This window comes from Accipiter gentilis, chromosome 2 (genome assembly GCF_929443795.1).
Source record: "Accipiter gentilis chromosome 2, bAccGen1.1, whole genome shotgun sequence".
Taxonomy (NCBI): Eukaryota; Metazoa; Chordata; class Aves; order Accipitriformes; family Accipitridae; genus Astur; species Astur gentilis.
This window is the reverse complement of record NC_064881.1, coordinates 20,169,044-20,457,401: the sequence shown is the minus strand read 5'-3', so window position 1 is coordinate 20,457,401 and position 288,358 is coordinate 20,169,044. Positions and strand designations below refer to the sequence as shown.

The following is a 288,358-nucleotide window of genomic DNA, read 5'->3' as shown; positions in this document are numbered from 1 at the left end:
TTTCTCATTGTTTTCCCTCAGAAGAAACCTGGGATCTTCTGAAACAATTTCTATTCTGCCAGTTTCCACACATAGCTTTAAAGTAGAAGTCCTTCCTAAGAAATTAGCAAAGTGATTGTGATTCAAGAGAAAACGGAGACTGACAGTAATATCACAGAGACTTGTGCAAGATCAAAGCCTTTGAAAAAAGTTTTTCTTAGTAAATAAGATAAGCAACCCTCATTGCCTCTCAGTCTAGTCAGGAACAAGTTCATATTTTCACTTTTCCAAAGCCAATATTAACAGTAACTGCTGTTAAGATCAGTGACAAAAAATTCAGCTGAATCTCTGTAGTTGCAGTTAACATTTTAATCTTTGGAGGAGTCTATCACCTTTTATTTTTCCTCTTAATAAAATCAGCCAACACATAGAAAAGCCATTGTTGTAAAGACAATCATTCTACTAGACTGGTTCTTGAAAGACAAACTCCAGATATGAACAAAGGTTTTCTGTGCTAACTTCCTGGTCGAGTTCTGCTGATTTTTTCCTGGTTTGACTTCTTTTACCATGAAAAGAACGGTAGCCCATGTGTACCAGTTTGCCATGTGTCACAGCAAATAACAGACATTTTCCCACACTGAGTGGCCTCTAATTTAACAACATGAGGTGACAATTCCTCCTTATTCACCACCACTGATAATACAGATATTCTTTTGGTTTTCATTCTCTTTGGCTTTAATTCCTAAACCAGAACAAAAGCCTGTCACTCACTAGGTTCTTAAAACAGAGTCAGCTTTACCTGTGACTCACAAGTGGTACTGTAACCTACTTTCAGTTTTATTATGGCCTATGGATTCATAACCTCTGTGCTGTCCACCAGGGAGATGGTCTCAAACACAAAGAAACAAGACCTACCTCTCTTCCTGAACATGTCCTCCCAGAGCCACCTGAAATTCCCTGATAGGAATTTTGGCTGCAAGGCTGGCAGCCTGCCTGGGGTGGAAGGGAACACTCACCTGAGCAGCCAGGGGGTCCATCCAACAGATTTCATACTTCGTTTAATCTTACAAACCTAAAATCTACTGCATAAAAAGATTGAAACACATCATTGTTGTCTCTCACAGTACTCCAGATCAGATTTTCAAGATTTAGAAGTGGATGATACTGTATTATTTCCAGGAAAACCAGCCTAATCTTGTACCTGAAAATATTCTGTGGTGTTTCTGCCTTTCAACAGCAATAAAGGCTCATTTGTTAACTATTCTGATGACAGTACAAGAGGCAGATTACACTCTGCAACTGACTCTCCTTTTGCCTGGCTTTCAAGCTAAATAATTCTTTTGGGGGATGGGGGAGAGAGTTTGGGTTTAATTTTTTTCATAGAGTCTGAGGCCAATAATAATTAGATCACGTACTTTGACATCTTGTACATCAGAGCACATTAAATACCACTCTATTAGCCTTCTAGTGAGCCCAGTGTGCTAGATTAGACTAAAGCATTTTAGGTCTCAAGAGATTTATGTATCAGGAACAGTAGAAGCCAAAATGGTTTCACAGAATCACAGAGTGGCTGAGGTTGGAAGGGACAGATTTCAGTGAGAGCGGACCATTGCAAGTGTAACACGCAAGCCACCCAGCATTTGCACTGTAGAACTTCCATAAGAAGTTAGAGAAAGTTGCTTCATTTGATTACAATTCATAATTTTTTCCACATTTTCTACATGATCTTTGCTCTTAGGAAACTGCATCATATGTCAGCTTGTCTAATTTTGTCTTTGGTCATGCAATTATCTTTCTATCTTTATCAGCAAGATGGTAAATTTCTTCCTATAAATGATTTTTCCCTGCAATTTTTTTCTTCCATGACCTGGTGACGTCTCAGGTTTCCTCCTGAATTGTTTTCCAAAGCCAGGAAGATCATTATTTTGGCTCTTCTCTGAGATCTTTCAAGTGATTCGGATCCCTTTCATGCACAGCAGACATAAGATCTGGACAGGACATGTCTGCATTTTAAGCATAGCATAGCATTCTCCTTTTCATCCTTTTAATGGTTCCATATTAGTTCAGTATAACACAGGTCTTAAAATGTTATGGTCCAAATGCTATGGAAAAATCCCAATAGCTTATATCAGTAGCCACTTTTATCAATTAGACCATGTCAAACTCTTGCCTGTAATCTTGTAAGAAAAAAAACAGACAACTTTTTCAAGTCATATTCTTCAGAAAACTCTGTTGGCTGGGACAAACTATATTTTTAATTTCTAATCCTCAGTAGATACAGGACTGCATTTATTGCCTCATCATTCTGCCCAATATCTTCACAAGGCTAGTATGTCTGTAATATCTCAAGTAATTTTGGTCATTTTCTGATATTTAAATCATGTTGGCAGTCCTTCAGTCTTTTCCAAGGTTTCTAACATTAATTTCAAAACAATAAATGATTAAAAATGCTTCTTAGCTAGGCCTCTTCAGGCCTTTCATCTGAAAACACTTGGGTTTGTCTAATGCCTGGACATACTCCATTGTTTCACATGCTAAACTTTATTGCCTGTATAACTTTTAGCACTTTTACATTTGTAGTTGTTTATATTGAAATTCTTATGTCAACACTTCTTTATTATTTTTTACAATCTGTATTCTGGAGTGTTGCTTAATCATCCTTTTTTCTTTCTTTCTTTTTTTTTTTTTTTTTTGCTTGGATTTTCTTTCTCATCCTTTTTCTGCTTTCTGATTCTAGAGTGGTCGATCATTAGCTTCTCATCAGTCACCTGCTTTTCCATCTTGCTACCTCTTAAATCTAATTTACCATTTTATTCATTCTTTCAAAATTGTTTTTTTTTCTTTTTGATCTTTTTGATCAGAGCTGCTCATTGCTGCATGTACTCCTATAAAAATATAGAACAATACAATTTCATCTAAAGTATGGCTAATTTATATATACTATTGTTTAAAAGTTATTCAGGCTTCAGTCAAAAAAAACAAGGGATGTTTTAATGAATAGAAAAATGCTGGCTTTCTATACTAACTTTCTGATTCATGCAAAGCACACACTTCTTATCATCTCAGTAACTATTTGTCAGAGGGCTAGTTCTCTTATTTCTGCACCTTTTCATGCACTTCAGGACAGCAACCATGTATTTTTCTTAAGCTAAGGATATTTCTTTGAGAGAGAGAATGGCTTTTTTCCTAAGGAAAATGTTAAGATTTAATCCACTTGGCCTGACAGGTTCCTGAGAACTGCACAAAGTGAGATCCCATAAATTTAATTTCAGAGATAATCTAGAAAAAAATATAAAGATGAGGACTGTTAATATGATTAAGATGTTGGCCTGGGATTCCAACAGCTGGGGATGAAACACTTAGTAATATTTCAAAATTTCCATTGACCTTTTATGAGAGTCCTGATCTTTGTTGAAGGTCTCCATCTGCAAGAGAGAGGTAATACCTTATTTCTTCCATCCTTCATATTGCAGTCAGGTTATGGAAAAGACAGACTTCTCTCTGATAACCAGCACAGCAAGGTCAGACCTCAATTTTAGCTTGAAGCACAAGCAAGACACTATTGTTCCTACTGTTTTGCTTTATATAAATATTAAATTGTTAGAGAACGCAGTCATTTCTAGCAAATGAAGATTCATATTATTAAGTAGTACCTATGATTTCTATTGGCTTGTGTTTGTTAATCTGGTCACAGATACTTTGTAAAGGCAATGTCACGTGCTAGAACAGGAATGACTACACAGCAGTTTTCTCATACTGGAAGCTCATACTTTAGGATAAAGGTACTGTGAACTTTGCTTGGATAAATGGCCAGTCTATCTGCAAGAACATGTCATTCTGTTCCGCAATTACAGAATGTTACAATCTCCATCTCTTAATTCTTTGGATGACACCTGTGCTCAACAAAATGTCCGAGCATGTTGGCTTTTCAGTTAGGCACTTCAGCACTATGAACTTAGGGAAGGAACATCTGATTCTGCAAGGTGCAGAGGGCAAGGATGAAATGTTGGTCATTTTCACTTTATATTAATTATGTGTAGGATTTTCAGTATTTAATTCCAGACAAGAATAACAGGACACAACCATCCCCTCCAAAGCCTTTTTTTTTTCCTTCCATAAGCCCATTATGTTTAAATATGAAGTACAAATAACTGTTTTCCTGAGCTGTAACAAGCATCCATGCGGATTCCTCCAAAGTCCAAAGAAGGAAGACTTTTACAATTTCCTTACTGTAATCATTAATGGTGTATCTTCTTTATCTAATACCTATTTAAAAAAGAAAACTTTGTGGGAACTTAATATATTTTTGCTGTGTCTAAATTGGTTGAAATTAGACAGTGGGTTCAGATGTTAGTGAGAAGGAGAACTGGACAGAAGTAAACACAGAAAAAGTTAAAAATGAATCGGTAATAATAAAAGTAAGTCTGTGTAATGCATTTGGGTATGATGCTGCAAAATAATGTTCAGGCTTGAAGAGTAAGGTTGTCGACAGTGAATAGAAAGTGGACAGTGAAATTTTTACATTTGACTGCAGTAATATTTTCAATAGAATAATTTTTTTACAACTTTCCCTACCCCTCCAATTGCCTTTGGCCTGAAGCATTGGAATAAAATGTAAACATTTTAAAATTTGGCCATTTAAGAATTGCAGGGAATCAAATCAGGCAGGAACAAGCAAACCTTGATAGAGGCACATGACCTTAGTTTGTGCAGTTTGTTTGCCAACTTCTGTTGGATACATCCCTACAAAAAACCTTTGGGAACAGTGGAGTTAACCATCCACACTGTAGACAGGCAAACTGAGATGCAGAGGACATAGCTGGACAAGGGCAAAAAGGCAGGCCAGTATTTCCCTGAAAGCTGCTTTAAACCTTATGCCGACAGGCGGGATGCTGGTTACAGATGTACAAACCAAAGCACTTCAGAGTGCTAAGTTTTGCTGGCTAGACCCTTAACCAGCATAATCTGATGTAATTCTATTGAACTCAGTGGAGATATACTGATCTACAACAGCAGACCAGTGACTTTACCTCCAGGTGATCGAGTATGGTTTGGGGGATCTGGAAGTCTAGGTGTTTCATTAAGCCAAGCTCTCTGACATTAAATCACCAGGTTGAAAGGATCTGGTTTTTTGATGCCATCAATTAAAACCACATGATTTTAGCCTCCATAGCTTGTATGTACATCAAGAAATAAAAGTTATAAAATCACATATGCCTTTAGCATATAAATATACAGCATATGATGTATGTATTTAATAAGCATTAGTAGGGGATGGTAAAACCATATGTGAATAATAGCTGTCCAGAAGTCATGAGTTTATAAATATTACTCGTAAGAAACCTATACATAAGTATTACTCATTACACCAAGAACTGTCCTATGCATACAATCTATGTATGTGGGCAAGTAATTGAACTGTCTCAAAAGAAATATTAGAAAAATACGTATAGTGCGAAGATAGTAAAAGAAAAATAATAATAAGCATAAAAAATGATGATGAAGTGATTTGAGAAAAAGGGAGCAGAGAAAGAATACACTGCAAATTACGCAAGATAAGGGAAGTCATATGAAATCACATGAATAAATTTAGTAAATAGAACCTAGAAAAATGAAGCTGGCTAGTTCAATGACTACAGGTCAATGACTACAGGTCAATGACTACAAGTCAATGACGTGGTCAGGAACCATGTTACATAGCCTCTTCAATAAGTTTTTAAACTTGCACTGCAGTTGCTAGGAGAAGAGGCAGAAAATCATCATTAGGGAAGGAGGTCAGCACAACATTACTCCTGTACAGTGATAGCAGTTTTACATTTGCTTTGATGCACATGAAATTATGCCTGTTCATATGACAAGCTATCCATTCCCTTGATCATCCAAATAGTTGTTCTTTATTTATATTACAGTTTAAATTCCCAATGACATTTATTAGAATAGCAGCAACAAAACTGAAATATTTTCCAAACTTCATGTTTTAAATGCCTCAGTTAGCAAATTCTCAAATCACATTTGCCTTTTTTCACAGCTTGCATCATCTGTCTAGCTTTCAATTGTCCAGGGATGTCGAGCTCCACCTTTGTTTTCAAATTTGTTTCCTATTGCTGAATTTAAAGCATAAGTTCCTTAGTAATTCTTAAGCATAGAATCACTTACTGTATACTGCGGAATTTCAGATCACTTCCCTTGCTCAAGTCTTCAAGGGCATCCAGCTTTCTCATAAACTCAGAGTTTGTTCACAGAGGCAGTGCTTCCTAGCTTTGCCTGATTAAGCATTTTTTCAGCACACACTATTTGTGCCAAGGACATTAATGAAAACAACACAGAGCATGTTTTTAAACAGCTCTTACGGGTTAACTCATATTAGTATATGTTCTTAAGGAATATAAATTATTGAAGGACAGTTCTTTAGAATCTCTGCTGAAAACATCTTCCAGCAAGACATTTTCTGCTTTACCACTACATCTTATTATGTCCCTTTTCATTACATGTCGATGGCTCCTCTTCTAATCTTCAATTTCCCCAGCTTTGTCAATAATTTCCTCTGTACTACTATATTCATTTTTTTCACTGAAATCCAGGTAAGCTACCTCTACATCCTCCCCTTTGTCTAGAATTTCTGTTTCCTTACCCATTTGTTTAGTCTGGCATGATCTAGATGGGGTAATACAATTGCTTTTTACTTGCATTGTCATAATTACTCATACCTTTAAAATCTCTTCTTATAACATTGAACACTACTGAAGACATACTAATCAAAATGGACTTACCAGATAAGTTTCTTTCTTTATAGCTTAGAACCTCCTTTGCTATTTTCTACTTACCTTGTGCTAATCCCTTGTTGATATATTTATTAGCCATTTTAGTTATTCAATCTACGGTTTCATATGCCTGTTTTGAGAATTCTGGAAGCAGATATTCTCCAGGCCTCGAAATTGGATTATTTTAAGCATTTCATTTTCTTTCTATCTCAGCTGAAGCAAATAATTAACTTAGTTTCTTGGAACATATTTCATTTACTTCCAATTTCGGCGCTTACCACAGTGCACAAGCATCAATTTCCTTCTTTATTTCTGTATTGGAAGAAGCCTTTTCTGCTTGTGTGAATATTTCTTACAAGTGTTAACACAGTTTGACTTTTGGCAATCCTACTTTATCCTTCCTGACCTTTAAGACAAAGTTTCTTGGCTGACCAGTCTTATTTTTCCAATTTTGTAGAGTTTCTGCTTGCTCCCAATATCCTTTTTGAGATGATTATGAAATCAGGCCTGGAGACTTTCCCTGCAAGTCATTTCTACCTGCCTCAGTGTAAAGCGATAAGTAAAACTGGTCCAGCTCACTTGTTAGGCTTGTGTGAGAAGTGAGTAAACATTACATAGAACAATCACTGAGATATCTTGATTTTTATTATCTGCTATACCCTTTTCTTTCCATTTGATAGGCAAACAACGCTAAAGATCACCTGCACTGTCCTCATTCTTCAGTCTCAGCTAGGCATTATTCATCCAGTTTTGCTACACCACTGTCCCGGTGTAAAAGGCTATCCTTGACAGTAGCTTGCAACCATGTTCCTGAACAGCGCAGGATCTTCTGAGCCCTAGTCCCAGTCTGGTGCTAGCATAAGTGTCACATCCCAATTTCTCAGGATGATGACTCAGGTTTGCTGATTCCCAGGTCAGGATTAAGGTGAAACGACCCCAGGGATCCTTTAACTCAACTTTTACTTGCTCACAACAAGAATTGGCATGCTCGTCACCAAATTGGTATACTCACAACAAAAATTGCATGAAACTATGTCAGTAAACTGTGTAATGTGCTAACCATGCATCACCACACATATACTACAGGCCTTGCTTATTTGGGAATCACTTCAGGGAAGACAATAAGGGGAGCCCTCCTGTTGAGTCATGAGGTTCAGAGCAGACCCCCTTGCTTTCTAGACTCCTTCTCAGAGAGGAGCCTAGGGGTGGCTGGATTCAATCCTAGTCCCAGACTTGGTCAACGATTTATGTCTAAAGGGATGAAGCGTAGGGATTACAGAAAAGGGAAAGACAGGGAGAGAAGAGAAAGATTTCACGAGTCCTGGATCCAGCATTGATTCAGTTAGCCGAGGGGTCCAGTTCCAGTGGGCTTAAGCATGTGGGGCTTCAGTTTGTGTCCTTTTATCATCCTTGCCCCTCCTTCAGGCGGGCACTCGAACTCATTAGGCTAATTAGGTAGTGCTTGGGCCATGGGCTTGGGGGTCCATTGGGGAGTAGCTTCCCCTTCCCTGCAGATGTGATCTTTCACTATACATAGTGAGCTGCCCTGTTCAGCATATCAGAACAGCACCCCAGAACAGAACAGGGAGCTGTGCACCCTCCAGCACAACCTCCCCCTCCTGTTGCTGATGGGTGCTCATGGGCGCTCATGGGCTTCTTTTCACCTATGGTTCCTTGCTGGGCAGAGTTTGTTGTTGTGCAGTTAGTCCTTAAGTAGAACTTGCCCCCCCACAATGTTTGAGACATTAACTCCTCCAGTCTCTAACAGTAAGTCCAGCTTTAAGTGCAGGTTGTCGTGGTTTAACCCCAGCCAGCAGCTAAGCACCACGCAGCCACTCACTCACTCCCCCCTCACACCCAGTGGGATGGGGGAGGGAATCGGAAAAAAAAGTAAAACTCATGGCTTGAGATAAGAACAGTTTAACAGAACACAAGGGAACAAACTAATTATGATAATAATAACAATAATAAAATAACAATAAACCCAGTAAAAGTATTGGGATATACAAAACAAGTGATGCGTGATGCAATTGCTCACCACCCGCCGATCCACACCCAGTTAGGTCCCAAGTGGCAATTCCCCCCAGTTTATATATTGGGCATGACGTCATAGGGTATGGAATACACTGTTGGCCAGTTTGGGTCAGCTGCCCTGGCTGTGTCCTGTGCCAACTTCTTGTGCCCCTCCAGCTTTCTCGCTGGCTGGGCATGAGAAGCTGAAAAATCCTTGACTTTAGTCTAAACACTACTGAGCAACAACTGAAAACATCAGTGTGTTATCAACATTCTTCCCATACTGAACTCAAAACACAGCACTGTACCAGCTACTGGGAAGACAGTTAACTCTATCCCAGCTGAAATCAGGACACAGGTATATCTGCAGCTCTTTAGATCAAAGACTGTTGGTAGGCCTTAGAAATGTAGAGGTGAGGGACTTCAATCTTTGCTGACATTACATGTATCTTTTCAAGCAGTGCCTGAAAAGGCAGTCCCTTCCTCCTGCTTGCACCCTGACAGCATGGAAATGTCTTTTTTTTATTAGGAACCAAAACTGAACACAGTATCCCAAATACAGTCTTACAAATAACAAATAGAGGAAAATAATCAACTGGCTGAACATAATCAACCTGCTGTACATACCCTTGGCTAACAGAGTCCAGAAAGCCAGCATAAGGGCACACTGCTGCATCACATTCAGCTTGTTGTCCACCAGAAGTCTCAGCTCCTTTCCTGTAGATCTGCTCTCTACCAGTCAGTGCCCTGTCTATACTTCTGCATGAGGTTATCATATCATATCATATCATGTCATGTCATGTCATATCATATCATGTGCAGGACACTGCATATGCCTTTGCTGAACTTCATGAGATTTCTGCCAGCTCATTTCTCCACCCAGTTCCCTCTGAATGGCAGCCCTACACTCCAGCACGCTGACCACCCTTCCAACTTGGTGTCATCCATGAAATTGCTGAAGGTGCACTCTATTGCACTGTCCAGATCATTAATAGATGTTAAATAGTATAAACCCCATCATCAACCCCTAAAGAATGCCACTAGTAATAAATTGCCAGTTGGATTTCACATACCACCTATCATTGCAACCCTTTGAGCTCAACAGACCAGCCACATTGTAATCAACCCATTTGTTTTATATCTCTCCAGTTTGCTACAGGGTTATTGTAGAGGTTCATGCCGAAAGCCTTGCTGAAGTCTAGGTAAGTGATATCAGCTGTTTAATCTGTAATATTCATGATATGTAATAAAGAAAAATAAGGAGGGGGAAAAAAAACCCAACACCTACATGAAAAACATTAACAATGCAACATGAAACACCAAAATGCCAAGGATAAAAAGAACAAATTGATTCTTGAACTCAGTGTTTAGGATTGCCTAGAAGCAATGAATATGAACCAGTAAAATGTATCCTGTGCCAGTAGGCTCTTCCACCTTTTTACCTCCACACGTTTCCTTTAGCACACAAATATATACATATGTACACAGACAAGGTGCTTTATAAAGGCCAGTTCTAAAACCAAAACAAGATTCAGAGGTAAATTTTAGATAACATTTGGAAGCAAATTAAATTATCTTGAAACACTGCAGTTCTCCATTCATGAAGGAAGTTTACCTTAGTTAAAAGAAAAAAAAGAAGCATTTTTTTCAGAACTGACATTGTAACAGTTGTGACTTTTCAATCTATTCAATCAACTTCAACCTGAAATGGAATATTTGATAATAGGTCTATATGAATGATTTTGAAATACAGGTAAGTGAAGCCTGGAGGTGTAAATGAAAAAAGTTGCCAACAGTTGCACAACAGCAATAATTGACCTTATTCTACATATATTCTGTTATTTTTTTCTTTCAGAAACCGTGAATGTAGATTTTTAAGAAATCTGAGAACCCTGGTGTAGTTTCAGACGACTGGAGACAAAATGTGGCTGAAGATGACCTAACAGACCACCAGTGTAAACGGCCATTGACACTGATCGTCGATATATTACAGAAAGACTGTTTGAGTCTGTAATTTGAGCCAAAGGATGACCACATTGTAAAGATCTTTAAGATCTGGTGGGTGTGATCAAAGAACGTTTAAAGAAGAATGGACAGCTCTCTAACCTGCACAGTCTGCCTCTTCTGGAAGTCATAAATGTACGAACTGCTGAGCAAAGTTCTATGGTGTGTGTAATGCAGAAGGCCAGAGGGGTGATCATGAATCCTTTCTCCTTTTAAATCTATGCATTCTTCCTGACTTACAATGGCCATCTATAAAACAGAACAACTTCATTTTCTGGAATAATTTAAGGAAAAACGTTTGGGTTTGGGGCAGGGGGGACAGGGTTTGAGGTTTCACATGGGAATTCTCCTCAAAAGGAGTGTCATATAATATTTATATCTGCTATTAAATTTTGGCTTTTAGCAATTAAAGAAGACTCCATAGTCTTCATTTTTGCTAAAGCAGCATTCCTTTCAGAAGCAATAAATATTCATGCTATGGTAACAAGACCACTTCATGGACTAGAACTCTGCTAGGCTGAGCATTGAAAGAAAAGTGTTGTTTCACCCAAAGGGTAAAGTTTTTGCCCCCTGAGAGCTAATGATCAAACCTGTTATGTCCTGTCATCTCATTCAGATAAGATTAATCTGCCTCACACTACCAACAGGCAACCCAATTATTTGATATACTACTTCATGACATTATAATGTATGGATTCAGTGAATATTTTTATCCTTAGAATATGGTACTGAAAAAAAAAGAAACCTGATGAAATTTTAAAAAATCACAGCAGAAATAAACTAAATAAAAAGAATGTTTCCCCTCTGCACAGACATCCTGTTTGGGGAAAATGATCAACAAAACTCTGGGCTGTTAAGACCAAAAAAAAATTACTTATGCCCTTTGGCAGAGCTATCTTCCTACAATTTTATGTAACACAAAAAAACCCACATATATGTTGGGCCAAATCCTCCCCTACCACAGTAAAACCCCTGGAACTGGAAAGTATCCACAAAAAAACTCAGAGAACTCAGACAAGTGGCATGTTTGCCTGCTCCAGGAACAAGCAAGAAATTCATCTAGTTAACAAGCAAGCTCAGGGGGACCATTTGCTGGGCAAATTTCACTCATTTGTAACCTTGACAAACTTGTGCACTCTTGGAATCTGTCCAAGAGCTATTTTGTAAGGAGACATTGCAGCCTAGAGATTGCTCAAACCCTGCTCACTGCAACTGTTGTTTCGAGTAACTAATATTTACTATTGTGTTTCCTGGACAGTGTGTCTATTCAGACAGAGACTGTTGTCTGTTTGGTTGACCTAATATTTACCAGCTCTTAAAGCAGAAAATAGCTGCATCATGACCCTCACTTTTGTTTAGGAATTAGTTTTCACTACAAGCTCTGTTTCTACAAGAAATCATGTTGTGCAACTTTTCTCAAGCATAGATGGGAAAGGCATAAAATGTGGTGCAAAATTTAAGGCTGTTTATAGCTGCATGGTCCACAGAGGAACCATGCAGCCACTACTACATTGTGTGTCTGGCCATAGTAGCATCACACCACATCCCTTAATTTATCTTGAATCTATTTAAATCTCTATCATTAATCCAATCTTGCAAGAATTCCTGTGGCAAAACTTATTAGAAGTTTGAAATTAGCTCTAATCTTATATGCTTGGGAAATAACAATTCCTCTTTAGGTAAAATAAAGATTTACAGAGTATTCTAGAATTTTTTTTGAAAGGCAGTTTATGTTAAATTTTAATGATAGAAGACATCTTTGAGGAAAGAATGCCATGACTGTAAAGATGTACAGAATATCTCTAAACAGAACCAGACTGAGTGAAGGTGTGCTTATGTAGCTCAGGGAGGTACTCTGGGAGGCAATCTTCTTCCTCTGGCAGCATTCATCTTACAGCAACCAAGTACATAGCAGGATTTCACACAGTTAATGCACTTTGGTCTCACTACTTTCCTTCTCCTGACAGCCCTACCGAGCACATGCTGTAGCTGATGATGAAGCTGCCCCTGTTCTCCAGCCTTGCCTGAACCTCTGCAGGCTATATCTGTGGAGAGGAAGAAAGTCCCAGAGCTATTCCCCTGGCCCCTAGGATGTTGTCCTTCATCTTAGAGTCTTCCATGAGAATAACCAGCATGGTTCCATGTGACTATACCAGGCACAAAGCAATAAATGACAAAGTTGAACGGAATCAGGTGTGGAAGAAACAAGGACTTTATTGTGCAGTCATGTTCTTAAAGCCTAGAGCAGAGCATGTCAACCTATTCTGCACAGATCAGGAGCTTGTAATTACATTGACTCAAGAAGGCTTTGAGTACTTTTATTTTTTTTTAACCTGCTAAGTGGCACAAAGAGAAAAACAATGAGGCACATGCTTGAAACTAACAAAATCAGGATGGAGTTGAGCAGTTCAGGCACAAAAATTTGATTTTACCAGTTGTGGTGGGTTGACCCTGGTTGGATGCCAGGTGCCCACCAAAGCCGCTCTATCACTCCCCCTCCTCAGCTGGACGGGGGAGAGAAAATATAACAAAAGGCTCGTGGGTCAAGATAAGGACAGTTTAATAGAGTGATAGCAAAGGTCGCGCGCGAAAGCGAGGAAAAAACAAATGATGTTATTCTCTACTTCCCATCAGCAGGCAATGTCTAGCCGCTTCTTGGGAAGCAGGGCTTCAGTACGTGTAGTGGTTGCTCCGGAAGACAAAATGCCCCCCTTCCGTGTTCCTTCACTTAGCTTTTATATCTGAGCTGACGTCATATGGTATGGAATATCTGTTTGGTTAGTTTAGGTCAGCTGTGATGGTTATGTCCCCTCCCAAGATCTTGCCCTGCCCCAGCCTGCCCTTGATGGGAGGGCAAAAATGTTGGAGAGACAGCCTCGATGCTGTGCCAGCACTGCTCATCAATAGCCATAACACTGGTGTGCTATCAACACCTTTCTAGCTACTGACGCAGAGCACAGTGCTATGAGGGCTGCTATGGGGACTATTAACTCTATCTCAGCCAGACCCAATACAATCTCCATCCCTTATTCCATACCAATTCTGTCCTGCTCAGGTCCCACATAATTTAATACAGATATCTTCTAACCATATTATTGTATTTAATTCTCATTACTGAAATCCTTTCTTACCAACACTTACAACTGAAACTACATACTTAAACCACTTTTACACCCAACGTACAGATTTATACATTCTTATTAATTACTATCCCCTGTCCTTTAAGAGATAGATATTCCATGGGCTTCTTCCACTCCTCCAGATGTTCACACACAGGTTATGACTTGGGTCCCATCCATCAAGATGAGTGATCAGGACAGGAGAAGCAGTATGTTTGATCGTTGGGCACCAACACCAGCTTGGTTTGGGTCACCGATGCGCTTGTCTGGTTCCTTGCAAAGTTCCCTCCTCTGCAGTTCAGGTCATTCCTGCTACATTACTTCCTGCAACATACAACTCACATCACAGATTATTTTTCCCCCAAGGTTAAATGTCCTTGAGGCACACACTGGGTCTCCCCATCCTTCCGCATTACCCACCAAGTACACCCACGTCCCTGAGCAAAGACAATCCCACGAATGGGTTTGCCTTTTCCCATGGGAGGTGCAATCCACACTGCCTTCCCCAGCCACTTCCCCATGTGCACCACGGGGACCTTATCTCCTCCCACAGTATGTAGGGGTTTTGTTTGGGCAGGACCAGGATGGTTAGCAGATCCTCTAGTGTTAACTAGCCAAGTGGCTTCTGCTAAATTTGTATCCCAATGCTTCCATGTCCCATTGCCTAGCGCTCTCAACATAGTCTTCAACAGTCCATTATATCTCTCAATTTTTCCAGATGCCTGCGGGTGATAGGGTATGTGGTACACCCACTCCATGCCGTGTTTCTTTGCCCAGGAGCTTATGAGGTTATTTCGGAAATGAGTCCCATTGTCTGATTCAATTCTTTCTGGGGTACCGTGTCACCATAAAATTTGCCTTTCGAGGCCTAAGATGGTGTTTCGGGCAGTGGCATGGTTTACAGGATATGTTTCTAGCCAACCAGTAGTTGCTTCCACCATGGTGAGTATGTAGCGCTTGCCTTGGCGTGTTTGTGGCAGTGGTCCAATGTAGTCAATTTGCCAGGCCTCCCCATATCGAAAGCCCAGCCACCGCCCTCTGTTCCAGGAAGACTTTACTCTGGTGGCTCGTTTGATTGCAGCACATGTTTCACATTCATGAGTGACCTGTGTGATGGCCTCCATGGTCAGGTCCACCCCTCGATCATGAGCCCACCTATATGTTGCATCTCTCCCTAGATGTCCCGATGTCTCATGGGCCCATCGAGCTACAAATAGCTCACCCTTACGTTCCCAGTCCAGGTCCACCTGAGCTATTTCTATTTTGGCAGCCTTGTCTACCTGTTCATTATTTCGATGTTCTTCAGTGGCACAGCTTTTGGGCACATGAGCATCTACATGACGTACCTTTAGAGTCATGTATTCTACACGGGCAGCAATGTCCTGCCACAATGCTGCTGCCCAGATGGGTTTACCCCTGCGTTGCCAATTGGTCTTCTTCCACTGCTGTAGCCACCCCCACAGGACATTAGCCACCATCCAGGAGTCGGTATAGAGGTAGAGTACTGGCCACTTTTCTTGTTCAGCAATGTCTAGGGCTAGTTGGATGGCTTTCACTTCTGCAAACTGACTTGACTCACCTTCTCCTTCAGTGGCCTCAATGACTTGTCGTGTGGGACTCCACGCAGCAGCTTTCCACTTCCGATGGTTCCTTACCACACGACATAGTTCTTAAAAATGTGATGCACAGAGGCGAGGGGTGGAATGGATTGGTTTTGTATGGCAAGGTTTTGGTAGCGGGGGGTGGGGAGGGGGTGTTACAGGGGTGGCTTCTGTAAGAAGCTTCTGGAAGCTTCCCCTGTGTTTGAGAGAGAGCGAGCCCATACCAGCCGGCTCTAAGACAGACCCGCCGCCGGCCAAGGCCGAGCCAATCAGCGATAATGGTAACGCCTCTGTGATAACATTTTTAAGAAGGAAAAAAAGTTGGGACAGGGAGAAAGCCGCCGGAGTGAGGAGTGAGAACATGTAAGAGAAACAAGCCTGTGGACACCCAGGTCAGTGAAGAAGGAGGGGGAGGAGATGCTCCAGGCGCCAGAGCGAACATTCCCCTGCAGCCCGTGGTGAAGACCCTGGTGAGGCAGGCTGTCCCCCTGCAGCCCAGGGAGGTCCACGGTGGAGCAGATATCCACCTGCAGCCTGTGGAGGACCCCACGCCGGAGCAGGTGGGTTCCCAAAGGAGGCTGTGACCCCATGGGAAGCCTGCGCTGGAGCAGGCTCCTGGCAGGACCTGCGGATCTGTGGAGAGAGGAGCCCATGGAGCAGGTTTTCTGGCAGGACTTGTTACCCTGTGGGGGACTCACGCTAGAGCAGTGTGCTCCTGAAGGACTGCACACCGTGGAAAGGACCCATGCTGGAGCCATTCATGAAGAACTGCAGCCCGTGGGAATGGCCCATGTTGGAGAAGTTCGTGGAGGACTGCCTCCCGTGGGTGGGACCCCACGCTGGAGCAGGGGAAGAGTGTGATGAGCTCTCGCCCTGAGGAGGTGAAGCGGCAGAAAATAACGTGTGATGACCATAAACCCCATCCCTGTCCCCCTGTGCCACTGGGGGTCCTGGTGGTGAAATCCGGGAGTGAAGTTGTGCCCGGGAAGAAGGGAGGGGTGGTGGGAAGGTGTTCTGAGATTTCGTTTTATTTCTCATTACCTTGCTCTGGTTGATTTGTAATAAATTGAGTTAATTTTCCCAAATTGAGAGTCTGTTTTGCCCGTGACGGTAATTAGTGAATGATGTCTCCTGTCCTTATCTCGACCCACAAGCTTTTTTGTTATATTTTCCTCTCCCCTGTCCAGCTGAGGATGGGGGAGTGATAGAACGGCTTTGGTGGGCACCTGGTGTTCAGCCAGGGTCAACCCATCACACCAGGAAACCAGAGGTTTGGAAGAAGAAATATGAAAGGGTACATAGCTTGGTAGCACAGAATCACATGGCACAAGATAAAAAAACCCATGTGTCTATGAAAGTGTTGAACATACTTCACCCTGTAGGAAAATGCTTAGGGCTAAAAATGGACAACCTAAAGACGGCAACAAAGTCAGTAAAACATTTTTTCTAAAGTACCAAAAGATAAAAACAAAAAAAGATTCCATGGGACTGTTACCATATGTCCAAACAAGTGTAAAGAAAAGATATGTGGTTTCTGACAGCTCTACCTTTAAAAATAAGTAATAGCTTAAGGATAGAGAACAAAGGAGTCAGTATTTTACAGTGGGGAGTGTTTTGCAATGAACCTGGAGTATGCTGTTTTAGTAGAAATAAATTTGGGATTTTAATGGCATATTAGATTATATGAGGACATGCCTGATGAAAGACATACAGGCCTTTGGCACTGCTTTGTAAAGACCCTGGTCTAGGTGAATGCTTGGCATGAATGGTCTAGTTCTGAGAGAGGTTGTTTTGTTTTGTTTCGTTTTTACTTTCTTCAAATACCAAACAGTCTATCTATAGATTTTTTTTTTTAACCTCTTACTAAAACTCAGAACATCATGTGGTCTGTGTTTAGGCTCAAGAGTAGAAAGTATAAACTGCATTTTTTTAACCATCTCTACAAACTGCATGAGCTATTCACCCCCGTTTCATAAATAGTAATCCTAAAAGCCACAGTTATAATGGTCAGAGTGTATTTCCTACAATACAGTGTATTTTGACATCCTTGTATTCCTGTCCTTTTCATCACTTAATTTTTCTTAACGTTAACCCTTTTTCCACTCATTGTAATCTTACTTTTTTTTGATGAAATCTGTAAGAAGAAAGTGAGCGTGACAGAAATACTGCATATACTACGGCTGTACTTTTGGGAAGTTTAGTATCTGAGAGCAAAACAGCAAGCGAGCATTACATGTTCCAGCGAGATCTTGGTCAGCCAGAAACACACAAGCCACTGCAGTCAGGACTAGTGTAATCCTTAGGGTAGCCTATGCCACCATAGACCACTCCACCTCTCCAGATCAGGGACCACAGAAGTGTTGTAAAAGTTAATATGAGGACAAAAAATGCTTGTTTGTTTTTCTCAATGAGGGAACTCATTAATGGTTCCCTAAATAACATGAGGATCATTAATGTTTTAGAGGATATTTGTTTTATTCTAATGATTCCTCCTGTCAAAGAAAGGAAGGAGGGAGGGAGGGAGGGAGGAAGGAAAGAAGAGGGGAAGGGGAGGAAAGAGGGAAAAAGCAAAGGGGGAAGGATGGAAGGGAGGAGGAAAAAAGGAGGGAGGGAGGAGGGAAGGAAGGAAGGAAGGAAGGAAGGAAGGAAGGAAGGAAGGAAGGAAGGAAGGAGAAGGAGGAGGAGAAGGAAAGGAAGGAGAAAGAAGGAGAAGAAGGAGAAGGAGAAGGAGAAGGAGGAAAAGGTAAGTAAGGAAGAAAGAAATCTTTTTCTGAAAGAATTCTGGCCAAATTTGCCATATGCTTTCTACTTGGAGACTTACTGAAAGATTAATAAATTGTTTCTTGATTAAACAACTCTAGAATCTGGAAACTACAGTAGACATTGACTTTATATATGTTGTAAGTTAAACCCAAAACAAATTACAAGCCTCTTGACTCTATATAAATAAATAGGATATTATAAGCCCCAAAAGTTATTAATGACTTACGCCAGTCAATCAGCAGATGACAAGGGATTTTACACTAAATAGGAAGATAGATTACCTCTCTACTTTCAGCCAACAGTTACATAGGAGCAAAGCACAAATTTAGATTTTGCTAATGAGTATTGTATATTTTGGACAGTTTTCATCATATCTCGTGACTGATAAACACACAAAATATGGTACATGTCAAATGAAAGCTCAAATCCTAAAAAAATACATTATAGTGTACCAGTCCTCTATGTCAAACCAGCTTCATTTTCTCAGCTAAAATTTAAACAATTAAATTTGTGAACTTCAATTCTGGTAGGCAAGCAAGCTTTGGTTTAAGACTTACATTATATTAGCTTCTGCCAGAACTCTACTAAAAATATAGATTCATGTTTCATACAGGGTACAAGCTATCATTTGTGTACTCTGCTGTTTTAGGGAAATGGCAACAGTCTGATGTGAGCAATGTCGTCATTGCTTTCAAGTTGTTTTCAAAAAATTTTCAAGCTGCTTTCAGATTTTATAGAGACACTGGACAAAGACAGCATTTCAAATTTTATATTTAAACATATGCAACTGCTGAAAAGGCTGGCAGATGTTACTTCTTAGTAAACAGCCTGCCATTAACTGAAGTTGTTAAATTTCTTTTCCTAAGTAAGAACCTCTTAATTTCTAGTTTGAATTTTAATATGTGATTACCATGATTTGGCTGTTGCTGTTCCACTGATGTTAACATGATTTCTCAAAGTTCTGAAAATAGTAGTAAACTTCCTCTTCATTTTTGCCTTACCAGGATATTTCATTGACCATTGGCCCAGAAGTACCAGATTCCTGGTGGCACTTCGTTTACACACATAGTGCAGCTAAGCCAGCAAAAATTACTTAACTGTTAAATTTACCTCTGGAGCAAGGGTAAAATTGTGCTACATCACTAAGCTTGGCAAAGGGATTTTCTGGAAGTCAACCAGCTTATTCCCACTTGAGAAACCCCCGTACACCTTCTATATGGTGTAGAACTGGCTTGCATTTTGATGTTGCTGCAGAACATTGTAGAACAGATAGCATTGGGGTATGATGCCTATTCTTATTTAAATCAGCCTCAGATTTTCTATTCACTGAAAAGCCTATGTGCATGGAGGCATGAGATAAATTGTATCCAAAGAATATTTATGCTTCAAACTTCTTACTGAAAATCCAACCTCTATAATAATAAAAAATAGTTGCATGACCACCATATAAAAATTCATATTCATTGTGAGTTCATTATTCAGTAAAAAGTATTTGAAAACCCAGAGAAATCAGTTTTTAAAAAACCTTTCTTGCAAAGAGTGCTAAAAATGTTCAGAAAGCTATTGTAGTAAGCAAGTCTTTGGAGGAGTAGCTGACTACATTAGTGGCATGCTAATGTTGAAAAGTGATTGTTTTTGCAGTCTGTCCCTTAACCAATTTTGGGTTTTATGTAAATGTGGCAGAAAATTCTTCTAGTTCCTTACGAATGGTTCTGTAATAAAAATTCTTGTTCTCCCAAAATATGCCCTTTATGGAAACTCTCTTCAGAAAAGTTACAGAGGTGTTTGTTTTTTTTTTTAAATTAGCCTTGTGCTGACACTACCTTTTCATTTAGTGATGCCAAGACTCTGAACAATGGGTGAATTGATGTAAGCTCTGCTACTCACAACACTGTTAAAGCTCTCCGTTTCTTCAAACTGTTGACATATTTTATGCTAGGCAAAGTGAGTAGAAAATGCTGTCAAATTAGAGTGATTTACACCTTTCTACAGGTGTAGATGATTTAACAGATCTTTATCATCAAAAACTATAGGAATGGTTATTAATGTACAGAATGTGCAAAATCAAATAGATCTGAAGTTACTAAGCTTTGTAACGTGGACCAGTATGAAAATACTCCAGCTACTTCAAAGTCATATATACATTAGCTGCCTTTTTGAAGAAAACAAGATCAAAAGCTGTAGCTGGCTTGTAGTCCAGTGTGTCTTTTGAGAAAGTCCCAATTCATACCTGAAACCAGCTACAGCAGTAGTTCCTGCAGGGCTTCAGGCAAGAAAAAAGAGAAGATGCAAAGAGAAGAAACTGCCAGTGAGTGGTTCAAGATCAAAGGCATATTCTCCACCATTAGGAAAGAGACAGTGGAACCAGGCAACACCATGCCATATACTCTCTTTACATGTGCTTTACAAGTAGGCATGTTGTGCATAAACTATTATATGGTCTGAAAATCAAAAATTGATGTAATTCCCTGGATCTTGAGAAATCCCAAATGTAATCAAAAATTATAAACTTATAAAAGGATGAAACTAGCTGGGTTTTGCCATTTCATTTTCCATCAGTTGCTCTTTTTCAGCGTGAAGTTCAGCCTTGTAACTCTCCTATTTTTCCTTATCTTTGGGGCAGCGGTGACATTCTCTGCTCGACCAGCTAAGACAGTCTTCCTTTTCACTGCTGTCTTGTCTGATCCATACTGGCAATGGAAGTGGATGCAGTAAGAAGACCTAAATAGGGAATCTGGGAGAGGGTGGTGTTATTTTGAGGCAGCGCCTCTCTCTTCAGAGCTGGTCTTTATATATGCTTGCCCAGGAAATCAGGTTTACAGGTCATGAATAAATGAGGTATAGGAGCAAACTTAAGTCCTCTGCTTAAACACTTTATACAGAGGTGGTGTTATGCTTATATAAATTGAAAGAACAGCTCTAAGTTTTTGTGTACATATGTACATACATACATTTTGTATGTATTATGTATGTACATACAAAAAAAAGGCAAAACCGTCCTTTGTACTCTGACATATTTAGGTAGCCATTTTTGAGAGCTGTACAAGTGAAGAGTTTTTAACACAGAGGAAAGCTGTAAATGGCAAATGAAAGGTTATTTCTGAGAAGTCTCAGAATACATGGAGTTAGTGCTGTAAAAAAATGGGAAGGTGTGCCTTAGTTTAAGTTTTTCCCTGCCCTAAAGATGGTGTTAATTTGGGGGCTGAAGCTGTCATAACGTTCTCTTCTAGGTGATGCACGCTATCTTCAGAGAATTGCTGTCTATGCTAAAAGCAAATCGAGTTACCCTGCAAAGAAAGCAGATGTTTATTACACTCGTGTGTGTGTGTCTTCAATACCTGGATTTCAGATGTTTGACATCATTGAAGTTACCATCATGTAAGGAGTTTTCAAGTACAATTAAAACAGTAGTAGAGATTGACTATGAGAATCAGACCTTTACAGTTACAAGAGTGACAGGATAATTCTCTCAAAGGGAAAGGCCTATGAAACAAGTGACAATGTCTAAAAATGTTCTTTGTGTTTCATCCAATGCTTCCATTAGTGTGAACTGCTTGAAATAATAATAATACACTATTTTCAATTGTTTTGAAGATCCTTTTTTTAAAAGGGGTTCTTTGGTATAAAATATTTTTAACTTGGGTTAAAAATGTTTATGTCTTTAACATTTCCTTATATTCCTATATAAAAAAATAAAAAAAAAAATTGTTCACAGTTAAACTTCTTATTTAACATTTGATCTCATACAACTTCTTGGAGTGTACTTTCATTATTTCCAACCCAACCTATTGGCTTTCTTTGAAATCAGAAATAAGGTTTTGATTATAGTATTTGGATAGCCAATTATAACATAAATCCAAGCCCAAAAGGCCACATAAATTTAGAAAACAGATTTTACTTTCTCACCTTATAGTTTCTGCTTCAACACATCACCACTTTTATTGTTTCATATGACATAGAGCCAAAATAAGTGAAGTATATTATGGTGAGAGTGGATTGAAAATAGATTTGACCGTTTGAACCAAAAAACCCTCAACTACTTATACCTTGCTCATAATTTTTGTATAGCGATAGTTTTGGAATGGCTTTGGTTTATTTGAATTGCTTGTCACTGAATCTTTTTAGTCTGTACATCAAATATTTGCCAAATATATGTTTCAAATACTGTATCACATCTTTACATGGTGCATACCTAGTGATATCAGTAGAAATTTAGAAATAGTAAGAAATTTAAAATTTAAAAAAAATCAGAATTTCACTGTCTGTTTTTCCAATGTACCCACTAATGATGGATATAGAATGCAACTGGATGGAGCATTTTGGATTTATTACTTCTAGTTATTTGGGTATATTTATACAAGTTCAAACAGAGCTCTAGACACACACAGAATGGGTTATACCTATATTACAAATCATTCAAACTGACAATATGAGCCAAGATACAAATTATGGTCAGCTTAATATTTGTGAAAATATCAGGGAGAAGGCAAGGCATATGTAAAGAGGACTCAGTTATTAGAATTAAGATATTTTATGTCAAAAGGAAAGCAGTTTTAGAATAAAAGTATCTTCATATCTCCCACTTAAATAATCAACATGTAACTGTCTGGTCTTTTCATCTTCCACGGTAGGAAATTTCATAGGCTGCATGGGACCTGTGAGACGGAAAGGATGTAAACCATAGGATCACAGAAACATTAAAGCTGGAGAAGATTTCAGCTGCTTCTGCCTGTCAGTGGTAGCTTTTTGTTCTTTTGAAGGCCTCTGATTATGTATTTCACAATCTCTCTAGGGAATCCATTCCAGGGATTGGCTAACCTCAATGTTAGAAAGTGTTTTTAAATGTCTAGGCTGTTTTTCTGCAATTTAACTTATAACCTATCCACTGTAAATCTGAAAAACAGTAGTTTTCTTTCTTTGCAAACATTGCAAGACAATAGTGTTGTCCCCTTTCAGCTTTTTCTTCCCTAGGTTGACAGGCCTTGGCTTTTAATTTCTGCCTCACATCATACCTTCCTGAGTCCTGTTTTGGCTCTTACACTCTGCCAGACTGCCTCCAACTGAACTGAGTCTTTCCTAGGTTGTGGTACCCCAAACTTGACACATGATCCGAACCAAGGCTTTCCACTGCAAAGTATATCTTAGGGGTCACTTTAGGTACCTTTCAGGTTCTGATCTTTTTTGTAATATCAGTATTTTTTTGCATCTGCATGTTATTGTAGACATTTGATTAGCATATGATCCACTCAGTCCCTCAGACTGCTTCCTGGAGGCCTATTGTCCCGCCAGGTCCTCAATGCAGTATGTAATTTGAACATTTTTCCTGAGTAAGTGTATATCACTTTCTTTCTGAGAGTTCTTTCAGAACCACAGGATGATAATAAGCAGGCTATGCTGACTTATATATTCTGTGTTCAAGACAGAATACGAAGAATACTTAGTAAGTAGGATGTGCTCAAGCATTCTCATTCTCTGAATGTCTTTGAATGTCTCTGAATGTGTTTGTATGTCTTTCTCTCAATGTCTCTCAATTTCTTGTTCCTCTGAAGGTCTCTTGGCATATAGTACTTCCCCTCTTTGTCCTAGTGCTGTATTAGTAATGTCTTCCTTCATAATTTCATTTATTCTCCACTTCCTAAATACATTCTTGTTATGCTTCACATCATCTGTATGTTTATGATTCAGGCAGTTTAGTATTGGAACAGTTTGTGTGTCAAAATCAATACATCAGTTTCATCCTGATAGAAGCTAGAGTCCAGAACACAGGCGCAAAGAGGACCTCCTTCCTAAATTGGTAATTCTGCATAATTTACATTTTTTCAGATAGTATAAAGTATAAGCATCTCCACATGCATTGCAGCATCCAGTCTGCAAGTGAAGCAGGTATAAAGCTCTAAAGGAAGGTCTGCGTATGAAAGAGAACAGCAGCCAAAAGTGCTCACAAACATCCCTTTCTATTTGGAGCTCCAGAACCCCTGGGGAAATTTACAGAACCATTACCAATCTTAAGTGTAACCAGCATATCTGACACTCACATAATGTGCCTTTTATTCTCAGTTTTCTTACAACCTTGAAGAATAATTTTAATTTAATTAACAGTCATCTGAAATTTCACACAAAGTAAATTTATCATGGTAAATATTAAACTATCCTTGTATTTTCTAGAACATTATGAAAAATATGTTTTCATAAATGGTCACCTCCTCAGTGAAAGGTGATGCAGATAATCAACAAAGGGAGAAAGGCTGGAACACACTGGGCCAGATGGGAAGACAAGTGTCCTGGTTTTGGCAGCAAGGTAAGTTTAAATGCAATGAAAGTGCCTGCCCAAATCTGATGCCCTGATCATGCTGACTTCATAGGTAAAAAAGATCATTTGAGGAAGAGTGTAAGAAATAATTAAAAGTAATTTCCCTTAAAGGTTGACGTTCTTCAGTAAGCTGAGTTGATCAAATTTTAAGCTCCACTACCCTTCCCTTCTCCCTTTCTTATAGTAATTACTGGTCCTGTGCCACTTTCTCCCTTAAAAGTGAAGACACATACATTTCACACTTACAGTACTTTCAGTGGTTTCGAAATACAAACACACACCACTTTATATTAATTACATCAGCTGATGATGTCGATTTCAGACCTTATGTTACATGGATTTCATATGCAATTAAATATTAAGAAGATGTATACCCATATTTATCACTACAGTGACATTATTTATTTCAGCAGAGTTAGACTGTAAGTGGGTGAAGTTCAAATGACCATTATTGAAGTCTGAGATGATAACATCAGTTATTCAAACTAAGCTCTAAGATAGGCTTGTTCCTTCTTTGAATCTCTACAGTTCAAATAAGTTTTTATGAAAGGGTTTCAATTTATAAATTCTAAATTAAAACTAGTTATGGGCATGATTGTGATACTAATTTAGAGAAACTGCCAACACTTGGGAGAGTTAAGGTTCTTTCTCGTCAAAGACCATAGTTTTGTTTCATCTTTTTTCCTCATAGCACCAATATAGCTAAGTCATTATCCAAGCAGAAAGCATATCGGGCAAAGCTTTCCAGAGGAATATCCATTTTAAGCCTGTTTTTATTAGAGCTTAATCAAATATCTCCAAGTATTACTCTTTATTTCTTGCCTTTATGCTCCTTATCGTTTCCAAAAATATATATTAAAAAAAGAAGTATTCAACATCAGTATTTTCCAGTATGTGTAGACAACATTTGACCACATTTACATGACCCCTAAAATTTTTATTTCCTATGAAAGTTTGTATGGGGAATTCATAAATCTTTAATCAGCCCAAAAGCATTCCAGCTACACTAGCTCCAAAGAAAATGTAACGCTATAACCTAATACGGGTTCCAAAGTGCAAGTACAAGGTAGGGCAGTTATCATAGTTCGGAAGTAGTGAACTGAGTGCATCCAAAGTTTAAGAGGCATGCACACAAAAACCTTAGAAAAGGGTAGTTTGTAACTGATTTCACAGCTTGGATGGAGGCAGTGTGAAAAGGACATCTGAATAGAACTAGAGCCAAAAAAGAGATGTTACTGTGACAGGAAAAGCAACTAAACAACTAAAAAGAATGAGACAGCTGTGAATCTGTATCATATACTCCAAAGAAAATATCACTAGTGCTACTAAAATTTAAAAAAACATATAGGCTTGGTTTTTATATCGGAAGGCAGATTTCTCTAGAAATGGACAATTCCTAAAAAAGACAGAGCTTACACAAAGTTGTGGAAACACAATGCCCTGAACATCAAACAAAATGTGAGTTTGATTTCTTAGACAGAAACAGGATGCCAATTAAAGATGTCATTCTACCTAAGCTCTTCTAACATGATATTCAAATTCAGTTAAAATTTTAGCCAGCCTGAATGTGCCTCAGAATTCAATTACATACTTTGCTCTGTATCTGAGAAGTGCTTTAACCATATTTTCTGTTATTTAAATATTACCAGCATTAATGTAATTGCCAGTAAAAGGAAAGACAAAAAGCATGCTAAAAGGTGTGCAGAAATCTTTGACATATCTGAATCAATGGGAGCACCAACTATGAAGTACATGCTTTAGAATTTTGTCCTGGAAGAATGTCTGAGGGACCAAAGTACGGATTTTTCTAAATTATGAGACAAGAAAACAGAAAGTTATAGAGTAGAAACAGAATTTCTTTAAACACTCAAGTAAACTCCTTTTTTAAATAATCACACTTCAAAGATCTTGCTTCCACATGATTTCAAAATCAAAGCAAAAATAACTTAAATACTCTTTTCATAGAAAAAAGTGCCAAACTTGAAAACAACAAAAATTCCCACAACAAAGCCCCAACCACTTGAAAATCCCTTGCACTGGCAAAAACTCTAGGTTTTGTGTGAGTAACACATCTCAAGATTTCTCTCTGCATTCCTGATGCTTTCAAAAAAAGGATGTGGGCCAGTGCTTGCTGCCAGATACTTTCTTCACAATATATAGTACTACTTCACTATGGGCTCCTGAAGTTTAGTGGAAGCATGGTCTTCAGACTCATGAAGACCCCTAACCTGGGGGGGGGTGGGGGGTGGGGGGGGTGGGGGGTGCAGGAGCACTCAGAACAAGAGGGATGACCATATATCTAGAATTTCATAAAGAGTGGACTAATACTCAAGTTGCTCAAAGCCAGCGTAACTATTAGAAAATGTAAAGACAAAAAAATGATTTATTATATCTTTTTATAAGTAAAGATTATAGTACTTGGTAAATTACAAGAGGTACTGAAGAAAGAACAAAAATAAAGCTGTGAAAATCAAGACTATACTTGGTAACCAAGATCTTCCTTAGCTGCATCACAAACATCTGAGACCTTTCCCAACTGGTGCACTGTATTTCAGTCTCCATCACGGCTGGCATGCCCTGGAAACTTCTAGAAATGCTTGTCTGCTCCTTCTATTAGCTCTTTCCTTTTCTTTCCCTCCTCATCCCAGAAGAATAAAAGGCTTTGTAGTTCTATATATGCACCTACTGAAGTCAGAATATCCACTTTTGTGTTTGACAACGCCGCTGCAGAATCACTCCGAATGACAGGTCGGTAGGACATTTTACAGTAGCATGGACAATAAATCTTTTCTTCCCTTTTTCTTCTCAAGGTTTCTTCATTAGCATTACATTTTTGTTTTTAATAGCACATCTTCTTATCTATGCATTACAACCTCCTAAAGCCATAGCAGTAAAACTTCATAAATCTTGTATTTTCAGAATTAGCTGCCTCGGTGGGCTCATAACATTCACTCCAGTTTGAGCTTCACATAAAAAAATACAAACACAGTACCACACACTGTGAATATGGGGATGGGTGCTTGGTTGGATGAGTTAAATCAACCCTAACACTGTCAGTCTTAAGGGAATCCATTCTGGAGAGTGTGTGACAACAAATCCTTTCTTAGATCTTTCACCTCCATTCAAATCCATTTAAAAATAAGAAACATGACCTAATTCTAAAAGGTTTATCTTTTTGATGCATCATTTTAGTCAGCAGTCATCATGATGTTTAAAAGTTATCTAGCAGCAAAGGTTGACCCATCTGAAACTTACACTTCCAGGTTCATATGAATTACAGATCAATATAATTTTTCACTTTATTGCTGAAGTTTTATGTGAAGTTTCAGTGTTATGAGCCTTTAACCATAGTGATTAGCCCACCTTCAGTTAGTCACCTTCCGTCAGAGTTTGGCAGCTAAACTCTCTAAAGATCTCAGTGTACTCTGCATACTCCAAACCCCAGAGCTTTCATGGTCTTTCCTTTTCTTGGAAAGGGAGACCCTCTGGTGATGGATAGAGGAACTGAAAATAGTGAGATTTTCTCATGAGTTTAAATGTTCTCCCTATGGCCAGGTAGTTAACATAAGAGAAGGAATCAGGCTGATCATCATGCTGGGGCTGTGAAAAGTTGGTTGCCAACAGGCATAGAAAAAGTGCAGGAATTAGAGACAAATGAACATGTAAAGTAATGATTCAGCCCCCTTTTTATGTACATTTAGTCACATAGGCAGAGCCTTATTTCTTACATTTCCCAGCTTTTTTTCATCCTGGCTTTTTCAACTGTGGTGTTCTCTTAGCATCTTTTCTTTGTGTGTTTTAAATATATAGCACAAACCGTTACAAACATATATTAGTCAGATAAAATTGGCTGAGCATGAGTAGACTGTGATTTTGCGGAAGCTCAGTGGCATAGTATTTACATATGGACGTAGGCTAATGAAAACATATACTACATGAGACAGGAAAAGACTGAAAATGAGAAGGGGAGAACACTTAACTAAGCTGTGAATTTTTTGCATCTGTTGAACTACTTCCCAACACATACTAAGTAAATGAACCAGCATACTGCATGGATCAGCAGTGGCTCATCTGCAGCTGTGTATATCTGGCATGTGTCTGCTGGGGCTGCTGTTCCTGGCACAAGTGCTGCTACTATAGCTGTTGCCATTACTGTAGTTATGAGTGTTTCCTGCATCTCTTTGACAACTTGAAATGTTCCAGAAGTGTACACTGTTACATCAAATGTATTAGAGATGGGTGTCAATGGAGGAGAATAAAGAATGAGGTGAAAGAAAAGCAGGGAATTAATAGTTTGTAAATTTGACAATTTACATTGTAATATCTCAGATTCACCCTTCCAACATTATCTGATGTATCTTGGGTTTGGTAGGATTTCAGTTCTGCTCCCAAAATATACAGTAGGTCACAGTGACATCATGGCACAGTGGTCCCTGTTAATCACTCTCTGACACTGGTATCTGAAAAGCTCTGTAATGTTCTCCCTCTACTAGTTTCAAACTCTGTCTCCACGAGTTTTATAATTAGTTTATATGCATTCAAAGAAGTGTACCTGCTAGCACTTGGGTTACAATCTACACTAACCAGAGCTGTAGCCGTCTCTCCCCAATTTGTAGGACTAAGTAGTGCACGAGTGCCTCTACTCACATAATATGGTACCAGGCTCATCGCTGCATAGTTCCTGCTATCATATTGCAGCTGCAGCACCCCAGATACAATTTTCTTTCATTCACCTGACACATTCGTATAGGGTTGTCCAATAATGAGCTAACAGCACATGATGTTAGTCTTGCCACGGGCTTCCTGTGTAACCTAATTAATCTATGTATCTCAATTATCTTACTTTTCAAACAGACTTGCTTCATACCATCTGCCTACTGTTGATCACAGAAGATTCATGCTTTAACTGTTCTTAGGGATCAGTCAAGAGAAAACCTTGTGAAAATGCAGAATATGAGTTCACATAGTGAGGATGAGCCAATATATAGCATTCATACTTTTCTTGGCAAAAATAAACAGATGCACATCTTTACAGAAGCCATAGTTACCTAAAATAAGAACAGCATGAACTAGCAGAAGTCTTCTATAGAGTGAAAGCTTGGTTATTTTTTTTACATAAGTTCATGATTATCTGACAGATTGGATGCTGTTAATATATTTCAGCACTGTTAGCTGTAATGTAATAAAATGTTTACTGGAAAGTATTACATGTGCATACAGTCCCTCCTTATTGCAGAGGCTTATTTGAGATCCATATTGATACACATGGTTCTTCATAGCTGAAGGACTGAAGGGACAGTAGCATACAAGAATTACAAACAGTGAGCTCTTTTCCTGACCTCTGATGAAGGTGACTACATGTATCCTGATGAATTCTGTAATGCAGTCCTCTGTGCAGGAATGAAAAAGAATTTGAAAGTGGCTAAGTTGTTTATCCCTGAATCATGCTATTCTTCCCCTCTGCTGAGGATCATCCTTTTCCTTTGCATTGTTTCAACAAAATATTTTAAGAGTAAGTAATAAGAAACATGTTTATACAAAAAGATCAGTAACAGTTATAAATGTAAAAGTATAAAAGATTTATGTAAACCACAAAAATGGCAATATAATCATGCATATCAGTTCCTCAACATAAATCTTAGCCCAAAGAGTTGAGCAATTCAGAGTATATTGAGTTTATATTATTACTGTTTCAGGCAGTAATGCAGACAGTTGAAACTTCAGAATTATCTATGGCCAAATATAATTCATTTATTGAAAATAGAAAGGGAGTAAAAAATTATTTAGGCTACCAGTGAAACTTAGTGACAAACTGCAATGGCAAATCAGCAATGACAACCAATTCTGAATGAAATATTCATGTGCGTCAGGGACCAAAAACAGGCTTTTCCTCTCTGGAAGGTCATCTGGCATTTTGAAAAACTAGGGGCAGAAAAATGTGCTAGAATTCATCATATGTAAAAAACAATGCGTAGCACACTGTAGCAAATTAACATTCAGTATTGGTGATATCCAAGTCCAAGTAGGCTCCCTCTGTAGCTAATAAAGAGAAGAATATTCCTGTAAAGGGTGACTTAGAGTGAGACTAACATAGCTCCTTTCTTGTCACAGACTACAGAGAAAGGGTAAAAAGTCTCACCTGACAAAAGTAAATCTTTGTGAATACCCTCCAAGATTACTATCTTACACTAGCAAACTTATCTTTACTGTCACCCTTTATGCTGTGCCTATACTTCTGTATAACACTGAAATCCATTTCTGTTAATCCTCTGAGTATCCTTATAATCCTTTAAGCAGGGTCTGTCTACGTTCTTGGGTAGAGTCTCTGGCCCAATGGCTCTTTCCCTGTGTTAGCTCTTATTGAAACCTCTAAGGAGTGCTGAAGTATTAGTAAATAAAACAACAAAAGTATCATCAGTGTGTTTTCAATTACAGTTACCACTTAAATCTTTGACTGGTTTCTGACAGCCAAATTCAGAATGAACAGGAAGATACAACAGTTAGAGGCATTTCTGCAGAAAGTTATTCCTCTTTATAACTAAACAAGCTGTCCCTTAACTTCAGCTGGTATTTTTAGTGACTAAATAGGACAATGGCTCCCAAAGTGTCTTAGTCTTGATTCCCCCTCTTCAGAAAATTAATATCTCTCAACTTTCTCCAACACTGTTCATCATCTCTGTTTCCTTCACAATAGCAATGTAGCCCCCATAAATGCATACCAAACAGTAGGATAAGATAGAAGAAAGGTTATTAGAGTAGGTCCTGCATTATAATTCAACTCTTACATTAGCTGCCTGGACAACAGTTGCTTAACACAGGTTCTGACTCTTTGCTTTTGTTACTACTTTTTTCATTCACTATGAGATTGGCTGGAAAGATAATATCGTGATTTCTAATGCAAACAAGTGTGTGACACATTGGAATGAATGGTTTATTCAATTAGTTTATAGTTCCACTATGGCCTCTGGCTAAACTACATCATGCTATGGATCAGTACTCACTTTAATCTACACTGAACAACTGCTAGAAAAAGTTACCCCACCTATTTTCTAGACTAAAGGCATTATCACAGTTGTAGTATATTACAGATGTCAGCATCAGGAAAGGATATACCACAGCTGGGTATCATTGGAGCTTCTGAATTCCGTTGCAAAATAAATCATGTACATTGTCTTCACAATATAGAAATAGGCCTGCCAAGGTACTATGATGATGCACATCCTGGAAGTATGATGCACATTTTGATATCACTGTATGCTATGGGCAGTCAGCCTGCTTGTTAAAAATCAGAGAGGGAGCCAGAAATGTTGTACCACACCCTAAAGTCAAGACAACACCACCACAAACATGCCCCAGAAGACCTTTAGTTAATTTGTTCCCTTTCCTCCCACTTCAAAATTAAACCCATCTTTCCCATCAGGCAGACCTCCAGAATTTGTATACAGAAATATTTTCTATATGCATTTCTTTGACTTTGTGGCTTAAATAATTGTCATTGATCGATCCGGTTTTATGTCTCAATGCCCCAGCTGTAAAATGGACATACTACCACCTCTCTGAATTACACAGCAGATATTAAAATGAGTGGTTATGGCATACATCAACTTGCAGTGGTAGAAGGAAAGACTACAGAGAATATTGCAAACCAAACCCATGTGTCAGAAGGAAGTATCAGATCCAGACAGCCCTACCTCAAATCCCTACACTTCAGACCTGCGACATGTATAACAGTTTTGTTTAATGAGAAAAATAAAATGTGAAATGAAATTACTAACATTTGAACTGACTTTCACAGAAGACATTATATCTCTCATCCTTTGGCTGTGCTGTTTAATATGTCCATATGCATTGGCCATTTCCCAAGGGTTTGGAAACTATCATCTGATGTAATGCTCAGCTAAACCTTGGCTTTTAAGCAAACCGAAAGCCTATTTCTTCCAAAAGTAAAGAAACTAATAAAAACATGAGATAAGTCAAACACCCAAAAATATGCTGGACAGCTAAACAACTGTGTTGGTTAATGGCTTGCAAATACAAAGGTAATATGCTAATTTACAGGCTACTCAAGCTTACCTTCTCCTGTGTATATGGTATGCAAATAGGCCTCAGAAGCACTGTGTACCAGCATATTTTCAGCTTTCCAAAACAAGCTTCACCAGTACAGTTTGTTTGAAATCCAGAGTCTGAGGCCCTTTTCCTCTCTTTTTCCACTGTACAAGACAACAGAAACTGGGTTCCAGACCAGAAAAAATTCAAGCAGCAAAAAAGATGGCAATGACAGAACCCAGACAATACCCATGTCCAACAAATTATTTTTCTGGTCCAACAGGAAAAACTAACAGGAAGGTTCTTGGCCAGAACAATGAAGTTTGACCTACATTGGATTTTCCGCCTTGATTTTCTGTCTTCATCTGAAGCATGGTGGGATATTCCATCATTTCCAAATCAAGACTGAGTTCTTAGATTGTTATCTAAGTTATTTAAGATGTTTTGAGTAGACACCAGGGTTTTGCTCTTGATTTGCACAACCTCTAATAAAATGACTTTCTGTCAGTGTCTGTGCTACTAGGAACTAATATAGTTACAAAGAAATGAAACAAATAACAATACCACATAGGTAAATGATACCTGGAATTGGTAACCCATTAAAGAGGTGGACTGAAACTAAAGATCCTTTTAAGACAGTGAGAGTATTGCTATCACATGCGATGCCATGGGGATATCATCCATAATGTTAACCAACAATAAAACAGTTACTGCAATTACAGAAGGAAATCCAAACCATTCATGTACATCAAGTTCCAACAGTATATTTCTTACTTACCAAAGATTACATGATACAGTGCTGTTTAAGGATATTATTTTGTTGAAAATGAATGTACATTGTACCTTAAGTAAATATAAAATAATATACATAAATCGCTAAGATGAAATCACAACTCTGAAAATATAGATGTAACTTCCAGATCTAAAAGTTGAATAAAGATACATCACAAGCAGATTAGCCAGGTCTGTCAAATCAATTTACAACTCAGCAAAACTCAGAGATGCAGATGTTTTTTATTTCTGAAGTATTAATCTTGTAGACACTAAATTTCTCTTAACAAAATATTTTCTTGTGCCCTGTAGCTTTTGACAGACTTGTATTATCTCCTGTGTAAAAACTGTGGAGTCCATTTGAAAGGCCAACTTCAATATTAAATGAAATCTAGCAATTACTCTTCTCCAAAATTCTTGAAGTTGTGCAGAATGTGACTGTGTTTCCATCTCCTGCTCCATAAGTTTAAAAAAAACCCTCAAAACTATTAACATTTTGGATTACTATCCTTATCATTGTATTTACTATCCTGTGGGACCTTTAAGATGTTTTCTATTACATGGTCTTACATCGCATGCCATCAATCACTGATTATGTTCCTATTATCTCTGTCTCCTTCCAAATTCATGTTCAAATCTTTTGTTATCAAAAATATACCAACAGCAGCCAAGACTTCATTAACATTTTAGACAAAAGAATCCTTGTTCCAGCTGTCAAATTCTACAGAGTCTGGAGTCAGAAGCCTTTTAAATACTAGGTCTCATAAGCACATGTGCAAATGCTCTGCAGAACTGACCCATGGGAAAAACAGTTGTGAGTTGCTCCTTCCAGTAATGTGGATGAGCTCTGGGAATACCTTTGAGGCAAAGGTATCTGACATCTCTTTTTGTGACAAAACATCTTGTATGCTTTCCCAAATTCCAGGCTTACTGCAAACCTCATGTCCTCACACTTCTGAGATGTAGGGTCACTTCGAGGTATTTTTAGGTTTCAGCTCAGAAATAAGCCTACAGTCTGTTATGTGTTAAGATATCATATGTGACACATTGCCTTACCGGAGGCTCACTGTGCAGCCTGGGCTAGTTACAGTTTCCCAACTGGAGCTGGGAAAGGACAGTGAGTCTTCAACACACACCGGAGCCGTAGCTCCTGCCTTCCACAGTGGAGGGAAGGAGGAGTGGAAAAACATGAATCAGCCCGGTACCAAATGCTTTATCACCATGTCTGCCAGCTGCTTCTAGTGTGATAAGGGATGGTCCCCGCTGCCTGTGAAACTACTGAAAATAGCCTACTTGCCTTCTGCTTGTCTTCAGGAGCTAGAATCAAACATGCAGATACTGTACCATTTTGTCCTGTAACTAGACATGAACTGAGAGTATAATATTGTAATGACTGTGCTTACATGACCCATGGACTATTAGATGCTGCAATGTAGTGTAAGGAGGTGGCAGTGGGATTCACATTCTCTTCTTCTCTTGGGCAGCTAAGCACAAAATTTGCCCAGGCATTCTTACTTCCTCGCTGAGAAGTAAGGAGCTTAAACCAAGAATCCTCATGGCTTTAACTTATGAGCAGTTGAAACACGGCCAGCACAGTTCTTCAAAAGTCATTATTTAAAAATAGTCTGTGGGAAAGCCCCAAACAAAATAAATATTTTTTTATTTGTAATATCTGTTGTTTGGAACAGAGAGGATAGCAGCTGGTACAGAAAGTGCCTCAAAGGATTTGACTTACAGATTACGTCCTAATAACACAGCTTTGAAATCTATGTTCCTTTGGGTTGGAAAACAAATAGGTGAGGCAACAATATTTACTTAGGACCAGATTCTGTCTTTCTAACTCCCATTTATTAGGAACTTCACATTTCCACTGGAGCAAAGGTTTGCAGGCTGCATCAGTTGCTTCAGTGTTCTTGCCACAAATGAGGCATTAGTTTCTCGCTGTACCCTTGCTAGGCAGGTTGGCTCATCCAGCTGGGATCACACCAATAGCCTTTTTTCTTACAGGCTTTGAGAAGAATAGTGCTGCTGCCTCAGAACCAGTGCTGCACAGTCTGCCTGTTGGCAGGGGCACAAAGGGGAGGGAAAGTTTTTGGCACACTCTTATTCCCAGCCCTTCCCTGCAGCCCACTTTTTTTTTGGCCACTGAATCCCACAGTTACATTAAAACTATGTATCCCATGCTCATTAGGCATGGCTAAACACATATTTTACAAACAAAAGTTTTCAGCTGGTATTTAGAACCAAGGGGGTAGGTTCCTTATGTTTTTGTCTGGTCTTCCTCTCTGAAATACACCATAAAAGCTTCCAAATTAATTTAGTGAGCTCTGGTGAGAAGCAGCAAAGCACTTACACAGCTGTTTCTGCATGGACATCAGCAATGCTAATAGGCAAATGTTTTATACTTTTAGGCAAACTGAAGCAGATATAACAGTTGTCTTACTCCTAAAGGCAATATTCAGAGCAATAATGAACTCAGAACAAAACTAACTCTACAGCACATAAAGGTAAATTAAATATTTTTGCATTGCAGAAACTGTAATGAAGAGAGTGAGCTGGGCACAAGGAAAGAGGTAAAAAACAAGGAAAGAGGTGTTAAGCTCTGGTGAGCTTCATCAGCCAAATAGTTCCCTAAAGAGCCAGTTTGCTCAAGTACTAAGGCTGAGATACTTTATTCTAAAAGGCTGGAAGCCTCTAGAGCCAAAAGGTGCAAAATGGCAGACAACTAACTATGCCACACTTTGTCTTTGATGTACCTGGCATTGGTCTGCTGCACATGAGGAGCTGGACTTAGATCTGCAGACTAACGTGGCTCAGCAGTGTTGTTTCTTTTTCCTGGAAAAATCACATGAAAACTAATCTTGAAGCCAGCAATCTCTCTGCTAACACACTGAACTCCAAAGCAGGACTTGCACATATGCAGTGGATTGTGAGATTATTAAAATGGAAAACAGCAGGTTGGCTTTGGAGAATCACTCATTTCTATGGTTCTATCTATATATCCTGACTTTGGTGGATATCCTGTGTTTAAATGTTAATTTTCTCTACTAAGTTCATGCTAGAATTTCTTTCAAACACTTAAAATAATTTTAGCTTCGGTGGAGTTGTCAGAGGAAATTACTTGATAAAGCATCTCATGTTTCTTTGTTATGCATTGGATTATTGTAGTTTATTTGATGTTCATTTCTACTTGTGGTACCTGGCATTCATTTTTACTGAAAATACATTCTTTTCCCGTTCAGCCTATTTTTCATACATTTATATGAAGCTTTTGCCATCAACAGAAAGATGCCATTCAGGGGAGAGGAGCAGGGTAGGGGGAGGAAGACCATAGTTTATGAAGTGTTTTTTTATTGCCCACAACTTTGAACCAAAGGCTTATCTGCACCATTCAAACTGCTTTTCTTTGAATGTGGTATGATATTTTTTTAAATTTGTATTTGTCTGGCATCATAGTCCATGATTAGAAGCCCTTAGCAGTATGCATTTTTTTCCTCAGGATTGACAGTAGGAGGTATTTGCTTACACAACACAAACTAGACACCCCACTTGCTTATTTGTGCCTTCAGACGCTGACTCTACAAGAAAATTAATGTCAAAGCCTATTTAATCTATTTGACTATGGGCAGGCACCTAGTTTTCATATTAAGGGAATTGCTATTATTATTATTTTAACAATGTCAGCACTCTGCGTATGTTAGTCTGGCAGCAAAAGTCATAGGACTGTGATGCCATGTAGAAATGTTGAGAAAAGGATTAAAAGAAGAGATTTGTATCCTTGATATGAAGGAAAAACCTACTGTGATCTTATTTCTTGGAAGCAGCATTGACAGAGGAGGTAACTTGCCCAGAAAACATAGGAGACGATGGCCCTAGATAGTAGTACTTGGAACATCCAAACACAGATGTTTGGGGGAATATTTACACCAATAATATTAAGTTACTTTAGGCATCTCCTTTCAGCCTGATTCAGAGGATCTGGGTTTTGGTCCCTGCATGATCAACAGAGAGGGTCAGCAACAATTCAGAGCACCTTGCAAGTCTATTTTGGATAGCATTTCCTCCTCCCTCCCCCTTTTTCCTCACACACAGACTTTGGCAGCTTTCAACAGAGTTGTGAAAATTATACCGCCATGAAGAAAGAATCTAAGATAAAAAATACGCTATAGCAATTATTCATGCACATGTGCTTTATGTGACCACTGACTTCTTCACTATTCTGCTATTCTGTGAGACAGTAAGAGCACGTGAACTCGGAAACGGCCATATTGGGTGACACCACCAGTTCATCTTCTCCATTATGTTATCTCCATCAAGAGCCAGGAAAAAGAGTAAGAACAGACTGTGAACAGGATAAGTGCTGTCCTCATAGACAGGCAGTAGCCAAAAATCAATGGATTGAAGACTTACACGTCTGAAGAGAGATATTGTGTGTTTACTAAAGGTTTATCAGCCTCTGCCAGCCACAACAGTCAGCAATTTGCCTAATCCCTTCTAGAAGGGATACTTGAGCCCCATGGTGATCTCCTCCATAATATATGTTTCATGTGAACATGTAGTTCAATTTGTATAAAGCCATTTAAATGATAATTTTATTGGATATTCTTTAGTTCTTAAATCGTAAAACATTATGACAAGATTTATAGACATCGAGATTTTATACTCCTCTCAGTTTTCCTTTCTTCAAGATGAAGAAACCCTAGCCTATTTAACCTTAACTCTGATCATTCTTGTCACCCTTCTTTGCAGCTTTTCTAGCTCTACTGTTTCTGCAGAAATAGTACTAAATATCCATGACTTTCTCTGATAGTAATATTGGACAAAATATTCAACAACCCTGAAAATCCTGGGGTTTTAACTATGAGGATTAATAAAAACAATAAAGGATTAAAAACAGCTTTGTGTGTGGTTCAGTCTCAGTTAAACTTTGCCTCGATTTCCAGTTCTTTCACAGTTCCCTGAATCACATCTTTGTCTTTGTTTTAAATACCTCCACAAATAGGACAGTTTCTGGGTCACTACCATGGCAGTTTCTTTACAGAAAAACATGTTCATCTGGCTGATCTTAGTCACGTTTCCACTATTTTCCAATATTCCATTGAAAGGGCAATAAAAAACAGGATGAAATCATTTCAGATGAAATTTAATTCCAAGGTAAGGTTAATACCTCTAGGAAAGCAGTGAGAGAAAGGTGTCCATGATCCATCTATGCATCATTGATAGAAAAGGTTTTGGCCTTATGAGTAGAGTTTTTACCTGCTGTCTAACCAGGTTGTTCTTGATGTCCCTCTTTTTTTCCATCTTTGTTGCCAGAAATACGTATGACATAGGGTGCTTTTTATTAATTACTTTGACAGTAATTTACAATCTAGCTTAAGGCCTGGCTGTAGAAGCTCTTCATTTGCAGATCATGATTCCCTATATGGTTAGAAATTTTTTTCAGAAAGCTTGTCTTCATTAATCTACAGGCATCAGGACCACACTATGCTCTGATCAACAGCTCCTTATGTGAAACCCTGCAGGAAGGCATTCATCTCTGGGGTTCACTGTCTTCTGTGCAACCACAAATAACAGATAGCACGTGGTAAAAAAAGTTGGTTCTCTTAATACTTTTTGCATCCAGTGGTGGAAGTAGAGGGCCTTGAAAATATGATGTTTGCTAAATTCTGGTGGGATCTCTCTGATTTGCATCAATGATACTATTTTATAGAAAACTCAAATAAAGTTACAATAAGAGCATTTTCATAAGGTTATTCACCATATGTCTCGTTATGAAGAAACTTCTGCCACTGGCATGTCATTATCAAGCTGTTCCTTCTGGTGGCTGTGTATCTTCCTCCAAGCCACCAAACTTGGGACACTGTTGGAGGCAAAAACCTAGACTTATGGTGTGTTGTTCCATTTCTCATGAAGTGCTGTCTTTTTTAAAGAGTAGTTCTGATTTCATAAATATGTTATATTCCTCTAAAGGGTGAAACCCTTTCTTATGTAATAATACCATTTACATTTTTTTAAAAAGCTATTGCAGGAACCAAACTTTATTCATCCTTACAACTCCCTAGCATTTCCTGGCATTTTGTAAATGGGTAAAACCAACCATTCAGATACGGTTATCCTTACTGGAACTACAATATAAAGCAGAAGGACATACAGTTGGCAGGTGAATCAAAGGCCAGCAATTCCTTTCCAGATGCATCTTACAAACCTTCTGAGTGCCATGAAGAGAGCAGGAATAAACCCAGATCTCTTGCTGGAAGACTGGCTGGAGGCTTCCTGTTATGCAGAACTACTTTTCTCAGAAGCTGTTATCCAGAGGACCATAAAAAAATCCCTCCAAGAGGCTTTGCTTCTCTTAACTGCATCATATATTGTGGAGACCCATTACAGAAACTCTGCAATTGCAAAGTACTTTAGACCTTCTAAGATCTTGGTAACAGGCATTAGCTGTTCACTGAACCTGGACTATCTTTTCGCTGGTATGACACAAAAGCCATTCAGAAGTAGACTATATAAAAGGGAAAACAGATCCATAAGAAAAGATAGATTAGTCCTTTTTCACATACAATATTTTAAACATGATGTTCTAGAGAAAACACAGTATGACTTCAATTTGGGTGTCTAGCCAATTTTATAGATAGAACTTATATTCCATTTTATTAACTGATTACAAAATACTTCCGTTTAAGTACCATTACTATATGTAAGCACATAGTCCTTGTACTTACTAAAGCAACAAAGCATGCAGTTTTATCTTTCACCTTTGTTTTTGCTTGAGAAGCCACAGTGATTGCTAAGTGCACAGTAGCTTATGACTGCTTTTCACCCACGCTTTCCAAAGCTTTCTGTAAGGAATCCATCAATGTGGTTTCAAGCAGTAATTCAGTGGTAAAATGTTGCTCCCAGCTCATTGCATCATTTCATCCAACTCTAGTCTCTAGAGAATGTCTGGTGTTTGAAGACATGATTCTCATATGTGTTCCTCAGATACTTAAGACCAAGGCAACAGCATGTGCTTCTTTCTGCTTCTGAACACAGGGCTGAATGAAGCTGAGTAGGCATACGCACACACTCATCTCTCAGGGTTAACCATCTAAAGCATTAGTAGAGGTTTGATTAGGTTACTATTGAACAATTAAGTACTTTAGATTACCAACTTTGGTATTTCTGAAAATTGGTAGTCTTCAGGACAATAGTTTTGATGTCACAGACCAGAAAAAAGGGTATACATGAGTGAAGTTACTACCCAGGTAAAGCTCTGGAGTTTGTTTTTTTTATTGGGGGGGAGGTGTCTTTTTTTCCTAAACTAAGCACCTGAGCTCTGTCACTGCAAGGAGGTACACCTGAGAAATGCATATTTAAGAACAGAGGCTCCAGTCTGTCATCCAAGATTATAACACCTTGATAACACCTTCAGAGTGTTATCAAACTTCATAATAAAGCAGCATGTCAGTGAGGAAATCTCTGAGGGGTTTTTGTGTTTTGTTTTTCTAGGAACAAGCAAACAGAAGCTTATGGACAATGAGAGAATGCTGCAATTCTTGCTTTCCTTAGGTCACCAAATTGATAGGTAGATTATTCCTCAAAAACAGGCTAACAGATTTTTTCTTCAGTTGGAAACTACAAGCAATACCTTCCTTTCTCCTCATTTAACATGTGTTTTGGAGTACAGATCCTTCTGAGTGTTCTTCAGAAGAGGATGCTCACAGAACATGGAGTTTATAAGTAATAATAATAGTGCCTTGAACATATGTAGAGAATCATAGAAAGCCTAATTTCCTATCAATAAAGTCTAATTTTTGTGTTACATAGAAGATAGGATCTGTCACCTCTAAACCTGTTGCTGATCTTTTTGCTTCGCTGTGATTGGGTAAAATTAAATATTATTATTCTTTTAAATTTTCGGGGCTGGGGCTGGGGGGGGGGGGGGGTGTTGCTAGTATTTCACATCCTAGACAAATATACAGAAAAAAAACAGAGATGACAAACACCTTTGACAGGAAGTTCCCCTGATAGAAAGCAATGCTGCCACTCAATACAAGATGAATTCAAAAGACCTGGAGTCAATAATGCTGCTTGCCAGGTCTGCTTTGAAGCAAAGGTGCCAACTGTGGTGGAGACAAAAGTATATAGAGGTACAAGGGGCCTCTGAATGGTGAAGGATGGCTGTAAGTGCTGCTTCCAGAGGGACAAGTTAGCTATGGACCAGAGGTTATGACAAGTCTGGGCTGTACTTGGTCAATAAGCTTTGTCTCAGACTGTGCCAGGAGTTCTTCGCAGTCAGAGTGGTTTGCAGGGGGAAAGGGAAACAAAGCGTCTCAAGCTTCAGCAGAATTTAGGTTTGTTTAGTACTTTAGGTCACCTAGTTTTGCTTAAAAATTAGAAAAGCAAAATCTGTCTTTCAGCAAAGAGGCAACACTTACTCCTTTCCTGGAACTGACCTCTAGTATAAAAATAGTGAGTGTAATGCTGAAAGGGCACTGCTTGAAATAATAAGGGTGGATGGTTTTCTGGTTGGAACCTCTAAATTTGATGCTTCAAGTGGTTTCATAATGTTGCTTAATGGAGGTATTAATTGCAGTTATAAAATTATCAGAGACATACAGAGAGGTTAGGAATCTCTTTTTGAGAGATCAGAGCACTGAAGTCAACACAGCTCTGCTGTGTCAGCCACAGATGCTGTGTCACAGTTACAGAAAAACAACAAAAAAAAGCAGACTACAGGAGTATTGCTAAGGCTGCTATTTACTATGGGAAGGCAGGAGGCCTCTGAAAAGAGTATATGTTTGTTACTTCCTTTAAACCAGTGATGTTTAGAATCTAGTCCGTCCAAACAGGTTGGTTCTGAAAATTTATTGACTTTGCATGTGGGAAAGAAGTGCAGGCACTTGAAAAATGGAAGAACACTATCACGGAAAAAAAAAAAATAAAGATGCCCTGTTCCCTGTTAATCCATAAATGGGCATTCTATAAAGCACAGCCTGACCTTACCTCTTCTCTTCATTAAGTGGATTGATGCCTTGATGCCTTGACTGCTCTATATTTATTCCTGGAAAGTGCAACAAACATCAGACAAAAGTAAAAGAAACGTGATGGGGCAGGGGAGGGAAACTGTGGACGACCGACTGAAAATCAGTGGGAAGTATGACAAACCAAAAACTATATCCTTTGGCTGGCCACCAAGGGTTCCTTTGGAGTGCTGTTCGAAGACTGAACACAGTTCTGAGTTATTTTTCATTATCTACTGCACTTGGTATTCTACGAAATGTATATTTTCTTTCACTTCAGTTTGCAATGGAGATTTACTGATGAAAATAACCGGTTTCTGCTTTAATAAAACCTAGAAAGATTGCCACATGGTTTCAGTTGAAATCTTCTCCCTAGTTCCTATGCCTGTGCTTACAGTTAATTTTTCTAATTTACTGTAAACTTAATGTCAGGTTATATTAATAATAATGTTAGTTAGGGTGCTGGGACTGGAAGTGATGACCTCTGAACTTACAGGTTTTATTAAGTGATGTAAATACTTTGTACAGCATACTATAACAGTGGTGGATTTACAGGAGTCTGGCACAACATAATGATGCATTGTAGTATTCCATTTTTAACTCTTTTGTTTCCTTAATGAGAAAACTTACTACTCTGAATGTCAGAGTTACTTGAATGTACACAGATTCCTCTACCAGTGAAAAAACATAGCTGTTAAGCTTCCTCATACTTCACTTTTCTTTATCTCTCAACCGTTAACTGCAAATAAAAGCATGGTTCAGATTCCCATTTTGTTTGTGCCTTATTATAAGAATATTTGCAAGCATAATGTATTTTGCAATTTGAGAATGTGTATACTTGCTGTAGGAACAAACCTGACCAAGTCATTCACCTTGGCTAGTGAACAGCTAGTTTGTAATGACAACATTTTGGCCATAGAGTAGCAATTACTGATGTCAGCAGGTCAACATCAAATTGCCAGACATTGTAGGTGTCCTGATCTGAAAATCAATTGATCAAACAAAATTAACTATTTCCATTTTTTCCACAGTAACAAACCAATAGATTTAAAAATAAATAAATAAATAAATAAATAATCAAAAAATCCATGGCCAGAGATGTACGTCGTGGTTTTGGTGGCTGTATTACTGTATTTCAAATATGTTTGGGTTTTAGATTAATTGGTTGTGATTGCCTAGGGCAATGGTTACTTTCTAGTAGGCCAGTCTGCTGTTTGAGTCCAACATGCTACTGGACAGTGCCTTAAATATTACAGCTGACATTTGTTTCAACAAATCATCATAGTCACCGTAATAAGATTACAACAGCTACAGAAATTTATGGTTCAGCTATAAAATCTTTTTTTTTTTTCTTTTTTTCTTTTTTTGCTTTGGATTCAAAAATGCAACTTCCAAGCATATCATTTTCCTTCTCCTGAATTGACCTGCCAGTAAGTAGCTTGGCAGTTTACTGAGGCCAAAAAATCTCCATGCATCTTGGTAGTTTATGAGTCTTGTACCAATGATAACACTTCTCCCTCTGACCAGCAAATGCTGACAGCTGATACTGAAATAAGTGTCAAATGCCTGTATGTTTCCATGCTGGATCTTCACTGGTTTGGGGTGGTTTTTTTTCATTTTCTGGTAGTCATTTTGTTTGTTAATTGTATAATCAATATTGTAAGAAACTTTGGTTTGAGAAGGACTTTTCAGGCTTGACTAATAGTCAATCTTATTTTGACAAAGATGGGAGCATGTTGCTAAAGTCTAGGGTTTCCTATTTACTGTGTGGACTTCTAGGCAGGCATGATGAGATTAAATAAGTGGATTGATTTATTTAATTGCAAAAGAGGCATTTTTCTTGGCTAAACAGCTACTACTAGTCTGACCAGACAAGTATTCAGAAGGCCAACCTTCACCATCAAGATACTAAGTAGATACATGGCCACTGATTAGCAATCTGGAGTTTGACACTACAGGACTAGAGAGGCCTTCTAAGGGGAAGAGTTTATATTTAAAAAACACCTTTTATTTCCTTTTTTTTATTGGGTGAAATTACCTGCCTTTTTCCCTCCCATCTTCTTTTCTTTTAACACTATTGGTGTGGGGTTGTGACTGCATGTGACCTTGAATAAAAGGATACATGGATGGTACTGCTTTAGGTAGGTAAACATTAAATCATATACAAATTGTGCAAGTGTCATGTTTACTTTTGCATAAACACTCTATCCTGTAAGGGAATTGAGAGCAGTTTAGTGTATTACAAAGCCTGTAATTAAGGAGCCAGCATTTAGGGGTTGCTGTATAACCTACAACAATAAGTAATATGTAGCTACAACAGCATATAAATATTATTCCAAAGGAAACTACTTTTCTTCCAAAACACTTGACCAAGTGTTTGATTTTTTGGTGTTTTATTCTGTTCTTTGAGCAAGATCTTGTAAACAGTGTTATGATGTCTCAAGCTTAGTATTTTTAAGAATTAATACAGTCTGATAACCTTTTGATTTCATTATTGGTATATTCATTTGATGTCTTGACTGGAACTGAGTTAATAAGCCAACAATGCTTTGAATAAATCTACCTTAATTTGCTAAATACGCTGTTATGTTCTTAGAACATCAGAAAAGAAAGTGGGGGGTTTTCCATATTTACAGTAGGTTACAACCTTGTAAGGAGGTAACTTGGCACTATCCCTAAATTGCAGTCTTTGTTCCTTTCAACAGTTAACTTCATGGGGAACTGGAGGTTTTCCTTTCATGTATAGATATGTATATACCAATACACATATTTCCATGTATGCAATTACTAGACTATGTTGTGGTCAAAGCCCATTTCTTTGGATCTCTGTAATAAATAGGAGTTTTATGTAATAATCCGCAAATATCAAAAAAGGTTCTGCTAAAAGCCAAAGTCTGAGGCAGTCCAGCCCCAGGAGAATGCTGTGCATTTTTGTGGAATCAGGCTAGCTTATACAAGATGGGTGTTATTGAAATTTTTTCTTTCTTTTGCCTTTTTTTTAAATTTTTTTTGTAAAACCAGTAGTTAAAAAGGATTCTGAAATACTTTTAGTAGCTGCACAAAAGATTGGAAAAAGTTGTATCTGCTGCTGGAATTCAGTCACAGAATGCTTGTAAATCACTTGGAATTCTAGGTTAATAAGTACCCCAAATTTGCTGGTGGCACTATTCCTTCCTCATGTCTCCTCTTTCCCTTTACATTCTCATTCCCTTTTCATTGAGATCCTTGATTTTGTTCAGATTTTGCTTTGGTCCTGCTGCTTACCCAAGTGTTTTATTAGTATTCCTCAGTACAACTTCTTACTGCATAAAGTGCTGACAGAAACAAGCTGAAAGGACATCCAGTTTCCCCTCTACAACCTCATGTCAGCTCAGGTATTTTTATTTTTAAATTCCCTCTTTTCTCCATCTCCTCTTTACCCCTGCATTGCTGCTGGAAGCAAAATTATCTATTTTTCTGTGCAGTCTGGAAGCACTGAGTTCTCCAAATGACTCTTATGTCAGAAGGAGGTTCTCCAAGGTGGACCCACCACTGGCCAAGGCCGAGGCCATCAGTGAGAGTGATAACACCTCTGGGATAAAGTATTTAAGAAGGGGGGGGGGGGGCGGTAACCTGCACTACAGAGGCTAGCGCTGGAGAGAAGAGTGACAACATGCAAGAGCACCAACCCTGCAGACACCAAGGCCAGTGAAGAAGGAGGGGGAGGAGGTGCTCCAGGCACCAGAGCAGAGATTCCCCTGCAGCCCATGGGGAAGACCCTGGTGAGGCAGGCTGTGTCCCTGCAGCCCATGGAGGTCCACGACGGAGCAGATATCCACCTGCAGCCCATGGAGGACCCCACACCAGAGCAGGGGGATGCCCGAAGGAGGCTGTGACCCTGTGGGAAGCCCACGCTGGAGCAGGCTCCTGGCAGGACCTGCGGATCTGTGGAGAGAGGAACCCATGCTGGAGCAAGTTTTCTGGCAGGACTTGTGACCCCATGGAGGACCCACGCTGGAGCAATGTGTGCCTGAAGGACTGCAGCCCATGGAAGGGACCCACGCTGGAGCAGTTTGTGAAGAACTGCAGCCCATGGGGAGGAATCATGCTGGAGAAGATCATGGAAGACTGTGTCCAATGGGAGGGACCCCACGCTGGAGTAGGGGAAGAGTGTGAGGAGTCCTCCCCCTGAGGACTCCTCAGGGAGGAGATCAGCAGAGACAACGTGTGATGAACTGACCACAACCCCCATTCCCCATCCCCCTGCAGCACTGTGGAGGGAAGACAGAGAAAATCAGGAGCAAAGTTACGCCTAGGAAGAAGGGATGAGTGGGGGTAGGTGTTTTAAGATTTGGTCTTATTTCTTATTATCCTACTCTGATTTGATTGATAATAAAACAAACTTATTTCCCCAAACCAAGTCTGTTTTGTCCGTGACGGTAATTGGTGAGTAATGTCTCCGTGTCCTTATCTCAACCCAGAAGCTTCTAGTTATATTTTCTCTTCCCTGCCCAGTTGAGGCGGGGAATGATAAAGCAGCTTTGATGGGCACCTGGCATCCAGCCAGGATCAACCCACCACAAGTTATTTTCTGGCTGTGACCCAGTAGCTGAACCAATCTAGCTGTCCCTCTGTTTAATGCAGGCCAATTCCACATTTTTTCCTCCTTCAGGAGGAGTGCATATGTGTGTGCATTAGTGTGCGTTTGTAACACAGATCTTCATATATCTCCCTTCTTTAATGCTTTTGATAGTTTAATGCTCTACATCTTTGCTCTAATGAGCTGTATGCTAACATCTTCCATGCTTATCTAAATGTTTCATGATAAGCTGCTGTTATGCATTTACAAGAAGAGTCGGAGGGAGGATCCAGGGAACTACATGCCTGTCAGCTTGACCTCGGTACCAGGGAAGATTATGGAACAGTTTGTCTTGAGAACGCTCACATGGCACGTGCAGCACAAACAGGGGATCAGGCCCACTCAGCATGGGTTTACGAAAGCCAGGTCCTGCTTGACCAACCTGATCACCTTCTATGACCAGGTGACCTGCCTAGTGGATGACAGAAAGGCTGTGGATGTTACCTACCTCAACTTCAGCAAGGCCTTTGACACTGTCCCTCATGGCACGCTCCTTGAGAAGCTGGCAGCTCATGGCTTGGACAAGCATACTCTTCGCTGGGAGAAAAACTGGCAGATGGCTGAGGCCAGAGGATTGTGGTGAATGGGGTTAAATCCAGTTGGCGGTGGGTCGCAAGTGGTGTTCCCCAGGACTTGGTGACGGGCCCCGTTCTGTTTAATATCTTTACCAATGATCTAAATGAGGGGATCAAGTGCACCCTCAGCAAGTTTGTAGATGACACCAAGTTGGGCAGGAGTGCTGATCTGCTTGAGGGTAGGAAGGCTCTACAGAGGGATCTGGACAGGCTGGATCGATGGGCCAAGGCCAGTTGTATGAGGTTCAACAAGGCCAAGTGCCAGGTCCTGCACTTGGGTCACAACAACCCCATGCAGCACTATAGGCTTGGGGAAGAGTGGCTGGAAAGCTGCCCAGAAGAGAAAGACCTGGGGGTGCTGGTTGACAGCTGGTGGAATATGAGCCAGCAGTGTGCCCAGGTGGTCAAGAAGGCCAACAGCATCCTGGCCTGTATCAGAAATAGTGTGGCCAGCAGGAGCAGGGAGGTGATCGTCCCCCTGTACTCGGCACTGGTGAGGCCACATCTCGAGTCCTGTGTTCAGTTTTGGGCCTCTCACTACAGGAAAGACACTGAGGTGCTGGAGTGTGTCCAGAGAAGGGCTATGAAGCTGGTGAGGGGCCTGGAGCACAAGTCTTATGAGAAGTGGCTGAGGGAGCTGGGGCTGTTTAGCTTGGAGAAAAGGAGGCTGAGGGGAGACCTTATCGCTCTCTACAGCTACCTGAAAGGAGATTGTAGTGAGGTGGGTACTAGTCTCAGAAGGCTGGAGATAGGACAAGAGGAAATGGCCTCAATTTGCAGCAAGGGAGGTTTAGGTTGGATATTAGGAAAAATTTCTTTACTGAAAGGATTGTCAGGCTTTGGAACAGGCTGCCCAGGGAAGTGGTTGAGTCGCCATCCCTGGATGTATTCAAAAAGCGCATAGACAAGGCACTTCAGAAGACAGTTTAGTGGGCCTGGTTGATAGTTGGACTCGATGATCCTGAAGGTCACTTCCAACCTAAACGATTCTATGATTCTATGTTTTCTGCTCCCCTTAACTGTCACCAGTCCCTGCTATTTCAACAAGTATCTGCTCCAAGACATTTCCATCAAACATAGCTTTAGCCTGTAGGTCAAGTTATGTGGGAGGTACAATGAGCCAAAACAAATGAAGAAAACGTTCCAAATTTCAGCAACAGAGTCACTGGTTTAGACTTCAGTTTTCTAGTTTTGTATAAGTGGTGGACAATGACATTTCAGGTTCCTCTTCTTTGACCAAAATTGTCAGGAAAAAAACCCAGGGCTTAGCAATAGGAAAACTATCTCAACTTCTGTGTGCCATAGTGCCAGCAGTATGCCCAGAAATTTCCATAACACCAAGACAAAATCTCTGACCAAGCTAACTTCAAGGTTGCATAACACACACGGTATAAATTGGACTGCTTACAGATATTTCAAGGGTGTGAGACAAAGAAAGCAGGTAAGCCACCTTGCTCTGGATTCATGAGCTTTGATGCAAATGGTTAAGTAATCATTCAGACTGGTGCATTAAGGGTGATTGGTATGAATATTCTCCATGTCACTCACATGTCTGCCCTTGGCTGGAGAAGCCAGAATGCCTTAATTACACTAGCTCTGTCCATCACGTCATCTCAGGCAGTATTTCATCATTTCAGAGGTATTATTTGGGCAAGCATTATGTGTTTGCACAGGAATAAATATCCCCCCTTATAGTGTGAATTTAAGGTATAGAGAAGATGTGGGTTATACTGTTAGTGTGGGCTCCATTTTTTCTCCTTCCTATTAAAAGGTATTTGCTATTGTGTTGCAAACTTCACCTCAGAGGAACAGTAACGTATGTTAAACACTGTGTTATTCTCATTGCAACATACCTGTACCACAACCTGAGCTGATTAATACCACTGTACCATGTCTAAGACCGGGGCTGGAATATGTGTTCATGGAAAGTACTGCTGAGTACATGGGATTGTTCACCCTTCATTCTGGGGGTCTCTTTCCGTAACAGTTGCCTCAAACAGTGCCAATTTGCCTTCACTGAAAATCTCACCAAAAAAAAATTATTACTTTTTCCAGGATATTTTCCTGGAGACATGTCCAAAAAGAAAAAAATTGTTACAACTGCTTCTGTGGAAATGTTTTCTTGTCTTCAGTACTTTACAGACCTTATTCAAAGGTATTTTAACTCCTAGACTTAAGCTTCCATCTGCTAAGTTTTTAATTGCAACAATTTTGTGCTTATGTTTTACTACTCACTGTAGACCACTGAGTGCGAGGTGATCCCTTCCGAGTATGCTGCTTTAGATACGTCATCTCTTACTGAATACATTTCCTGAAATAATTCCACACCCCACACCCCCAAAAAAAACAACCAAACAAAAAAAGGCCATTTCTTTATTGTTACAAGGTTCTGATGGGATCCCTCAGAGATTGTTCAGTTATGACAGGTCATGTCTTGTGCCCATTACACATGTCTGCAGCAGAAAATAAGCTTCCCAGGTACCAATGAGAACGTCATAAGAGCAAAATGTATTTAGCTACAGAGGAAATTTATTTTAAACATGGAGAATACCAAGAGCAATATTCAGTTTCCCTGGCTAATTCAACACTTCCTCCTGCTCTAATTTTAAGGTTTGATGAAAGGTGCAAAGTGAGTCATGAAAGCACCTATCATTATGCATCCTAATTTGAAACTCAGGCCTACATCTCTTGTTACTGTATTTCCAAACACATGAGGTAACTACGAATTTGTCTCATCCTCCCAGTGTCTGAGCTGATTCTTGTCTTATTCATCCAAGACAGAAAGGACAAGGCTGAGGAAATCCAGCCAGCAGTGTAAGCATAAAGCCCATTTCTGATAAAAATTAACATAACTTTTCAAAAGGCATCCAGTCCCAAATTTAAGAGTAAAAGCTGTTAAAAAGTTGTAAATGTAACAAACCTATTTCTTTCACTTTTATCTTTTCATCTTTCATCTTATATTGAAACTGGAGCTATTTTATAAGAAAGTTTTAGCATATCAGTTTCCATTTCTTGGTGTTCAAGCTGAATCTTACTCCCACATGTAAATTAAGAAACTTCTCAGTTAACCCTGGAAACTGGTGGCATTCTTGAACCACTGAGTTGCTCAAAGTTTATCAAAAGAGGGCTTCCTCCTGTGGAAGCCATGGGAAATATCTCAGGGAGGGGAAAGATCAGTAACAGATTGATGAGCTCTGCCTGGCAGTGAGATCACTTGACACCTTCCTTTTCCCACAGAGCTCCGAAAGACATAGAAGTGGGGATTGTGGTCAGTAAGAAAAGAGAAAATTGAAACAGTACTGCCTAATACCCACTGAAAAAACATGAACTCTGTCCCCTTCACATGATGAATGGTTTAAAGTTCATGAGAGTCTACATTCTAAATCATTTTCTTGCTGTGTCCTTGATGCCAGCCCTTAGAGAACAGGTGATCTTGAATTTCATGTCATTATTCCAGAAAAGTGGAGAAAAAAAAAAATATAAGAGGAAGGGTAGGAGGACTTTCCCACTGATTTATCAGATGGGGTTCTCCTCTGTGCCAGGGAAGCTGCTATTTGTCTCTCTCTTTTTCATCTCTTTCCTTGATCACAGTCCTGGCAACCTTGCTTCTTACTTTTCTTTCTCACTTTGTCTCTAGTGTTCATATTTCAGACAAAATTCAAGTTCCCAAAAATGAAGAATGCCAAGATTATAGGTGCCTGTGCTACTGAGTCAGCTTCCACATACATTATTAGAAGATGCAAGCTTATGATAGAAGATATGGGTGAATGCAAACAGGCAGAGTCGACTTTATCAGACATTTAAGTCAGTCTAGTAGAAGGCCACAGACCTCCTAAATGTTACCCTTAACTCAGTATACGTTTTTTTTTCAGGCAGTCGATTCAGCTCAGTCTTTTGAATATTCCTGCCTTCCTTAGTTTACAATGATGGCAGGTCTTCTCAGAGCCCATCATTATTCCCCCTCCCCCCCCTCTGGAGACCATAGGAGATCTAGCAACTAGGTCACCCACAGATCTAGTGCTTAACATCTTCCTGACCTAATCCTAATGCCAGAGGGCCATCAGCAATTGATCCTTACATGCAACAAAGCTCCTGCTCCTTGAAAAAGTCAGTCCACTTTTATCAGACCTAACTGTGGGTGCTCATGGCACAACCAGCTTCCAAAAACACCCTGATAAAATTGGAAGTTCCATTCCTAGACAGTCTTTCTGGCTGGATAAATGACTCCCTGCCAAGCTCATCATTTCATAAGCACAACAACCCTAACTTTGATCATGGCTACATATCAAATATATATCCTTTTCCTGTTCAGAGATCAGTATAGACCAAAAAAGTATTCCTACTCAGATGAAAAAGCAGGATAAAATGGCTATATTTCACCCATCAACAACTGCAGAAGAAGCATGCCACATCATTTTATACAGCTTAGTACTGACCTATCTAAAGAGTTGGCGCCATTATTATGGACCCAGTCTGCTCTGCAGTGCCCACAATGCTTGGGAAATCTACAGTAGTCACCTTTGGACAGGATTAATAAAGCATTGTCATGAGGGCAAAGTAAGACATGAAATCTCCCTTTCCCTGTGGCATTCAAAAAGGTCAGAGCCCTCCTAGTTAATTTATGCTCCTTCCCTAGCCAAAGCTGCTGCTTTCTTCATTACCTCAACAAACTACTGACTGATCATGGTGTTGCCAGCATCCTGTAACCAGTTACACAAGCTTATATTCTGTATAAGGCACTGGTAATTCATCTAGGACAGCAATATTTATCCACTGCTCCTCTTAATACCACTGCACCCTTCTTCACTATTTGTTCAAAGTGAAATGATGCATACATCAACTTGTTCACCTACTAACTTGTTGAGTGACCCAAGGTGCTCTCAAAATAGTGTACATTAAAACCTACTTTAAAGATAATTGCTGCCTTCTTCCAGACATATATTTTGGGCAGAATATCTGAGTAATTGAAAAATAACTCAGTAGTTACTAGCTATCCTTCCCTCACTCCTTCCAGAAACTCTCTCACCTGATGCCATCTAGTAGTTCAGCAGTAAAAGGATAAGCCAACTAGGTGCTCCAAAGTACCTAATTGATAAATGGTATGTTTCAGGACCATATATTTGATAAGAGGTCAAAAAATATTGGTAGAATATCTACATGTTAATCTTTGCTAATAAGCTTATCCTTAAAAAAAGTGGATGGCTGTATGGTAAGGTTAGTTTCTTCTGGTCCTAAAATGTTTTTTCCTATTTTTCCACAAACGTAGTGGGCCACAGAGATAAAATGGTACAGTGTCCCTGAATTTGTAAACCTGAAAGTTAAATATAACATCAACGTAATTCTTATCTAAGATGAGAAGTATGCTGTACAGAAGAAAATACTGTTAAATGGACCACAGACTAATATAACTATTCATATTTTTTCTTTTTACTGACATCTTAGTTAAGTCTTTCTTCATGATACGAAACACAAAGTATTTTTAAAAAGTTCTATATAGTTACTACCTTGAATACAGAAATAAATATAGCACGCAGTACCTTAAGTCACCCATTTTGGTGTCCCATGTGGTTCTAGCATGCCACACTTGAAATTTGAGGTATGATAAAACAGACCTTTGTTACACACTGTTGCAAACTGTCTTTCCACAAAGTACAAAAAGAGAGAGAGGAAAAGGAAAAGAGAGAGGAAAAGGAAAAGAAAGAGGAAAAGGAAAAGCAGAAAAAAAGAAAATCACTGTACAGGATGTACCTATTCTGGGCTGAATCAATTCAACAGTGAATGAGACCACTGTTCAGGGAGCTTTTGCAGAGGTTATACTATGAGACTGAAACCGAGGCAAAATCATAAAGAGAATTAAAGAGAAGCCTATGCAGGAGAAAGAGGCTCTGCTAAATGAGGCAGCAGGTGACCCAGATTGGGGGTGAAACTGAGATTGGCCAGACAAACAGATTGCAGCAAGGCAAAAGTTTATGAGTGACTTTGACTGCTTGAGGATGGTGCAGTAGGGTTAAACTGTGGAAAATACCAAGACAATTTCAGAATCTTCTGAAATTGAGCCTGAAACAGACCCCAAAATCCCAGTGTGTCATTTCTTCTCTTGTCAAATACATATGCAGCCTAGTGCTTCACTGCAAGAATTGATTACTCACAGCCCAGTCATACACACAGCAGGTGTGAAGAGAACAGACCTGCCCTCTGAGAGAAAAATGTCTGGGAGATTCTAGCTTTTGAACTCTAGCAGCTATCTGATGAGATTGTGTAAACTGTGCCTCTGTAGAGGCTTGTAAATAGATCAACAAAAGGTGGATTTTCATAAGTAAATTTAAAAACACATTCTTGACATAAGGGCCATCATTCTTCAAATCTCAAATCACTCCTCCAGAGCAAACTGTGCTAGAACTTTTCTAAGAGAAGATGATAAAAATAATTTTAAAAGCTGAAAACATTTTTCTTGACATAATTCTTGGAAATTGCTGGCCATTTTTGGCAGAAATTTTTCCAAAAAGATTCCAGCTGAAGCAGAAACCCAGCATGGAAAGGTTCAGCCCAAATGGTCAAGCTTTGGCAAAGTCATTATGGAACAGCCTCCAGCTATTTATGAGAAAGTGTCAGACAACCTTAATAATAGGCACTTTAATCATCTGGGCTATAATATACATAGCTGTGTGCACATACACTGCTATAGCTAACTATTGAAGACATTTCTGTTTATAAAAGGATTTACTCTTCCCACATAGACCTTAAGTGAATGCATGATGGTCTATAGCACTAGGAAAGTTTTTATTGGCAAGTGTATGATATGACTGCATTAACTACATGTGGCAAAGCCACGACTGATTTAAAAACATCATGCCAAGACAGACTCTAAGCCAGAAAATACCACTGTGTGTTTTGTCTCTATCACATACTTTAGAAACAGTTTAGACAGTTCAATTTATTTTGTTTTTTATAGATACTGTATATTGTGTCTTTCCTTCTCATAACTTTTTAAAATGAAGGAAGGGTAAGTTTGATCATTAGACACATTATATAAAATAAAATGTATATTTTTATTTGAATCAAAATATGCCAATTTTAAGATCTGACTTCTGTGACTTACTAGAGCCCAGAGTAAACACTGTGTGTGAACTCTTGATGGGATGCTGAAGTCTGTAGCTATGGTGATCCTTCAGCCTCCTATCTATTTAAAAAAAAAAAAAAGACTCACTTCTGTCTGATACACTAACAAAGTGAAAGGTTATATATCTGAAGGAAGGAAACAAGAAAATGTTGTAGCTATGTATTATGTTATCATAAGGGCAAAATATCTTTGGATATCCTCATCTAGACAGTAGGAGGAAATAAATGGCTATGAATATGTTAGTGAGGGAGCTGTGCAGGCCATAGCAACAACACAGTCTTATTGCTCTTTACTCTTATTACCTATGAGAAGTTGCAGTGCAATTAGGCCCTACCATATCAAACTGTCAAGATTTTTAGACTTTTGTCTGAGAAAACAATTAATCTGTGAGCATAAGACTTCAACTCACATCTCACCCTGGAGATGTCCACTGGAACTGAACATAGGTGATCACACAGGCGTACTGGTCTCTTGCACAGGCAGATCAATGGATGCACCCAGAAGCAGAGATCTCTTTGGTTTTAATGTATCCTCATTAATTATCAGGAGTTTTTAAAAAATGAAAATAAATAGATTGTTATTCCAATGCTGTCAGCTAGCTACAGTGAAATTTTTCCATTTTAGGTACTGTATTTAGATTTCAAATGCAATTAGCCTGCCAAATGTTTATTTAAACATCTTAATTAGAGTAAAAACATACAGATAATCAGAATGTCCTGTCCGTGACTCTGAAATGACTTTCCTTCTCCCCTCTTGCCATATTCTAATCTCCAAGCTAATTCACACTCCAATGTCCTGCTTGGTTTTTAAATTTTTTTCTCTGCACACCCATTGCAGGCTTTTAAACACAGCTGTATACTAAAAAACTTGGTCTTCATTGTCAAGTTCAACTTAATTGAAGTTGTTCTTGGAAAAAATCATTTTATTCCAAGATATTTTCTGTGTCCTATGATGCTTTAATTTATTTTTTATCTATTCTATTTATTATTGTGATTTGCTTTCTTGAGCATTGCCTTGAGCGCCTTGGAGGGGTTGGAAGTTGGTGGCTATGTAAATAAACTTATTATTGTTCCAGATGTTTGTTTCATTTGAGGGCCAAATTCTGCTCACAATTAGACTAGGGAAATCCTGCTGTCTTCAGTGTGATTGCCACAGAAAAAGGAAAGCAGGCGCTGGCCCTGAATCTGTTTTTTAGTAATTTTTTGTTTATCTCACAGCTTTACCACTTGTTATGTAAGACAGCCCTTTAATTTGTAGACACTCTCCTAAATTTTCTTTTAGTGGAAGGAATTAGATCTATTTCCTCTCGAGACCCTATTCTACCTCTGCACAGATGTCTTGTTAATCCTTCCCATTATAGACATTTAGCAATACTTAAGTTCCTACATCAGGCACCCAAACTCTACATACTGTACCAACAGAGAGGAAAAAGACTGCTCCAAATCTAAAAAGCAGGTAGCAAAGATATACCAAGAATGCTAGAAGGGATGAAGTAATGCTAAAAGGCTTACTGTAGCCCATTTTGGAAAATTCTTTACAAGTTAAATCTTTACCAGTTATTCACTCCTTTCACACAGTATCTGTATTAAATTATTTCTATTCATTTGCTTATTCTGTGGTTTCTGTTTTCATTTAAATTATTTTAAAAGCAGTTTTTTAAAGTAATTTCTCCCCTAAATAAGAGACTTAAACTTCGAGTTCCCAGCTCAGGTGTTGGACCAATGCCATCCATGCGGTTCGTCTCACAGAGGGGTGGCAAGTCCTGAGAACACTCACCAAGCAGACAAATGTCCAACTCGCTACAAAGTTTTAAAAACTACAGAGCCCACAGAATGAGTTGCACACATTTTGATCTCTTTAGTGTGGCAGCCTTGACTTCATACCTCTATAGTAACTGGAAAGATGTTATTTCTATCTAAATATTCCCATCCAAAAATACATGCTATAAAGTGGAAAGTGCCTGTCATACAAGAATCCTGCCAAGAGGCAAATACTCAAAAAAGATGGGAAACAAAATCCCCGATTTCTTGCATGCTATATAAAATGATTTTGTATTAAATGAAAAACAACAGCAATAATTGCCACCATTCATGGTATAGTTTATGAAAACGTAGTTTGCTGTCATCAACAGTTATGTAAAAATTATAAAAATAGTTCTAGTACCAGCTTTAAAATAAGTTTATCAAACTATATTGATGCTTTTTGGAAGACTCCACTATATCTACAAACAGCTTTTGCTCTTTTTTTGTCCAAATGTTGTATTAAGTAGGAACGGAGCAGTCCTCCCAACAGACTTTTGGTAAAAACAGACTTTTAGTTTGCCACAGACTTTGTGGATGCTGAATGTTTTCCAGGGTCCAAAAAGTGATTATACAAAATTATGAAGAAAATAACCACAACAGTGATTAAAAACAATGACACCATATCTATCTCAATCAGTCCCTATGACCAAGATTTTTGGAAGCGGAGAGATTATACCAAGTAAGTATGTTTTTATAAGTTGGTCTTATGGTCTTGGATCAGCAGCAGTCAGAGGTGACACATGAGGCCAGGAAGAACTTTGGTTTGATTCAGTAGATCGTTCTGACAAGCACTGCATCTCAAAAAAAAAAAAAAAAAAAAAAAAAAAAAAAAAAGATCAGGTAAAAACTAAGTAAATGTCATTTAAAATCTGAAGTTGCAATATGCAAAACTTTTTGATCAAGCACTTAGCTGAAGTACCTTACGCTCCTTCCTTATCTCCCCTTGTCCCAAACCTCAACTTCAATTTAACTCATAGTTTAATATTTAAACCAAAAAAATTATTGCATCTCAAAGAGACTGTCCTGCTTTTGAAGGACTGATGTGTTTTGCCTACTTAGTTTATAAACTGACCTTCTGAAGCATTTAAAAAGAAGTGTTTAAAACTCAGACAACTGTATTTAAGACAACAACTAGAGTTGTCAGGGAACCAGCAACAGCGCGTATTAACATGTCACTCAGTAAAATGTTCTTTACAAATTAAATGGATAAATAAATAAAAGGAAATCCTAGGAACAAACTGTCTAGCAGAAAGCCTTGGCACCTGGAGTAAATCACAGCTTTGGGGTCACATATAAAAAGAAGATTTGCAAAACAGCAGACTTGAACTGTGCCCTGAGCAGAGCCCTGCCAAGTCACACCATGTAGCTGAGGAGAGCAGGGACTGCCACAGTCATCATATGTGATTAAAACAACGGTGTACCTTCATCTGTATACCACTTACCTAAGATCACTGACACTCCTGTAGAACCAGCATCAAGTATCGGTATTCAAAATTAAGTTTTCAGGTAACACGAGTGTAGGGGCCAGGTAATCTCCTAGGCCTGAGGGATGACAGCCACAGGGGGAAGCAAATGCAAAGGAAACAAGGGTAGGAAGTTGGCTCTGTGGTACACCTTCTTCACTGGGCCTCACACAGAAAGCCTGTACTGCTCTTGAAGAGGTGGAAAGAGGGAGGATAATCAGCACCTTATACTTACAAAAACACTGTTTTTGTAGCTACACTCACCAGAACTTCAAATTCCTATCCTCTGTAGCAGAAAAACGAGACAAACAGATATAGCAAAAGCAGGTTCACAGAAGGAACAATTAAGAAGAATCTATGGCAACAATGTGTGTTTATTTAGTATGTCTCTTCAGGTCAATTTACTTAGGATCATTAGCACCTTTAAAAACATTTTCTAAATAACCAAGAAAGAGAAAAAATTAAGCGGGCCTTAGAAAGCAACTTAGCAGCTCCAGCATGACCTACCTCTTGCAAAGCTATTAGCCCTTAAACAGCCCATCGTTCTGCAAGGAGTAAAGTGCACATGTTTCCCATTTGAGGTTAATTACACAAAATTAAAGCCGTTCCACGACCATCAGAGCTAATGTTTGGTTTTCAGTGGCTTTGTGTCTTGTGGTTGGCTGAATGCTTTACTGAACTATAACAAGGTTGTCTAGTAGAGAGCAATTTTGACTAACGAGTGGGTTTGTCTGGTGTCTGCTGAAGTTCAAACTCCAATTAACACTTTCCCCATGTGTAGGTCATTCAAAGATGTCTCTCCCTCTCTTCCTGGCTCATCTTGTTACTAGCCTAAATGTAACTATTGCTGTGAATCATTTTGCCTTTTTAATTCAGTACATGTAAGTGGCAGAATTGCTAACAATTGCTAATCACTCCACACATCAAATTTAATGGTTGCAAGTCACAGTCTTTTCAGGCCTGGCTATTTACTGAAGATTAGTTTATCTGCCTGAGTCATTATGGTGGAAATGGCATCCACATGCAAGCAAGACACCTGAAGTGTTCTGATTAGCAAACATTGCAAATACTAAAACTCCTCTCATTTTTGTGCATATATTGCACGTTATAGGTAGAAAACCAAAATGACACCAAATGACTTCGCATGGGAAAGAGACCTGGCATAATACCAGTTAGAAAATCTGCCAAAATATTGCTTTGTTTAAACTGGCCTAATGCTTTTCAGACTATGATATCTTTGACTGATGTCCCTGCCAAGAAGATTATGAACTGGTGGGTTGTTTAGGAACACTGTATCTTGATTTACTTTACTAGGTTTACCTTTTGAAATGTGGTAAAACTTTCTAATATTAAAACAAGCATATAGCTACAAAAAAGAGTATTCACAATTGTTCTTTGCATCAATCATCATAAAAGTTTGGGCAGTCTTGCAACAGGTTCTAATGAGAAAGATAAGTCTTCCTCTCTTTCATAAGTATTTGGTCAAAAGTAAATCCTGTAATGTCTACTTGCAAATGTAGTAACACAGTTTCCCTAGCTTAATGCAAAAAATTCTGCTCCGATAAACTTGAAAATTGTTCAAGTCAGAAAGGCTTCCATGAAAATAAATGTACTTTTCTAAAATCATGTCTAATTCCTTTTTCTCTTCAGTCTGTAGTACTAATTTCTAAAGTTCAAACAAATAACACATTTTTTTCTGTTAATTCTTTCTAAATAAGGAGGAATTATTAATCTGTATTATCAAATTGTCTGTAATTCATACTGCAATTACATTAGGTCTAATGGATTTACCTTGGCTAAAAACTCACACTTCATGCATGTTTACCAAAACTGAAAATTCTATCATATTTTTAACTGGAAAACTTAAGTTTCATGCATCGACCGTTCAAGGAGTAATACAGTTACACTTGACTCGTGTAACTATTGAAAGGCAGTGAATGAGAATTTTTGGACAGAAATACCATGTATAATCTGCTTCTAGTAGTAAAGCGTTAATTTGCAAAGGGATTTATGCAGAAAATGAGAACCAAATATGGTCACATGAATATGTTTTGAGTTATACTGTGATTTTTGTGTTTTCCTGATTGAAATTGGGACTATTTTTTTTCTGTGCTCAGTTACATGCAAAGATTCAATTATATTACATCAAATACATTTCTAGTGTGAGTATCTAATATTAGTGTTATTTATCCAGAAAGGAACTTTAAGGAATTTTTTGATAAATCTTACTGAGTTCTGTTACCCTTTGCAATCAAACGAAATAGTATCTGTGACACCTAATAGGATTTGAAAAGCATCTGTATTCAAGAGAGAGATGTGGTTAGCCTGCCAACTACATAAAATTGCCATACTTGTTCAGGTCTCTTCTTCTGATATTAAAAAGAATTATCATTCACCTCCATGAGGTCAATAATGAAATCTAAGTATTTTTAAATAACAAATAATGGGTGATTCTAACATCCACTGATGAAAAGCCTGCAAGCAGAATGAGGGCTGAATACAAGCAGCTGACTGGGAACTGATTTTCTCAGATTTATTCCACACTATAATTAATTATAATTCTGTTAACTATATTGCAGTTAATAAAATCAATTATGTTATACATATTTATGTATAATAATTATTTAAGGCCATTTCAGATTTCAGAGTCCACTTCCATGAACAAATGCTCCAGCAACATGAATTCTCACTTACTAGATTTTGCTGGTTAATATCAGGGGTTTAAACATTTAACAATTTTATGGCATAAATTTATTAAGGAGCGTCTCTGCTAAAGGGGTGAAAAACCGCTTGAATTCCAGGCTAAAGAATGGCATCTATAGTGTGCACTGCTCAGTAAAATAGTTACTGTGAGGCTGCCATGCAAGATGAGGAGTTGCAGGGTGAGCACAGTTCAGTGCAAAACAGTGCAGATAACCCCAGTCTGGGCAGCAGCGCACAACTCTGAGAACCATCAGAATCGAAGAAGCTCCACTAGAAAAGAAAGACTGCTATAAAACATAACCAATAGACTGTAAAGCAGCCTTGGTACGTACTAAACCTCTCTGAGAAGGCAAGAAACAAAAGAAGATAAAGTTTTAGAATGACAGGCAGGGAATAGATGACCAAAATGAGTTAATAAAGGGTGTTGTGCAAGAGGGACCTCTTTTCATATGAGATCAAAGGTAAGCTTTTCAAAGGTGTGCATTTCTCTAGCATGCACTTGTAATGAAAAGGATATGCCATTCATCTTTTTAATATATGTCTTCCAAACTTTTGGAACTTAATTCAGCCAGATTTTTCTGGCATGCATTTTTATAGCGAAAGTGAGATATTTAAAAATATTGGTCTCTTCCAAAACATATATCTCCAACAGTGTGCTTGGGCCATAAAAAAGAAATGGAGTACCCACTAGTAAACACGCATATGTTGTATTTAATCTCACAATATATGGAGTAGCTGGTATTTTCCAAGCTAACTTGAGAATTTAAGTTTTCACTGTAATTACCACTAGGCCCTATCTAAAGAGTGAGAAAGGCATTATTATTTTGGCTTGTCTAATTTTAAACTGGTATGGTTAAAATATGACTTGAATAGAAATTTGGCTTTTTTTCTTATTTCTGACATCATAAGCCTCTAATTCAGCAAATTCCATAAGCATGTACTTACTTTGAGGTATATTAGTAGTCCCCCTACTGATGGGCTTAAAATTAAAGACATGTTTAAATTGTCTTTTAGCTGATACCCTAAATTAAAGCTAATTCCAGTTAAGTGATTGAAGTTACACTGAGCTAATAAGAACAGAGACAGACTCTTGTTTAAGCTTCCTGAGCCCTGTTGAACTGAGATTCTGATGTGTCTTGGTATTAGATTCAAAGCTGGCATAGAAAATCTAACTTAATTTTGCTCCTAGCTTCTAGTTCAAAGGCATCATTCTTTTGTCTCTTTTTTAACTTCAAAACCATGCAGACTTCTTTTAATCAAATTAAAATATGGCAGTGCCATGTAAAAGGCGCTTTCTGAGAATTACTCCTGTCATCAAACACTAACATTACAACACTAGTATTGCAGTCAATGTTATACAGAGAAATGTGAGTCCTGAAGGGCCAAATTTATTTGTAATCACATTTAATATGGGGCCTGAAGGAAAGGTGATGTTCTGGGGTCCCATGAAATAGCTGGTTAAAAGAACATTTGGGTTTTATTTTGTCACAGTTTGATGTTTTGTACAACTAGAAATTTGGTTTCTGCTGCTGGATTCAGACCGGTCAGGCTTTTCTAACACTGATATTCAAAGTGACTTATAAATAAAGTTTCTCTCTAAAGAAATATAACATAGGAAGCTATAAATATATTTAGACAACTAGGTTTTGATACATGTGAACAACTGTGGCAGCCTAACTACATAACTACACACACAAATCCCTAGTTTCAAGGTGAAAAAATAGTAAACAGTACATGTAAATGAACAAAGTGTTATGCAGAGACCACCCACCCAAATTTCTCAAAACATGGCCTCAGAAGACAAATGAAGGAAAAGGCTTTCAATTTGTCTTTCCCAAGTGAAGGGTTCTGTTTCCCCAGCTGAAGACACAGCAGCCAAAAAAAGCAATTCACAGTGTCTTGGTTTAGTTGTTTGTCAGGGAATTCCGTGTTTGCCTTACAACAATTGATAGTATTCACAAGATTCAAGTATCCTCTTTCAATTCTGGAAAAAAGCAGTAATGAAAAATCACTTGGTCTGAAGGATTAATCCACGATGTTGACTGGTTTAAAAAATCCCTCAGAGGTCCTGCAAAACTTTGGTGTTTTTCCTCAAGTATCTGTCAGTCTACTCAACTCCAACCATTCAACGATCAGAACTTAAATATTTTCATTTCAAACCCAGATGAAAGGTAAAATACCAAATTTCTAGCAAGTAAAACTTTTTGAAAAGTTTGATTCAGAAATTTCTCTATGAGTTTCTTGGTATTTGAGGGATCTAATGGTTTCATGATTAAGTTTTTGAAGTGACCTGACATTTTTAGTTGGTTCAACACTGAAAAAATGTCTGGTTTATGATAAAGCTCATAAAAACCAATCCAGGATCAAGATTCCATCACGTTAGGCATTGAACCAATAACTGAAGGTAATAACATCTTCCCAACAGGACTTACAGTCAGTATTAAACAGCTAAGTAAAATACACACACAAAAGGGAAGGGGGGGGGGGGGGGGCTGAGGGAGAAAGTTAGCAGGATGAAATAATAAAAAATTATCAAAGGTTAACAAGTCTTGGCTTGTCACTTTAGAGCCCTCTCTTACATTGCAACCTTTACAGTGCAAATCTTGTAGTTAATGAGCCTTCACTAGCAGAAAGTAATTTTTTTTTTTAAGCAAAAGCAAACATCAACAAACCCCCAACATTTTTATGCTGCAGCGTCAGCTTATTTTGAAGCACATCAGATGTTCAGGCTGAAGGCCACAAAAAGCTGTTTGCCCCCTCAAACACAATACAAACCTGTCATACACTTACTCGTTGAGAAAAAATCTATATAAGTAACTCTTAAAATAACATAAAAATCACAGTTATCTCAAGAACACTCTAACAACAACAAAATCCATAAAAATATCATGAAAATGAGCCAAATGGCATTCATTGATCTCTTCGGTCTGCCAGTAATAGAGTTTTGCTCCCCTCTGCATCTATGCCTGCCTTTAAGCTGCTCATCCCATTTATACAAGCAGCATCTGGTCCATCTGCATGATTTAATATTTTCTGCTCCTTCTTGCCTTTCTTCTGGCTACTGAAGGTACTACTGCATTTTTCCTAAAAAACACCAGCAATATGACCTGTATGGTCAGCTACAACCAATGTAGATGCTATAATAACAACAGGCTTCTGATTCTTGTAATGTATTTCTACATAATAATTTATTTTAATATTATTTTGCACTATAGATGTTAGGGAAAAAAAGCTAAGAGAATCAAGTAGACTTTTTTCCCTCTGCTTGGCAGAAGCTTTTATTAAAAAAAAGTAGAAGCACATGACTGAATAAGAACATACTCTTGATCACATTGACTCCAAATGTAACCACTCCGTGAGTAGTTTGGCCAGTCCTGGACACTGTATTCATAAGGGACATTGTACTAATATGCATTTTCTTGGGGCATCAGTGAATCATTTGAAACTGTAAGCAGCATTTGCCAGGTTCATTGGGCTGACCTTCCAAGGCTTCTTTATACATAAGAATTATCCAAAGTGTACTTCCAAATTTTTAAAGCCACCATATCAAATGTTCAGTCTCAAAAACATAAGTTTAGTTGTTGGCTTTTTTCCAAAGGAATCATGTGAGCATTACAAGTATCACCAGATGTTCTCTGTCTTTCTTTCTCTCTTTTTCCCTCTTCTCCCTCTTTGCTTCCCTCTCCCTTTACCTTTTCTTTTTCTAACTATGCTGTTAAAAAAGAAAAATAGAGGAATTAATTCATGCCTTTCCCAGACAAAGAAGAGAAAAATTATATAAAGAGAAAGTAAAACTGGCTGTTAAAGGAAAGAGTAATCATTCCAGGTTCATTCTAGAATCAGACTAAAAGATAAAAGCTAAACACTATAAAAAGCAATTATTAAAATACATGCCAATGTTAGTTATCAAGACTGTCTCACAGTCAGCTACAACACCATGTTTGATGCAGTGGAGCCCCAATCTTATTTATTCAGACTAGATCTAGTAAAAGGATCCAAGACGAGAGAAACTTGGATGCTGTACACAGCAGTCCCAATATGGCAGTTCAGCTTTTTTTGTCTATGATGTGAGGTCTATACCAAGAGAAAAGCAGCACATACTACATCAATCTGACAGTATATCAGAATAATATCACATGAGGCTATGGAACAAAAACTTTCTGAACAACCTCTGACTGTACCAAATAACCACATCAAGGAAAAGCAGTTGCAAAGGCAGGATTGATAGGCAAAAAAAAAAAGGTGAAAGATTACAGTGACAAAGCTTTAAATGCTGCCATGGATCTGGAGACCTCTCTGATTAATGCCAGGAAGTCTGAATATGTTCCCATCCAGAGTTTGCTCAGAGCTGCAAATCTTCTAAGCACAACTCCCTGAGGAATAAGACTTGTAAGATAACTGGTAGAATAACAGTGAGAAAAAGAACAATATATTCTCAAGTACTGGGAATGGAATTGCCATTAACATTTGCCATCCTTTTATAATGTCAAGTTTATACTTTGTTCCCTAATCTTACTAAGTATTTCATGAACAAGCTTGAGACTTGAGTGAAGAATGGTTTTATTTGATCCGTTGACTGTTGTGTAAGACTAAGATAAACAACAAACTATTCAATTCGTCCTATTCCTCTCTCAACTTTTGCATGTCTTCCCGCTATGGTGCCTGTATACTTTGCACTACAAAACAATAAATTCAAGAAAGGTTACTTAATACAACAAAAATAGAGCTAGTTGATGCTTTGTTCCAGTAACGGAATTTCAAGGCTTGCAGTGAATCCACAGGTTGCCACAAGCTGAAAGACTCGAGACGCAGAGGAAATGTTTACAGCTGAAATCAATGGTGTGTGCTCTCCCATATCATGTGGGGTGAAGGGCCTCGCTGTGAAACCTCCAGCTCAGGTGCGGCTGAAGGAGCCAATCTGATCAAATGAACCCCACCTCTATCAGAAAGCCTTGCTCTCAACCATCTGGGATTTAGAGGGGAAAATAAGGGCAGAGGGCTTTCCTATTCGATTCTTCCTTTCTTGCTCTTTTTCCCTCTCTTTTTCTCATACACTTTGCATCTTTTGTAACTGTGATGTAAAACCAACAAAAGGCAGCTGAAAGCAAGTACCCCAATCAAAGCTGGCATAACTCTTTCACATCTCTAGCTGGCCGATCAGAACATAGGCTGTGCTTGAGGTCCTCCGCTCATGAATGTCTGAGTCAGCACTTCAGGCAGAAGTTGCATTTTCTGGCTTGTTTCTCTTTCCTGACCCCTTCATTGAACATTTGTCTTTTGTCCTTCAGGAAACAGGATAAGAGTGAGTAGCAACAGAAGAATCTAGGAAGTCCAATCCAGATCAACTATCTTCTGGTTTTATCCCAGAAGAACTATTATTATTTTTAATTTAATCTAAAAGACAGCCAAAGAAGGGAATTTCCCTATAAAAACTCCCTGCAGCTAAAAGGAATAATGTTTAACTGCAAGTTTTACTCAATATTTCAAGCAATTTAACCATTTTCCCTTCTCTGGGTCTGTAATCGAAGGATGGATTTGGAATGCCGGTTATTACAATGGGAGTTCGCCAGCAATAACTTGAAATGAAACCCCAGACCATGCTTCGCTGTTTATGTTGTAACTGTGAACATGGGTTATATTAACATCTTATCTTTTGTTGGGCCCCAGACACCTTACCTTCAACACAGCACCTCATATTGCAAAGTAAAAGTAGAACCAGTTTGTGCTTTCTGTAGTTTAATTTCACCATATAAGAATACATTCCCAACTGTTTACAGCTTTGCTAAGTTTTAACCATTTGCATGTTTGAAGCATTCCCTGCTGTGTATACCTCAGAGACTCTTGCTGGGGAAAGTGTCAGCTAAGGCACTTCAGTCACTTCCAAGAAGGAGATTTCCAAGAATTTTGATTAAAAAGTGCTGAGACAAGGAGTGAGGCAAGATGTGATACCAAGACTGACTGGGCAAGAGCCCATGGGGCACAGATCCTGTGTAAAGAAGGGTAAGCAATTACATAATTTATCATAACGCACACTCATAAGGAAACTGAATTAAGGTGGCACAGGGAACTTGTAATTCTCGGACTTCATAATTGCTTGACTTGCAATGTTAATATTGTCATTTTAATGTGGTGTTTTGCTATATGTTATTTTGTAAGACATTGCTGTTACAGAAAGAAACAAAACACTTGCATTCATTGTGAAAATGAACCATTTAGGAGGTTGGGAATCTTTATCTAGAGTACACTTTTTTCTGAAAATGACATGACCCCATAGTGGTTCACTGTATTTAGAACACATGCCTGGCTAACAAGTTACTGAGGAGCATAGTGAGCACTATGAGCACTTGTGAGCAACCGCAGCAAGTCAGTATTTCTGATCTACACTTTCCAGAATAAGGGATCATTTGTGGATACATCTTTAAATAAAATAAAAAAAAAGAGGAGGCTTTAGTTTGTGCATGTCTAGCAAAAATCTTGTGAAAACGATTTGTAAATGATGTCCTTACTTAAGTAAACTTTTGTCAGATCTAGGCAATTTGGCATGTCTTTTGTTTATAAAATAGAACCTTGAAAAGCTTCCTCTGTTTTTGTAATTATATGGTGACATAAAAAGAGGATTTCTTTTTCCAGAATGTTGCCTCTCTCATTTGTTTCATAATCTACTACACTATAGAGAACAAAAAGGGGTCAATATTTTTGTGTCTAAAACCAAATGAGAACCCAGTCCCCATAAGACTTTGAGCTTCTTCAATTTCCCGTCATAGCAGGGGGCTTAGCACCTCAAAAGAATCAAGCATAAGAGGGTCATGGCATTTTCAGGAAAAAAATTGAATGCATTGTCTTTATTCCCATTCTCCTAAGTGGTTCATTTTCACTGTGAACAGAGTGGTTTGTTTCTTTCTTTACCTATATGCTTTGTTATTAAAGACAGAGGCATGCAGACTACTCTCTAATAAAGAAAATCAAATCTCTATGGATATGGTATTGAAAATGTAAATTGTCAGTGTAAGGCAGAGGGAAGAAACTAGGGCAGCATTTTATGACAGGAACAATAATGCAAATGCATTTTCCATTCAACCACATGTCAGATCCACTGACCTCTATGGGCGATAATTTTCACAGCTCTGAGATCTTTTTTAAAAAAATCATCTCACTGAGTGGGTATGTTTAATACTCTCGCCCATAGGATTCCATTATTAAATAACTGTCCAGTAACAGGATAGCTTAACCGCTATGTTTTTGTCAAAGAGCAGAATTAAAAACAGCCAGTCCACCACTGATAAATACCTGATTACTTTGACCAGTTGATTCTTACTGTACCAAATATTTTGAGGGGGCTGAAGAACAATGAATTTATTTCTGTATATACACCTTGGACTAGGCATCTGAAATAAATAATATTCACAAAAATACAGGCCCAATGTGGCTATGCTAGGCTTCTTTGTCAGGAAAGAAATTATGAAGAATGTCTGATGTAGGCATTTCCTCTTTTCCTTAACTTGTGTGTGTGTTTATTGTCAGAATGCAGAAGCCCCTGTCCTGTTAAGCCAACAGCAGCAGCTGCAAGTATTCCTTGAGATGTGCCTTACTGAGGTGAACAGGAGCCTGATGTGCCAGGCATGTTACAGCACAGACCGTATTTGTCTCAGCTATGTAAGTATTTATTACTCTTTGTGCTGCTCTTTCCTCTCTTCCCTTCTCTCAGCTAGGATTGAAGAAATCAGAGAAATGCACCCTTGCCAGTCATCAAAGATAAGTTCACCAACCAGGCCACATGGATGGCTTGACCTCACAAGCCAAGAAGAAACAGAGTAAGGCTCTCAAGAGGGCTGAGTTCAGGACCTCCTCCGGACTGCCCATGAAAGCTATGAGTTAAAGCAGTCATGGCCAAATGAACATAGGGTGATGAAAGACCAGTGAGCTAAATGCAATAAATAGCTGCCAGTAACATAAGAAATTGTGAAATGAGTAAAAAGAAAACCAGAAAGAAGTAAAGCTTCTGTGGTTTCCAGTGGTCATAGTTCAGAGTGCTACTGAGAGAAGGAAGTGCTTGTTGTTTTCTTACCTTCTTAAAGAACCTGAGGCCTTACAATTACACCTTCTCTTTCCACAAAAGATACCCGAACTGATACAGTTTGCCGCTAAAGCGGCTGAAGTAGAAATACCATAACCTTTATTCTTTTCCCAAAGCACCTTGGCTTTCAGACCACTAGGATCCTTGCTAGACAGCTAGGAACACTGTACAGCCAGCTGCTCATGGAAGTCATACTACTGCCACAATTAATACAACATATTATTTCACATATACCTACATAGGAAATCTAAATGCTACCATGCCTGTAACTCTCTTGCTACTCTGAGTGCTTTTTGTTATTCCATAATTATGGTGGCACAAGTCTTATCTTAAAACTACTTTGACAACAGAGTCTAGAAAATGAGGATAGGATTGTATATGGACCTCTTACAGACTTTAGTGTGCAAACGATCTCAAAGGCAGATGATCTTATTTTCCTGCATCCATTGCAGGCTAAAAGATAAATTATATAGCTCACTTTCAAGTATCTACAGTCATTTGAGATGTCCAGTCTATCCCACCTGGCCTCCAGCTTCAGATGGAAAAGGGTATGTCGCTCCTATGGGTCCCATATCATATCGGCCAGTGCCATTTGGATGTCTGAGATACCACAGGGACTCTCAAATGCTACGTGGGTAACTGAATCAATCCTTAATTGACTCTTAAAAACACAAACATGGAAATGTTATTATTAATGAGATTCTTTTTTCTTTCAGCCACTTTCTTCATTCTGGCCTTACTCCTGTATTACACTCTCCCATTAGTCCTCTCCCTTCTTCAAATGGTTTTTTCCTTATCTCTACGTCCTCTTTTTCCAGTAACGGGCTACCAGTTGAAATTAACGTGAACTACTGACCCAAATAATGCAATCGATGCATGTGTGTCTCTTTAGCTACCACTGAAATGTTGAACTAGGACGTGAAGGCCTGTTGGAGTTTGAAGCCTGATGGAAAACTACCCGACAAGTTACATGCTCATGCTTTCTCACAGAGTGCAGTGCATGCAGACATGAACCCAAAGGCTGTGCCCACTCTGTCTGGTGGAGTATGTCTCAAGAGCAGGCTAACATATAGGTCTTTCTTCAATTGATAATGCTCTGGGAAGGGCCGACAACTCAAATTTCTTGCCTAACACCACTAGAATATTTTTTTTTCCAGAAGATGGCTTTTGGTTTTGTGATGTCTTTCTTTCAAAAGTAAAATTCTCTTCATTCTTTAATTTTGGAGAATTTAAAGCATTCTTACTGCACCTATAAAGAATTTCATAATGATATGTATATTTTAAGGAATGATTGACTGAATTCCAGAAATACAGTGGATCAGTTTGGCTAGTTACCTACCATTATTTTACACTGTAAACATAGGTAAGTGATCCAGCAGACTGATGGAAAGTAGTAGCCTCAAATATGCAGCAAAAGTAAATGGGAACAGTATCTTCAGTTGATGAAGGAAAGGAGGTTCTTTCAAAAGATGTTTTCAATGTAACATCTTAGACCTTTCTGAATTAGCATGTATTTAGATTTGATTACTGAGGGCTGTATTTAAAAGGTGGTTTCAAGACACTTGGCTACAAAGCTATTCCAGATGTTGGCAGTTACACAGACAGTGTATTTATTAAGCCTTTTTGTATTTTCCATTTCAGTGTGTGCTAAACTGCTGTTTTGTTTTATCCTCTTATTTTGATGTCAAATGGGCCCAATGGCAACAAACAGAGACAATGGAAATAAAAACGAATTATAAAGACAACAACACATTCAAAAGGGTCTTTAAATTTACTGCAGCAATTTCATCCATTCAGTCAACAAGTCATAAAACCTACTGGACTAGATCTTTAAAAGATCTGCATAGGTCTAATGTCCTTGCAGCTGTACCAATTTGTAACAGCTGATAGTCAATCCTCTGTGTTTGCAAAGGATGTTCAGTTACATAAATGTCCATCCTCACAGTCCAGGATATATGTAGATCTGTCAATGAACTTGTTGGGTTCCACATGCAGAAAGCATAAAGGCTGTGCATGAGCGGTTGTGGAGGCAGTGTAAATTCGGGTAACCCCTCTGAAGTCACAAAAAATTATGCAGAAGATTGGATCCAATGTACCTCATCTAAATATGTCACGCATCCTCTGCAGGTGCAAAGTGATTGTTCCTACAAAATCTTGACTGAATACTCAATGGCTGTATTTTGAAATGTGCTCCAATGAAGGCTGAACTAATAAGGATATGTTAATTCTAATCACAGCTAGATGCAGAGAGATGGAAACATGATATATGTAAAAACAAAAAGCCCCAAATTTACATGACTCAGGGTATCGTTAGTCTTTTTTATCAGCTAACAGCTGACAGTCAATACTTTTCTCTTTTTAAAAAAACAGATTATAAGCCATAATTTATATTTTTTTAAAAAAAGGCTAAAACTTGCAATTTAAAGATTTCATAAATGTTCATGGCACAGACTGCTAAAAGCCAGAAAGCATTGCATTAATACTGCATCCTCAAACCCAGGGAATGTGTGGGACTGTGACCTTTACTCTAAGACAGAGACCCTCCTGTGACTAAACTAAGTCTGCTGCTCCTCATGTGCAAATTTTAGGCAACACATACACCACATTGCATCATTTGCACATTTTGCATCATTTTTTCTCTGGTGGATTAGGGCTCAAACAGTAAAATCCAATTATGAACTTTTCATGTATGGGAGAGTCGACTTTCTGAGTTTCATCCTTCCTGAATAGATGGAGTGAACTAACTAAAATTTACTCTGGTTTTAGTTTCAGAATTATTCAGTTTGAACTCTTTGAACACAAAGTTTTGGCTCAAACTAATACTTAATTTTCATATATTCTGCCCAGCTTTCATCACATACTTTACCAATGGAAACAAATTACATGGGAATTTTAGGCACTTGACTCCCATTGAAAATCTTTGTTGCTCTGCACCATTTTTCTACTTATTGCTAAAGATAGAAAAGTAGGTCAATAGTCCATAAAAATTTTGGTGTTGGAACACTGTTCTTGAACTTGTTCATTGTTCTACAAAAATGGAGAATTTCCAGAACCTAAAAATAGTATAGTCAATTAAATGCCCACTGATTGTAACATAATTTTACCTCTTCTGTCCAAGAGGTTTTGTAGAGTAGTCTATTTACAGTTGCTATGTGCAGCAACAGGCCTCATATTCATTTTTTCCCATGTCCCAGAGGAAATATCAGGTTTAGGTTTTTGTCATGAATAGCAGAAGCTCACAAGTGGATCAAGAAAAAAGACCAGTAAAGTGAAGCTACTGACCACAAATACGGTTTTTGCCTAAAGGGGTTAATGAGCCATAGAAGCTGGGGAGAGCGAGAAATAAATGCAAATGTAGAGAAAACTAAGAGAATGTGATCACACAACAGCCACAAGTAAATGTACCATGTAAAGAAGCCTAGGGCAAAATAACATACAGTTGGAATAAAGTGCAGGAGTAAGATATAGTTTCAGAGCAAGAGCAAGAGCAATTCTTTTTTGGAGGTCATTTTGAGGTTCTTCTATGTGGTTTCATTCTCCTCCTTATTATTCTGCACTAGTCTGGGGCATGAACCTGCTAAGTGTTATGTCAGCTTAGCTCTGGGAGTTAGCAGTGTCCAATACTTGGTTTCACAATGCTCTCCACCTGACACTGTCATAGCTGTAGTAGGCAAACACATTTAGCGCTTTCGACCCTGCTTTGTTGAGCTATCAAACCATGTTCTGGTGTATTTGTATCACTTTGCAGAATCTGAATTTGTGATGATTATTTGATTCTCCTGCCAGAACTCCCAGCAGCTCTTAGTTTCCTGCAACAAAGAATCCTTGCATCGTTGCCAATACAAAGCCTCTGCTAATGTGTACCTAAATATTTTTCAAGCCCACAGAAATTCTCTATGAAGAGCAGAACTCATTGCATCCCTGCTGCCTTTAATGCTTCCCACCCACGTTTTTGTGATATTGGAATCACAGAAAAATAGATCTGAAAGAGAACTCAGGAAGTCATCCAGTCTATATCATTGATCTCTCTTTCTTCCATCTACAACTCAGGAAATTGTAGCAAAATCATCCCCTCAGTACATGCCTGAGAAGATTCTGTTCTATAAAGACCACAAGCACTGCAATGAATAGCCTTTGGAAAAGGGTAGGCAGACAATCTTCCCATACTCTAGGATTTGAGGCAGTCTCAGGGAAGAGTTAGATATTCGCATTTGGCCCCAGAAAGAACCTACTGGCAAAGGGCCCCAATGCCATAGTGAAAAAAACGAGTTTGCCCATGCAGATCCAGCCCTTATAGAAGTGAGATGGACACTCTGCCCAGGAATACTGGGAGCTCATATAGGTGAAAGGAAAAATAGACTTAACATCAGTAAATATGTCGTTCTTAAAAATATCCCATAGAGAAAATTATCGACAGGAATCTAGAATAGGTGTCTCATGACATTTTCCTACTCCACCAATTTGTCCCCAAGAGGGAGTGATTTGGCTTGATATTCTGCAGCCAAAGATTTTGACTGCTGTCTAGATTGCTTACTGCTCTTAGCCATAAAAATAGTCTTTAAAAGCCCTCTTCAAATACATACCTCTTCCCCTCAAAACAGAATCCTTGTAAAGTCTTGTAACTGTCTCATTACTGCTTCCCAGGTCTTCACAGTCAAACTCTTTCACCGTATTAGACATTCATGAAAATAAACTATTTTAAAGCATGCTTTTAATCATTTGAAACCATGATGTTGCTAGACTTTTCCTTCATCACTCTTCCTAAAGACTTGCTGCACTGTTACTATCAGTTCCTTCTATACTTGGCCTGAATTTGCACTAAAATCAAACACTCAGGGTTATCCCCACAGCTGTGACATCTCACCCAGGCAATAACAATTAAAGCACAAAAACCTTACTCCTAATACAAAATTATAAAAGATAGATGCTACATTCTGAAATTAACTTTGTTGTTGTTGTTGTTGTTGTTGAAAATAATGGCACTTTGTGTTTTTGCCTTCTGTATAATTCCTCTTTGAACACAGCATCACGGCCAATCAAAGTAATTCTCAAAGTTAATAATGGCACATCTTCCTTTGCGACCTATGTTTTCCTTACTGTTGACACTTCTACCAACTCTTGCATTTCAAAAACTGCAAAAACAGCAAGCAAGTCTCAAGGACAATATATTCTTTCATTCTTCTAATACATCAGGATGTTTGAAAAGGGAATCTCTTCACTTGCCTAAGGAATATTGAGCTGTGTTTATTGCCAGTATGAATTGGAAAATAATCTCTATTGTTAACTAATTTAATGAGATAAATGGAACTTTATTACCTAAGTCAAGCTAGGCTTAACAACTTGGCTATAAATAGTGCGCATTACAGTGTAGCTGGCATACTTACACTCCATGACTTCACTATAATTGATTAGAAGGTCATACTAAGTTAAAGCCCAATTCTGGTGTCTCCTTTATAATTATACTTTTGCAAAATTTAACCTCAATTCAGAACCTATCAAAATGTCTCTGCTTACTCCTCATTCAGAAAGAAACATCCCCAGTGTGATGATTTTAGTGTACTGGATGTCATTAATGAGGAGAAGCATATTTGCTACAAGCAAAGGATAGTTTTTACCTTGAAGAAGGCATAGCAGATCTGTTGAAGATTGGAGGCATGGTGTGTAAGCACCACTTCCTCAGTTCACAGAGGCAAAAACTTGCTGACGCCCCAAGAATCCCTGATCTGGGTGACCAGCACATGTTTTTTCTTGAAGATATGAGCTTAGCTGACGGGTCATCTCCTGAAGTGTCAGTCTTGGGGGCCTTCAAGCTATCACCTCTGTTAAGAAACCAAAATTCTGAGTCCCTTGTTAGGAAGTATTTAGATGATTAGTATTTTTAAGGAGAGAAAAGGTAACAGCTTGTCAACAAAATATGAGGCTTAATTCAGAATTCACTGTATTCTATACCTTTTAGGGGTCTTCTAGCACTTCAAAACATGGCCCCTCAATTACCAAAATATTTTCTTGGCAAGAATACATAAAAACCTTTATATCCTTCCTTCTGAAGTGAGACAGGAACAAAATCCTTTGTAAATATGAAAAAGAAAGCTCAAGGAACAATATAGTGTAAGGGGGAAAAAATAGCCTTTGGAATTTCCAAGTGCTTTATTCATCATTTATTACAAGTTTGCACCATATCCTCTCCCCTGGTTCAATCCTGGACTTCTATCAGGATTATTTCAAATGCATTCACCAAACACAGACATAAATATAGACCATAACAGTGACTAGACTCAGGACTCAGACAAAAGTTCATTTGGCTGTTTCCCAAGTTAGTCAGACAAAGATATTTCAAAACACATTAGTACATAGAGCCATTGTGGCCATATACAGCAGAAAATAATTACAATACCACATGGATTTCACTGTGATTCTTCCAGTTTTGTGGGTGCATTTGCAGCTAGTACTCAAATGCCTTTTCAAACACACCCAGTAGCCCTTGAAGAAAATGGAGCAAACCTGCAGGCAAATACACAAATTTTCACTTTCTGGATTTTGAGACAGAAAAGATTCTGGAGCTTGGTTCCATGTCAGCAACATTTACAAGACGGTTTGGTTTTACGTTGCCTGAGTGATGATTAGTGAAAACCGTCTGTTGGAATTACAGCTATGATTAGTCTTTAATGACAGGAAGGTTTACAAATATTAGAATAAGGAGGTTGTGAGGTGAGGCAAAGAAATGCATCTCTTCCCCAGCCAGACTGCTGACCCCAGATTACCCTAATAACAATTGCATTGAACCAGATCGTTCCAGAGGGTTTACATCCTTAGAGTCTCTGACTATTCTACTTTTCATCTACAATAAATCATAGGGTGGTGTCTTGCTAGCTAAAGGGAGAGAAATGAATTTAATAGTTTCCAAACAGATGAAAAATTTACTGGCATTCATGGGTCACAAAATTCAAGCACAGAAAGTAAAATAATTATTTCAATTTTGAACAGTACTATCACATCACCGATAAACATTGATACTCCATACAGACTCAGTCGGTTGTGTCAACAGAAACACCTTCTTTACTAAAAGTGGTCTATATATACCTTTCACTTTGATTTATATTTGGAGAATTAATTTGTTTTTCCTTATTTCAAATCCAGTTTTCAAAAGCTTTACTTCTGGAAGTTCAGAATTCAGGTAGTTTGTGCTAGGGACTGGAATAAGGATGCAGGCAAACCGTTTTCTACCAACACAAACTCAAGCATAGAACTACCACCAGCAACAAAGCTCTATGTGTCTCATCAGGATTCTTGGTGGCTCTTGGCTGTGCACTACTGCACAGGATTTATCTACACTTTCTTAGTTTTGGCTCAACAACATTGGTATAAAAGCAATGTTAAACACATCAGCAAATAAATGGGTGTCCTATTTTTTAAGTCCACTACATAGTTTTTGCATAATTAATTCTATAACTCTAAGAATGGGTATTTTCACAGATATTTTTCTTCTTTAACCACACATATGGTATGTGCCTTTGCATTTCATAATACTCTTCCATAATTGAGTACAGTTCTGTCCCTTCTACTATGCCAGAAAGGCAACAACAGCAACAAAAACATACAAAAATCACTCTGTAAAAGAATGTGATTGCAAGCTGTTTCCCTTGGAAATAGATACAACTTTGGGATTTTTCCAGTTTTCTGTAAAATTTTAAAAGTTTACCTACTAGGAATCTTAAAAGAAATCTGTACAAAAAGAGTGCCTTCAATACATGAAGACAGAATACCTGTGATGATAAATACTGTACACAAAGTTGTCCATTATGAGAATTTCACATTTCCAAGAGTTTATCATCAGAATGAAGTTTTGCTGAAGGTTTTCCAATATTTTAAATGTGAGCTCCAGGTGCTTTGCTAATTTTTAACTTATTCCTGGAATTTGTAGCCCTTTGTATATTTTTTAGTGAAAGACAATTGATTCCAGTTCTTCTTTTTCTGAAAAAAAATGTATTTTCTCTCCTGTTCTTTTATCTTCAATTCATTCATGTAACTCTTGTATAAAATCCTGTTTGCGGTGTAACTTCAGTAATTCTGATAGGTATCCCAAAACTTGTAAGGCAAATGACCTCAGGGCACAAGCACGCATTTGTCCATACTGCATAGCTGTTAGCATTAAGTCTAGCCTATTAACACAGTTTTGGCTCTTGCTAGAAGGACCAGTAGTCTCCCACCCAAGGCTCAACTATGGCTTGTGGAATAGTATGAGCCAAGAATGGGTTTCAGTGGGCAGCAGGGATGAGGCCATCTTGCTCTGTGGATGAGGAGTGCATGGTTGTCTGATGACAGCCTTGTCCTGCTTCTTGTGCTCAGGGGCAGAGAACGGGTTTTTCCCCATTTTATTTACCAGACTAAAGGCAGCCAGTGAATCAACTGAGTTTCTAAATGTAAGCAAGCAGGGTCATATCTGCTGCAGAGGGCACTGGGACCTTACTGGTCTTCTGGGAAGTTTACACAGGCTGAAAAGAAACCTACAGTCTCTGAAGACACAAATCTCCCTGGACAAACCCTAAACTCCACCAGCAAGAAGGCAGCTTAAGAGGCCTTAGCCAACACTAAACATGTCACAGCCACACACCACTTATGTGCTTATATAGGCCATCTCCTGTGAAATGTGATTTTCATCCCTACGGCTAGCTATTGCTTTGGTCTAATGCGGTTGGTCCATATGCTGAATAGCACTGGATCCCAGCAGTGATACACCATGGCGGGGGGGGACGGGGGGACGGGGGACGACGACACAACCCCATGCCACCATGCATGCCCAGTTCAGACCTCATCAGGGACAGCTCAGCCCGTAGGAAGAAGCTTTCGCTTTGGAAGGGCTCTAGAGTTTCATGTGATGCCTATACCCGTGTAATTACTCCTGCTTGTAACAAAATGCCTGAAGAGGGTCAGTTCAGGAGCAAGCTAGAGCCTGTGTTTAAAATATGTCTTTCACACAGCCTGAAAAGCTATGTGTGCTTTCCCTAATATTAGTCCTTAATCTTCTTCCAGGCCCTCTGAACCAGAAAAAAAAAAAATTACTCTCCTCTAGAACTGAAACCATCAGCCTTTACAACAAGCTCCACACATTACACAATAATTTCCAAAAGGCAGAGCAATGCCTCTAGGTTGTTGGGGAAATGTGAGTGCTCATCTGGGACAAAACTAAAGGCTTTGTTTTACAAAGGAGGGGGCAGAGAGCAGGATGGGAACAGAGCTCCACCGAAAGTCAACGGGAGTTGAGACTTTAAGTAATTTTGAACCCTTTGAAATTCCCAGTTCAGTACCCAAAAACACTTAATAAATCACAAGACCAGTGAGGGAAAGGGAAGAAAGGGAAAACCTATCCCACATTTGACTGTAATTTCTACTAATTTCTGTGTAGGAAAATTTACTAGTACTCATTTCTCCTGTGAGAACAAAAATCCTTCTATTAAAACAAAAAGAAATCACACCTTTTTTAGCATTTACAGCTTAAAAAATTGGTACTTCGGTCTCTACATTGTAGTTACAAACAGCTTCTCTGCTCCTGAAACAAAGCAGGGAATCGGATTCTCACCAAATGCATCAGGATTAAAAGTATTCACGCTAGAACAAAGGCAACATGGGAGAGAACAGCTAATTCATCTGAGGATTATATTTAACATTCATTTCCCAGTAGGGATATAAAAATAAAAGCTAAACCACTCTTTCAAGCTGTCTTGACCCATTTTATATCATTTTCAAATGCTGAGTCCTGAGAAGTTACAACCAGTCCATACACTAGCTTTTGTGGCCGACATGTGGAGTCTACTCAAGAAAAAGAACATTTTCAATCTCAAAAGACTGATAAAACAATGTCTGCTCCAGAAAACTTTATGTAGACTTACAGATGAACTCCATGTATTGCCGGCCTCCTAAGAAACAAGACAGTCCCCCTAAAATGAGTTGCTCCCTGAGCAGCTGACCCAGGCAACTAAAAAATTTAGTAGTGGGGTAAGTTTTGATACTTCTTCTGCTTGTTGGACCGTTCACAGGACAGAGTCATGATATGACAGGATATTTGGGGGCAATCTTGATGATAAAGTAGATAAAACCCAGTGTCTTCACTCATGTAAACTTACCAAGTAGACTGCTGCTGACTTTTCCTTTTCTATCCTACAGAGAGATGTTACAACATTACATTCAGATTCTGATCTTCTGATACAAAGCTCTTTCTCTGGCCTTTTACCCAGCCATGATCAAACTTCTTTTCCTCCTCCCTCACCCTTTTTTTTCAGAGGCTTTCCTGTCTGACTCTAACAGCTGTTTGTCCTTTACAGGCTCTGTCTTCCCACAGCTCACAGCTGCACTAACAGATTTTTCCAGCTATCAGCCCAGTCTCTGAGTCTTTCTTTTGGCTCTCCAGCAAATCCAGAATCTCCACCTGCATCTCCGGGTTATCCCCAACACTCAGAGTAGGATCTTGCTTTAATTTTACTGGCACCATTTTCTAATAGCAACACTTCCCCCCTCCCCCCCCCCCCCCCCAACTTCACTGGAACAAAGGAAAAAGCTAAAATAAATATAAGAGGAAACAAGGATGTTTTACTATCAAGCATATGATGAATAGAAAGAAGTCATAGAATCACAGAAATTAAAACTGGAAAAGACCCACTGGTTATTTGGTCAGCTTGTCTGTCCCCACCAGTGCAGGACTGTTCCCCATGGTACTTTTAAGGGCAATAAAGAATGTAAAATTAATAATTATTTGACCTTTTACTATGGTTCACCATGACATTACTGTATTGCTTTCCAGCATATTTTTTTCTGTGTTCAGCTGTGTGTATATATACACCAAACTAACTCTACCACTTTCCTCTTCACTGCCACCCAGAAATGTTGCCTCCCTCTGTAAAAACATTGATCTGTAACACCTGAGCCCAGATCTTCTAGACTGTGAAATTCTTTTCTTTCATCTGGACTTCATCTGTCTACTAAAATAGAAACACAGGCTTCAAACTCTATAAACTGAGCTATTTATAAGGAACAGGAGCAACAGTGCTAAATTAAAGAAGACCACCTTGTCCTTCTGTTGCCGAGCTTTTCCTCCTCTTAGAACCACGGAGTCAGAGAACAACCATGGCTGGAAGGGACCTCTGGACATCAACTGATCCAAACTCCTGCCCGAGGCAGGACCAGGTCTAAACAGCATCAGGTTTTTCAGAGCTTTGTCCAGCTGAGCTCCAAGGGTGGAGAATCAATGAGCTGCTTTGGCAACCTGTTCCATCATCCTACCACCCACACTGGGGAGAATTTTTTCTTTCTATCTAATTAGAATTTCCTGTCTAGGAGCAGCAAGAGCAGCGCTGCTCCCTGAGGAAAGGCAAATGAGCAGGGTGGGCAGAGCAGGACTGGTCAATTGACAGTTTCAGACAAGGCACGACAGTAAGTCTTTTCCAGGGTCCATCTGGGATCAACAGAAGACAACATAGGAGACAAACCTACCTACAGGGTAGGTCTCGAGTCCATCCTGGAGAAACAGCCAATAAGCTGGGACAGCAGGAAACAGTACTGTACCTATAACATAGCTCAGGCAAAGTCTGAGGGCTCAGACCTGACCTTAAATTAAGTCCCCAGGCAAGTTGTGTGGGTGGAGGCCTCAGCAAAGCTGGTCAGAGCCGTTAAGGCATATTAGTGCATTCACAATGCTGTCCTTTCCCTTACTGCTACTTATGTCCACTTGTTCTCTTCCTTTCACTGTTAACCTCTAAGCAGAGTCTACCTTCATCTCCTCTATAACCAGTCACTCATTTGGTAGGTAAGGGCACTGGTCAGTCTTCTTTTCTTAGGCAAAACTCAGCTCCCTCAGCATGTCATACAGCACGTGCTCCAGACCTCAGCCATTCTGGGGGCCCTCTGCTGGACTTTCTTCTGTATGTCAATACCCTTCTTGTCTTGTCCTTGTCCAGTCCCAAACCAGACACAGTTCTCCAGATGTGGTCTCACAAGTCACAAAGAGAAGTCTCCCTCAACCTGCTGGCTATTCTTTTGCTAACACAGTCCAGTATGCACTTGTCCTTCATTGCTGCAAGGGCACATTCGGACCCCCCCTGACATTTTCTGCAAAGCTGCTCTCTATCCAGTCAGCACCCAGCCCTTTTTACATGAGTTTATCACATTTCAGGTGGAGGACCCTGTGTTTTCCTCTGTTGAACTTCATAAGGTATCCATTAGCACATTTATCAAGCCTTCTGAATGGCAGCCATGCCCTGTAGTATATTGATTACAACACATTGGTGTTGTCAGTAGACCTGATGAGGATGCATTTCATTCCACCACCCAGACATTAATGAAGACATTGAACTGTAGTGATCCCAGTATTGAACCCTGAAGAATGGTACTCATAACCAGTCCTCAGCTGAATTTCAAACTGCTGACCACTGCACTTTGAGCCCAGTGATCCTCTTGCCCCATAGTCCAACTATCATGTCCGTATCTTTCAATTCTGGCTACACAGATGCTATGGAAGACCATGTTGAAGGCTTCAGTAAAGCCAAGGAGAAAAATATTCTCTACTCTTCTTTCATTCTCCAAGCTAGTCATCTCTTTATGGAAGGCAATCTTGTTGGTTAGGCATGATTAGCTCCTGGAAAATCCATCCTGGTAGTTCCCAAATACCTTCTCCTTCATGGGGCTGGAATTGTCATCCTGCAGGATACAGCCCATAGCCTTCCCAGGCACTGAGACTGGGCTGACAAGACCCTCTTGCCCTTCTAAAAGGTGGGCATGAGATTGCCTTTTCCCAGTTGTCAGGAAACTCCCGTAATTCCATGACTTTTCTAAGATGATAGGTGAACTTCATTATTACAACAGCCAGCTCCCTCAGGCACCCTCAGATGGACACCACCTGGGCTCAGATAGTTGTGTATGTGCAGTTTGCTTAAGTGGTCTCTCAGTCTTCGTCTTCCATGGGTGGTACTTCAGTCACTCAGAAGGGACCTGGGGGGCCCTAGTGGACTTTCACCTGGACAGCTTTTTTAATTCAGTTTCCAGTTTCTTTCCTCACAAGATGTGTTTTTCCAGACAGCCTAGTTAATTATACAGATGATAATCCTTTCTGGGGACACAGTGCTTGTGCCTGTGCAGGACAGGGTACTATGGGCAAGACCAGGGCTCTTGTATAAACTGTAAGGTTGATTCTCCCACACAAACCATATCTTTACCTATTTGATTATTTTAATTTCAGCTGTTACTCTAACCTGTTGGCGGTTTCACAGCTGAATTACACAGTAGTAATGGGCCTTCATTTGAAGAGAATCCTTAGGGAGCAAAAAGAAACGTGTTCCTTCCCTGGTGGCTATAATTAAGATTGTAATTTCCTTCAGTATTCTTCTCTAAAGCCACTCAAACATTATTCATGATCATTTTCCTGCAGTTTCTTAGCTAAGGACTACCAAACCACTATTTCACTCAGGTAAGCATATGCATGTAGTAGCATGAAAAATTGTCTGTTCAGTATCCTGTTTTGTGCTGTGTTCTCCATAACTGCTACAAAAGCCTCTCGCAGAAGGAGAGGCTCTCTGGATTTTTTACTGCTTGCATTCAGAAAGCGTTAGTCAGTGTAGCAGCCCCCCTACCTGACTCAGTTCTGACACAGGCACAACCATACCTCCCATGTCATGTCCCTATCAGCATCACGTATACTGAAACTTTTTATTTGCTCTTTCTTCCTCTGCTAACGCGACTGCCATTGTTGTTGGCACATAGCACAACTGTGGGGATGCCAGGATATCACAATGTGTTGCTATCGTGCTGGTATATGATAAATAAATACCTGAAGCCAATTCTTCTTTCTGTAAAGGCCAGATAAACTCCATATTCCTGTGTAGCTGAGTGCAAAGTAACTTCACATTGTGTTTTCCCAGATCAATTGAAATGTTAATTACTTTGGATAATACAATAGTTGAATGGTATTTATTATACCATTATTTTCCCATTCATAAATTGTATAATGTTCAATGCAACAAACATAAAGGTAGAAATCGCAGAGATAAAACCAGTCATGTTTTTTCTGTGTGTACTGTAACCAAATGCATTTTTTACACAGAAAGAGAAAAAATGTCACTGCAGATGATTACTATGGCACATTACAATCATATTCATCTACTTCCTCTCAGGAATGTACAAGAGCAACCTCAACCTCATTGTCACACTCAATGTCTTTATTTGTCTCCAAGGAATCTGAGAGAAATACTTGTATACAAAAAAAAAAAAAAAAATCACAATGCAAGAAATCAGAATTAAAAACAAAGAGAAATATGAGAAATTGACTGAAACACAAATTTAAAAGTCATAGAAGTACAATTTTAAGGGCACATATTGGAAGGGATAAGGGCCTACATAAGATTCAGGGAAGTTTCAGTCTGGGGACTACAGGTATAGCGAAAGTATAAAGTCTGAAAAGTAGTTTTTATAAACTTTGAGGACTTCCCCAAAAAACAGCAAGAATCTACACTGAGATCAGTGCAAGACCTGCCATCCCAGTAAGCTACATGAACATCATAAAACTTAAGTAGCTTGGTACTGTACGCTAGATCTGGTAAACATTACCTTTTTGACATTATTTTTGAAAAACAATTTCTGCCAGCAGAAATAGATGCATTTGCTAACAAGCAAACAAAAAACCTCCAACTTTTTACAAATCTAAAGTATTTAATAGGCAAATACATCTTGAGACTTTCAGGTGCTTGGCATATTTACTCAGAACTTCCTGAGACAGCATTTTTAGTGACAGTTTCGTCTGTGTATAAACTGAATAGAAATTCAACCTGGACATCAAAATTAGGCCCTGCTGGTTTACTTTTTGCTGATCCTTTGGAAACATGACGTTTTTCTACTGGTTTTGCCAGCAGTGGGAATTCTGTTTCATGCTCAAGCAGTGTAAGACTCTTCCTATCCCTGTTAGATATGGTGGGCCTCAAAATTTTAACAAGTAAATAAAAAAATCTTATTTTTATAGATGAGGAGCTCAAAACCTTTCATGGATTTGTCCAGGAGCATTTTATTATTGCTGCTTGCAATGTTCCTATGAAAGGTGGTTAATATGTATTTTTGCCTTGCCAAGACTTTTTTTTTTCACATAGTTCTTTAAAAAAAGCGAGCTAGCAGAGATTTTTATGATCTACATTTATCTGGTAAAAAAAAAAGGCTGAGCAAATGGTTCATTAATAATAGTAAATCAAAACACCCACTTTAAAAAAAAAAATGAACACTGTTGATGCCAGACCTAAATTCATTAGTGCTTCCAAACCATAGCCCTATAGTTTTTAAATATGTCCTTTGTTTGGTAATTTTTTCCACATGTTTGCTATCTTCCATGTCAAAAAATGTCACCCCATACACATTCTTTCTGTCCTGCTTCTAGCTGCTAAAATGCACCCTGTATTATAGCTTCTTTTCATAGCTACTGAGAGTTGAGTAGATCCATTTTATACAGTTTTTTAAAAATAGCGAGACATCCCAGACAAGGTCTTCAGATGGTTCTAATCAGCATCACTCCAAAGAGTTCAAGAAACTATACTAATATAGACCAGCTGAGGATCTGGTCCCCTTTATGTTAGAAGAGAATGAAACCAGTTTTTCTTGGTCTTTCTTTGGCTCTTTAATATGTGAAAAAAGGATGATATTGACTGTGTGTGAAATTCATCCCCCCTCAAAAGCAGTTCATGCCAGCCTGTGCACTGGTGGAGTATGTCTTGAGGAATTTATATTTTTGTAGGCAAAGCTTGCTTTATTGTATATCCTAGTGAATCCTTTCACAAGCGTAGAAAGCTGATTCCAAAAGGAAAAGCCAAAATTCCTGTGAGTTTCAATGAGGAGTTACAAAAGCATCGGTCGTGCCACTGACCTTTCCAAAGTCATTCTCTAGGCCGATGCTAGTAAATACTGTAGACTGGGGGAAGGTTCCTCCTGCCAACTGAATGTAAAGTCACAGCAGGTATGTCAGAAGGTTGTGTTTTGCGCAGGCAGCTGCAAGCTTTGTCCTTACTTGGAGCAGGTCATCAGCCATGTGATAGCAGTAGCGTGTCCATGGACATAAGCCCCACTGTGAGTTACAGTATATTCAGCATTACATTAACGGGAGTCACCTTTTCTGGATCAGAGCTAGTTCATGTCCCACCACTTTGGAGCACAGGCAGAACAAAATTGCATTTGCTTACAACATACAAAGACACATACCTGGTTATCCATTATCTTACTATGTTGCTATGGAACAGGGATGTAAGGTGCCAGCCCAATAAAATATTCAAGGCCTAACTAATTTTCAGAATAAAAGCAGCTAGTAAGATTATATGCCTGCTTTCAATAAAGTGAATAATTATGTTCTTAGCTGGACCAGGGTCTCAAATCATCATGCATCGGCCATATTCCAGACTGAGTCACGGCCACCACATTCTGCCTATGTAAAATTCTAATGCCATTCCTTATTTCCCTTCCTTTGAATCAATAATGGGTTAAGTGATTGGGGCAGAGCACAGCTGACTCCATTCTGGTAATTGTAAAAGAATCTTTACGCATCTCAGCTGGAAAACTTTGCGTGCATATGTTGCTATATTCAACTGGTAACGTAACATAGTGAGTATATGTGCGAGGAAAGGGAAAGGACAAGTGGGTGTCCCAGATGGTAGAACAATTTTGTTTCTTTTTAAGGAACTCAGAGAAGAGCTGCCAAGTTCCAGCCACAGAGCTGAAGTAGCTTTGTTCATTGCTGGAAAAAAAATTTATATTGGACAGCTGAAAGTACAGTGGTTGCTTTCTCTGTCCTTTCCTGCCCATCCCTCCCTGTCCACAACTGCTTTCTGACTTCAAACAGTGAAAGTCTCTTGATGTAGCTCTTCTCTTCTGGTTCCTCAATACCAAAAGAAAGAACCTCTACTAATTGCCACAGTCCTGATAAAATCATTTGTGTTCCTTCTCTAGCAGACTATTTCACATAGTGCTGATGACCAGTGTGAATGAGAGGTGATTATTAGTGAGTAATGCCTTTACACTGCACTACAAGGATACTGTACATGGGCAAGGCTGTTGCATATTGAACATGGACATCTGATCCGTGGTGTTTTGTTCATCTTTACCCTGTCATTGGGGTATATTTTCTCCATTACTGTTTCTTCTTCAAATTCCCTATCCCTGCTGCTCCATGATTAATTAGTCTGTGAACAATGCAAGTCTTTCAATGAAAATGGACAGGGTGTTAGTAAGATTCCCTGTCTGCAGCAGTGCTTGCAGCCCACCTCCACCTGCTTGCTTCTGATTTACCAGTGGGAATTTCTGTGTGAGTCTGTTGAGCAGGTTTTCATGCTTAGGAAAATTCAGAGACTTCAGAGGAAGGATTTAGGAAACAAAAGATGAAGAACAAAGAAGATGAGCAGGAAATGATTTTTAAAAGGAGGCAAAAGAAAAGCATGAGGAGATGAGGAGAGGCAGTAGCAAGGAATAGCAAGAAGAGCTATCTGCTAGGCTCAGTGGTTTTTAGAATGATTTGGTCATGCTGACCATCAGCACAGAAGAGTAACACAGGGAAGGGAGAGATGTGGAGAGGCCAAAGGGGTCTTCAGGATTGATGCAGTCTATTTGAAAAGCTGCGAAAAGCTTGACACAACATTTTTGAAGAGACCTTTTTAGGGAGAATCTTCATTTCAAACAGGAACTTCAACATCTCTGCTGACAGCAAGAGAAAGATGCTTGCTTCCTTTTTCTGGTATTGAAATCTAGTAATGGTCTACAAATGGAAAAGATTAGGAAAGCTGGTGTAACTCTATTATTGCTGCAACAGGGACAAATTTGGCCAACACAGAACAGAGCTGGCTGTAAGTCTCACAACTCAGCCTTCCTGGTGGTAGCTGAGTACTAGTCCCAGCTGAAATAAGGGCTAAAGAGGCATAGGAACAGGAAAAGAAACAAACCAAAAGTTTAACTAAACAACTTAGTACATCAGGAAAAAAAAAAAAAAAAAGAAAGAAAGAAAGAGAAAGATCTTGGTTTGAGTTCAGGGTAAAAGTTCATGTAGTTCTTACTGTAACTGAGCCATTTCACACAAACCGTCTGCAACTGTTCTAATGGTCCTTTTATACTTTGTCATTAAAATATCTTGAAGTGAGTCAAAATCTGATTTTTTTATTCAGGCAAATTGCACTCTTTTGGTCAAAAATCTTTTAAATCTTTTCCCACCCATTCATTCCCATTTTTATAGCCAAGGGACTGAAGCCCTTGAATGGATGTTCAAGAGCTAGACTGACAAAGTAACTTAAGCACTACTTAAGCACTATAATGCACGTTCCCGCTGGTGAGGAGGATCATCAACCACAAGCTAAAAGTTTAAGCTTCTTACATAATGAGTTAGGTACTTCCAGATAGTAGTGAACAGGCAGCACATGAGGGAAAATATCTCATGCAGCCAGCAAGAAATGCCAGCATGGTATGTAAATCAGGGAGACAAAGGAAATAAACTTGTGTCTTCCAGAGCCTAGAATAATGTGCTAGCCATTGAGCACTGTATTAAAAACAAAACAAAACAAAACAAAACAAAACAAAAAAGGGAGGCAACACTCATTGAGTCACTACCACCATCACTGCCTATTTGATGAAGAACCCAGTAGCATTTGGTGTGTTGACATTGCACCCAGCCTTTTGATTTTCTCAGGCTACACAGGCAGAGGAACATTTAATCTGTGGATCCTCAACATGGTTGACTATAAGACAGGCACTCCACTACTGATTATACTCAAAGCTAAGGCTTTGCTGAGTACAGTTCATAAAAGAAACATAAATGTGTAAAGAATGTGAATGTTGAAGACAAGGGTGCCTACAGACTTCAGCTGCCTACAGGCTGGAAACTGCTCAAGAGGAATTTGAGGATCACGACTTTGCACTTGGGCATCTACTGTAGATGAATTAAACTCCATATCTTTGGGGGATTTAGCTCTGAGAGCTCTATCCAGAGGCATTTGGTCAAGTAGAAGAGTGTAAATACTCTTTCACATCAACAATATCCATTTCTTTCGCAACTTTTTTGTTAGCTCTCTGCTTTCTCTATGGTCTTTCTCAGCAAATGCAACTATGCACAAAGCCATACCCTGAGGTAGAAATGCTGTCAGCTTCCACACAGAGCTTCTGCTTGTTGGCACTGACTATACCAGAAGCTGTGCATGGAAACAGTACGTTTTCCAAAGCTGGAAACAGCTATTGCATGCAGACTATTACCCCACAGCACCATCTCTATGCAAGTATCCTTGGAAGAGGATTTATTTCTTTCTTTGTTGATTCATTTGGTTTCATTGCCTGGAATCTACTGGAAAGTCTCATGTCTAATCCTATTTAATCTGATAATTAGTAATTTAGCCAGATAGTTTGCTGTAATGCAAACAATTTGTTTCTGTATAGCCCAGCATTAGAAACAATCCAGTCCCCTAAGACTGAAGGCCTTCAGCTCCCACCAATGTAGGGTGTGAAGAACCAAGTCAAACCTCCCCTTTCTTGGAGACACTCTTTGTTTTGCCATTTTTATCTGCAAAGTTTGTGCATAGGTTCATTCAGAAGCTTTAAAGGAATTTTTTATAATAGCATATGAAAGGCAAGACAGTGACTTAGATGGAAAAGATTGAATGATTGATAGGGCAGCAAATGAAGCAAAGAATACCTAGTTATGGAAAAGAGCCGGAAAAGAGACCCAGACTATGGAAGCATATGCAGACTCAGTGAGTTAGTGTTACCATGAGTACAAGATGATAGGCAGGATGGACTAAATCTATGGGTAGCTCTAAAAACCAGGGGGTCTGATTCTTTTTTTATAAATCACAGTTAATACTAATAAAGACAGTGAGCTACACAGACAGGTCTAAAACTGATGGTGAAGAAAGTGATGAAGAAAGAATCAGCCCTCAGGAGCATAATTCCGATCTGAATTTGATGACGGAAAGGAAGCCAGTGAAGGCAACACAGGACAGAGGTGATATTATTCCTGAAGAAAAGAGCAGTCTAGCCACACCATTCTCGATGTTCTGTACTTTAGAGAACAGGCATTTAAATGCGGAGAGGAAAAAAGAAACTGAAATAGTCAAGAGAACAAGTGATTATAGCTTCAATAAAAACATCAGCTGAGGAATCTGGCACCTAGTCACAAGTTAGAGGCTTATAATGAGCAAAATGTGGCAATTGTCATTTCCTGCACTAAATGTGGCTTTCAGTTTCATGACACTTTTCTTTGCACAACTTTGCACAACAGATGAGTAGTTTACTTCTGCTGGTGGCCATGGCTGCAGTTCCATCACAGCTCATGCCTTCAGCAAGAGATTCACTCCTTTGTCTCTTCGTGCTCCAAAGAACTTCTCACATCCAAAGCCCATCTGCACAGCCTCTGTGGCAACCCCTGTGGCAGAGGTAACTTGCTGGTTTACCCCATGATTTGCTGGCCTGTGCCAGGACCAACAGAGAAAGGAAAGGCCATGGCACTCAGATGCATTGGACATATTACAGACCTGAGGTTCTGCCAGAAGACATGCTCAATTCAGCTCCAACCTAACACTGTGGTTCATTCTAATTAGTCAGAGAAAGCTTATAAAATATTCAGTCTCCCCTCTCTCAGCCTGAGTTTCCTGTAGTTGCATCTCAAATGGTCTTCCAACAGAGTGTGTATAAATAACCTTCGCTCAACCTGGAATAATTTTTATCTTCTTTATGTACCCACACCCTACACAGCCTTAACTGTTGTAACACTGGTAGCTTGCTTTTGATACTATTCCATATTCTGCTTAAAGTTATTTTCTTGAAAGGCTGCACTGCATGTGTGATACCCCCAGCATGACAATGCAGAAGTTCCTGTATGAGAGATCATACGATATTGCCAGCAGCTTTTTACCATGAATACACAGATGAGTGAATTAGACCTTTCCTCTTATTCTGCCATCATTGGTACCACCAGTTTTTTCCGGTCCAGTAAACCCATTCCTGCAATTGTCTCTCACCAGAAATGTTTGTTACTTTCCGAGGGCAAGGACCAAGGAAGCTTCAGAGCTCTGCTAAAATGAATATGTGAGCTTTCAATGGCCTCCATTATCATCTGCCACCAGCAGCAACATGCTGTTGTGATGTGTTCGGGAGGAAACTTTGTTGATGTTGGTAGTCATCTTTCAATGAGGAAAGATGTGAAGTTCCTACTGAAGTTCAGAACACTAAACTGTGGGAGCCACCACCTAAACACAGCCCACTTGCAAGACCCAGGACACAATAAGCTAATGAATCATAGGATGTTTCAGTGGGTGTTACTTAATGAAGTACATGAAATACAGAAACAGATTGAAGCAATTGTGAGAGAGACCAACAAAAAGGTCAAGCAAACAGCAAAAGAATTACTAAAACTTCAGCCCTGGGAAAAAAAAAAAAAAAAAAAAAAAAAAAAGAAAGAAAGAGAGTGAGCACTTCTTGGGCAGGATGCTTTCAGGAAAGGGTGTTTGAAATCACACGGCAAGAATCTGCCTTCTATTGTTTAATTTAAATTATATTCCAGGATCAAGGTGGTCATGTACTTATGCCCCTGAAGATGCAGAATAACAGTGAAACTTGATGAAGCCTAACCCTCCTTGGCCCTGAGACTATTTACTCTTCTGTGGATAAATGTATCACAGAAGTCACCTTTGCTATTGCAAGCTGGAATTAAATATTCATTTTGTCGGAAACCCTTCAAAATACCCCCATGTTCAAACAGGGGTGAGCTGGGCAGTTTTCTGAGTGACCTGTTTTCTTTCAGTGAAAATGTTTTAGCAGGAAAGAAAATCTACCACAAATCTGACTTTTCCCAAGATATTTTGGCTTTTGTCACTCTTTAAAAAAAAAAAAAAAAATTTATGTGTGCTTTTCAGCTACCAGAAATAAAGTTTTGGAAAGCAAAGCTCTTTTTATTAAGCAATTAAAAATGGTGAGACAAACCACACATACTTCTAATCATAACCATTCCATTTGAAAGACAGAAAAGAGAAAATGGAGGTTGCTGCACCTATTCCTCTAAGTACAATAACAGTCAGGAATAAGCTGGCTTTTTCCCATGACCATGCTTTTTCGTTCCCTGTACTTATCTATGTATTTGATAGAAAATGTAATTGAATGATAAACACTACAAACAAGCCAAGTTCTTTTCTCTCCTAAGACACGGTAAATCAGGAATAAGTTCATTCAATTTATTACATATTCCAGATTTGAAGCAGTGAAAATCTGAGCAGAATTTGGCTGCATGTCTCAGGTGTGTCTTTATTTATGACTACTTTGGTAACAAGGTAATAATGAAAAAAGCCATAAGAAGACTTTCTAGATGTGAATTGTGCTACCCTGACAGAGAGGGACAAAATGATCTATTTTCTGTCCCAGTTGGCAGTGATAGTACTTTGTGGAAATGACAAAACGTGTTCTTGAGTGGAGTAGAAGGACAGGCTGGGAAAGATTAATAGAGTGCCAGTCAGAGCAAGGCAGAGGATAATGGTGACATAGAGGGGCTGGGAGGCATCTGCAAGGAACTAGAGGTCGAGGCTCTATCTGTGCTCCATTTCCTTCTCTAGCCCACCCTGCTTCCAGCCAGACTGACCTCACTTGGGCAGGCGAAGAGGCAAGAGGACCTGCTGCCATAAGAATCTACCTCTGTGAGGAGCAGGATGACAGGTAGGGCTCTGGACCAAATATCTGAGTGCAGTCAGTTTTGCTCTAAGTATGTGAGAGATGCAGCAATCCTATTTGCTCAGCCCCTTGCAGCACTCCCAGGTTTTACCTCTACCCCACCAACATGCAAAGCATAAGTCTGCTCAGGAGACAGAAGAAGAAATGAAGAGAGGAGGACAGGAGGAGAAAAGTGAGGCCTTTTCACAGAATCACACAATCACAGAGTGGCTGAGGTAGGAAGGGACCTCTGGAGGTCATCTGGTCCAATCCCCCTGCTCAAGCAGGGACACCTACAGCCAGCTGCCCAGCACTGTGTCCAGATGGCTTTTGAATATCTCCAAGGATGGAGACTCCACAACCTCCCTGGGCAATTTGTATCAGTGCTCAGTCACCCTCACAGTGAAAAAGTGTCTCCTGATGTTTGGAGGGAACCTCCTGTGTGCCCATTGCCTTTTGTCCTGACACTGGGCACCAGTTAAAAGAGCTTGGTTCTGTCCTCTTTGCACCCACCCTTCAGGTATTTACATATATTGATGAGCCCCCCCGAGTCTGCTCTTCTCCAAGCTGAACAGGCCCAGCTCTCTCAGCCTTTCATCATAGGAGAGATGCTCCAGTCCCTTAATCATTTCCGTGGTCCTTCATTGGACTCTCTCCAGTATGTCCATATCTCTACTGAACTGAGGAGCCCAGAACTGGGCCCAACACTCCAAGTGTGGCCTCACCAGTGCTGAGGAGATGGGAAGGATCACGTCCCTCCTTCTGCTGGCAACATTCCTCCTAATGCAGCCCAGGATACCAGTAGCCTGCTTCGATGCAATGGCACATTACTGGCTCATGTTCAACTTGGTGTCCACCAGGATCCCCAGGTCCTTTTCTGCCAAGCTGCTTTCCAGCTGGGTGCCCCCCAGCATGTACTGGTGCATGGGGTTGTTCCTACCCAGGTGCAAGACTTTGCACTTTCCCTTGTTGAACTTCATGAGATTCCTTTCACCCCATTTCTCCAGCTTGTCGAGGTCCCTCTGAATGGCAGCATGACCCTCTGGCATATCAGCCAGTCCTCCCAGGTTTGTATCATCTGCAGACTTGCTGAGGTGCACTCTGCTCCATCTTCTAGATTATTAATGAAGACACTAAACAGGCTTGGACCCAGTATTGACCCCTTGGATATACCGCTAGTTACTGGCCACTGGTAGGGTACACTACTAGCTACTTACTTTTATTTGAAGACCTTCCCAATCCCAGCAACATGGAAGAAAAGAAAGTAACATGGAGAGAGTATGTACATGCACCTTCTTCCCCATCTACCCCATGTCCTCAGCACCAGCAGGAGGGAAGAGGGCTGAGGGGCAGAGGGAGGCCAGTGAGAGACACAGAAGCAAAGAGCCAAAGCTGCTAGAGCAGGTCTCAGAGCTCTAGATTAAGCATGATGTACTATTAGGCAATTATGCCTATTGGCTTTGCTAATGTTTTGCTCTAGTGTTACATTATGCAGTGATGTCAGTAAAGTGTATCTAGCGCACTAAACCACGATTGCACTCTGCAACATGCAACTTCATTACATAATCTGTGAGTAATAACTATGTTCTCTGCAGCTGTTCTCACACTATTCAAAAATATAACCCCTTGACTGCTGCTGAATGTACTCATATTCCCATGTCAAGCCAAGATGACACATACCAACCACCACAATGACGCATGGAAAGGTCTGGTACAGTGCTTCCTGTCTTTATGGCCATAACAGATGATTGCCAAACAGACAGGGAAAATTATGTTCATTCCACTCCAAAACACTGACCTCCAGTGGCCAAACCAGATGTCATAAAATACAGCCTCTGCTTTAGGGCAAATGTGTAACCCATATGTGTGTTTCTCTTTCCAATACTCCAAGTTGTGTGATGCAAATATTCCCATAAAAAAGTTGAGCACAGGGCTCGTTTCCTCACTGACTTCTTACCTTACACCCTGGGCCTGCCTTAAAGCACGGTCCTGGCCAGAGCACACAGTACAAGTTGGCATGGGGGTTTCTTTTGTTTACAGTGAGGACTTGTAACCAACAGCTGGACAAGATTGTTCACAATATTTGCAGAATAGGCTGCAGCTAGAAGGAGTGGCTTTTCAAAGACACTAATGGTCTAAATTCACACTAACAGTTTTTTTCTGTCCTGAAGGCACTCACCCATGTGTTTGAACTGCTTTTGCCTCTAGTGCCCTTGATGGTTGCCAGACAAATACAACTGGGACAGTCCTGATTTTCTGTGATTTGTCCTACTGTCCAAGCAAAAGACTAAGAGTCCCTTAGAACGGCAAGATCCCAGAAGCAGCTATGATGCTTTACACTGGGCACATGACAACATTTAATAAGCAATTGTTACAACTAGGACAATGAGATAGGGCTTGAACAAAACCCCAGATGTGCTCATGTGTGTTTAAGCAAACCCAGCTTTGGTTCACTGTACGTTTACATGATAATTCCACATCAATACTATGATGTGGTACCTCAGCTCAGCCAGCACAGGGGAAATCTAATGGACCCCTCCCATTGCCTCATAAGCCAACAAAAGAGCTCACACTCGAGCCTTTCAAAAGATGTGTAATGATTAAAGTCCCTGTGCATTCCTGCAAGTCCAGTGCTTCCAAGGGCTCAAGCTGGGACAACCAGCAGTGACCTGGTGTGTCTTTCTTATGGGCTAGATTTCTAGTGTAGAAAGCAATTATGCGATTTAAAGAGTCTAAAACCCCACTTTAGGCATCCAGATTTAACTGAAAAACAGTGAACTTTAAGCTTTCATGTGATTGGGAACTTTCAAAAATGTAGTCTAGACATATTAAAGATTATAAAAATGTTAGTCTTTTGTGAATTTTATCACAAGTAGTGAACTGGAGGAGAAATGGTGAAAACCCTAAGAGGCTGTGCTACTGCTTATCTCATTTTAGATACTTTGCATTTAAATTTCATAGGTAAACGGGAAGTTACGATTCTCAGTCAACCAAAAAAATATGGTTTTACTTCACCCTAAATTTAAAGATCTCAAAATTATTTGAGTTTGATCATAAGAGAAGATGGCAGAAATACACCTGGAGACACTCCAAGTGGCATTTTCTTTTTCCAAGTGTCAAACTGTTCTGGATGACAGCTCTCTATTTTGGAAATAATTTTCTATGCTGACCCCTTCATTCCCACTTCAGTGGGAGGATGCTTAAGAACAGTAGATTTTTATTACATATAGTTGTAAGAGGGTGCTTACGGGCCTGAAAACATCTAGGCATTTAGAGTGCTAAGCTCTGAAGAACAGCTCTGAGACACAAAACTCTCCCTTTATTCTGAGATACGTGTACACAGTGCCGCTGCATACAGTGCAAAGGCACCTGAGCTCACAAGCCCTCTGGAAAGACAGTCACCCGTATCAGAACCAGTACAGTGGCAACCGGTACTCAGCATCCCCAGAGTTACCGACCTTGTCTCCAGCTCACAGCAGGCTCAGTGACCGTGCTGTCCTGAGATGTACTCCACAACAAAGTCTAGGTCTGCCCAAAGACCCATTGCCCTGCAGGTCTATGCTGGCACCACACCAGGAGAGGACACAATATGCAGCAAGAGGGAGAAAAGCGTAGCCGAAACACTCTCATCCACACATGCAAACCCCAGGCATGAGAGGGCAAGTATATCCTCAGTGAAAGCGTCTGTGCGTGTACATGTGTGTAAATATAGGCAAGGAACCTACCTTAACCATTGCTACTTCTCCACCTAAACCCTATGCATAATGGTGGCAGGGATGCTGTATTTGTAGCTGCGAAGAGCAGGTATGGCCATAATATGGCTGCAGTACTGAAGCAGGCTGCCTTGATAATTTTATTCTGGCACAGGGAATAACTGATTACTTCAGACTGCATGCCAGCCCTCAGGAGCTTTTGAAATGGAACATGTGCAAAGGCACATGGATCCTAAGCATCCTTGCTCTCTCCTTCTGTATAGATACGTAGGTGAGATAGTCACTAAATTTAGTAGTTGCTATACTAGAAAAGTGTATCATTGTTTAAAAATCAGGAAGTAACACATTCTTTCCATTCTTCAGTATTTACTTTTATGGAATCTAATGTACATTCAAAAACCAGGTTTCAGACATGAGCACTGTCAGTGATTACAGGTTTTTTTCCCTTTTTCCTAGAATTGTCTTTCATGTAATGCTTTCCAGACTAGCTCAGCTTCTCATAAACAGTGTAGTGAAATTGTGATTGCATTGCTGCAGGTTTGTTGAGAGTAAAGCCATATTAACTCTGGCTGGCTGTTGGCTTGGCAAAATATGCCAGCTGTATGATGCAAGGTCACTTTTTTCTTTTTTTTTTCTTTTTTTCTTTTTTTTTCTCTTTCTTTTTTCTTTTTCTTTTCTCTTTTTCTTTTTTCTGTTTTCGGTTTTCTTTTTTTTTTTCTTTTTCCCCAGAACCATCCAAATCTCTTTCTCTTTTTCAGAGTATTATATCATTTGCCAATTATTTTTTTTTCCAGTACACTTAGTGTAATATATCCCTGAAGCAGAGAAACAGCTATATTTTGACATTTGGCAAAAACAAAGCACAGAGAATAATGACTCAAAAACAAAGTAAGACAATCAGACTTGTTTTCTGAAAGGTGCACAAAGAATAAATACTCATGACTGCACATCAAGCTTTTCAAATCTGGAGGCCTAAAATTAAGCACTGAATGAAGAGTGGTCCTGGTCTGCGTCACCATATCAGACATTCTGAGAGCAAGACCACATTCATGAGGAAGATCTAAAGAAGAGGAATTCAGTTTTACTATTTACTCTTTTTTTTTTTTTTTTTAATAATTCAGTCAAAAGTAAGTGGTCTCACTAGAGGAGAGAGGGGATTGCTAGCTGAAGTGTTATTCTTCAAGTGTCATATATAATGCCACAAGAAAATAAACTCCTTGGCATTCTTACAGGTTCTTAGCAGATTCCAAGGGCCATCATAGCCAACAGTAAGGGAAGGTAAGAAGAATCTCAAATAGGCTGTGGAAAGAAAACCAGAGGGACAACACTAAGGCACAGACTTCCAATTTAATTAAAGGCTAGGAAGCCTTTTGTTGGTAGATGAGTACTTGAATTAATGTGTTCATAAATAGAGCTGGCCAGGGAAATGAATTTCCATTCTGTGATAATTTCCAAATTACCAGAATATTTTTCATCCTGCTTTGGGAGGAAAAGCCAAACACTGGAAAATTTTCACAGAGCTGAAGTCCAGCCATATTTAGTTTCAGAAACTCTTAAACACAAGGTGTTTCCAAACTGAAATGTGTTTTTTAAGATCCCTGACAGTCACCAACTAGATCAAACACAATTATTGTTACTAGTAACAATAACAGCTGTGCATTACTGAATACTAGTCTAAAATGGGTTAGTGGTGGGCTTCTGCATAATCAGCATGCTATTATTGTGCCAACTGCAGTCTGCAATGGCCAGGATTCCTCTGACCCCAGCCCCAATGCAGCTCAAACAATAAGGGTCCAGAGGTGTAGGACTCAGAAGGCCTGGGACCTTCAACCTGAGGTCATTCATGCAGCAGAACTGGTTCAGAGGCATGGCACCTGGAAACTCATCACAGAGCTCCCATCCCCAGGCATGGAGATCCCTGCTCTCAGGATGGACACTTTCTCTAGTTACCTGGAAACCCTGGGGCTCCCCAGTCCTTGGTCCATCATTTAGATGCCTGCCAAGGAGGCAGGAAAGGGACTGACTAGGAAAACTGGCAAGTTTCTAACTGAAGCCTGCCCAGCATTTAAAGTTCAGATCCTACCTGTCATCCACCAGGGTGTAGGAAAGGTCTGGCCAGCTGCTTCCCCACACTCCTTGCCACCCTCCCTGCTAGAAATGTGGGAAGCACCATACCATGGCTGTGTGCAGTTCATTTTGTCTGGCAGCCTGCTCCAGCTGCTTTGGAAAGGATGCTTCTGTAGAGCACCCATTCATGCAACACTGCTCTGCAGAAATAAAACCTTACGTGACCCAAATATTTCGAAGTCTACAACATGAAACCAGAAACGTTGTACATCTTACTTTACAAAATAAGCAACAGCAAATTCTATTCTTACCAAAGAACCTATCCTGTTTTCTTTTTTTTTAACTTACTCTACTGATGGGTCAGCTGACCTCTACACCATTAGACTCTTTATCCTCTGCCAAGATGATAGCCTCGCTGCTGCCTGTAACACCTCACAAAGCAAAAAAACCCATTGCTCATGGAACCTTTATCACCCCTTTTGTATCTGTGGGTCAATCAGTTCCAGCCTGCATGCTTTTCTTTTTCTCGCTCTGTGAAAAGGACAGACTCAGGGCTGAACCTAAAACCTGAGTGAGCTCGTGGGTGGAGATAAGAACGGGGAGAGATCATTCACCAATTACCATCACAGGCAAAACAGACTTGGTTTGGGGGAAATTAATTTATTATCAATCAAATCAGCATAGGATAATGAGAAATAAAACCAAATCTTAAAAACACATTCCCCCCACACCCCTCTTCTTCCCAGGCTTAACTTTGCTCCTGATTTTCTCTACCTCCTCCCCCACAGCAGCACAGAGGGATGGGGAATGGGGATTGTGGTCAGTTCGTCACACATTGTCTCTGCCGCTTCCTCCTTCGCCGGGGCAGGACTCCTCACACTCTTCCCCTGCTCCAGCATGGGGTCCCTCCCACAGGACACAGTCCTCCATGAACTTTTCCAATGTGAGTCCTCCCCACGGGCTGCAGTTCTTCACGAACTGCTCCAGCATGGGTCCCCTCCACGGGGTGCAGTCCTTCAGGAGCACACTGCTCCAGCGTGGGTCCCCCGCGGGGTCACAGATCCTGCCAGAAAACCTGCTGCAGTGTGGGCTCCTCTCTTCACAGATCCGCAGGTCCTGCCAGGAGCCTGCTCCAGCGTGGTCTTCCCGCAGGGTCACAGCCTCCTTCAGGCATCCCCCTGCTCTGGTGTGGGGTCCTCCACGGGCTGCAGGTGGATATCTGCTCCACCGTGGACCTCCATGGGCTGCAGGGAGAATCTCTGCTCTGGCACCTGGAGCACCTCCTCCCCCTCCTTCTTCACTGACCTGGGGGTCTGTAGAGTTGTTTCTTTCACATATTCTCAATTCTTTCTCCAACTGCTATTGCTGTTGTGCAGCAACCTTTTCCCCCTTCTTTAATATGTCCTCCAAGAGGTGCTACCACTATCGCTGATGGGATCAGCCTTGGCCAGAGGTGGGTCCATCTTGGAGCTGGCTGGCATTGGTTCTGTCTGACACGGGGAAGCTTCTAGCAGCTTCTCACAGAAGCCACCACTGTAGCCCCCTGCTACCAAAACCTTGCCATGCAAACCCAATACGTGCCTCTCTATTTCTCCAATAGAGGCACATGGCCTCTCTACCAAAGTGCTGATTCCCTGGCTCCCTCAAAAAGTCCACACCCTCTTTCAGGCAGAGATTCCACTCCCTTAGTGTTTCTTGTACTGCTGTCATTGAGCTGTGCTTAACTTTTGGCAATGTCATTTCTTACTGCCTGTTCCATCTAGACCACAAACAGTTTAATTCTCCTGGAGACTCCTCCAACAGCATAAAGTTGCACATAGATGACAGAAACCTCCATCTCCAGCTATCTTTTAGAATTAATTAGGTGTACAACCTTTGGCCATGGACCAGCCTGGCAAGACTTTGTTGCCAAAAGAGCCACACAGTCATTTAGGCATGACTTAAAAGCTTAGAACATAAGACTGGAAGGATCACCAAATCTAGTTGCCTTTTACTTAAAGAAACAATTTATGATAATTCCATTCCTGCAATTACCATATAATCCAATTTCTTCTCAGCCTTCATTTTGGTAGGCTGAACAAGCCAAGCTATCTTAGGGTTTGTCTACATCTAAGTCGCATTGCCAAGCTGGGCAGCCACAAGCCAGGTCTGACCGAGGAGCCACATAAAAGCCTTCATACGGCGCTGTGTCAGAGTTAATGTGCCCTGCAGAGATGCTGGGCATGTTGTCCTGGACACAACTCGGTGCTAGTGCTGCTCTATGGCTCTGATGAATGTTGCTGGAGGGATTTATAATGAGACTACCCCAGATGATGCCCTGCCAGGAACTTTGGACCTGCTAAACTTGTACCCAGTGATGGGCAGGGGAGGAGCCAGCACTTCCTAGTCAGATGGGAGGTGCTGTTGCCTGCACTGAAAAACTGTGCAAGCCTACGGCCGGCTGCCTTGCACGTGCCAGACTTTCCTTGGGAAAAGCAGTCTAATAAGACCTGGCTGCAAGCCAGACTGATTTTCCTGAAGGACAGTATGTGGCCCTCAAGCATGGAGAATCACAGTTCCAGGTCATCAACAGGTGCTCTTAAATCATTGTTATCTTTCTCAGTCAATGATTTCTACTGAAAATATTAAGTAAGATTGGCCCAACATAGATCCTTTATGAATGCCTCTGTAACTTCCCGTTAGCCTCAGAGTTCCCTTTTAAGCAAAACCCATGAAGTTTTCTTTTTAGCCAGTTCCTTACTCACCTTGCAATTTTTCTTCTAATTCCCATTTATTTCAGTTTAACTAGTAATTTCCTATGTGGCAGCATATCAAATGCTTTACTGAAATCCAGATAGATCTACTGTATTTCTCTAGACTAAAAATCCATTTTTATTAAAGAAAAATATTGGGCTAAACTTCAAGATCAGTCTCTGGTAACTTTATATTGCATTTTATCCTATTTTCCTTTTACCTCTATGTGCTTAATTATTTTTCCTTTAAAATTAGTCCACAGTCTTTTATTACAGTTCAGCCTATGCTAATATTTTTGACATTACCCAGAACCTTTTTCCCCTCTTTTCTGTTCTCCATTTGCACAATGCTACCAGTTAGCTCAACTTATTAAATAACCTTGTTAATTGGTTTTGAAATGCCAGTACCTTCACAGTTTAGGCTGGCACTTAAGCTCACATTTTGCTTCCATCTCAAGTGCCTTAATTTCCACTTGTGCCCTTTCAGACTTACTAGCTGTGCTGTGTTTGGACCCATGTTCTATATCACTGCCCTTATTAAAAGCAGAGGCTCCTTCTTACATGAATTGTGGTGGAGTCTAGTCCAGTCCTGGCTGGGCCCAGGACTACACAAACACAAAGCCATCTTACAGCGTCTCCAGTTCAGAGTGATTTTGTTCTGTGAGGTTATACAGCTCGCTATGTGGGATTTTACTTGCTGTTTATACATTGCTGTTGCTGGGATTTTTTATTCAGAACATTGTACACCTCTGGTGTGTAGCACATAATGGGTTGGTTGAAAGCATTATATTTCTCACTATTTTAAAATCACAAATAATTTAGAGTTGTCTGCACTCATAGAAGTGTGAGTATATAGGAAAAGTTGACATCCTCTGAAGCTGTGTGTAGATCTTGGAACAATATGTAACACTACAGCATTAATTTTGATATTTTAAATATCAGACTGATAACAGAGCTCTTAAGAAAGCACAGTACCACAACTTTATGGCAGCCATATGACTAAATCACATGTGGACTTGTTGTTCTTGAAAAGGCCAAAGAGCTCTTAAATTCTGGATTTCTTTCAGATTAAGAAACAAAAAACCAAAACGAATGTTCTTGTTCTTTATTCCTTCTTGACTAGATAATAGGAGGTTTCTTTGAAATTACTTTGTACAGTTATTATTATTGGAAGGCTGTTTTCTACAACACAGACTTCAGACTCTGCAAAACAGCCTAGCAGTTCTCAACCTTTTATACTGGAAATAGGTTTTCTTGAAAAAGAAACCAAAATGAATGCCAAGACCAAAGAAACCTAAACATTCAGTAACCTTTTGGCCCAGACCTTTCTAAAGCACCTTCAGTGATATATAGGAAAAAGAAAAAATCAGCTCCTTTGCAGGATTCTTAACATAGGCTTTTAATGAGCCTTTGTGAGAAAGTGCACACAAACACAAACACACACACACATCTAAGCAGGAGGGACCAAAGGAGCAGGTTACCCTGACAATAAAGTGATGTTAGCCAAATGTGACCTAATTTCTCCACAGAACAATCCAGGCAGAATTGCTTCCAAGGGATTTGCTTACACAGAGAAAAATCCTCCTTTTGGTATCTTCTTCACACTGACTTTTTTAGGGGGAGGGGATTGCTTATTGTTTAGGTTTTTGAAATTAGCACCCCAAATGTTAACCTCTTCTTCAATAAGTTATAATGTAGTTGCTTACCCACTTTTCCAAAGTACGTTACTTTGACTGTAAAAGTCCACATTTAGTCAGCAAAAGTGCCCTAAGGGTCTACTCACATTCAAAGTTTTGTTGTTCTAGGAACCATGCAAATACATGTGAGGGCATGGACTTTCCCCTAAATCACTTGCAATAAGTAAAAATTCCAGTTAAGATAAATCTGGATCAGAGCATGCAAAGAAATAGTAAAGAAGGGGATGTAATCTTAGCCATAACTGTGTACATTAGAATGACTTATTGGCCTATTTTTTTCCCTCTGAAATGTAGAAATAAAATAAATATGCAGGAAATAGTCTAGGAATACTTATGGCAAGTTAACAGTCTCCTCAAGCTGTCATTTTATTAGCTTGGCAAATGATGGAAAGCAAAATCCTGGGGAAAAGTCTAAACTCTTAAGAGGTCATTTGCGTGATTCTAGAAGTGGTAATTTCCCATTCAGATAAAATACCCACTAGACATCAATTGGTTAGGGGCACTACACTTCTACAAGTTCTGCCCTTTGGGTAAGATATCTAACACACAACTTTTTTTCTTTCCATAAGATAATTTTATAAATAGGGAGACATTAGCAAGGATCTGGGAAGGTGTTGTCCACTCCTCAGACTGACCTTCTATTCCCACTTGACAGTCAAACTATGTATATTTAAAGAATATTTGGTAAGCTTCACTTCCTGTCTTAAATGCACTTTGAAATATAGAATAATTCTATGGCAGTTATAGTTATTACTGTATCCTGTATGAATTTTGTCCAGTACAGGGCAATTACAGTAATGGCCAGATTCAGTACTATGCAGAATTTATAGCAACCCATCTACAAAATGCAAACTATAATCATATGCCAAATGTAAATAAAAGATTCAGACATTACAGGGATGATGTGCATGCATGACTTGTTTCTGTAGGCTGTCCTTCATCATTTCCCTAGAAACCCAGAGTGCATCCATGTAATGGGGCTGTAATTATTACATGTTGCTTTTATGGTTAAAATTTAAGAGTCTGTACAAGTGACTGGTAAGGTATTAAGACACTGTGTCAATACAAATGTAATCTAAGTTGTTCTAGTGTATATCTATTTTATAAACAAAGCAGTATAATTCTCTTGAGGGAAAACTCAAATATAAAGAGTCTTGGGGTTTTTTTTTATGCATGCCCGTGCATGATTTGACACCATGTTTAGCTGCTGTTAAAGAAGTTTCCGGAATCTGCTGGGAGTTACTTTATTTCTTGAGAACTCATTTAACAGTAGTGTTTGTTGAGCATTATCATGTATCCAAACCCATATAATTACCACACTCAGCTTTTGTTTAAGAAGGGAGTAGAAGCAGGGTGACTAGGTGCCACACAGAACCTTGGCACAATGCTGGGTTACGGACTAGTTACTTAGGGGCATTTTCACTAGCAGACTTTGTGGAAGAAGCATATTCATGGTTGGACAGTGACGGTGCAACATGCTGTTGCCCACAAAGTGAGAGGACTTCCAAGTGCAGCAGGATAGAAGACACAACTAAAAGACAAATTTTAAAGAAAGACAGCATTTAGGAATGTACCATAAGATTGAGAGATGGGGGAAATGAGATCTGAAATACAGGCACTGTTGCAGAACAGTGGCAAACCAGTTTAACATGGAGGAGAATGCCAAGGAGAAACCAAAAAAGGCATGAAAGAGAAACAGTTCAATTAGTTTGCCTAAAAAGTTATCTAAAACCATTTGAGACCCCCTAAAGTGTCTGGGACATCTTCACAAAATCGGCAAATTATAATACATAGAAGACACAGGAGATGCAAACCAACAGCTGGGTACCAGACAGCATACTCCAATAGCACTAGATGATTCTGTTTGGACAACCAATCTCAGCCCCAAATTTTTAGTGGACAGGGAGTAGAATATGGCTTTGGAGAGCTGCAAGGATCTTGAAAATTTAACTTTGCCTCACTGAGCCTTCTTACTGAATGAAGTTATAAGTTCATAAAACCAAAAAGGATATACAAAATATTCTGCTCTAAAATTTTTACGTTCCCCAATCCTTTCTGCTGATGATACCTACCTACACTGTATTCTCAAATATTGACCATGGACAGTTTCTCTTCCCAAAGCCTATGCACCGATGCTCATTGGCAGAACCTCTCTGTGATACAGTAGTCAACACCATTACTCCTCATATTTTCCATGCTGTTCTCCCTTTCTCTCAGCTCTGGTTCTTCACTTGCAAGTAGTGATCCAACCTAGTCTTACCTCACTTTACATTTCAGAACTTTGTCCCTTCCTTTCAGAATAAAAAAATTGTTTATACTTATTGTAACTTATCTTGTTGTCTAAAGTATTGATTTCTTTTTTATCCTTTGGCAAATTTACTTTGCCCCTTGCTGTCTATTTCACCTGCAATTATCAAAATATTTTGCACACATTCTACCATGCATTGCGGAGATGGGGTTTGGACAGCTTAAACCTGTTTTACGGACTGTTGTAAGGTTTTCCTTCTCTATGTTAAGGATTGCCTGTTTGCTATTTGACTTTTAAAATCATGGAGAAAGTTCAAGATGTTAATCCTTGGTCAAACAGCCCTCTGTCATTCAGCACCTGTTTCGGTCTCCAACCTTCATCTCATTTCTCAGGTCCAGCCAAGCTATTCAGTTCAACGTCCAAGTCATGTAGGTAAATACCACCTTCGTAGCACTTCAGCTCTTTTACATGTCAGGAGCTGATTATGATCCCAAATATGTGAGCCGAGGTTTAGGACTGATCCAAACTCTGTCTCTGCTACTTCAAAATCCAACCAAATAATCAGCAACCAAACAAGTGTAGTCATGGAGATATTTCCTTCCTTTTTCCATGCTACCTGACACAAGGAGATCTGTAAATTAAAGCTCAGTAGCAGTCAGAGATTTTGCCTTTTGCATTGAGAAAATTAACAGAAAGTACAATGGAACACAGTGAAGGCCCATTGATATCTGTATCCACTGGTAATGGGCCAGATCTCCTACTGTGTTAAGGCAAAAGAGCCCACACTGTAAATGTGAGACAGACAGGCCACTGATCCATTTGTTTTCCTGTGATTTTCCCAGGCTTGATGCCTTCTCTAGTCCTCCTGACTACACCCATTATCTGTTCCAGTAATTGGCCTACCACACAGGATGAATTTTATGTGATATAAGCCTTTGGTGAATCAGATATTTTCCTGTAAACATTCAGGTTTTCAATCTAGAATTTCTTAAGGGAAACTATTGCTATAAAGCAGAAAGATATTGAAGTCATTATGGGCTCCACATTTCACAATGGCAGAGCATTTGCTTGTAAATATTTTGCTTTTACAGAATGAAACTGAGCCTCTTTTGTTTGCCTATCCTCATTTGTTTGAAACGAGGTCTCCCTTTGACACCGTGTCTCAAAAAAATGCACTTTAAATGTTTCATGCAGCTTGCTTCATTTTGGAATACTGGCACTCACCTCTGGTTTATGTTGGGAATTTTTGCCTTTTTTTGGCGTCCATAAAACAGCATATTGCATCCAACTGGGGATGGACTAGCTCCAATACAGTTCAAGAGCTGTTGTCTTATTTTCAGGTATTTCTGAGATCTGTTCAAGTCCCTTTAGCTCCCTTCTAACACAGGAAGCATTTTAATACTGAGGCAGGTATTTTTCTTTCATAAGAATTTTAAACAATGAAAGACAAGGGAGGAAGAAACTGGCAAGCAACAAGCTTCCTAAAAATGAATCTGAGATTCAACTGGACTTTACATATATTTCAGAGGGATGGTTTCAAACCTTGTATTTTGTCCCTCTTTCCAAATCTATGTTCTGCAGATTCCAAAATCTTCCATATTCCTTATGTGGCTGTATCTAATGTTTTGACCAGACACAACTGAAATTTAACAGAATTCAGTAATTAACTGACTGTTCATTAGGGTTTATTAGAAAGCTGGCGATCTTGGTCAAGACCAAGGGCAGTGTTTAGGAGTCCCCAGAGGTTTCATTTTTCACATGAAGCAGGTCTACAGATACCTGGCCCATAGATCAGGAATGGATAGATGAGAAGGAAAGCTCAAAGCTACTGCTGCTTAAATATTGATTTATAGCACTCTCACAGCATTTGTTAGAGAGGAGAAAGTGCTTAGCCCTCCATTTGCTAGTGCCATTCAACCGTCTGCTATAAGCATTCTCCCAAGCAGGTCTATCATGCAGGTACCTTGGCTGAACTGCCTGGCCTTGAATGCTGTAACAGATACAGTGGGCTGCAGTGAAGTGCTCTGAGGGGATATCCTATCACACGCATTAGTAATTTTTCTTAAATTGAGAACTTAGTTCAATCCTTGTTGGTCATGGTCAATCTAGGTTGACAGGGCTGGTTTGTTTGAAGTTATTTAATATGCTAAGCAAGCAGGATCAACTTTATGGATAAGATCAGGCAGTTTCATGGACTTGGGAAGAATTCTCACCACCTTGCTGACCTTTTGCTCAGAAGCTATGGTTACATTTCAAATATCTCACTCCAAATTATTTCCAGTTTTCTGAATTTATTTATTCAAGCATTACATTCCAGAAATTCTAGTTCCTTGGCATCTAAGCCATGGGATAACTGGTTTAAAGTGCCTTAATTTGCTTTGGAGGAAAGGTTCCTATAGATTGTATATACCTTTGTCCACAAAATCTCACATTAAAATCAGAGCGAGTGGAAAGCAGCAAAAATATTTTTGCAGATTTAAAGCCCACAGACTTGACAAAGCTCTTTCATTTCTCACTTCTATGGCAATTCTTCTGTCTCACTTGTTTCATGAAAGGATTTATATGATAGTGTTTTCTGTGGTAACAAGTGACAATTACCTGCTCAAAAGAACCCTTGCTAGCCTACATTAGTGCAACTCCCTACTTCCATACTTCTTAGCCCAGAAAGAGTGGGACAGTTAAAACGGCTGTGGAAAGACTTGGGGTTTTTTTGCTCAGCTCTGCGAAATGTACTGCTTAAAAAGACTCCTTCTTACTTCCAGCTTTTGACTTGTTCCCTCTTGCACCATTGTGCATGAATAATATGTGCATCATGAGGGTGTGTTTCAAAGGAAATGCACTACTTGGCAATCAAGGAGGAAGCACATACTGCGCTTAATGATTAGTTGGCATTTAACCACACACAAATCTATTATGAGATTAAAAATCTATCACAGTGCCAGCCACAGGAAGAGAAATACACAGCTGCAGAGACTACTTGGTGTGTGTACACACAGCCCCATCCGCCCTTGCTGTGATTACAGACACATGATCACTTTCCTGAGACATTCTCTGAGAAAATGAGGTACAAATGTTTAAATCTGGATTATATTTACTAACAGAGGTTAAGGAGATCCCAGAAGCAAAAGTGTAGGATAAGTAATTATAAACAACTTGGTCAATAAGTAGACTGAAGCATTAAAACTATCTTTCCTTGTGTCTCAGCTGACTGCCTCTTTTACACCCAGTTAATCTTCTTCCTTAGCCTTTATTCCATTTATAAGTTTTCACTTTGGATAATTTGTGTTTAAATCTGGGATCTAGGTCACTGTGGAAAGAGTCGGTTTATACTTTCTTTTTGGAGTTGTTGGGTTTTGGGGATATTTTATGATTAAAAAGCTTTTCTCCTATTCCAAAATAATTTCCTGAAGTGATTCTGACCAGCTTGTGTGCATCTGTGTGATTATTTCTTCATTCATATATATATATAGTTGTATATGTTTGCCATTGTTTGTATCTGTGCTTAAAGGTAAATGATGTCTATAAAAAGGTATCTGTTAGAGATGATCTGAATGAATCACAGCACATTGAGGTTGGAAGGGTTGTTGGCTCCCTTTGCTGCAGGGGCACATTGCTGGCAATAAGAGATTCAAATGTCCCTTGTGCCACTACTCCCCTTTACGCTTAAGAGAAGGATAACTTAGCATCCTTTCTCCAGTCCTCCTGGCTGGCTGAGCACCAGAGACATCAGCTTTAGCACCTGGCATATCATCTCAAGATGTTCTGTACACATAGTTATCATGGGAATTACCATTACTGCCATCACGACTTTGGGAAAAAAAAAAAAACCTAAACAACATGATTTATTACTCAATTGTCTTTACTATATATAATGATGTTGTCTTGATGAAAACCAGACTAGATGATACAATATGTTTTACAAGAAGTTGTTCCCAAGTCTTCCATTGCATTTAAACTATACAATGGGCAAGCATTAAGATTCATAAGGTCAGAAAGAGAAGAAGCAACCAGAAGCCTGGTTTTACACACTTGTTTAGGAAATCTGGGAGAGAGGTGGATTCTCATGTTCTAGGCCCTACTCAATATAATGTTTATAAGCAATGTTAGGAAGACCAATGTGAAGCAAAACTATTCCAAAGAAGCAAAATTCAAATACCTTGTTTAAATTCTAAGTAATTGGTTATAAAATGTATGGTACACAACCATGGAAAGTTGTTCTTCCATAAACGTCACTACACAAACTGCATTCCACTATTTAAAAATGCAAACTGCCTAAGAGAAATAGAGATGAGATGAAGACATACAACTGAAATGTTGATGTTGAGCCTAAAATAAAATATTTTTCCCAATAAAAGTCCCATTCAAACTTGAATTCAGTGGGCCCTATAATGTGTTTGGGTACATGTTTGTATTGCTAATTTGTACTGGACACACAGACCTATGTCATTTAATGCAACTTTCAGCAACATGAATGGGTTGTAAGCAATCAGAAGCAATGGTATGCTCACCTTATCCTAAAATAAAATTATAATAGGTCAGAGGTGTGCCCACTTCTCTCCATTATGTGAAAAGGAAATATGAAATCTTACAGGTAATAGGAAGGAGAACAAGCTTTAGCAGGATGAGCTTGAAATGTTACAAAACAGGATAGCATCTTGTGCAACAGATGATGCCATTAAGTTCTTGAAATACAACCATTTTCTTGCCACTGTGTCCAATGAAGCTATTACAATTTCAATTACAATTCTAACTCTTTTCAGCAACATCTGATAAAGACGGATGTCTTTCTTTTCAGAAGAACTTGAACCAGAAATATTTAACAGCCAAGAAAGAATGCAGTAGGCATTAAATGGAACCTCTATTCAATTGTTTTCTTAAAGTTCACCGTAATGATCTTTACCATGTTTCAGGTTTTGCTTTACAGATACGCAAAATCTGAAACAGCTGTTCAGGACAAACAACATGACAATTCTTGCTAACCTATGGTCTACATAGAAGCCAAGACATAAGAAAATGATTTCATGGATATAACTTTACTGAATAATTAAAAATGTCAGCTTGAAAAGTTACTGCAAGTCAGACTTGCCTTAATTAGCAGCTTGTATGTTTCCACTCACCTAACTCTGAAGCAGAAATCTGTTAAGGAAGTCACAAACAAAAAATCCTGCATATAAAGAACATGACTGGCCAGTCCATGGATGGATTTGCAATCTGATCATTTCCAAATACTGCATACTGTGTTCTGCACCTTAGAGGGTGAGAATGCTATTCTGTCAGTAGCAAAACATTTCCCTCTCAGTTGCAAGCAAGGTTCCTCAGAAACATCCAACTTCAGCCTCAACACCAACTTCCATACTTCTCTCCCAGAGCAGGCTTGTACCCTTTCCAGATCTAGCAGCAGGGTTCAAGATTTCTGCCAGCCTTCATTTCAAGGCATGTTACTTTTTTTCTCTCTAGTTGGAACTGTTTCAGATTAGTTTTATTTTACTTTTTTTTTAACACCTGTGCTATGCTGTGACTTCCCTATTCAGCTGGCAAGACAGAAAAACCAGAAGTCTACTTCCAACCAGCAACTGAAGTCTACAAATAAAAATACTTGTTGTGGCTCTGAAAAAAAGATTGTAGATTGTCTGCCCGGTGAACTACGAGCCTCTCTGATGCGGAAGGGGTAAGCAGACTTCTGTCTCAGCAATGAAGACCAGACAGAATGATTGTGAAGACAAAGAGGTTTTTCTTTCTCACAGCCATTCTGATGGAGCAGAATGAGCATGGGAGGGAGGACATAGAAGTTACCCTGTCTCTTGTGATAAATTCATTACACTTGTTTGGCCTATGGTAATATACAGCAGGAAAGATTTTATATGGGTATTTCATTGTTAAAATTCAGGGTTATCCAAAATGTATTATTTCCTCAATAATAATATGAGTTACAGCACGTCTTATAATTTTCCCTGTATACTTAATATTATAGCATAAGAGTGCATTGCAAATACAATGGAGTTACACTGCAGTTGGCTTAGTATTCATAATAACTCATGTTGCAGACAATTATCTCTCAAGAGACCATTGCTTATTTAACTGAAGTTTTGCAGGTGGGATCCAAACATATGGTCAGCACTCTGAAAGCTGTTGTTGAAATGCTGAAGACTTGACAGACTGAATGAGGTGCCCCATACCGGCACGCTGACAGGAATATCTACAGGTTCAAGCTGGCAAGAGAATAAGAAATTACAAACTGAAGTGCCAAGAGCATCACGCTCACTCTTTTCTTCTCTTTTTGTTTTCCTTCTGTGTGCAGGTTTCACTGTTGTTCCCCAAGAATGCTAGCAGAAAGAATTTGCTGGTTCAGACTCCTGGATAACAATTCACTTTGGTGAAAACTATTTACCTTGGCAAGAGGTTTTCAATTTTCCAACTATCACTAACACATGCAGCCAAAGTCTGAACCAACAGATACTTTATGTTTAATGTTCCCAAAGAAAATAAACAAATAAGTACAAACATCCGTTCACAACACATGGTCCCATTGATGCGAGTCAATAGATACTCACATAAAGTGTTTAGTCGCATAACATGCAGCAAAATTCTCTTTTCATCCATCAAATGGCAGCATATTCAGCTGCAATGGTTGCAAATGATTTCTCTTTCTTTAACATCAAACTGAAGAAACTGGACAGTTTCCAAGAGACAAAAAGCAAATAAAAAGCCAGCTGCTGCAATCTTTGTGGAAGCCTGTCCTTGTCTGTCAATGAAGCCAAATGATTGGCAACACTGATCGAATGAAGATTATGGTACACGAAGAGAAATCAAAAGACATCGTAATGGCTAACTGAAGACCAGCTGATGTCAGGTTAGTGCAGTTTGAAATATCTTGGTTAGTGTCCTCAGACTTTATATAGTGTGGCTTCTTACAGAGGATGGCTTTGCCCTTACCCTGTAGCTACCGATATCAAAAAAAGAGCCTTTTAGGATTCAGCAGTTTTGTGGAATCAACAAAGAAGTCCAAAAAGAGTACAAAGAGAAGAAACTATGAAAGTAGAGCAAAGCAATCCCAATAATTTATTTTAAATATTTCTTCTTTTAATCATAGACTCATTTAGGTTGGAAAAGACCCTTAAGATCATGGAGTTCAACCATTAACCTAACGCTGCCCAGTCCACCACTAAACCATGTCCCTAAGCACCACATCTACGCATCTTTTAAATACCTACAGGAATGGTGACTCCACCACTTCCCTAGGCAGCTTGTTCCAATGCTTGGCAAACCCTTTTGATGAAGAAATTTTTCCCAATATCCAACTGAAACCTCCCCTGGTGCAATTTGAGGCTGTTTCCTCTCATCTTGTTACTTTGGAAAAGAGACTGACACCCACCTCGCTACAACCTCCTTTCAGGTAGTTGTAGAGAGCGATAAGGTCTCCCCTCAGCCTCCTTTTCTCCAGGCTAAACAACCCCAGTTCCCTCAGCTGCTCCTCATAAGACTTATTCTCTAGACCCTTCACCAGCTTTGTTGCCCTTCTCTGGATGCGCTCCAGCACCTCAATGTCTTTCTTGTAGTGACAGGCCCAAAACCTGAGTTTAACTGAAAAGATGAATGGATGTCTTCAGTACTATAACTATCAGATAAGTCCAAGTTGCAACTGTTTTATTACAGCTTCAGTTACCAATACTATGGTTTGAGATGAAAATGTTTCCTTGTTTCACCTGAAAATAGCAGGTGGTTGTCAAGCAAAAGAAAAGGGGCTTTTTTTACTTTTTTTTTCTTTTTTTAACATAGGAAGTCAGCACATAACTTTCAGGTAAAATAATTGAAATCTGAGGACGCACAGACTTTTTTTTTTGTAGTTACCTTTTTTTACTGAGACTCACTCCAAAATAACCCTTTCTTCCAGACATCTCCTGTTACTCTTAAATATTAGTTGCATTAGACCAGTAAAGCACTAGAGGGAGCTCCAAGACAGACTCAAAGCCAGCTCTACCCAAAAAGTGGAGGCTTAAATTGGGCATAACTGTGAACACAAACCGGTATATTTGCGAGGGTTGTATTTGCCTTCAGTGCCGCCTCTCATGATTATCACCATTTTATTCTGGTGGAGTTGATAATACTCTACTTTTCAGCAGCCATCAGATTTTCTGGTTATAATACAACTGCCGTGTGCTGCCTCTCTGATACTTTGGCAGAAGAGAGCTGAAAGCTGCTGTGGAATCAGGATAGGGCTTCTTGGTTGGCAGCTAATACAATTAAATCATTAAAGATTATTTTACATATATGCACAAGAGGAAAATGAAGGCTAAACAGTCTTAATTCATGGGGGGGGGTTACTTCAGAAGACTTGACCCTGCAATGTTAAATTATTGGTTTAACTTTTTGGATGCAACACTTTATTGTACCTGAAAGAGTCTATTAGACTCATATCATTTTAGAAAATGAGCAGGCATTTTGTAGGCCAAAGCAGATGTCGAATGCCCAGAAGAGATATCTCAAAACATTAGAAACAACTGGGCTGTTTCAGTAACGTATCACCTGAAGAAAGTAAGTAGGTCAACATAAAGGCTTGGTTTGGTTGCTCTGGAAATTATGAGGTGCAATAAATAAGTGGAAAGCCCCATCTTTGGAATTCAGTCTCTTTGGAGGTCCTCCCAGAATCTTTCGGGACACAGAATCAGGATTATTTCTTTTTTGTTGTTGTTGTGCTTTATGAGGTTCTTTGTACAAAGACTTTGTCTCATTTGTACTGCAAATAAAAACATAACAGCAGTTATAGCCTATGGGGAGACGCTCTACAGCAAAGTGAAATAACTCATCTGCAGATGTAATATCTGCACAAGCTCTGCACAAGTTCACCCTTAGAGACTACTGGATCAAATGATATGATTTTGCCAGAAAGTGGCAGCTAACAAATTTTTAAGGGAAAGAGAATTATCATGAGTAGCCTTGAAAGCCTTCGGGTGAAACTGACACAGCTCACAGAAGGAACTACTTTACTCCAGTTTATCTTTGTCACTGGTCAGTACTATATACTGCGACATAAAGGCTCCTCACGGGTATTCATGACATAAACTTCTTCTAGAGATTTTTTTTCCCTAAGTTAGCAATTGCTTCTCTAAACCATGAAGATTTGTAATGTTTAGCCTATAGAGTTTTAGCTCAGCAGTGAGCACAGAAACTGGCATTAACAGATCCCGTATTCTTTTTAGATCTTTTATATCAACAGAATTTTACTAACAACATCTGAGAGGGGTTGTTTCTCCTTATCTCCAATTTTCAACCAATCATCTTTCAATTCTGTTAGAAACTTGGGGGGGGGGGGGGGGGGAGCACTTAAAATTCAGCAAGGAGAACATAGAAGGAACTCACAGTTCACCATTCAATCTTCTAATGGCTGTCCCCTCCTAGATTCAACAGTCCCAAATTTACTCCTGCAGCCTTCAGAGGCAAAGATCTGAACAAGATTTTAATAATGTCTGCCTCTCTCTTATTTTTCTCAAGGCTTTTACACCCTTCTGCAGAGAAGAGACTTGCCTTTCAAATTTTCCTCTGATCTTTTCACTACATGTTCAGCCTGAGGAGTTCCTCCTCATCTAAGCTTTGGTATAAAAGTTTGTTGCTGTGTAACAGCCACTCATGGGTTGATGACACTCTGCCAGTTTTATGAAAAACACTGTCAACCAGGCCCTTACCACTAAATCAACTGCGTTCTCCAAATTCAAAGTTTCCATTTGAAATTGTATCTTTAAAATAAAAGTATATTCACAACTAGACAGACCTCCCAGCTAAACGAGCTGTTTTCCCCCTCTTATAATCTCTCCCAGGTGGTGTTACTGTTTTTCCTACTCTCTGACCTTCTACAGGCATACCACAAAATTCTCCTACACTGCTTCATTTATTTGTCATTCACTGTAGGAAGCATAGCATAAGCCTATGAGCCCAGTCTCCATCCAGGTCTCACTGGAGATGACTGCTGATCTACAGGGCTGTATAGCAATATCTTATGCTATGAAAACATAATGTGCATTCCAATACCCTCTTCTTCATTAAAACCTCATTAAACTCATAAAAGCACTGATTTCAACAGACACTAGAATCCAAGCATAATTTAAAAAATTATTTCTAATTATTCTATTGTCAGATTGTCTATTTCAGAGCTTCAATGAAGTTTCAAAGCATCATTGTGTCCCTTCAGAGACAACAAACACTCAAAAAATATATCTATTATTCTACATTTAATTTGTGGATTTTTTTCCAAGTGCCATGAATGTTGCTGTTACCATATGATATTTGAATATTATTAGTACTTGCAAGGACTAAGAATTAAAAATGAAATATTTTTCATAATGAAAATGTTCTTAATAGTAAGACTGAGGATTTCATTACCTTCAGAATTAAAAATAATAAAAAAAATCTTTTCAAGATGAGTTACAATTCTTTGGAACAGATTCTGATCTGTTGATTTTCCAGCCGTGCAGCAAAAATACAGCAATCAAGGAATAACACACTCCAGACAGTGCATGTTGGTATGATTACTGCATGCCTCAGGTGGTATTATAAAACTTAAAGTCAGTGAACTTGAACCACCCAAGAAGAAGAAGAATTACTCCATCAGCATTGCCTGGGAAGTCAGCACGCTATTGTGGAGAAATGAAAGCAGACCTGTCTGTGCACTCAGTTCTAGGCAACTTAGGAAACATTACTTTTTTTGTTGTTGTTTGGAGTTTTTTTGGTGAAGGAGAGTCATAAAACACACATTTGCATAAAACAAGATGTTGGTGAGACACAGTGGTTTCAAATTATCTATTTAAAGAAAGAAAGAATGAAAGAATCAGGAAGACATTGAATGTCCAGGATGGAATTTCTAATGTGAGAGATCCACTCCAATGTACTCCAACTGAGCTAATCACAGTCTCCAACTGAACAAGTCTGAGTCTGACTGAGTTCAGAAAAGGGCTTTAGGACAGCACTCTCAGCAGTGCATCTGAAATCCTGCCTAGTCTTGAGCAGAAAAAAAGGTCTTCTCCATTCTTTTCAAGAATAAATTTTAAAGATCTGCTTAATACGACACCTAAACTTTATTTTTCTTGCAAATTGTACTATTTTTCCAAGAAACAGTTTTCTTGTTTTCCAGCCAGCCCTATGCAGCACTATAGTATTCACAGGAAAAACAAACAAATAAACAAACAAAAAACCTAGAAAACTATATATATATTCAGTACATTATTTTATAAGCAGAGTATCAATTTTGCATGCAGATCCAGCTACAGGCCATATGATTAAACTTCTGTCTCACCATTATGATGACCACCTAAACTCTGATGGCCACCTAAATTTCTGGAGAAAAAAGAGCTGGAGAGTAAAGGTTTGCTAGAAAGGGTCTGTGTTACCTTGTGGTACAGGGCACAAAAAGGCACTCAAAGAAATGTTTAGAGTTTCATATAGGATGGCTATGGCATCTATCTTTGAATATATATATCAAAGCTTAGGAAGCATTCTCGAAGGGTTAACACTTGAGAAATCGAGGTTTCCATTCTGAGTTGTTTTGCTCACCAATCTCCTTATTGTGAATAGAGATGCTGGTGTTTATCACATCGGACACACACAATGAGTGTGATATAAATATGTGTTTATGATTAAACTTAGCTGAAGCAAGTACACCAGTGCAAGATGGCTACTATCACCTTAACCATTATAGGCCAAAGATATGTTTTATCTACCATAATCACAAAAGTAGAGATTGCTATGAGGTTTGACAAAGCATGTGTACACTGATTTTGCAGCTTGAGTGTTTTGTGTCATAACAGAGAGAAAAAATAGGTCTTTTTAAAAGCCAAGAAAAACAGTTTTGTCCAGAAAACTTTGGAGAGAAAATAGATACAATAATGAATTAGCTGTCTAAAACTCAAATATAATGCTTTACACCTCTAGACAAGATTTCAGAGAATGAATTTGTGGTGCCCCTTGTCAGAGGATAGAGAGAGGGATTCAGTTGGCCCTCAGTGCCGTTAAGAGTGCTCCACTTGCTCAACATGTCCCTGGGGGACTATGGGGTCTAGGGAAGATCCATTCCTTTCAGAAGCTGAAGGTGGACACAAGACAAATTACCCAATAGAATCTCAAATGGCAATAAACATTCATCTTTGTGGCATTAGGCCATATCTGCCTTCAAATCCTTTACTCTCAATTCTCTGCTTTGACTCTTAGTTCTTATTTCATCCATAAGACCACAAATAACGTGTGTCTTGATTTCCTGTTAAAGACAGGACCTTAAAGTCACTGCTACCAAAGGAAAGATTAGAGGAGAAGGTAATGCTGGCAGGATAGAAACAAGTAAAGATACAACAAAGCTTAGAGAACCCCTCTTGACCCTCAGGATCATGTCCTGCTTCTTCCAGATTGCTCTGAGCACTTCCAACTACTTACTTAGCTTAGTTCTCAACAGTTGTAGTGAGCAGAATAGAAGAGACTTCATATGCAAGAATAGGAGCAAGTGCAAAAGGAAACAAGCCATTTGTTTCGGAGTCAAAATAGCTCTTGATAGCATTGACTACAACTACCTTGCACTAAAAGCAGTACAATAAATAGAACAGCAAAAATAACAGACGCTTCTCATTTATCAGAACCTTCCAATTTAATAAAATGATGGAAAAATGACAGTGGCCCCTGCAAATCTGTGTATTCATTATGGGTTAATGAAAGTTTAATAACAGGTTTGCTGAATTAAACTCAACCATCAAGTGCCAAAGCCTATCCTGGCCTGGCCAGGACTGCCAGTATTACTTGGTCTTCTATTTTCTTTGGCAAAAATTGCAGTTTTCTTCACTTCTAGCTGGAATTACTTTGTACATGAGGAGCTACAAATAGAACAAAGTAAAATAAATCAATTAGATGGCATTAAAAAAAATCTTGGTTGTCTTAATATTTAATTAGATTTGCAACTTAACACATGAAGCTAAGCAAGAATCATTACCTTGGAGTGATCAGGGGCAGGTCGTCAGTAGGTAACTAGCTGCACTGCCTGTATCAAGGATTTTGGTTTTCATACTCCTGGAGTACAAGTATCAATAGCATTAACCCTTTACTGAGATTCATTCTCAAGCCTTCAGGTATTTTTTTTTCAAAATTCATATGTAAAGTAACTGCAATAATTTTCTAGAGTTGTTCATTTATTTCAGCATGAGACCTATTTTTGCAACTAAGACTTGCAAGGTAAGTCTTCAGAGTTCACTGCAAAAATACCTGAGCTTATTCTGGAGCCATCTATGAATATGGCCACATCTGGCCCATTCAACTTCTTAGCTAGTGCTGCTGGGCACAGTTCAGAAATAACACAGCCCACATGCTTCCAGACCCTGCCTCACATCTATGCACAACACTGTGCTGTATTGAATGGAAATGCCATTATGTGCACACTGCCCTTGCGGATGTCTTAAGACAGCACTGCATTCCTCTGGGTAAGTACTCACAAACTGAACCATAAAATATTTAGAATCATAGAAGGTTGGAAATCACCCTTAAGATCATCAAGTCCAACCATTAACATAACACTACCAAGTCCACCACGAAACCAAGTCCCTACATGTCACATCTACATGTCTTAAATAGTCCAGGGATGGTGACACCACCACTTCCCTCGGCAGCCTGTTCCAATGCTTGACAAACGTTTCAGCAGAGAAATTTTTCCTAATATCCAACTGAAACCTCCCCTGGTGCAATTTGAGGCCATTTCCTCTCATCCTATTGCTTGTTGCTTGGGAAAAGAGACCAACATCCACCCCGCTACAACCTCCTTTCAGGCAGTTGTAGAGAGTGATAAGGCCTTCTCTCAGACTCCTTTTCTCCAGGCTAAACAACCCCAGTTCCCTCAGCTGCTCCTCAGAGGACTTTGTTCTCTAGACCCTTCACCAGCTTCATTGCTCTTCTCTGGACATACTCCAGCACCTCCATGTCTTTCCTGTAGTGAGGGGCCTAAAACTGAACACAGTATTCAAGGTGCAGCCTCACCAGTGCCGAGTACAGAGGGATGATCACTTCCCTAGTCCTGCTGGCCACACTATTTCTGATACAAGCCAGGATGCTGTTGGCCTTCTTGGACACCTGGACACACTGCCAGCTCGTATACAGCCAACTGACCTTTTCCGCCAGGCAGATTTCCAGCCACTCATCCCCAAGCCTGTAGCTCTGTGTGGGGTTGTTGTGACTCAAGTGCAGGACCCGGCACTTGGCCTTGTTGAACCTCATACAACTGGCCTCAGCCCATCGATCCAGCCTGTCCAGATCCTTCTGTAGAGCCTTCCTACCCTCAAGCAGATCAACGCTCCTGCCCAACTTGGTGTCATCTACAAACTTGCTGAGGGTGCACTCAATCCCCTCATCCAGATCATTGAGAAAGATATTAAGCAGAACTGGCCCCAGTACTGAGCCCTGGGGAACACCACTTGTGACCAGCTGCCTACTGGATTTAACTCCATTCACCACCACTCTTTGGGCCTGGCCATCCAGCCAGTTTTTTACCCAGCGAACAGTACACCCATACAAGCCATGAGCAGCCAGTTTCTCCAAGAGAATGCTGTGGGAAACGGTGTCAAAGGCTTCACTAAAGTCTAGGTAGACAACAGTCTCATCCACTAAGCGGGTCACCTTGTCATAGAAGGAGCTCAGGTTAGTCAAGCAGGACCTGCCTTTCATAAACCCATGCTGACTGGGCCTGATCACCTGGTTCTCCTGTATTTGTTACTCGATGGTACTCAAGATGATCTGCGCCATAACTTTCCCCAGCACCAGGGTCAGACTGACAGGACTGTAGTGCCCTGGATCCTCCTTCTGGCCGTTTTTGTAGATAAGCGTCACATTTGCTAACTTCCAGTCAACTGGGACCTCCCGGGTTAGCCAGGACTGCTGATAAATGATTGCCTTTTGTGAAAATTTGACCTTAAGCATGTGGACAGTAGACAAATCAATTTACAGCAGATGATTTAGGGGACAGTGGTAAAATTTATACTTTTTTTTTTTAACTTTCTTAAACACACTGTCTAAGCAAACCAATCCCTTTCACAGTAAAATAGATAAGTGCCAAGTTTCAGGCTGTTTGCTTGTCACCAGTACCATGCTAACCCTGAACTGCATGCTCAGGGCCACAGCAAAGGATGCAGGGATGGTTAGAGGATGTGTACAGGGGCAACAAAAAGTATGGGGTTTACAACAATAGGAATGTGGACCTGTTCTGGGATTCTCATGCTTTCAGGTAACATGTAACACTGGATGGAAAAGGAGGGGTTGGATTTTTATCTCCTGTCTTTCTTCATCAAATGACAGATTCTAGCCTCTCCAGCTCCATATAGTTACTTTAGTCATTTTTCAGGTAACACAATTGTGCGTTATATTCATTGTATCCACATTCACTCCCTTTGATGTAGTATCTCAGGATCCCAAATTACATGGGTATTTCAAAGAACAGGCAGCAGCTTGAATCTAAATACCTAAATGCAGCCACATAACAAGGCACATGGAATCACACTCTGACAGCCCCCTTGTCCTTATGAATAAGGCATTTAGATGGCATCTGTCACATTGAATATATATTGGATTTTACTTACCTGAGCTGCATACAGTACATCAAAATAGCAGGCTGAGTATTTCAAGCATTTATTTCATTCAGTAATGCAGCACAAATCTAGGTCTAATAAAGTCAATAAAGACAAAACTGAGTCTTTTGCCTAGTTAGTTCTTTTCTGAACTAACATTCAGTGTTCCCTCACAAGATTTCTAACAAAGGGATGATTTAACAAACAGCAATACTCAAAAGAATGGAATTCAAAGCTATCACAAATAAGCCAATTACTATAAAATAATATCACACATCAGGTGAACGTTATGCACAAATAAATAAGGAACCATCTTCAGTTGTCCACAAGCACGCTCATCAGAAAATGCAGAACAGCCATGTTTGGGGTAAATTCAAACAAATGTTTACATCTATAAAAGCATGTTCTTTAGTACCATCCAAATGCATGAACCACAAAAAGACTGATGTTGTAATTGCACTGATGCTACATCCAAATTGTATTTCCTCCTAGGAGACCTTTATCTGTTACTGATGATCTGTTGAGAAAATCTGCCATTGCCAGCATGACAGTTTTATCAGAAGGAAGGACACAAAGGGACATGCATTACTGCAGAGCCTTCCATTAAATGATAAGAAAATAAAAGAAGTTTCAAGGGGCTTCTGAGAAGGATGAACAAATGGGAATTCTGATGCAAACACTATGTGAATTGACAAATGCACTAGACACAAATGCCCTCAGCTCACCCCTCATCATATTAGGTACTCTGGTTTGACAAGTAAGAAAGTATGCTGGAAAAACAGCTGGACTGTTCTTACTCCATCTGACTCTCACTTTCTTTATCGTAAGACTCAAACATCAGGTTCAGTTACCACAGTTCAATGAAATACAGTGCCTCAGCTGAACTGCAGGGACAGGCCAGGAACAACTTTCAAACCCTATCTTGTAACAGCTAAAATGTGTTCAACTGAACATCTTTCATCACAGTTTGAGAGCATTTTTTACTTTGCATTTGCAATGGGTTAGGAGTACTCCCCAAAATCGTTATCACTGTTCAGCTGATGCATTATGCAAGCAACTGTAACTCCATCCATCTTGAGTCTTGGAAGCCCTAGGACGTGAACCATCAGTCAACTGTTTGCAAAAACCCCAACAAACTATACTGAACTTGAAGGATATAGGAAAAGAAGATTACAAACAGCAGGCAAAAACAGAGGAAAGCTCAATGTGTATCTAAAGCAAGACTAGGACAAGCAAAAAAAAAGTCTATTCAGACCATTTAGCTCTTGTACAGCAACATCCCAAGGAGACTCCTGCTTCCACATCTCAGATTAAGTATGCTAAACTAGTGGCAATACCTTAAATTTTGAGTACAGAAAGGTGCTTCCTCTTAGCAGAAAACAGAGTTAGACAGAGATTAGAGAGACTGTCAAGAACCCAGTCTTCTAGTGCTCACTCCCAGTCCCACCAGTGACCTGCTGTGCAATCTTTCCTCACACTTGGGGAAAATTGAGAAATAATGCAAAATACATGCCTGTAACTGGTGTGAGTCAGCCTATTTGCAGCTGGATAAACCCTAAATCATCCCATCAGTTATATGGTAAAAAATGGAATTTGTGATGATTTAACTGGGGGAGGGTACAAAAGAGGGCCAAGATCTAGTCCCAGTGAAGCCATTAGGAAAATACTTCAATCCTGAATCTTGTGAAAGAGGAATAGATTCTACACTGAAAGAGTAGAGGGGAGAATATGCTTTAAAACAAACAAATAAACAAAAAAACAAGAAGGAATATTTATCATTAAATTTATCCTTGTTTATTAGCTGACCTCTCAGATACTTGGGTGTTATGGGCTGCATAACTTCTTTCATTATGTATAAGGCACCTGCCATTTTGACCTAGTACTTGCAATTCAGCAAAGTCTGCCTTATTTTTAAGACACAAACATTGATAAATACATACGCCCCACTTCCTTTCAAAATAAGTACTGAAAAGCTAGTGTAAAGGAAGACACTGCTTTTTGAAAATTCTCAGAATACATACCAGAACATAATTCTTCTTAATGTAACGGGTTTCAACACTGCTTTCAATCATTCAACCATTTGTAGCAGCAAAAATTACCACACTTCATGTCAAATTCAGTTCTTTGGCTCCCTGGCTGCAGCAGAAGTGCCACTCTGAGCATACTAAAAGCCAGATAAGCCTAAACTGGCTGAAATGAGCAACAAAACAAAGAATTGTTATTTCACTGTTTATTGGGTGGGGTTTTTCCTCTCAAAGTTGAGGAGGGATTCAGAAAGTATCCTGGGCATCACAAGGGAGCATTATTGGAGTAGAAAGAGCACACTGAGGCAGCAATGATGCTGTCCCCACAGCTATGCTCCCTCCATCGCTAGAGTGTTTTCTCCCATCTTTTCTCCCGACCACCACCCTGCATCTCCTCCAGTCTTCTTGGAGAGCGTGTGCCAGGTGAAAGCTCATGGGGTGAGAAGCCGTCTGGGTACAAACTAGCAGGGGGGAAAGGGCACAGAGCACCAGCAGTTGCAGCTGACTGAAGTACAGCAAAGTGTGAGGAAGCAGGCTGCATCTGTACACACAGGTGGGCAGGTGATGGCTTGTCGCTCTCCAGGGAAGCTGGCAAAATGAAGGAGATGAACCTGGATGAGCCTCAGTGGCTACAAAGATAATGATGTTTGAGGAGGTGGAGGCATGAAAGCTTCAAAGTGATAATCACAGGTTTATTTTTGCCTTCCCTATTAACTGCTCTGTTCCTGTCTACATCTCTGTTGCTCATCCTTCTCCCTTCTGCTGAAGCATAAAATAGGGGACATATCTCTAACTGAGACATGGTGTGGCTACTCAGCTTCCAAACCAAATCACAAGGCAGATGAAGCTCAGATCTCTTTGTTCCCTTCAACACAGATGCCTTTTAACCTACTGTGGTAGTGTTTTATTAAAAAAAGCATAGAAAAGCACATTGAGCATGGAAGGATGCTGTGCTTTAAATTCATACCTCAGCTTATTTTACTGCACGGAAAAAATATGACTTAGGAAGGAAATGGAGTGAGCTGTTTGCAAATAGTTGGAATGTAAATGCAGAATTAAGAGAAGTGCTAGTATTTACAGCTAACTAGAGCATAAGAGGTAAACCAGTCTGCAATACTTTTCATGTCTTCTGTCAAATTAGCCTAAGCTCTCTTTTGATTTTTAGCCCTGCTCCCAACTCAAGGTCATGACTGCTTACATCCAGAGAAGTAGAAGCTTACATCCATCTCTGGTTTTGCTAAGATTTTTACTAAGTTGTTAAATTTCCGTGCAGGATTTGTGACAATTAAGTGCAAATTTTCAACAAGGTCTACTTCAGACATTGGTGCCATATCAATTACAATGTCATCATGTCCAAAAGGCCCTTTAGAACATCTGGCTACTAAAACCACTGGCTATCGAGATATTCCTACAACTCGACAGCACTAACTAGAACAGTTCTGTAGAATATTCTTTGACACATTCCTACCATAAAAGGTATTATAAATATGTCATTTATGTTTCCTGGCATTGTATTCAAAAATATATCACAATTAGTCCAGAGTTTCTGCATTACAAACACCAGAACACTGAATTTTCCTAGCTGCCAAGAATGGAGACTGAGATGGACAACAGCAAAATAGAGAATAAAAAGAAAAATATTTTGCCCAGGGGTAAAGTAAGGCTTTTGTGCACTAGATACATGTTTTAAGTGAAACTAAAAATAAGCCCTTAGACAGGATTACAGTGATCTGGGTGTACAAAATGCTGAGCTACACATTGGTCCTTCTAGGGAGAGATTTTAGGAAACTGGTATCTCTAGCACACTGTCCTCTAGTCACTATGCATGTAGATACAAACTGTAAATGCATCAATAATGAACTAAGAAATTAACTGAGAAAATCCCTCATCTGTTGTTTCTTTCTTTTCCACTGTTGTTTTCTTACAAGTTGTAAGATTATAAAGTTGCAAGTCTTTTGCTGTAATTAATTTCATTAAAATGCTGGTTTGAAATAATTTAGCTGTACTATCATCATCTTGCAATTAGTCTGTTTAATCCTTACTATGTTAACTAACCACAGCTGTTTCCCTTGGCTCATCAGTGATTCCTTCTGAACTTGTGTTCCTCTTTAGAGGAGCTGAACCCTTCCTGGAAGGCAGTGCAGAATTTTCATTTATCATGTTTCTCTCCAGGAAACTGTAGCTGTTGATAATTATCAGAGAACTTGACTGCTTTTGAACACCACATGTTCCTGCTCTCTGCAATGAAATGATATGTTTTTCTACACCAAAACTTACTTTCATCAAGGACAACTTCAATTCAAAAACATGACCTAAGCTGACAAAGATTGCACTGCAAAGATAAATATTCTATACCTTCTCATAGCATCTTTCAGGTCAGGATCTCAGACCTTAGAACATTTAAGCTTACTTAAACTTTCCCATTCCGTGAGGGTACAACAACTTAAAGCTGAAGAAGTGAAGACAGAAAACATTTACTGTCCATGGGATACCTGCAGCTTGAAAGGGAACTCACAAAGATTGTGACAATTCTGAAAAATATCTCTTTTTAAATGTGTATTCCTGAACTAGTGGTATTTAGCAAGACTATTTCATTCCCAACATGATCCTTTCTTTTGATCACACACACTGGTTCAGCTCAGAAACAGTCAATGCCCAGCTTAAGAAAAGGAATTCTTAAAAGAAATGCATCACTTGAACTCTCACTTGTTTGCATTATCCTTTGGATGATGAGAAGTAGAAAAGGGATTCTTCAGACTGAAAAGGGAGAAAGAGAAGAAAGCAGATTAAAGAACTATTAGCAATCACCCACATCAATAGCAAACTGGCTTTTTCCCATGTCACCTTAGGCTCTTGATATGTTTATAAATTTACTTACCCCCACAAACAGGTACAGAAAGTACAGGTGAAGTAGATTTTTAATTCAACAGCATGAGCTGACCATTGATGAGCCTTACCCTCACCTGCAGTTCCGTCTATCATTAACTACCTCCAAGGAAATAGAAGTACTCAGTTTATTGCCAATTGTTGTTGTTAATTGCTATCAAGTTGACTGAAGGGAATCAAGTGCTGATGAACTCACCCCAGAACGGCAAAAGAACAAGAATTATATCTTTGTTTCCCTTTAAATAAGATATAAGTCCGTGAGAAAAAGAAAACAAAATATCCACATCATCCATCTGAGGAAGGGAGAAGACCATGAAGTATAAGCTAGGGTTATTCTCACATGTCATAAATAATTACTAAAGCACTATGATTTTTTTATTTTTTTTTCTGCTGCCAGAATACAGTTGGAGCACAAGCTTCAGTGATTTACAATAGGGTATATATTTTTAAGTTTCTGCTGAAAATCCAGCTGTCATTCAATTCATAAGCACTGGAAGAAAATGGGATAAAGGCAACACATGCTCATAAAACAGTATCATACCACACTAGTATATTTTCCAAAGGATTGAGGAAATTGCTCTTAATGAAGTATATCTTGGCTTTTGTTAGTCATTTGTTAGTTATAATGTTAACATTCAGGCATGCAGAAATACAATTCAGTGAAATCACTGTAGGTTACATTGACTTGTTCAAGCTGTCATGGGAAAACAGAACATAAATGGGTTTGTCTGTAAGAATTAAAGGGTATCACCCACAAAAAAAAAAAGAAGGAACCATTTCCTTACAATCAGCACAGGGCTTGATTGCTTCAGGCAGCAGCTGCAGGTGGCATTAGAGAGTTTAGGAACTTAGACTAAAACTAGTGTAAAGGGATGTCAGATCTTAACTGCAAACAGAAGTTGCAGCTGCTGTCTGAACACCTGATTAATCAGCCTGTTAAATGATTCTACAGTTTGAAAAAAGCTCTTGGAAAATCCTGTATCTGATGAAAGATTAAGATAAGGTGTTGCCTTGACACTAGAGTAAAAGAATATGACCAAAGTCAACTGGCCATACCAAATCAGTTTTACTAGTGGAAATCTGGGCTAACTTTGTGGAGTTTTATAAAGTTATACTCTCATAACCAAGAGCCACTGGCTGGCTACCTATGAGTTAGAGGGCATGTCATAAGAAGGAAAGCAATTATTTTTATTAGTCACTGGCACCATAAACCATAGGCTTCAACTGATACCAAAGACTAGATTAAAATTGCACTTCAGCAATAGAAACAAATAGCAAATAGTGAAAGTTCTCTCTCCTTTGCCAATTTTAATGATGGATTTGGGTTTTTATCTACAGGTGATGATATCGTGATGGGGTTCATTTAAGAACTCATTTCCAGCTTTCTCCAATCCAAATGCTTCTTAAACATTGGTTCTCAAAATGGTTCTTAAAGCCTTTGCAGATCTCTTTATGTACCAGGTCTCAGGTCTTTACTGGTCCTGGAAAAGGAATTTGCAGTTCTGTGATGAGTAGCCCAAAATTACACTATTTTATATATCAATTAAGTTTAATCAGTAGGTCTCACTTGGTACAAAACTTGCAGCTCTGTCTTTTGGCTGTGCACCTGCATAGTGCCTGGAGGCCCTCAGAAGGACAAAACACTTGTTTGAAGTTGTTTTCAGTATTTGAAGTGGCTGTCAATAGATGCTGAAACATTTTTTCACTGCTTTTTCCTGTGCAAGTGTGAAGGGCATTCAAATAAAGCCAGCAAGTGGGAGATTCAAAACAAACAAAAAGAGACAATTTTTACACATAACGTGTAAGTTATGAAACACCTTGACACAGGATAAGTGACTGCTAAAAGTCTGTGTAGGTTTAAGAAGACACTGACAAATACATTGAAAAGAAATACACCAGGGGTATTAAACACACAGAAACCATTTCTACCTCAGGAAGTCCCTGTGCCACAAACCATTGTCAGCTGGGACTTTGCTCAGAGCAATTGTCATTGTATGATTCCTCTAACCTTATCTTCTTTCCTAGGCATTTGCTTTAGGCTATTGTTCAAGACAAGAGAGTGACCTAATACAGCCTCTCTTCTGTGATGCTCATTGGCTTGTTTTCATATGCAAAGTATAAAATTGGCTTTAAAACAACAAATACTGGAACATATGCTTATGTCATGGCCTGGTTCTTCCCCGTCCCCAAGACTTACGGGGTCCATAGGTCAAGTGAGATACCCTCTAAGCCCAGCCTCTTTTCGGTTTCTGGGCTTTTCTTTCCTTAGAAGGAGTTAAGTGGGAGGTCAAGCCCTGGTTCTGCCTTAGTTGTGTAACTGTCTTAAATGTTTACCAAGATATGGCTTATCTCTGACTATTCTTTTCTTCTTGTTTGCTTTTCTTACAGCCCAGTGTTTAACTAAACAAATAGCCCAACAGTCATCCCAACATAAGTCATATCAACATAAGGTATTCATTAACTATTTTAGCAGTTCCTCATCCATCACTGTGGATATTAGAGCTTGACCTGAACATGGAAGCCATTGTCCTTAAGGACAAGCATCTGTTTGGTTTAACCTTCATCCAACTGAGTTAGCTCAAAGTGATGATAAGCACAGCTGGGCTTATTAAAATAGGGAAGAATATAATCTAAAACACACTTCAAGTACATAGATTCAGGTCTTCATTTTTAAAAAGAAGTGCAATCAAGTCCTGAAACAGGCTAACAAAGGAAGTAAGGGACTGTCTGTTTCCTGGAAACTTTATGCCAAGGTAGACAGGTATGGTTTACTCAAACATGTTATTCAGTGAGATCCAAGTGTGTTTCGGAGGGAAGTGGTGAAGGGGGTAAGAAAATTGATACTTCGTATTATACTACAAGTGATGTTAAAATGATCCTTTCTGGCCTATGAAACTTGCCCTGATTTCAAAGCCATGTTCTAGTGGAGCATTCAACCCCCTAGTGATTCCACATTAAACATGATGACTTAGATCATTAATAAAACTTGTTAAATCTCCCATCAGATTACATAAATTGATAAAACCAAATGTGAAATAAGAGAGAAGGTACGATTGTCTTCCTCTAGATTTCCATTTTGCTTTTACTTATCTCCTTCACTGTTCTTTTTATCTCCTGTTAAATAACTGCTCAGATAATAGATTCATCATTTACAAAGTAGTGTCTGGTCTACCTTTTATACATGACTCCAAATATTTTTCTTTTTTGGCTGCCATAATGATGTTTTAAAATATTTTCCAGTGATTCGACATTTACTTGCCCTGCAAATCTTGATACAAACACTTCAGTGTTTATGCATTTTCAAGCACCAGCTGTAACCATACTTGATCTGAGAAAAAATACATCTTATCATAGATGTATTTTTTACAACAAAATCCCCCTTCATTACCTGTCAAGTTTAATGAAATAACCGCAATGCTGGAGATAATTCCTCATGTAATGACGGGGGGGTTCCAGCTGTTTATTTCCCTTGCACTGGGGAGTTGTCTATAACTGTTGTTGTCAAATGCAGTTTTGAAACATGATAAAAAGCCACATTTTCTTATTTGTACTGCAAGTGATTTTGCAGCTGCAACATTTTCCAGTACTTGCTCTGAATTTTTTTGCAGGAGGAGGCAGATCATCCTCCCTCGGCAAAGGGAGTGCTCCAGGTATAACAGAACTAGAACTACCACTGCACTGGACTGGGGGGCTCAGGGACACAGCTCCATATCCCAGGGGCTTGTGTCACCCAGGCACCTGGGACTCAGGGGAAGAGGCAAGTCATGTGCCAACTAGCAGAAAAATTTGAAGAGTTAAAAATCACAGGGGGTAAACCTTTTATCTCTAGATTCTACTGGGAAGTACAGTGTCTTTTCATAGCCTCTTTGCTTACCTTTTCGTTCCCATGTGTGTTTCAAATCCAGCTTACATCCATAAGGTGCACAAAAAGATGATACAAATAGGCAATTCTTTGGCTGGTAGATGAATCAATCTTAAAGGATTGCCTGTGTACCAGTTTGCAGAATTAATAGTTCAGCTGCAGGAAAACAGGAGTAGTGTGTTTTACCATTTAGAATAGGAGGAAGTTTGTTACTGAACAGAAAATATTTTTTTACTCCTGCTGTAAACTGCTGAGGTCAAGTCAAAGACAGTCCTTGCTACTGTCATGGCAGAACCTTTATAAACTCTGAATTCACCTTCAAACACAGATGACTACTTTTGCTTAGATTTTCTTAACTGGATTTTTTAATGCAAAAACTAAACAGATGACTACTTTTGGTTAGATTTTCTTAACTGGATTTTTTAATGCAAAAACTAAACAAGCAACTACCTCCAAGCCTCTCTTTCCTTCCTCATGATAGACCATCGTGTATAGACTGCAAATATTCCCCGGTAACTTTCATCTTTAAGTTACAATTTATATACCCCACACCAAAATTTATAACCCCCTCAAGAAGAAGTAATAGATCACAATCACTATTTCATATCCACCAGAATTTCAGAAGTCAAATCTTTGCTGGGTATAGTACATAAATAGACAAAAGGTGCTGTAGGCTTTCCTCAAGCTCCACCTTTACAATAGATCAGATTTGCCACACACCTACTATAGGAGGTCTCTACAGGACTGAGACAATCCATTTGACATGTTTCACTTTCAGACTTCTCCTGCTGTTTAGCTGTCAGACAGCAAAACTAGTATGATCCAGAGTTTTCCTGGTCAATGATAAAGAAGTTTTAATATGCTACTCATCCCTTTCAACAGCATTTCCGTTCTCAAAGCATTAGAGCTCTTCCAAGGGTAACTATAAGCAAGAGTTGTATTTGAGTTAAATGGTAGGACATGTCTTTGGAGAAGCCATTTCTCTGTGACTGCTCTCTAAGTCAATGGTTCAACTGCAGGAAAGTTTTGGCATGCTACTTATCACTCTTGCAATACAGTCTGCACCACCAATATGCTTTCAAACTTACTTTGGAAGGCCCAAAGCAAAACAATTGTCTCAAGTGAAGGAAGATTTGGGTGTTGCCATGAAAGTTTTCATAGCTGGTGAAAATCAGCAGCAACCTACCTCTGCATGAAATGCAGAGAAAATGGCAACCTACGCAGTAATAAATAGTGCATAATGGAAATAAAGGCATAAACTGGGTTTTAATAGCAGGTTATGAGATTTAATTATATATCACTAAAATTAAATGTTAGTTTTTCCTTTTGAAGAGAAGGATTACATGTATGGTTACAGTTCTAGAAACCAAAAAGGAAATAAAATTAAGACACTTATCAAAGCACAATATCCAAAGGAATCCCAACCCAAAGAATATTTTCTTACTTTCTACTGTTAAATATATCATATATATTTTTTAAAACAATGAAAATATAAATATTCCACAGTCTCTATAGCTGAAAATACTTAATTAGAATAGGCTTTGAAGTGCAATCTGATTCAATGGCAGGTATTCCAAAACATTCATATATTGAAAATTATATTTATACCGACTGTGTAATGTGTACAGCTAATAAATGTGGTTTATTTCTGTATTTTATTAAATCATAAACATTTTGTTTAATAGTTTATATATAAATTAATCCATAACATTGTGTTTATTTTCTTATATATGATACATATCTGTTATATATTTATCATAAACATATTTATAATTTATTAAATTCATTATTATCAGTAGAATTAAATAAATATTACTCATGAAACAAAAGTAGTGTTAAAATTATGAAGTATAAAATGTATGATAGAATAAATTGCCACAACACATTTAGAAGAAAATCATGTAAAAACTTTTATCAAGCATGTGTATAGTGTGGGTGGACAAAGGAACCCTGATCTAACAGAGAGGAAGTACATACCTGGGGCCAGATGCTCAGCTGGGGTAAACTAGCAGAGCTACATTGAAGGAATGGACCCACCACAGACTAAATTGCCTCACAGGTTATGCAACGTGGGAATCAAATTAAATTGGGCTGACTTACTTAGTGTTAGGCAAATTAAATTACCACAAAGACTTCTGAAGGATGAGCAGGAAAAGAGTAAAGGTGAAAAAAGAAATGGAGGCTGGGTAGGAGGAGGAAATGAGAAAATCAACTAGGGAGAATGAATAAGGGTTGAGTACCAAATAACTCCAAAAAAGGGGGGAAAAATGTATAGGAAGCACAAGGACAGACATACAGCAGAGCAACACAGAGAGAGTCACGCTCTGAAATGAGGAATGCCATCCAGCATCCACCAAGATTGGCTGAATTTGGAGCTGTTCAGCATCTAGCAGGAATATTTAGCATTTTCAAGAATAAAATAAATGTCAAAGAAATGGAAAGGGTAACTAGAGATAAACCTGGAGAGACAGGGTGAAAGAGATTAAATCATGAAGAAGCAAATAAAGTGTAGTGGGAAAGAAGGGAGAAAGAGACAACAGGTTGAAGAGAGAGAAAGAAAATTATAGCTAGAAAAGTAATAACCAGAAAACACTGAGGTGGGGGTGGGGAGTGTGCATATATACATATATACACATATATATACTACTTGGTGGTGAAATGTGGAAAAAAATGGGAATGTATGGAGACAAGCTACACAAAATAGGAAAGAAAACCAGTGTACAGCAAAGCGCTGGTGAGGAAAAAAAAGGAACCATATAAAGATGGGTGGAGGCCTGGAGGAAAGCCCAGTTGTCAGAGCTGCAAAAGAAGAGAATGAGAATGGAAATTTAAGGAAGAGTTAGAACAATAAAGAAGTAAAATTGGAGACAGAAGCATGCTGTCATTTACTTCAGAGATGAAGCTGTGCTGTGTAGATTTGTCACTCTGAAAATATTTTTTAGGAAAAAGCATTTTTCCTCTATACAGCCAGGAGGGGAACAGCTTGGCCTAGCAAAAGAAGTGGAGCAGCACTGTCTAATTTGTTATTTATCCATACACTTAACAGTGAAAACCATTTTCTGACGACCAGCTCCTTGCCAGCCATCTCTCTTCTTATGAGTCTGACCTATATTTTTTAACCCACTGCAATGAATTCAACCCTGAGCAAAGCTCATAGGCATGTGCATCGATGTTGTGTTTTGTTTGCTTGCTCGAAAGGCAGCGTTTCTGATCCATTGGCCTAAGCAGTGCTCTCCCTCGAAGTGAGCAGCTCAACCTTTTGTGCCATGGCTAGTTCCCCTGTCAGCACACACAACACCGGGCCAGCGGAGACGGGGACGAGGTGATCCTCAACTGGTGTGTCACCCGAACTGCAGTGCCTCCGGCTGCAGGGGATACGCACACCAGAGTCACCGGGCACAGCGTCTGCAGGGCTGTGGGAACAGAAGGCCCCTCGCCAGAGAGAAACACAGCTATGGCCACCTCCTGTAGAGCTCTGTTGTGCTGACGGCAATCCCTCAGGGGTGCCCCTGCCCCGGCGCGGGTGGCCTGCAGCCGCAGTCCCTCAGGGGTGCATGTAGGCGCCCCGCATCCCCAACCCACCCCACCCCACCCCTAAACACATCTGCTGAGGGGCCCACGGGCTCCCCCGACAGCCCAAAGTTCTGGCGCACACGGGGGTGCTCACGCCGGTGCCAGAGCCGCTGGGAACTGGCTGTGGCCAGCACAAGGTGGCCCATGGCCTCCTCCCGCTCCCTTCCCCCCTGCAGCCTCCTCCTGCCACACCTTGCCACTCACGGCCAGCACAGGCCCTGCCAAATGGCCGAGTTGAGGAGCAAAAGAAAAATCACACTTTTCTCAACAGAGGGACCAAGCAAAGGGAGACGTCTCAGGGCGGACTCACAAACCAGTGCTCCTGGTTCTCCCACGGTTACCCAGTTCCTGCTATGTTTTCAGAGGGACTCTCCATAGCCCGCCCGTGCTCCAAGTCCCCTGAGCAGCTCAGGCTTACTCAGTGGTCCCAGCTCATGCCCCACGGCCTCAGGAGGGGTTACGAGGAGGACTTGTTAATGCTTTTTATAATCAGGAAACCTAGCAATTAATTACATGTTATACGTATTTATTCTTAAACTAGGACAGAACTATTTTGTCATGGCTGATGTACAATACTCTGAAGCTGCCAGTGTCACATATGATGTCAACTTCTTGGCATGAGGGAAGCTTTCGAAAGTAGACTCTGAAACAACAATTTTTATTTTAATAATTCATCACAATTTTCTTCATGGTCAAGAATGCCTTTTTTGAATGATCACATTGTTGGGATAATTAAAACAATATAAAATAAGTTGGATGAATAAATGTGTTTTTCTAACAAAAATCGGCATTGAACAAGGAGTATTCTTTTGTGACTGGGTTTCTGCATACAGCAAGGGTGTTTATAGCAATACAGATGGCTTGTGATTCAACTTTAATTTAAGTTTCTGGCTGGATTGTACTCTGTATCAACGGGAATTATAATTTTAATACCAGTCCTGTATTTGATTCCAAAACTGTTGGAGTTGTGTATTTGTTTACATATTTTGCTCCAAGATAAAATCTCAATGACAGTAAATAAACAGTGTCATGAAATCACTATTTATTTATCAGTACTAATAGAATTCATTTGGTTTGAACTGATTTTCCAAGAGGGTTTTTAAGGGTTTTGTGGGTTGGTTTTATTTTGTTTTCTGTTGGGGGTTTTTTGCAAGCATTCTAACTTTATTACCATGTTGCAGAAACTGCTGGCTTTGCACTGAATACTGCTCTCACTTCTTGTGTCCTTCTGTGTAATAGACTTTTAGTTAGCAAATACGCTTTGAAAGCAAGGGTTCTAAGTACTGATATTTGCTTCTGATCTTACCTTTGGGAAAATATTTATGGGGTAGGACATCCTGTGGAAATTTTCTTTTCTAATTCTGTAAAATACACAAGTTTAATCATTTTACTTTACTATTTTGTTCTGCTATTTTTACAGACTGATTATTGCACATAGATACATTATGGGGATATATACCAGGAAGAAAGAAAACTTACTTAAGCTGTAACAGTTGTGGTACAAGGACAATTGGGTATGAGTGAGCTATGAGAGCTGGAAATAAGATTAGGTTAAAAATTTTAACCATCAGAGAACTGAGGTTCTGCTCTAGCTTTGCAATAGATGGGGGGGGGGGGGGGGGCAAAAAGGCAAACTTCAAATTTTAAGACACAAACTGACAGAAAAGTTTGACAAACAGAAGAGGTGTCTTGGAGGAGGAGGAGGCATAATTTTACATGATGAATGAAATGGGGTTTTTCCATGGTAGTTGGTTACAATTTAAAGCATGACTTGTGAAAAGGGCCAGAACTGTTCTGAGTATGAACTAGGAGGCTCTGTCTTCAAGCCCTTTCTTTGATCTTTGACCTCCGCACCCAAATGAGCACTTGGGGATGACCCTGAAATGGACATTTTAAAAGCACTGGTTCAAAGACTTCTGAAAAGGACAGGGAAATAGAGGAGTTTCAGGGCAGACATGAAATATAAGTTAAAAAACTGGAAAAGCAGCAAAAGGTACTTGATAAAATGGTGCCTTGTCAGTGATAAACCCACTGTTAATTGTGTCCACTTTGCACTTTGTCTTAGGTGAGGAAGGGAAACAGACTTGTTGAAATTCTTGTAGTAATGATAAGCAGAGGAAACAGTGCTCTGAAACTGAGGGTCTCTTTATAGATCTCCAAATCCAGTAGATCAAAAAGACTAGGTTTTTGCAAATCAACTGTGGCACAAAGCTGAGAGGAGGCTTCCCAGATAACTCTCAAAGCAGGACAAACTTAGGCAAGTTCTTAGAATGTAGTTTTTGCTCCAGAAAGTGAAGTAAGCAACTAATAGGATGCTCTTCTACACTTGGTTGTAACCAACCATTAAATGGTGAGCATGAATTAGCAATTTCAGTAAGTCTAAACAATAACAATGAAGGTTCATGTTTCTTAGGAAAAAAGGAAAGGAAAACACAAAGATGGGAATTTAAGGAAGCACATTTCAGTACCTTCAATAGCGTATGTTATATTTTCCCTGGAAATTATGCACAAAAAAGAGAAATTCAAAAGAACTGACAGTTTCTTAAACAGTCTGTGCTAAGGATATCAACTATTGCAAGGAGAAAGAAGAAAGAAAATGTATCAAAATCTCTCCAGGCAGATTAAAAGCTCTCTAGTATCCTCAAAATACAGGGAAGCATCCCAATAAGGCCAAATGACTACCAGTATTAATAGCTTAAGGATAGAGGCCCAATTCACAGACTAAAATGTCTCTTGCTCTTGTTAGTTATGTCAAAGGTTATCAGAAGATAGTGTTAGCTGAAATATAAAGCAGAGACTATTCATTCATCATTCTCTGTTGCACTGCTGTTATAGGTCTGCAGAAGGGTTTTTCAGAAATCATACCTCTTCATCCTCCTTACATACACCATATCAGACAGACTCCCAAGACTAAAGGAAAAATAATTCATCATGTATAAAAACTCCCTGTTTTAAACACGGCCATCAAGGTTCATATTCAAACAGAAGTACTACCATTTGGAAAACTATCTAGTGTTTTCTTAAAGCTACTTGAGCAGACAGTGTGGAGTCATTGCCACTTGAGAAAATTATGCAAATTTCTTACCCAAACACTGCTGACCATAAACCACGTACTTGTACTGAGCTCCTTTCGATGAAGCACAGTGGCTACACTTCATCAGCAAAAATTCAAGTGTAGGCATGTAAACCCCATAAACATTTGGCATGGCTGGGCTAGAAAGGAAAATTCCACCATTTGCATTAATCTGAAATCTAGCTGTCTCCCATGTAGCACAGAGAAGAATAAAACAGTTGCTGAAATAATACATGTAGGTACTTTTTGGCCTTTTCTCCAGCTTGAGAAATGAGGCAATTCATGTTGGGAAAGCTCTTTTTTTTAATCTATCCTGTGTTCAATATTTCTTTGCAAGCACAGAAATGAAAAGTCTTAATGTACAAACTACAGAAATAAGCACTTGCACTTCTGTTGAGCTTTCCACCTGGTGATGTTCTGGAACAGTAGCAGCCAGATTGAAAAACTATTACCAAGTATTTTAAAATACTTCTTCAGAAGTCTTATTGAACCTAATCAGGCCTCTTCCATGAGTAAGGTCAGTGAATTAGAGATTTACGATTGGTACCCAGTGAATCATCTGACAAAGGTTCAATCTGATTTTTAGACTGTCTGAATATGAGTCTCAAAAGATAAAATACAGGAAATGTTAGTGCAACTATAAAAAAATAAAAGTTTCCAAAAATTTTCATAAAACAAAACTTCTGCTTTTGGATAAATTGCCAATCCATCAGACTGACTGCCGTCACACCATCATCTCTCAGATATGTCCATTATATGCAATCAATTTAAGGAATGTTACATGTGAAAAGGACCTGTTTCTCAACCTTATCTATGTATGTTTCTGCCACATTATAGGTAATAATATGGACATCAGCTGTGGGCCTGATTTCAGAGGTCCTAACTGCCCACAGTCTTACTGAGTTAGGTGGGAGCTGTAAGTTCTCAGTAGCTTTGAAAATCGGACTGATATATTCTCACAGGCAGTCACGAAGAGATGATTGTGTTACAGATGAAGCATTCATGGTATTAAATGGATCTCTGTCATTTAAGGTCTGGAGAACTGGCATTCTCCTTTGCAGATTACTGCAAGAAACTTTCAGTTACATTTATAAGTGATGGAATTGGAGCACAGAGTGTTGAAGAAAGGTAAAGTTAGAAATATGCATGTATTTTCCTTGTGGAAAGCTAGGAAATACCAAAAGTATCTGTCATATCAATTACAGCTAGTGCCAAGCAGCTATTATTACCAAGAACCTTGCTTCAGAGCATATAAAGCCTGATAAATTCCTTGCTTTCTTAAGCTCAGCAAGCAATTCCTTTAAATTAAACCATTTTGGCAGCCAGAGTCAGTATGTGCAACTCCAAACATCCTCACACAAAGCACTGTAAATACAATTTGTGGCAGCACTGATATAATAGGCAACATCAGAATAGATAATTATTTCATGAAAAAATAGAAGTCTGCCTAAGGTTTTGCCCCTTATCCTTTCCTTAAAGTTACACCACCCCCCTCCCAGTTTCCCTATTCCCATAGGCAAAGCTGGGATTCCACCAGCACTGGTAAAATTGTTAAAATAAGAAAGCATTCTGGGTATGTTTTTCCCATTTTTGACACTAGTTATTAATGTAAGGCTATTGTAATATTACAGTATTACTGTGTTAGTGAATATATCTCATTTACTTTTGTTAAGCACCTTCAGACTGCCAAATACCCAGCACTATAGAAGTACAACATATAATTGTGACACAGTAAAATCAGACAACGTCAGCCTCCTGCTCCAAAATCCAATTCTGTGGTTGAATGTCAACAAGATGCAACATTACACAAAGTGCCCACAGCCAGCAGGAGCCTGCAGAACTGCAGGTTATAGGGCAAACAGCCCAGATTAGAACCAGTCCTGTACAAACAAACATGAGATGAAGGACTGCAGTGTAGCAGAACAAAACTACTTTTGAGGCAAGGTCCAGTGGTGAGATTAATTATAATACATGCAAAAACATAAAAGTTGTTAATACCTAATAAATCATTAATGGAAGTAAGCAGGGAAATTACTTACTGCTATCTTGAATTAGTGTTTTAAATCATGGCTGAAATGCAGAGTATCTCATTAAACAGAATCCTTGAATGACTCAATGAACCATGTAATAATAATGCTTGGTTCCTTGCATGTTGAACCCCCAACAAAGAGGTGTTCAGATAAGCTTTCACACACAGTAAGCAAAGTCTCTACCCATTCATCAACAGACTACATCCTGTGATTGCATCTCCCTCACAACAGTATTGCACACATTGCAGTGTAGGACTCAATCAGGCATGGATTTATTCTTTATTAAAAACCAAAACCCAAACCCAAACCAAACAAAGCATAAACCTTAGAGTTATCAGTCTGCTAATGTAACTTAACCATTTCAGGTCCCCTTTCTGAGCCTCCATTGCTATCTTCCTGATCCCTCTTCTCTCCCATAACATATCGGTGCTGAAGCGTGTCAGTGTGAAGTGTTAAGCTAAAGCCTGCATTTCAGAACTAATTCTTGCTAAGGTGAGAGTTTTGCCCCTCTTTTACAGCCCTTTCTCCAGAGAAAGCTTTCTTGGTATTTCTTTCATGCAACATAAACTTCTGTAAGAACCAAAATACCTTTTACAGTTTGGAAGACAAAGAAAAGGTCTCTAGTCTTTCTTCAAGACAGTCTGAAGAGAAGAGAGATCTCCAGTCTTTAAATAATAATACCTCCCTCTTTATGTAAAGGTGCATAAAGGAAACTTCATGGTTGATCTGCATTTTGTCTCTATTGCCCCTGCTCTGCAGCAGCTGTCTGGGCAATTCCTTGAGAATTTCAGACATAAACTTACAACACTGGCTCTAAAATTGCGAGAGCCCTTTTTTCTTCCTGTGTCTTTAAAAGCAAGATATGAATATGCTTTTCTTCATATATACATCTTCAAGCCATTCTCTACACAAATACAAGCACAAGATTCAAACTTTTTCCTGATTCCAGGTCTCCATATGTAGGCCTTCGCCAAAGCTTCCCTGGACTAACAACTGATACAGCCATTGGCAATCCAGCCTATGTAAATACCCAGATACTGCCTCATTCCAAATTAGATAGAGATGTTAGGGACTCGTTGGGCATCTAGCCGTGAAACCAGCTTGAGGGATTTCTGACTTTAAGTACTGCCACTTCTTGTGCTGGGTTCGAAGCTTAGTTTGCTTCTCCTCCCACATGTCATACAAGGCTGGTAGACTGCAATGAACTTCTTTCAGTTGCTGCTGGACTTCCACATCCACGTGCTGCTATAGATGTGGAACCACAGTCTCAGCTGATGTTGCTGGTGTTGCCATTCTGACAGCCACTCGGGGAATACTTGCATCTTTTCCTTTGCACAAAAGGATCCTGAGAATTTCTTATAACATGCAAGAATGGGCAGAACTCTTATCCAGTATGACATTCCTAAGAAGACCAACTAAGCACAGTTATTTTTACTTAGTTGTTTTTTTGTTTTTTTTTTTTTTTTTTTACTATATATATGTTAAAGAGAAATCTGTTATCTTTTTATTTGCTGGAGCTTCCTTGTATTGTGGTCACAATTTGCTGTTAACAACAGAAAAATGAAGTCAGCTATAGCTTTTTGGTTCTCTTTCAAATCCAAAGAATAAAAAATTTATGATGCTGTTCTGGAATCAATCCTAAACATACATTCTTGGACTTGTTTTAAAAGAATTCTCTATTCCAAAAATAACTCCATATTCCCAAATTTTTGATTCAGTACGTGCTGCCCATATTAAAAGCTTAAACAGCTTTTAAAAGCTTAAGCTCTGCATACATCCTTTGTTTCAGAAAGGTATTGTGCAGCTTTCATTGTCTCTGTAACAAATAGGTTGATTTTAACAAAACTTTTCATGGCAAAGCCTTAAAATGTGATTCATGGCATAATGACTTTAAAATCAAATTCAGATCCAATGTAAGTAGATGCACTACTAATTACTGGTTTTTTTAACAGTGACTCATAGCAGATCTGAATCTGGCTCTTTGTTAGAAACTGAAATCTTGATACCTCCATTACTGCAACATTGGCCAATTTTGTTTCCTCTGTAACTTTTAGTGGCTTCTGCCTCTGTGTTTTAGAGCTGTCTAAAATTCAGCACAATGGAAGGGTGCACAACTGCTTAAAGGCACCAGATTTGGACAAAGAGCATCTGGGCTCATCTAGTACAAACTTCCTGTGAGATCTTTGTCTCTGGGGCTGTTTCTATTAAAAGATCTGAAAACCTAAGCAAAATGTCCCTCTACTTTTACTGCCTCCGGCTCTGGGGTGCAATCCAGACCTCTAGTTTGGGGTCTAGGCTTGTGACAAGGCATCTGGGGAGAGTTACACAGTTCAAAGCATATCCTTTCACAGCACCTTCCTGAACAGCGGTCCAACTTAAACATCTGTATTAGGAAGCTGGCTTCGCCATGCACTCAACAAAGACAGATACTCCTTCATAGTGCTTCGCTCCACTGATTTAAGTTAAATAGTTGAAGTAGATAGAATTAACATGTCCCGTAAAGTAGCAATCCAAAAGCCTCTCTCCACCCACTGGAGAGTCACCCAGAGCTGGACCAGAAGAAACACTGATGGAGATTCTCTGCTGCTAGACACTTTCTTCTCTGGTTCACTTGGGCTCCAGAGCCTGGAATTAATTCTCTGCCCTTCACCAAACCTGTGTTATGCACCTAAAATTCTTTCCAAGAGGTCAGCATTTGCTAACTGCTGGCTTTTACACATAGCTGCCAGAGGAGGCTGTGTGCCAGGCCCTGCTCTCCATAAAGTTGCTGAGTGACTGGAAGTCTCAGCCCTCCATGTGTTCAAACTATATTTTGTCAAGGGAAGTGCCTCTGACTTCAGCAAAGATGGACATGTTTTGTGCAGGTAAAGTAGGCAGAAGAGGGATCCCAACTCTGCAGCCTACTGTATAAAGCATGTATCTACAAGAGGGGAGTTTTTCCTCTCTACTGAGTTTTACTAACTTCAATACAAAGTGGGGGAGAAGGACTTCACTTTCTGTAAGGGGGATGTCGCAGCCAGCAGGTGACAGAACCAGTGGTCTCCTCACACCTGGTCTGGCCCCATGAATGCTCTATTTTCTGCTGCATAGGGAAACACAGGCACCACCTGCTTAAACACTTGAAATTAGCGAACTTTTCTGAAACAAGCCCTAAAAGAGCAATTTTCAGGATGGCAATTGTTTCTCAACAGGTAAAGGGCTTTGTCCAGTCTAAAGGCAGTAGCATTCAGCTTCTGATTTGGATCAGCTAAGAAGAAGTACCAAATACTTTAATGTATATTCTCAAGTCCCTACATTCATGTTACTGATGTTATCAAATGCTACTATAACACTATCACAGTAAAAAAGGACAGAGAGCAGCCAATTATGTTTCATGTAGAAACTGTGAAGGGGAACACATCACTGCACAAAAATATTCCAGTGGCACTAGCAGTCTGACAGGCTCCCTTTCCGTGTGCTCCCCAGTTCTGCCTGAAAAGCCATTTCCTATAAAGAAGCCGTTTCTCTTCAGTTCTTTAGCTGTAGCCAGGCATGAGAACCTCTCCTTTACGCCCTTCCAGGCTGCTGGTGGGGACTATACCTGCTTCCACAGTGGGATTTCGACAATGTCTTCAGTCCTACAAAGGATCTCAAAAATTGTACATAATAAAGTACTGAGTTTGGACCATAAAGGATGATTCTTATTGTGTTGACTTGAAATAAATCAACCAAATTTTCACCTTTTAGGTTTAGAGCTGGTTTTTATAAATATAAATAATATAGTAATATACATAATTGTCAATTAGCCATTTTTAGCAGAAGAAATATGGAAGGGATAAATAGGGATATTATGTAAAATATATATACAAAGGACATTAATATTGATTTATGCTGTTATGTATTAGTTCACACAATACACTTTTAATGAGTATTTTAAACCATAGTAAAAATTAATGCTGATTTAAAGCTGAGATGGAAATAGCTAGGACTGAAAACTCTCCAAATTCCAGCACATTCTTCCCCCAGCACTAAGCTTATCCACAGCTTACCTATTTTAAGGTGCAACATTTTTAACTTCACATTAAATAAAGCACCATGATTGTAACTTAGAAAGAAAAACAGAAATAAAAATGCTACTGAAGTACTGTATGAGTGAGTTAACAGTATTGTAAGAACTCTGGCTTCTGGAATTTCCTGAATTTTGAGTGCCTGACTTTTTTACTTGGTACTGCAACAAAACTAAAAATTTCCTCTTAAAGAAAGGAAGGGGGGAAAAAAACATATTTTGTTTGGGATTTTTCTATATGCCTTTGACTTCCTCAGCACATCTTATAAGTTGCCTAAGTATAACCTTATACCTCTTTGTTGAGCATCAGTTAAACAGAGAGATAAAATTAATAAGCAGGCCTCAGTAATAAACAATCTGTCATATGCCTTATTGCAGAGCAGAGTGTGCTCCAGTTAGCTAGATCCACTACTTTTCACCTGCTTTCTGTCTACTGCTCTCTCTAATCCTCACAAATTAGGGCATGCCAATCTGCTTTCTAAACCTTAGTAGCTCCTTGCTCTCATAAAATTAAGACTTAAGTAAAAAATGCCTTTGAAAATGCAATATGCAAAAGTGGCTGTATGGCTATGTGAATCTGGACAAGCTCTTTTCACTTGCCATACTTACCTTCCCATTCACTCTTGTTCCTCTTGTCTGTTTAGACATAAGCGCTTCACAGCAAGGGTTCTGTATACTTCTGATTAATGCTAAGATCAAGGCAACCTCAAAGTTGGACCACAGACCATAGGTGTCACAATCTCCTGAAACTCAAGCGCTATCAGCTGTCTACCTGATCCTAGCAGCTCTGCTGACCTTCAAAATATCAAGAGGAAATGTATGCAAGCCTCAAGTACTGTTGTCTATTCCTGCGCTTAACAAGAAAGAAGACCCAATGCAGGCTGCTAAAGTGCAAGACAAAAAAAAAAGCTTATGGCCAGACTAACACTGGTCGGGGCCCACTGTTTGGTCTCATTAAGGACAATGTCAGTGTGGACATAGCTTACGTGCTTGTCACGCACCTTACAGAAAGGAGCCCCAGCTTCTGCAGCTCAACAATGTAAGCCAAGAATCAGGGTCACACTGAGAAGGGAAGTGGGGGGTTTTATGGTATGGATTAATTGAAAACACAAAACCTGCTTGTCCTCCTTTAAATGGGTTTTTTACATTATCAAATTACTTCTATAGAGTCTCATGCATATACAGCTCAGACAACCAAAGAAAACTATCATTGTTAACTGTTGTTTCCAGACACATACAAGACAAAGTATCAGAGGCTTCCCTCCTTGGATAGCATCAGACTCCTTACAGCAATACTGTGTGATCTTCAAATGTGCTTTGTTTTACTGACACAGAAGACATAAACCAGTCTAAAAAATGGTCTTAGAAGCGATGTTTATTGTGCAGGTCCCACATAGAAAGATATGAAATATATCTGATGCATGATATGAGAGCAAATAGTAAATGAAAACCAGAAGATTGCTTGTGTATCCAATCGAAATAGTATACAGAGCTACCAGAGCAAAGAAAATAAGCCAGGCTGAAAAGAAACTTTACAAGCACCACACAAAAGCTATCCTGCACAAAGAGCCAAATACAACATATGTGCTTCTAAATCTTATCCTATTTTGAGGAATTTAATCATGGATAAGCCTTTTGCTGCCACCTGTACAGAAATCAATGTTGCACAGAGTACATCAGGGCAGTGAAAATAAGTAGGCTACTGAAGTTGAACTAAGACACAAATTAAACCAGGGATCCAAACTTTTCCACAATAAAAAGTTTCATCTGCGTTCATTCCTGCAGATGACAAGTTTAACTGCTGTTCAGTAACATTCATTTTAATGTCAAATACTATTTCAGCTTTGCCCAAAGCACACAATAGGTATCAGAGAACCAACCTGTAATAGACCAAAGCAGTCGTTTCAAGAGCTCTTGAGAGACTGCTAGTCTGATGAGGATGCTCACATCCATCTTATGCTGAGATCACAAACATTTTGTTTGTGAACACGTTTCCTGCACGTCTGAGGCATGCCAAAGTGTAGCCCTGGAGGACCACTGACATCTGGTGGTCACTGCAGACCTTCCCAACAGTACCTGCAGCTCCAGGCAGGCAAGGAGTGCTGCTGAAGCGCAGAGATCACTGAGGTCTGGGGGGAAGGAAAACTGCTTCGTCAGTTATTAACCTGTACACTGCTGCTGGTGTGAACTAAACTGGCACACCTCTGGAAATGTAAGTGTTCTTCTCTAGAACTAACACATTAAAAAAAAAAAAAGAGGAAGGAAAAAGTAAAATGGTAAAATGTAAATTAATTCTACAGAAAGCTAAGTCATATCTATTGAATTTTACCCTGACTTGATCAGATTATATTTTACAGATGGACTGACAGAAATACATGCCAGGGAAGCATTAAGTTACAGGCCTTACTCTGTGTTTATTAACTTAGTGGAATTTGTTGGATACAAGTAAATGCAGATCAACTGCAATACACAAACAACAAACTCAGATAAAGCTGCCACCGCATTAATAGTATTGTTGGCTTAAACGTACTCTAAAGATAATAAAGCTTTTCTAAACAGAGAGATTAATTCAACAGGTTCTTGAGAACAACTGGATCATAAAATAGAACTATATAAAACTGTCTTTTTGACAAACGTAAAAAAAAAAAAGCAGTTTCCTAGGTAAGATGTTTCTTATTACTGAAAAGGAGCACTGAGATTTCGGTCCTCTTCTGCTAGACAACTAGCACAATATTAAATTATAAGCAGAAGTATTCAACAATTTTATCCATTTTGGTATCCGCTAGATGGTGAGACTGCCCAGACAGAAACTGCCTTGGTTCTCTCCAGCAAACCTGAGAGAGGATCTTCTTGATGCTCAAAAGCAATTGTGTGCAGAGAGACCACAGCCACCAGCACTGGGTCTAAAATGTACTTAGGCCTGTTAGCACTGGTTGTTGATAGACAAACATTTAAAGCTATGTTTTGCTTGTTGCAGTTATCTACAACTTATAAACAAAACTCTGAGGCTTTCAGACATTCATCAAGAATACAAAAATCTTACTGAACTGTCATGAGAATTTTCAGCCCTTCCCAATTGCTTTCTTGCTGCAAAATGATTCAAAGTCTACTTTCAGGTAAGTGTGCATTTCTCATTGAAACAGAAGCTCAGTTCAAACCTAATAAAACTCTCAGCATCTGCTGAGTAGTGGAAAGCAATCAAAGTGTTTTTCTACACCTTTCCTACATGCTACAAGAGTGCAGCTTTGCAAAAAATCTGCAGTACAAATCATCTGTCTCCAAACTGACCTACATTTTTCACTTACCACAAATATGACACCTCTCCATAAGTAAACAGGTTGCTAAATTACAGTTTCACTTTCAATCTAGGCTACCTAACCAGACTGAGAGTGAACTATTTTAAATTATTTTTACAAAATGCATTATTGTGCATACTCTTTCTAGTTGGCTATGGCACGTTGTGGGCAAACATAGAGGCACATGCAATCGCTAACGTAGCCAAGTAGTGCGCAAAAAATAGCCAGTGCTCAGAGTGGAAACAAGAAAGGGTACATGGGACACTAATATGGAGACAACCGTATCAAGCCACCCCAATGAAAGCAGGAAATTTGCACTGAGATAGTTCGGTTTGACTCAGCCAGGGCTTGCGGCTGAGCTGGGTACCTGGCTGAGTCAAAGGCTACCCAAAAGGCCTTCATAAGAAAAGTGTCAGGTTTTTCACTCCCATTGGTATTTCAGCAGAAGTCTAGCATCTGTTGACTGCTGATGCCTATGGAGAATTTCACTCATAGGGCCCACAAGCCATTGATGTTCATATGTGCTTCAGGTCCCTTCCTGTACTGCTGCATGAACATACAGTGACTAAAGTGGCTTCACAAGACTACTTTTTAACACATTCCTGTAGGTCCAACTGCAAATCAATAGACATTAATCAGTAGAGACACTCACTCCCATACACAACAGGCGCAAAGCCTATGTTCCACTTAAATCCTACTCCGAGCATTTAAAGTAAGTGCTATTTTCAGTATTTCAACAATGCTGGTTTCTGCACAGTAATGTATTTCACCCACAGTGAAAAGCTGTCACATTGCTGCATATCTATTAAATAAAAACATTATAATTAGGTCAGCTACTGGGTAAAGGAGACAATAACCACTTTAACAAAACACTGTCACAGCCCTTACAGGTCCTTGTCTGAAAAGCAAGTCTCTTCTTTCCTTTGCTGTCCCCCCAACATGTATTTTCCACAAATATCTCAGCATTGCCAATCCAATTATACAACAGCAGGAGACGATTACTGTGTGACAATGTTCTAATTCACAGACATAACCTTTATTTTACGTTTATATTTTATTGGGGATATTTTCCTGGAGGGTAGAGATGCCCTCCACTCACCACCAGGGACAGACAGGTCTAAAAATAATTTTGCCTGGTTCTAATCGACAACATCATGTTGGCAAACCTCTTCCGAAGACACATGAAAGCAAGATAACCCATTCCTGCCAGCATGCTGACCAGCAGGGTGGTGCCAAGAACCCTGGGAGCCCTTTTCTTGGCCACACGGAATGCTGTTGGCAGAACAGCCGAGATTAATATATTGTTGACATGTCCTAAAACTTTGTAAAATGCTTTTCTCTTCAGGACACGCTCATAATAGGCCTCCAAGTTGGGCCGCTTTCCGTTTCCCCAGTTTCTTCTTGCTAATCCCAGAAACTTCAGACGATGTAATGTGACAGCAAGTGATACATCTGCCAGACTGAAGAAATCACCACAGAGCCAAGGCGGATTTTCATCTTCTAAGCAGAGATAAAACATAAACAATTAGGAGCTAATGGAATACAAGCACATGTAGAAGCCTCCATGGGCTAACATATAGTTTACTGCTATTTCAAAATGCTGTCTAACAAACACCACCAACACTTCAGCTAAGATGTGTCTTTAATCAATGAACATTTTACTAATCCCTGTCCATTCTTCACACAATATTGTAAAGTCTTAGGCTCAGCAGCCTGGCCTACATTTGTTAAGGAAAAAAGAGCCACATTTCAGGTTCATAAATTAAAACCCACAGTAAACACTTACTTTCCTCAACTACACTTCTCAAATCTGGATTAAATTAAGCAGGAGTGGAAAGGAGGAAGGCAGTTTAGCTTTTACTGAAAAGTTACCACTTGCCTGAAGAATTTATCATCTTACCTGTGTCACTCAGCTCTACGGCATTCACTCAAGAACTGCTTATTTGCTGGAGACTTCCAAGCCAAAAAGAAACTGATCACATGACTGACCTGCATCAAACACACCAGCTCAGTGTAAAGACTGAGTTTGTCTACCCATCCTTCCTCTGTGCCTCCTAAGCCCCAAACCATGGGTTTTTTTACACTGAGAAGTTTGAGAAGCGATGGATATTCACACTGCCCACCATTAGTCAGGAGCACAGACGGAGACCTGAGGCTCCCTCTCCAGTCAAAGGAAAGAGATGAATCTTCCTGGGATGGCTCAAAGCAGGCACTGCCAGGCAGCATCACACCTCTAACTTCAGTGATCTGAAACACCACCTGAAAGGGCTGACCTGTATTGACTACACCCAGAGCTTTTGACACCCAGGATATGAAATTTGGTAGTTAGCACAGCTGCCAGCATGAGTACTCTGCTCTAGCCTAGATCTCAAACAGGACCGTGCCGTTCCTTCCTTATTTGCAACCTTTTGCAGTTCTTCCTCCACAACAGGCATGCAAAAAGACTGGCATGAACATTCAGCAGCACCTCTGTGGAAACAGAGAAATTTTGCAATGTCCCTTTCAACTCATTTGCCACCAGAGGAAAGCAACAGTTTGGCACACCGCTGGTACCAGTCCATTTCAACTGGTTATGCAGGTCTGGAAGAAAGGCCTCTGCAGAGAACGAGTGTATCCTACGTTGCTGGAAGGATACCTGGGGATTCATCCAGTGCATTAAGTAAGAAAGATGATGGAAAGGAAGACCGAAGAAGCTAACGTGTGTGAAGAAAGATGCATGCAGTGGCAGCAACTGTAAGTGAATGAGGGATTTGAGCAGTAGCAAGAGAAGCAGAAGCTGAGAGGTCTACCAGGACCTAGAGAAGCACTGTTCACAAACCTCAAAAATATGAATACCTCAGACAAAATTCCAAGAGGTAGGTAATAGCCATATGTTTTACTAAATCCTGTGATCCTGGCAATTTTCATAAGCTCATCAATATCGTATCAGTTGACTCCTTGGAAAGGCTATTTAGCAGAAAAAGCAAAGGGGCTGCTGGAAATGGTGACAGACTTAGTTTGCTGAACAAAATCCTACCATCCTTTGTAAGTTACAACATTTTCTGTGACTTTTGCTGTTGAGTCAGTAGATAATTTAACCTAGATTTTTCAATTGCTGGTTCAAATCTACTATTTTGATAGTAACTGATAATTATTACAACAGCTATTTATAGAGCCAAATGCAAAGAGTTATTGATTTGAGCGGATGCAGTTGATATTCACTGATGCTTCACGTAGCTCCCAGTGAAGTCAGAGGAAGGATACCTATTAGCACCATTGGGAGTGGGACCAGACTCTGAATAAGCAGAAGACTAATCCCATTTAAACAAAATTCGACTTTCATTTGGGTGGATTGCAGATAAACACCACTGCTTTCCAAGCAGGTGGGGGGCAGGGTTGCTTAATGATTAGAACACTTACCCAGATTGCTAATTCTGCATATATCACAATATCAGCACAGTATTTATATAAGATTGTAATAAACCTGTATTAAACATTAAGGTTGTGATCATTATAGTGAACTGAGGCCTACAACTACAATATCAAGAATAACATTCTGTAGTTAAGGTGTTTCTTATTTTCTTGATAAAATACTACAAAATTGTGCAGCTAATTATACTCACTATCCTGGAAATGTGATCAAGCACTCTCATAAGACAGTGAGAACTCACTGACAGCAGCAGTAAACTAAACTAGTATTTAAAACAGTATTGGTCCCTTCTGTGATGTTAGATCAGTATATACTAAAAATACCAAATCAGATACATTAAAACCAGTTCTATAATAGTGCTGTCAACATGTTTACTCAGTCTCCCAAACATAAGCATCAACAGGATTTAGCAAGAATAATTCCTTACCTGGTGTTTCCTCATTTCGCCGCTGCAGTTCAGTCTCAACCTGATCCAAAACTTTTTCCAGTTCATCCAGTATTTTCTTTAGGTATTTTATATTATCATGATCCAGCAGTTTAGACTAAATATATATACAGGTTAGTGTTTTAATCATTGTAGAGAGTTTATACTTTTATCAGAGAAACCTTTACTTAGATACTACAGTGCTTATTCATATAATGTGATTATTTTCTCCACATAGTCAGCTGGATACCATTTAGGTACTGGTAACAATTCAGGTAATAGAAGAAAAACATGAGAGATGCTAGATACTGAGGTTTGTCTCACCCTGCAGGGTGCTCAACAGCCCAACACCAGCACTGATGTATACTTACTTACCTTTGAAGTCAGTGGGACCAATTGGATACTTCAGCACACACTAGAAGTGTGTAGCTGATCTGGGGGACAGACTGCTTCATGCCTTGTAGGGTTAAACCACTGCATGACATTACTGGTAATGACAGGTGAAACAAATGTTTATACCATGACAGAAAAAAATCTCACACTAACAAGCTCATAATAAAGGGGGGGGATACAAAGAGTTTTCTTACTTTAAGGCGCTTCTGTTTTGCTATATAGGCATCTTGAAGGTCTGGATTTTCTTCTGCAAGTTTCTTCAACTCTGATTCTGTGTTACTTATTTGGCCTGATGCAAAAAAACAACGGAATGACATCAGATATCCAAACCTACCCATAATGCAATCCACAGGAACTGATCAACAGCTTGTGTACGAATATCACACTGAAGAAATGGGAAGTGGTACTTCAATAAAGCATCACTGCCAAGTTGGGATTCAAAACCATCACATTTTGGAAAACTTAACTGCTGCATAAATTGACCTCACCACACCTGCCTATCAGTTTGCAATGAACTAAGTGGTGATCTGCCAGGTAAGAATGAGGAATTCTTGTTAATATTTTTATTTTATTCAGATAAAACCATTTTGCTGCCAAAACCGGTTCTAAATCCATGAAATGCTACTACAAATACCTTAGGTCTCTGATGTTTTTGTAAATCAGTTCCTGGGTTCCTAACACACTTTTCATACTGTTAAAGTGCTGATTGGCCCAATACTGAGATTTTCTGTGACTGTGGGTCACGTGCATAATTCGAAAGCAAAAGCCTATATACCACTGAATATGGAACCAACGTGTTTTCAGTTAGCTAAAATGTGACACCAAACTCTGTCACATCTTTTGGAAATATTCACTACAGAGTATATGGATGTTCTAGAAAAACATTCATTACATGACTTAAAGAAGAAATGATGTGAAAAATTTAAGATAGTTTTACTGATTTCTACTATATGTGTAAAGCCTTTTCTCTCCTTAAAATGGGGCTTTGCTTGAAAATGCCATACTTAAAGACCTAGAATACTGAAAGATAGTGAATAATAAGTTATTTTCTAAAAATAAATTTTCTAGTAATAAACTAAGAACAAAAGAATAATTACAGGGCATGAATCACCTCTCACTTGTACTTGATAATTAATATTAGTTCCAATTAAGTCTTATAAATCAAACTGATTCTTGCTAGAGAACAATGAGCTTATTGTTTTATATATTCTTTGTTTCAACCTGACATGACTGTGAAAGCCATCTTTCAACATAGTATATGAAGAACTTGAAGGATGTAATCACACAACTAAAATCTTATATATGCAATTAATTACTTAATTGCATTTGGTACACATAAACATAATACATGACTTGCTGGTGGCTTATTATATCTAGCACTCTGAAAAAGATCAGCTTTTCAAAGCTGAAAACTAAACCATCTGGGAGAAGTTTGAACAAGCAAAGGAATTGTTTAGGAACATCCACGAGCTATTAAAAAATGCTTCAAATCAAGAAAGCAGGCTATGCTTTAAGTATAAAAAGGTAAGAAAACTTCCCAGTTTAGACAAGTAGTAATTTTAGCTCTACCAATATGAATATATGTGTGTAAACTGACAATTAATACCAACCAGAAGCTAGAGGGGAAAAACACATGCAGACAGCAGAACACAAGACAACGTTGTAAAGTGAACCATAATAAAAGCACTGGCTATTACCATGTGAAAACAGAAAAACGATAAATAATGCCTATGAGTAAAGTACAATTGTTCAATAAAGTTATCATTTGGGGAAAAAACCCAAACACAGATGGTACACTGATATAAGAGAATAATTCATGTTAATTCATTAAAAAAAAAAAAGAATGCTAATTCCTCTTACTGAAATTACCCATTTGTAAATCTCTCCAGATACTTTTCATAAAGAATTTATTTCTAAATAACCACTGATCATTGGAGCAGCAACACTGACTTCTAAATACTTTGCAATGCTCAAGAAGTTTCCAGCAAACAGAAAGAAAACCAATTCTGCGCTGATGTTTTATAAAGGATAATTCATGCAACTACAAGGAAAACTAACTGCCTGACCTCGCTTCTGGCAACGTAATGGCATGGCTAATAAGAGAACTGACTTGCCAAAAATTTTAAGGAGGAGGATAACACAGTTTGTTGAAAATAGAACTTCTCAAACTAACACAGTATCATCTTTTATGATATTATGAATTTAGTAATAGTATAGTTGTATTACATTTCAAAGTCTCTACAGTATTTAACTTTGCTCTATGGAGCATTTTAAAAATAAACAAAAAAAATTGCCACGATATAAACCACTGACATTGACAACAAAAATCAAGAGATCTCAGAACATAACTGGGAGAATCGTAAACAGGGAATCATCATTCACCTGTGTTCTTGGGATTTGATCCTTGTTCTAGAACTATTTTGTTCTTTTGTAATACTTAGAAGGAAACATAAAAGCATTAGTTAAAGTTTGCCATAGTACAAAGACTAGAAGGGGCATAAATAAAAAAAAAAACACATGGAAACATGGCACTGATACCCAGTGGTCTGGACTGGTTGATAAATTGGGCCTAAGCAACCAATTGATGTTTCAACACAGTCCAATGTAAAACATAAATCGCAGCAAAAGATATAGTCCAGAAAAGATACAGGCCACTTTTCTTGGCAAGAGGGCTGTAAGGTTGCAAGCAGTTCTGAAAAGCTAGACTGAGGTCATGATCCATAACCAGCTGAACAAGGATGCCCAGTGCAGTTCTGTGGCTGAAAGTAACGCTGGAGTCCTTGAACATACATACAGTAAAAAAAACCCCAAGAATAAAGAATTAAATATTTATATCCCTATCTGACACCAAAGTGAACAGAATCTGCTGTCCAGTTCCAGCATCCAAACCCAGGGGAGGGCGGGGGGAAGAGCTCTAAAAACTGAAAGATTATTTGCCAAGGATTTTTCTTAATATCACTGAATGTTGTTTAAAACAGTATTTCTGCAAACTACTGGATTTGAAACAGGAGTTCATTTCAGGAGGTTCTCTGTTATAAAGAGGACTGGGCAACATAATCTAGAGTTATTTCTTCTGCCCTCAAAATGTTTTTTCATGGGAAAATGGTATGTTATAAAAGTCCATCAGGTAAAATACCGATCCCAAGAAAGTCAAAAGACATTTTACCATTGATTCTACAAGACCACCAGTTCATCGTTTATCCTGATTCTATATTGTTGCGTTATTTGGACCCAGGATTTTGGTTTAAATTGTACTTTAACAATTTCCCTTGGTCAGATGAACTCAAGCTATTTACTTCACAACTTTGGGTTTTTTCCTCCCTACCCCCAGCACCAAGTTGACACTACCACATTCCTCAGACAAAAAGGGCCTGATGAATCTTTCATAATATATTAGATAAACGGACTCTGTTTCATTGAGGCTAATCTGCATTTGCACCACCTTGAGAGGAAAGCAATTCCTTTAATTTAATTGGTAAACTTATTACAAATTTACAGTCACAAAAAAATGGGTTTCCTTCAGTGTAGTGGTTTGATGTGAGCAGTAATAGAGCTGTTCCCTAGAAATTGCTTTATAGGCATAAAGAGCAAGATCAGAAAATAAAATACTCACAGCTGTCACAGCTGCCATTTTCTGTTATGCACAAGAAGCACATTTTCAATCGTTAGGAAAATTAATTCCACAGACACCTCAAAAATGCCGCTTCCACCTTCCCGTTTTCAAATCATAACAGACTACAAAATCAATAAAAAGTATATGCACAAATTATCAAGGACTGCAACTAAAATTGAAAATCTGCACTCAATATATTCTGCTTAAGGTGCACTGAAGACACAAGATGAATGTAATACAACATCCTATTAACTGATAGGCATTCAGAGCTATACCAGTACATACTACGAATTCTGCTGGTAGCATAGGCTGGAATCATGGAGTCCACTGTTAACTCGGGATGCAGGATGCAGCCATGCGTGTAGGCATCCATAGGCAAGGAGTCTAAAAGCTCTCTATAGTGTTGCACCCTTGGATAATACATGCTCCCTTCTTCCGGCATTAATCTTGGTACTTCCTCTGCAATACAAAAGTTAAGAAAAGAAGAACCATGGAATTGACCAAAAGTAGTACTTCCAAAGTAACTTCAGTTATGTCCAATCGGCACAGATGACACAGCCAGTTAAGAAAGCTTCACTTGCTCCCCACCGTCACTCAACAGTGTTATCACAGCTCAGAGAAACGTATATACACGTACTTAATTTTAAAATGTTTCAATAATTCCAATTCCTATGCAGCAACCCACATAAACACCTATTTAAGAGGACTTCAAATCAGAAAAACAGATTCAATGTCTATTTTGTAGTTCTAGGAATGGACGACCATGGCACACAACCCTTTAGCACTCTCACAGCAGGGCACAAGTGAGGTTGTAGTGAGTTGTTACGGCTGAAACATTACAACAGCTGCAATGCTGTAAAAATTACAGTACAGGAATCCTACTGAAAGCATGATTAGAAGTATTCCTGCACACCACGAAGTTTTACCCTGCCCTTGATCTACCTGGGCCCCGACTCCTCATCTGATGAAAACACCAGCATTAAATATGTATTGTGTTCACCCAATGATGAAGTTTTCTTCGTGCCTTAGAAATCGCAGCGCTAAACCCCTGAAACACAAAATGCTGCCTCTTCACAGCTAAAACCACACAGCTCTGCACTTCCTTCAAAAATTGAGGCAGTCTGTTTTCTGGCACTAGAGACATGAAGAATTTCAAAAGCCTGCACGTGATAACTTCCGGGTTCCTTCTTCCTACTTTTTTACCTCTTCACTCCATTTTGGCTACAAAAATAATTTACTCATTCTACTTCCCTTTTCTGCCCAAGAAGATTCTGGAATTAGGCATCTTTTGGTTGTTTTTTTGGGGTGTTGGGGTTTTTTTGCAGAGAAGCAGGACCTGCCCAACAGCCGCACTTCTGCAGCTGCCTGTTGAACGCGCTGTTTTTCGTGGCAGTCTCACCACAGGGTCAGCACAGCGCAGCGCTGCCATTGCTGACTTCTCCATCCTTCCCGAAGGGGTAAGGAGGGCAGCGGGGCACGTTTTCACTTGCAGCTGCTTGTAAAGTGCTGGAAGCCCTTCAGTTCATTTTAAAGGAACGTGTTCTTACCCCATACCACCAACTATCAGGAGAGCCCATTTACTTGTGAGACTATAAACGTTTTCGGGTCCTCAGCCAACCGCCAGGAAGCCGCGCGGAGCTGACCCCAACGCTGCTGCAGGCTGCGGGGAAGGATTTCACACCGAAACGCCTGTGGGATTACCATCTACAAACGTTGCTTCGAGGTAGTCGATAATCTGCGTTGCCTCGCAGATGATGTTTTCCCCATGGATCAGGACGGGTACTTCTCCAGAGGAATTCAAGCGCATGAACCAGGGCTCGTTGTGCTCGCTCAGCGGCAGGTTTACATCGTGCTCTTCGCACTTCAGGGCTTTTTCGGCTATTGCCAAGCGCACCTGCAGGGGCATCACCGCGGTTACCTCAGGAGAAGCACTCCCCGCTCTGCGGAGCCGGCCCGGCCCCCGGCCCCCGGCGCCCGGCGCCCGGCCCCAGGCCCCCGGCCCCAGGCCCCCGGCCCCCGGCCCCCAGGGCCGCGGCTGCAGGCCCCCCTCCGCGCCGCCCTCCCCCGGGCCCAGCCCCCGGCAGGGGCGGCCGACACCCAACCGCCCCGCCCCGCCCCGGACCCGCCGGCACCCCGGGCGGGGGCAATCCGCGGCCCCCTCACCTTCTGCGAGGAGAAGGACTGCGTCCAGTGGTAGAGCACCAGCGGCGCCATGCCCGCCGGCTCCTGCGCTGCGCTGCGCCGCGCTGCGCCGCGCCGGGCGGGGCAGGAGGCCTGCGCGGGCGCGCAGCGGCGGCCGTGCCCGCCCCGCGGCGGCCTGCGCTTGGAAACTGAAAGAAGGGGATGGCCGCGGGGTGCGGGGGGCACCCCCTTCTAACCCCCGCACTGCTCGGAGGGCGGCCCTGCCGAAGGGGAAACCGCCTGCAAAACCCTCCGCAGCATCCCACGGGGGAGCGCAGGAAGATGGATGCGCAGGTAAAAAGGTCACATGGCAGCATTTACCCTGTTATTATTTTAAGCTTTTTTTTTTTTTTTTCTTTTTCTTTTTTCCCCCCCTTTGAACAACTGCTTCCACTGTGAATTTCAGGGACGTTGGCATCACGCTCTTGGGGAAAAAAACAATACATACTGCCAGAAGACTTCCTGAATTGGACCCTATGGCTTTAAATACTCTATTGCAAAACGCACTCGAGTTAGAGCAAGAAGGAATAAAGCTCTAGGATAATATACACTTCTTTTGCCTCCAGATGTGTTCTTTCAATCTCAAGTCTTCTCAAGTGTTTTGGGTTTTTTTTTTTCCTAGACGAAATTAGAAAATTGAACAGTTTTGCAGGGTGGTTTTTTTCCTCCGTGAAGTAGGGTCCTGGAAAGCATTTGACAACAAACACTAGCTTCCGTCATCAGAAAATGCTTCCTCTGTATCTCACGCTGCAGATGGTTTGATTGCTGGACAGTCCATCCATTGGACACTAGCTGCTGCATCAGGGAGATGAGCAAACCAAAAACCACGGTGAGATGACAGAGTCCAGAAGATTGTTCTCTTCGTCCTGACTGCTCGATCTGCAATGAAGGCGACTACTTCATGGGAACCTGATAACCCACTCCCACGTGCAACTTCTGTATGCCAGATGAAGCCTACCATTAGTATCCTGAAGACCTGAACCTAGTATGTCAAGACCTACAGCCCAATAACACGTACATTTGATTTTAAGGGAAATTTTGACAAATATTAAGAAAGGGAATGGATTTAAGTCACCAAAAGAGACAAGGTAATGGGCAAATCTTATAAATCAAACGGGAAGAAACAAAGAGCCAGCTTCCGGCCCCCCACTGTTCACGTGAGTGGGCACAAGGGCAGCCCCGTGCCTTCCCCAGAGACTACTCCCAGCTAGAGTCACAAACGAAAATAATCTCTTCAGAGGGTCAGGCATGATGAGAGGCTTCTCACAAATCCCGGCTGACAGCAGTCAGTGTGTTACTGATGGTAAATCCTACATTTTGGGAAAATTAATTTAGTTGTAATTCTTCGAAACCTTGGAGAATGTGCTTAGAATTGATAATAAGAATGCAGTCAATGGACTGAGATAAATACATTGTGACAGGACTTATTTCTCTCCAAGATGTATGTCTAAGGTAAGAGTGCTGGAATACCCTGTTGTGCACTAGGGCTGTAACCTATGACTCACTGATAATTCTCACAGGTCTCTGCCTAGGCTGCTGTACAGTTCCTCACAGCTAGATCTTACAATATCTCAAGGCAAAGAACTGAGCATTGGAAACCTCAGACATTCATTTTTAAATTTGCAGGCACTAGACACTCATTCAGGTTTTTTGTGGTTTTTTCTTAATTTTGCCTTTGTATCAAAACGTTGTCATTTTGTCAGTTACCAGACAGACCACTCCTCCATTTCAATTCTCTTGTTCAGCTAATTAATTTAATATCAAACATGGACTTCTGAGTTTTTGTTACCTGTTTTAGATGCCTGGGAAGGCAACGAAAAGTATCTTACCTTCTAACACAATAAGGGAGAAAGGCCCCATGAGAACAGTATTTCCTACCTCAGACCTGTTCAATAACAGAGCAGCTGCAATCATATTCGGGTGTTTCTTATTCCTTTAATCTAGTCATCAGTATTGCTTTGAAATACCACCAGTATGTCCATGTTTCTAGCCCTGCCTTGCCCGACAACAGTTCAGCTGGAGGAGGGAGCGCTTGTGGCTGGGCTCCCCTCCCAGCCCGGCAGGCAGCTGTTCTGACGACTGACCACACGAGGCCTCCCTTTCCCAAAAATACGATGCAAAGTACCTTCTCGCTCCAGATGCTGAAGAAGAAAAGGGGCTGGTGCCTTTGTCCTCAGGACAAGCACCTATCCATCCACCTATGTTTGCTCCCAAGCCCCTCTACCTTCTCATACATGAAGAAAAGCAAGCGAAAGGGCCAGATGATTAAAAAGCTCAGAGCATCCTGGAAAACCTTGTTCCACGTGCATTTACACAAAGCTTTACACAACTGAAATGTAAGTTAGTCTCTGTGAAGGTACTTTCTAATGTGTAAATGTCATGAATACAAAAGCAGTGCAAGGCACAAAGCCACACAACTGCAAATCTGACCGGCATTTTGGCATGTTGCCATTGCAAGCAGACTGCTAGCACTGTGCGATAGATCACTTTTCTTACCATACTGATAGTCTTGCCCTGTTTCTCTACGTGGCCTTTCTTGGGCCTTTGTTAGCATCCTGTACATGTTTGCAAAAAATATATATATATGCCCCTCTAAAAGTTTTTTTAATGCACATATTTTTACATCATGGCAAGAAAATAACATTTACAGATAATAGTAATAGATAAGCAGTACCAAAATCAACTTAATAAGCGCACATATAAATCAGGTCAAAGATCTGGAAATTGGTATTCTGGTAATCAGTTTTCTTCCTTACTTCACCACTCACTCCATGATATTGTCAGGAAATATCTAGGCCAGATGTGCCATTAAACTGATTGATGCAAGTAAAAACCTACAATTTCTTTCCTAACAGATCAATTCTTGGCATATACTGAAAACCAAGTTTGATTAGATTACAGAGGGGAAAAAATATTTTGCTTTTTTCTATGCAGCCAGAGCCATTATAGCTGAAAATTAGCTGGATTCTGTGTATGCATCATTAACAAATGCATTGGTTCAGTTCCAAGTGCAGAACTGGCCTCACTGACAGTGGTGCAGGAGTTAATATTGGTTGGGAAAGTAAGACCGGTTGTATTTCGGACCTTCTGTTATTGGCTAAATTTCAGATTGCAGATGCTGCATTACTGGTGATGACATGAGTCAAAAGAACATAGCATTGAATTCAGATACACAGGTGAAGATTTAATATTGACACAAGAACTGTCTTTAATATGACTGATGAATTAGATATGCAACTCTTTAGAAACAGCGATAACAAAGTTACATCTTGACAGTCACAGCTAAGACTATCTGTGCCCTAATTTAACTGTGTATAAAACCATGGAGGGATGTCCACCTAAGTAATTCTAGATAGCTGATCCATATTCTCAAGAAATATAATTACTGATTTACCATTTTACATCTAATGAAATCCACCTATTAATAAAACTTACTTATCATAGAATCATGGAATGGTTTGGGTTGGAAGGGACCTTAAAGATCATCTAGTTCCAAATTCCCTGCCATGGGCAGAGACACCTTCCATTAGGCCAGGTTGCTCAAAGCCCCATCCAACCTGGCCTTGAACACTTCCAGGGATGCGGCAACCACAACCGCTCTGGGCAACCTGTTTCAGTGCCTCACCACCCTCACAGTAAAGAATTTCTTCCTTACCTCTAATCTACATCTGCCCTCTTTCAGTTTAAAACCATTACCCCTCATCCTATCACTACACTCCCCCATACAGTCCCTCCCCATCTTTCCTGTAGGCCCCCTTTAAGCCCTGGAAGGAGCTCCCCGGAGCCTTCTCTTCTCCAGGCTGAACAACCTCAACTCTCTCAGCCTATCCTCACAGGGGAGGTGCTCCAGCTCTCTCATCATCTTTGTGGCCCTCCTCTGGACCTGCTCCAACAGGTCCATGTCTTTCTTATGTTTGGGGCCTCAGAGCTGAACACAGTACTCCAGGTGAGATCTCACAAGAGTGGCGCAGAGAGGGAGAATCACCTCCCTTAACCTGCTGGTCATGTTTCTTTTGATGCAGCCCAGGATTCGGCTGGATTTCTGGGCTGCAAACGCACATTGCCAGGTCATGTTGAGCTTCTCGTCATCCAACACCCCCAAGTCCTTCTCTTCAGGGCTGCCCTTGATCCACTCATCGCCCAGCCTGTATTTGTGCTTGGGATTGCCTCGACCCATGTGCAGGACCTTGCACTTGGCCTTGTTGAACTTCATGAAGTTCACACAGGCCCACCTCTCAAGCCTGTCAAGGTCCCTCTGGATGGCATCCCTTACCTCCAGCATGTCGACTACACACAGCTTGGTGTTGTCGGCAAACTTGCCGAGCGTGCACCCAATCTCACTGTCCATGTCACCAACAAAGATGTTAAACAGCACTGGTCCCAACACTGACCCCTGAAGAACACCACTTGTCACTGCTCTCCATTTGGACATCAAGCCATTGACCCCAACTCTTTTAGTGCAACCATCCAGCCAATTCCTTATCCAGCGAGTGGTCCATCTGTCAAATCCATGTCTCTCCAATTTAGAGACAAGGATGTCGTGCAGGACAGCTTCAAATGCTTTGCACAAGTCCAGGTAGGTGACGTCTGTTCCTCTTACCCTATCCACCAACACTGTAACCCCATTGTAGAAGGCCATCAGATTCGTCAGGCACTATTTGCCCTTAGTGAAGCCATGTTGGCTGCCACCAATCACCTCCTTATTTTCCATGTACCCTAGCGTAGTTTCCAGGAGGATCCGCTCCATGATCTTGCCAGGCACAGAGGTGAGACTGACTGGCCTGTAGTTCCCCAGGTCTTTCTTCTTTCCCTTTTTAAAAATGGGGGTTATGTCTCCCCTTTTCCTGTCAGTGGGAACTTCCCTGGACTGCCACAACTTCTCAGATATGATGGTTAGGGGCTTAGCCATTTCATCTGACAGTTCCTTCAGCACCCACACAGAGGCATCTCATCAGGTCCCATGGACTTGTGCACCTTCAGGTTCCTCAGATGGTCTCGAACCTGATGGTCCCCCACAGTGGGCAGTTCTTCATTCTGCCAGTCCCTACCTTTGCCTTCTGCAACTTGGGCGGTATGACTGGAGCACTTGCTGGTGAAGACTGAGGCAAAAAGGTCATTAAGTACCTCAGCCTTCTCCATGTCCTGGGTAACCAGGTCTCCCATTTCCTTCTAGAGAGAGTCCACATTTTCCCTAGTCTTCCTTTTATCACTGATGTACCTACAGAAGCTTTTCTTGTTGCCCTTGATGTCCCTGGCCAGATTTAATTCTATCAGGGCTTTGGCTTTCCTAACCTGATCCCTGGCTGCTCAGACAATTTCTCTGTATTCCTCACAGGCTTCCTGTCCTTGCCTCCACCCTCTGTAGGCCTCCTTTTTGTGTTTTGAGTTTGTCCAGGAGCTCCTTGTTCATCCATGCAGGCCTCCTCGTGTTCTTGCAAACTTCCTCTTTGTTGGGATGCATTGCTCCTGAGCTTGGAGGAGGCGTCCCTTGAATATTAACCAGCTTTATTGGGCCCCTCTTCCCTCCAGGGCTGTCTCCCATGCTACTCTACCAAGCAGATCCCTGGAGAGGCCAAAGTCTGCTCTCCTGAAGTCCAGGGTAGCGAGCTTACTGTGCACCCTCCTCGCTGCCCTAAGGATCTTGAACTCCACCATTTCATGGTCACTGCAGCCAAGGCTGCCCTTGATCTACACATTCCCCACCAGCCCCTCCTTGTTGGTGAGAACAAGGTCCAGCATAGCACCTCTCTTTGTTGGCTCCTCTATCATTTGGAAAAGGAAGTTATCATCAACACATTCCAGGAACCTCCTGGATTGCTTACGCCCTGCCGTGTTGTCCCTCCAACAGATATCGGGGTGGTTGAAATCCCCCATGTGGACCGGGGCTTGTGAACATAAGGCTGGTCCTATCTGTTTATAGAAGGTCTCATCCACTTGGTCTTCCTGATCACGTGGCCTGTAGCAGACCCCCAATATAATGTCACCTGTCCCTGCCCTCCCTTTAATCCTGACCTGTAAACTCTCAGTCAGCTCCTCATCCATCCCCAGGGCAGAGCTCCACGCACTCCAGCTGGTCATTGACATAGAGGGCAACACACCCTCCTCATCTTCCCTGCCTGTCTTTCCTAAAGAGCCTGTAGCCCTCCATTCCAACACTCCAGTCATAGGAGCCATGCCACCACGCCTCTGATGCCAGTAAGATCGTAGCCCTTGCAGGCATGTGCATGTCTCTAACTCCTCTTGTTTATTCCTCGTGCTGTATGTTTGCGTAGAGGCATTTAAGTTGGGCCTCTGATGAGGCTGACTTGCTGCCTGGAATTCCTTTGTGCTGCTCTCCAGGGGCTCTCCTGCTGACCTGCGATACCTCTCCAGGCCCTGGGTATCTATTGCTGGCACTGGCATCAAACTGGTAGGAGTGGGATGGATTGAGGTTCCTCTCCCGCAGCAACTTCAGTTTAAAGCCCTCTTCACCAGCTTGGCAAGCCTATGACTGAAGATGCACTTCCCCTTCTCTGACAGATGGACCCCATCGGCCCCACCATTTAGTTACTTTCAAAGTTACTTAACATATCATACTAAGTTTTCTTCAGAGAGTTCACCACAAAATTCTGCCAAAGCTTTCCCTAAATACCGTAGTTCAACCTGTTCCATGCAGAAGGAGTTTCATAGGTCAATGCCTCAGAAACACTGCTTAATAATTTATTTTTCTATATAAAATTATTCTTAGTAGGTTTACAGTAAGCCATTTTCAAAATAGTTAGTAGTGATTGCATACATTTCTACTTCTTGAGCTATAACAAAAATATTCATTGTTCTAATGCTATAAAAACTTCAACAGTTTTGATGATTGGAATAAATTTTCCTGAAATATCAGGCTTTTTAATCAAGCACAGAAATACATCTAATATATTTACGTAAGTTGCAAAAGGGCAATTTCTTAGCTAAACCTTAAAATCTAGGTATTATCATTACAGCTTTATCCAGTCTATCACTTCTCAAGCTTTTATACAAACAGCATCTTCAAATTATGTAATCTAACACATCAGCCAAATTCAAAAGATCTAAAACATGTTTTTATGTGCTTGCCCATGTTTGTTGTGTCTGGCTATATGTGTAATATTGTGGCTCAGGAACTTGATCATTACTGACCTTTTAGGAACAATTCTGTATTATCACTTCACATGCCCATCTCCCCTCACATTAACTTAGATGTATAACTCACACGAGTAAAAATTCTATTAAAAAGTTCTCCTGTGCTCCGTACCTCTGTGCACAACATCCAAGTGTTGATGTTTATACTGCTTTTAATTTAACAGTGATGACATTCTGTTGAGCAAAGACTGCCATCATGTTACATGTTTGCACAGCACTGTCTAGCACATTGGGTTGTGGCTTCCCATTAAAATTCACATATTACTACAGCACAAACAATGAATGTAAAAAATAGTATCTTCCAGCTATTGCCTGTGGCCAAAATCAGAATGTACAACTTTGAACTAGTAAGACAGATTATTTAGATGCTGAAACAAAGTCCACCAAAGTTAGTGAGGTGATTTGTACTGACTTCAATGGGTCGTGTATATCAGGTCTTAGGCCTGTTCAAATTCTACTACAATGACACTGCAAAACATAAAGATCCAGTAACTGGGATGACAACCAAGCACAGAAAGCCTTAAGGAAATCCAAGGGGTTAAATACAAATCCATTTTGTAAAATGTCCTTTGAAGTCTCATGCAGCATTTTATTTAACTGGAAAAATAATTTTAAAAGATCTTTCCTGAAAAATTACAGAGATCAGATTCTTTCCATCCCTGAAACAAGCCCAAAGTTTAACCATTTTCAAAAAATTCTAAAAATCCTAGTTAAACTTTTTATTGAACATGTTGTGAAAACTTTTGTAAGTTGATTTGTAAATGAGTTTAAACTATACATTTGATCTTCTTCAGCCAACTGCTCACGAAAACAGATTTAAAATACTTTAAAGGGTTATCTTTTACTTCCAAACATTTTCATCGACAAGTAAAAAAAGAGCCGCCACTGAGGAAGAGCCATTACTTTTAACAACGTTAAACATTAAGACAACACAAAAACATAGTTCTCATTTAAATAAGGAAATTCTTAATTCTTCAGCCTTAATTCTAGCTGTTTGCTCATTACCTTTGCGCAAGCCTGGACTAAAAACCAAACAGTTACAGGCAAAACGCTTCGATTACCTTCCTTGAAATCTCACTTCGTGATAGTCAGATATCCATGTTAGATGGAAGTACGAAAAAGTGCTTTCAAAAGCTTGGGTCCCCTTCCCTTCCAGAGCAGCCTGTGCCAGCACAGCAACAGGGATGAAGGCTGCGCCATCCGTGGGCTCCACACCACCACAGGAGAATCATCAGGGCTGGCTGGGCAACCTGGCCCATGATTGCTTCTGGAGAGTTGAGGGCCATAAGCACGGGTGTTTTCTCTTACTGAGTAACATTTTATTTTCTGATCTAAATCATGTAAATTATGCACCAGTATTGCATGTCTTTTCAAATTACAGTATGGCAGAAACAAAAAGGAAACTGCAGTGGTCAATTATGATATACCAACTTCTTATATTTACTGGATTTTGAAAGCTGAAGAAATTTTTGTTAAGTTCCACTTCACATTACATCCGTATTAGCCAACTGAAATGTTTATTCCTGCTATTTCCCAGTGGGGGGCCCTCCATGTGCATGACTTCCAATCCCAGCTCCCATTTCTGCACTTGACGAAAGGCGTCTCAGAGTTCCCATTACACAACTTCCACTCTCCCCGGCCAGACATCAGGATACTATTTTGTTAGGCCTTCAGACAGATTTAAATTTCTTCTCCTGTTTTCTTTCATGAAACTGCTACTCCATACTTGATCGATAATTGCTCTTTGAGTTTTTCAGCCCCGTGGCCAGCGTTGATGAAAAAGAATTGGGTTGTTAGTTGATACCAATTAGTAAACCCCAAACTTGAGTCCTGATCCAAACTGATTCTACTTTAATTTATTCTTTTAGTCTGTAGATGAAACTTATTTCCTAAACATAGTTTAAGTGTTTAAGTGTTTAGTAATCAATATCTGTGTTTTAGGTGTACTGGATAGCAAGAAATGGTCAACTCTCTTCTTGCTTTGTACACAAGGCTATTTTGTGGTACCCAGGTATTTCCAGTGAAGTTAACTCCAATGCAAGTAATGATAATTTAAGAAGCTGGGATTCTTTTACTTGACAGTTACAAACTATCTGTGCCACTTACAACCTTAAATTTTCAATGCTTAAAAGAACAGCAGAATGTAAACCAGCTGGACAAATTCATTATGAAATAGCACATGAACACAATATTCACCTAACTCCTCTTGTAAGCAAGACCCTCGTTTGTGAAAGTATAAATAGGACAAGATACAGTTTTGGGCAGCAATAGATCTGGGCACTGAATCGCTGTCTATGTTCTTTTGGCACTAACTGAAACATGCTGGCATGATTTTTTCTCAACTGCATAACGTCACTCACGAATAGAGAACAAATACCAGAGCTACTGCTCTGAAAACATGCGTCCCTCGTCACATTTAGCTCAATGAGATTTTAAGAAAAATAGGTGTAGTATGCTACTACTGCCTTCAGCTGGCACTACTTGCTTTTTGGCATTTACTGAGTTATCTGACTTAAAAAAAAAAAAAAAAAAAAAAAAAAAGGAAAGGCTATACAGAGAAAGGGATGAATTTAAATCCTGTATGTGTAACTGATACAAATGGAAGTATGAAGTTGTCTCCGTGCCCTATGCAAGTGCAGAGAAGTGAGTGCAGCAGGCGATGATATGTGTCTGAAATAACAAACCCTTTCCACTAACACCCTAGCTAATGCACCGGGTGCGGAGGCAAAGCCAGAGGAGAGAAGCTGCAGAAGCTGAAGGCAAGCTTTTCAAATTTTACAGAGATGCAAAAACTGGCAGGGGGGTGGAAGAAGACGCAATGCCTTGGCTTAATTCCTGTAGTGACCTATCAAGTCCAGTGGCCAGAACACAAAGGCAGAATTTGACTTGTGTGTTATAGTCCTCAGAGCAAAATACAAACATTTTTAAAAAAAGTAAAAATGGAAGCTATATTAATAGAAGAGTCAATATGAACAGAGCTTAGGGACAAGGAAGTGAGAACATGCTTTTGGCCCAAAGGGGATAATCTATCTTTTCAAGATGAAGAAGTTAACAGGGGTTTTTCTTGACCTTGAATAATTAGACTTTTCCGGCTAACATGCTAGATAGGCCACCGCCACAGACCTTCAGGGCTATCTTACTTTATTTCAATATATTTTACAAAGTGAGTAATAACTGGAACTGGAAAAACCTTTTTAACCTCATCCTCTAACTTCTTTTTATAATACATTTTCATTCCAGTTTTGACATTATGTATGACCTAAGACAGTTGAACAAAGACCTATTTTTCAGTCCACCTTTCCTCCTCTACAAAAGCTTCGGGCTTTAGTGGTTCTAAGTCACTGGAAAACATAATCAAGTTAACATGAAAAGAGAGTCTAACAAGAACATGGTTCATATCTTGGAGCAGTGCTTTAATACTGTGATTAAATTTGTATTCCCCCTAAATTGCATTTTGTTTGAACTCCCTGGCTTGTGATCTCATTTCCTCCCGTTTTCTTGATGTCAGCTTCTTCACCGCCGGCAGAAGATCCCTCCAAACTGCAGCTGCATTTGTAAATGTTTCATCAAAGGCCCTGAACGTCTGGTAAGCAGCAGACCTGGTGGGTGCTACGAATGTGATCTGGGTCTATCTCGGGGAAGAACAGCATGACCATATTTACTGCCGATGCTATTCTGGGGGCTGTATGACGTGCTTCTCCCCGCTGGCTGAGCAGCGCTTGCCCATTCGTCTTTCAACACTCACTCCAAGCATGACAGGATGAAATAAAACAAAATTTACTGGTAGCAAGCTTACTTGTATATTGAAGACTTCCATTTTAACACCTTCATCATACTCACACACATGCTTATTTCAATAATCCTGTTAAACATTTTGCAGTCTAGGTAGATTAGATGCTTAGGTTACATTTAAAAAAAAAAAAAATCAAACCATAAGAAGATAAAGAAAAGTATTACTATATAAAATAATTCAAATTAGTATGGAGGCACAAGCCTATTTGTCCCCATAAATTAAACCTCAACTCAGGTTGGTGGCAACACAGTAGCTCCAGCTCTACACAACATCTCCAAACATGGACAGCAGCTGTGTCTCCCAAACCCTGTGAAAACGGGGGAAAACCACTGCATTTTTCAAAGCAATTGTGCACATAGGATCACCTCTTCCAAAATCAGGCAAGTCGCTTAGGTATACAAACTGAAACTCACTCAGTAGCCAGCAGAATGAACCAGGCACTTCCAGTGATTCATTAAACTCAGTCTAGTGCAAGATCTGTACTACACTTTGTAATAGAAAGAAGGAAAAAAAAAACCACCAACAAAATTTCAGATTAAAGTGACATGCACATTTTTCACACGTCAAATGTTATCCTTTTGCCGATATTAATATATTTTTAAAAAAAAATAAATCTAGACACATGTCACTGACACTATATGGCACAGAAAAGATCACAATTTTTTTTTCTTCTCTTAAGCCTATACAAATAAATTTGCATCACTAAAACTGGAGAATCACAAAGTTGCATAGTGCCCAATTCATCCACTTTCTGGATACTGAAATTTTGGGTAGGAAAATCCTGATACCATGAATTTTCAAAAACAGCTGACATTTTAAAAATATTTCATTGGGCTCAATTTTCCAAATATGCTGAGCAACCAGCTGTTAAAAATCAAATCTCATTAAAAGTTCCATTAGTTAGACAAAAACTGCAGTCTCAAACTTACACAAAACAAAAAACACATCCCTTTACACATGAAAACAAAACCGCAATGCCCTACTTCTAACTTTAGCATGCTATATCACAGAACTGCAGTCCTCCAGCTCTATATACATTTTTTCTTTTCATGGCAGAACCTCATATAAGCAAAAATACCACATAGCTAACTGTGGGTGAATTAACAATGCTGTCATATGAAACAAGTAAATTTCAAAATTAATTTTAGTTCTCAAATCAACTGCAATAAACTTTGTACCTAACATACCCAAATATCACGCAGGTTAATGACTTTGCCTAATTTTAAAATTAATAACTAAAACATGAATTAAGGTGATCTCTACCATGGACTTCATAGCACAGCTGGTTTTAGGCATACCTACAAGTGAATGATTTAATGATAAATACATGCCTCACTGAATACAGTTGATTATTCTATAAGTCAGTTACATTTATTATGCATTCAGACATGACAGAACATCATATAATTGTTTTTCGAACATTCTGTATTACTAGGAAGATATACATTCCGTGATTAGAGCAGACATCATCAGAGAAGGGATATTTTTATCTTCTGTATGAATCTTAGATTAAATTTCAGTTATATGCTGAATACACAGTATAGTTGGGTTAGAAAAACTCAAATAATGGCTACTTTTTCATAAAGGACCTATTACAACAAGATCATAAACTTCTTCATAAAAGGACTTTTGTTTGCTATGACAACTGCAGTTACTAAAGGATGATGCTTTGATAAAGAACATTAGGAAACTTCTTTTAGACTCCACAACTAGCATGAGGTGGTTTTCTACTAAAAAAAACCCCAAAAGTTACTTTTAAACAAAACTAAGGCTTGAAACCCTCCCAATCACACAGAAAAGAAATAATGCAAATACTTATTTGTCCAAAGTCCATCTTGTACCTGCCAGAAGCACGGATATACATAATGTATTCACATGCCAAGCTGCAAACACGAATGCATGTGACTTCACCAAAAGAAGAGCATAAAAACTGTACTGCACCTGCAGAATACAGAGAGCACCTTTCAAAATTCGGCTTTGGTGGTTATGTCTTCCAAAGAGCAGAATCTGATCTTTAAGCTGAAATTTCAGCAGACAAATAGAAAACTATTTTGCAGCAATGCAATATTACATGAAGTGTATTTGCTAAGAAAGCCAGTTTTCAAGATGCAGAAGGGGCTAATAGTGTAATCCACATGGTGAACAGGTTTCTTCATCATAGAAAAACATCATGACATTATGTTACCAGCACTTAAAAAAGCCAACAGAACAGAAGCAAACTAAGAATAAATGAAATCACATACCAGCTGGTAGTTTTAATTCATTGGTTAGGCTGATTATGATATACTAACCCTTGCTATATTTTTTTCATGTAAAATTAAACATCAATATATGTTTAGGTGTTTAACTTGCATGTTAGGTGTGGTGAGAACAATTTTTTCCTCCAGGACAAATATTCCTGGATAAGCACAAGAAACGTTATCAATACGGTGCATTTATCAACTCTGGCATAATAAGCATCTCTTTGTCTTTTACTGTTTTATCAAAAATCAGTTAGAGTAAGCCGTATTATCCTCACCAAAGTTTAAGCAGATTGAGGGAGTGGCTTTCTATTAAAGGTCTTTGCAGCGCAGCCTGCTTAGCCTGGTGGTAGTGTCCTCTAAAGCTCAATTCCTTTATTGAGGACTGTGTTAATAGAAACAAATCTCAAAAGAGACTATACTGTGCATAAAAATATCCATATTAGCTTCACCATCAAAGAACAAAAAGCTCAGCTTTTGCATCTCTGGTAGCATTTGCTGTGTTTTCTCCATTATGTCCACCTGAAAAAAAAAGAAACCAAATAAAAACCACCAAGGTTGTACCTATAACTCATATTTAGAATGGCAATGATTTTTAATCCATTTCACAAATGGATTCACTCAGAAGAACAGATTTTTACATAAAGTTTATCAACTATCCAAGGTATAAAAAGCACCAACACCAGTTCATTGGTGAAATGCAACAGCTGTTTTGTTCTGCTGAAGCACTGCATAACCAGAGTGCATGCTAATAGCTGGGGCCACAAACAGGTCTTTTAAAATTAGAAATATCATATCTAATTACTATTTTAACACTAACATCACTTTTTTTTTTTTTTTTTAAAAACCAACCCTTCAATTTTTGTAAGAAGAAAAAAAAGAAATTCGTAAGACAGACCTCATGTTAAGACAGAATTAGGCATGAATGCAGACAGACCTCATCCCTATATCTGATAAAAACTGCCAGATAAAATCAAGGGAGATCATAAGGAACTGCAAGGTCCAGGGAGCAGCTGAAAAACTGCAGCCCCTACAAAAGTTGGGATGGGTGCCTTCTTGAGGTGCACTCACCATTGCACAGGTGGCCCAGCGTGACCCGCAGAGCTCTGGTCTCCTCCACCTGAGTCGTGCTGCAGGAGATGGCAACTGCAGAGCTGAGACTGTCTGTCTGACGAAAAAATCCCTGAAACCTCTTGTGAAGGTCTGTAATCACTGGCAATGTAATTGCTAACTAATGAGGGAGGATTTTCAATTAATAGGTGGCCTAAAGCATGGCAAAAGGCCTTGATCTCTGGGAAGATGTAAGTGGCTCTCAGTAGAGGTATTCAGAAGAATGGCAGCTCAGTGAGCAGTGAGTAAGGCTGCTGAACTTTATTTTCCTACAGTATTAAAGCAACATGTATGAAAGTTATTTAACTCATTAGCTAATTTACATGAAAATTACCGGAGGAATTAAGACCTTGAAGGTATGACATTCCTACAATTTAAAACAAAGCAAAGCCACAAAATACACATCCAGGCAGGAGAGACAGATGCTTTGCACATCACTAAAAAACGTGAAACAATCCCAATTCTTACCTGACGTGAGAGCTCCAAACAGTAAGAAAAACTTCTGTCAGGTCTTGGACCTCCTCAGGCACCTGGAAAATCTGTGAAAGACACAATGATGCAGGACTCGAGAGCTTTGGGTGCTGCTGCTAGCTCTTCAAAGCACAGAACAAGGTGAAGATGGGGGACTTCAACAACCCAGGGACCTGCTGGGAAGATACTACAGGGCAATTACAGTACCATGTTACAGGGAGAAGGTTTTTTTACCCAGCAGACAAGTGACTGGATCTTTTCCTTTCAAGCAACGGGGGGTAAACTGACTGAAAACGCAAGACTGTAGGCAACTTGGGTGAAAGATTATAGGAAAATATTATTTGTAATTCCTAGGAAAAAGAGAATGGAATTCAAAACAAAAGAGGTGAACTGTAAAGCTGCCAGCTTTTCTGGATGCTTTCAATTGCATTAGGGCAATTGTTTGTATCGATGCTCTGCAAACAGAGCAAATGATTCAGCTTTAAGAGCAAAATAAAAATAAATCTTTTTGCTGGATTATCTTTAAGCTGGATTGGTTCCCTGATCCAAATCACAGCTCACTGAAGAAACAGTTGTGCTGGCAGCACGGAGGGCTGGCTGGGGGCATGAGAATAAGTCAAGCCGGTATCGGCCAAGACTGCCTTGCAAAACCCACGAATTTAGATTTGCTCTCTACTAGGTTTTATTTTATTATGAACTCCAAAAAGAGCAATCTGTTTTCTTAAAGAAATAATGTGAAGGGCATAAACACAAACTACCCCGAAGTGAAGGGAAAATAAGATGAGTATCACGAGACAAACTTGACTAAATCGAGAGCTCTTCAATGATTCTGAAACACTAGAAGGAAGTATACGCAAGTAGAAAGTAGGTCAAATTACTAAAAGAAGAATATTAGGGAAGAGTGCAAGTATGTAAAGGGCAAAATCAGAAAGGCCGAATCATGGAATGAGACCTGGTTAGGATGGAACAGAAAAGGAAACGAGACAGCCTCATCGTAGGAGGAGGAGGGCGAAGGGAAAGGCTATGCCACTGCTCAGCAGGGAGGGAAACCTTTCAGATGCACCACCTAGATAAACCAAAACATTAAACACTTTTTTTGTTTCAGCCTTCACTAAAAGAGATATTATGTATTTTGACCTCAGCAAAGCTGCTGATGTTCATTAAAGGTGATCTAGGCAGAGCTGTGGTAAAGAAGTACACATTGTTTACAGTTACTAAGTAATGCTTATTCAGTCCCAAGAGTGAAAGATGTATCACATTTGAAATCTGTATCAAATCCTTTAACATTCAATACCTTCATTAATAACTTTGATCTTGGAAGAGTTCAGTTATTGCATGTGCAAATAAGCAAACTGTTAGAAACCAGGGAGGAACTGCAATATGGGATTAAAATTCAAAATTAACTTAACCCGGGGAAGTAATCTTAGGGGACAAAAAAAGTGCTAGTGAAAAACCTGCTGAGTAAAACTCAACTTCACTAATATAAAGTGGGAAGCAACTAGTTAAACAATATTCTGTGAAAAAGGATTAGGACAATAGCAAATCACACACTGACGACAAGTTGTTACACACCATCTTGTTGTTGCGGGGAGAAGGAATCATCAGACCACTGATTCCTGGCACTAGTGCAAAAGAAGAGCGTCATTTCAGAGTCACACAGAATTATGCTACTTTAATATGGCACAATAGTAGCCAAATAATGTGTTTTGTTTTCAAAATCAGACCTTAACAAATACGTAATGTAATTGGAGAAAGTCCAGACAACAGCAACAGTGACAGTCAGGAGGTCTTGGAGGAAATAATGAAAGATACAGCCTGCTTAGGCTGAAGAAAAGGGCTAAAGCAAGACATGACGAGCTGTCTTCAAACACTTCTGAACTTGCTGCAAAGAGGAAAGCAATAAACTGTTTCCACTTCCCTGCGGAAGCAAGACTTGAACTGCAGCAGTTGCAGGATTCATAACACCATCTAGGAAAAAATTGCTAGGGATAAATCTGATTTTGCAGATATTTTCTGCCTATATAATTTGAGTGGTAATTTAGGGTAATCATTATGATACACTATTCTTCAAATCAGACATTATAAAATCAAACACATTTGGAGTTAATTATTTTTTTTAAAGTGCATTAAGTTATATTGATGCATGCATTTTTGTTCTGCGGACATATTAAAAAAAACCAACAAACCCACAACAAAAACACTAAATGTTGACAAGATCCAGAAACAATATTTCATATTTTCCCGTAATTTCATAGGTACTCATAACACTGTTGCATACCATCATTATAAGATAACCTACATCTTTAAAAAAATAATTCCAATGCACTGTATCTTACTTGTATGGAAAGTCCTGTCACTGTTAAAATCACTTCAGAAGCAAAGATGATAAACTTAAATGATGCATTTCTTTAAAAGAAAAAAATTAAACTGCATTTTAATTTAAAATCTAATCCAGTTGCTTAGAACAACACTGAAAATAGAAGTCCGGGTACAGAACATACTCATCTTGTTTTCAAGTTAGAAAAGGATCTGTATTTTTGTTTTTAGAAGCTTTATCAGCACTTCTGCAAAGAAAATAACAACTGTATTCACTGAGTAAGCATAATATCTCTGGAATTAAATATACTATCTTACTGGCTACATCCCAGCTTCAAGTGCAAGGTGGAACTGACACTTACCGATGCAGCTAGGAGAGTAGTTTCATAACACAATGTTTCTCAATTATAGCAATTTTTTTGCAAAAAATCCTGTACAATTACCATTTCAGTAGTCACAGTAACTTACATGAATATACAGTATAGTAAGAAAAAGTGCTATGTTCCTGTCCTAGAAGTCAGACAACATAATTTGTGTTAAGTTATACAGAACTATATTTATAAACGTTAATTGAGACTCCAGACATAAAAATTGTCATAAAAGTTGTGGCTGTTCACATGAAGCCAGGAAAGGACTACCTGCCTTTGAAATTTCTACACTGTGGCTTTCGTACTACCTTTACTTCTCTATTTTGCCTCCCACGCAGCAGTCCTGTGTGTGAACTCATCCAATACAATGTGTGCAGCTCGTGGAGCTCATCAGTTAAGCATCCTGTCTCTGTTCTGCAAAGCACTTGAGAACATTCTTTGGAGCTTTGCTTTATTTGAGCATAGATATCTTGCAGATGTTTAATTTAAAGCTCATGTGTAGTCCCACTGAAGTAAATGGGATTACTGAAATACTTAAAGTAATTCCCTGCTGAATCAGGCTTTTAAGGGTAAGAATAAGTGTGCCTAATTTTTATTCATGCATCAGATATCTACAGACTAATAGTTTAAACTCAGCGGTTTTGTATCTAGTTAATATTAAATCTCTGAAGTTTTAACACCTTCACCTCCTGCATCTACCATCCCTGCACCAAGGATCTTTTTAAATACAACCCCACAGAGCAGTTTTTGCATACATACAGTGTCACCAGACCTAGTGCCATGATGACTTACACAGCAACAGAACTACTCCAGGTAAACTTTCTCTGTTTGGCCAATATACAATGAAAATCACACTTTTTTTGTAAATTATAAATAAACTGCACCTGGACCTTGTATTTTCTGAACGTTACATGTATCAAAGACTTCAGAAAAGAACTCTTGTAAGGCAGATTAAAAAATTAGTGGAAGCAATCACATTTATTTTGGACAAAACAGGTAAACTCATTCATCTACCTATAACTGCTTACTTCCTGCATCTATGGAGTTTTAGAACAATTTTTAACTTGATACTGGACAGAAGTGTCCAAGGAAACAAAACCTGTGGATCTAAGGTATTTAAAACATACACACTACGCATATGATCATTACCTACACACTGGCCAGAAGCAAACACGAAGTGGCACGAATTAAATTTGAGGCTCATCAATGCAAAATCTGTCAGCAAAACAAAATACCTACAATCTCATCAGCAGCGAGACACTCGTGACCTCTTACATCATCAAGACTTGGCTGAGTAATGCTAAGAGTTCTCTGCAAAGCACTTCTATCCTCACATCTATCAAAATTTATCCCCTGCTGAAAATATAATAAGAGAAGGCTAGTAGTGATGAATTCATCTTGTCATCAAGCATCAATTTCATTTAAATTGATTACTTCATTTAAATGAATACACCTGGAAATGCAAACCACGTGCAAAATTACCATTCATTTTAGCATCATTTGCAGGTCACTAAAAAAAGACCCACTCTTGTGATAACAGAAGAGAATTTATATGAATTTTCATTGTTCACCTCTGGCCCATCCAATGTTGTTGGTTCATCTGATCTAATATTAAAACCTATAATATTTAAATCAAGGGGGTAAAACAAAGGACTAACAGGCAGATACTTATTTCATTAATGCAATGGTACATCTTCTAGAGTACAGATCTAAGAACTTAAGGCGGCCCCTATTAGTTATAGGCTTGGGATACAGTAATAGACATCAGACCAACAGCTTTAGGGATAGACAATTTATCTCTAAGTAACAGTACAGTAACACTTATACATCAGTAGTGCAATTACCCAGGTCATTACAACGGCAAATCCAGTTACTTGGTAGTACAATTACTCAGGTGGAAATGACAGCAAATCCAATAATTCACCAATACTGAGCCAAACATAATAGCCGGGCAGGCAAGGACTTGCACTCCCATGGTTACCAGCCAGGCCGTCAGACAGTGGGCACAGCTGCCCCTTCAGAGGAGCGGCTCAGACTCACGGAGGGGCTGGGGGAATCCCACACTCCCTCATCAGACGCACCTCTTCCATTGCTGAGTCACGGAAGCGCTGTCCAGACTTGCTAACCAGTCATCCCACCCCACCTCTGCTCACGGCTGTGCCAGTCCCGTCCCTGGTGTGCACGGGGCACGGAAGTATCGTGTAAGGCAATACTGGAGGCAATACCAGCCCCGCAACAGAAAAAAACCCAATGCTCGGCAGCTCCAGTTCAACCGTGACAACTCATGTACTTCATAAAAATCGGCTCATAGAATAACATGCGATTATGAACAGGGGACCTCAATTACTAGTTTAACTGTATACCAGTATCAGCTTATAGGCATGCTGACTTCCAACAGGTAGTTCCCCACACCCATATAAACCATTTCACTCTTCTGAAACTGTGTTAAAACATGACAGGGCTTTTATCTTGCGTCAGAGGAAAGAAAACAGAAAAGAGAGATTGATAGAGTGAAAATAGTACACTCCTCAAAGCACACGTGCCATCACCCCCATTGTTTCCAGTCTTTTTCTTGCCTAAGAAATGCAAGATATGCAGGGCATAGAAAGCTGATGAGCTCAAGAAATACTCGGAGGATACTGAACCGCGTCTTCTTCAGGAATCGCACCTACCGCAATCTTTTCAGACTGGTCCTCCATTCTCGACATCAGCTTTCCACAAAAGCTTACATTGCAGTGAAGGTCTCAGTCCTTAACTTCAGCACACTATATAGACTTGTCCAAAGATACATGGAAGACTGCGTAATGTCTGTGCTACAGAAACAACATTCTTGTCTGGTTTTCCACTCTGCAAAACTATGGAGTAAAATTCCCAGGGCACAAAGGGGCATCGAAAGCTTCCTCATCTTGTAACGGACAAGGCACAAGTCTTTGATCTTGGCTTTTTCTCTTTGCAAGTATGTGTCCAACTGCCTGCGCAGAGTCTGAATTTGGCATAAGTTTCTGAAGCTTAACTGTTGCAACTTCTGATGGTTCGTGTTCAGGTTTTTCATTTGCAATTAGGTTTCTGCATCTACTCACTGCTACTAACATAGCCATTGCTATTTCCCCATTTTTCCAAATCACCTGTGTGTGTCCAGGTAGTTACCACCTCCTGTGCTTAGTAAGTATGATTCATGCTTTTAACAAAACCCCCATCGAAGAGGACCATTTTCTTTCAGGTTTTCTTCCTGTCCTGGTCTGTAACTGTGAAAGAAGAAAAAGCTAAGATGCCCCGTGACAACAGCTTTCAATCCCTTCTCCACTGGTCTGTCTGCTATTTCTACGCTTCCGTGTTTCTCCTGTCATTTGCCCTTATATTTTTATCTGATTATCAAATACCTGGCAAAGGAGCCCTTGGCAGGATTTAGAGCCATTCAGTCACCCGACGGCCATGGGGCTGAAGGCATAACGAGAGATTCCTTACTAAGTTCCCAGCAGCGCTGTCCTTGAAAGGCCTCGGTACCACTCACGCTCCCCGTGCCCGGGGTTTCTCCACCCGTGGAACTGCCGGTTTGCCCCTTCCAGCAGACGGGCTCCGCATCTGGTTTGGAAAGGGGACAAAGGGCAACTCGGCTGCGCTCTGCAGCAACAACTTTCAGCTCAAAACCAGCCCGAAAGCTCAGAGAAAGCCAAAACAAAACAAAACAAAAAATATAAAACCGCAGGTACCACGCGAAAGCACTCTCTTTTTGCCCACTTGTTGCAGGCGCCGGCAGGTGCGGCGGCGGCGACCCGCCCGGGAGCCCAAGGGTCGGGCAGCGCCCAGGCCGGCCGAGGCGGCGCGGCCGGAGCAGGGAGCCGCCAGCCCCGCCGGGCCGGGCCCTGCCCCGCCGCCCCCCGGGCACCGGGCGCCGCGGGGGCCCCGGCGCAGCTTGCGCGCCTCCCGGCCCCGCCCCGCCCCGCCCTGAGACACGCGCGGCCCCCGGTACGGGGGGAGCACCTTTCCCCGCGGCGGGGCGGGGTGCACCCGCCTGCTCCCAGCCGCTCCCGGGGCCCAAGCCCCCCGACGCGCAGCGGCAGCAGCGGGCGCGGCTCCCGGCCGGCCCCAGCGGCGCGCACCTGCCCCGCGGCGGCGGTGGCGGCGGCGGCGGCGGCCCCGGCCGGGGGCGGTCCCGGGCGGGGGGCGGAGGGGCGGGCGGGCAGGCAGGCAGGCAGGCAGGGAGGAGCGGGGGGCGGGCGCCGCTTAGCCGCCGCGGGGCTGCGGCTGGGCAGGGCTGGGCGCGGGCGGGCGGCCGGCGGAGCGCTCGCAGTCGCGGGGAGCGCCGGGTCGGTCGGCGGGCGGGAAGTGGAAGGCGAGGCAGGGCAGGGAAGGGAAGGCGGGCGGGAGGCGGCGGCGGTGGTGGCGCCGCGCTCGCCCCGCTGCCCTGGATGACGGGCGGCCGGTTCGACTTCGACGATGGCGGCACCTACTGCGGCGGCTGGGAGGACGGGAAAGCCCACGGGCACGGCATCTGCACCGGGCCCAAGGGGCAGGGCGAGTACGCCGGCTCCTGGTCGCACGGCTTCGAGGTGGCGGGCGGCTACACCTGGCCCAGCGGCAACACCTACCTGGGCTACTGGGCGCAGGGCAAGCGCCACGGGCTGGGCGTGGAGACGAAAGGCAGGTGGATGTACCGCGGCGAGTGGTCCCACGGCTTCAAGGGGCGCTACGGGGTGCGGCAGAGCCTCAGCACGCCGGCCCGCTACGAGGGCACCTGGAGCAACGGGCTGCAGGACGGATACGGCGTCGAGACCTACGGGGACGGAGGTGGGCGCCGGCGGGGGGCGCCCCGCGCGCGCGGCGGCGGCGGGGGGGGGGGGGGTGGGGGGGAGTGGGGGGGGCGCGCCTGCGTGGGCGCGCGCGCCGTGGGCAGGGCCTTCCCCCCCCCCCCCCCGCCCCGTGCCCAACCGCCGCCCTCACACCGGCCGCGGCGGCCCCGCAGCGCGGCGGGGTCTCTCCTCCTTCCCTCGGCCCGCGTCCGCGCGTCCTTCCCGGCGGGGAGAGCGTTCCTCGGCGGTCGGCCTCGCCGCCCCGGGGGCCCCGCTGGCGGCCGGGGAGCGCCACAGGTGCCCGGCGCCCGCCCCGCCCCGCTCCGTGAGGAGCCGCCCGGCCCCGGCCGCGCGGGAGCGGCCGCGCCGGGACGCGGGCTGTGCTGCCGGGCTGGTCGCTTTCTCCCGGCCAGCTGGTAGAAATCCGCATTACGACTGCCCGCAGACCGCTTTCCTTTTTCGCTTCCGAGGCGGCTGCCGGGCTGCCCGCCCGCGATAACGATAGCCGGGGCCGGCAGCGCCTGTCTCGGGGAGAGAGCAGGCAGGCGAGCCTGCGCCTCGCTCCATTTGCGCAGTTTTCCTGGAGAAACGGCAAGAACTTAGTAAGGGAGCCCTTGTGCCGTGTTGCTTTGCTGGCAAGGGAAAGCTTTATACGCTCAGTACGTTCAGCTTGTCAACAGGACGCTGAAGGTATTGAAGTAGGTGCGCAGCTTGCGTAAGATCAATGACACTTGGGTCCATCCTCGTGTCATAACTCATGTTTTATTAAAATATGGTATAGTTTTAAACACGCTGATCCCAAGCACAGGCTGTGTTGTGAAATCACACGGGCCTGCCTCTCACACCCTTCACCACAAAAAAAGCAAATGTTTCTAGGGGCGAGCTCCCGATAAGTGTGCGGAGAGGACTGGGCACTCTGCCCTCCTGTTAGAGTTAGGAGCGGTCAAGAAGTCAAGGTTCAATCAGGTCACTCGGGACTGGAGCCGATTTGAACGGTCAGGTACAGTTATTGTACCTCTGTCATTTCGTGCTCTGCGCAACAAATAAGACTGATATTTCTTTAATTCATCCTTGGCTGCTGTAATGTCATTGGCATTAGTTGAAGTGCCACCTGCAACTTCTGCAAAGTTGCTTTTCAACTTGGTTTGTTCCATTGTAATGGGGAAAACCGGTCTCCGTTTTAGGATTAGAGAGTTCTTGGGGTATTTTTACAGAAATGCTGCTCGCTTCAGCTTTGAGCAACATACTTGGGTAACATGCAAGAAATAGAATGTACCAAAATCAGAGGTAATGATCACGTGATGTGACTAAAGGACTAAGCCATGTATCAGATCTCTTGATTGATGCTGTTGCTGGCTTCTTCAAGGAATTGATAAGAGATTTCTGGTCAAACTTTAAGAATAATGTCAGAGAATAGGTATTTTTGTATTAAGGAGAGGAAGAGACCTTCACAGTTGGGGTCCTTTTTTTTTTTTTTTTTTTTTCCTTTCTGAAATACAAAACATAATGAGTTGGGTAAGATTCATTTCCTTCAGAAAATGAAATGTACTGTGGTTTTGGTACCTTGTGCTCTTTTAATCCCCTTGTTTATATGTATTTGTAGCTGTCTGAAAATTGTTTCCTGGTGTGGAAAGTTCTGATGCCCAAAGTCAGCCAAAATAGGTTTTTGAGGATTTAAGGAACAAAAAACCAAAACATGAAAGAGATCAGAATTTTAGTTTCACTTTCACCACACAATTATATTTGTTTTGGCTAGTAAATCAGAAACTGAAGAATAGCTGAATTTGCAGTGGCCATTCCACCCCCCACCCCCCCCCCCCACCCCCCACCCCCCGGAAAAGTAAATTGCCATTCCAGTAAATTTTCTAGGGGTGATTTTTCTCAAACTAAAGTTCCTTTTATCTTTTTCTTTAGACTTCTTGTGGAGTCTTTAAAATCTCAAGATAGATAATTGGAGGTAAATTCTCTAAATTTTTAGAATTAGACCCCCCTGGAAATCCTTTGTCCAAAACAGCATATGAAGTGTGCAGTTTACACTGTGAGATTTTTAGTCCTATAAACTGAAATCTGTTACCATGGCTCCAGTCTTTTACATGTGGCAGTTCATGTGAACAGAGGGTGTGAAGTTCCATTGATTTTAACGAAAGTACTCATGAATGAAGCAAAGCAGTACGTCATAGACGTTTGCAGATGTGTTTTTGTTTTCGTGCTCTGGGAACAATAGCCCTATTTGTACACCAGAAGAATGTCTGATGCTTTTACAAGGAAACCAGATTTACATATCTGTCTTTAACATAATGTGAAATATTTGCAGGGAAGGGAAGCTCTTCATTTATTATGACCTGAGCATACCAGCATAGGGAAATAACTGTTTAGACTAAGCCAGTTGCTAATTTGTTTTCAAACTCACTAAAATCCAGGCCTCTCTGCTGCTATTTTTTTTTTTCTTCTTTCCCCAATATGGTGTTTTAAAATGCACTGGTGGTATTAGGAGATGTAGTTGAGGGAGGGAAAAGGAACATAAGCATTGACAGTGTTTCTGCACACGACACTTTGCACGACATAAGTAATATATGTCATGCTGTGTTTAAATGCTTAAAATTGTCGCTCGGTCAAATCTCTGAGGAAAACACTGATTTATAAACCATGATCCCCCATTCTTTGCATGTGCTTATGCTGGGCCTTCAAGTGGCCTGTTGGGTTGTTTCCTACAATGATCTGGACTTCTGTACCTCCTTTAAATTCCCTAGTTTTTATTGAATCTGTGTGAATCTGCAAGCCTACCAGAGCATTTTTTATGGAGGGGCCAAGGCCTGATTTGAAACTTCAGTATGTGTAAATTAGTTAGCAGTTTATGGTCCTGCGAACAATAGGAATAACAGGCATCTTGCTGTAAGGTTGTGTGCATTGTTGTTCCACAGAGGTCAGTGGCAAATGCATCCTAAGCAAAGGTCATCGCTAGTACATATGTTTGTTGATTTCTAAGTAGTCTTCTTTCTAGATGTATGCTTATCTAACATTTGAGTCTGAAAAGCGTGCAAAGATCTTGATGTAACAATTAATTTGTTAAACCACAGAAGATGTAAGTAAAGGATAAGACTAAGTGGAGTAGTTAAATAGGTCCTTGGCCTCTCAGTTTTTTCACACAGCATGGTTTTAAATTTTAGCTGCAAGCAGGCAATGACATTTACAGCTGTAAGATATACTAAGGTTTTTTTTGGGAGGGATGGCACAATGTGACTCTAAGGAGACAGGTTACGAAATTATACCTTATCACAACATGCCAACAAAAACAAAAGGAAAAAATATACTTTCTAATAGTTCTCGGGCTCAAAATATGAAGACCTTTTCAAGGGAACCAACTAAACACCAGATGGATGGTCAGTAGAAGTCATGGCTGAATGTTTCTTTAGTTACAAAGGATACCAAGCCTAGCTTTTGGAAAATCAATGCTGAACAATGTTACTGTTTTATGGTCAAATACAGTTTTAAGTTAGCTTGGTAATTACAGTGTTAGTTAAAATATTAACAGTTGACCCCTACAAGAACTTCTTTGAACAGTCAACTGTAGTATAAGGTGAAGCAGGATAAGGTGTGCTTGTTGATAGATCATTCATATTTATATCTATATGTAGAGATAGGTAAAAACTGCATGCGTTTGTATCTTCATATATGGGAAACGCTTTTTTATCCTGTCTTATGTCATATGCTGTAGTATTTAATTATATTGCAGTATTAACATACCTTATCTTGCTCATTTAAAGATTTCTAAAATTTCTTTTGTTGAAGAAGATACAGTTAGAGTCTGATATCGTCAGTCAAATTACAAGTCTCTTGTATCTGCATTCTGGACACTGCCCTCCATATGCTGTTAAAATATTTTTCCTTTAAAATGTAAGTTGAAAAATCAAGGAAAATGAGTCAGCTTTCTATCATTAGTATCAGAAGCCTTTCCCATAATGGATTTGTAATGATGGAAGAGGTAGTTGTTACCTGCAAGACTGCACAAAATTCCAACTAAATATCTTTGTTACTTTCTAAGGACTAGTTCAGTATGAATCTTGCATTTCCTCATTGACTATATTCTCTTTAGAAGAAGCTAGAATTGATTTTCCTTCCTCAGTAGAAAGAAAAATCGGACAAGTAAATAGCAGCACACTAATTGTCCTTGTTTTAAAGTCCATATGGGCAACAGTGACTACTTCCATTTCTTTCTACAGAGTACTGAAAAATACAAGTCCAAAATATTTTTGAGCTTTCCATGTTTATTAATTAAAACAAAATATTAGTAAGAAAAAAAGCTGACCTTTTGTACTTTTATAAAATTCCATCCTGAAATAAGTTGATTCTGCTTCGAGTCTGACACTCAAATAGCAACATGGAAAGCCATAATTATGAGTTGCTGCTCTAATGTAATATTGTGGTATAATCAAAATTAGAATTAGATTTATTATTTTTAAATGAATTTAACTGATGCAGAATGTTAGACAGATTGTTCTATGTAGCAGTAAGTATACATAGCCAGATTCTTAGCTCTAGCATATTACAATACTAGGGGGATCCCAGATATAATTATGGACAAAATGTAGTCATTTATGTTCTTAAAATATTAATATATTTCTGGGAAATATCTGTTTAATAAAGAAAAAAAACTTACAATGTGGCTGTATTTGTGCAGTATTTACAGAATATGTCATGCCAGTGCTTTGTGCTCCGTTTCTATTTGTTCTTCTCCATATGCTGAGTTTTTTAAAATAATCATGTTTCTAGATTCAGCACCCTTACAACGAGTGCAGCAGTAGGTATCCAGGATACAGAGAATGAGAAAGAAAATAAGAAAGTTGTTTGTTTGTGTCAGCAGCCATCTGTTAAAACAAAAACCTTCCACTTGGTAGAATTTTCTACCAACACAAAATAGTTATGTTGTGGAACCTATCTAGTATTACATAATAAAGAAAGCACTCTTGGCAAATTTAATTGCATATTAACATTGAAATATTACTTAGCAGAAAAGGTAATACACTAAAGCAGTAATTGATAGATAATTGACATGTACACGACCAAAATAGTATGCTTATACAAAGGAGATTGAATCTCAAAGCAAATGAAGCTTTGAGCTACATCTAAAACTACAGGTATTTCACAAATATTTTCACAAAAAATTTAGTCAATCAGTGAATTTGACATTTGATACTTAGTTCTCTGAAGAATAGTTTTTGATAGGTGCTTCAATTAAAGCAGATCAAAATCAAAGAAAGATATTTTAAAGATTGCTTATTCATCCCTCTGTCAGAATATTCAGACTCAAAATAGCTTTTTTTAAAAAAAACCCTAGCACTAGGTGGGTGAGAGACTTCATTTTGAGGAGCTTAAAGCAGTTTAATGAGAATTAGAATGAAATAATCTTAGAAAGCAAATTATCTTGTATATGCCAGTTGTGGGGTTCCTGGCACCTTCCTTTGGAACATCGGGTACAAATGGCTTTCAGAGACCAGACACTGGAGTATGTATCTTGTCAAAATGAAAATGCCTTTCAAGAATACAAGAAAAAAAATTGTCTGCAGCAGTAATCTGATAATGCTGATTTTTGGCTCAGATGCAGCTTTGCATGGATATCCATGACTTCTCATATCGCATACCATGTTGCTTTTCCTTATATTGCTTTTTAAAAAATTACAAAAATAGTTATGATTGCAACAATGAAACGTGTTTATGATAGAATGGTGTGCAATATTCTGTTTATTACTGCCTTGTCTTTCTTACATACTGCAGAGCAAATGAAAGGCAAAAAAAAGTGCTAAAGGAGTCATGTTTCTGATCTTTTTGTCACTACATAATGCAGAATGCAGTGCCATGTTTACGATAATGGGGATACCAAAAAGTGTTGATATCAAGAGTTCATGAAGAGTTAAGATATGCTGAGATTTTGTTCTTCCATTCAAGTATGTGCAAAAACTTTAAAATATTTGATTTTACAGTAGAGGTTTATAATAGTGGATCCAAAGGCTCATCTGAAGACAAGACAATACAGTGGATTGTCACGTACGTCCTGACAAGGAGAGGTCTGTAGTCACCTTAAACCCAAGATGACAGGACATTTACTACTCCTGCTTGCTCTTTCCGTGAGCAGGTGGAGGCAAGAGCCATGAGTGTCCTGCTCCCTCCCTTCCCTCCATCCCTGTCTCCCTCCCCAGCTGACCGCATATAATGTGGCTCTGCTTCTGGTGACCATGTCCCCATCTGACCACCTTAAAAAAATCTTGAGGGAGTCCTGCTTTAGAAATTGTCTTGAAATTTTTTTCCTTGGACAGATCCATTCAAAAAATACTTACAATTATAGCTACTGTGTCTTAGTTGCCAGAATACATTACTTCAGCTGTGAAAGTGAAGGATTTGTTAAGCGGAAAAATTATTTATAAGAAAAACAAGTAACAAAAGTAGTTTATCTTCCGTGTCATGTGCTGTGATTTTTCTGCATTTCTTCTTAACAAAAACAGAGCTGACAACATAGTATTGCCTGTAGCATACTGGATGTAGAGTGCTAAGTCTTCTATAGCTTCCTAAATTTAATTTCTCCTTATTACTTTAAAAGGTACATACCAGGGGCAATGGACAGGAGGGATGCGACATGGATATGGTGTACGTCAGAGTGTACCCTATGGCATGGCAACTGTGATCCGTTCACCCCTCCGAACGTCTCTAGCTTCACTTCGAAGTGAGCAGAGCAATGGCACTGTTCTGCATGATGTCGCTTCAGACAGTCCGGCTGGAACAAGAGGAGGTTTTGTGCTCAATTTTCACAGTGATCCAGAAGCCATGGGCATTAAGAAAAAAGGAGGCTTATTCAGAAGAGGATCCCTTCTTGGTAGTATAAAACTTAGAAAATCTGAATCTAGGTCATCGATATCTAGCAAACGGAGCTCTGTCAGGAGTGATGCGGCAATGAGCAGAATTAGTTCTAGTGATGCCAACTCTACAATTAGTTTTGGAGACGGTGACTGTGATTATTGCCCTGTGGAAGACCATGTTGATGCCACCACCACAGAAACCTACATGGGTGAATGGAAGAATGACAAGCGCAGTGGTTTTGGTATTAGTGAGCGTTCAAACGGTATGAAATATGAAGGAGAATGGCTAAATAACAGGAGGCATGGATATGGATGTACCATGTTTCCAGATGGCACCAAAGAAGAGGGAAAATATAAAAATAACGTTTTGATCCGTGGAATAAGAAAACAACTTATACCAATACGAAACACAAAAACTAGAGAAAAGGTGGATAGAGCAATAGAGGGTGCACAGCGAGCAGCTGCCATGGCAAGAACCAAAGTGGAAATTGCAACTTCAAGGTAAGTTATTGCAAAATATATTTGTTCATCACTGAATTTTCAGGAACAAAAATGTGTTGCAATATGTGAGCTCTTATTCTTGACAAAAGACTTAAAAGTGTAAGGGTGCAAATGTCTTTAGTGAGTACTTGCTTACCTTTCAGTTTCATATGTGTAACTCCATTGACTTAGTGGGATTACACATATGAAACTTAGAACTTCAACTCATTTGAGTAAAGATGTTAGTATATGTTCCATAATACACTCTGAAAGTATATTTCCATTCTCATACATTTCTGCATTCACTCAAGAACTGCTGCATTATGCCTTTAAACCTGTATGGAAAATAAAGCTAGTGAGGAAATGTAGGGAATGATTTGGGGAGTGTGAGGTGAAGATTGAATATCTTCCCATAAGCATGCTCCAGTTAAACTTAATGTGTTGATTTTTTGAGTAGCATCGGAGACTCACTGAAGTTGCCCATTTGCCATTGAGCATCTTAAGATGCACGTGTTTATCTGAGAGACTGTGGTATGAACAGTGTAAGAATAATGGTCAAGGCTCTTGTGCTTAGAGACTGTTGATTCAGTTGCCAGGACAGTATCTGCCGAAAGAGTTCTGTATGAGGACTCTTTCATTTTGGAGCATGCTTCTCCTGCAGTCTGAATTCGTCTGTGTCTTATGACCACCACTTCAAATAGTGGTGGTCATCTTCTCCCCATCCCCCTGCCAAATGTTTTGAGACGGGACAAGTGTACGGGTATTAGTAGTGGGGAAAAAAATGCCATTTTCACTTTGAACTCCAGACAATTTTGCTTGGTTGTTGGTTAGAAGTGGAATTGTTACAAATGAAATCAGTATAGACAATGTTAATAGGTTTTACTATTAAGTCTGAGAGCTCTTTAAAAAGCTATTTAATTTTTAATGTCTTCCAATACATTTCTGTGGCAGTTTCTCTGTTGTTGGTTTTAGTTTGTTTCCTCAGGCACGTTTTTCTTGAAATATGCTGTGGACCAAAAAAAGAGCCTAGAAGTGTGCATGAAAGAAAATATTCGTGCTGTTTTAGAAAGAGGATATCACATTACACTTAGAGCCAAACAACTGATTCCTGATTTAGTGTGGTCACTAGTGTGTGCTCAGTGACTATCGCTTTTCTGACAGTCAAATAATACAGAAGAGGCCAAAAACTGTGTAAGTGGGAAAGCTTGAATACATGGATGGCTCATAGCAAAAGGTAGTTGAGACACAAACACGAAGAATTTAGCATACTGTTAAAGAACCTTTCTGAGCATTGGTCACCTAAGTAACTAGAGGGTAGCATATACTCAATTACTTCTATAAATATATGTAAGGCATTATATGGCAGCATACCATATTAGCAAAGCAGATCAGTAATGGCTAACTTTTAAGAAATTACTAGATCCCATTCATGTTCTGTCAGTACATAATAAGCCCTAGTTCTGAAAAAGTTGAGGTGATGGAATGTGTGGATAGGGGGAGTCACCGCTTTGAGTACCTGTAAAGCTATTAAAAAGCTGTACTCTGAGACCATTAGGTTACAAGCCACAGTGTATGCACTTCCTCTTCAAGAAGGGACGTGTCTCTGAAGTGTTTTGTTTGCTGTTCCTTCCCTTCAATTTTAGGTGAAGGTCAGAGGTCAAATTGCTTCTTTTTGGAACAGTCCATGAAAACAAAGATGTTTTTGAAAGTGCAACAAGAGAAGGCATCAGTTGTAGGGCAGCTGTGACCAGGGGCTATTCCTTTGGTTTTTCAGCTGAGAATCTCTCCAAAACAGGCATAAAGATTACATTAACTTCACTTTTGAGTGTGTGTTGGACTTGCCTGGTAAGGACAACACGACCCTTCCCATCTCTCAAGTTTTCAGAATTGCCTTTAGCATCAGCCAGTGGGAGCAAGGCTGTAGCATTATGTGAAAAAACGGACTGTCATATTGGCAGAGTCAGTAGCGCTGATTGTCTAAGAGCCAGATCATCTGGAAGAGATTCTAGAAGAGCATTGAGGAGGAAACTTCCGCTTTGAACAGTGGCTTAATTCTAGGCTGACCGGATTGGTATGGTTTCAGGATGAAAGAACTTGCTTCTGTCCCACTGAAACTTGAGGACCAGTATTGGTTTGTGACTGCCTTTTTACCAAACTGATACATTAATAATATATTAATCCTTCAGACACTAGCATTCCTGCATTTTCTTAGATGAATGCGAGGGTGGTGGTCTTGTCAGTTTCCTAACAATCACTACTACGCAAAAAAGTCTAGGAGGAGTGCCCTTTTTCATTTCTCTAATGTGTAAAGGTAGTTCTACCCATGTGGCATAACTTCACCGCACACTGGCCTGTAAAACCTGTGTTTCAGACCTGGCAGATGTCATCAGCAATGAGTGATTATTGTAAATTTCCATTCCATTACTAGAACTCTCTAGATAGACCTTTTCTCAGCCCCCAAACCATCAAATATCCAGGTGTCCATTCCGAAGAGCTAGAAACCCTGACTCTAAGCCAGATGCTTCCTTTTCAACACAGCTTTGAGTTGTATGCTGTTCTTCCTGTGTTGTTTATTCCCAAAATGTTTGCTCAGCCAAATGAAACCAGACCGTACTCCTCTTCCCAGCTCCCTGCTGGTCATGACAGGTTTGGCTGGTAGTTTGACCTGTGACAGATGTCCACGCAGTCATCAACAAGACCAACCACTGTTTATCTTTATATTCCTGATGTCTTTTTATGTCTAAAAGTCCTCCTTAATAATCTGTGTCATCGTCTTTTATCTAAAATGGCAGTTTGGTGTACAAAGAAAAATCTAAAAGTTGGGGTAAATAGTGCTTCTGTGAACCTGAATTTACATTGGCTCTCCTGACTTAGCCTTTGGGTTTTTGAGGCACTTGTATTGAGGTGTTCTAGATATAATAGCAGCATTTCTCGGAAGATATCAGATCACAAAATCATGTGATGTATAAGAAGCTGCTCTATTAGGGAAGTAGTAACCAGCCTCTGCTACACAGATCTGTATCCAAAGCAGATAACAAATTAGCAACAAATACAAATGTTTTTAAAATGATGGTGCAGCTTAATGGTCTTGACTGTGTATTATAGTTTTACTAGCTATATTTAAGACAAAGTATTAAGGCTTAAATGTAAAAATCCCGGAATTTGAGGTATTTCAGAAGTATGTTCAATATTTTACCCTTTTAAAATACTAAAAGGCTTTTTAAAGTGATTATTATAGGCAGTAATTAGTTCAAATTAATCTTTAGCCCATTTGTGCTAAAAGCAGACAGGTTTACTCTATATGCCTTTTTTTGGGTCTTGGTATCTAAAAGGAAAAGCTGCCTTCCAGAAATTTTTAATAAATTGTTTTCTATGTTATTTTAAGCACATGTGAAATGCTTCAAGTGCTGGAAGATGTGCATTTGGAAGAGCCCTTTGGAGGATGTTAAAAAGCCCCAAATGTCCACTCAACCAAGAGTCAAATAGAAACTTGTTTTAAGGATATCAAATAATTCTCACCGTAGGGATTTTGATCTTCCTTTTCATTGCTGTCATGTGCCTTATTCAAAGGAGATACCCCTTTGCAGTGCAGTATGAACTGGAGTTATATTAGAGCACTTCTTTCCTAGTACGAAAATCACTTAAGCTCTCATTAGAGGAGCTATTTAGTGTATTATATTAACTTTGCTTTCATCAATACTTATGATGGTATAAACTGTAATGTTTTTGGAATTAATTTTCAGAGTTTGAACATACACTTACCTTCTAATACTCAGTATCACTGGGTGGTTTTAAATGTATCAGTCCTGTAAGTAAACATGTAGCAGGAAAGAATTATGTTTGTTTATATGCAAGGCTTCATGTACCAGATTCTTTCTAGAAGTGTCATATTATGGGTTCAGAACTGAGCTCTCAGAGCCAGGCCTTTTTTTTTTCCTCTCCCTTCAGTTTTTTTCTAGCTAATGCTCAACTAGAAATTCTCCTTTAAGTGTTGACTCTCTGAGGAAAAAAACTTTGCAGGGACACAGAGGGACAAGATAAAAGTAAAGTAAGAGTAAGAAATATGAATCAGAAGATAGTGTGTGGAGGAAAAGGGAGAAAGAAATCAAAAGAAAAAATGTTTCCTTGTGGATAATCTTCCTTGTACTCCATTGATCTTTCCAGTCATAAAACAGGCAGGTTTAAGAATTGTAGCTTCTTTTTTATTCTCTTTTCCACAGAAGCTAAATACTTTTAATTACTCTAAAGTTGTCAGTGAGTTTTAAGTAAGGTATACTGTCATAATAAGCTGTGAGAACTTTCGACCACCTTAAAACCAATATTGTAATGGTTTTCATTACATGAGCATCTGAGGTTTGGTGAAGGATAATGGCGCCTTTGTGTTAGGCACTGCACAAACAAATTACCCTGTCTAGAAACCTTGCAGTCTGGGAAAATGGCAGTGCCCAACAAATGGAAAGAAACTGGCAAAAGACTGTGAAAGGACCCGAGATCAAGATAACAGTAAAATTAATATCTTGCAACTAATAACATAGAGCAGTTCCTCCTTGTTAATTAGCTGTCTGTGCTCAGATAGCAGTGACTAGCAAGCCTCTAGCCAGGAAGACCTTTTAAGGGGAGCGCTGTATGGGGATTAACTGGTGTCTTTTCTGCAGCAATTGCCTTTTCAGAGTAGCTCTTTTAGACAGCTTAATTTTATTTTAACATGTTTGTGTCCAAGTCCACAGATGCAATGGCTTAGTTTCAGCCTTTATTTTTGTAAGAGAAACTCCCGAAACTCTGGTTGCGTTCCTGTGTCATGAGCAGCCCGCTTTGTTCTGCGCAGCGGCGAAGGAGCCTCGAGCTGGTGGAGGGGCCGCAGGAGGAAGGTGCAGGAGGATTGACTTGGTAGCGGAGACCCAGTGTAACAGTTTGTATTTTGCTTAGGAGTGAGCCCGCTGCCACAGCCTGGACTTTCTTGGGTCCCTGCTCTCCCTCGATGTCACAGTGGCCTCTTGGAGCCAGTAGCTGGCTTGTGTAATGTTTGACGCTGAGGTTGATTTCGAGAGCTCCGATTTACCCTGAGGCCTGGCCTGGCGCTGCCCCAGCCTGGGCCTGGGCCTGGGCCTGGGCCTGGGCCTGGGCCTGGGCGCTTAGCGCTGGCTTCAAGTCACTGGGCCACACCTGCTTCTGAACAGCTCAGCTCAGTTTTCCGCCCCAGAGCACTAGTGTTCACAGTACAGCTGCTATAGAAGAAACCAGTGCTTATATTTTTTGAAACCTTAATTCAGAGTAAGTTTTGGTATACTGTGCTGCACGTGGTGGGTTTATGTGAATCATGTGGAACTGTCAGGAAGGAGTACTGAATGGTTTAGCAGCCAGTTCCTTCATTGCATTCATTGCCTTGTGTGACCAGAGCTCTCTCAGCTTGACCTGAGCAAACTGTGATTACTAGGGAGAGCTGGAATTATATGCATGTGGTAGTATAGTTTGTGTCCACACTAGATGGCAGCTGCCAATCATTCCAAATGGCACTGAATTATGTGCACCACACACAGCTTTCCACGGTGGATTTAGCTGACTCTACCAATCTCACTTTACTCAACAAACTAAACTGGACACTTGCAAGACTGGTGCCTCACACATCTTTGAGATGCTTTACTTATTATAGCTGAAATATGAACATTGTGTTTAGGAATAGGATCCAACAAATACCAAAGGTATTTATATAAGACGGCTTGCTCTAGTACAAAGAACTGCCTTAGGTTCAAAACAAAATCAGTTTTAATCATTTTACTACATAGTCCATTTGAAGATAAAAAATAAAATGCTGTGGTAAAACTTAAAAATAAGTCTTGAGCTACTATGGATAGTAATTTTAATGTTAATTCTGCATTCTTTGGAGGAAACCATATGTTCCTTGAATCCTGTGGGAGTTATAGCACTAACTTCAGTGGGGCACATTTTCAGACAGATTGCACAAACAACTCATTGGTAGAAGAATATAGTCTTGGACCGTTCCTCTGTTATTTGCTGGGGAATGAATAATACATCTGTTTGAAATATACAAATTGTATAAACGTTGCTACACGGATTTGATTTCTTAGTATTTAATGCGGTAAGATTACATGGCTGAAAATACGCAAAATTACTCCTGTACTGTCCGTCAGCTGGAAATTTAAGAAAGCCTGAACTATTTAACTTTTTGATCAAATTACCTATATCCAAATACACCTACCTACAGCCATAAGTGTGAACTGGGGTTTTTTTTGTTTGTTTGTTTGTTTCTTTCTTTCTTTAAAAAAAGGCAGTTCTGGAGTATAGCCAATCTTACTTTGTATTAGACATTAGAATTGTTACCCCAGAGTTGCTTTTCTAACTTGTTTAAAATCAGGAGATTGCTAAGATAAGATTGAAAATGTTCTCTGCTTTCAAAACATAAATGAACCAACACTGCATCACTGCTTTTAAAATAACCACTTAAGAAAGCTTTTTTAATACACAAATCTTTTTGAAATGTTTCTTTGTTCAGGTGGGTAAGGATTTTTTGCCCAGTTTCCAGAATACTTAATTTAGGATCTGAAAGAATCTTTACAGTGGCAGCCCAGCAGATATATGTGAAAACACTAATACTTTTTTTTTTGATGATACTAAGATGCACTAGCAAAAGACATGTTGGTTTTTTGTGGGTTTTTTTAGCCAAAGATGATGAGCTGTTATGCAGATTCTTGCCTCATCTCAGTTTTGATCAGTATTACAACAGTTGTTCAAAAGCTAAGCTGCAAACAGCACCTGTCTCTACTGACTTTCAGGAGAGTTTCTGTGATGGAAATAAATCTCCATTTAAAAAACAAAATCTGGATAATTTGTACTGGTTAATCACATATGAACCGTAGTGTAAAGCCGTTAGACCTACGTTATTGATTGCTATAAAAATATTGTCAAAACCAAAAAGATATTTTATATTTCTACTGTATTTAGTACAACTACATATATATGGCTAGTAGTACTAGTCAGAGCTTGAGTAAATTACTTGATGTTCTGCTCAAAGACTAAATCAGTTAGTACAGAACCATCCCAGCTTCTTTTCAAAGAAATAAGAAATTGTGCTGTCATCTGTCTGGAACATTGTTGATCAGTATTCTACAGAGTAGGATGTTTTTCAGTGAATAACTACAGCAGAAAAGTAGTAATTTAAATGATTTAGTTAACGCCCCCTATGTTGATCTAACTGTGTATTTACCAAATAACAATTGATTAATTTTCTGAAAACTGGTGTAGTTCAATGAGTAATGAATGCTGTTTGTTTGAATACTAATTGATCAGTGATACATATTATGACTTCTGTTCATTTTTCTGGCAATTAATACATTTTTCTATTTTATACATCTAATAGACATTGGTACATATTTTCATACACTGATTGCTTTCTTTTGCCTACCTTACTATAATTTTCCTCATTTATTACTACCGTAGTTTGTACTTTGTTATGTTTTATGCTTCTTTGCTCTTCTACAGTTCTCTGCTGTCACTGTCTGGGGAGGCAGAGGCACAGTGCCTTTACCGCTAGTGTCCAGGAGTAAATTTCTCCTTACGAGCTTGTGTCTCCTCAAGCCCATGTAAATATTTAACATCTGAAACATCCTATTGATTATTCTTGTTGTCCTCTTTAGAAGTTTTCCCAGTTTTGCTATAGACATGAAGTCTCCCAAGAGCTCGTTCCTGAGGTCACCTCAAAGCCACTTACTTTATTTACAAAGTTAGGGGTTTTCTGCTTTGCACATCACTTTTACACTTAAATGGAAATTCATTTGCCTTTTAAGAGTGATCAGTGAGTTTTGTGCAGCCTTTCTTTGCAGTTGTCCCTCACACTTCTCTTCTGTAACGCTGACATTCAGAAGTTCTGCCACTTATCTGTTCATACCTTTTCCCCAAAATTTATAAACATCATAAACATCAGCCCTGTGGAAGAACCTTCTCAGTTGGGAAAAACAATCATTTAATCTATCCCATTATATTCTGTTTCTGAACTAATTTTTTATTCACTTAAGCATTTCTTCTCTATTTTTTGTAATCTTAATTTCCTCCACTTAGTTTCCCAAGAGTTTCTGGTGAGGAGTGTTACGCTTTGGTCCTACTACATTAAAACCAGGGATTGATGGGTAAAGATGGTATTCCGGTTTTGTACTTCAAAGCAAAGAATTTCCTTATTAGCATCTGGCTAATATGAAATCAGTTAAATGCGAATTCTCAGCTCTTTTGTTTTAGGAGTTTAAGAAGAAAGGGGATATATTTCTCTTTTCTCTTACCACTCTGAATCTGGTAGCTGCTATTAGGGCTTGTTTAGTTACCTTACTGTTGTAATGCAGCACCTCCACTTTGTTCTTGCCTCAGTTTACTGGCATGTGTAAGATGAGGGAGAGGTCGTTTTGCTGCTGCTTTTACTTTGCTTTCTGGTTTTGGGGTGAGTAATTTCAAAGATTTTTCTTTGTCTGAATTTTTAGACCACTTCATAAATAAATGTGTTGGATTATGCTAGTCTTACAGCTACACAAAAGGACTTAAAATTCAACCATGGAAACAAGCAAGATTTTTACTGTTGAGGTGGTCTTTTGGCAGATGCAGGCATGCATCATAGGCCTGATTTGCTCTTATTTGGAGCTAAGGTTTCATACCTGTTCGTGGTTAGAAACTTGACTTCCACAGGAAAAAGAAAACACAGGAAATCTTAGTTATGGCTAAGCTGAAGTAACTTCATAGGAGGTGGCTCAGCCCAAGTTCACTTTTTAAGCTCTGTCACTTGCAAGAATTTATGTTGTCAATTGTTTAAGCATTTTAGGAATATCTTGAAGACAACATATTGCCAAGCAGTAAGATACAAAATGTATTTCAGGAATAATAAGGGAACCAAAAGTTAATGTGAGTCAACAGATGCCAGTTGTCAGAATGCTTTCTGCAGATGCAGTGGTGAACCACCTTAAGCATTTAGGCATCTTTTTCTTATGTCTGCTGTCAGGAATCCTGCTTTTACCTTAACATATCTTGACCCCGGGCTTAATTTCAGTTTTACTAAAAATCCAGTAATTATGTGTATTCTGGAATGTTCGTATATGCGTTTCCATTCATAGCATTGTTTTGTGCTTGAGGGGAGAGTATGTGTCTGGAAATCACAGATTAGCAACAAAGGTGGGAATGGTATTTATCAACTCTATAAATATCAACAGAACAGATAAGCTGGTGACCTTTTCTGATATTCAGCAATGTTTGATTTGTACAGATTGGTTGAAGTAATAGTTGATATTTCCTGGTGAAGAAGCTTTCCCTTTCTTCTCATGGTGGCTAGATTCCTTGTGCAAAACTAATTCATGTTGGGATGTCTAATGTTGCCAGGCATTCAGAGTTTCTTAATGGTGCAATATACAAGAAAGGAATAATGGTTGTTTTATATTCTCAGTTGATAATGAATTATGAGGAAAAAATCACACTGGATGTTTTACAGTCCCAAGCAATGGTTTTTAGGGTATGCCATATCAGTGAAGAGTCTGGGTTTTTTCTAATGCACAGTTTATACCTGTTTCAGAAATACGTTTTGTTTAAAGACTGAAATGGGACAAATAAAAAACAGTGTATATTTTGTATGCTCAAAATTTAGATCACCTGGAAAAAATCTAGTCATATTACTTGTTCATAATTTAACTTTATAAAAATTATAATTTGCTATGCTACTACTTGTTACAAAGAAAAGACACTGAGCATTTTCATGTCGAAGTCTCTATCTGTGATATGCACAGATGTGATGCATTTCTGATCGAAAAACTGCTTAGTGGACCTCCTGGGAGAAACCTTTGTTATCAGAAGGATTAGAAAAGTGGATAGCATTTAGCTTTTAGCTTTGTTGGGTCTATGGACAATGAATGGAGACAGCAATTAGTCAAAATTACCAAGAAGTTTGTGTTAAATTTGATTTGAAGTTTTCTTCAAAATTTAATTTAATAGAATATGCTCTAAATGGCTTTTAAGAGTTCACTTGTAAGTTCCGACTTTGAGGTGTAATGGGTATTTGATTTGAATTCATCTGCTCCTTGCACTTATGATGATTAAAAAGCTATAAAAGTGGTCTTGAGGTCTGTATAAGTTAAGTTGTGAGTCAACTGCTGACAGATACAGTCCCTGCATAACATGATGAACTTTGCTGTTGAACCTTAGTGGTGAGTGGACAGTATGAAAGAGCTGATGTCTCTTTCAAGAAGGTCGGAATACAGTACAAATAGGTAAGCTATCAGAAATCTCAGACACTTTGTTGTACACCTGGATTTTTGCTGTTTCCAGCAAGGATAAAGCCAGACTGGAATCCTTTCGATATAGGACACTTAAATTTTGGACCAGTTTTAAAAAATGTCCTCAGAAATGTTGAATTGTACCTCTGGTATTTGAGTAGGGGTCGTACAAGCACTGGTCTGGTGAAACCTGCGAGTTGGCTTCCTCACAGCGAAAGTCCTTCCATTTATTTGCTATTTCATAACATATTTAATCAGCTGCTTATAATAATGCAGGCATTTTTGGTTGACGTTTCCAAAAACATTCTGACCGAGTCTTCGTAGGCCAGTCTGAGAAAAGTCAGCTTAAACTATCTTCAGAAACATTGCTTGCATGTTCAGAGTCCCCGACAATTTAACAAATTCTGTTCTGCTGTCCGTGTATCTAATCTGATACTTAAAAAGATACTTTTCTCTGAAAAAGAGAATGAATTTTCCTTGAATCTGCCAGTACATGAAAATGCATATTTGAGTGGATGTATAACCTAGCACTGCTTAATCCATTCAAGAAAATAGTTCTGATTTTGCATAGAAATTCACTTTGCAGAATTATGGTGACAGTTTCCTCTTGGATTATGTTTTATACGCTTCCTGTTAAACTTAAAACCATCTTATATCATCTGTCTGACTCTGAAACTGTTCATTGTCTTCTCCTTAGTAAAACTAACTTGCATCTTCAAGATGTTCTGAGCTTTTCCTCTGTTCTTTGACACTGAATTGTCTCGTTTTGCAAGTAAAAGTTTCAAGGGAAACAGAAATGGAACTTGCTTAGGTGCAAGTCAGCTGAGGGAACAAGCATTTTGTATGCAACTTTGACATTTCCATCTAGTAATAAATGAAACTTTAAAGTAGATTAAATAAGGCCTTTTAACAGTTAAATCCACTGTAGTTTGTTTCAGATTACAGTAAGGAGTGTTTTAACTCAAAGTATTTTTTCCAAGAATATTTACTGTTTAGAAAAATATTTTTGGTATGCTTTGCCCCTCCTATTCCCATGCTTTCAGTTTAAATATGTTTTGTCCTTCCAAGATGGATATGAAGTAGAATATAAGGGGAAATGAATAGGAAGAGTCTGTTAATTTCCCCAATAGTATGCATTGTAAACCCACGTTTTCTTAGTTTTCACAGTCATATTTTTCTGTGAAAGATTTTAAATATGGTATCAAGAATTTATTACTTAATATAATAAGCATTTAACATTAATGCAGCAACAGTGTAGTAAAAAGCAGCTGAGAGAAAAAATGGAAGTCTTATGATTTTATAATAGCTCTAAAATTCATTAGTATCTCTTTATGGTTGCTTTACTGTTCATTCTTCAAAAAGTACTGGGTTTTGTTTCAGAAAAAGTAGGTTGCTTCAGGATTCCGATGTAGCATAAACTTCATATGCCACTCAGAAATTGCCTACAGACTTAATTTTCTATTTGCTTGATTATCTTGAGGTGTCATGAGCTTGGTTTGCATTATGAGATTTCTGTTTGAAGCATTTTTTTAAAAGTTTTCCTCCTTTGTTTTAGCTTTTCTGTTCAATCATTTATGTGTCATCCACTCCCAACCACTGATAAGCCTTCCTTAAGAATGGATACCGTTAAGAATAATTTCAGATACTTTTTTATTTTCTAGAAAATGTAAATTCCTTGTCAATATGCCCATGTTTTGACCCTGTCACTGCTATCAGCGTAATGCATTTTCTTCTCTTGGAAAGAAATGCATTAGATGGATTAGCAAAGCACTAAAAATATCTTTGCTTAACCACCAAATTATATAACCATCCGATTTCTGTCGGCTGCTGATCTCACTCATGCTGTGGTGCGTTTTAGAAATCTGTGGTTTAGAGCACATCAAGTGAAAAAAGTTTTTTGTTTACATCAGATCTTCTTTCAGAGTTGCAAATGTTTGGGGGTTTTTAATATCTTTTTCATTCTAGAGGTTAAAAGTAGGATTTACTGAGCTTCTGATAACTATTGTCACTGCAAAATTTGAAAATGCTGCTGCTTTTATACAATATAGTCTTTTTTTTTTTTGGTCACTCTGTGGTGGTATGTCTGATGTTTTCTTTGGGTTTGTTGTTTGTTTTGGCAGGGGGGTGTTTTTTAATGAATGGTAATTTCGATCAGATCCACTGCTGAGGGCCATGGTACTCTGAAATAAGATGAGTCATTTTTCTAGAAAGCTCTTTACATATGCAAGAAAAGATTTGGTCACAATGACCAGCTGTGGAGTTAAGTATCGTCTTTTTTTCTGCACTTTCTGTATCATTTGAAATAAAGGATTTTCTAGAGTTAATCTATTCCAGAGACCTCTGTAAGGAGAGAACAAGAGTAAAATTGTTACTCTTTACTTAGATTGATTAAATCTTTGTCAATTCAAGATTTTTCTTTATTTTTTCTTGAAGATCTAAAGAGATTTATCTCTCAGTATGCTATTCCAGTACTTGACTGTATAAATAGGACTAGTAGTAAGTTGATGCTATAACTCAAATTCTCTTTGCATTGGTGAAGGAAGAAAAAAGAGGCTCAATTTAAACATGTAGATAATTGACTGAAATGTTCATCAAAAATGTTTGTGGTGAGGTAACTTTGTAGACTGCTGACTTTTTTTATTTCTTTATGGCAAAAAGCTCATGTATTGCAGTGAAACTCTTGCCTGTGGTTGGGTTGCCTGTGATAGGGCTGCAAGATTTTGTTCTTTGTGAATGTGACAAGACGAGTCCGCTTGTATCCTAAGGTCAACCAAGTGTCACCTTGGTCTGCAGTTACATCCTTTCCTGCTGTTTGTTTTTCTATTGTGTGGCTGTAATGAAAAAGAAAAAACTGAATGCATGGAAAAAAGGAAGTGATGCCATCAGAGCAATCCCTTTGCATGTAAGGGAAAAGAATCTACATATAATCAGCTGGCTAAAGGGCATGAGAACATCCTGAAAGGTAATTGGGCACCTTTTGTTAAATACTTTGATGTATCCCATTAACTTGTTCAGTGTTGCTCAGAAACAATGCCTATAGACAGAGGCACAATACCAGGCCTTTTCCCCTTTATTCAGTGACAAAAAATGTGGTTATCATAGCATACAGCATCATCTTAAAGCTAGTATTGTTTATGTACTGCTTCTGGAGGAGTACCGCTTCTGCAGTTTGTACACAATGGGTTCAAACTTTCCTTGGCAAGCTTTTTTTGTGCTTTCACCCATGATCTTTACAAGTGAGCAGGAGAAGCCAATGCCTTTTTCAGACCCTTTTCAGAGTTCATCCCTGCAGTCATATGTCTGGTAGAATATGAATAGAGAGCTGAAGCTGCTACTATTTGTTTCTGATTGAACAACTTATTATTGCTCTTCTATTTGCTCTCACTCCATTCTGTCTGGAATATTTCTCTCCACATGCTCCATGTCTTTTTTAAGTTGTACGGACTCTGAGGCCTGTTTGCTATATATGTTTTAAGTGACTGAAATGGTAGAACCTAGTCTACTTGTCATCATGCAAGTGTTAGCAAAATATATGCACTAATAATAACAGGAGCAATGAGAAGATGATTTCCTGTGGGGGTTTTTTAGAACTCTGTTGTTTTGTTTAGATCCAAGAATATAATCTTCAAAAGCACTGTGCTGGTAAGAATAAACAAGGGTTTTTTTCTCTCTTTCTCTTTTCCCTGTGACTTATCAGGAGAGCAATCACAGACTTCTAGTCTTCAAGTCTCTAGTTTCTTCTCAAAAGAAAATAACTAGTCTCTGCCTGTGGATGTTGGGCCACTAGAGAGAATGGTATCAAGGCATTATGTCTGTCTCTTCTGCCTTTCTACTGCTGAAATGTGGCTTGATATTTATGCCAAAGAAAACAGTCACTGATTTTTATAATTAAAAAACCTCCAAACCCTTATCTAAGAGCATTATGTTAACCTAATGAATAAAGCAGTGAGTTCAAGCACGAGCATTTTTAAGTGGAAGATGTACGTTCTTCAATAGCAAGAACAAGGAAAGACTGGCATGATTCAGATCATGGTGTTTCTAGGTGAAAGCAGGAGAGTTTCAATAGGCGGGATCCTTGTCATGCATAGGCGTGTATTAATATTATTAATATGAGAAAATTATTTTCTTTATTAAATTGATCCAAAAATTACAATCAGAATGGAGAGAATTTTGTGGAATTTTAATATGAAAAGACTCAAATGCTTCCATATTATAATTTGAAATAACTTGCCCTTTCATGACCCTGAAGGACACCTTAAAGTGTGCTTTATTAATCCTAACGGTCAATTATGAAAAAAAAATATTATGAGACTATAGTAGCAACGTGTTTGTTCTGCTGCTTTTTGTTGTACCTTTCAGTCTTAAGGAATGAGCTGACTTTACATGCTCTGATCAGCAACCCGTCATTGCTGTTACTCAGCTAATTCTAAGGTGAAGAGAAGCTGGAAAGGAGCGTACAGCTTGCTGCTTAGCAGATGAAGGGGAAAAAATTGGTCAAGAGTTTTTAAAAAATTCATCTCACCATTAAAATACTTCCTGTGATGTTAGTCTCTTTAGGAGCAGACAAAACATCACTTTCTAAAGTTTTAATCAAATAACAGATAAATGGCTTATAGTCCATTTACCCTGTAGCTTTGGAGGATAAAAGTGTGAGCTGAGCCTGGCAGGTTTTTAATTTATTCTTCACATAATGCATTGGTGAAATATTAAATGTTGGCCATGCTGACATCAACAGCAAAACTCCCCACTGCTACCAGTGATAGCAGGATACCACTGATGGAACAGTGTTCTTTGTGAATTGCATGTTTTGTGGGAATCACAGGCAGTTAAAAGGCCAAAGCCAAGATATTGGAAGCTTCCAGCTGGACCATAAGGGATAATCAAGTAAAGAGACAGTCCAGTTACCACTGAAGGAAACCTTTAGGTTCTCAGTTTGCTGTCTTAGGTGTCCACTCTTCGTAATTCCCAGAAAAACTAAAATTCTGGGCTTATTTTATGAATTGCAAAGGAACTAATAGAACTTCCTGAGATTTAGTCCTTTCTCTTTGCAAAAAATGAAGCTTCTGTAATGAATCTGTATGTCACATTCTGTCTGCTGTTATTCATGCTGAGTGTTACGCCATTCTACACAGTCCCAAAAAGCTCTGAGATATGAGTATGGTACAGCTCAGTATGAGTAAGGGTGACAGTACTTATTCTAGAAAGATAGGTCAGCTCAGTTGCTGAGGTTATCCATATTTCTGGAAATCGGGGTAGGGGGGTTGCTTTGAAAAGCTTAACTGAAGATACAGTTTTGGTTTTTATTACTCTACTAGAGAATCTGCTTTCTGGATTTACATATCTGTGAGAATATTAACAGATTACATGGCTTGCAATGGAAATAGCTTATTATATAGGTTGCTGCTTCTTTCTTCTTTCTGCAGTGTAGCTGCGTTTGTATTGCAAAGATACTCAGTGTACTAGTTAACCAGATAAAAGCATCTTATCAAGCATGATTTATTTTCCTCAGCTTTGCTGGTTTGGCGCATGTTTCTGGAAGGTCATCTAGATCGTGGTGCCAGACTTCCCTGGCTCAGTGCACGTACCACTTACCTAGTGGCAGGGAATGCTAGGTGGCTTATTGCATGTGTAATACAACAGAGGCTTCCAAGGAAAAGAGGGTGCTGGAACCATTCAGACAGCCAGCTCCCAGCTGTGCATTTCCCAAAGGATTTTTAGGAGCAGGCATGGAATGTGCTGTGAAATTCTGGTAGTGGCAGCCAGACAGCCTTATGATAGAGGTAGCAGCTCTGGGAAAGATGATGATCAGGAGTGGGCTGCTATTACTTCCAGAATAATTCAGTCAGCAACCTGCCTGAGTGCTGCTTTTCCGAGGGTATTTGTGCAGTCAAGAGGCAGCCCTGGGTTTGGTGAATTGGCCTAGTGAGCTGCATACACTCTTAGGCCACAGGCTGGACATTAGTCCAGTGGACCTGGTGCACAGAAGAACTTGGTTATGCGAGTTTACTTTCCAAGCATGCCACAAACTTCGGGGTGACCTTTCAGCAAATTAGTTATGGTGAAGCACCATGTTAGAGATATGTGACCTGGCTACAAGTACTCCGTTAGGTTTGTATGAAAGAGAGCAGGGGTATGCAGTGAGTGTACAAGCTCAGGTTCTGGCCAAGGCTGTGACCCTGTCACACTTTCACTGTATTGTGGAAAACTAGCTTTACTTATCATGGCTCTTACCAGCTGTGCTAACTAGCTCAGACCCAGGACTGTGCTGATAGAACTACACAGCTTCCAGCTCTGGAGCAGGCTTGTTCACTGTTTGATTGTATGTTGTATATATTTTCTTCAGTCAAGCTTGTGCGCAGACTCTCCACCTGTACAAAGGAAAGTACTGCCTAATCTATCTGGTCTGCTCGAATGATAAAATCTGACGAATACTGGTGTACATCAGCAGTGAAAGCTCTACTAAAAAAAGTAGGCTGTGAACCGAGTGCTTTAGCTAACATGATTAATGGCATTGTGCAATACAGAGTGAGTTTTAATAGAATATATTATCATAGTTCCAAAGAAAGCTAAATATCTCACATTCAGTGATCTCCTGTATTCAAGAGCTGACCTTTTGGCGGTAGCTGTGAAATAATATACAGCAGAATCTTGTTAATTCATGCTAATGACTTAAGAGACCCATCACGGATTATTTGATTTTACAACTTAGCGAGTAAGTGAAACATGATGACAAAACTTCAGAGATGCACACTTAAACAGTATGTTCACTGCTAATTTGTCTTGATAGTAGCATTAGTTGTAAATATATTTGCAATATATGAGTTAACGAACAGTAGTAGCATTAATGAAAGCAATGATGATTTCCTGAAATGACACTTCAGTACATCAGCCTATTATTAAATATCTTCAAAGAAACAGGACGAATCTACTAGTTAGGAGAGTGTGAGACCAGCGAAGTGGTTCTGAAGGTAACAGATGTTGGTTTTTAGCATTAGTAAAAATGTTCTCTTCTCCTATGTGCCATATCATAGAATAAATGTAGCTAAAGTTACTTCAGAAAGATCTCCTGACTAGCATAGTAGTAGTATGCACGTATATATGTAGATAAAAACTGTATGAAAGTTTTATCTTCAGGTTGAATTACTTCTAAAGAGCTAAACTGCTAACTTACTTTCATTCTTAAAATAGTAATTCCCAAACTAAAGGCTCATTGAACATGTTCTAAATGATTCTATGATTCTCGTATGTTCCAGTAAATTCCTTAATCTTCAAAACAGAGGGTAAATATCTCCATTATGGAAAAGTCTGCAATTTTTTTATGACCAGGGTTTTTTCAGTCTACATTGTGTTTCTATGTTAAGTACTAGTAAGAATGCAGTTTCATTACTGGCAGTGTGTTCTTAAATGAGAAAATAAGACTTTTTCAGTGTGCCTTAGAAAATGACACTGAGTCATTTAATATTTGTTATGCTTTTAGTAAAAGAAGGAGCTGAAGCTTCTCTGTATTGGAAACATCATACACACTTGTTACTGTGCATTGGTGTGTCAGCAGAGAAGTCTGACTAAATAAGGCAATGCCTGAGTAGAGCTTATCAGCATTTGACAGGAATATAGTCTGCTAACAGCTGATACAGTAGCCCATCTTTTCTGTGCTATCATCAGCTCTCTACATGGCACAGAGATGTATGTTTATTGTCTGTTGAGTTGCTGATTGTGCTCAAAACTTAGCCCTCCACCTTTTCAGTTAGTTTATGCCAGAAGTCATACAAGTGAGCTGAACCCCTTAGAAAGCCAAATGTATTTATATTTGTATTTATGTAAAAATGTATGTGGAGTCATCAGCTTTCAAAATTTAGGGAACAAATGTACTGCCCCTTTTGTTTCTTCTCCCACCAAATAGTCTAGAGTGAGTGAATATTGTTTGATAATATAAATAAAAAATAGGAAACTTCATACATATGGGTGCCCTTATGGTACTGCTGTGCACTAAAAAATGCTTGTAAAAAGCATCCATAACATTATGAAAGCAAGTCCTGACTGATTTTGCCTTCCTCGCTTTGAGGGACTGATACCGCTCAAATGAGTGGCTAAGCTCCCAGTGACCTTGCTGGGAATAGTATTACATCTTGCATGTTTGTAAGTGCTTTTAAAAAACTCCAGAATAAAATACCCTTAACATTGTTTCAGGATCACTTTTCCTGTTAAGCTGAGTTTGGTTGTGAGATTTTGTCCCTGTGTTGTGCCAAGAGTTTGGGATTTGAAGATTTTTATGAATGAAGTTATTAGGCCAATAAATAATCTTTAAGATCTGATGGCACCTGACCTGCTACAGAATGTCCCAAAACAGTCGAAATGGTGACCTGCAAATATTTTTTGATACTGGGAATGAAAGTAAATGTCTTTGCATGTGTAGCCTTTTTAAAGGGATTTCTGAAAAATACCAGATATTAAATCCTTATCATTCCTTCTTATGAAGGCAAATAAATGATTTGGGAATCCCTCCCTCCTTTTCTTGCAAGTTTAAGTCATCAAACCGCAAGACCAATGATGTTGAATTATTGGCAAAGGTTTCTGTTACCCAAAGTGATAAATACCTTTTACACCAAGTAGGAATTTAAGACAATAGCGAAAAATGCCCTTCACTTCTCTATAGCACACTTTTCATTTCTTGTTCCTCCTGACAGTCTTTCTCTACTATCTTCTCAAGTCAGGGACAGAGGAATGAAGGGCTGGACAGACAGATGGATAGATGGATGATGTACCTTTTTTTCTTTTTTATTTGTTGCACTGACTTTAGTCTTTTCATATTAATCCTTTTACCTCTATCTTGAGCTTAGATTTGTACCCTGAATTGTTTTTACACATGCAGCTAAAAGTAGTCTTGATAAATTTACAGTTATTCTGATTGTACTGTAAATGCAAAGCAGACATTATAAACGTCATATAAAATCAGATCCAGTGTACTTCTGCCTTTTCACCATACATCGTATGTACTTTCTGCCACCCAATACTCCTGCAAGTCAGTATCTTGCTTATTTATTCTTCCATAACCCATCATTACTGTCTTCCTGTTCTCAGAACAGCATTGTCAGTGTTCACCCCTGGCTTGTCCTCTTCTGTACCGGAAGCTAGCTAAGGAATGGAGAGTGCTTGGCATCCTTCTGAGAGCATTCAGAAAGTTCAGATTGTTACGTGGGAACCTCACATTTTGTAAAAGTTGTTCATTATACTGTATGCAAAATGCTAGAAAGACTAAAACTCCTATAGCAGCTGAGGGAAGAGTATTCTGATGACTTTGGATCAGTCATAGTCATAGGAAAGCGGAACAGATAAATCTGAAAAAACCCACAGCGAGGCTTTTTGGTTTGGTTTGTTTTTTCCTTTTTCTGCCCTAAGCTTGGAATGAAGAGTCAGGTTTCTTTCCTTCAAAAATGACTTTCCTGTCAGGACAAAGAAGGGACTTGCGTTTCTGTTGTGGAAAGAATGCTTACCTGTGTACACTCTAAATGGACATTTACTGGAGGTGTTAGTTTCTTGTGCACCACTTAGCATCACAAAAGAATAAAATACACCAATTCCTGATCAGGAGTGATGCATGTAATCCTATTGCCCTGCAAGCGCTATTTGCTTTTCCAAAGTGGGTTCTTTTCAAAGTGCCTTTTCATCGTACCCAATGCAGTGCTTAAAAAAAAACAAACCCTGCAATTTTAGTTGAGATCCATCTTTTTCAATTCAGTAGCTTAGCTTAAATGTCCTAATGTGAATTCACAATTCAGTAGCATTGTTATATGCAATATATTTAACAGAGATGTCTTTCTGTCCTCTGAATCCATCTCTGATAATGGTACTGAAAGAATAAGCAGTTGATTGGGATGCTTGCCATTAGAGCACGTGCAAAGGGTTCGCAGTAGATGCACAGTGTAATGGACAGTTTACCATGTGTCTAATAGCTCCTGCAAGTGGCTTTATATGGCTGTCTTTTTGACACTTTAAGGCTGTGCCCAAAATACTGTGTTAGTTTTCTAGAATGTGTCTGCAAACCCCCAGTATTGAGCTGGATGCAATATCATACACCCGCGTGATCTGAATGAAAAGTAATACGATGTGTCCATAGAGGTACAGAAGCTGTGTAGCCCTGAATTTAAGTGTAGTGGCTATGCAGGAAAACATGTTAAGTCCATGAAAATTCTTTAGTCATTCAGGGATGCTTTATTTTGAGGAAGTTTGTTAATGAATTATATTTTCGGAAATTAAAAAGATAAGTTTTCAAGATATTTTAATTTTTGTAATCATATTAATTATGCAGACTTATAATTTCACATTTTCTGGTTATTTTAAAGATGTAGTCTTTATAAATATTTTATCATGTTGTTTTCACACTGCACAAATGTACTGGCTCTGTAATGAAGGCTGTCTCACTTTAAAAAAAAAAGAAAAAAAAAAAGAAAAAGCTTGAAGCGGTTCAGGGCTCTGCAAAACGGGCAAACATGCCTTGTAGCACCTGAAGTCTGTTCATATATAATAGCAAGAGTTTGGCAAGCTATATTATTATATAATATATTATTAATTTTATATATATATAATATCGTGGAAACTAAACCTTAATCAATAGTGCTTGAACTTTAAAGAATAAACCATTCAATAGCTGTCTTTTTAATTGCTAAATGAGACAACATGATTAGCTTTTGTAGAAGATCGGTTCATCATGTCTACACTGAAGTTTAAGAAAAGCATTATCTTCGGTTAGAGGCTGTACTTGGTTACAAATATTTATCCTGTGTCAACTTTCAACACATTTTGTGGCAGATGTGTTTGGCATACATCAAGCACTGATAAGAAGCTTAACTTCAGTGTGTTTTAGAGCTGTATTCACTCTAGTTTTATATTCAACAGTAACTAGAAAATAAATGCTTCTGAGAAGGAAGTTTAGTCATATGAGATGACCGACCTGACCCCACCCACACTATCATATTTTCTTTTTAATAATCACTTCAGAATTAAGTGACTAAGAAGCCAGACGAGTATATTTGAAAATATCCAAGAATTATTTAATCTTCAGAAAAAAAACAACTTTCAGTCCCTCTGCTGGGAAGATCAGAATTTGAAAGTTATTGGCAAAGTATGATGCCCATAATAAGAAGAAAAAAAGTTGTTAATTGTGGGAAGACATTTTTATGCTGAGATGAAAGACCTAACTTTGCTATGGTGAGGCTATTTTCATTATATACTATACTATTTTCAGTATATACTATACTATTTTCAGTATCTCATTAAAGTTATTCTTTCATTCTTCTAATGACTTCTAAATTCAAACTTTTCTTAGCTGATTTTAACATTACTGTTCATTAGCTATGATTTATCTTTTGGATCATATTATATGTAATGAAGTCCCACACGTGTGGTAGTTCATCCATTCAGAATTTCCTTCATCAGGTTGCAATGTTAACTGCTCATCCTGCAACTCCAGAAGCAGAGAGCCTGTGATGTGCAGATGTGACTTCGTCTTCCTAAAATGAACCAATTTGAAAGCTTTCATACTGAAATCTATTTAAAAAATAGATTTTTACTTCCAAAACTGTAGTTGATATTCCTTTGTCTTTTTGCATAGAACAAATAAAAGAAATTTGATGGAAAAAAATCTCTTCCAATACATTTTACACCTGCTCAGGTACATTATTGTCTCTGATGAAACTTTTAAGCTTTTGGTGGATGCAGTTTTCAGGCTGTAAATATAAATTTGCTTTTGGGCACCAAAGTGGTTCTCATAGGTGCCCAAGTGCTACTTTGTGTAACTAGGCCTGGGACCTGGAAGTGGAATATTCTGCTGCATGTATTGCCAACTACAGCTTGTGGTAAATGAGAGGGGCAGGTCCTGAGCGTATAGCCTGTGTAATAAAGAGGCCAAGGACTGTTTTCTTAGTGCAGATATGTACTTTTCTGAAGATGTAATCACTCCAGATGTATGGTGGGTTGTCCTCATTTTCTCATATAAACTGGCTTAATTTGAAATATTTTCTCTGTTTCTGGTAAAGCTGAATTTACCAGAAGAAATCCCATTGCTTTTGTGATAAAAAGCATAAATTGTATAAACAATTGGCTTGCTTGGAGTAGTTTATGTTGTGAGGTGAGCCTCCTGGTATTTTCTATAAGGGCTATGAGGGAAGATTGTTAAGAAACTTGGGTAGTGTTTTAGATGTGTACAGGAGCGGTATCCTCTGTGAAGAATCTGTTCCTCCTAGAAGAAAGAACAATATTTTTCTTTCCTTTGCTATGAAAAGTACGTGAGGTTTGTGAGGGTTGCCTGTAGTATGCTAATACAGAGGGATACTTTTTCCTCTCCTATGCTCAAGTTACAATATACTAAGCAAATATTTATTAACAGACCTTTCAGAGGCAGTGCAATGTCAGCAACTGCAGTCGACACATCCTGGGTAACTAGGAAGCTTAGTTGCTTCCTGTCCTTCTCACAAATACCACCTTCGTTGCCTCATTGTGTATGAACACAGTACATTCCCTCTTTGCTTCCATCCCGAACGAATAAGCCACAATTAAAGATACTGATGTTTCTGCTGAGTAGGAGCATTAGAGTCGTAGTCTGCTCCTCGGCTCTGATTCTTTCCCTGTGTCTCTGAGCAATTTTTTTAGCACTTAAACAGCTGCAGCACCATCTAGTTAGTAATTATGCTTGTGGCTGTGTTGGTTGCTGCTGGGCTTTGCTAAGTATATGACAAATTATTGTAGGGGTTTTTGGTGTACTGTCCTGCCATTTCACACAAATGCCACAGTTTCTAATAATTTCTTCTCTGTGTTTAATCCAGTGCTTTTTCTGTAAGATAGCATTTCTGAGGGTGACATTTCCTTTATGGAGCCTTACTTCCTTGCCTGACTGTTGTAGTCCCTTCCAGCCTTGGTGGGCGGTGGCTGGCTAATTTGCAAGTTTTCTCCACTGTAGAGGCTTTAAATAACCAAGGGAATTGGGGAGATGATTGCTTATGCTGCCCTAAATTTGTTCATTTTGAAAGATTGGTTGCATTGTCATTCTATGTTTCTGTCACTATTTCTGTTAGCTTATTTGTAGACCCTGATAAGATTGGTGCTGCAATGTGCACCTGTTCCTCTAAATCTTTCTCCTCTTTTGCGTCTTGTCCTTTCATGAAAATGCAGGGTGAGAAGGGGTGAGGGAAAGAAGATCTGCCACAGGAATTTCTCTTTCGGGGTTGTATTTCACTTTCAAGTTTTTACCTTTGTCGCTGTTAAGATCATGTGCCAAAGTCTTGGCGATGCAAAAGCTAGAAGGTGTTAAGAATATACTCAGGAGTGGGGGTGACCATTCAGCCTGTCTGCAGCTGGCTCCTCAGTGTCCTTGAACAAGAGGGCTTGGGAGTAGGCTGGATGGATTGTCTTGCTGACAGCAGCCCACTCCTGACTCCCAAGAGTTCTCAAACACAGCTGAGAGTGGGTAGGGATTTACTGGATGGAAATAATGCAGACGGGAAACATCAGACTGGATGAGCATGTGTGTCGCACACTGACTACCTCTGTGTATCCAGCGGAGTAGTGGAGCGAGGGGCTACCGCTGCCAGGCACCTTGGTGGCACGGTTCCTGCCCTGCCACGGTGGGGCATTTAGACACCATTGCTCTGTGGCAGAGACGGTCACTTAGCAGCAGTAGGAAAGCAGTAAAAGCATTTTTCTCCACCTTTCTATTCTCTGTCTTCCCGAGTATCGAGTGGTGGGCAGCCGGTTGTTGCCAGGCAGGAGGGAACAGTGTCTGCATATGTAGATGAGACCGTGCCGTGTCCTTCAGCCAGGTGCTGTGCCGTGCCTCTCCCACGCCTCTGCTGATCTGCCTGAAAAGAAAAACGGGCTTCAAGTGTAGCTAATGTGGCTGTGTTTATTCTGGAAGATCTCAACTGTTACACTGCAGCCATATCTATATCTATAGTGTTCTGGATATCTGAGTGCCATGACAGATAATGACTTATTTGCATGCAGTTTTTGTGTGCCAGGGTGAGCACCGTTGATCCCTTTCCCCCTGGGGCGCTTTCATGCAGCCATACTACTGACACTCATGAGTGCTTTATGTTGTCTCTTTTCTGTAGCATTTTTTGTAGCGTTTTGTTTAGCTTTTGAAAGTGATTAAACCTTTCGTACATTAAAATCCTCTTTATGTTTCTGTCATAGTACTGCTAGCTAGCTTTTTTTTTTTTTTTTTTTCCTTCTTAAGGCACTTTGATCAGCAGGACTAGTCTGGCACCTCCTTTTAGGGAGATTGCTTTAAGAACTCCTTTAACATTTTTGCTGTACTTGGGTGCATCCTGACTCTTTAGAACTGTCTCCATAATAATTAAGCAGCTCTGCACAGATTTGCACTCTCTTGTAACTGAATTTCGAGTTGTTTTCTATGTGTATCATAGGTAATGTTAAAAGACTTTTTTGCTCTTTTTGGATCATTTTTAGGTATAACTGTCATGGATAACCTGTCAAAAGCTCTATTTTCTGCACACTTCCTCCGAAATCTCTCTTACGCTGGCAATTTACCTGAAGACTTTTATTCTATTGTGGCTCCGTATTTTAAGTGCAATGTTGGGAATGTTTCTTTCACTGCTCCTAGTTTAGTCACATGTCCTAGATATAGTATGTGGTGCAGTAAAAATTTGCTGGGGAAAACAACTGAAGTGATCTCATAAAGTTGCTAGTGCCCTGCAATGTTCCCTTGTGTAGGTCCTGCTTGTTTCTGTTGCAACGTTGCTTTGGGTTTTTTTACTTATTTTCTTTGTTTGTTTTTTCCCCCAAATTATGTACATTAATATAAACTCAAGTCACATTCCCCTCTTTATTCCTTCCTTTTTGGACCAACTATTTTTTGTAATCTGGGCAGCAGAGTGGCCCACCTTCAAACAGAAAGGCAGTATCTGATCTCTACAAAAGAACTCTTCAGTTTGGAGGCTTAAGTTTCCTGGTATGCAGGTAGTACAGATTCAAAGTGGGAGCAGGCACCCACAATTCAGGTTTTGGACTTCCTGGTTCAGTGTCCTAATTACCAACAGAGACACCAAGGATGGGAGGTACTGCAAATTCTGCCTTTGGCAATGTTTTCTGAATACTGACCATAAGCCACTCGTCTCTATTTAAACGCATGAATTCAGAGCTTAAATTCTTGAAAATTTTTACGACCTGAAACTCATTATCACAGAGTCACTTAAGTCCAGATGAGAGAATGTATTTTGAATATATCTCTAAGCATTTCCCTTAGGCAAGTTTAAGCTTCCTGGTGTTTAATGTGCTGCCCAGTACCTAATCCATACATCAGATTCTTTCCCGTTCACTATGAAAAGATCTAAGAATTATTTCTAGGCATTACAGTTTTTACTCCTCATATCTAAACACAGCATTGCTGAGCTTCATAATGTTTTGCTTCTGATCCCCGTGTAGTGGAAAATGTGAGCAGTTTAAATTTCCCTGTTTTACCAAGGCACTTTGAGGATAAAGTGTACGTGCTGCAGAGATAGGGTAGAAGTAACCAGGTAAAATGAGTGGGTGGATGAGCTTAGTGCCTGCCTCAGAGGCTGTGTACCCAAAACAGCTAATGAAGACTCCAGTGGCATTCAATTTACTTCAGTGGCTGCTGAACAATTAGTTTCTCTCTGTGCTCTTTCCATCCTAATGTGTCTGAACAGTATGGACAATACTGAAGATAACTGAAGCAAACTTCAAGTTGATGTAAGTTACAGAAGTTGAGGTGTTCTTGTACACACAGGGAGGAGAGGGGGAGCAGACACAGGAAAAACGGTTAAAGTGTATTTTAATTATACCCATCCTTTCTATGACACACAACAAACAACTCCTTAGTAGATTAGGAAAGCACACTTAAATCATATTTTTAAATTAGCCAGAGCAGCAATAGATAATGTTGTGTTGGTACATATGTAATCTTTATTTCTTTTAACCAAAAGATTTATTTTAAAATAAGTTGATAATATCATTTAGGTTTTCTTTTAATACATGAATTATATTGCTGAAAGCAAGCAATTTGTATTTTTGATTCATTACTACTTCACTGGGATATTTTATTCCTCGGCGAGACAAGGTCATGATAGCTTATGCTGCTAAGGAGGATTTTTAATTAAAATCATCATTATTTTCTTTTACTGGTACTGAATTTCTTGTCATGCCCAGTAGGGCTAACATATGATGCTGAATGTAACGCTGTAGTACTAACACAGTTTTTTCACTGCCCATTTTGCTGAAAGAACAAGATAACATAGCTGAACTTGAGAATTTTGAACGAATACTGTTTACATGTGCAAGTAGGAAAAGATGATGCACCCTTCCCCCTTCATTGTTAAGTGGTAAATTGTTGCTATGGTGATCGTTCTTTCCATCTCATCAGCTATAACCTGGTTTTCCACATCAACTGAATAGCTGCAAGCAAAGCATGATCTTTATTAATTTTTTTATATCAGTTAATATTGTTTTGCTGCAGAGTTATTGTCTTGGGACTTAACATCAGCATCGAGATGCAGTGAATGTAAGCAAAATAGTTCTAATTTTGTAGTATAGAAATCTGTGCACTCATTAAAACAATCTTCATGTAGCTGCCAAGAACTTTAAGTAGATTTCTTGAAGGAAGCTTATTTTTGGTGTGTACAGTTGATTTTTTTTTTTTTTTTCATTATTTGAAAGACTATAAGCTTTTGTAGTAAATATGTGAAAAACTCGCTAAATCTCCGAATAAGGTCTCAGTTAAGCAATTTGTTGCTTGTTAGTTAAGGTGACAAAAACAGGATAGTTGTAGTAAAATTTCACAGGACTGCTTTATTTTCTTCCAGTGTATATCGGTATGCCTGGCTGAAATGCAGAGAGATGCCTGCACTGTGGTGAGAGTAAGCCAGGTGACCTGTTGTAGGATCACCAAAGGGCAAAACAGATGAATGTGTTCTGGATGTGGTCCTATGCATATACACAACAGATCTGTGTTAAGAAAAAGGGCAGAGTGAGCATTTGTGCCATCAAAATATTGCCCTGAAGCCAGAGATACCCTCTCTCAGCACTACCACGAGGTTTTTCAGGAAGTGGGCCAGATGTTACAGCAAGCCTTGGAGCCATAGGTGGGACACTGTGGTACAGCACAATAAACATGATTTTTAAAATAACCTCTCTGAACTTAAATCGATGCTTTTAAAAGACAGTATTTGTCTAAACTCACTTATGTGTTGTTCATTACAATCAGTCTTTCCTTTTCATGTAAGATTTGAAGCATTTAAAAATGTAAACATATTAAGTTGTGTCCTGCATTGCTAGACAGCATATGGGCAACTCTATGTTTCTGATTTTACTCATGTTCCAGTATATTTTAAATATTTTTTTAATGTATTTTTATTTTATTTTTTGGTGGGGAACTTCCCCTATATTTCATCTGCATTACTTGTGCCTGTTTGAAATTGTGTGTCATGATCATACCTGTCTCAAATGAAGTTTTCTATCACCTCTTTTATGGTCCACAGGAAGACCTGCACAACAGAGAAGTGTTCCTAAAGAGTGTACTCAAGTCTATCATTTAATGTAAAAGCATCCTAATTGTCATATATGAAAATGTAAATAAGAATCTTGGTTTCTTTGTTAGTGGTCTTTTTGGATTCTGTATATGAAACAGTATTTTTCATGTCTGAAAATATTGTGCTGCCATAGGCAGACTTCCCATTAGATGTTCCTGACCTATATTTGCAGTGAGGGATGTTTTGCTAAATAACGTCAAAGATCATCTCTCAGTAGAGCAGTTTCTTAAAGCATACGATGAGAGTTATAGTACAATCGTGTGTTACCTATGGAGACACACTAGGAATTGGATTGATATTTTAAGTAAGAAGGATATCATTGCACGGTTTAAGTCTAGGGGAAGTTATCTTGAACACTGAATTGCTTAGATCTTTTGGAAGTATTTACTGCGTGACTACCAAAGGATTAATCCTTTTGGCCAAAACACAGTTCAGCAAGTAGCCTGACAGAAAGTACTTAATGACAGTGAGAAATGCCATATTTCCTTCCAGCTGCAGAGGATGAGATGTAAGTTACTGAGAAAACATATTGCAAAGTTGCTGGAGCCAAAATAGCCATTACAGCGTTCTTGTAGTATCTGTTTGCTTTGCCTAACTTTATCCAGTATGGCATTTTAGTTTGCAAATCTGCTTATCTTAGTTTCATGAGCTATCTCATTGCTTAATTTCCCATCACCAAATCTGTATGATAGCACAAACTGAGCACCTGCAAAAGAATATACCAAACCATGAGGCACGAGGTCCTTGCACGTATTTCACAGTCATGTGAATAGACCACAGAAAGACTTTGTTGTCATGTACTGATCCTTTTTGTTGGGGTAGAGGTACAAACAATTCCAGCATTTGGAGCAAAAACTGTTTGTAAAAGAGAAGCAGCTGCTGCGTGTTTTGTTGTTGCATTTTCCTGAGTAACATTTCCTACAAAACCAGAAATAATTCCTCACTGAGCTGGAGCAGAGTGACCCAAGGCTCAGAGGTGCCCAGTGCCAAAAAAATAGTTGAGTAGTCTTTATACCAAGCTCTTTATTTACTCAACCTTCTCACTTCCTTACTTCTTTCTTGAAGCCTGTAGTTTCAAGTACGTTTTTAGCCTGGTACCAGTGAACCGGTACCAGGAATCAGCTGCAAACGTGAGACAAGGACTAATCTGAGTGCAGGAATGACTGGCTGAGACTGAGGGAAGAGGAGACAGCTCCTTTCAGCTGTGCTCTTCCTCAGATTTAAACATACATGAAACTGTAGCCTTGCTTTACCTGGGTTTTTTGTCCTACACAGTCCCTTAAAGAGATCTAGTGTGTTCCTTTGTTGTATGAATGTAATTGGGAATTTGATGACCTGAAAAAAATGTAGTCAGGCAAAATGACAGCCAGAGAAGAGAATCCTCTGAACAGTAGGACCGTGCACATGGCATCTAGTATTTCTGTATTATTTCCCTTTAAAGTAATAGGTTTTTTTTTTAATTCTTCAGTTGCTGTTGTTTCTGAAACTGTGTACACATTTGTATAGTACAAAAATGGTTCAATAAAAGACAAACAAAATCAAAACAAAACCACATTTGTCACATAAAAGGCTGTAAAATAACTGTTCCTCATTCCACTTGGATGTGTGACAGTGTACACAGGTTGCCCTGTTTAATCTTGCTAGATTCTAATTGTTTTCTGTAGCCAGTATTCTGTTTATTTTACCATCCATTAATTCAAATAGCTTGTTTTACATTCTTCTGCATGTAGTGGTAAACAGACTTTGTGGCTATGATATGTAAAAAAACAATAATTCTAACCTCTTTCTTAGTGGTGTTGAAACAGATTAGAAAATACAGCTCCAATGATAAACAAGTTCCGTATTTGAATTTATTATTTGTGCAAAAAAGTACAAATTTAATTACAGTTTCAATCATCTTAAGTATGAATGTGCTGGGAATGAGACAGTGTTCTCTCATTGCCACTCATATAAGGAAAGATGGACAAAGAAGCTGTTGGTGTCTGCCAGAGAATATCTGTTGCTATAGACTGAAACATATAGTATCAAACAGTTTAAGCTAGAAATAATAAACAGTGCTTTAAAAACAAAAACAAACAAACAAAAAAACCCAACCAAAACCTTCTTTCCCTCTGGATTTCTCTGGACCTGGTCAAGAACTGCAATTCTGTCTTCTATTCTAAGTGTCAAGGATGCAGTGTTTTGTCTGAATAAATGTAGTTCCACCCCTGAATTCAGAGACTATCCTTAATGCTTTTCTTGCCTTCATATTTCATAAGGAAAAAAGACAAAAATGGTCCATATCAAAGATCATATGGGTACCAAGGAATTTTCTAAGATGCATTGTTTATTTTTTAGTTATTAGTAAAATTTATGTGAAGATATATTTTTCCTATTTGTAATTTTTATTTTCTTCACCTTGACACAGTTTTTCTACAGCTACTCTCAAATACTTTCTTCTGTCTTTCCACTGTGTAGCAGCTAGCTGCTTTCACAGCTTAATTGCTGCTGAGCATATTTTATTTCCTTACTAACCTGTTTGGCTTGTTGTCTTTTAACATTTCTGTTCTCTGACATAAGCCTGACACTGTTAAGAGGCAATACCATTGTTCAGGGAACTTGCTTAAACAACATGTGCTTTGTTCCTCTTAAGCACTCTGAAAAAATGTCATCTGAAGGATGACAGAAAGAAAAACTGTCAGACCTTTCATAAATATTTTCATCTGAGCTTAGTGACACTGCTTCTGTGTCCCACAGCCTCTCATCCCATCAAATTCTAAGTGAGAACCTAGATTTGCTCCATCCAAAAAGCATTATAAAGGAAAGAAAAATAAGTGTTTTAATTAAAAAAATCTGATTTGTAGTAAGTAAATCGACAACACCAATGTAGAGATTGTTTGCCTTAGCTAAATTACTTGTTAGTTGTGTAAAATTTTCTACGTATAAAATATCCTGGATTAACTTAAAAATTCTCTCATGCACTTTCAGGATAACTGCCTTTTCCTAGTGTGGTTTGAAAGTGCTTGATGCAGAAGGCAGTTGGCTTCATGGATTTACTCCAAACTCTTGTATTTTACATGTAAACTGAATCTTATTCTGGAATAATTTTCATGTGTAGGAAGAGAGACCACTGAAGAGAATAGATGAAGAGCATTGGACTGTAGAAAGTTTTAGAGATAATATATGTTGATTTACTTCAAAGGACATTAAGAGAAAGCAGGTATAAACTGCAAAAAAATCTTTTGAGTAATTTTAGTTGTGATGTTGCCAGTACTAAGAGAAATACCTGCTTTATTAGACATTATGCCATATTAATTGACCCAAATAACAGACCTTTATTCTTTAGTTTACTTTAAGGACAGATGGATACCAAACATCTATTTTAAATAAAAATTTTAAAAAAAGCAAACATGTATTTAAGTTTCTGAATTCCAAACTTCACATTGCCAAAATTTTTAAAGCTTGTGTTAGATGTAATGCATACAATTTAATGCAGAGTTATTGTAGGAGGAAAAGTAATTAGCTGGAGGTGGACTCTCCTTTGCTTAATTATCCTATCTCGAGAGGGCTAAATTCAGCTCTGATATACACTGGCAAAAATCTCATTCACACAGAAGCAACATTCAATTGCAGCACTGCAGTACATCATGCTCCAGTCTCACCAGATGGCATTTCTTCTTCAGGTGGCACCCCATGTGTGTGTATGCTTCAGGCAGGTTAGACTAGGGGGCTGTTTTGTTTGTTTCTAATAGCAGCATACTTTCTAGACCTACACCTAGCTTAGCCTTTTCATGCTTCCATGTAAGATAGCGTAGTATAAGATGTATAAGGCTTCCATGTAGAAGGATAGCATAGAAGAGGCTTCCTTATTTCCCTCTCACTGTCAGTGAGAGAATGTGGTGGGTATTGAAAATACTTGTTCTCAGCTCAAACATTTCCAAAACCTTCCAGAATATCCAGAATTCTGTCTTCTGATCTAGTATTCTCTGGTTCGGATGCCACTGCCCAGAGATTCCTAAACTGAACAGATAAGAATCTGTGTGCTTTAAATTTAGTCCACCTTGCAACTAAATATTCTTCCCTGCACAAGATAAAAAAGTCAATGATTCTTTTGCTAGGGAAGCTGCATGTTCAGATATTTCATATGCCTGCCATTATCTGTTGGAATGCAATATGTGAGATTCATGACTGAAACTCTGTCTTCTACAGCAGCTCATGGCCTCATCAAACCTTAAAGTAAGCTGCAGCATTTCTGTTATAAGCAATTAGTGTCCATTAAGTACACCACTGAGCAGACTAATGCCCAACTACCACAGCAAAATACCACAGAATAATAAAGAGTTAGCAACATACTGATACTCTTATACGCCACTGAGACAAAATTTCAGAATGGCAGCACCACTGGTGTTCCCAACATGAATATCAGTAGCCATAGTTATTCCAGTATGGGTCTCAGTACTGATCCCAGTTACAGATAAAGAGATAGCGCCAATTAATCTGGTCCATCGCTCATTTTGAGATAGCAGTTAGTCCAAATATAAATTGTAGTACCAAGTGCACGATATATCTATACAATGTTCCTGGAAGAGGTTTGGTTCTCTGTTCTCTGCCCTCCTCACTGAACAGTGGCCTGTTCCCCCGTGCTCAGTGTTCTACCCCACACCGGCCCATTTGGCATCTTATGGGAGTTTCTTGTGAGTGATACTTAGGATTGACTGGGAGCGGGCAGTTCAACTGTCTTCCAGTCAACTGCTATCTCACTTTTTTTCAGACACTGTCTTTTAGATATTGGTCTGCACCAACAAGAGACGAGAGTCTTCTTCCTGTCATGATCTGAGGCTTTACCATTGAGTGTGTATGTGAAAGAATTGGGTCTCGTGGCACATCGTTAATGTGTCTGGAGATTCAAAAGACTGAGGCACATGTGGATGGTTAACATCTGGGAAGTCACGTCAGCTTCTTATTCATGCAGGGTCATCTTCCACATTAATGAGTGACTGCTAAATTCAATGAAAACATTGTAGTGGGCACCAGCCAAAGAAAGACATGACTAATTTATAGAGAGGCGAGAAAAAGAGCTTGAATATTTTTTACAGTGACTCCAGTTGAGCCTTCTAAGTGGTATTAGTTGTACAGAGGAATTCTGTCAAGCAAAAGCACACCTAAGGACAAAGACCCCAAATGACTTGGCCTTTCTGTGAGGAAACTATACCTCAGCTTTGCTACAGCAGTTTGGCTGACTGCCAGGTCTTGGTGGCAAGGAATCATTTTTTCATATAGGGTGGGGTGACACCTTGTTCTCATGACAACGAAGAGCTCGATTTTGGTGAAACAAAAGGGTCCACTGTTAGCCAAGTAGCTTTGCAGGAAGAAATGGACACATTGGATATCCTGACCATTTATGGCCTGGAGTATGTAGCTGTGTAGCTTCAGGTGCTCTGGAGGAAATGGGACATTTTTAGAGTTCATGGTTCTTCAGCATGTAGATTTGGTGGTGTATACTCACCAAAAGAACTGGGACCTCTTACCCTGGGCGGTGGGGGATCGACAGATCTGCTCTCTAACACAGACTGTACAATTGCCAAAAGAATTGTCCCAGCATCACAGACAGAGTCTTATGCCAAATGTTTCTGAGATGCTGCTGTGGGAGTCAGCCTTCCTTTTTCTTTGACAATGTTCTTGCTTCTGAGACAACCTGATAGATTTAACAAGAAAGCAGAGATCTCTTTTTTAACCCACGCTAGAAAATATGACCCTTCAGACTCTATCTTGCCTTGTTCCCTCAAGACTAATTGTTATGACCTCAGATGGCTTGGTCCTTAAATACCACTTTTCCTGACCAGCCCATTCAGTTTCAATCTTCCATGCCAGAGACAGCTTTTATTTCCTTTCCTTCTCCAAAGATTTTTTTCTCTGTGAAGTCTTTTTCAAACAAAATTGACCTTCTTGCTTCATGTAAGATCTATTGATGAGGTTCATGCTTTCTTGGTACTGGAAATTCCATGTATTTTCTCAAGACAGATTAGAAAGGCCATTTCTTTCCTGTCCTAAAAAAATCCAAAGTTGTCCCCGTGCTATCTCACTTGTGGGTTGGTAATACTTGATTTTATCATATCATGTGAAGTATAAGACTGATTCATTGTTTCTGGTATTTCTATGGAGATAATGCATGATGTACCTGAAATTATCAATAAATGGTGCTGCATCTTGAACTTTTCCATGATGCTGTCACTCTTTATAAAATGTACGTGTTTAAAATAAGGAACTCACTTCTGTTTTTACCTAGACAGCTAGGTGATGAGAGAGAACTATAGTGCCGTGATTCATGTTGTGACCTGCATGCTTTCTGCCCAGATATTATGGAATTGAACAGCCCTGCAGTTTCAATTGCTATTCAAACCCATTAAACATGAGAAAAGGATATCATTCTTCTCCATAGTGATGGCTTTTAACAAACTTACAGAGAGGTTGAATTTCTGCACATATGAACTCTGATTACAGTCCATGAAAATTGTAGACCTAAGAACTCCTAAAAGCTTTCTTTGTATTTCTGCCCATTCTGTGGAATTCCACCTTGATTGTCAGGTAGAAATCTAGTTTCCATGTTGACCCTTCAAAACCAGGTCATTTTGTATCTTATTTTCTCAGCAACAATTTGAATAATCAAAACAGTTCTTCACTACTAGACAGGTTAGCCATTCAAGAAAAAGAGTAAATTGCAAGACTTTATAGCTGGACTTACTTGCACAACGTTAGAAAAAGAAACGGCCAAAAGCACATTTCAACTTCCGTTGAAGGAGCTCCACAGAATTCCTTGCAAACTATCCCGTTAAAGTACTTTAGCAAGTCTTTTCAGTGCTGTACTTTGTAGCAAAAGGGTTTTTTTATCTCAGCAGGCATTTCACTGCACATCTGTCTCAAGAAAGTGAAAGTGTTATTTATTTAATAGGATTGCAGAGTAAGTCTGTACTTGTTATCAAGTGACTTCTCCTTTTCAATGAGAAATCATTTTCCATATACCTCCACTTGCTGCCAGAGCATGCTCGTGCCAGAGCAGCAAGACTGCTGTATGGAACAGACCCTCACATTTTATTAAATATTGTCACCTAAGCATAATGTGAGGTCAAATTTCATGTTCAGTAGATGTACACTTCATCGATTGATACAGCTGAAATTCTGACTATCATTTGTTGGGGGAGAGATTTGTATTATTGTTATTATTTTGCTAATTATGTGAAGTGGGATAATCTTTGAATTACCTTGCACTGATCATTTTGAATTATCAAATTCTTCAAGGAAGCATGTGTTTGCTTTCCCTGCTCTTCCAGTGGCTCTTTAAGAATGTCCTCCTTTCCTCCTTTAAGCCCCCAGCAATGTAGGCTTCAGCAGAAGAACTGGGGCAAGACTGAGGTCTTCCCTGTTGCTGACCTTCATGTTTCCCCATGTGATTCATAAAATAAGGTACATATTCAGGTGAAGGTGGATCTGTTTGACTCTAAGAAGGATCATCTTATCTCAGTACACAACCTGACAAAGTTCTTGTTGAGGTTGTTTAGCCCAGAAAAGAGAAGGCTCCAGGGAGACCTTATAGCAGCCTTCCAGTGCTTAAGGGGGGCCTACAGGTAAGATGGGGAAGGACTCTTTGTCAGGGAGTGTAGTGATAGGATGAGGTGTATCAGTTTTAAACTGAGAGAGGGTAGATTTAGATTAGATATTAGAAAGAAATTATTTACTGTGAGGATGGTGAGATGCTGGAACAGGTTGCCCAGAGAAGTTGTGGATGCCCCATCCCTGGAAGTGTTCAAGGTCAGGTTGGATGGGGCTTTGATCCACTTGATTTAGTGGAATTTGTCCCTGCCCATGGCAGTGGGATTGAACTAGAGAATGTCAGGGCTTAAGACAAGGACTGTAGTAAGGGAAAAAAAAGGAGCAAATAGACCATGACGAGCTCTGTTCAGAGGGTCTCAAAACAGTAGACTTCATGAGTCTGCAATAAGTTTTATTCTCATGAGTGGTTACTGCTAAATATTTCAGAATACGACAATGAATCCTCAACCTTACTGTGCAGATCTGCATGACTTCAGCTGAACAAAGCAGTCAAGGACCACTCTAAGCAGGAATAAATAGGCTGCTGTGAACTCTCAGCAGTCTCTGGATGCCACAGAAGCCTTTTGGGCATCTATGCAAGATCATCAGCCCTATGGGAACCAGCAGAGAGCAACGTTCCTGTTTTTTCAGTTTTCCTGGTAGCTGATAGGACATGCTGGTCGTTTATTCAAATTGTGTGTTATTGGCAGTATTGTAGGTAGTTACAGAGGGTAAATATATGCATATACATTTTGGGGGGGGGGGGGGTAATGTATATGAGAGAAGATATTTTAAAGCTGTTAACTGTGTTAGTAATAAACCCAGGTTTTGCATTTCCTTCATGCTGGAAATAACAAAACCTATGAAGTAGCCATCACCTGCTCTATGTCTGAAATGATCTGATGTTACTTTCAATCTGCAGTGCTCTTCAGTTAAGAGGAATTACATGTTTACAGATGGGAGGATCATCAAAGTCTTTTCTTCGCTTGTTTATACTGTTCAGTCTCTTGATGTTTAGTGTATAATATGAGCAGCTTGATTCATTTGTGCCAGCCTGGAGAAAAGTCAAGTCACATACAACCATCCCTACACTTGAACACTTGTCTTTCATGGAGAGCTTAGACCTTTTGCTAATTAAGCTGTTCAGATATAACATATCAGTGTTTTCTGTTATTCAAATATTTCTGTGATTTTTTTTTAACAGTTATCTTTAAACATGTCAAAGAATTTGTAACCCAGAATGGTTTGCTAGACATGTTTCTATCAATACTTTTTTTCTATACATCTGGCACCTGATTGAGAAACAGAAATGAACCATGCAAAGAAAGATATGCCAAATTCAGTTTTGGCTGTCAGACAGCTAAGGACACAAAGATTAAATTTAAACACATACAGTTAATGCCTTTAAAAGGATGAAAATATTGCAGTTTTGTTTCCCCACTAGATTTTAATGCCCAAAGATATTAAAAGGACTTTAAAAAACCCACAACATTGCCACAGATTATTTGAATGCATGTCAATATGTTTATTATTTAAAGAGCTTAATTACACCACATTCTTTTTTTAGTTATAAATGCATAAATTGCACTATTATGTCTTATAAAGAATTATTTTGTTTTCCATTATGTTCAAGATATTTTTTCAAACCTCCCCAAAACTATTTTAAATTAAAACTTTATTCCATGGTCAATGTATCCTTTCTTTTCTCATTTGTTATGAAGATTTAAATTCCATGCTATTATTATTGAGAAAATGGCAGAAATAAATGTGCATGCTACAACTTCTGGACAAATAAGCATCAAGCCACTAAACATGTAGTTGTGACTTTTTTCTTAGTATATTTGCCTCCATCAAGCACAGTAATGGAAGTCTTTGGATTCAGATCCTAGAACTATAGTAAGTTACAGACTGCCAAAGTCACTTAGGAAAAGCATGAAACATACTCCTAGAAGTATTTATGATTGTGGAGTTTAACTTACATTTTTTGAAGCCAGCAAAACCCACAGAATTTTTAAAAAATTTTCACATTTTTCCTGTAATTTCCTGTAATGTAATTTTCATGCAGCCAGTGTCTTGCAAGTTATATGTATTATGATGTGAAGAGAAATCAAATACTGTTTTTATATGATATATTTTGCTTTACAAATACTTTGGTATTCTTTGCTAAAATATCTGTAACATTGTGGACTTTTTTTGCCCTAAAATTTAAAAAAATCTTATCCTTAAAAAACCACATCAACTCTGTTTAGAGGAGAGATTAAGAAATACAGACATTGTCAAGGATGATGTTTGACATAGTTTTCCTGAGCTTCCAAAAGTTTTCTAACTAGAATTATTCTAACAAAAAATAAATAAAAACATATTTTTTTCTAAAAATTGACATTTGATTTCATATTTTCTGATTTTTTTTTTTATTTTTACAAGTAATTGAAAGTGGTAAAAATCAGTAGAACACTGAAAAATATTAAGATAATGTTTTCAATTGAAAAAACATTCCTGTAAGCTCTTCTTATTTTTCATCTAGCTGTATCCCTGGGATGACGATTTGTTGTTGCTTTCTTACACGCAGAGTCTAGAATAGCAGCTGCCATATATTGGTGTTGGTGATAGTTGTCATACCTACTATTTTATTTCATTTGTCCCAGCTAGAGAACAGTTTAAAAAAAGTGTGGCAGAGGGAAGTGCAATGCACTAAATGTACCTTAGAAATTCTCTAAGCTAATTATCACAATGGTCCACGTGTTCCCATTTCCCTGAGCAGGCTCGTCTTCTCTGTGCAGAATCCTTATTACATGGAGTTCTTTTTCCTTGAAGCTCATATTTTATAATGAAGGGAAGAGAAACATATTTATCGCCTTTTTTTTTCCTTCACTTTACTATGTCATCAAGAGCAGCTGAAGCTCAAGTGTGCATCTATTTTCTTATGCTTCCAGCTAGATTCAGAAGCTCTCTTCAGTCAACCAATGTAATTGGCTTTGGCGATTTGAAACAACAAATTGTTTGCAGTTATTCCTTTACCCCTTTCCAAAAAAACTCCTGTCTGCAGGAATTAACATTAGGGGACCAGGGAACTGGAAGAGAATATTGCTCACTGAGGAGACTTGGTAATAAAATAGGATAGGGTGTAGTCTGTCCTATAAAGCAGGATAGACAAATGCACATCAAGATTTATACTTTTCTCTAGATGTACTTGGCACTTAGTGACATTAAAAGATACTGGCAGTGAATCACCTTTGGCAAAAATGGGGAAAAAACCCTATAAGCATAGTATACAGAAGTGTATTTTGCCCAAAGTGTAAATTTCCCCACAGGAAAACTTGCTTTCTGCTTGAAATGATGCTGCTCATCTTGCTGAAATTGAAGACTGTGCCATCTTCAAGATTTCTGTGCCAGTGCTAGCTAGGGTCAAGTACAATCAATATGAAAGCAAAACTTCATTCATTCAAGCTCCTGACAGAATGATGGATAAAATTGAATACATCACATGGAGGAGCCAGCTCCATTATCCAAGGGCAGATTATCTGGCATACACATAAATAATGCCAGGCTAGTGGGACGCCTAAGGTTAGGGAGAGTACCACGTAAATGCAATTTCTCTAGTGATGCTTAACAGCAATTTAAAACCACTTTTTAAATTCAGACACCTGCATCTGAGTCTTTTTCCAAACAGGTGAGCAAGAGTGAGAGCCTGAAAGACAGACTAGGGAAGTTGAGCTACTTTATCTCAATTGTTAAAAGTGAATTTTCAGAAATACCTTCTTTTTTCAGGACGCTATCCTTCATTCACCTAAAATCTTTCTGAACTGCTGACTACACATGTGACTAGTGTAAGTTACAGAAACTTGTAACCCTGCACAGGTAACATTGCACTCCTGAATTGCTGAGCAGTTCTGGTTTTATTGATGTGGACCATAAAGGTCTAAAGGAGAATGCAAACAGGTTCTGAATCTTGGCATAAGGTGGCAGATGATCCCTCAAAAACCACATAGACTGATGTTTGCCATAAGACTATTCATATATTTGTAGGCACAGCAGACCATGCTCATGCTGACCGCTGCAGGAGTCTAACATCCACACAGTTCAGAGGACCAAAGTGTAAATAGTTCAAGTTTCTTATTTTTAGTGGTCAGAGCACTTACGTCAGATGTCTGAAACACCTAATGTAAACAGTCCCTAAATCATCTAATCTCACTTCCTGTAAACAAAAGACCATGTCATTTTTTTCTGAGAAAACGGATTAAAGATGACTTTTAGTACACTGCCCAAAAGAATCCTAAAAACTTGGAAAGATCCGTCTTTTTCTCTGTATATATACCCAAAAGGTTTCAAGGTGGACTATGCCCAAATTCAGCTTCTAATCATTGGACCGGTTATGTCTTTATCTGAAAATGGTTTTTTCCCCATTTTGTCTTTCCCATTTTCCACTGTCAGATATCTATGTGTACACCATGATAAGTGGCTTCTCTGTGTTTATTCAATAATGAGTAGATATGAGGCTCAAGAAGTTTAAGTTAAAAAGCTTGTCTTTTTAGAATCTCTGTTATTCTGTGGTCCTGACATTTCTTTTTCCTTCTTGAGATATAGGTGAGCTGGGCATTGTTCCATTAGTGGTTTTATGGATTCTGGACTATGTAGTACAGCAAGAACAAATTCCTGTTATACTTTATTTTCATCTCTACCTGTATAAAGACCACATTAACCGTTCCTTTTGCTGTGGTGTGTGGGGCTAAGCCAGCATGATCTCATATGCCTTCTGGGCTACTTTTGATGACAGTCTCCCATATTGGCTAGATTTTTTGTTTCCCAGTGTTCTGTTTCAGTACAGTTAAATGCAATGGGATTTGGAGTTGTTATCATTGAACTTTAGGTTACAGTAAACTTTAGGTTTACTGTAGCTTACAGTAAATTGTCCTCTTGGAGTTTTTTGGAATCCAGAAGCTGTGTAATCTGCCAACTCTAACATAGTATGTTTTAGCTTGTATTGAGACATTTTAATAAGTAAAATATTAAACAGCTCTGGAGCAAAAACCAATTCCTAAGGTAAAATGCACATATCAACCCTTTTCTTTGATGTCTTCTGCATTAAGCTTTGAGATGTGTCAGAGAGTTAGCTTTTAATCCATTTTGATGTGCTTTATTAATTCCATGTAATTTATGCTGTTGTTTAATTATGTTGCCATAGGGTAAAAAATCAGAAACCTTGAAAGCAATCTGAGTATGTTAAATCAAGGCAATCTATGTAAGGTATAGGACCCATAACCTTTACGTGTGTGTGAAGTGTTTGGTGAAAAACTCTTTGTTAAAACATGATGTCACATGATAGCACAATATGCTATTAGCCTGTAAATCTTTATGTATGCAGACTCAGTTTATTTATGCTGTTATTTATGCCCAAGACTGACATCTGGCTACACCAGTCATAACCCCCAGGTTATTTTTTCAAGTACTGAAATCAGGTTGGCCATTTGCCAATTTGTAAGGAATTTCCTCAGTGTTTCGGGAGTTGTTAACTAAAGACTAGTATTTTTTCAGTTCTTCTAATATGAGTTAGGACTGAAAAAAACCTGAGAAATGGACTTAGGCTGGGAAGGAGTTTTCAGAAGCAAAATCCATTAGGTAAGATGATATGGATCAATGTGCCGGCAGTGTGTACATAATATATCTGCTTATGCTTCACTACACCAGCCTTTACTGGTAGTATCAAGGTAGTCCAGTTCCTGAATGAAGTCAGTTCATGAAGAAGGAGCATCTGGTTGAAACTAAAATCTAGCAAACCACAAGTGAAGCACTTTGAAGAGTTTTTAAATGCAGACTTCTTGATTGAGGACATATATCTCATTTGGTCAATTCAATCTGTAGTTTAGGAACACTTTTAAGTTTCTCACTGACATGAAGCTCTCTTATTTCAATATCTATAAGTCAGTCTTTTTCCTCTCTCTGTTCCTCTCTGAGACTCCTATTTCTTGCTGGTATTCAGTGACTTACCCTCACTTCTGAGGTATATTACAGCAATGAGTTGCTGAGAGTGATGAAGCCAAGAGTTCTTAGGTAGCTCTACATAGTTGGGCACATACATTTTTTTAATCCTACCATAGAAGAATATTGGTTTTCACCCAGTAATATCAATGAAAGAAGCTGAGGAGGACAACCTAGCACACTTGATAAATGCCAGTCTCTCACTTGCAGTGTTAAAAATTGCATAGATGCTAGATAATTATCTATCATTCATTACTGATATATAATATCAGAAGAATATGGAAATAAAATGGGGGCAAGGAGAAAATTAAACTACCAAAGAATCATTCCTTAAAGTTTTCCTCTTCCTCTCCAGCTCCTCTTTTCCTGGAAATGCTATTGATCTCTGTAGCAATTTTATCAGAGCTTGGTTTTGCAGAATAGAGCCTCCAATAGATAGAAACGTAAAAACCTTGGAAAGTTTCATCCCCGCAAAAAAACCAACAGACTATTCTTTGCTTTCTAGAAGAATCACTGAATTTTTGAATTTAGGAAGATGGGATTGTTTTTAGAGAATTCCAGTTTCAGAAGGGGTGATAAGGGTAGTAACCCACAATATGTAGCGTTCCTCAGATAAACCTGATAGCTGTCATTAATTAAATATACCTCTGAGAACTTCATGTAGGTTTAACCTTTACTGATTTTTATTTACAGTATGGAAATCTGTTAATAAGTAACATTGTTAAGATTATTAATTTAGGATAACTTGATACCAACATAATTATGTTTCATATAGTTGGCAAATAGAAAACAGAAAATTATTAGTAGCATTTTAAGAAACAGAAGGCAAGCTTCTGGAAAGCTTTATGCTGGAATCACTGTGTTTAATAAAAGCTGAAAAATGAAACAAAGTAAACATGTTGCTTATATTTTTAGTTGACTCTGAATGAGACAGCATTACAAGTGCGTTGAAGGATACCATGGAAATACAAAATGATCTGGAGGGTAATGGACAGTTCTAAATAGGGTTTAAATTTAGATGAACATTACATAATGCATTTCAGACACATGGCATTATATATGAGCATCGTTGCTGCAGAACACTAGATAACATTGTTTAAGCTCTTCAGCCCTCAATACTCCTTCTTCAAGGAACTTTTCAGACATAAGTAGATAGAAATCTGATCGTAGTATTGCTGGAAAGGGAGACTGCTTGTAAGATGCCCCTGACTGTGCTCGTGTAGCTAAGATGATGTGTATATGTTTACCTACCAACCAAACACAGAACAGGTAAGTATCAGTAGTGATATCAGTTGTCCCACAGTCTAGAAAGCTTAGGCTTCTTTCAAAATCAGATCCTGATATGAAATTTCTAACAATAGCAAAGTTATTCAGTTAGCCATTGGTCCTTGAGCCCTCACTCACTGATGACAGAGACTGGTAGGTATAGGGACTCCATATGCTGTCACCTGATACCAACACTCTGCATAAACTATAGCTGTGGGTTCCTTTTTAATGTAAGTATAGTTTGATTCCTGCCACAGATACAACCGAATTTTGTCCCTGTCTTGATTGCATTTACCACCACTGTGGACTCATTAGCTGTGGTGGATTGTCCCTCTAAATATGAACTGGTTTTGTTTTAAATACTTCAATTTTATATTGGTTTGAAAGCTTTCAAGCACGTGCTTGAGACATCATGTGGAATATTAATGGTAGGATGATTCTTTCAAGTAGATACACGTGTAAAAACACATGGCAGTTCAAAAATTTGTAATGTGTATTATGTGTTACAGTTGCTGGGAATGAATTTTTACAAAGGACTGCCTGTTCACCTAAAAGAAAAATCATTAAAGGGCCTTTGCTGTGGGTTAGAACCTGAATGCAGCATTGCAAAGCATGTCACTTGTTATTTTCCCATACTGTTTTGCGATCTGTGGATTGCTGGCTACTTCCCTGCATAGTTTCTATTTTGCTGCTGAAACTTCAGATTGACCCTTCCTGGAGAATGTCTGGAACAACATGCAAAGCCTACTGCAGTCATCTTCTTGGCTGGGGGAGAGGAAAGGAGACATTTTTTTGAGTTTTCTCTTTCAAAAGTTCTCATAAAGATTTCGTGTTGCAGCGAAAGATGTAGAGATCTCTGGGGAAAAAACCAATTCTCAAGTAGATGGTCATTCAAATGTGGGTCATTTTGACTTGGTATATCATAGACTTAAATATCCATGAATAATTACTGATAATAAACAAAACTTCAAGACTTTACAGTGACAAAATTACTCCAGGAACAAAACGTAAAGGCAGCTTTCCCAAACTGTGTAAAGCATAAATGGAGCAAATGGATTATATTTCAGTGGGGCTACCCTGCTGTGATAGCTCTCTCGTATAAACATTATCATTCAAAACTAGCAGATTTCTCCACAGTCTCTGATAATAACACTCTGATAGTGTGGCAGTCACTGCAAGGCAGAATAAAACAAGTACAAACAAAATGTAGTGCCAAGCAGCAGTAACTGTAAGCAGGTAATATGGAAACCAGAGAGACAAATGAAGTGTGGAAGTTAGCATAAAAAAAAAATGGCAAATTATATAGCAACAGAAAAATTATTTGAGTCTGTCACTTTAAGTATGCAGGAATTGAAAGAAATGTCTGAATATACAGTTGCAAATTGAGATAATAAAATGTACATTGCTGAAATTAGCCAGTGAAGCGTCCAAATGCCAAGATGATAAATAGCAAATAATGCAAATAATGAAGAGCCTGTGTTCACAAGCGAAACACAGTGCTTCTGTTCTGTACAGAAGCACTGGCTCTGCCGGTTCCTCCTGTTCTTTTCACATTTGCTGTATGTCATCCATGATGCTTGCTGAAGAGGCCGTCAGGGAAGTGTCTCAGCACAGCCACATGCACACACATTTGTTTGGCTAGTCAAAGGCCCGCTCAGGAGCGTAAACGCTGTTCTTGTGCCTTACCCTCCTGTGCCTACTTAGTTAATCTTGCTGTGCTGTCTCTCAGCGACAGTACAGCACTGATGCTCTGCTCAAGTGTGTCACTGAGACACGCGTTGGTAGCATTCGCGTCTGAACAGTCGCTCCTGTTCTGGTCTGCTGGAACTCCTGACTGTGAGTACAAAAGGGGCAGGATAGCAGGAAGTGCAAGCTGGAAAAAAAAAAAAGGTGTACGATAAGGCAGCCAAGGAAAGCAGTGCTCATTTTCCTTCTATTCCATTGGCTTCTTCCTGCTGTGACTTGCTTTGCCCAGCTTCATGTGACAAAGTTTCACTAGGTTATTGCTCATGTCACCATTTAATTCGTTAACTAATAGATACTGTATGCTTGGACAGGATATGTGATTTGCTTCTTGCATATAATAATATGGAAAATTCACAGACATCAATAAATAACTGTACTATCCTGGCAGTATGTTTTCCTGATGCTGGTCATTTAGTATATTAGCTTTTAAAATGTCTATTGTAGTGGTGGCAATAGTATGAGACTATTTTTATATGGGAATAGTCTGGTTGTTCTATCATCACAAAAGGATGATCAGTGTCTAGTTTATCTATGTGCCGACTACATTATTGTCTCACAAAACAATGTCCCAGTGCTACGATTGCTTCATTAAGTTTATGCTACGTAGACATAATTATGTAGGAGCTAAGAATAGCTCATCTAATTGAAAATAATGATTATAGAGAAAGAACGGGTTTGATTACTGTTACTAAGCAAGCACATACCATACAACCATTCATGAACTGCACAGAACACATATGGGATTATATGGTGTATTTGTTTTGATTAACAGTTTCTTTCCCCCATCCCGAGTACAAGTCAAAGGTGTTACTGCTTATTTGCTCATTATCTTTTTTCTCAGAGACCTAAAGGGATCTGCGAGAAGGCAGCATGAGCTGATGTTTATCCAGTAAATTATGACAAGCTAAGCTTTGAGATAACATTCAACATTTATCCCCACACACATTTTAGGGAGGATGTAACTTAAATAAATCTTCTCCAGGCACCACAGATGAAACTGTCTATGTGGGTTTTTTATGTCTGTGTTTATACTAGTACCCTACGGGATTAAACATCCTTTTAGAAATGCAAAGTCTGCCATACTGTTAATCTCTTGGTGCTCATTCTGGTTAATGCTAACATTTAATTCTTGCTTCATCTAAAACACATAGAACTCTCCTTTATTCCTTGAAAATAAAACTGAATTTTTACAGCAGAGTTGTCGAAAGTTTTCATTTGATTGCTGTCGATTAGTATCACCAGGCACATAGGGTAAAAGTTGCTGCTGCTGTTGTCCTCTTAACTAATTTTTTTCTTACTTAACTGTCAGTTTTCTACTAGAAAGTTATGAGAAAATTTCTGATATCATGAAATTTAATATATCTGGTTTAGAAATGTTATTAATGTCTCTAGAGGCTCAAAAAACTCTGCCAGTTTGCCATGTTTAGCTTCCCCTCTGTTCTAATGAACCATTTCATAGCTCTAGGCTATGTGCTAGTGCTGTAGAGGCACAGAGCGATCACTGCCATCAGGAATTTTTAAACACATGACTGTTTAAAAAATGAAGTGGGGAGGGAAGATGGGACAAACAGTGATGCAATCTTGCAGTAACACAACTATCAGTTTGCACAGTCTGGAATCAGAGGTATTGCACAAGCTGTTCTTGAGGCTTTTTGAGAAATAGCAGAAGGAAAAAAGTGGAAGGAGAGGGCAGATTACTTTATGAAAGTATTCCAAACTGTTGTCTTGACTTCAGAAAAGTTGCCTTTTCAGTTTGTTTTGGATTTGAAATTCAGTGAGTTACAAGAATTTAAAACTCTTAAGTCCCCATTTATGCAAATGCCTGTTGAAGAATCAAACACATTTTCCATCCCATTTCTTTCCAAAATGGTCTGATTGTGGAAGACATTTCTCAATTTTTTAGGCCAACGTATCTCAGTTTTGCCCTTCAAAAAATTTTACATGGCACCCAGCATTGAGCATTAACTTTGAAATGTTTTAAAGGTAATAGCATTCCACAGTCCCCTTGAGCACCATGTATCCTGGTCTCACAGACCGCTGTTTAGAAGTCTGTGTGGTGGCCCAGTCTGACCTGTACACTTTTGTGCACGTTCTGGTAACATGTATTAAAATCATAATCCCAGGTTTTGGTCAGATACTATTATTTTTTTGTATTTAGAAATTGTAATTATAACCTTGGACTGTAAACTGTGTACCTACAAGTAAATGTGATACAAAGATGAGCAGGACTGAAGAACTGAGAGGAATAGTGCGTTGGTTCTGAAATACTTTGATATGCAGTTACTCACAGCAAGTGGGCATGAGAGTGCGCTATATACTATAGTGTATGTTAGCTGAGGACAGTAGTCCTTTGCTCTCACATTATTGATGCAACTCATAAAAGACTCCTCTGCATATAAACTGTTTTCTATTTTGTACAGAACTGCACATGCAAGAGCTAAAGCTGATGCTGCAGATCAGGCTGCTCAGGCTGCTCGCCAGGAATGTGATATTGCAAGAGCAGTTGCCAGAGAACTTTCACCAAATTTCTACCAACCAGGTAATTATAGATTGGGGTTGTTGTGGCTACTGGTTTTTTTATTGCAGTGAAAAGGTTCTGTGTCAAGTTAAAAAGTTGATTTCATTTTGAATGTTGTCATTTTGAATGTTTCTGTAAACAATAGTCATGTGTAAGTCATGAAGAGGGTACATTTCTCAAGGAGATTTTGTTTGCATTTTTTAATCATTTGGTGACTTGCTTTGTATAAAAACAGTTGACTGTCGAAAAGTCAGTATCAAGCATACCTTTGCCTCACATTAATACCTTCTTCAGAACAGTGTCAAAGACAAACCTCAGAGAACATAAAGCAACATAAATTTGGGCTATTTCTATAATGTGTTTATTAGGGGGAAGATCCTTAGCTTTTTTACTGTCCAAGGGAATTCTTGACAGTCTTGGTTAGGTAAGGCCTGAGTTCTGGAGAATGCTTTACCGTTACACATACATAACCTGGGGGGGAATCTTCCTCTGCTACGCCTGTGGTGCTCTGTGGAACATTAGTCCCATACTCAAGATACCATAGAATAAAGTCTGTGTCACCTATATCAATATTGCAACCCATTTTCACCTGTCATGTGGTTTGGAAAGTTGCTATAGAAAGAAGCAAAGTAGGTTTTTCTTTGTTTTTCTGGTGTCTTTCCATGAGGTCAATATTTTTGTGTACTGCTGTCTAGCTTAAGATTGGCTAGATAAAATGGAACTCCAGTTGCCAATTTAATGTCTTTTCATAAGTCTGTCCTTTCTTTCACCTGTCAAATGAGTTGAGTCATATCTTGTTATTACTTTTCAAGGACTTGCCTGCACTTGTATGCTAATATAGATTATAGCTCTGAGATTCATTTTCACTTACCGTCATCATCTGCCCATCCTTGTTTCACACAAACCCGTTTATTCTTAAATGTACCAAATGGTGGATGCAGGCTACTATCACGACCTGCAAAATCCAAGAACAAAATTCTTCAACATTTTCTAACAATCCACCTATTTCATTCAATTTTTAATATAAATGACCATTATATATAATTTGTAACTAAATCGTTACTGTCAGTTAGCTTAAATACTTGGGTTTTTCTTTATTGCTAAGTATTTAGTTGTAGAGTACAATCTGTGTGTTTTGGGGTTGGGAAGGTTGGGGCACTCTTTTTTATTTGTTTAGTGCATAACTCAAGAGCTGGTCACCTCATGCAGGTTAGAATCTCCATTCCCCTCAGTGTGCTCTTGCAAACTTTCTTTATACACATCCTGTTATAAATTCATCTTTCTTGAACATGGCTGTCCAGAACTGTAGGCAAAGCTCAACAGAACTATTTCTAGTAGTAAGACTTTACTAGCTTTAAAACGGTATCAATATGTACCTCTCACTCTTGGAAATGACCTCAGTAGAACCATATTAGTGGCCCAGACTTACTCCTATGATGTCCAGGTCTTTTTCTTTTTTCATTATTTCATTCTTCCATCAACTGATGAACTCCCAGTTTAGAGCAGCAGTTCATCTTATTAGTCATAAGTTAAGAAGTTATAAGCTTAGCCATGCAAAGAACTAATAACAGGGACCCTGTCAGAGGAAAAGCTTGATAGAGAATAAAAGTAAGAGGGAATTAAAGCATGTGGAATGAAAGTATTTCAAAGCTGCCAAACCATAGAAATAAAGAAATGGCTGGGGTACTCGAGAGAAAATGCAAACATCTGATGGTGTGAAATTTGACGCCAAGAAATCACCCAGATCAAGAATTTATTAGGTGTCTTTTTTTACTTCCTGCCACAGGATATGAAGTAGTGTTGCTGATAAATTGGCTAAGATTTGGGGAGAGAAGGTGTGAGATTCTTATTTTCTTCTCATTTAAAACTTTTATTCCAATTACAGAAAGGAAGAGTTTGTATCCCTTCCCCAAGTGCAGCTGTATATGTGTACAGTTATGTAGCAAAACATTTCTCAAAGTTTACTTGCTCTATTCTTTGTGTGGAAATGTCTATCAGCTATCTACCTATCAAAAGATACATTCCTCTTTTGGAGTCTAAGTTTTAAATTTCCCCATTATTTTCAAGATGGCCAAATACCCTATATTTGTACACATTTAAAAAAAAAAATACTATTCCTATTGCTTAAGTAACTTTAAGATGCCAAGATGTTAACTAAATTTCAGTTATCCCAAATAAGCTGCAGCAAAACACCAGATTCATACATTATTGTGATCCTTTCAAATACTATCATGTCAAAGATACTTTCCATCCTCAGTGTTCACGATGCCTTTTTCAGATATGTTCTTTCTGAGTGGTACCAGTTAACCGTGAGACTCACCTGTACACATACCTGCTTATTGAAGTATTTCACAAGTGTCACGCTATGAGTTACTGGACAATGTTATCATCAGCTTTTGTCATTTATGGTACTAGAATTGATAAATATTTCTGAGTATTTACCTTCACTCCCACGAACAGCAGTAAATACCTGCTTTTCAAATAGCATTTTTCACGTGTTTGAATGAAAACAAGGTAACCATTATTGCTTCCCAATAGCAACTTCTCTGTTTTTTTCTGTTGCTTGAGCTTTTTATTTTTGCAGTATATAAGTTTCTGTTAGTGCTACTAAAAGGTAATGGTAAGTATTGTATCTCAGTCTCTGAAACTATAGTTAAGAGAAGGCTTTCCATTGTGCTAAATTGTCTTGAAAATAAGTTATTGTGGGAAAGGGTAGTTTTTCTCTCATTGCTTGAACTGCTTAGTACGGTAGGCAAGCATGCTGTCAGCAATGAATAAAGGTATGTAGTATATCAACAAGTCTCTTGAAAGAAAGAGAGAGAAAAAAAGTAAAAACAACAGTTAAGAATTTTTTTCTGTCTTAATGAGTGATCTCTACATTACCTGCGGCCTAAGTCTAATTAAATATTTGCAAATCTCTTGATAAAGCTCTTAAATTTCAGATTCTTAAAAAGCAAGCTTCTGGGCCATATAGCCTAGTAGTACCCACAATTTATAACTACAGTGAATATTCATCACTCATTGTACTGTGACAGTTCTTACTTCCCAATTACTTTCTCTCACATTTCAATTTTATGTTCATTAAGACATTCATCAGAAGCTGCCAAGAGGTTCTAGCTTTGTAATGTAGTTTAAAAGGAGATTGAAAGGAGGACAAAGCAGTAGGTACCACAGAAATCTTGAGATCCAGCACTGCCAGTAATTACCTTAATATTTGTATATAAGGAAAGCAAATATGATTGAAAAGGTCAGTGCCATGGTGTAAAGACTTACAAGGTTACAGGGAGATGTTTTATCTAAGCTTGTTTACACTAGTCTCAGGCAAGACGCTGCTTCTACTGCTGTAGCTAGTGATTAACAGCTATGAGGATGGTATATCTTTGCAGAGCCCTACCCGCAATGCTATACATTTTGTAGATTTAAGAAATGTTGCAGTCTTTATAGATGCCATAGTTTACGGGCCTTTTTATCACCAAATAAAACAAATTTTGAGAAATCCCAGCTCTGACCTGTTTGTTTCCTCTAGGCATCCTCTAGGCACTTGTAGATGTGTCAAAAGAGCATACCAGGACAGGAAACAAATGAAACCTTAGTCATATCCACATTTAAGGGAGTCATTCAGGGACAGTTGAGATTGTCTTTGCTTAGAGAAAAACAATAAATGCTGGTTTGTGTCTCTTGTTAAAACCTGTAGAAGAACAAATGACTAATGAGAGTGCTGTATCAAAGGTGTAACAGAAAAGAAAGGCTTCTGACACCCAGTGAAAAGGAGGAATATTGTTCTAGTCTCGCACAAGGTTAATGGGTGCTTTGACTTAGCCATTGCATTCTAAATTCCACAGGCCATCTCTAGGATATACTCTTGTAAATGCACTATCAGGAGGTAGACTAAAGTATGAACTTGCACAGCTAAGCCATAATTGTTTGTGTGCATATATATCCTGCAGCAAATGGATACTGCTCTTTCATTCAGTTTGAATGAATAACATTTGATTAAATGAAAGAGGGGTAAAACTACTTTGCTGCAGGGTAAGAGCAGTCTGAGCACTTTACCATGGAGCAATTAAGGTCTGGAAATTCAGATCTGAATGGTTTTATGGCAGATTATTTGTCAGGCCAGCCAGCTGCCAGATGAACATACATGGCTCACCAGAACAATTCATCCAGTGTTTGACCTCCTAAACAAGTCATGAGAGAAGTCAAGGAGCAGTTTATCAATTAACACTCTCTAAAGAGATGGACAGGATTTCTTTAGGTGAAATATATGAGCAGAGAACAAAGATTTTCTAATGAAAGAATAGGATTTTGTCGGATTTTACCAGTATTTTTTCCAGTAATGTTTGGTTACTGTTACAGCATCAGTATTAACATGCTGAACATCACTAGTTTCAGAAATAAGCATTTTAAGCTTATGATAGGTCAATTTCTAATGGCTTCTAATGCCTTAAAGAGCAACTGTGTTTTACATTCTCTTTTGACCAGTGGGGGATGTCTGTAGCCTTGGATGAAAACACATCCTTCCCATCTTCCTCTTCTCTCCCATCTCCACCTCCTCCAGTTCACAAAATCCAAACTCCATATGGACAGGAAAGACAGATTTCTGCCTGATGCTAATTAACTGGAATGTACTGGCTAAACGCATGTGGACCAGGCCAGATATTTTTATTTAAAAAGCCAATTACAATGACCATTTTGCCTGATTAGAGTTACCAGCCATGCCATCAGTTTGTGCCTTAAAGCATACGGAAGCTTACTAGTTATTCTTAGTCATACAAGAGCCTATTCATTTTCTGAAATTATTCAACATACGGCTTCATCATCCTCACACAACTGTTGTCAGGATTCTCGCTATGGCATCTTTTCTGTAGAATTTATTGCTTCCATCCTCTTTCTAAACAACTCTGGAGAAGCCAGAGGCTATAGAGGTATCCTAAGGCACTTATGTTGTATCTAGTAATCAAAGAAAGAAGGTGCTATAAAAGAAAAGGTATCAGATTCAAGCTTTATTCTTGTTCTCCCCTTCCTTTTTATAACTCTTGTCACACCAGTCTTCACAACTTGACTTCCAAATTTATCACCAGTCTTGCCAAACCCTAGCTACAGATGCCCCCACCCTTCCACATCTTTCCTTTTGCGCAGTGAGAGGCCCATCCAGCTTGCTGGCAATCTGCACCTATCCTGCCCCACTGCCATAGACACATGCTGGCTCAACCCACTCTGCAGTGTTCCTGAACGCATCTGGGACAAGAGAACATACTTGGGAGAAAGCAAAAGAATAAGAGGTTGCAAAGGAGTAGCCTTAATTCTTCAGTATACTTTCTGAATCTCTCCAAGATACTTTTGAGTCACATAATCAAGTGATTTGGTTAGAAAAAAAGGTGCATAATTAGTTTTGAGCAAATTCACTTTAATAACAGAGAACCAGTTTCCTGTAGAGAGATAAAGCTGTTACAGGCTTCCTAGAGGCTTTTCACAGGCTTCCATTAAGTACTGAGCTAGTTAGTTTGCATGTAGATGCAACTTGTGGTTGCCTAGTAAAGGCTACAGGATCTGACTAGGAAGCTAGCTAGCTAGTCAGGCGACTAAGCTGGACTAGCTTCAGTGCTGTCTTGGCTATGTTGCTATATTGGAGTAGCTTCTTGAATCCTAGCCTAGGTATACCTATCTAAGCTGCCACCATAGGATGGGAGTGTTAATTACAGGTATAACCTAAGAGAAAGAGGTCAATGCTACCTCAGTGTTTTAATTGCCTCCTTTCTCCTGTTCAGAATTATTCATTTGCACCCCAAAAGAACTATCCCTTCCAGGACACAGAAAATGCCCACTTTTGGCCTGCTCCAGTAAATTTCTATGTTGGTCTGTCACAGTGTCCATCAGCCAAGGACAAGATGAAGTAGGGTCTATCACATGGGAGTATTATCACAGTGTCAACTTTTCCATTATAAATCCTATTTATAACTGCATCATAAATATTTGTTCCATGTTGAAATTCAGCGAACAAGGTCTGTACTATGACAACTTTCCTTACAGTGCTAATTTTCACCAGAGTATGTTGATTTATTTTGAAAGGATTTTATGATACTAGTGAAGGCTGAAATTACACTGAAAAAGGTTAGGTTTCACATGTTATTTTTTTAACGTGTGATATGGCTTACATTAGCACATCTCTACAGCTGTGCTGGTTACAGTGCCTTGTAGTACTTGACCATAAGCAGTTAACACTTGCTGTAGGCTTTTATGCTGTTGTTTTTATAGGAAATGGGGAATGAGAGATGTATTCCAGAGGAAAGGGTAGAACATTGGAGAAAAATAATCTTTGCAGCTGCATTCTACATTTGTCAAGGCCAGAGAAATAGATGGCTAATATACATGGCTTTTTATTCCAAGAAAGCCTGTGAAACTTAAGACTTACTTAGAAGTAGAGAGAGTGTAGAGAGAGATCTGAAAAGGAAAGGTGTTATTCAGATTATAGACCTGAGTAATGTAGAGTAATGCAATATTGTTCAGTATGACATAGAAGATCATGCTGAGAATTTGGTGGACATGAAAATTTCTACCTACTAGTCTTTTAACAGTTACTCACTCACATCGTAATCGGAACAGGAGTCAAACCTGGAACTGAAACACGGGCAACATGGAATTAGTAGTTGAATTTTTTTGTATGGTGAGATTAAACAGGATGAAGACTGTAAAAAGGGAAGGTAGGGGGACCAGGATCAGAGTAATCTGAGATTATCTTTCTTGAAAGTATAGTTAAAAAATTGAAAGAAAAATGAGGGGGAAATAAAAGGATGAATGACGGACATTAACAGAGGAGAATTGTTCCGGAAGAGGAGAATGGCCAGCTGTGTCAAAGGAGGGGAAGAATAGAGTGCTGATAATGAGATATGACTAAGAAATCAACAGAGGCTCCTCAAAAAGTATCAGATGAAGAGCAGAAGGTATTTTGTCGGGGGCAATTGCCAAACTGTGAAGACTACGGGATAGATTTGGAGATGAGGAGCAGTGAATGGATATTGCAAACTTAGAATTTAGAAATGAAAACTTAGAGCACAGAGGTTAAGGGGGAGAAATGACACTGCATGAGGTCAGAATGGTAAGTGGCATGATGATTGGGGTTTCTCTTGAAATACAAAAGATAAAGAATATGTTGGGAAAAAAGCCAGGACAGGATGGAAGACTAAGCAGATCACATGCCCTAGTTTTACCAGAATTAAATCGATTGTTGTATTTCTATAGTTCTGGCATTTGCAGTGCAGTCAGTTCTGTTAGCCCACTTCTGACTCTTAAGCTTCTTAATTGATTCCATTGCTAGATAAAAGAAATTAATTTTGCTAGAAGTGCGATGCAGCTTAATGAATACTGTTTCTGAGTATTGAAAAATACTGGATTAACCCTCGACCCTCCAAGAAAATTCATAAACCCATATAATTTAAAAGCAGTAAATTTTGTGTCTTTTTATTTTACTCCTGCTTTTGCATCTTCCAAGTTCATAATTTCAAGTGTTTTTTCTATAAACACAAGGAGATAAAGGAAACTTATAAAAAAAGAAGTCTAATGTTATCATATAGTGATTAATCCCTTTGAAATATCTAGAGTTTAAGTAAAGGCAGTAATGCATATCTAAATCTGTGACTAGACTCAGTGGAGTCTAAAACTGTCTGGTTATTTCCATGTTCCTTTGCCCGTCTAAATCATTCAAATGTAATTTTGGTTGTTTGGTGACATACATATATTTCATGTCTTCCAAATATTGAGCCTTATTGGCACATATTCCACAGGCATAAGAAGTGCTGCTGACATCTAGAACCCAAACCCTGGGTGCATATCCTAGGCCCTGCTTTTTTCTTTAGTGGAAGAGTAGAAGGGTGTTCAGAGAAAAACAGTGCAGGCACTGTTTCTTCATCAAATAATGATTTTAAAAGAGCCAAAAGTTAGAAGGGCTTTGGCAAAAATTTCACTCAGTTATTAAATTTGCTAAAGGGCAATACCATTGTATTGAAAAGCATCTGACAGCTATGAATTATATTTTTCTCCTCCTAAAAGCTCTAAGTCATGTTATTTTGTGGTTATTTCAAGTTGCTTGTGGAACTAGTTGCAGTTTGAATCTGAAGCTGATTGACCCGTATCAGCAACTACTATAATTTCAGTAATTTGTAATACTTGTGTAAACCTGCATATGTGGAAAGCTGGATCAGGAGCTTGAGGGTTGGTTTGTGTGAGAAATTTTGATTAAAGTTGTTGTCAGTATATGATGCCAAATTCTGCAAAGACAACCAAATGCAAGGAAGAAAAGCCTACTTCTTCCTCCATGTTTGTATGTGGCCCAAGAAGCAATGTATGTGAATTAACTTTTACAGTCTATTAATGGAGTCTTACTGAGAAATGGGGTGTTTATGTTAAAAGTTTTGATGTGGAATAGAAAGGCAAACCCAAGACTGCTTTGCAAGAGGAGAGAATATGCTAAGAGAACACTAAGAATTAAAAGCCATAAGTATTTTGTTTTTAATGTAAAACATGGCTACCAAATTAGTTTCAGTTTTGATCCTAAACTTCATCAAATATAGTGTATTTTCATGTTCAGCTAAAAGACAAGACATGACAGTTACTAATCTGTAAACTCCTGTTTTCAAAAGGAGAATCAAATGTGTTTAGGTAGTTTTCCTGTGTGATTGTAATAGGAATACTGGAGGTTGTTGACAAGAAGAAAAAAAAATAAATGGAAGTGAAAAATGGCACGGAGAGAGAAGCCTGATAAAGTTACAAGGAAATTGGTAAACAACACATCTGAGTCTTCACTAATGACTAGCCAAGTATCATGGGTGGTATGTTGCATAGTTGTATAATACGGTGAACAGCATGTTATTTAAATCAGCATGTAACAGTGAAGTGGTATGTTGCAAACAGAAGCTGGAACAGAGAAAAGCTGGAACAAGTGATAGGATGAGGGGAAACGGCCTCAAGTTGCACCAGGGGAGGTTTAGATTGGATATTAGGAAAAATTTCTTCACTGAGAAGGTTGTCAAGCACTGGAACAGGCTGCCCAGGGAAGTGGTTGAGTCATCATCTCTGGAGGTGTTCAAAGACATGTAGATGTGGTGCTTAAGAGACATGGCTTAGTGGTGGACTTGGCAGTGTTAGGTTAATGGTTGGACTTTGTGATCTTAAACGTGTTTTCCAACCTTAATGATTCTATGATTCCATGGTTCTATGATTCTATGAAAAATAAAGTTCTCAGTAACATTCTACATATAGCTGAAAGTGGGTGCTACCATTTACAGATCACTCACCAAATACAAGCTAGTTTGCAGAATCATCAGACCTAGTATTTAAACTGAAGACAGTGACTTCCTCCTCAGAAGTGCTATGAGAAGTCTTTAAGGGCTGACAGATTCGGCTACTTGGAGATGAGATGTGAACCTGCTCCTACTGAGGTCAGTTGCCAAACTCCCATGGAGCAGAATGATAGCCATGCATTTGAAATGTGATACGGAGAAGCACCTAATACTCTTCCAGGCTGTATATACAGAAGAAGCACGTCATGGAGAAGAAGGGTAATGGTCCCTTCTCTGCATGATTCCAGTGACACTGAATCTGAAATACTGTGTATAACTTTGGGCATCGTCATATCAGAAAGATGTGGACATGGAAAGACATATGGATTATACTGGGTAAAGGCAGCTATTGTGCCCCATTAACAGTCTCTTTATATATATAAAATTCATCTTTTCAGAGAATATGCAGTTGTGATGAGAACAGAATTACAGCCTTTCACTTCTGCCCGTCCTTTCTGATAGATAGAAAGGAGCTTAAAGAACACTACTGCTGCAGTTAACATTTGCTGAATTTTCCAGTGGATTTTTTCTAGTTTTCAGAAGAATGTTTCCATGATCAGAGGTTCATGTACTGTTCTTAATAATAGCTGTAAAACATACACTGATGCTAGGTTTCAGTCTCCCTCATGCCCCAGTGCAGCTCGGCTGAAGTAAAGTAGGCTCTAGATTTTCTGTGAAAAAGCTAAAACCTTACCTTCTCAGTTATCTCATATTAAGCAGCCTGCAGGCTCAGAAGCATTCAAGTAGATTATAGTACATGTGTTATTTAGCTGAGAACATTCACATTGAATACAATATGTGTATATTATCTAGCCTGGAAAAAAGAAGCCTGTCCCTATATACAGGAGCCATATGCAACACCATATAATCTTGTCAAATATTTTTTGAAGTTCTGTTAGTATTCATCAACAGAGAGTTAGGGTAAGTAAAGCAAGCTGTAATTAAGATTGCTGGTCATGAGCCATTTCCGTGTTCATAAGCTGATGTCCCAGTGAGGTGTTAGAGAGAGCTGCGCAGCACTCATTTTGCTATCAGGTAGGATAAATATTTTTATTTATATTTTTATTATATTTATATTATTTATATTTTTCTGATGGTACTGAATCCAAAAGTATAAGGGCCTACACAGAGTAATCTGCTATGCAGATACAATTATGAATTTTGTGCCCCTTTTTGCAAATGCCACAGCTACTTCAGTCACCTAGTAAAGCAGTCACAGAAATGGAGCAGAGATTGGATTTACAGTCAGAATAAATACATTGTTCTTACTTGGTGCTGACTGCAGGCAGTTTTTGAGATTCATTAGTCTATTCTTTCCTGCCTTCAGATCTTTCAGTGTGTATGTCTACTCTATAATGATGCATTTAGAAACCTTTTGAGGAAGAAAATCTTACTTTTAGGGATTCTTTTATCCTTAATTATTTTTTAATTATTTATTGGAGAATAAAAAAATGGACGATGCACAAATACTGTTTATGTATTATATTCAGGTATGTTTATGGTAGGATGACTCAAATTAATTTCAGATTTGGAGGAACTGACAGGAAGGGAGAGAAGAGGCCGTCTGAGTTTTGCACAGACAGGAATTGCATTAACATCTCTGTTTTGTCATCCTACTGCTAAGCTAACAAGTTTGTGATGTTGCATATGATTTGAATTGTTTGGTGGAAGTCCATTTCCTTTTTTGTTACCATTGCTGTTGCTAGCAACTCAAGGCTGTGTGTTTGAGTAGGCGTTTTGATATTTTCAAGAAGTATTCAGATAACATAGTGCCATATACTTTTCAACAAATACCTGTGTGAAATGCAGAGAGACTAGCAGTAAAGTAGTCAGTTCACAGGCCACACCAATAGCTCTCTTCTGCTGTGTAAACATCAGAGCAGAGTAAACACAGAGGCATAAGAACTAGCCTTGGGTTTGGCCAAAGTGTGTGTGTGTCTCTGTATGTGTGGCAAGTAAATAAGTAGCTCAGCACTCTTGATCTTTGTCTAGTCCATGACAGGAAGCATTTGATGTGGGTTTTGAGAAGGCCCCATCTTTTTCATTGGTGTGAAAACCAGGAAAATAAAGTACTAGCAGATATTTTAAAGATGGTAGGTAGGTTCGAGGTTGTTTAAGCTACTGCACAAAACTGCTTCCTGAGCAGAGATAAAGTAGTTGAGAGGGCAACCTTGATAGACAAGAATTTGTATGTTTGGGGTTCTTCTGCAGGAGACACTTAAGCAATTTCTATCAGTGATTACCTATTGTATGCTTATCTTTACTGAGCAAGAAGGGAAGGTTGCATTTAAGACTGCAGTAAAACCTGCTTGTATTCAGTGATGCCACCTGTTAAAGTGAGTCCTAGGTTGAAGATTTGTGTATTCTAACTTTTACATCACTGAATGATGATGTAGTTTTATCAGGCTGTGGCAAGAGTATAATATCACATTATGTGCTATCTTTGTGTTATATTTTTAGGTCATGGTAGTACATGGTTTGAAGGACAGCAGGCTGCCACATCAAATCACAACAGTTCCATAAAATAAATACATGTAGGCATCGTTCTCCATGACATTCATGGATCCAGTGAGTGAGTAACTGTTGGCACATGCTAGTTTCAGTGTTGCCTCCAGTGCAGTAGGAGAAGAAAGGCTACCAGGAGTACTGCTTGAGGAAGCAGTAATGCTAACAACAGATTGAGAAGCCCTGGAAGTGTAAGCTGGAGGAAATTTCAGCAAAGGGAAGCTTTTTTTTTTGGGGGGGGGGAAATGAGGATTTGGGACTAAGAGTGAACTAAGAAAGATTACAAAGCATTCCAAATAGTAAACATTGTATTTTAGAGTATTTTTTGATTATGCAAAACATGCTTTCTTCTCCCTCTTCTTTACCTTGTAGTTTGCTTTCCTAGGCAGCCATGATACTTCCATGCTAGTGGTATTAAGTCCAGAAAAAAAGAAAGTATTTTAAAGCAACCAAATGGAATTTAAAAATTAATCCAAGCAAGATTTTTTATTTGCCCCTTGTTAGGGAGGCTGCTTGCTAGCATTTAAAATGTTGATCATACTTCACTAAAATGCAATTGCCATCATAGCCTAAAAGTTAAAGCAGGCATCCAGACTTAGGTTTCTTTTACATCTCACCAGATAGTGTCTACAATCCCTTCCGTTTCAATTCTTCTTTCTGTTTAGTGACATGCTTATTTTTAAACTTTAGCAAATGTGTGATTTTTTTTCTCTAAAGTATTCTCAAGTACCGTTAAGGAGAGCCATTATTCCAGCTGACATAACCAATGTTAGATGCAGCTAAAACAGGGCAACAGGGCCTACATATGTCATTCTGCATTAAGGAATTAAATAACATATATACATCACCAGGAGTAGGGAATTTCTTTCTAGGGAAATCCCACCTCCAACTTGGCAATCAAGTCAGGTGCCCTCTTACTGTCTGGGGGCCAGAAATCTTACATACCTTGCTGCACATTGACCCAACCATGAAGCAGCCACCCCATTCCATGCCCTATTGCTGGGGCACTGCAGACACCTGGGGTGATAACCTCTTAAACTACCACTAGGAAGTATTTCTTTACCGAGAGGGTGGTCAAACACTGGAACAGGCTTCCTAGAGAGGTGGTCAATGCCCCAAGGCTGTCTGTTTAAGAGGCGTTTGGACAGTGCCCTTAATAACGTACTTTAACTTGGTCAGCCCTGAATTTGCCAGGCAGTTGGACTAGATGATTGTTGTATGTCCCTTCCAACTGAAATATTCTATTCTATTCTATTCATATCTAAGTCAGGTAGAAATGATCTCTCAGAGCCCTATGCCTCTTTAAGCACCTTGCCTTATATCCATCAATTTCTGTATGGCTGTAATCCTCACCCCTCAATTTCCAGCCCCATTCAGTCCCAGTTCAGTCTGCCAAGATGGCAGACAGGGCTGCCAGGCATTACTAAAACCATAACCATATCTCTGCTCCACTGAGTTCATCAACACATTTTACACATTCATTTGGGCTGAATTCAAGGCAGCAGCCTAGCAGTTAAAAGCTTTTTTTCCCTGTTACCAGTATAGCCTTCAGAAAAATGAGAATAAAACAGAGGAAGTACTAATGACATTAATTATAGTTCTTCCTCCACACACATCTCCACAATGAAGCAATAATAATAAACCCTATCTTTCTAAAATTTACTGAATATAGTTATTTGCACTTTCGTAATGACTCATCGAATCAATTCTTTTAGCAGACTGATAAACGATTATTTTTATTTCCTTCACCTACAGTTACCATGCTGAATGGTGAGGAATTATTATAAAATAGGTGTCCTATCCTGAAAAATAGGATGCTAACATAGGAGTATCTTGGACGCTTGCAGGAAAAAACAGCCTGTATTAGTTGATCATCTAATGGGTCACCAAGCTTTCCAAGTATTACTAATGTTCATCAGAGCAGCAAATAAATGTTATTATGAGAGCATAGCTATTGTTGCCAACAGTGATACATTAGAAAACCATTGATCACATCGGACGATAACAAATCAGATCATTTTCACCAGCTTATTTCTCAAACAGTATCTAGCAACCTGTGGTACCAACACCAAACTATATATTTTCCTTTTTTAGTACAGTGCATTTAAACACAAAAGACTTCAGCTTTTGCTTCAACAATATGATGCCCTGGATTTGTACTGGGATATAATGTGCAGTAAGAAACTTACTCATCGTTCATGATTTCCTTCTCCCAGTCTTTGAATTCTGATTCAGTAAACGGTTCTCAGCTTCTCCAGGAAGATGACATTTATGAAGATATGTGACAAACTTATGACCAAACGGCTATGTTGGCTTTTGGTTACTCAGAAGACTTGCACTTCATGCCTAGTTTTGACAAAGGCTTCCTGTGCAACTTTAGGCTATCACTTTAGCAAAGGTTTAGCAAAGCTTTGAGCATGACAGTGCTTTATTGACAACACACCACTGAATTCAGAGAGATTATTCAGATGAAGTATGCACTTTGGGTCATTATTTCCCTTTGTTTTAGCTCCTCCATGTGTAAAATGGGCTATTGGTATAACCTTTTTGCTGTCTTTTGTATTGTACTTATAGATTGTGAATTTTTCAGAGCAGGAATTCACTCTTTTTTATAAAAGTGTTCAGTAGTTTAGTAAAAAAAGGCCTCTAATCTTGCAAGGTTTGCATATAGACTGTAGTGTCCTGATTGAGCAAATAACTTTGATCGTGTTGCCGTTACCCCACAGACAATCGGTAAACCTTGCAGTGAAGAGTGAGAGTCTTTCTGCTAATGATTCATATGTGTAAACAAAATTAGGGAGTGAAGTATCTGCTTTGTGGGTGGAATTTATCTATAAGTGCAACATAAATTTTCTTGTAATCATCAAATTATAATGTCATTTGTAACCTGGCTTACTCTTTATATAGCACTATATATTTGTTAACTCTTCATGTTGGACTAAAGATAGTTCTTGCACTAAAGATAGTTAGGTTACATCACATAATGCGTACTCTAGTTTAAAAAGCGGAAATAAGTGCATGCTTACCTAATAATTACTTCTAATATACCTTGAAATTGAATCATATCATTTCAGCATCAACACTACTTTATAATATTATATTCTGCAAATATTATATTCTAGAGCCTGCATTAGTAGCATTGCAATCTTTTTTTGCTTTCAAAAGACGACTAAAATTGTAATATGAAAAGCTTGTTTCTCCTGAATTGTAAGAATGGTAAGGCTGTTGGGACAAAAGAGTAGAAGAATTATCATGAAGAAATTAGATGTTTATAAAATTATTGTTAAAGTTGGGCTTTTTTCTTCAGGAGAAGCTATATCTTTTTTTTTCTTTTCTTTTTTACTGTAAAATTGCACAGAGAGCCTAAATGCGATTTCCTTATATTAAGAAGGTGGTTTTGCCATGTTTTTCATTTTCCTCTGAAAAACAAATAGAGAGGACATGACTGAAGAACAAAATTGGTCTCTACAGTAAAGAATACGTCAACCTCTAGGTTTTACATAGAGCTTTGCAAGTTATGATGACCTAATTAAGTATAGTCTCATTGATAATGCCAGGTAATTCCCAAATCAGCATTTTTTGCACAGGGTACGTACTTACAGCACCTTCCATCCAAATCACTTTTAAAGGATTTAAAGGTTGTGGCTGGGCCTTCACAAATTGGAGGGGGAGAAGGGGAAGGAGGATTGTCACCTCTTGTGCAGCAGCCAGCCAGTTTACAACTGGGAGTACCCATCCACCATGGGGACTGGAGACACCGAGGTGACAAGGCTGCTAGAGTCCTATAGCCTGTGCTTACCTATAGGGTCTTACAGGAACCTGCTTCAGTCCAGGGCTGCAGGAATAGGTATCTTCTGTCATATTATGGTGAGAGGCTCTCATCTGTATTGCATAGTGTCTCAAGCTTAGCTCAGAAAACCTACTCTCCCAAAACTGCTTGCTCCTTGAAGGATCACCAGCCCTACCGTAAAGAATCTTAGTGCCTTTGGCACTTCCTGAGCTCATCCTCATTCAGTCCCACCGTTTTCCCGTATCCTCATCTTTTCTCTTTTGCAGAGGCCAAAATACATGAAACTGGCTGGATTGAATAGGCAGAAGTATGACCTGAAGTTCATATATATAAATATATATCTATGCCTTTTTCCTCACTATTCTAGGTGCACTCTGCTATCCCTCTCAAGCTTCAGATTTCATCCTGAGCTGGTAAGGCACAAGGTCTTTTCTTAGCCTTCTTGGGAAACACTGGCTGCATTTACAGTGTCCTGCAAGATGGCATTTTCAGACACTGCTTGTGCCATAATCCTGAAACAGCCCCATGCTGCCAATATGTATACCTCACTAGGCCATGGGAGAAAGCATGCGGCTGTCGCCTCTCTAAAAATGCTGTGGCACAACCAGGGCACCCTTCTCTTCTCATTTACAGACCTGGTAATGCTGTCCCATCACTTACTGCAGCCCTTCCAGGAGGAAGGACATGTTACACAAGAACTCCATAAGAAGTTCTAGATTTAGAACAACTATGAGTGTGTCTGCAACCAAACCAAAGCTTCCCTTACCCCACAGCCATCAATGAAATGCTGTTCAAGAAGACCAGCAGACACTATGTGACTTTATGTGCATACACCACACACATCCACAGAGTCCTTTGGCTTTCAGAGGCTATTCCTCCCAAATACTGGCTAACTCACACTTTAATGGTGCCATCCAGCTGCTGGCATCACAACAGCTGTGTGAGCCAAAACCGCCCCGTGGCAGACCTTCAGCCAGCAAAGGTGCCTCAATTTTGAACTCATGGTAGCAAAGCCAATATGTGACCATAAGAAAAGACACAGGTTCATCCACAAAGAAAGCTTATCTTTACTTGGTTGGAAGACACTTCTTGGTTCTGCTTTCCAGACCAAGTTCTCCTTAGGCACTCAGACGTATCATGTCTAGGAATATATCTACTGGTTGCTTCAACTGCAAACTGAAGAACAGAATTCTGCGTTTATTTCCTAGACAGATAATCCCACCTTACCTTCTGCCCACCCTCAAATCCTATTCTGTTTCTTATTAAGATCAGGCAGCTGAGAAATCTTGTAGGATCAGATGTTAGTGACTCCCTTTCCAAATTCCCTTGGCCCTGGTTCCTTTATACTCATGCTGTAGCGTGCTCTTATGCTGAAGAAAAAGGACTCTGTTGACCATGTCTGTAGTGTTAGATAATGCCTTTCACAAAGGGGACAAGGTAAGTCCTGACAAGTATTTTTAGTCCTCAGAAGGGAGTGGGAATTGTGTTCTTACCGCTTGAAGTCAGTGGTTCAGACAGGTGCATAATCTGATTGTACTGAATACAGTGAACAGACATAAAAAAAGTCCTTGGACAATCTCCAAAGCTAACCAGCATTGAGCCAAGAATTTGAGTGTTGGAAAGACCTGCTGGGAAAGATTGGAGGCAAGTAATGTATCTCTAATAGCCATATGTGACATACTGGGGGCTGTGAGGGAGGGCTGCTTTGTTATGTTAAGGCAATTGCTGAATGTCTGGTCAGACACCCTCAGACATTACTTGGATGCAGAAGGCTACAGGTTTCTCTGGTGGGACTCAATGTCACTTAGCATCAAATATTGCCAAATACTCAGTAAAAATATGGCATTGTTAGCTTGTTGACACTTAACTTCTTTGGGAAGCTCCAATTAAAGATGATATTTTTGGTTTGGTTCAAGTTTTTTGTTTTCACTCTACCAGTCTCTTGTGGAGACATGGGAAGCTGAGACCTGGCTCCCTTCTTGTTTCAGAAATTCCAACACTGTTTGGAGGTCTTAGGGAGGAGAGAGAGTCCCTCTGGCCAGCCTTGGGAGGCTTTTAGGTGATTGTAGGAAACAGTGGAGAGGGACAACATTTCTGAGGCCCAGATGTGTTCCTTATGAAAGTGCCTTCAGTTCCTCAATTGCCGTCAGATAGTAGTAAAAGTCATTTTTCTAGGTAGGTGAGGAACAGATCAGGTGACACTTCAGCAGCATTGTAAGGCAGAAGAGATGGTATTCAAGTTGGAATGCTTTGACCACAGCAGTCATAAGGAACAAGCTAATGTGAATGTGGATGTGTCCACATTGGGAGTGTTAGTTGACAAGAAGCTCAACATGATCTGGCAATGTGTTTGCAGACCAGAAAGCCAACCATATCAAAAGAAGCGTGACCAACAGATTGAGGGAGGTGATTCTCCTCCTCTGTTCTACTCTCATGAGACCCCACCTGGAGAACTGTGTTCAGCTCTGAGGCCCCAAACATAAGGACATGGACTTGTTTGAGTGAGTCCAGAGGACGGCCACAAAGATGATCAGAGGGCTGGAGCTCCTCTCCTATGAAGACAGGCTGAGAGAGTTGGGGTTGTTGCCTGGAGAAGAGAAGGCTCCAGGGAGACCTTATAGCAGCCTTGCAGTAGGAGACCTACAAGAAAGCCAGAGAGGGACTTTTTACAAGGGCATGCAGTGATAGGAAAAGGGGTAATGGCTTTAAACTGAAAGAGGGTAGATTTAGTTCACATGTAAGGAAGAAGTTCTTCACTGTGAGGGTGGTGAGGCACTGGAACATGTTGCCTAGAGAGGTTGTGGCTGGCCCATCCCTGGAAGTGTTCAAGGCCGTGTTGGATGGAGCTTTGAGCAACCTGGTCTAGTGGAAGGTGTCTCTGCCCATGGCAGGGAATTTGAAACTAGGTGATCTTTAAGGTCCCTTCCAACCCAAACCATTCTATGATATACAAAATGATATGATATGATATGATATGATAATATATAATCATCGCAATTTGACAGCTCCATGACTTGGGCTTAAAGGTTAGGCAGAGCTCTTTCAGCTATCCTTTTCTCTTCACACCCCTAATTATATACCCTGTGAAAAGAGAAGAAAACCAAAGTTCATGCATGTTAAAACCCTCAGCATTACCTTACGCATCTCAGCAAAGATGGAAGGAAATCCCCTACATGACTGGGAATTTTATGAATGGTGATCGTAACTGTAACTTTGTATATGGCAACTCTTAATTTGGTTTGTGCTGCCTTTCCCTTTTACCAGGAAGTTTATGAAAAGCCAAGAACCAAGCCTCTAGTCCTCTCCCTCTGTGCCGGCTTACTTGCTGAAAGCTTCCTCCTCAAATGTCATTTGAGAACAAGTCTGGCTTGTCTACATCCAGCCTTCTTTCTCAACAGCTCCCTATTTCCACGCCTGGTTTTCAGAGATGCCAAAAGCATTGTGATTTTCCTGCGCAGAAGACATTGCATGCTTCTTCTCAGCAATGCTTACTTACCAGATGACTCAGTAACTTTCAAAAACTTCATGCTGCTCTTCCTTCCTCTGATCTTAGCGCTGTGTAGTGATGCATATGCTTCTGGCATCTGTAAAAACACTGTATCTGCCTAACACAGCTAGAGCCTCCTTTAAACTCAAAAGCAGAAAAATGTATGCAGACATTCTTCTCTGGGCACAGAATTTCTCTATGACATAAAACACAGATAAGCCTCACTTAGAGAAGATAAAAAAAATCAAAGGAAAGTAGTTGTGCTAGAAGAGATAGAAGTGGAAAAACAGTTACAATGTATTGGCAGAAGCCATTATTGGGCATACAGAAAAATCATTACAGTTCTTTGTTCACAGAGCTCCCCAGCTTCTGACTTCTTACAGGACCTGATCCTGGAATCTGGGATGTGGCCTCTAGGAAGAAAAATATAAAATGTTGCCCACAGTACAGACGGATTTACTGCATTTTTATTTCTTGAACAAAGTGTTTGCTCAACTCTTAGCTTTGAACTGTTAAATCAGACAACCAAAACCTGGAGCAAAGCATCTCAGCCAGCTTGTCTTTATGTAAACAGCTGCATAGAAATGCACCCAGATAAGTGAGTCCTACTGCTCAGTGTGCCCATGGGTGTTTAGCTAGGATTTGAGAAGAGGATCCTTCATGCTGGCTGCTCTCTAAGTATTTCCGTAGTGAATGTGAGAGAGTTTGTCTTCCTAGCTTCTAAGCAGAATTGTGTTTCTGACTAGAGTGGTTAACATGGGTCTTCATATGGTAAGTGATCAGATTAGGAAGACAAAGCCAGTGTGTGAGGGTTCAAGTCACATATAAATATCTATGTAAGACAAGCTAACATGCACACAAAGGGGAAAAAAGTGATTTGAGCCCTAATTCGTGTAGGTTATAAGGGCAGAAGAGACGTTTCATTCTGATGGTTAATTACTTCCATGTCAAACAGATACTATGATCATGAGGGTAGAAGTTAAATTGATTAGGGTAATTAAGCAAAACATACCTCAAAACATGCCTCTCAGAAAAAGAAAGAATGATAGATATGTAAGGTAAGTCAGTCTTCAGCCCCTCAGACTTCACTCAGAGACAATTTATGTCCTATGACCCTTTGCAAAGCTTAAGACATAAAGAAAATGACTGAACCAAATTAGTAAGCAGTCCTGACAGTTACAAAAGGTACAGTAACTTCAACTACTGAGCAATTTAAAGTAAATCACTATGGATATCAGTGAATTTTTTGTAACACCTGCCCCTGCCAGCATTTTAGCAAGGTAGTCCAGTGTGACATCCCAATGCAATAGTTTTACTGTGAAGTCTTATTTTTGTTTTAATCATAATATTTCTATTACACTATTTTTCAGGCCCTGATTATATCAAACAAAAATTTCAAGAAGGAATGGAGGTGAAAGAAAAATCTGAAGAAAAAGTTCAGGACAAACCACCTACCCCGAAAGAGTCACCTCACTTTTATCGAAAAGGTACTACACCCCCTCGAACCCCAGAAGCAAGTCCAAGGCATAGTCCTCCTCTTTCTTCTGAGCCTTCTCCTTCAAAACAACTGAAAAGGCAAAGCTCCACTTCTGGGGCAAGACTCAGTCAAGAAAAAAAGCTTTTAGCCACTGAGAATATAATACCCACAATTAACAAGCCTTTATATTCAAAAACACCAATGAAGGAGGAAGTAGCTGTGAAACACCAGCCAAAGTTTTCAGCCCATCACAATCCCATCAGCACAGAGAATGGGGAGCTGCATGATCACTACCATGGCTATTATGTAAAAATGAATCCAACAGTGCTTCCACAGGAGCTCAGGGAAGAAGATGAATATGTCAACCCATCACCGTCAACACCTGCACGGATACCGCCCTCACAGAAGCCAAGTCCTGCTAGATCTGGGGGTAAGCCAGATGCCAAAGAAAACAAACCTGACACAAAAATTAAGAAACCAGAATTTGCTGCACCAAAGAACCCAGCTAATAACGAGTCACATTCAGCAGTGGAAAAAGAAGTAGAAAACAGCTCGGTGAGTACTGCAAGAAACCTTTTCACTTTCACTGCCTTTTTGCCTCCTAGTACTGAGCTTTGTAACCTAAAGACAGGTAGAGCTCACTTCTGACAAATCTTCATCTGGATACAATCTGCTAGTTAGAACCCACTACGCCGGACTGGAGTAAGGAACAAATACTCCAGTCCTTTATATTATCCTTTTTGAAAACTGGGAAGGGATAGTTGATAGCCAGATACTGACAGACTTTTGAGACATGAATCCCTATTGCATCCATAAACACAAAAGTGTGATAGTGTGTGTATTAGTGTGTGTATGTATGTATATATGTGCGTTTTGTGTGCGTGTAGAAGCATATTTGCAGATACATATATTCCCCCTGCCAAAACAATGTTCGTTGTACTTCAGTGGATAATTGGGCAGTACTGCAAGTTACACTCATGCTCGTCCCCAAAGGTCTGCTTCTGACTACTCTTCGAGACAGGATGCTGGCCTGTGGTCTGACCCAGTCCAGAAAATCTCCCTTTTCATTGTCTTCTCTGTGTTAATTGTAGGCTCTAAAAACAGGCAATTTGCATCAAAATATGAACTGTTTTAAAATGTATACTTCTAACAATGCTTGCGTTTTGCAGTGATGTGAAAAATTTTACTTTTTTTTCCATCAGAAAATGGAGGAGTTTTAAAACTATACATTCAGATCAGTGTGAATCGAAATCTCATTATTATTTAGAAATAATAGAACTATCAATAGTTACACAGAAAAGGAGAGATGACTAATAGCATTTCTATGCCATGTTGGGAGAAGAAGCCATGTTATCGAATTCGGAATCTATGATGATGATAAAGTTATTTCTGGTCCAAGAGAAACTCAGGAGAATGTTAGTTGTAGAACCTAAAGTTAACCTTTAGCAAATGAAGAGGTCTAGATAATTGTCATAATGTTTCTTTTTTATAAGCGTTGTTTCTTTGAATCATTTTTGGTACTCCAGTAGAAAAAAAACAGTGTGTCATTATTGATGGGATAAACAGAATGACCCATATAATGAGATCCAGACAGCCTAGCACTGATCTAATGCAAACAGTTGAATAATTGACACCAGACTTCATTAATAAAGTATTTAAAAATAAAGAGGTAAGAATTTCCAACCAACATGCATTGTAAAAGGTCTTGTCAAACAAGGTTGACATCTTCAGGTGTAACAAAGGAATCATATCCTCAATCAAGAAGGTCACTTGATTTCCTTTTACACAGTTATTTATTCTGACAAGAAAGCCAGAGTAATGCAAAGGCTAAATGTCACATTAAAATAATTTTTTTAAAAAATGACTGATGGTTCTCAAAAAAAATTAGAAAAACAGCAGTAATTTGGTATTATTTTGTTGAGATCATTCTTAGATTAATTCTGCTGCTCTATTTTATTAACATTCTTATTAATGACATGGAAGAGGACATAAAAGTATTACCCATGAAGTTTACAGAAGACACAGACACCAGGAAACTGATAAATAATGAAGACAATAGATCATCAATACAAGCTGATCCAAATCACCTGCTAAGAAAGATGCAAGTATAATTATCCATGTGCAGCGCAGCACAATGTAAGATTCTATATTGAAAGACAGTTAATAGAGACTGGCCATGCAGGATCGGGACTGGAAAAGGTTGGTGGATCAGGAGCAAGAGAGGCAACTGAGCATGAGCTCCCAGTCTGTTGCTGTTGTTCAGAGATGTTAATATAATCCTTAGATTTATCAACAGGAAAGATTAAGCAAGAGTACATGGGAGTCTGTTTTATCTGGTTTTGGCACTGGTGCAACCACTTCTGGAATAAAATACAGTGTCCATAAATCAGGGATTTAAAATGAAAAAGACCTTAAGGGGAAGTCCCATGAAGAGCTGTAAGAATGATTAAAACATATCTTATAATGAAAGATTGAATGTAAAAAAATCTGACACATTAAATCACTTTCTGTAAGTACACTTTATAAAATAGTTTCCCAAGCTAACAGGTGAACATGTAAGAAGATCCAACAGCTGGACAGATTTAGATAAAAGTCATCTTTTAACTTGCTTTTAATGTTATTAATTAAATGTAACATCAGTTTTCAGATGCTGAGTTTTTGGAACTGTCACTGAATAGTTCAATAATGAGCATTTTGTCAAGATGATACCCTCTAGTTCAGCAGGAAGCTTATATTCTGTTTTGTGCGGATCAAAGTAGATGTTCACAGTGGTTTTGTAATCTGCAAATCTGTAATACAGCTGATATCAGCCCTTTAACCTTTCAAATCTCACAGATATGACTCCTATCTAGGGTAACACAAAGCTGTCAGGCTTGTGAATGTTGAGTGAGCATGCACAGAATTTTAGCCTGAATTGGAATTTTTTGTTTGGCTCTGGTTAAAATAAGTGGCTAGAAATAGTCCTTATTTTTCCTACATTCCATCCAAGCCAAATAATGGTTTGGAGCTGAGGGAGTCTTCACTTTAAGAAACTAAGTAGAGCACCAAAACAGTAGTTTACTGACCTTCTAGAATAATCAGGATAAGGACTGTGAACCTTTAGCTTGTTATCAGGAAAGGTGGGAAAATGATGAGATATTGTACGGTAGCTGCTGTTTGTTTACTGATACTATAGGTCATCTGGGAACTGTCCCTCTGCTTCATTTGGGGCACCCTAATTGCGTTATTCTTATTATCAGCATTTCAATAAGGGAGGAAGGTAGAATTTAGGAACTCATTTTTAATATAACAGTATTTTAAGATATATGTAGATGTATGTGTTTTTTTCAAAGATGTCTTCCATATGTGTCTATAAATTTGCCCTTATAGAATAAATTTCATACACGCTTATTTCTTTAAAATGCTGAAATGAGTAAAAATCCTAAAACAATTAAAGCAGAAAGGAGTATCCTACTGGCCTATCAGGCTGAGGGAAAGACTTAGTACGGAATGACTGTTAACACTGCCTGGAGACTTTTCTTTTTAGTTTTTAGTATCACCTTTCAACTTCAGAAAATAGTAGCCTATTCTGCCAGTGCTCCTGGACTGAGCTCAGTAGTGTGCTGCAGTTACGCAGTGGCTGCGTAACCTAAGAGTGCGCAGTTACTGAAGAGAAGCCTTATTACTGTACTTCTCTTTATCCCAAACACTTCTAAATGTTGAGAGACTTCAGAATTCTAGGGCTGCACGGGGGAATTATTTTGTTTTAGTCAGTAATTGCAATTGCTTTATAGTCATCCTGACAAATGATTTTGTTGTGGTTTGAAAGTAAATATGCCTTCAATCCTTCATAGAAGGTTAAAAATATATTTTTAAAGTAATATAAAGAGAAAAGAACTCTCACTCTCATGAAAAGAGAATGAGAAAACATGTTTTTGGAATGCAAAAATTAATCTATAACATTTATTGAGCACTTTCATTAGATTATCCAAAAGTGCTGTATAAAATTGTGCTGTGCTTTTTCCAAGTTTCCAGTGATAATGCATTAAGAACATAGATACAGAATGTAAGATTTTCAGTTCTTCCTTCTATGTATCTAAATCAAAGCCATTTCTCACATCTGAACGAAACATAAACTTTAATTTGGATTAATAACTTTAAACAACTTTATTTACAGAAAAGTCTGCAGCAGCTGTTTTAGTAATTAAATTCATGTTTCATATTTTCTGTGAATCTGTTACATCCTTAAGAGTGTCATCTGTGCAATATAGTAGTTATAGGAACAGTATTGTTCTCTAGATATCTCTAGATATCCCCATTTCTGGCATTATACTTGAAAAATATCAGCACATACATCTTACGCCACACATATAAATGTGTTTCTCTTTGTACTTCTTTTCTAATGTTCAAAAACCAGTTTAAAATCATTTCAGAACTCGTAAGAAAGAGTCATAGTTTTATCAAGGTGAAAACATGCATAAAGCACGATGACAAACTCACCATTGGTCAGCTGCTCCAAAATAGCTGTCTGTTTACAGGCATTTACCCTAATAAATGAGATGTAAATCATCCTTTTTTCACTGACAATTAGGCACCTTCAAATTACCTTATATTTACCACAGCGTGAAGTGTGCACAGAGACACTTGACCACAAACCAGTACTAACTGTTGTTTCTAATTGCTTGTTAGCAGCCTCTAGCCCCGGTCTCAGCGTGCATGCTGCTGTCCCACCTTGAATATGGGCTAATTTGAGATTTTCTTGGATTTGGGTAAAAAGGAGAACTGAATTGCAAAAAATACAATTGTAGTGTATATTCATGAATACACATTTTATTTGCCTGATATGCGTCCATGTGTTGCTAGGTCAGGTACAAGCCCAGACACAAGTGTTCTACTATATTGTCATTTTTTTTCATTTTGTAGGTAAAGATTTTTAAGTCATACAGAGTGTTTATCCTGGTTTTTACCTGTATCTAAAATCATTACGTTTTGCTGAATGTTACCCAGTGTGCTTCTACTCTCACCTCTCTGCTCATTCAACATCCATTTAGTAAGGGATATAACTACCATGATGTTAGAAAAATAGATCAGTATTTGCCTGACCCTAAAAAAACCTCTGAGCAACAACTTTATGCTAAATTTAATAGGCATTCCTGATGCAATGGGATTACAAGACTAGTCTTGATACTTCCTGGCACTACATTTTAGGAAAATAACTTTCTTCCCTCCACAAATGAAAACTAATCATAGGTTATATTTTTAGCTACATAAGTGTCTGACTTACTAGAAGCTGAAAGGGCAGTTTTTAAGCAGGACTGGAGTTTTTCTACTACAGCTTCTTTAGTGCACCTGTTCTGGTCACTCTTGGACTGTTCAGACTAATTTTGGCTTTTGCTATTTTAAGCCCTTGCAGGACACTAAAGTCGTATTTATGGCATTTGTCTTAAAGCATTAAATGCTCATTTCATAGGTGTCTACAAAACAGGTAGTAGTTTACTGCATAATAACCATGTGGTCTACAAATATTGTTTGATCTTTTTTTAGTACATCAGGAAATTCTGCTTTGAACTGAAAGTTGTAGTTAATCAGAAGAGGAAACAAAATGCACATAGCAAGCCAAAGGAGATGAGATTTACTTCTTTGTATAAGGCATAGATCATTATCATAAACAGTTAACACTTTTTTCTTTGATCTTCATATAAAATCAACAACCCAGTTCTTAAGGTGTCACTTTCTCCTGTCTTTGTAGATGAGATTTCTTGATTCAGACTATAACCCCTAGGTTTTTTAGCCTAATTTATCTAATGTTATTGTGGTGAGATTGTTATACCTAACTTGACTGACAGATGCATCAATAGAGAAGTCCCCTCCCCCTCCACCAAGCTTATTTCTGTAATACTGTGCACTAATGATACTGAGTTGCTGTTTGAGCTGCAGTCCTAACTTGCCATTCAGCCAAAAGCTGTCTTGCAGCTATCAGGATGCTGTTTCAGGACATATTTCAGGTAATGGATGAGTTCCTGGCTCCTCTGAAGTCCCCATAGGTCCAAATTTTTCTTCAGTATTAATAAATCAACTTGATTTCCATGGATGTAATTTTCAAATATGCAAAGCATTAGACGGCCAAATCCCAGTGAATTTTAACAGTATTAGGCAATGATCTCCTTTAGTTCCTTGCAATTCCTGGTGCAGTATAACTATAAAATCTTTAGGTGCGATCCCAAACTATAAAGGAGCTATTGACCTGATTTTGATCAAACAGGGAGTCCCTATTAGAATCATAGAATCATGGAATGGTTTGGGCTGGAAGGGACATTTAAAGATGACCTAGTCCATCCCCCTGCCATGGGCAGGGACATCTTTCACTAGATTAGGTTGCTCAAAGCCCCATCCAACCTGACTTTGAACACTTCCAGTGGTGGGGCATCCACAACTTCTCTAAGCACTCTGTTCTAGTGGCTCAGCACTGGAAAGAAAGATGCTGAACCCAAATCTTAGTGGAAATTAATAGTGTAATCATACTTTCTGTAGGGAGGTATGTAATATTAGCATGTACGTACTATTCTTGTTTGTCATGAGAGTCAGGGATTTTTTTTTGCAAAAAGAAGTTGTTAAATTGAAGGTTCACTCTAAGGGTGTTGACACTGACATTCCAAGACAGCAAAACAGAGATTCTCAAAGTAGCTGTTGTTTCAAGTAAAACAAATTCTATTGCTCAAAGTCTTCCAATATGGCTTTCATGCATAAATTTCACAGTTGCCAAGTGCATTTTGTGAGAATCCTGATGGGAACTTGGATTTCCTTCACAGTAGAAAAGCACGGAAGTACCCAGCACAATTGTGACCATGCAGAAAGAAAGAAATTAACCTTGAGTTACACACTACTACAACAGCAAGGCTGCTTACAGTGCTGTGGTCAGAAATGTAACCATATCTGGAGTCATGCTTTCCTTTTATGCCTGTTCTCTGTCACCAGGTGTCTCATATTCTTTGGCACATAGTGGTTCACTTCCAGTAAGAAGGAAGGAACATGGTTCCACTTCTGTTCTGTGACCCAGTGGTTAAAACATACCACTGGTAAGTGGGAACTTGTTATTCAAAATCCCTTTGACTAAGGTGACCTTAAACCTAGTCTTCAATTTCCTAGTGAATATTTTAGACATTCTGCTGTTAAGTAAAATGTGAATGTTGCTGCCAATACCATTACCCCTATGGCAACATTTAACTAGCATCCTGATAGTCCCAATCATTGTTTGAACTTGAATACCTAGTTCCTCAGCATGTGAACAGATACTTCTGAATAGGTGCAAAGGGAACTTTATGGATAGAGATGCTGGTTGGGTTTAGACTCCCCAGAGATTCAAGGAGTATTTGCCATAATATATTTTGTGACTTTTTCAAGAACTTAGCAGTACACATCTGGCCGGCCATCTTAACTACTGTGTAAAGGTGTGTTCTGGTAGAAAGTGTTTAATGAGACTGTTTCAGGGTGAGAGCATGTGATATAGTAACGACACAAGTACTATTCAACAGCTTCCCAGTTACACTGCTGCAGCAAATTAATAATAGCAAGTTCTTACACCTTAGCATTCCAGAAATTATATAGCTAATCTTAGCATTGTCATGAAGCATGATGAACTTCTGCAAGGCATGCCTTATGTGGAAAGTGAAAAAAATTATGTCATTTCTAATGAAATATTTACCTTCTTATGCAAGCCAGTGATCCTTACGTATCTCAGAAGATAGCTTTCTGCAGAGATGTTTTGGTGCGCTTTTTTGTGATTTAAGAAAGTATTGTCTGAGTGAAGAGTTCTTCTGTTTCTACTTAAAGTAAATGTGCAACCTTAAAATATAAGCATATACAAATATTTGTGAAAATATGTTGTAGTAAACCAAATACGTTAAGAGGAGAACAGAAGAGAATTTCCATCTGTTCAGGACATTATTTCAAGTTGCTCATTAGAAAGCATCCGTGTTTTAAAAACTTATCCAAAATTGCTGAAAAGAATTAAAAACTTCCTTCTCTGGCTTCACAGAAAGACTAAAGTTATGCAATGATTAAGTTTTCTAACTAAGTTTAGCTCTAGCTAGGAAGGGAAAGAGTATTTTGACTTTATATTTCTTCAGTACATAGGTCTGTAAGATAAGTGTCAGAGTAAATCAAAACAAGTTTAATTTTACGGGTGTGAAATCGTTTTTTAATCTGTAATGGAAACATTGCTAGGTATGTTAGTGCGATGGTAAGTAACTTTTTTTTCTCCCTTTGGTTATGAAAAAAAAGGGTATTCTTTTCATAAAACACATTGTCATGTCTGTTTTGAAATGGGTTGGAATTAGAGAAGGAACCTACTGTAAGGATGAAGAGCAGTGCTCCAGCTTTCCTAAAGTAGTTCAAGTTCTTTGTTTTACTTTATTTTAAGCTGATATTGTTTTTGTGTTCATGGGTTTGTTTTCATCTGTTTATGCAGTCGTATTTGTCAGATGGTTTAATCTCAGTGTAATTAAGAACAGTGTAATAATATACTCTCGCCTTTCACAATATCATTGAGATGTTATTCAGCTCACCTGAATACCAAAGATAATGGCTACGTTTAAGGAGCAGAGTCTGTATTTTTAATATTTAGGTAATCTTTCAGAGCAAGGTCAAGACCAGTAAAAATTGCAAAGTCTGGTCATGCTCATTGCTGTGCAGTGTGGAAGGTTGCATTAATTCTGATATCTTTATTTTATTTTCAGGGCCCTAACTCAGTCATGATCGCACTGGTAATGCTGTTGAATATTGGTTTAGCCATTCTTTTTGTCCATTTTCTAACTTGATTGGAATTAGGAAAGGTAAGAAAGGTCTTGTTTTCATATAAAATCACCATATCCACCCCACCTCAAATGATAAAGATTTAATTTCTTTGCATACTTTTAATGTTCCCTACTTTAATTTTAGCTATGCCTGAATGTGATTCAACATAGTTATTTAATAATGTAACTGTTTTGACCCTTCAGTGAAGTCATGACAACTAGTGGTGTTAGCCCACAGTTCTCTGCAGTTGTGTCATCAGCCTTTTAAATGGCACCTGTCATACTCAGACACAGGGAAGGAGGCTTGGAATTAGGATGGGACGCAAGAGAGATGAAACTTGGAAAATTCAGCCAGGGGCCCAGATCAGTTTCTCTGCTGATGGCTCGTGGCTTTGGGGTCCTCTGAAAGCTGAAGCAAGCAGCCATGTTGGAAAACAAACAAAATAATCTGCTGAAGCAGCCCCGCCAGTGAAGTGCGTTGGCTTCTCCATCTGTTCCAGCAGAGTGTGACTAAACTGGAAATGTACGGAGCTGCACTTTTTGTTGATGGAAGCTAACAGCTGCCTTACTATTTTACCGTCTGATGTTTTAGTGGGGAGATGGGAAAACGACTGCCAGAGGAATGTGGTCAGAGGATTCTGTTGCTGTGGAAGTGATTCCAGCGTTCACTCCTATCTCATTAGAAGAAATAGTTAGCAGCATCAGTCACCAGTCTTATTCCATTACCTGCTGCTTTTAACATCTCCTGCAGTGTTCTGGGAGATTGAATTTCATTTGCCTGTGCATGATTCTGTTCATTCGTTGTTTATGAAATTTGATGTATAGCCATAACATAGTGTCTAGTCCAACCTGGAGAAAGCTACCAGTTCTGCCTAGCAGCAGAAGCAGAAAATGAAATGTCTTTTTCTAATCCAAAGATAAAATTCTTAAATTCATTTTCCTAAACTTGAAGAGCCGTTTTGATTTAAGGTTTAGTAAGTAATGTACCATGACTGCAAAATTTAAAGATGTTGATATCTTCCTAAAAATGCTCAAATGCTTATGCTGGTAGCAATCAAAATTTTTCATAATAAAAGAATAAGAATCTTAAGTTGATATCAGCACATTCTAAACAGGAGGTGGAATATCAGAATAAGCCAAGAAAGATGAGATATAGGGTTTGCATGTTGACTTTTTTTCTTTTCTTTTTTTCTTTTTTTTTTTTTTTTTTTAATTCTGGTGCTGTGGTAATTGGTGATTTGAATTACAATATTTCAACACTGAGGTATTTTGCCAGCAGTGAAAATAAAGTCTTGTCTGAGTGCACATTAATGCCAATGACAGTTAAGCTAGCTAATGCTCATAATAAATTATAATTTTAAATACTAGATTTGTGTTGAATACATTCAGGTAGAGCGTTGAGAAATGTTAAGTGATTGTTTATCGATTTGATGCCTTCAGTGTCTTTAAAGTCCATTTATAATTTTACCTCAGCATTTAAAAAGCGTCAAAATTTTTCATTTGGAAAGTTTGTCTTAAGTAGTTTCACAGCCCTTTGTTTAAATGATGTGGTCATGTTTCTTTTTATGTGCCATTATACTGTAATTATTGTACCCTATATTAATCAAAAGCATGCTTATTTACTGAAAATATGTGGTGTGATCATTTGGCAAGTAAATATTTTAATTGAAAGCTACAAAAAGCAAAGGGCTTGTATTACGGTTTATTTTATGTCTATTAGAAAACCTTTCATACAATATAGTTTTTGAACCTGTTTGTAAACTTTCTAAGTGTTTGCATGGTTTAATGGGCAACATTCTTACAAAGTACTTTAGCTATCTTTTGATGCAGCATATTAAAGTAACATAGGTATGGACTGAATATTGTGCAGCGAAGCAGCTCTGAGCAGGGCAGTAACACCGTGGTGTTTTTTACAGAAGTATGTTGAGAATCCTGTGTTTTGACCAGTGTGGATAAAGAAGAAAGCAGAAAGAGAGCAAATGAAAATAGAACTTGTATATTTATTTTTTAAAAAAGTTTAAATTGTGTTTTAAATTTAGGAAAGTAATTTTTAAATAAGAACAAAATTTTACAAGTTACTGTGTAAGCCTTGACATAATGGACAAAATGTTCCATCCAACAGTGAAATCAGACCCTGTCTCCTTACATGGAGAGGTAATTTTTGTAACTGACATATTTAATTCCTATTAAATGTTTATTTAAAATACTTTATGCTCTGGAAATAATGGGTAACAAAGCTTATGAAAATGTTTATAAATTTAAGTAAGCATGTTAGTACCATTTATAAATATGTATGATTTATAAGCTTTTTTAAAACAAAGCTCAAACAAATTGTTGGTATTTTTCTAAAATGTGCACAGCTGTATTTTACATGAAAGGCTATTTATAATTGGTTGTTATACTGTACACTACATTTTGGACAGCACAATGAAGCCTGCCAATGTACTTAATAATGTCATTTTGTCTATTTAAAGTTTCTTGCTGTCAAAGAATGAACTCTTTATCTTTGAGTTTCTCTATTTATAATTCTTGACCCAAAATGTACAATGTACAGTTTTCACAACTGTATTTGCTCTAATAAAAATAAGTTGGTTATTAATAGAGTTTCAGACTAGTTTTTCCTGTTTATGAATTACTATGTTCACTCTGGAAACAATTTTTCTAACAAATCGAATAAACAAGGAGTGAAGCAGGAAGATGGGTGAAGTCCTGGCCCCTTTGAAATCATTGTGAGTTACTGTTTTCAACAAAACGATTCTGGGAAACAATTAAAAGTGGGGGAAAAAAGAGAAAAAAAAGTCAAGTTTTCTTAGGTGTCTTCTTCTACCTTCTGATACAGGATTTTTGTATCATTATAAATTTAGCATCTTAAATTATATTCCCACTACAAGGATGATTTAATCAATCTTGGTTTAATCAGTGAGTGACTGGTCCATTAACAGCTATTCTTGTAAGTGAATCAACAACTTTTTTAGACTTCCACCCTTCTCAAGGTCTTCATACGTTCAAAATTAGCATGAAGTTTGTGAGCCAATATTCTACATAGAGAAAATTCACCATTACAACTGTCTTAAAGCCACCACACCTGCTGAACTAGCAAATCAGCTGAGAATTTTATTGTCTGTGATTCCAGTTCAGATTACTCGCCAACTGTACTGAAATCCTAATGTTTAGTTGACAAGGAGAGCAAGTTTTCTTAGTAGTTCCTATGTAATGGAAACATGTTTTTAGGAAGTAATTGTTACTCTCTTATTCTTTAAAATAATTCTACCAATATGAGGCTTAACTTTAAGAATTTGTATTTTCTATGCAATAACTCACTCCCTGAAGAAAATTTTTGGCACTTCAAGTAGAGAAAAATGCATTCTTAAGAAAAATAAGCAGAAATAACTATAATGCCAGAAAATTTTAAAGTCAAGTTCACTGAGACAACTCTTCTCTGACATTTTGTGATCCACGTTGTATAACATGTTCAAGAGTGAAAGGAAAGTTGACATTAAATATTTCTTAAGTTCTACAAAGGTGATAATATACTCAGGCATATATTAATCTTAACAGCAACAAGCAAAGGATTTTCCCAGAAATAGAAGAAAAAAAGTTTTCATAGTCAGCTGAGAAATACGACAGCTTTCCCTGCCCATCAATGTTCATAATTCTCAAAAATCAACATGTACATAGAAATACAACAATTTTTCTATGGTGCCTGAAAGCAGATCTCCTCTGAGAAGTTTTTACTGGTGGTTTCTATCAGTTGTAAACTTATAAATGGGTTTATGTGGGAATGCATCTGCTATGCCTATGGGGAAAAAATACCCATGGACACACAATGCAACTTAATGTTCCAAGATAGCATGGAAAATTTTACGCCACTTAAGTGCAAGGAAATTTTTTCCAAAGCAAAGTAGTTTCTCCTGGCACAGTTGTGTTTTTGCCCACAGATGCCAGTAGGCAGTGAGCTCTCACCTTTGAATTTGAGGTCTGGTTTCTTGGACAACTACATTTATCTGATTAAACAATATATATAGTATACACAGAAAGACAGCAAATGAATGATGTTGAGGTGCCAAAGGCTGAAGAAAAAAAATCATCTGTTATCATTGCTTTTTACTGTATCTAGTCCTTTCTCTACTCAGTGTATATAGTCCTTACCTTGCCTTCCTGTCAGAAAAGCAGTAAGGAATGCAGAGTGTGGAATCTTTTCCATTTGCTTTCCAAAAGGAGGGATTCAGTTTAAAAGCAGAAATTTCATGACATGACTACAACTTGCGTTTCAGATACAGATGGATGTTAAAAAAATCATTAATACAACTGAGTGCTGCCTTTAAAAGGAGAAAACACCTCTTTATGAGCATTTGTTTAAAAGTCTTGAAATAGTTATTTACATAACTCCTAATGACACATTACATCTCTATTAAAAGCTCTATTAAGATACAGTTACACAATATTAAAAGATTCTGACAATAATGTGGATGCAATGATAAAAGCCTGCAGAAATGTACTGCTCATTGAGCTGCAGTAACTTTCTTAGTTGTTACTAATAAAACATGGTTGTGAATGATATCTAAATGATTTTACTCATAGCTCATTTGAACCGTTTGGTCAGGAGAGACAGTTCTATGTACCATTCTCCTATGGAAATGTAATTCAGTAAACAAAGCAAATGAAGAGAAGAGAAATTAAATAAGCCTTTCAAATGAAGTAGTCTTCTCATTCTCTCATTTTAATACTCAGAGAACCAGGAAAAAATAGAAATTATGTTAAGTCTGAGCAAGAAGCTGTGGATGCCAACATGCTGTAGCTGAGCCACCTACAGCATCCATCTCAATTTTTTTTTCTACTGGACGCAGAAACTGCAAAATAAGAGACGTTACACCTCCTACCGTTGTAGGAGGTAAATATAATTTCCATACCCAACATCTTTAAGAAAAACTGTCTATAATGTCAGTGGCTTTTAGACTAGGAGGAAAAAGTCAAAACCTCATCTGTCTAAACAGTTTATGTTGTGACCATCACTGTAACAGCTGAACAAATCCCTCACCCCCAGAAAACGAATAACAAAAATGAAGCTGGTAACAGAAATTGTTTACATCTCTCATGTTTCTTCCTTTTGTTTGCTAGAAGGAGGGGGAGGGGAAGCAGAGAACAGATTACTTTTTTTAACCTGATAATCTAAAGTTCATCATTTCAATATGTGTTTGTTGCAGCTAAGGTTTTTCACAATCACTTTGGACTGGTTATCTGGGAGATTTTAGGTGCAAAGTGGCAGTATATTGAGTGCCAGTTCTCCAAGAGGAAGGTCTTGAATTTTTTTCAGTGATGGAAAAGAACAGGATTTTCCTTATCACCCTTGAAATAGTTTTGGTTATATTTTTTCTGGGCTTCCACTATTTTTTTAATTACCTTTTATCTTTCACTGCCCACCCAGCCCCCAATGCTAGAAAATTCAACATACTCTTCTTTTCCCCACACACAGCCATTTGTCCCCACGCTTCCACCACTTCCTCCAGTAACACATGCTTTTTCAGTTGGGCATGCTTCTTTAAGCAGCAAGTTTAGCTTTCTATGGCTATGGAAACCAACTCTCTTGCAGTTTGACCTACGCCGAATTGCATGTGTCATGTCACAATTTTCATTTGGTCCGGTTTTCTGCATACTATTGATGCTGGTTTATGCAGCTGAATTCTGATTTCAAATCGCTATACTCGCTATTTTCAGTGTCAGGACAGTGATTTAAACACAGTATGGGGGAATTGAAGAGAAGAGAAAAGAAAATGACTGAAAACACTATACACAGAGATTTCTAATGGCTCTTAGTAGTTTATAGAAACCAACATAATGCTGTCATAATTGAGAAAAAAATCTTGTATCAACTGGGTTATGAACTCCACCGCAACTGTCCACAGCAAGATTGTGAAAAAGACTGGCCATACAGCTGAAGCTGATTCTCAACTCAGAAGACCAAGGAGTCCTGCTGAGGGTTGCAGTTTACTTGGACGGTGTGGTATGATGATTTCTGGACTTGATATATAAACATGTGGATTGTTGGACGGAATAAAATACATCCTCTGTTGGAAATTTGGTTTTGCTCACTTGCCTGAACCTTCATATGTCTTCCTCCATGTCTTATACTGATTAATCAGACAGCTCCATGGAAATTGGGGAACATACATTTAGACAAAGACTAGCTTTTACTTTCATAAGTGGCTTCAATGTTAATTAAGTAAAGAGCAATAAATGACAGAAAGCTGAATTATAGGCTTTAAGCCATAGGTTTTGAACTCTGCTTTTTTTTTATGCTGATTTATCCAAAATTGGAAGAAAATGCAGAATATAGTCAAAGAGTAGAATTCCAGGTGTTATCCTTCACTATAATAATGTGTGTGTTAATCCATGACAGTACCTGAATTCCTTTGAGATCAATACATGAATTTGAGAGAGGAGACATGTCTTTCTCGAATTTCCAAATTGTGGATCACTGAATAGCAGCTTGGCAGAGACACTGCATTAGACCACAAAAGACAGATCATGACCAAGGTTTTTGACAATGGCTGCCTATATTTAAAGTTCTTAGTCTACACTTAATGACCTAAGTTTAAAAATTTTCCAGCCTCTGAACACCTCACAGTTACCATTCAAAAACATTTGCAGGGAGGGGGAGGGGAAGGAGGGAAGTGGCAGGAAATCAGATATTACGCTGAAAACTGCAGCCTATGAAAATGTTGAATCTGGTCTAAAAATATGCCGAAAGTTGAAAGCATTTAGATCTGGATTTTGGATAAGCCATTGGAGCTACAGGCTCTAATTTGAGGATTTCAGTCAGAATCCAAATCTGGGTCTGATTCCAAGGCACACAACTGAAATGCTTGAACTGGGAGTGCTTTTAAGGAAGGGGGGGGGGGGGGGGGGGGGGGGTTAGTTAAAATCAGGCTGCAGTAACTCTGGGTTAATTAAACCATTACGTTCTGTACTTCTGGAACAGTGTCATTAACCGTATTTAACGTTGCAATTTTACTATATTCAGGACATGTTCCACAGAATACCTCTGAAAGTATCATAATTTAAGATAATGGTGCTTAATTACTTATCCATTTTTAGCTGCAAAGTACTTTTATCATGTAATACCACCCAGCCTTCAAAAATATTGTAAACTGCTTTCCATTTTAATTATGACAGTTCTAGATTTTGTTTAGGCCACTGATGAGAAAGTCACGAAAGGATGGGATCGGCTACCATGGAAACAGTGAAGGCAGAAGAGCACCAGCAGCATTTCACAGGGGCTAGGACTAAAAAAGACATTATGCAAAGAGAAGGTAACTGAAAGACATTTACATCACAGCGGATGGCTTCCATGCATTCCTGCCATACTAAAGCAACACATTCCTGGCATAGATTGCAACAAGCCTCCACATGCACCCATGATATACAGCAGAACAGGCATTTTCAGAAGGGTTGAAAACGAATATTTAGGAACAAGGAGGTATAGACATGTTGAAATTGAAAGCAGGAGAGTAGAAGGTATGGGGAAAGAGAAGAAAGTGAGGGGAAAGGAGAAGCTATGGGGGACCTTATATGTGTTAGAGAGAGGGAAAAGGACTGTTTATGGAGAGAAAAATAGAAAGAAAATGGACGATATCGGACACAGAAGAAACTGAAGTTTGTTAGATAGGACTATGAAGAGGGTAGAAGGCTGAGGAGTAACTGTCCTCAGTACACAAACAGCTGCTCTAGAAAGCTGCTTTCCATGCCCACGGGGATTAAGACAAAAACAGATGGACTTAAATTGCATGAAAATTGAGATCTGAGTTAGGCATGAAGAAAAATGTTCTAATTGTAAGAATGTCTTTGAATTAGATTACTACGGAAACAGTAGGATTTCAGGTGCGGCATATTTTTACTGTGGACAAGATTACAGATTGAGGGAGTTCTGAGTGTCCCTTATGGCCTATTTTATGTGATTCTCTGCTAATTGTGATGGAATCTGGGCATTAGGCAGAGGGGCGAGAGGAAGGAGCAGGGGGACTGGAGAATGAGCCCTTCTTTACAGGAACACACAAATTACATGGGGAAGAGAAACTTAAAAGGAGGGTGTACTGCAAAAATAAGGTAGGAGGATGTTAGGACAAGACAGATGGAAGGAAGAAGAAAACGTGAGCAGTAGAGAGTCAAGAAGAATGTGAGGATTTTGACTGAATGCACAGGAGCGGAGGGGATAATTGGCCAAAACCCACAAATGCTAAGCTGAATAGGGTGTGTGGTGCAGGACGAAGTGCAAAAAAGAAGTGGGCTGGGAAGCTTCAGGCACTCCTGCAAGAACACCACACTGAAGCACAGCAAAGATGGCTTAGGAGCCCAAGGAAGACCCAAGAAGCACCACCAAGGAAGCGTCAGGTCTTCAATGACAGCACAGGTGTCCCATCTCCTTCATTTTCTCAGCTGAAGATATTCAATGGACTTTGATACAATTTTTAAATTGTGGGAATAAGTGAAGTTATCAGGAGGCCTCCTTTTATTAAGTGTTCAGGAAAACATCTGTGTCCAAAACCTGCAGAAAACAACAGCTTGCTGTTACAGCAGGCTGGCTTGAGTTCCACTGAAAGAAGTCAATAATGCAGACATCGTAGCAGTGCATTTTATTGACTCTTTGTGTAAAACTGCTCTAAGAAAAATACTTTATACAATGTGATTTTCCTGCTATCAACAAAGATGTGATAAAACAAGAAAAAAACCAATACAAGCTCCCAATCTGAAAGAACGTAAATGCAAATTTGCAGGTTTACTTCTGTGAGCATATCCTAAGACTACAAAAATGTTGTTGGTATTTACACTGATTCGCTGCTGTACCAAATGTTGCATATGCTCTATAGACTGTGGTGGTGTGAGTCACGCAAGAAATTACGTAACATTTGGAAATGCATTCAGTCATCTGCTTGCTACAGAAATATTGCTAACAGATTCTTCACTCTCTTTTATCTCTACAGTCTTTATCACCCTTGTTAAGTGTTATTTTCATGCAACTTCCTCAGGGGGAGATGACTCAGCCGGAGAGTAAACTATAACGCTCCATTGGCACCAATGACCATATGTGCTGGTAATCAGGTACTGCCGTCCCCTCATCCTTGACAAAGCTATCTATTGCATGGGTTTTTAATTGCATCCAGAGTACTACTCCATACTACATACTAGTGCAAATGTTAACATGAACAGAGTCAATGGCTACAAAACATGACCAGTGAAAGGCAGGATCATAAACACAGCCCTCGTTCCAAACAAAGGTCAGTTCTCCAAAGCATCAGCATTCCCTCTCTGACCATGCATCTTTCAGCCTGTCTCCTGCCTGACCATGCTGAGAGGAAATATGAGTTTTTCCCTAAAAGTGAACAAATGCAGGATCAAGGGCAACTTTTAGCCAAGGACTCCTTCCAGTAAACCAGACTTCACTCAATCTCCTCTGATTTACCTGAGTGCTAATTAGTTTATGTCAGGTCCCCAAAAGGCTATGTGGGCACCTGCACACCTTTGAAGGTTTAGGGCTTCATCCAAGCACCACTTCTTCATGGAAGGGGTGGGGGGTTGAAGCTGTTGGGGTTTGGTTTTTTACACACACACACAACACACACACACACGGTTGTCCAGTGTCCTTTCTTCTCGGACAGCAAGAAACAACAGTTTTACTATTTCCTGCTGGTAACTGTGGCCATTTCTCTCAATCAAGCAGCCTGAAGGCAGCAAAGGCATTTCAAAGACTCAGCGCGGACATGTGAGCTTCATCCTTTACCCAGGAGACTGAGCACTTCTATAATCCATTGCTGCCAAATAGGTAAAAATACTGGATACATAGAGCATATAGCCGGCTGTAAAGTCTATCATTAATGCTTCTGGCCACTCTTACAAACATTTTTTTATATTAAGCATCAGAGTGTTTTTAACAGTTGTTTAAATTGCAAGTCTGCAGTGATTGACACAAAAAAAATAAAAGGATAGCTTCAGCTGCTAGAGATATGGACTGCAAAGTGTTTAGACATGTGAGATGCTGTCTTACAAAGAAAAAAAAGGAAAACCATTTTCAATTCACCTTATGACTACTAGCTAATTGGCTGACATTTCAAAACCCTGTGTTTGCCCATCTCACATTCTTCACACTAAAATGAGAGATACTGAAAAGACGAAAGAAAATGTATTTTCAGGCATAGGAAGAAGCATTATTTGAATTTATTTTGGATGGAAATGACAAGTGCTTTTATACTTATGAGTCAGAGAACCTCTAAAACCATTTGTATACAGTCGTATTATGTCCACTGAAGCCAAGCCTGCATCTCAAAGGCTGCACAGACAGGCTGTACACAAATACCCTACTGAGGACACCCTCTGTGCAGTGACAAGGCCTCTTTCAGATCACTATTCGGACGACATTATAGCTGCCAGCCAATGGTAGACACGAGCTTTAGGGTAGAGGGCTTGCTATGGGACCTATAGCTGGAAAGCAGGAGGTGGTGGAGCAGCGCCCTGGGCTCAGGCGCTGGCGGGCAGAGGCCTCCCGAAACCTACGCTCGCCCCACCAACACTGGGTCTGGAGCACTGTATCCTGGAGAGGACAGTGATGAGAAATGGCGTGCACAGCAGATCTGAGCACGTGGCCGAGTCCCACAGCTGTGCCGGCCCCTGAAAGATAGGTGCTTACAGCATACCATTAATATTTTGCATATTACGGCAGAAACCAGTTGTTGCGTCTAGGCACCTATGGAGTATTTTCAGTATTCCAAATATGCATCTGTCAAAGCCCCGTTGAAATACCGCGAAATACTGATGGCGGAGTAAAATAAACAGGAAGGATAACAGAAAAAGTTGCCGCTTGCAAGACAAAAACAGAAACAAGAGGCGCTTCCGTCCTTACAGTTTGCGCACGTGACTCGGGAACAAGGCTGGCAGCCAAGAGCTGCCCGATTGCGCCTATCGAGTGTCCCTGTGTTGGGAGGGAATGTCCTGAGGAGCTGGCTGGCCACTGACATTTGGAAAATGAATGAATTGTGCTTGCCAGGTGCTTGAAAACAACATTTGGCATGAAATAGTTGGCATGACATGAGCTTGCAGGCTGCGTTATTATTTCCTATTCTTCTAGACCTTCTCATTGTATCAGGGGACTAAACACAAGCCTGTTTTAGAGCACATCAAATATTCCAAGGGGCATGGTTACAGATGTATTTACAGTATATTCATGTTATTAACATATTTAACTGGAGTAGAATTACATATGGGGTATTATCTCAAATAATAATAGCAGTGGAGACCTGAAATGCTTCTGGAGTACATGCTGTGGAGAAACTGGTAAAAGCTGAGAAATGCTAAGGCAAGAAAATGTGAAATGTGGCGTTCTGTTGTCTGTAGTGGCTGTATGATTGCATCCTCCCGCATTTCTCTTGCTGCCCAGAGCCTAACAAATAAAATGCTTTAGTCACTTTTCATAACAGGAATCCTTGAACCTGTTTGAGATAACTCTGTTCTAGAATTTATTAAACAGATGAATGAATTTTGCAGGCCTGAGCTACCACAGTTGTTTAGAGACCTGCTTTAACTAGGAATGGGATAAACCCTGCTCTCCTCCACCCTTAACGGTTCCTTTTTGGTTTTTTTTTAAAATGCCACTCCAATATTTCTAACCTTAATACTCACCATGGCAGAAGTAATCAAAGTCAAGCGTAAGATCAGATCTAATACAGCAGTCTGGCACACATGGCTCCAGACCGACCTTTAAATCCTTAGCAGTCTGGGTCTCTTCAAGAAGATGCTGGGTCTTCCTTGAGGAAGAGGCTTTGTTCCTGGAAGCCACAGGTGCTGCTTGTGGCACATCCACATCAGAAAGCCCATTTTTACCTACCTTTGTTGCATTACTCAAATCACATAAGATAGAAAGTTAATAGTGTAATTCAGTGGTAATGGTGATCAACCAATACCTTCTATTAACTGTAGAAAATGCAGCTGCGGTAAACAGGATTACTCTATAGCTGGATAGGAGCTCTTACAAGCTGATTTGCTTTCTACAAGGAAAAATTACTTAATTTTGAAAGAAAGTTGACTAGCAACTTTGGATGAATGATGCAAGTCGAAAAGACAGACCAGAAACTCGAGCTATCTATTTCCTCCTGACATGTTGAGGTCTACCTGTCTCACCTGAGTTTCCTGAGGTTTTCCATATTCTTCAGAGATTCACATAATTTGGCCTTTTGGTCTTTAAAATAGAGGTGAATCACCAATGCAAAGTGTAACATTTTATTACTGAATATGCAAGAGGTACCACTCTACACTGATTTTCCTTTTAACTACTGCGAGAAATATTTCACTTAGGACATGGGTGCAAAATGTGCTGCGCTGGCACAGCTCCAAAGAGAAGCAGCAGAAGGGGTCAATAGTAAACATTCACACCATTCAGCCTGGGAGACTTCAAAGGGCTAAATTTTCCTCCTGATCATTAGTGATTTAAAAGTTATAAATGGCAGTCTTAACCTTAGCCTTTCCTTCATCTCCCTCTGGCTCACCAATAAATCTCTGATATTTACTGAAATGTACAGCTTGTTTAAGGACACCGAGATGGTAGACGTTGTTTCTCCTTGACTTCACAGACACTATTCTTGTCAGGATCCTATAACTTCAAAATGAATACCCATCCACTTGAGAAGTTCACATAGACCAAAACATTTGGTGACTTACCTTCTCCCACTGACAAATTTGCAGTTTTTAGCAGACAGAGGAGGAAATGTTAAGCTTTTATACCATGTAAACAAAACCAGAGTATGATGAGAGTGTAAATAATTACTTGGAATCTAATAGAAAGATAGATGATCATTTATTACATTAATTCAATTGCATTAAGGATGTAATTAACATCTGCTTAATCATAGTGTTACTGCAACAAATGAATAAACAAACATTCATCCAAATGCAGGAATGCTCTCTTTTGGGGAGGAAGGGACATATACAGGACGTTTTCAGCTTGTTTCCTTAAAGATTGGATCTCAAGCAAAATTAAACAAGTGAAATCTCTCAAATTTTGGTATTTCACTACCTTTGTAAAATAAATCCTTAATAAATCTGCTCCTAAACATTCAGCAGAATTCAAGTAGGGCTTTGCAGAATCCATGACTCTGGACAGATGCCATGGTAAATGTTGGGGTGCTCATCCTTGAAGTAGAAGCTGAAGCCTTTCTGCTAACATATTTTGGATACCATTTGCAAAGGGAGCTATATTTCACTGAAACGAGAGGGATGTGAGCTTTTACGTGTTTGTGTCGTTTAGAAATACATGATACTGATGTGACTTTGATTCTTGAGTAGGCACTTTTGCAGATTTTACACCTTTTCATAGTAACAGGATCTGTGCCAATGTCAGTGTAGTCAAACATGAAACTGCAAAGCAGTATTCTGATTTTCTAACACTATGCCGGCTGCTGCTTCTGCCTGGGATCCTTCATCATCCTGCGTTTTAACAAAGTACCTATGGAAATGGTCTTACCCAGCGGGACTCCATGTACCACTTCCATTCAAAACTTAGCCCCTTGCAACACACCATTTAAAGAAAGAGCAATACAACAAAATGGGCATATTCATTGTTTAAACCTTAAGTAGAAAATGCTATCGTGGGCACCCGTACCAAAGGTATCAGACAAAACCCTGAAGCAAGAAAGTAAAAATTTCTTCCTAATTCTTGTAATCAGTTATGTAAGTTCAATGGCAGGAGAGTACTGATCCCTCTTTTCTGCTGAGTAACCCTGTGAATGTTGTCATTGCTGTAGTAGGAGTTTGGGTGACCTCGAGTCCCATGTCTTCCTTAGCTACCTTTCTGCGTGCCAGAGAGCTCAGGCTAATGCTGCCAGTGAGTCAGTCCTCTCTCCCTGCAGCCCATGATGTGGTGAGCACCCCAGCCATTTGCCTGTCCAAATGTAATGACTGGCTTCACACACCTACCCAAAGGAGTGGAGTTGCCTAACATCTCAGATAATGTATGTGTCAGAGATTTCACTGATTCATGAGCAGAATATAAAGTCAATAGATCTCAGTCTTCAAATTACTGTCTTGCAATGGCCTCATCCCCTTCACTTGCACAACCACTACCCATGGACAAAAATGCTTAAGAGTAGCAACTGATCAAAGAGACTAGGATAACAAACCCAAGTATCAAAACAGAATATACCGACAGGTGTGCCTATTAGGTGTAAATGCATCGGTGGATCTAGGTCTAATTTATAAGCTGTTGTACAAATTCGGATGCTCTCCAACTGCTCATTTTGTTTAAAACTGTCAGTGTCTTAGGCTTCAGATGTGTCTGCTTGCTCTTGTATTCAACGACAGAGTAAATTAGAGGAATAATTCACTTTCTTTAGTCTTCTAAATACCTGTGCACATGTCTGTCTTACTCTTTGTCTTGTTGTGCCAAGTTGTCTTATGGCTTAAGTTTGGTATTCATACAGTGTTCCATACCTCCAAGTCTTTTCATCCATCTTCAGCTCCCTTGCTCTGACAGTGTCCTTTTTCACTTAGTATTATCACTGCTGACCAGGTTGTGTTAAACACCAGTATGTTCAAGACTATTATTTATCCCTTTCCTGTTGTGATACAGCATTCTCCTTTGCGACCTGTGTTACACTTCCCAGGGGTCTGACTTATTCTAATGTCACCTTCTGCACTAGCTTTCATTTCTCAGCAGAAACATGCCTTTCACACGTGCTGCTCACTACACAGCTTGCTTAGCTCCCTGTGCCACCAAAGCCTCCTCCGGTTACACCACGCTGGGTTAACTGCATCCTCTGACTCCTGGCTTTCCCCTTTTTAGCTGTGAATTGACAGCATTCTGGGTCAGTTAAAGCATTCTGGGTCAATTAAACCATTCTGAGCTGCAGGACCACAGGGCTCCATCTTCAAACCTCTGCAGGACCAGAGTCCAGTTACATGTCCCGGTCTTGGTCTTTGGCTGGTCTTCCAAGAATAGGGATCACAGGGAATGTTCATCAAAAGTCTGTGGAAAAAAAAAGTACAATAATGCTCTCTCTCTCACTTATCTTTACATCTCTATATATGCAGCACTAACCTATACGAGTAATTACAAATTATAAGAAAAAAAAAAAAATGCAACAAGGCTTACAAAAATGCTGATTTTTTTTTTTGTGAGGGAAAGGATGACAAGTTGAGATTTGGCCAAGGTGGATCCCCTGTCACAGACCTTCGGCCAGGTCCACGTGCTGCTCAGGAACTGGTTTGTGGAAGTCAAGCCTTGGGCCTGCCTAGTCCCCATCTTCTCCCAGAAACAAAAATAGGTTTATGGTGGCAGCTGGAAAGCGAGGCAGCACATAGTGTCATTATGCATTAGAATGAGGTGAAAGAGCAACCAGGGGGGTTCCTGGGTGACACAGAAAACGGTGCTCATCCTCGGAGCTCCGTGGGACTCGCATGCCTGTGTTTTAGAACTACGAGCCTCACAAGTCAGGAGGCACATCAGCACAGGCTGGTCAGACCTACACAGGGCCTGCAGTAATTTGGGATCAAGGCACGATACTCTACAACACCTCAAAGCACTGGAGTTTGCACAGCATCCCCTCACGCTCAGGAGCACTCTCTGCTTGCTGCTTTGATACTTGGCATTTTAAATCACTTTGTGAGTCCTGCCACCTGCCCTGCAGCTGAGCTAAGAGCCCGCTGCTTCTAGCACCCAGAGCCCATGAACAGAACGTCTGGGCAATGGAGCCGGTCAGCGGGGTTCATAACCTCCACTGAGGGAAGGGGGCACGATGGGCAGCTTTAGCCAGCAACCTCACAGGCCAGATGAGATCAGCAGGTGTGACGGCAACCAAAATTGCACAACACCCCTGCCTAGAAGGTCTCACACTACCCCAAGCACTCATCTCTGCCTCCGTCCTACAAGGGGCTGTCCGTCCCAGCCATGGCAGTGGGGGGGACTCCATCCCCCACGCACACTGTGCTTCAGCCTTTAAATGGAGGGTTCGTGCTGAGACTCCCTCCAGCTGAGACAAGCTAAAGCTATTAAAAACAAAATTCAGACACTTCACTTCAGTCAGACATGGGAGGCACAGACCGGTGCCCCCCGCCGGCGTGACAGGAGGGTGCTGGGCAGGTCTGCGCCGTGGCCGCTTTCACAGATAGCTGCGCTGTTTGCATGCTCATGTTGCTGAGACCTACAAATTTATTTCACATAGCCAGCAGTCATCTATTTTCCATAGTATTTTGAAACTGCCTGGCATCAAAATTCTTACTATTTATAGTTTTACGTGCAACTTAATATTTATTTCAACCTCCAATAGGGATGCTTATTGTAAATGTCAGTGGATTATTTACTATGGCAAATTAATTAGTTATGTAATGATTCTCTTTTTAGGGAGGAGAGACTGTTAATACTTGTTGGATTACTTGAGCATTATGATCCTTTGAAGTTCTTCAACATTTTTGGATATTTAGTTCAGGACCATGCAACTTTAAAGCAACCAGTGCAAATAATATCCCAGAGCTCAGGCATAAAGAGAATTATTTTGTTTAACTCAGGTATTAACAGTACTTTGGCTCAAATGAACATGTCAGTTGTGCTAAATTACAATGAAATTCCAGTTAAAGCATATAAGATGGGAACATTTCATGAATTTATTTTGATGAATGTCGTTACGGTGACTATCTGCTGTATTAATAATGATGGGACAACTGAAATAAAGTATCACCAACTGTTACTTACCAGCCAAACAACAGTCATTTTTTCCCCTTGTGCCCTAAAATAAATTTTGAAAAGAGAAGGATGAACACTGAAACTTAGAAATTCATACTGTTTTGTACTTTAACTCCCTTTGATGTTTTTGGAGTGTAGTCACTTACATTTTATTTGCACAACACAAATGTATATGCAAACAAATGATTGCACAGAAAATGCATAACTTGATATAAAAGGGTGCGGTTCCCTGTGAAATATGACAGACTACATGCTAACAGCTAGCACCACAATTTTAAAAAAATAATTAAAAAACAGCAACAAAACCCAGCTGCTTGCTACGCAGGCAAAGTGCGTGCACAACATGGATTTTCAGGTGCAAAGTGCTGGGGTTTTTATATATGACAATGGGGAGACCATATTGACAAATTTATCATTATTGGAGGCCTTGCTAAGCAGCCAGACATGCAGAGCAGTAGTAGAGGCAAGTTTTCTGGGATGGGACTAGATGGGACTGACTTAATACTTTTATTTTTTTGTACAGCATATACTTCACTTGTAGAGCTTACAATGTATACTTACTTATTGTCTTTATAAATATTTAAATAATATTTACTTCTTCGTTGTCATCATTTAGAGTCTATTTGGAGATGCAATTTTTTCCTTCCAGTGCAATTTTACTTTATTCCTTTCCAGCTGAGAAACAAAGGATTCATATTTTTGTTAGCAGACTTTGTCCATCCACCCTACTTTTAGAAACCCCTCAAGAGCAAGAAGGATGGGAAACTGTCAGGAAACAGCTCCAAAACCTGCACTACTGCAAAGCAAGGCCAAGCTAGAGAAAACACATCTGAAGGAGCTCTCCCCAGTGGGGATGGCTGGGGCAGGTCTTATGATCAGCCCAGAAGAGCACGCAAGCAGGAAATCGGGGAAACAGATGGAGCTGTGAGACAGTGAGAGGGGAGAGTGTAAAGCTGGTGAGCTAAGCAAACGGGCACCATTGTTTCCAAACCCAAGAAGCTCTTCTACCGGAAAGATTACAGATTGCAATTAGCATCTGAGCTCTTTGGTGTCCTGAAATCTCTGCACTCAGGGGTCCCATTGAGGGATCTGGAAGCGTAACTTCCCGTCTTAGAAATAATGGAATTGGTAGGAGATTTTTGCCATAAGATTTATCTGTCTGGAAAAATGTACTTAGCGTACCCAAAGCACCCTGTAGGAGCTCCCAGGTGGGAGCAGACACGTGTCCCTGGCAGGTCCCCAGTCCACAGCTTCCCTGGTGCACCCGTGAGAGGGCTGGGCAGTGAGCATCCAGCTCTGAAACTGACTCTGGTCCCATTTGAGGACCTGTTGGAATTGAATTAAATTCTTGTGCAGGCATGGTGGGAACATGGAAAGTCCTTTCTACCTTAGGCCCTACAGGATAGCCATACCAGAGCTGTATGTTCACTGCTTGTATGTTCGGACCATTGTTTCTGCTTGTTCAGAGTCATCATTGCTCGGAGTTACGTTAGCATCAACACAGTTATAGTAGGAAGGAAAAAAATAATTGGTACTGTCTGATCACATTCTGGTTCACATATATTCAGCAAAATAGTTATCTAGTACTGGGAATAATTAGCGAATTTAAATCACTATTACAATTATCATTACTTTATTGATACTGCTTGTTAACTTCAAGCCATCCTGAGGCTCCGGCATAGCATAGCACTGTTCAGGAAAACAAACAAGCCACAGTCAGCTCTGTTAAGCCAATTTTTCATCTCAAGGCTATTAAGGACTTCAGAGAAGTTGCATCCCCATTACTGAGATGAGAAATTGGATCGTCAGCTGATCTGGTTGATGTGATTGGACATGGTGTCTTCTCTTCATAGCAAGTCTCCATCTAGCTGTGAAAAGAGAATCCTAAGAGATCTGAAAAGGCCTACTTGCAAATTAACAATAAAAGCTTTCAAGCCCATAAAGATAATGTAAGTACTTGGACTAAGTTTATCATGCAAAAAAGGGCCAAGTTAATCATTCAAAGACCAAATTATATATTCTACATTCTGGACTTTTAAATATACCTGAATAGGTTTGAGTAGTCCTGCCAATGACTACAGAAGTGTTGAAAGTAGAGGCTATTTTCTGGTGTCTCTGCATTATATATTTCCAACATATCAGCATAATTTAAAATGAGATATGCATAAACCATTTCAGATATACATTCAGCAGGAAAGAAGCACGTAACTCAGCTCACACTGCTAGCAGAAGAGAGAATGGTGATCAGCCCATTTTTTAAATAATATTTAGCACATTATGCCATGAAAGCAAAAATTGCAAAGAATCACTCTATAACAGCTACATAAATTTTCAGTCCCTCCAAAACTTACTAAATCTTTCCTTATTGATTGACTGTAATGTACATCCTAAGGCTGGATGAATGTAAAACCCCTTATTTTAACGGTGAGTATCTCATCAAACATATATTCACTTCTAAGTTATTATCTATGGGATCTTCTCCTAAATGAGAGTCCACCAATTAATCTGAACATATTTTAGGGTGTTCTTTGGTCTCAGCTCAAAAAATACAGTCTTCCTATACATTAATTATTTAAGAATACATATGTATTGACCTGCAGTAAATAAAAGTACTACTATATGAATAAAATAACAGATCTTTATTCTAGCTACAGAAATGACCAGGTCCTAGATAAACTCTTCCTGATGATATGGTTCATCCACGGTAGATGGTATTAGCTCCAAGAATTATGAATTTTGTAGTTTGAACTCTCCTGCACATCACTCTAGGATGGGATGTAATTAGACTTCCAGCCAACTCAGGTTCCTTTACCCTCAGCTCCCATGTACAAACATAGAGATTCCTGCCTGGAATGCAGGATAGGTTCAGCTGAAAGCTACTATCTCTTAGCTCATTGGAGTCATGCCATCAGGAAGCCTACAGAAAACCGGTCTGTAAAAGATCTCAAGGGGTAAGCTCAAGAGGTTCATGCCCCTGTCTCACAGCTACAGCTACACTGCACTAGCAGCACCTACGCTGCTCTCAGGGCGTCTGCTCAGCCTGGTCCCAAACGTCTCCAGGGACATAAATTCCCCTACCTCATTAGGCAGCCTGCTCAGAAAGCCCTATGTGGAAGAAAACTGTTTGTAATGTCTAAATGCATGAATGTTCACACATTTCAGATGAGATTACTTCAAATTCACTGGAGCGAACACTCAAGCAGAGTAATTTTCCAAAAATCCATGACCAGTCCAAGATGAAAGATGGTTTAGATACATTCTCATACGCAGGCCTGTGCTAAAGGCAGGTAAAAAATGCCTGTTTGAGGATGAAGCTTTTCCAGCAGGTTGCATGGTACAGTGAACAGGAGGTTCTCAGGAAAAGGTCACGTGTTATCTTTTCTGTTCCTTGTGACAGAACCCTGATGGAGAAATTTGGCAAAATGTTGATCCAGATTTATTCTGGGCTTGTGCTTCGAGAAATTTACTTTCCCCTAAGGAGTTCAACTTCTTAACATTTTCTTTCTATATTCCTAGAGTTATTTTATGCAATGTGAAAAGTGAGCTACTTAATAAAATATTTCAGATGTTCATGTCTTATTTTAAATGAAAATACTGCATAGGAAGAAAGGGGAACAGATGCTGAAGATACAAAGTCTCAATCACTCCTAACTGAAGTCTGACAGTTGTCATCAACATAGATCTCATGATGCTGCTCCCAAAATGCAGGGTAAACACGTTAGCCAAAATTTTTCTGTAGGTAACATTAGTTATATCGTAGCAGTGGTTTCGACTTAATATGATATTTGTTGCTTTCTGACAGAGACTGTTACGTAGGATGCTGTGAGCTTTCAATCTGTTGATGCATTTCTTTCTGGAAGTGGGTGTATTTAAGTGATAGGTGTAAGGGATAGACAAAGAAAGGCAGAAATCTGAATAAATTGGTCTCATAACTGGGCAGTGCTGAATGCCCAGTGTGAAGTCTTTTTGTACATCCGTATCACAGGCACACTCTTCCCACAAAGTGAGGCATGTTGTGAATCTCTTTACAACCAACCTAGACAAAAACATGTAGTCCTCATTCAGCAGCACACCTGGGAGCACAAGCAGTTGATCACCGAACCAAGAGGAATCAAAATCCCGGTATTGCCAGACTGATGTTTTCATGCTCAAAACAGCACCAGAGAAATGAATTCAATGCCAGCACTGCTAACTGGCATCAGCAAACTAGCCTCTTTGGCAGACTTGTGTTGAGTATTTATATTGAACCTTTTCTAGGCCTGTCTTTGGTAGTATGATTTTTTTTTAGTAAGATATAGTGCATCCTGAAAATAAAGCAGTTCCTCAGAGCTATATATTCTTAGTTTCCTTCGCAAATGCTGTGTTCTAAAATAGAAATTTACCTCTACATCTAGAATAGAAACCTCTACCAAAGTCACATCTACTAGACAGGCATCCTATAGAAAATGCAGACCTACCCCAGGCATGTGAATATGCACACAACCATTAAACAACCCATTTTACCACAGTCTCTTCCACAGTCATTTTGAAAATTGCATTGCTGAACCAAATTAACAATCAGAGTGGGACAGCATATAATCATGCTCCTGCTTTATAGCACTGTGAGCAGATTTACAGGTCACTTCAGTGCTCTGGGATGTGATCATTGGCTGATATGTGGGGTGTGGCAGGATCGTATAATGGGATCTTCATAACTTTCTTGAAATAACCCCAAAATAACACCCACCGAACAAAAGATAATAGAGTGTGAATATTGTTTGGCAAAGTAATTCAATGTCAGATTGATTTCTAGGTGCACACTGCCAGCTTTCTACAGAAGTCTTTACATTACCGGCTTTCTGGAAATTAATAGGAATACTTCAACAGAGATGGGAGCTTTTTCTCAAGCTAATTGCAAGAGGCAGAATCTCCCAGTGATAGCAGAGTTTTGATCTTTGAATCCCAAATACTAGAGAAAAGCAGGACCAGCTTTAGTTTAGGCTTGGGGAAGAGTAGGATAATTCATGGGGGAAAGCAGTTCCTCCCCTCACCAGGTCTGGTCAGCTGTCCAATTGTGGCCATGTGAGGTGCCAGTGGTCCTTCTGTAGACACAAAGGAGAAGAGGGAGGACTCTTCATCAGGCAACTGATTCTCAGAATTCAAACCACCTTTCTCAAGATGGGGTGAAACACTGTCTGGATGAGTCTCTCCTGTAAGTTTGTGCTTAAAGGCAGCTAATCTCTCTTGAAGAGTCCATCCACAGTGAAATATAAACCATGGGTTTCTCCTGACCATAAAGGCTGGAAAAATCTTTTAGGATACAAATCCTCATCCTGGATTTCTATTGTAGGCACAGTTTTCTGGAGTTAAATATGAACCTTTAGGAGAGGCTTGTAGGACAATGGTTAGGCTGCATGCTGGGGTCATGGCCACAAATGGAGCAATCAGCACGGTGTCTTTGGGAGCTTGGTACCCTGCACCTTGCTTGGAGATGGCTGGAGAAGTCCAACCATCAAACCCCACATCAACCTTACAGGCACAGCACTGAGACTAAGGCTTTGCACTCCAGCTTTTTTACACTACCTATATGCCAACCATCCAGCTGTCAGCTCTCATTTTCCTGTTGCAAGTCTTGGGTTATTTCATATTCACAGATATTTCATTCTGCTAGGACTAAACAATAGCCAGTGATATCTCAACTCCTGAAACTGCTCAACTGCAAAAAAAAAAAAGTTGTTTGTCTCTTATGGTTACAAAGAAAAGACAGAAAACACGGCATTTTCAAGCTCAAGAAAATCCAGAGAGTGAAAAAATGCCAGGATTTTAGTGTATTTTGAAATGTCACGGGTTTTATATTCTGATTCATGCATTTTGAATGTCTAGGGATGTCAAGTCTATAATGTAAATACAGACTTCTAGCTTGCAGGCTGTACACCCGAAAGGAAACCAATTTAATCAGCTTAAAACACTTAATATGTTTCTTTAAAAAATGTGGAAACAGTGTCTCAGTTCATATTTTGCTGTCAGACCAGGGCAACTCTGACATAAACAGACCAGCAAAAAACAAAGTGGTTTCACAAATGGGCTCCATTGTTTAAATCCCTCATTTTTCTTTTTCTTTTCCTTTTTCTTTTTCTTTTTTTTTCTTTTTGCTTTCTTTTTTCTTCTTCTTTTTATTTTTATTTTCCTTTTCCTTTTCCCTTTCCTTTTCTTTTTCTTTTTCCCTTTCTTTTTCTTTTTCCTTTTCTTTATTTTTTTTTTCCTTTTCTTTTTCTTAGAGGACTGCAATCTTAAAGATTATGGTTAATTTCAAATACCAAAAGCCCCTACCTCTTTGTTCCAAAAAAGGCGCTTTTTTTCCATAATAAAATTTCCCAAAACATTGAAGTAAAATGGTATTTAATCTGGAGATTTTTGAGTCAATATGTTAACAAAATCAGATCTCTAGTAACATCTCAAAGGACAAAGACAATAATGCTTTACTTTGGTCTTTCCACAGAGCTCCTGAGTTTCAGAATACACGAATGTCCTGCACTTTATTTGCATCCCTAATGTTACAAAACAGAGTTCTGCAACTTAATAATAATAATAATAATGAAAACTGGCTTGTCTCTCAATACTGCTTCTTCCAAGATTCCTGGTAATCTGTGTCTCTTTTGCATCACCACTGAGCCCTGAGCTGACACTTTGCAATGTCACAGCAACTCCCCAAAATCTCTTCCTAGTAGGTAATGCAAGTTTGACGCATGGATATATTTGAACTTCCTTTTCACTACATGCATATTTTGCCCTTAGCAGCACTGAATTTCATCTGCCTTTTTTTGACTTGTTACTGTGAGATCTTGCTGCAGCTCTTCCTAACCATTTTTTTTAGAATATTCTGGATAATTTTGTATCATTTGCAGCAATTATCACTGCTGTTCTCACATTTCCTCATAAATTTAAGAATATATGGAGGTCCTAGTGATGTTCCACCAGTGAGCTATGTTGACTGCATGAACTGGTTGTCCACGTAGTCTCTGCATCCCGAATTCGAAATGGTGAGGTTTTTTACCAAAGAGAGGATCAGAAGTTACTTGCTAGTAAACTGGTAAAGATGTGGTGCCATCTTTGGTCTATCTGTCTATTCCCCAAATCCATGATAACTGGTAAAGTTTTGAAACTGAGAAGAATATAAGACGAGGAAGCAGATCCGGGGAGGCGGGGGGGGGGGGGGGGGGGGGGGTGGTGGTGGTTCTGTAATTTTCAAGACTACCTGTTCACAAGAAAATATTTTTCTGCACTATCTAATTTATATTCACAAACCTGCAAATACTTCTGTTTAGATATTATCACGGGAATACAGAGTACACAGAGAGATGAGAGACAGCTTTCTCTCTATATGCCGTCCTGGCTAACCTGGGAGGTCCCAGTTGACTGGAGGTTAGCAAATGTGACGCCCATCTACAAGAAGGGCCAGAAGGAGGATCTGGGGAACTACAGACCTGTCAGTCTGACCTCAGTGCCAGGGAAGGTTATGGCGCAGATCATCTTGAGTGCCATCACGTAACAAATACAGGAGAACCAGGTGATCAGGCCCAGTCAGCATGGGTTTATGAAAGGCAGGTCCTGCTTGACTAACCTGAGCTCCTTCTATGACAAGGTGACCTGCTTAGTGGAGGAGGGAAAGGCTGTGGATGCTGTCTCCCTAGACTTTAGTAAAGCCTTTGACACATTCATTCTTTGACAGAGCATTTACCTGGAGAAACTGGCTGCTCATGGCTTGGATGGGTGTACTGTTCGCTGGGTAAAAAACTGGCTCAATGGCCCAAAGAGTGGTGGTGAATGGAGTTAAATCCAGTAGGTGGCCGATCACAAGTGGTGCTCCCCAGGGCTCAGTACTGGGGCCAGTTCTGCTTAATATCTTTCTCAATGATTTGGACAAGGGGATCGAGTGCACCCTCAGCAAGTTTGTGGATGACACCAAGTTGGGCAGGAGCGTTGATCTGCTTGAGGGTAGGAAGGCTCTACAGAGGGATCTGGACAGGCTGGATCGATGGGCTGAGGCCAGTTGTATGAGGTTCAACAAGGCCAAGTGCCGGGTCCTGCACTTGAGTCACAACAACCCCATGCAGCGCTACAGGCTTGGGGGAGAGTGGCTGGAAAGCTGCCTTGTGGAAAAGGACCTTGGGGTGCTGTTTGACAGCCAGCTGAATATGAGCCAGCAGTGTGCCCAGGTGGCCAAGAAGGCCAACGGCATCCTGGCTTGTATCAGAAATAGCATGGCCAGCAGGAGCAGGGAGGTGGTTGTTCCCCTGTACTGGGCACTGGTGAGGCCGCACCTCGAGTACTGTATTTGGTGTTGGGCCCCTCACTACAAGAAAGACATGGAGGTGCTGGAGCGCATCCAGAGAAGGGCAACAAAGCTGGTGAAGGGTCTAGAGAACAAGTCCTCTGAGGAGCAGCTGAGGGAACTGGGGTTGTTTAGCCTAGAGAAAAGGAGGCTGAGAGAAGGCCTTATCACTCTCTACAGGTGCCTGAAGGGGGTTTGTAGTGAGGTGGGTGTTGGTCTCTTCTCCCAAGTAACAAGCAATAGAATGAGAAGAAATGGCCTCAAGTTGCACCAGGGTAGATTTCAATTAGATATTAAGAAAGATTTCTTCACCAAATGGTTGTCAAACACTGGAACAGGCTGCCCAGGGAAGTGGTTGAGTCACCATCCCTGGAGGTATTTAAAAGATGTGTAGATGTGGTGCTTAGGACATTGTTTAGTGGTGGACTTGGTAGTATTAGGTTACCGTTGGACTTGATTGTCTTAATGGTCTTTTCTAACCTAAATGATTCTATGTTTTGATGATTCTTTTTATGACAAGAGTTAAAGAGAAAAACATTGAAACCTCTTTTACCATGGGGCTCATAGCATGAACAAGCCCAGGAGCTTGCTGAACATAATTGGGTTTTTAACTTGCTGTCCACCAGCACCTGGGAGTTCAAAGACTGCTGCCAAGAGGTCTTGTGCTGGTTTTGGCTGAGGTAGAGTTAATTTTCTTCACAGTAGCTGGTATGGGGCTGTGTTTTGCATTTGTGCTGGTAACAGTGTTGATAACACAGGGATATTTTCGTTCCTGCTGAGCAGTGCTTACACAGCGTCAGGGTCTTTTCTGCTTCTCACCCCACCCCACCAGAGAGGGGGCTGGGGGGGCACAAGGACTTGGGAGGGGACACAGCTGGGACAGCTGAACCCAACTGACCCAAGGCATATTCCAGACCATATGACATCATGCTCAGCATATACAGATGGGGGAAGAAGAAGGAAGGGGGGGGGCGTTCAGAGTGATGGTGTTTGTCTTCCCAAGTTACCGTTAGGCGTGATGGAGCCCTGCTTTCCTGAGGATGGCTGAACACCTGCCTGCCGATGGGAAGTGGTGAATGAATTCCTTGTTTTGCTTTCCTTGTGTGTGTGGCTTTTGCTTTACCTATTAAACTGTCTTTATCTCAACCCCCGAGTTTTCTCACTTTTACCCTTCTGATTCTCTTCCCCATCCCACTGTGAGGGAAGTGAGCAACTGACTGTGTGGTGCTTAGTTGCTGGTTGGGGTTAAACACAATAGGTCTGCAAAGATTATTTTCAGTGGAGTTCACTCTATGGAGTCTGATCAAACACTGGGAAATATCAAGGGATCTAAAGATCAGAAAAATATATAATAGACCTCTTTGGGAGCCCTTTGTCGTGGTTTCAGCCCAGCCAGTAACAAAACACCACGCAGAGGCTCACTCACTCCCCCCCTACACCCAGCCACAGTGGGATGAGGAGAAAATATGAAGGCAGGCTTGTGGGTCAAGATAAGGATAGGGAGGGATCACTCACCACTTATGGTCATGGGCGAAAGACAGGCTCAACTTGGGGAAGAAACAAAATCAATTTAATTTACTACAAATCAAAACAAAACAAGGATAATGGGAAGTAAAACCAAACCTGAGAACACCTTCCCCCCACCCCTCCCTCCTTCTCGGCTCAAGCCCACTCCTGGTTCTCTCTCCCTCCTCCCTCCCAGTGGTGCAGGGGGACAGGGAATGGGGGTTGGGGTCAATTCATCACACCTTGTCTCTGCCGCTCCTTCCTCCTCAGGGGGAGGAGGACTCCTCACTTGTGCCCTGCTACACCATGGGGTCCCTCCCACAGGAGACAGTCCTTCACGAATTTCTGAAGTTGGGAGGGAGTGTTGATCTGCTTGTGGATAGCAAGGCTCTACAGAGGGATCTGGACAGGCTGGATCGATGGGCCAAGGTCAGTTGTATGAGGTTCAACAAGGCCAGGTGCCGGGTCCTGCACTTGAGTCACAACAACCCCATGCAGCACTACAGGCTTGGGGGAGAGTGGCTCGAAAGCTGCCTGGTGGAAAAGGATCTGGGGGTGCTGGTCGACAGCCAGCTGAATATGAGCCAGCAGTGTGCCCAGGTGGTCAAGAAGGCCAAGAGCATCCTGGCTTGTATCAGAAATAGTGTGGCCAGCAGGAGCAGGGAGGTGAACATCCCTCTGTACTTGGCACTGGTGAGGCTGCACCTTGAGTACTCTGTTCAGTTTTGGGCCCCTCACTACAGGAAAGACATGGAGGTGCTGGAGCATGTCCAGAGAAGGGCAATGAAGCTGGTGAGGGGCCTGGAGCACAAGTCTTATGAGAAGTGGCTGAGGGAGCCTGGGGCTGCTTAGCTTGGAGAAAAGGAGGCTGAGGGGAGACCTTATCGCTCTCTACAACTACCTGAAGGGGGGTTGTAGTGAGGTGGGTGTTGGTCTCTTCTGTCAGGTGGCTGGAGATAGGATGAGAGGAAACAGGCCTCAAGTTGCGCCAGGGGAGGTTTCAATTGGATATTAGGAAAAATTTCTTTACTGAAAGGGTTGTCAGACATTGGAATAGGTTTCCCAGGGAAGTGGTTGAGTCACCATCCCTGGAGGTATTCAAAAAGTGCGTAGACAAGGCACTTCAGAACACAGTTTAGTGGGCCTGGTTGATGGTTGGACTTGATGATCTTGAAGGTCTTTTCCAACCTAAATGATTCTATGATTTGATGATTCTCCAACGTGAGTCCTTTCCACAGGCTGCAGTTCCTCACAAACTTCCCTGGTGTGGGTCCTTTTCACAGACTTAAGCTCTTCCCGAACTTCCCTGGCATGGGTCCTTTCTGCAGGCCGATCTTCAGTCACAGGCTGCTCCAGCACAGGCTTTCCCATGGAGTCACAGACATCTTCAGGGGCATCTGCTCCCCCACTCCCCTCCATGGGCTGGGGGGGGACAGCCTGCCATCTCACCAAGGGCTGCAGGGGCATCCCCTCCTCTGGCGCACCTCCTGCCCCTCCTTCCTCACTGACCTCGGTGTCTGCAGAGGGGTTCCTCTCACATTCCAATCCCCCCACTCACTACCAGTTCCCCTTCTTAAATACATTATCCCAGAGGTGCTACCACCATCACTGATGGGATCAGCCTTGGTGAGAGGTGGGTACGACTTGGAGCTGGGCGAGCTTCTAGCAGCTTCTCACAGGACCCACCCCTACGGCCCCTCACCAGCTACAAAAAAAAAAAAGCCGTGCCACACAAATCCATAATGCCCTTGTACAGC

At 39.4% G+C, this 288,358-nt stretch overlaps 2 protein-coding genes and 1 long non-coding RNA gene across 6 annotated transcripts; 1 reads left to right on the top strand and 2 right to left on the bottom strand.

Annotated features, from left to right (window-relative positions):
* Window positions 1-142,311: 142,311 nt before the first annotated feature.
* GDAP1 (ganglioside induced differentiation associated protein 1) lies at window positions 142,312-154,348 on the bottom strand. The gene is made up of 6 exons (XM_049828193.1): window positions 154,231-154,348; window positions 153,769-153,961; window positions 152,353-152,526; window positions 148,649-148,743; window positions 148,065-148,179; window positions 142,312-145,728 (listed from the first exon to the last, which is right to left on the bottom strand). Exons 1-6 carry the CDS (start codon window positions 154,279-154,281, stop codon window positions 145,346-145,348), a joined length of 1,011 nt encoding a protein of 336 aa, XP_049684150.1. The 5' UTR covers window positions 154,282-154,348; the 3' UTR covers window positions 142,312-145,345.
* Window positions 154,349-164,535: 10,187 nt separating this feature from the next.
* Window positions 164,536-176,340, bottom strand: LOC126049222 (uncharacterized). Its single transcript, XR_007509132.1, has 3 exons — window positions 176,288-176,340; window positions 169,012-169,082; window positions 164,536-167,955 (listed from the first exon to the last, which is right to left on the bottom strand). It is a non-coding gene; the product is annotated as an uncharacterized LOC126049222 (long non-coding RNA).
* Window positions 176,052-262,666, top strand: JPH1 (junctophilin 1). 4 transcript variants are annotated; one of them, XM_049825238.1, is made up of 6 exons: window positions 176,052-176,486; window positions 183,081-183,837; window positions 230,605-230,723; window positions 251,190-251,851; window positions 260,011-260,106; window positions 261,984-262,666. In XM_049825238.1, exons 1-5 carry the CDS (start codon window positions 176,108-176,110, stop codon window positions 260,089-260,091), a joined length of 1,998 nt encoding a protein of 665 aa, XP_049681195.1. In that variant the 5' UTR covers window positions 176,052-176,107; the 3' UTR covers window positions 260,092-260,106; window positions 261,984-262,666. The 4 variants fall into 4 exon arrangements, with proteins under 4 accessions (XP_049681195.1, XP_049681214.1, XP_049681187.1 ...); XM_049825257.1 differs by having other exon boundaries at window positions 260,660-262,666; XM_049825230.1 differs by having other exon boundaries at window positions 260,272-262,666.
* Window positions 262,667-288,358: the final 25,692 nt, after the last annotated feature.

Bases quoted from the DNA above. Each gene is read 5' to 3' on its own strand.
- GDAP1 (XM_049828193.1), bottom strand. From the start codon at position 154,281: ATGGCGCCGCTGGTGCTCTACCACTGGACGCAGTCCTTCTCCTCGCAG. The intron at 152,527-153,768 runs GTAATCCCACAG...TTTGTATTGCAG, and splicing joins CGAAGCAACGTTTGTAGATG to AGGAAGTACCAAGATTAATG. The intron at 148,744-152,352 runs GTATGTACTGGT...TTTTTGCATCAG, and splicing joins TGCTACCAGCAGAATTCGTA to GCCAAATAAGTAACACAGAA.
- JPH1 (XM_049825238.1), top strand. From the start codon at position 176,108: ATGACGGGCGGCCGGTTCGACTTCGACGATGGCGGCACCTACTGCGGC. The intron at 183,838-230,604 runs GTAAGTTATTGC...TATTTTGTACAG, and splicing joins GTGGAAATTGCAACTTCAAG to AACTGCACATGCAAGAGCTA. The intron at 251,852-260,010 runs GTGAGTACTGCA...TTTTATTTTCAG, and splicing joins AAGAAGTAGAAAACAGCTCG to GGCCCTAACTCAGTCATGAT.